General features: G+C 36.7%; 6 protein-coding genes and 1 pseudogene across 7 annotated transcripts; 3 read left to right on the top strand and 4 right to left on the bottom strand.

The window, feature by feature from the left end:
* The first annotated feature begins 79,798 nt into the window (after positions 1-79,798).
* Positions 79,799-110,544, top strand: LOC121320710 (beta-galactoside alpha-2,6-sialyltransferase 2-like). The gene is made up of 7 exons (XM_041259285.1): positions 79,799-80,098; positions 94,553-94,619; positions 95,357-96,321; positions 102,634-102,731; positions 103,013-103,114; positions 103,829-104,003; positions 109,309-110,544. The coding sequence occupies exons 3-7, from the start codon at positions 95,391-95,393 to the stop codon at positions 109,554-109,556; spliced, it is 1,554 nt and encodes a 517-aa protein (XP_041115219.1). The 5' UTR covers positions 79,799-80,098; positions 94,553-94,619; positions 95,357-95,390; the 3' UTR covers positions 109,557-110,544.
* On the bottom strand, positions 106,708-119,357 carry LOC121320711 (annotated as a pseudogene).
* An 11,731-nt stretch (positions 119,358-131,088) lies between these two features.
* LOC121320709 (UDP-glucuronic acid decarboxylase 1-like) lies at positions 131,089-164,279 on the top strand. Its single transcript, XM_041259284.1, has 15 exons — positions 131,089-131,723; positions 139,672-139,699; positions 140,684-140,732; positions 141,392-141,435; positions 144,269-144,329; positions 146,701-146,881; positions 150,177-150,281; positions 151,222-151,281; positions 152,318-152,439; positions 155,575-155,694; positions 156,131-156,174; positions 160,988-161,048; positions 162,284-162,341; positions 163,014-163,117; positions 163,432-164,279. Exons 1-15 carry the CDS (start codon positions 131,630-131,632, stop codon positions 163,561-163,563), a joined length of 1,263 nt encoding a protein of 420 aa, XP_041115218.1. The 5' UTR covers positions 131,089-131,629; the 3' UTR covers positions 163,564-164,279.
* A 1,393-nt stretch (positions 164,280-165,672) lies between these two features.
* On the bottom strand, positions 165,673-170,329 carry ecrg4a (ECRG4 augurin precursor a). The gene is made up of 5 exons (XM_041259282.1): positions 170,186-170,329; positions 168,842-168,943; positions 167,205-167,252; positions 166,761-166,915; positions 165,673-166,035 (listed from the first exon to the last, which is right to left on the bottom strand). The coding sequence occupies exons 2-5, from the start codon at positions 168,909-168,911 to the stop codon at positions 165,880-165,882; spliced, it is 429 nt and encodes a 142-aa protein (XP_041115216.1). The 5' UTR covers positions 168,912-168,943; positions 170,186-170,329; the 3' UTR covers positions 165,673-165,879.
* Positions 170,330-171,704: 1,375 nt separating this feature from the next.
* LOC121320708 (otospiralin-like) lies at positions 171,705-177,666 on the bottom strand. The gene is made up of 4 exons (XM_041259283.1): positions 177,491-177,666; positions 177,189-177,317; positions 174,322-174,348; positions 171,705-172,160 (listed from the first exon to the last, which is right to left on the bottom strand). Exons 1-4 carry the CDS (start codon positions 177,552-177,554, stop codon positions 171,976-171,978), a joined length of 405 nt encoding a protein of 134 aa, XP_041115217.1. The 5' UTR covers positions 177,555-177,666; the 3' UTR covers positions 171,705-171,975.
* Positions 177,667-184,802: 7,136 nt separating this feature from the next.
* LOC121320705 (cytoplasmic protein NCK2-like) lies at positions 184,803-250,835 on the bottom strand. 2 transcript variants are annotated; one of them, XM_041259279.1, is made up of 4 exons: positions 250,589-250,835; positions 203,658-203,899; positions 189,433-190,154; positions 184,803-186,404 (listed from the first exon to the last, which is right to left on the bottom strand). In XM_041259279.1, exons 2-4 carry the CDS (start codon positions 203,881-203,883, stop codon positions 186,210-186,212), a joined length of 1,143 nt encoding a protein of 380 aa, XP_041115213.1. In that variant the 5' UTR covers positions 203,884-203,899; positions 250,589-250,835; the 3' UTR covers positions 184,803-186,209. The 2 variants fall into 2 exon arrangements, with proteins under 2 accessions (XP_041115213.1, XP_041115214.1); XM_041259280.1 differs by having other exon boundaries at positions 250,612-250,835.
* Positions 250,836-268,529: 17,694 nt separating this feature from the next.
* Positions 268,530-271,482, top strand: LOC121321135 (DPH3 homolog). Its single transcript, XM_041260030.1, has 3 exons — positions 268,530-268,694; positions 270,304-270,378; positions 270,713-271,482. The coding sequence occupies exons 1-3, from the start codon at positions 268,587-268,589 to the stop codon at positions 270,779-270,781; spliced, it is 252 nt and encodes an 83-aa protein (XP_041115964.1). The 5' UTR covers positions 268,530-268,586; the 3' UTR covers positions 270,782-271,482.
* Positions 271,483-288,358: the final 16,876 nt, after the last annotated feature.

Below are 288,358 nucleotides of genomic sequence, written 5' to 3'. Positions count from 1 at the left end.
AGATGACAGGGAAGGCAGATAATCCTGTAGCCCAAGTGAATTTCCAGATAGTACTGTAACAAATGATCTTACAAAAAATGATGTGAAATTGAAAAAGGAAGAAGCACTACTTGTGTCAGTTGATGAGCTAACACAAATATCAGGGATGATTTGATTATTCGGTGTATGCAGGAAGGCAGTAGATTCACTACTGTACTGTATGTTTGCAAACTCTTTTCAACACGTTCGTCTTTGAACACTGAAAGACCATAAAAATGGGCAATGAGGATTGTTTTCTGTTGTTGCAATGCTGTTGAATTTATAAAGGTTCAAAGCATTTGTTTTATCAAAAGTAAAATCCATGTCCAGAATAAGTCGAATAAATAAACTATAAAAATAATAAAACATGATAATAAAAAAGAAACAATCTGATCATTGCAGGGTGCTTGTAGTTGGGGGTTAGAACTGAATTTTTGCCTAATTCAAACCACTAGAGGGGGTACTTAGACTGAAAATAAAATCTGAAACAATAGTTTCTTTCCATCATAATAAATAAGTACTGTAACTATAATTAATTGTTTGTTGCATTTTTATATCTAAGTTGAATTGAAAGGTTTTCTAACTCTTATCCAGATTCTGTCCACAATGATGTTTCACATCAGTTATTGCTTTGCTTTTTAAAAAGTGCTATATATCGCACCTTTGTAATAATACAAAAAAACATACTGACACCCAGCTATATTTCTCAAGTAATACCACACTAGCACAATCATGCAGTGTATATATGGTATTCATCATGTTAAATATATGTTACTAAGTAACATTATGTGTGTGGGTGCAACCAAGGGTTTAAAATGCATTATCATTTGTCCCTTTTCTTCTGTTGAAGATCTTCATTCTTTGTATGTCAAACCCATTACAGAGGTCAGGACTACAGCAAAGGTACCAGGATGTGACAGTTTATCTATAGTGTTGCATTTGAAACTTTTGCATATCAAAAAGTAATTGAAAAAAAGAGATTCTCAGCACAATAAAGAGGGCACCAGTAATAATGTTATTATATCTCATAAGGGGTAAAAAAGATTATTTTAAACAATCATGAGCATTCACCTAAGGGTACAGTTCCCTATTTTAAGCCAGGCAAAATAATCATGACAAAATAATCATGTGTGATGGAATGCCAATGGGAGGAGTTCAATGAATGTGATAGCATAAACTCAATGAAAATCAACTACAAAAAATCCCCCAAAAAACAGATGATGGGCTATTAGCCATTGTCTCACACTGTTGATAATGCTACGGAAGGAGCATGCTGTAAGAACTGTCATCACAGGCACTTGGCAGGACCTACTACTCAACAATGAAGAGGTTAAACAGTGATGATGTGGGTAAGATGGAACCAACAACTCTGCAAAACTGCAGGTTTAACATGATTGCATTATATTGTCTACTAAAGCCAAAACCTGCATTAGAGTGTAAACTGCAAAGCTTAAAGTAACATAACTTTGATGTTGCTACATAGCTTAATTTGTTGTTCAATGATCAGCTCCAGTCGGTTTTGATGTATTAGAAGTGAACACACATATTTTGTGTGGCTAGGCAGCAATCCATTCAGACCCCTTATGAATGATCCAGAATCATATTATAACTCTACATTCTAACTCTGCTTGTGTGTTTTCTATTAAAAGCAGTTCTATCTGAGTAACAAACAATGACTCAGATTATATTAAATCCCTTCCAATAAGGACAACAAACCACAGTGTAAGAGATACTGTTTTTTCATTAAGACGGTAATGCCACTCACAATAAGATTTGGCTGAGTGTCTTTGTAAACCAGACACAAACCGCAGGTGCACCCTTTTCAACACTGTACGAGAGCCGAAAGCTGTCACAAAAAGTCTCAGTCAAAGCTAATGTAATCTTACCTACAGCTAGCTGGGAGTTAATTCCAGACACGCAAGCAGGCTGTTTTTTACCTGAACAATTGTGTCTTTGAAAGCAGGGGAATGCAGATTTGACAACTGGATACCTTCAAGTGAGTATCGACATCATAACCACCAAAGAAACACCATACAGTAATAATAAAAATATCTTTATATAGCACCTTTCATAGTCAACTACCATCAGAAAGCTCTTTACAGAGGTAGGCTGTGAACTGTGCATTATATAGAGAGTCGCTTATAATAGAAGATTAATTTAATACATCATCTGTAGTATGGAGTACAATGAAGTTAAGTGACTTGCTCTGGGTCACACAGTAAGTCAGTCACAATGCGTGGTAGAGGTGGGATTTGAACCTGTGACCTCCTGATTATAAACCGTGGACTTCAACCACTGGAGCACACTGCCTTCTTGAGTACTGACAAAACAGCATTCTTGTTTTTTTGCAATGCCTTTATGAAGTAACAGTAAACACATTTTGCACAGTAACCTCACTTTTTGGACTATTGTGCAAAAATGTCAAATAGAACATCTGTGTGATCATTGCGAATTGTGTTTGCCCTGTAACACTGACGCAATTAACCCCAGGCATCACCATGTGATACATCAAGTGTACAGTGTCTCTTGTACTATAACAAATGTTTGGACAAGTTCTGGCTGTTTAAACAGTGAACAAAAAAAGGCAGTCCTGCACAAAACTATTTACTTAAAATATTTGCTTATTATAATTCACTCAAATGAGCACAATTCTCAGGATCTGCATATATATATATATATATATATATATATATATATATATATATATATATATATATATATATATATATATATATATAGTTTTTACTTTAAATTGTGCCATATTTTCCATGCATGGGACAGCTGGTTTCTTATACATGATTTACAATCCCAAAAATAATCTTTTCAGAGGTAAAATATAACACATCTTATAGCTAGTTCAATCTAAATACCAATTTGTCATCACACCAATCTCCTTCTGTCCCTTTGAATTTTAAGACAGAAGATATCCTTATAATAACAACGTTTTACTCAATCCCTTTGGTAGATGATTTACACTGAAGTCAATATTACAGTCCAGGAACATAGAAATTGACAATACTCTACAAGTAAAGGTAAATGAAATGTGCAACATTTTTAAAAGAAGATGTTAACAGCTTCAATGCAATCCCATTACTGATGTGATCAAAATCTATGACATGTTTTTTTTTTCTTCTTGTTTGTGTGTATTGAGGGAAATACTGTATACATTTAGTTTCATAAAAAAGAATCATGAACACAGAGGAGGAATATATTTGTAGCCAGTGGCTAGGTTACTCAAGAATAGCCACACTTTCTAAATACAGTACACACATTATAATATGTATGCTGTGTATGAAAATACAAGTGCTTAAAAAAGTCTGCTTTACAATGTAACCCCAAACCTCAAGTCAAACCTGGTATAGTTTCTGAAGAGTCTGTTAAACAAATTGGCTCTCAGGTTATTCCTATTTTATCCGTGGACATTAAGTCCTCTGTATCCAGGGATTTGCAAGGAATTAATCTATGATTTACTGGTGTAACACTTTTATCACATTCAGTTGTTTTTTATGTATTGTTATTACTAGCAGTATGTCTATTTTTCAGATAGATATATTCACCAATGATTTTGTTTGCTCAGCTGTGATTTCTGCTTTCTCTGGTTACTAAAACATTCCATTAACCTCCTGGGTGCAGCGATCCTTCAATTCCTCATCCATCATCACCATCCAGCTGCCAACCACATTACATACACATCTACCTCTGTGCTTAATAGAAAATGATATAGAATAACCCCCGCTGGCTAGGCCCTTGCAAGTGTTAACTTGGGTCTTTAAGATTTATGGGTTTGGTTTCAAAAAGTAAATTTGAATGAACTATTCCCTCATTGTGTTTCAGTTTGCTAGTTTATAGTACACACACTTGCAGGCATTCATCTGTACAAATACTACAGCAGCTGGAGGCTACATTTCTGCTAGTATTGTACAGGTGAAGTAGTTCTGCTTGTCACCATTTTACTGCAGTACAATGAACAACATGAGCATACTGGTAAAAGTAACAAGGTTCACCACTGTGTTTGAGGATACCACAGTTGAGTTTGTGAGTTAGGAATTTAGTGTTAAATGAAATGTACAAAATAATCAGTCATCTTACTTTGCATATTAAACCTTTATCGGTTTAAAAAAAATTAAAACTGAATCTTCTGAATAGGTCTTCAGGGGTGTTTTGTTCAGTTATCATTGGTTAAAAGCGAAAACTTCAAGGCCTAAATGTATTAAAACATACGAACACAGTAACACAGCAAGATGAAAAATGGTTTGAACCAATGTATTAATAATGATCACATCACAGTTTGTGGGCAACTGGTCAATTTGGAGTAGAGGAAATGTAACTAGAATAGAAGAGTATTTTCCATAGCGAGAAATGGGTGTACTAATTCTGAGGTTGATTGGGATGCTTAATGTTTGAAGCTTATTAACTAGTAATTGTTCTAATGTGATCATTTTCAATTGGAGGAATAATAAGTAATAGTAAATGTGTAGAAGATAGTTAATACACTTTCCTTTGTTTTCTACAGTTTGCTGAAATCATTCTTACTAAATAACATTTTATAGTACTTATATCAGCAGGGGAAGGTGTCACCTTGTGCGGAACTTTCAGAAAAACACGACTACTTAACTTTTTCACCTTTCTCGTCTACATCAGGGCTATATTATTTGATAACTGAAAACAACCTCCTACATCCTAAATTGACATCAATGAGATTCAATGAGATAGCCCTTCTTTAGAAAGGAACCCAGGGACAGCAGAATACAAAAAGAAGAATTCAATATAAAAAAAATACATCAGCACTATTTAAAACAACAGAACAGTTAGGAGCCTAGATTAAATACAAGTTTATCCTACCACAATAGCTATACTCTCTAATCTATTTCAGTCTAAGCCCCATAGAGTGTGGAATTGGGAGTTCTAACCTCTGTAACTAATCTTCCTGGTGAAACTGAAAGAAAATAGCTGCACATAAGTACCCCATATTCTTTTGTAAAATGTGAAAACAAAACTATATAACCCCTTTATATCTTTTTTTTTCTTTGTGATGTCAAAGGAGAACATGTATTATGCCAACTGGAACCTTCTTTACCCTGTACGGTAAAAAATAAAATAAGAAAGCTGCTGCACTTGTGCCTCCTGCTATGTTATTCATCCGCTCCCTAGCTCCTGAGCTGGTCTGCAATCTACAAAGACCCCGCTCTCAATAATGGACCTGCTCTCAGTGATGGACCTGCTCTTAGTGATGGACCTGCTCTCAATGATGGACCTGCTCTCAATGATGGACCTGCTCTCAGTAATGGACCCCGCTCTCAGTGATGGACCCTGCTCTCAATGATGAACCTGCTTTCAATGATGAACCTGCTCTCAGTAATGGACCTGCTCTCAATGATGGATCTGCTCTCAATGATGAACCTGCTCTCAATGATGAACCTACTCTCAGTGATGGACCTGCTCTCAATGATGAACCTGCTCTCAGTGATGGATCTGCTCTCAGTGATGGACCTGCTCTCAATGATGAACCTGCTCTCAGTGATGGACCTGCTCTCAATGATGAACCTGCTCTCAGTGATGGACCCCGCTCTCAATGATGAACCTGCTCTCAGTGATGGACCTGCTCTCAGTGATGAACCTGTTCTCAATGATGGGCCTGCTCTCAGTGATGGACCTGCTCTCATTGATTGATCCCGCTCTCAGTGATGGACCTGCTCTCAATGATGGACCTGCTCTCAGTGATGGACCTGCTAAAACATAGAATAATGTAGAAAATCAAATGATTTTAGAAAAAGTGTAGCTAAGCATAGGCAGACGTGAGACATGAAGCAATAAACTACAGTTAACCATGCAAGACAAAAGGCATCAAAACAGCACTGGAAACTCAGTTGACAACATCTTAAAGATGTAATACTGCATCTGCAAGATGTAATACTGCATTCTACAAAAGTGTAACTATTAGGGTAGCATGTCCCTTTGAATGCACAGGTCTTATGTTTGAATACATAGTTACAGTAGAGACATGTACAGTGCATACATAAATACCACCATGTAACAAATTTATTTATTTTTTTGTTCCTGGGTAGTAAGTGTTATTTCTTAATTGCGTATGCCTCAAAAGTATAGAAAATGGCTATTATTCCCCACAAACTTTGCTTTTCTGACCAGGACATTTCCAATGGGAAAACAGGCAAATGTGTATCTTTTCGTTCACATAAAGTCAGAAAAAAACAACATATGAATCCAAATTAACATGTATTTATACTAAAGTAATACAAAAATGACTGCAAAAGATTTAGAAGTGAGTAGTATTTCGAGATTTACGATTATACTGTATTTACAGTATAATCATAAATCTCGAAAAACTACTCACTTCTAAATCTTTTGTAGTCAAATATCACTGTCCTGGTCACAAAAGCAAAGTTTGTGGGGAATAATAGCCATGTTCTATACTTTTGTGTTACATAGTGTACTTATTACATTTCCTACATTATTACTTGTTTTAATCCATAACGGAAAATTTTTTTTTTTTTTTGTTTTTTTTATTGAAATTACCTGGACTTATAATGTTAAATAATGTTCAAGGGACAACAATGACAAGAAAATTTGATATTTGTGTTAAAAGGCTGTTAATAGGTGTATACCCATACTTTAACATTCAAAGAAGGCAGAATATAAATTGATTATACGTCCTATAAAAAAGACAATTTCCCTCACTAACAAAACTATGATGATAATCTTTAGGTGCCCCCTGCTATCACATTCCAGATATAACATTCAATATAGTGAAATTACCAACCATACTTGCTCTTCTCTTCCTTGACAGTTTAAAAATGAAAACTGTTATTGCAAGCCTATGATTGAAAGATCTCCTATGCTGAGCTCCTGGCAAGATAATGGCTCTATTATCTGTCTTCATCACCAGGCTATTCCAGTTCTCTGTAGGGGGTGATGCTTTCTTTCAAGACTTCTTACTTTAACCTCACTATGTATCTCACACTGATTTAGGTTTCAAAACAACATAGCTTTTCTAGTGTTATTGAACACTATTCTATTGTATGGATGTTTTTTTTTTTTAAACTAGGACATTCCTCTTATCAGAAAAAATACAAGAGAACATTCGCATAGAGAAATGCTGGAATTGGTTACCAAGAAAATACAATCCAGCCTTTATCAGAGATCACCTCTATAGAAGAGCCATCTGTCTGTACTAGCCACTAGCTAGTTTACTATTAGTAGGGCTTTAGATGGTCTTTACCATTTTAATGTTTGGATTGTGGTTACTCCTTTGAGGCATGGCTGATGTTAGTTATTACAGATGTAGCTGCTGGTCCTGTATCTAAAGGGGTAAGTGGAGCCACTAAGGTCATAATCTAATCTTGATTTGTAAAGAAAACCTTTACTGATGTAGAAATTATTTTTTTAAGTAAGAATGCGTCCTCTGACTCATCAGGCAAAGCAGGTCTTTGTTTCAGTTCTATGTAAAAAAAAAATAAAGAATGGAGTCCCTGATAATATGCAATATAGCCAATTCTCCAGCAGCTAGAAAAAAAACGAAAAAAAAACGAATGGCTGCAATGGCAAAATCAGGAAGCAGTGCCTGAGTAAAAATGTTTTTCTTCCTGAAAAAAGCTAATTATACCCCTTTGAGCCCAGGAGAACAAAAAACCCAAGAATAGAGACTTGCAGAGAATTAAGACTGATCTTTCCCTTTAACAGAAGCATCGGCCTGCTCATTCTATTTAAATAAAGGGGTGCTGACTCCATTTAAAAACCCAATTAGATGCTACTGCTTAAATTATGTGCTTACAGAAGTGGGGAGAGGCAAAAAGGCGAGATTTTCGTTTTTTATTCTCATCGCTAGGCAAATGTTTCAGTTCATACCTTTTCAGTAAACCTTAATTTGTGATGTCTTTTGAATTAGCTGCATGTTAGTTACAAGATTAAATTAAAATATCGTTTGTTTCCATCCACCCCTGAGGCAGCCTCAGAAAGCGTATCAATTGAAAATGATCACATTATGAAGAAATGGCAGTTAACAAGTTACAAACATTAAGCATCCAATTCAAACTTGGAAGTACTGCAGTACAGCCTCAATATTGTTTCTCTATGGAAAATACTGTTCTAGTCTAGTTACATGTCCTCTACTCCGAAGCTACTGGTAGCCCACCAACTGTGATGTGGAAATTATTAATATTGGTTCAAACCATTTTTCATCTTGCTGTGGTTGGAGTAAAAGACTCCAAGAGGCTGTCTTACACAGGTACTTCTCAGTCAACCAGGCTGTGAATGGGGGTGGTGAGAAATTGAAACATTTTGTTGCAGGATTTTTTTTTTCTCTACAAAGCAGACTGAAAATGCATGATTCCTATACCTTGTTTCATACCAAAATACTCGTCCCTTTTCACCAAGTTAGAAATTATGAGTCAAAGAATATTCTAAACTGGTAAATAAGCCAAACAATAGCTTAAAACTGTTTAAATATATCTGTATAATAATAATAATAATAATAATAATAATAATAATAATAATAATAATAATAATAATATCAGAGCTTTATGGGTAGGGGGTTGGTTTGATCAAGCCTACTGTATACTCCACTGGGATAAGCCACAGCTAGATTGCATTAGAGATCTGCACAGCACAGCATGTGTAGAAAACAAAAGACAAAATAATCAGACGTGTGCCACATTTGTTAGTAGCCTCTAGAATGAATGTCCTTTTCAAAATATGAAACAGATGCAAGATATCACTTACATTTTCATGACGTTTCATTTCTTACCTTTGTTACCCTGTCTGGGTGTTATCAGCCATGCTCTACTGCTGTCAGTGTTTAGGTATGTATTACCATGCTTACTGACTACACCAGCAACATTGTTCTTTTTCAGCCACTGGGTCTACCCTGGAAAGAATCCTAAAAGAGGTGCGCAACTGTAATTTCTATCATTCATAACTATCATTTTAGATACAGATTTCCCATTTGTTAACTACAGTATAGTTGCATATATTTACAATTACAGGTGCACGCCACTAGTTTCTAAAAGCGCATTAAGAATGATACATATCGAATTGCATATTAAACAATTCATAAAATAAAATATATACTTAATAAAATATACTTTCTCGTGCACTCTTTCTGGTGTTAGGCTTGTAAGCAAAGGTACTAACAAGTAATACTAGTAGCAGGTACTGTACACTTATTCTGCTGATATAAAATGTTCCTTTGACCCCGGCTGGTTACGTCAGTCTTTTAGCAGGGATAATGGTAAGATTACTGTGTAAAATCTCAATTCAGCTGTTAAACTCAATTCAGCTATTAAGACTTTTAGAAATGAACGACACCCACTGGAACACATGCTTGCTAAGTATTTATTAGCGCGTGTTTTATTTAAAAAAATTAGGTTGTAGTCCAACAAATGGCATGTTTTTTATTACTAAGTAAATTAGAGTTATTAAAACAAGGCACGGGGAGTTGAAATGGAGCTAATAAAAGAACAAAGCAACATTTGCTACTGGTTTACTATTGGAATATATTTTAGAGAGAAATTAATTAGCTGAAGGAAACTGTCAAACAAGCCAAAACCTCACTTAATCACCCTGCGGTTTTCTTTTGGCTCGTGTACAACTGTATTTGGATTTTCTTTTTAACTGACACCAGTGAAATATTACTTTTTCTATTTTTTTAATTATCTTGAAAGGTTGCATTGAGTTTTAGATTTTTTTTAGTACAAGAAGAAGGGAGAATTATTATAGACTGCACATGTCACTCGTAATTGCTATGCTGTTAGTGGTCATAATTAGCCTTGAAACAGCATATCAAATCAGAAAATGGATGGCTTAAAGAGTAAGTAGCTTCAAATATCATTGTAATAGATAGTGTCATTCTGAGTAGTTCTGGGTCCTGTTGCTACAATATTGAATTGCCATTTTTCTCAACCTTGTTTTGAGCTCGAGGTCCTGAGATCCAGCAGTTCCATTAAAATGATGTAACAATGTCACTTTTAACTTGAATAGATTTTACAAGTATTCCTTTCAAGATTTTTTTAATTTTTTTTATTTGTTAGCAGGTAATAAATTAAACCGAACAAAGCTATTAATAAACCTGGTAATTTCACAACAAAAAAAACGTTACAACTGAGTACCAATCCACGGACATTAACTTCCGCACTGAAAGAATTTCAAATGCCCTTTTTACTGCCATACTGCTGCAGTTAGGCTGTAAACTGTCAATTAAAAGATATTGTGAAAGGAGCAAATGATTCATCACGTAAACATGCCCTTTCCTGTGCATGCTGGGACATGATTTTTTGTCCAGTTTAATCCAAGGTTAAATCTTGCCCAGGACTACAATCTCACAATTCACTGCAGAGATGACACATTTCTAAGGAAACTAGAAAAGTGAAATAAAAACTATTCTAAATCATAAGGCTAAAAGAAAGAAAGCACAAATAATCATAAATAAATTGAGTGGTTTGGGTTGGACTGAACACAGCAGGTTCTGTGTTAAATCATGTTGCTGGATTGTTATTGATTGCTACTTAAAAATTGTGTAAACAAAGACAACCGAGGAAGCGTTTTGTTTTGTCTTGAGTATTTAACACATTTTTTTCCCTATTTATTTAAAACCTAACCTAAAACATCTTCAAGGGAATTACTTTCACTGTTTCCGCTCCATATTAACGTAGAGAGGGAGGGGCTGGCAGAATTGAAAGGTCAAATGATTTAATGGAATCAGGAAGGCTTTTCAGTGACTCTCCATGCAGACTCAAAGCAGCTCAAAACGATGGTAATGGCAGATTAACAAATACATGATAGCAACTTAAAATCGGGGCCACATAACCCAGACCAATCAGAATCATTGATCCAAAACACCATCAATTAATAACAGAAATGTCCAAAAAAGAAAAATTAAAAGGACATCTGAAGTTTCTTATTCTTTAAAACATTTGGTAAGATGACCTGCAGTGCAGGGTCTATATTTGAGATTTTCTATCTACCTACTGCTAGACTCAGTGATAATGTTCAATTTAGCTTTAAAGATATTTTTAGTACAGATAAGAGGTGTACTCCTATTTGATTCAAAGCCTTCTACCTTTGAGATAGCTGCGGTAATCATTTCATATAAAAGCTACCCTTCACAATTAAAGTTGTGTATCAGGAACATCACATTGTGTAGCCATTTAATGTTACATTATAAATTATCTCTAATTACTGTGCATTACCATAGTATTTACTTAGTAAATACATGTGTATTCACACATAATTACAATGTTATTATGCATAGCTACAATGTACTTAATGTGTATTTTTTCATGATATAACCCAAACCCTAACTCTATCCCTGTCGCTAACCCTATCTCTAAACCTAAACCTAACCCTAACCCCAACCCTATATCTAAACCTAAACCTAACCCTAACCCCAACCCTATATCTAAACCTAAACCTAACCCTAACCCCAACCGTAACTTTATACTTAATCCTAACCCCTTTTCTGATACACTTGTGCTCTTGCTTATATCGTGCAAAGATTTACACGTTAAGTACATTGTAATTATGCATAATAACTAGGGCTGCCACTCAATTAACATTTTTATTGTTAAAAAGCATTTATTGTTATTATTTTTTAAATATATATATAAATGTAACACATTTTCACAGAACAACTGTTCATTCGGGCCACTGTCAGTCACATACCTGAAAACACATGACAGCTGAGCTTCAATACAGATGTACTTCTCCTTTTTATAGCATCTAGCAAAACCTGAGACACCTGTGGCTATTGACAAGTGATTGCTTAACAAGTTGTCGTAGAAAGTATCAGAGAAAGTAATTCCACATAATTACCTCTATTTGAGGAATTGGTGTCTTCATCGTGCCTCTGAAAGTGTTTAAGAACCTCACAATTTTTTCTTACTTGCTCATTTGATGTATTGTATCCCTATGCTTTTGCATTTTGAGTGTAACAGTGGCTCGCAAGTGAGTTTGGGAACGTCCATGTTTTTGTGCTGACTTCGTTAGATATCCTTAGATTGCTGTTTCCAGTGCTGTTTCATATTTGTACTGAATAAAAGACAGTTTCAGCAGTATTATTTTTTAATTGATAGCTACCGATAAGCCACGGTAGTGACGAGTATATCCCTCCCTTGCTGTGTCAGTTTGGGTATTTGTCGTATATATCTTGTTGTCTGATGACATTTATTTTTTATTTGTACAAAAATAAATTGAAATATTACTTCGACGTTCTCAGTATAATTCTCAATAACGTTCTATAATAAGCAATAACACACAAAATTCAGCTTTTGTTACACTGCTTAGGGCCTTGCATAGTTATATCCCGCCTCTGCTCACTCGTGATTTGACAGCTGCAAAACCAAGGCAGATGTTTGACTATCCCATTGGTTATACTTAGTCAACACTGTTGGCCGAAAATGCAGATCTTCTATTGGCTAGTTTTATTTTATATACAAAAATATAATTCTGCACAACTAAATTGTAAAAAAAAGAAATGAATCTGCGATCAACTCTTTAGTTGATTAATCAATCCGATGAATCTATTAATTGGAGCAGCCCTAATAATAACATTGTAATTATGTGTAAGTACGCATGTATTTACTATGTACTATGTACTATGCACAGACAATTAAGGTAAAGTGTCACCTAATGTTGTTATTTCATGATAGCCTATTTGCGATGAATGTTGCCTATTTTACTTCCTGTTATCTGTAAAATTCAGGAACACCCAGTTTACCTTTTAACCTCCATTTCTACACCATACTCTAGTGTCGGCAGAATTGGAACAACACTGTCTCCTGTGGTGGAAAGCAAGTATTGCACATAAAGACAATATGCCAACTCTTGATATGCTTGTCCAAGGATCAGGCTCCACCTGTACACCTGGTTGTCTTGCTTCAATATCTTAGATCAACACAAAACACCCCTATTTGTTTTCAAAGGGGGATAGCAGTAGCTGAAAAGGTCATGTGAATTTCTTATCTATCAACATTGTTTTTGCTTTAAACAATAAACAGACATGTAACCCCATAGAGATGCAGACAGAACATTTCAAAACCTGTTTATCTCTAAGGAAGACCTGGCAGCAGCTGACATTTTAAAACGGGTTGTGCTGACAGTCTGTTGGAGAGCTTTGACTGTACAGTTGCTATGGGTTTAAATTACTGACACCTATCCACGGCTAGGAAAAAAAAGGACATTTAAGGGACTAAATATTATATTCAGAAATAACACTGAATTGTATTGTAAATATACCTTACTACTTGGGACTTTTGGCTATTGTAACAGTATGTTATTGTCAAAGGTATGGAGATTGTTTGGAGGTCTCAGTCCTAAAATGCTAGGTGATGCAAAACTTTTGGCCATAGCTGTATTCAATGATTTTCATACAGGGATCAATAAATCCCACTCTTGAGGGTTAAACACATTGTGAATACACAGGCATATTTCTAATTCACAAAAGGACCATATTGTTTATGCCAAGCATTCAATGCTTGAGCAAGATTACCAATCATCATAATCATTAATTTATCAAAATATTTAAGACAAAACCACATGCTATTTGCATTGCATTACTGTATTTATAAAGTTACATAAACTGTATTTACATTACTGTATTTATAAACTGCATTTAACCTATAGCTGATTTATTTTTCACTGTGCCAACGAAAAGTGCTTTGAACGTAGTCCAACTGTCTTAAACAAACAAAAAGGATCCTGTGGTTTAACAGTGCCCTTATGACATGCTGACTGCTATACATACAAATGAACTGAGAAAATAAAAACAGTTAACAGTTGTTTTGGAATGTAGGCTGGGTGAATTTGCTTAATACATCTTTATATTATTTCTGGTAGATGTTTTATGTTTCTGAATGCCTAATCTCATTAATCGTTTCTTGCATGACAGGGTTTGCATTTCTTTCTCTCTTCAGAAGCATCAGACAAACTTCAATGATCCCAGAAAAGTATAAATAATTATCAGAGGGATGCTTGGGTTGATTCAATTTATTATAAAGGAGATGGTGATTCCAACTTTAGGGCAATCTATAAGGCAATATACCCACTGAGGCTTTTGCATTATGTGGGACGGAAATCAAGAACAGATGCACATCCATCCACTCATTACATAAGATTGATTAATAGTTCCTGCCTTCTTAATTAGCCTATTCATATTTGACAGCACAGGCTTTCATGTTGCATTAAACTCCGGCATTAGAACCCTTTGTGTTATTCCATAGTATAGAAGAAACATATTGAATTTGTGGCAGAACCAATAGATTCCAAGAACAAATTTAACAATCCTGAGTGTGAGTTATGTAAAATTGCTTGCTCCTGTGTCTGTTCTCCCCACTCACTTGCAGATTTGATACAGTGAAATTCTCCTCAGCACAGGTCTTTTCTTGTATGGAGCAGCTCAGTATGAATGGTGCGTGGGTTGGGGAGAGATTACTGATTTCATGTGAGGCTGGTCTACCAGCAGCTCTGAAGCTAGTTTAGCTGTCTGCTCTTTCTATTGCCAGTAATGTAAGTAAGTAAAACGAATATGTACATTATTTAACAAAAACACCATCTAGATGGGACTGCATTTTACATTTTAACTAAACCAGCAGGAACAAAAAGTGTCAGCTGTATCCGATGAAGGAGGCAGTGTTGTGTGAGTGTTGGTTTTCAGCTGGGTGTGGTACTTCAAAAAACATCCTGGTTTAAAAGGTCTAGAATCATTTGATATCCATTTACAATACAGTTATGCAATTGATTTATTGATGTCTAGTCTCATAAAGCTGGGTCTGGGTAATCAGTTAGTTTCCAACTCTCTGGTCATCTTACATCTACAAGACTGCTTTTCAAGACCACAAATGAAAGGTATATTTCTTGCTAAAATTATCCCAGGTCTGCTTTAAATTACACAGGTTAACTAGTTGGCTCTTGGCACTTAAGGAGTAGCACATTTCTTGAATCTTCAGCACCCACAAATTGTAAAAAGCTTCTCAGAGGACCACTTCAAGCTGATGATGTAAAATTATTTCCATAGAAAGTGTGCCCCTTAAGCCAATTTGTAATCTCTTTTGATTTCTTGCTGATTGGATTTCCATTATTTTCTTTTGCAGTCAATTGAAATTAATGGGGCTGTTATACAACAACCAAAGAAAAGGATATTTATGGTTCCATGACGCAGCACAGAGGTTAGAAAATGCTTTTTTTTTTAAATCAGTTGTCTGTCCTTTAGAATGAGATTCTTGCAAATATTATGAGTGCCCAGCTGGTTGACTTTTTTTCAAAATCACTGTAAAGCATACACTTTAAATAACATGCAGAGAGAGAGAGAGAGAGAGAGAGAGAGAGAGAGAGAGAGAGAGAGAGAGATTACTGTTTTTAGCCATATTGTTTATGCTTTTCTTCCAGTATTAATTGTCCTCCTTAAAAGTATAGAAACACATACAAACACATACGTCAATTATTTTTTTTTTTTTTAAATCAGTGTCAAGCTGGTTGTAAAGTAATTTAATAGGAAATGTGAACAGGCCAGGCTACTCTGGTCTTGAATGCTTTCAATTTTAGGCTTTCATGTTCTGGGGTTTCTGCTGAACACAAAGACCTGCTACTTTGTGTGGGACAGGATCCTGATAGTTGTGTCTTTGTCTAAACATAGTATAACAGTGTCCTGAAGAAACCTGAGAATGTATGCTTCTGTTTATAAGTGTGCACCAGAGGCCTGGGTGACCATTGTTCAGCTATATTAGAAAAGTGTGATTCATACATTGCCCACATGTGCCTTGCCTGACTTCATGCTGTATGCTGGCTTCTTAATTGTCCCCACCTCCACACCTTTAACTGTTACCCTCTCATTGGCATGCTCTCTCAAATTAGATTAGATTATCCGTCACCTGACTCCTCTGAGTGCTGTAACCTTGTCCACAAGACTAACACACAACGGTGCCTTAAGGGGGTCTATTCTATTGATTTTGGTGCATCTAAATACCACTGCTCAGATTCCATATTGATTGACTTACAAAACCCTTTGGAGTCTTAGTCCTGTCTACCTGTTGTATTGCTGACTAGCTATACTCCCAGGAATCCACTTAGGGCATAACTTAAGAGTTATTCGCTACCGATGTAATGTCAAAATATGGTAGACTGTTAGATTTGGATAATCTAAACCTCTCCTTAACTCTAACAAGACAACCAGAACAGCCTAACCTTAACTTTACATTTACATTCCAGTAAACATTTGGTGCATGTGCCAAATTTTGATGAGAAAATTGTAACATTACATAGCTGTAGCGTCATATTAACCTTTATTAATGTAGCCGGGTGAAGGTGGCATAGCTCTTTTAAGAAATGGGGACCGCTGCGACATCCCCCCACTTGAATTGCTTTAATAAAACAAACTGTCCCCTTTGCAGGAATGATGTGACGGATTTGCACGGCAAGAGGCCACGATTGCTTTTCTTTTATTGTATTTTTTTTCTTTCTTTCCATTGCCTTTGCTTTGAATGTGCACAATATAGAGGCATGTATTCTCTTTGAATAATACATGTACCTTATGGATGTCTCACTGAAGACAGTGTACTGAACTCTTACAAGAGTACATTTATGGCTGGATAACTATAGCGTATTAACACCAAAACAACATTTTGTACTTGAACGCTGTCTGGTCTGAGGTTTATTTGCTTACGGTAAGATTGAACCCACCACATTTTTATAGCAAATACAATCTGATGGATGAGACCTGTTTTCAAGACTAAAAGAGAATGATCATGCTTAGAACTGCAATGCACCAAATTCTCAACGAGAAAATTACATTGATGCACAAACAGCTCCACAGTTGTAATGACAACCACAAATGTTCTAGTAGCTCTGCTTTTATCAGTAATGTCTATTGTTATTCCATAACAGTGGACATTGGTAATTAGTATTTTGGTAATTCTATGCTGTACCAGTTAATTGAACATTCAAATTAAAATCGTATGTAAAATGAATCTTATCTGGTTTTCAATGGCAGCTATGCATTATTTTAAGTACTCCTGTCACACTAGTATTGAACAAGCTTTGATAAAATTGACTTGCAGTTGCAATCCAACACTTGTAATTCCTGTGTTGTAAAAGTCATGGAAAATATTTATGTGCAAATGTTATTGCAGTCCATCATGAGTTAATGTGGTAAATATAATAGATTAGTGGAAGAAAAGAGTGAAATTAGGTTCATATTTTGTTTTTGAATTTTAATTATAAAGAAAGGCTAGTGTGTCCCTGTAGAAAACTGCCTTTGTACTGCTGTCAGTGGTCTTCTATGTGATACAATATAGCACACATACACAGAAACAATGGGAAAGTGTTTATTCAGCATTTAATCAATCGAAAAGTATTAGTAAATCAAATAACAGATTGATATTTTATTCTTGGGCAACATACCAAGAAATCAATATTGTTAAAGACTTGATTTCTTCTTGAAATTCAGCTCAGCTCTGCTCTCAGTTATTACAAATTGTATTTCCAACATGAATGCTCATAAAATTAAACACATTCATACCATTTTTAGTGTTTGTTAGAATGACCAGAAAATGGCCAGACTAAAAATTGCAATGCAGCATTTTTTGCTCAATAATTCCATTTTTTAATATAAAACTAAATTATATCCAGGCAGCCTAAATGTTTCAATTGAGAAATGAGTTTCAATTGAGCAGAAGGATAAAGCATTGCCCTCTTTGACTGCTGTGGTGTAGATTGTACTTCTGTAAAATCAACTTACAAGTCAGAGAAAGCCCGCCAGACCTCGGAAATATATAATGAAATTGCTTATTCGGCAGCAGAGAAATTCAAATTCAGCTTTCTTCAATAAAACTCTCATTAGTATTGCCATGATAGTGTACAGAAAAGAAGCTTGTCAGGACATTCAGATAGATTTAAGGAAAGATTAGAGCAGATTTACTGCTGCAATCTAGGCTATACAAGCTGTCTCCCTAAATTGCTTCAAGATTTTTCAACTTTAAATATGGTATAGGTATTTTGCCTGCTGCCTACAAACCAGTTCACACATATGCTACAGTATATGGAGGGCCTGTGTACATTCATTTAAAAGATACATGAAAGTCTAGTATTTACATAAACAACAAGGTCCATAACTTTACAATATGTAAATGTTAGAAGAAAGATATATAGTATAGTATGTATTATACAGCGCTCAAGGATGTAGACTTAACTATTATTTATAATGCAGCAACAACCCTAATCCAACCCAAACCATGTAAATATACTCTCAACTGTGCAGTGCTAAATGTGCGATTATAGCCATGCAGTTATACTACAGCCCCACATTAACCCTGTATCACAGCTGAATTAACACCATGTATGTGTAATTATTCAATTCACGGAACAGAAGCAAGGACTGCGAGGAATAAGCCCTGGGACCTAAAAGGAACTATGTGCTTGAGACTTTAGGTTCCTACTAGGCTCACGAGGAAACGCCTACACAGAGGTGAGACTGAACTGATCAGCCTCCAAGGCTGGGCAGCAAGCGTTACTTCAAGGGGAAAATGAAGAGAAGGATAGAGGATACATTTGAGAAGACTAGAAGTCTCCCTTACTAACAAGGAATGCCTATGCTTCATTAGTGCAGCCAGACCTCCGAGACAGAGCCACGCAGGGCAACAGGAATTCTAAGAGAGAGAAGGAAATGAACATGCAAAGAGGCCAGAGTGGAACACTGGCATAGGTGAAAGCAAGTTGTTAGTAAAGAATGCAGGGCTTCCCCTGGCTCAGGGAGACCCCTCTCAGAGGTGAGACTGAACCAATCTGCCTCCAAGGCTGGAACGATAGAGATTGTTTAGATTTGGCCTGGGGTCCTAGCTGGCTCTCTGAAAACCTTCCTCCCGGAGGTCGAGGCCAGCTCGACTGGTCCTAAGATTGAGAAGTAACATCACTGCCCCCATAAGAGGACCCACGGCTCCCTGCATCTGTGCCACTAATGCAAAACAATAAACAATAGTTAACCCTTTGCTGTCCAATGTCAGATCAGGTCCGACATTACAATTTTCCCTTTCCAGAAAAGACGTAAAGCACAGGTCATTTTTTCAATGCGCTGAATAAATGGACTGCAAAGGGTTAATAGTTAGTACAGAAACATAGGTTAATAATACTGGAGGATTATTATTATTATTATTATTATTATTATTATTATTATTATTATTAAGGACTAATCTCACCCACTCAGCAGAAATGAAAACCCCTCTGTTTGACTGGGAGGTAACCTCTGATGGTCCCACTGGAGAATGGCCCCCTCTCTGGGCATACTTGCAATATTCTGTTTGGCTGAATAGATATCCGCGAGTGACTGATATCTGATAAGGTACTAGTTAATGTTTACTTTAGCTGCTGAAGAGGAGATTGATTTGAGAATTCCCAGGGGGAGGTGCAGCTTTTCTTTGAGTAAATGACAAATGATAGAATGACTTCCTGGTTGAAGAGAGAAGGGGATATCTGATTTTGCTTGCAGAAAGTAGTGAAGGAGGATCAGCCAGTTGCATAAGCAGGTGTATGAAGTGAGACAGAAGGCAGACCAGCTGGTTGCGAAGGAGGAGTGAGTATGCAATAGGTGCAATTGCTTGGACGTGATGAGATTACAAATTGATAAATTTATTTTGAATATCAGATTGCTGAATTGGTAGGTTATCTTACGTGTGAACAAGAGTTATGCTTTAAAAACAAATACCACATCAAAATTAAAAATAAAAATAAATGTATTTAAAAAAAACTGACCATTAAAATGTGACATGACTAGAGAATTTTACTCTTCGGACAAGGGAGATCTCTAGTGGTCGAAAACCAGCAACTTCTCAACTTGCAACTGTGAGCTTGATCTGTGGCAGTCAGCTTGTAGCTTACGACTTCAGTTTGGAGTTTATAGCAGCTGCTGAAGGAGCAAAGGAATGTTGCTGAATGACTTGACTGGTCGAGCTACATCAGATTACATGGGAAGTATTAGAAGATAGAACGAGATGACATGAGCATGAAAAATGTAGCAGCTACAGTGCCTGGCGAGCACATCGAAAGCAAGGATAGGACAATCAATCCCATGGTTCAATCGTGCAATCCCATGATTCAATGCGCGTATCCCTACAGTTACCATTATTGGAGCCCATGCAGGAAGTGTGGGCAAGAAAGCATTGCCGCTCCATAATTCTTGTAGACAGAATGAACACAGTTGTGAACGTAAGGGCTGCAGCTGCAATTAAATATTTTAGTATGATTGTGCGTTGCTTCTAATTCTGGAGCCTTAATGCAAGTACACCCAAAAAAACACACAGCAAGCAGGATAGGACAAACAATCCTGTGACCAATTGTGCCATCTCATGACCCAAAGCACGCACCACCATGGGCGCCATCATTGGAGCCCACCCAGAGGTGGAGGCAAACAAGCATCAGACAAACAGCAAAAACTGACCTTTCCTGTAAAAAAAATAATAATAATCTTACAACCAATATCAAATTTTCTCACTACCACACAGAATTTCTCTGAGCAAACAACTTTTGAAGGAGCAGTTTCTGTTTATGCTCGGCAAGCTTCACGGTAAGTAGCTTTCTCTGTTTACGCTCGGCAAATAGCTTTTCTTGGCAAGCAGCTTTTGCAAATAGCTTTTCTTTCCACTAGACTGCAGGGGCGCAACGGGAGGCATTGCGTGACAATACGAAAAACTCAAAACAGACAGAAAATGAATGTTTGACACAGAACTTAAATAGGAAAGTTAATTGATAGATTGACTTGGTTAACTAGTGGGAAGTCCCTGCACCTGCTCCCTGAAAAAACACATTAAAATGTTACATTTCAAACAACACTCCTTGCTTTCATTACTAAAGTCCCATAGATGCTGTGGAACTTCCTCCTGTGACTGGAGTACACAACATCTGTCCTTTGTAAAAACTTTAATATCCAAAGTGCTGATCAACGAAATAATCGAGCAGCATCACCTTGTGACCTCGGAAATGATTACACTTGGCCAGAACACACACTCACTTTCATCTTGTGTTTACCAATGTTGTGTAAATACTCCTTAATGAACCAATATGTCACGTCTGCTGCATTTTGCAGATTTTCACGTACTCTTTTTATTCGGTCTTATTTATTTTCTGTTTACTCTGCACACACTCTTAACTCAAGGGAGACGTTAGGAGGACAGAGATGTTATAAACTCCTAGTGGTTTATGTTCGAGCACTGGACGAGCTGTAAGTAAGTCCATATAACCTTTATTTAATCGGAAAGAAAGACACTCAAGACTCATTCATTTTAAATTTTACGAATCAGAGCAATGCTCTTTTGGTTTATTAAAATGCTTTTAATATTTGGAAAAAGGTAGGTTGATCAGACCTCATGCAGTCTACAAGCACCCACTCCTATATTTCAGTTTCATTCAATATAACACTCTCTTAAAACCAAAACATAGTTTCAAAACCTTATAGCAATGCAACCAATACATGTAAGATATAATAATGTTAGTAATATGCTTACCTCCTATTATAAGGAAAAGTAACGAGAACAAAGGAATCAGTCTGGTGGAGATCTGCAAGTGATGGACCACTTCACCCTGTCAAGCAAAGGTCTTGAATGTGGTACCCTTTTGCGAAAAGTGTGAGTTTTTATAGGATTCGTCTCCATAGGAATACATGGAGAATCTTTATCAAGTCCAACTCTTATCTCTTTGGCACACAACAGCTAAAAATTTAGGGCCTTGTGCCAACAATTAATAAAAATATAACACCTGGTCTACATATCCAATCATGATCTCACCTGCTCATTTCTCGACCCCTCCTCTATCTAAAAAGCTAGGTGAAACAAAGAAAATAATATTATTTTGAATATATAAGTGTTGTTTGAAATATATAAAACACTATAGTGTTATGTTGAGTATATAAGTGTTGTTTAAAGTATATACAACACTAATGTTATTGTTGAATATATAAGTGTTGTTTGAGATATATACAACACTATTAGTTATGATTATATTGACTATATGTATTAATGTCTAATAATATATTCCCTCATGCCATTCTATTCTTCAAATTAGTTTTCCTTCTCTCTTTATAGGCGTGTGCTTAACAGATATTATAGGGAACTTCCATCTTATGTTTTTAATATATGAGTTTCTTTTCATGGATAATCTGTTTGTTTTTTATTTAAGTGTAAGATTGTAATGTCTCTAGCCTATGAGTTTCCTAACAGCACGAATTCAGCTGAACTGCGGACGACCTCCTATTTTTTTCAGCTGCAGAAAAACCAGCTAAAACCAGTTCGCTAGCTGTGCACTTAGCTTTCCAATTTCCAGCGATAATCAAGGTTTTTTCCAATTTTTCTATGGTGAGAAGACACTCTAACCTTGACGCTGTTAGATAAGAGAACTTCGCTCTTCATGCCAACTATCCCTTTACTTTCTGGCACGACTTCAAGACAGGCTCACAGCAAGTTCTAAAGTAAACTTTCTTAAAACCCATCTTCTATTCTTTTTCTTAAAATTACTTTTTAAGCTTCTTATTTTATATTTCAAACAACATCTCTTTATGTTGCATCATCTTTAACTCAGAGTCAAACTAGACAGTTTACTCCCTATGGAACACGATTACTAACTATTTTAAATGAGAACCTATCTTGACAAGAAACAATTTCATGTATATTATTATAACAGGCAGTGTTAAGCATATGGTCTTACTTGCACAAATAGTTATAGAAAAAAGCAAGCATATCAAACCTTATTTCAACATTTAACAACATTTTCTTAGACTAAAAAGGGTGCTGCAGAAACTTGCATTCAATTCTGGGAATCAAGCCCATCTTGATAAGAAACTGCCTAAAAACTGGCCACTTGTATCAAACTATACCAGCTTCTACTGCATGATTTTATATAAAGAAAATACATAAGTTTCACAATTAAGAATTAAAACAGCATTACGCGTTACTTTTGATTACACACCTACACGATTTTCCAAACTAAAGATTATACAAACAAGACAAAGGATTATAACACATATTATTGCATTAATACATTTCATTTTAAATTCTCCAATCAATTTCCGGGGTTTCAGCTCACTCCCAGCAAGACTCCACTTCGGTCTCTGGTTCGACTCGGGCAGGCTCAGCGAACACGATAATAGGATCTCGAATCCGTCGTCTCGCATCACAGGTGTGAGTCGCCATGGCCTTGACTTCGTACCTACAAGACACTTGTACACGCTTAGTAGGGACACCTTCCTCACATTCAAATTTTCCCAGATGCAATCCTCTTAATATCTTTTTGGATTTACATTTAAATGAGAGAAAGAAACACCTACAGAAACTTTGCATTCAAACAAGATTCTACAGTGTTTAGCCAAATGACTGCATGCCGGACAAAGTCTGAGCCCAGTCACTGATGACTTGCTTTGGCACATATTACATGCACAATTAACAAGAGGATTATGTTTTAATTTATGTGTCAGGGTTACTTCTGCACCATATACAATAGTTCTGGATCTGTACACATTGTTACTATACACTTCTTTCTGCTCACATGGAGACACTTTAGAAGGGATGCCATTCATCCAGAATACAGTAGGGGGGGGCCAAAACTTACTGTTTTTCATATCAGCAGGCACCTAACTTGTAGTTTGTTTATCATCATTAGTAGGCAAACTCAATACAACTGAATCTGAATCAGTTGATGAACCATGAGCCTTAGCTACTGAGATTCTCCATACAAAAGGATTCAATGTTTTACTGACCAGCCTAGCTGATTCAGCGTTATTTGCGACAAATATGACAACCGTAGGTATGGTTCTAATCAAGTGGTCTGTGGCAGGAGCTGGCAGGAAATGCACAGTGACGGGGCAACGGACTGCTTGTCTAATTGTGTAGTCATGAAATTACACAATGTGGAACTTCACAACACGCAGTGCACACATTCTTTAGATGTCTAAAAACAAGTTGATTGCTTATAGTATTACAAATTGGATGGGCTGTATTACAACAAGCATTTATAGTAATTATACAATAAAATGTGTAATTATGAGTAATCAAACATACTTGATACAACTGGACTCAATTCCTTTAGTCAGAAACGCAAACAAAGATCAAAGGGAAAAAAAACTGAACCTGACCTAACCCCGTACAATAAATAAAATAGTATGAGTGCTTGCAAATGAATGAATTAGCCTTAGGGAATTTATCCTATAGTAGAATTTCCACCCCACCTATTGAAAAGTAATTGTGCTGCCTTCTTCAACAACTGGAGTCTGTTTAGCAGGAAGGGATGAATGGCCATTTTAAGTGTATTAACTGAGTATGCTTGGCCTTCAATTAAAAATATGTGTTTAATGCAACAATTAAGAAAAATGTGAGCTGTTCACTTGAGTATTGAATCCATCCATTATCATTAACTGCTTAATCCTTTACAGGGTCGCAGTGAGCTGGAGCCTAACTTGGCAGACACAGGGTGCAAAGCAGGACTACACCCTGGACAGGATGCCAGTCCGTCACAGGGCACCACACACACAAAGGGCAATTTAGAATAACCAATCAACCTGACCAACATGTCTTTGGACTGTGGGAGGAAACAGGAGTACCTAGAGAAAACCCACGCAGACCCGAGGAGAAGACACAAACAGACCCCTAGGACAGAATCGAACCCAGACACTGTGAGGCAGCAGTCATTAACTGTTTATATTTTTAACAGGCATTAAATACTCAAAGTGAGCACTAACCACCACACCACCGTGCTGACTTTGAGTATTTAATGCCTGTTAAAAATATAAACAGTTAATGACATTTTTAATATAGCTTGCAGAAGACCAGGAATGTTTATTTTAACATGTGTTGCTAAGTAACTCTTGTGTACCCTCATGTAACAATTTGGATTCTAATACGCCTATTTTGTTTGACACTAATAATATCATGGAATCAACACAACCACCCTGAAATTATGAACCTGATTACACTGTATTTTTAAAGCATGCAGTAATGTTAATATGTGAGTATATAAATAAGCTCTGTGGAAAACCCCAGTTTGACTAATACAGTTACAGTAAGAGCTGTTTTTTTTTTTTTTGCTTGTTTTAGATATGTCACATGTCTACTGACATATGAAATGGCACAGTATCTTGAATATTGGCATTGTTTTTGGAGATATGTTCTTAAATTGCATTAACCATGGCAGGAGAATTGACTACAGCCATTTCTTTTTATTACTCTTTTTAGTTTGCCCAATTATTTTACCCTTGATTTTCTCCCCAATTCGGAATGTCCAATTATTTTTTTCACCTCCTTGCAGCGATTACCTGCACAGCTCAGGAGAACTGAAGGTTCAATGGGCATTCTCTGATCCCACAACCAGCCAGCATCCTCTTTTACATCCAGGAACTCGAGAGCGGATGTCTGCGAACTACTGGCCTCTGCAGGTCAAAGAGCAGCCCTGTAGGTGTCCACCTGAGCTCACTAGGCACCTGGCCAGCAGGCTCCACTGTAGCACGAAGAGTCCCTAACCCACAGCCAATGCGACACTCTCTTCGGAATCCTCAGTGAAGGGTGGCGACGTCACACAACCAGGACGCGAACTTGCGCGTATGACTCACCCTGTCCACCACGCAGCTGTGCTTTCACCAGGTGAGACACTTAGGGACAGGATTATTTATTTCTTAACATAATAACACACCTGTTATTCAAATCAGTCCCAACGATTTGTATGTACAGTAAACAGAGTAGATTAAAAATAAAAATAAAATAAAACCACATGGGTTACAAAAAAAGTCAGCTACCTTTATACGGAAGTCATGTAACTGTGAAATGAAAATGTTGTCTTAAGGAGCAGCATTCTTTAATGAAGTTGACTTTGATTAAGTCTTTCAGGATATAACATTTCTTTGTTAGACGGACACTTGGCAGATAGAGGAAATGGGAGTGCAAATGCTGAGTGCCAGATGAGACAGTTTAACTGTTTGTTGTTTTGCTTTCATACTTGTTCTTAACCCTTTGCAGTCCATTTATTCAGTGCTTGTCAGGTGCGTCAGGTCCAATTTATTTTCACACACGCTGTTTATTTTACATGCGCTGTTTAAAATATTTTTTTCTCAGAGAAAAACAGGTTCAAAGGCATTGAATCGCAAAAAAACACTCAGTACTGTATTTACAGTCAAGCCCCACCCCTTGTTCACTGTATTTTTCACATACCTCTTTATAGACGTGCATACTAATAAATCCTCTCCTGATCACTAGTTTTATCACCAAACCACTAATGCGATCCAAGTCATTATTTTATTACTATAACATCTCAAAAAACTCTGCAAATGTCTGTTATATTCTTTGAGACCTGGATGCAGAAGCAGCTGCCTCTTTTGTTATGACCGTGTTATCTCTGTAGTGCACAGGGCTAAGAGAAACGCACTGTTTTTCCCGGTTTCATTCGGCTCCTATCAGTCTCACTCAGCCATTGGAAGGTTTTCTTGACTTTTTCAGGAGAAAAAATGATAGAGACCTGTGCTTTACCTCTTTTTGATGATGTCGGACAGGGTTGGACACTGTGGAACTGTTGACTTACACTGTGATATATTTCTGTCATGTGCTGAAGCTTTGTGAGCTGGACTTTCTGCTCAATATTATTAAATCGGACATTGTTTTTTTTTTGTTTGTTTTTTTTAAAGTGGGAAGATACGGCAAGCTTTGTTTTTGTGACTGTAGCAGGGAGAGATCTGTGCTGACTCTGCTGGCATGTTCACAGTACTGCAGGAAGAGGGCGGCAGTCTTCCAACAACCGCCTGTGAGTTATGGCAGTGACACAGGCAGGTGGGAAGGTAGGTGTATGGACTTTCCCCCTCTCTGAATGGCTGAGAGGCGAGTCTTGGCAGATTGCTAGCCCTATAAAAAAATGCTCTGCTATTTCCTCAGGTCTGCCCACTTAGACGCGCCGAGAGTGCGGAAGCTCTGATCCAGGACCGGGAATCAGGCGAAACAAAGAGAGTTTCACAGCGAGACAGAGAGAGCGGGGAACCCTTGGGCAGACCCCGGCGTATTGTAAAAGAGCAGGCTAGATAGCCTACAGAGTAGGACGGTGATCCGGGTTGTGCGGGTAGCGGCGACCGGGATAACGCTGCCGAGTGCAGCACCTTTTATTTGTAGTTTTATTACTGTTTTATTTTCCCTTGTTCTTTTCGCCTTCTGTTTTCATTATTATTTCTTTGAGCACCTGCGAGTGCACTTGCTGTTCGCGTACCAGCTGTGGTATTTCCGTGGTGCTGTCTATCATCGTTGATAGGCAGCCCACGGTCAACAGTGCCCTCTGTCGGAAAAAGCAAGAACTGTTCTCAAATAAAACTGGGCACCTGGGTGGTGTTTTCAATTACACCTGTCTGTCTCCTAGTCAGTGAATTACCCACACCCCTTCCACAGTGACCTATAAGTGTCAGTATTTGTTTTGAACCAAGGCCAGAATATGAGATGAGCAGCGGTAATGATTAGTATACTGCTGACCCACTCGTTTTCTGAGCCTGGGTCTCATCTCTGACAGAATGACCATTTCCAAACTGGCATATACAAAAGCTGTTTCATAGAACTCATCTTGGTTGTGGTGACAGTGATACATGCTCCACCCAAATACTGGAAAATTTGTTTGTGTAAAGATCCCCCAGCAAACACATGAATCTTTATGTTGTTGTGGCATATACAGAGTATCTGTTGTTAATTTCACAAATGTAATGGTTGGGACCGTGTACCTTTACTTGAATGATTGTCTTTCAATTGACGCATTTTCTTTTATAAAAATCTGTCCAACTCTCTTTCATTAATGGATGTCAGCGGCTGCTGGGGTTGCCATCACTGTTCGATGGTCTGCATTTAATTGACTTACGTTCCACCTGTGACGAGATAGGCTTGTTACACTGCATTTTCCTTTGTTCCCAGAGCAATGCTTGTTTTATTTGGGTTTTAATGAAATGTGTTTGTTAGGATGAGCCGAGGGGTTGCGTTGCTGGGGTTGCCATCACTGTTCGATGACTTGCATTGTCCAGGTTTCAGGCGCTGCCCTCTTCCTCTCTCACAGGTGTGGGGATCGTAAGTATAAGCATACCGGTTTGTTTATGTTAATTTTGCAGTTATTACGTATGATTTGCATGATTTATTCACTTTGATTTGTCACGTTTTAGCTTTGTAGTGCAGTTTGTTTCTTTATTTGTATTTAATTTTGTTTCTTGTTTTATAGGATTGTACACATGCACTTTTTCTCTTTCCCTTAGGCACCTTGGGTGAGAGGTGGAGAGCTGGGCCTGATGTGCCTCTCACCCCCTCCCTTTATTTTTCTAAGGTTCTGAAGTGAGCTTTTAATAGCATCAAATCCTATTTAGTGGCGCTTGGAAGTATTGAATCTTTTGTGATTTTTAAAGATTGTAGTTTTTAATCCACCATTCTGCTCTTTTGAAAAAGAAACTGTTCATGGTAAATGCATCATTTTTTTCTTATTTATAAACAATAATTACTTTTGTACTTTGTGTATTTCATGTCTCACTAGTTTTCATTCAACTGAAAAGTGCTTGCATTTGGGGAAACTTGGTTAGTACTTACTGTGTTAAAAGATGAAATGGAGTTGCTACTGTTCTATATTCAATCGGGATGGCGTAGTCAGGCATGCTTTGGGAGTGGTTTTTGGTTAATTAGGTTTTTTGGGCAAAAAGTGTTAATTTGCCTAAACCTCAAATCCTGCTACACAAAGCATTATAAAGTTACTGAAATGCATGTGATGGGGGTTCACTAGGTTTAAATCTGATAATGTGACTCTTGATAGTAACATTTGGACAAATAATTTCCCTTGAAAAAGCTGATTGCCACCATAACAAGGGGTTTGAGCTCTACTAGACAGGAACACATGTTATATAAATTACAGTATTTGAAAAGTGCAATCCAAAAAGTGGCTAATAGCTTACCAATAACATTTTTGCCTTGGTGTGGTTCAGAAGGCAGAGCAAGTTGTACATTGACAAGCGTTGCATTAAGTATGTGTGAAGCATTTCTTTGTTATCCATATGGTAGGTTTCTATAAATAAATTACAGTCTATATATACAAGGAGGTATATAAAGTCTCAGTACTACAAACACAGGGAAAGACAATAATAGTGACACTGACATCATTGATAATTAACTTTCCTAATATAAAGCAAACAATCATACAGAAAATGATTTCCATATCCAAGACAATAACATGCTTCTGTTTAATATAGGTTCCATTGAAGCTTAAATGAGCAGCTATTTAACCTATCTGACACTGCTGGTCTTCTCCATAATATACAGTAAGACTCTGAAGTTTTTTTCATTTCCTGTGATCATTGTACTTACATGGTGATCCTGTCTTCTTTTACATATGGCAGTTGTACTTTACCCACACGTGGAGCATAAAGTATTATATTTATAGAATAAATTTGAATGTGTTGACGTAAACATAGCCCTGGACTATTACATGTAGAGTTATTAACTTAAAGCTACACTGTTAACAAAGTAACATTTGTTTCATAGTAAATAAATAATATTTCATTAAAATTGCCCAGATGCTCGCAACACGCTTTCAGGGCAAAATCAAATCGGAACTTTCACTTTGACCTGTGACCTAATATGGCTGCCAAATACCAAATGCTTTGAAATATTGTATAATCTTCATGTTTGGTATCCATACAACTGTATTCGATTGTGGAGAGCTTACAAGAAAAATGAACCCTTTTGTGTAAGTAAAGCCTCATATCTCGGACACCATTTGAGGTGCAGACTTCATATTTCCAGTGCTTTTATGTACCATTGCTCGTAAACAAGTACTGTATCATGTAGTATTATGCCACTGTTTTTGAATTTATTTACTTCTTTCATAATAAATGTTCTTCATTTTCTTGAAATAATTATTCCTTTTATATTAGCATTTCTACACAAAGTAAACCCATTGTGTCATTAAATTCCTTTTTAAAATTGAATTAATTTTTCTGGGTGGGTTGGTATTTCACACACATAGGTACACAGATACAAACGGCATACCTCATCTACATTTTGTCATGCCTGACTGATTTTTATTGTTAATTAACTTAATGGAACATTATTGAAAAACATGAACTTCACCTTTCCGTTAGTAATGTTTACATCAAAAATTGATTAAATAGTTCCATTTTCACGCCTGTATCCAATTCAGCAATCTTTCACTTTGTCCACATGAATTACAATTGAATTACAAAGCAAAGCAATTCACTTTGTATGTACATTTTAAACTAAGGGCGTTGCTTTAACACACTACACTTAGAGAGTAATTCATTCTCTCAAGGTTATTTGAAAGATAAAGAGCGCTCAGAGGAAGGACAATAAACCAAAGCTTATTTCAACCCTCTCTTCAAATTGTTTTATTTAATCTGAGCTGTCAGCTTCAATGTGGAAGCATTCATTGAGTTTCAAACAATAATGCACATGGATGTATGTATGCATACAATTGCTATGGAATTGATGTAACATGAGGGGGGTTATTTGGATATGACCCTGGGATTACTGAAGAGTTCTCTATATAATGTATTAGAGTAAAAAGTTGTACATACACTAGCAAGTGCATTAGTTGTGTGTTGTACAAAAGCTTAAATCAACAGAAATATGTTATGCAGCTTGAAAGAAAGTATTGTCATTGCAACAAGCAGCAAAATATACATATTCATATTTTTTAAAAGATAAAAATGAAGGCAGTGTTTGCTTTTTCTACAGCAGAATTGTAGGCATTGTGCAACGGGTTGTTGCTTTGCATCAGTAGATAAGAGGTTTTCCATAATGCTATAAATAATTTGCCCTTCATGCAGTCTTTTCCATAGTGGTTCTCAACAGAGCAGAAAGGGCTTCAATTTGGAAAGAAATGTGAAAAGTGAAGTGCGTATGTGTAATGTTAGTGCTCAGTGTGTCTCAATCACTTGTGAAAGGCATGGCACCACCACCTTACATCCACATACAATGGGAACACTTTATGGATGTTCAATTACTTCTGTAAAAATACAATAAAAATTTGCAACCTAAATAAAAAAAAATGAAATAACATTAAACTGAACTTTTTTAAAAATGTACTTTTAAAGGTAATACATTGTTTAGAGAAAATATTGTTCAGAGTCTTCTGTAATTATGTAAAATTCCTATATTGCAGACTATTTCTGCCATTGGCCAAACTAAATACTATTACATGTGTTGAAATGTGTGCAGCTACTGTATAATGCCACTGTAAATTATTTTTTTTATCTATGAGCTGACAAACTGTAAATTACCCCAAGCAAACAGTTTTTTTTTAATGTGTGTAATCTTACCTCAAGGGATTTCAGCTGTTAAAGGACCATATGACCCTATATGATTTACCTGAAAGATGTAGGAATGGCACTTTTTCAATGGTTAGCGCAAATTATTATTTAGCAGGTCAAGGCAACTGACTTCTACTAAATAAAAAATGAAATATTCCCTTTAAATGTACTCTGTGGACACACATATTCAGCTCAAGAGTTGCTATTCATCACAACAATCATTCAAAGGCTATTTAAACTGTCACAATAAAATGACTTATATAATGTGTAACTTCAAACAGCTTTAAAGAAATGGTCGCCCTTGAATGAAGCACATTCAGTGTATAATTCATTTTGTCTTTAGGTTGGATGGCAATAAATCGATTACAATACATTTTACAGCTGAATATTAAATTGCAATGACAATACATTTTATTAGGTGTCATGTGACTGTGGAAGACATTTCTGATAGTAAAGCATCAGTCACTAAATGACAGACGAGGCCTGTTTCTATTATGAAGGAGGTGTACACATTTACTAATATTAAGTTTTGGACCTTTAAATTCATTATTTGATCATTTGGAATTTTGGAAGCAGTTCTAGTATTATCTGGGATGACAGCAAGTGGCTGTTTGGTTGCTAGGTAACCTGCAGCCTGCATTTTTATTAAAGCTTTTTTTTTTTAGTTTTTTTCAAAATAAAGATTTGTTCTTTGTTAGCTAATAAAATTAGATGGAAATTATGTATTTTAATAAAATTAACAATAACATGTTTGATGTTTTATCTATTACTGAAGAAGTACATCTTTTTTTAATGTTTACAGTCTACATGTTATTGAGGTAAATCTAGGATGAATTTTTAGAATGGAATGACTCAACGAGTCTGTTTTGATGCTCTAATTTACTGAGTGAAGCAAAGTACAACAGAGAGACAGACTGTTCCATGTCAGAGCTGAGGTATGTCCGCAGGCTATTCGAAATGTTTTTTGGCTTATTTGAAATGGTGACCATAACAAACCAGGGAGGCTTGATCAGTATGGAGATTAAACAGACCTTGGTGTATGTACAATCTAATATCTAATGATATAAAACGTTGAAGAATTTTCCACAGTCAAAGAAAGAAATAAACCAATTTGATAAGTTTAATAACTAAATACATGGCATGAGGCACATTCGTGTTTCACAGTGTTTAATCGGCATATAAAAGCAGATCCTCCGGATGAAAGATCATATGAGGTTAATATGTGCATAACTCTAGGGAGGAACTTGTTTGCCGTTTCTGACGAGCTCTAAAAACCTTCTGAGAAATGCAATCATATTTTTGTGCACATGAATTACACTTGAAGTAATAGAAATATAGAAGACATTGTAGCTGGGCCGTATAATGTATTCAAATCGTAATGTGTGTCTTAAGACACAATTCAGTTTTTCCAGCTGGCTTGACTCATAAGAGACACATTAACTGGAATAGAGTTCTATGGCTTCTTTCTGGGAGATACCTATAGTTATCCCAGTGATCTCCACAGTCTTTGGAAGTAGCCAACAATCCAGTCACATGAGTATTCCACTTTCCCAGGATTCCAGCTACCAGTAAATCATGCAGACACTTGCACAACCTGATTTTGCTGTGTATCTATTGCTCCTGGTCCAGCATTGTAAAGTTGGTCCTGGATGAACATACCCTTAATCAATCATTATTCAGTTTACTGAGAACGATAAGATATGTCCACTTCAAAATGTACGCAGTGTACTCGGAACCTATATTGATTTTTACTATGCAGCGATAAGAAACACATTTAATTTACTTTTGTATTAAATTGTGTTTTCTAAACCACATTTCAAGGTATTTTTGTAGGTTCCCTTTTTTATTGTATTTTAGGGACGAAAGCAAGCCATACCAGAGGAGGCCCTAAATCAGCCAAGACAAAATCTAAATTTAGCATATTCAGTGCTTTGAGTGAAGAAGAAGCATCTGAGTTAGCCAGAGGCTAATTAATGTACAATTGAGTCTAGTGTATGATGTAAAACACAATGTAGTCATTGCTGTGACCTGTGGCTACTACAGCTATAGTCAAGTTCAAGTCTTGCGAAGTGTAGGGTGCATGCTGTCTAACTGGTGCATTTGAATCAGTGAGCACAATAACACTTACCACAAAATACCTTTAGTTTTGTAATCAGCTTTGCTGTTTTAGTGAGCAGTCCATGCCACAACATAAGACTTGAACCCTGTATAGCTCATAGTAGCTGTGGATTTGATGCTTTCCTTTTTGACAGACTTCAGCTGACAGATTAAGTTTAATATCCTTGTTTAATTTATGCTCCCAGCTTTTGTTTTGTGAGCTGTTTTCCCACTGTTTTGCTTTTGCCATTTTGTATTTGTTTTCATGATCACTGGTGTGTATGTCTTCCAGCAATAGGGCTATCATAGCTGGCACCCTAGTGGCACCCCCAACCACTACACCTGCCTATGTGTTAATTGTTTAATAAAACCTGGATGCTTGAGCGACGTTTCAATGTCAACCTCTGTGTCTCTCTCATCTCTCCGTGGATACCCACACTTAACAGAAAACCCCTGTCACAGATGGTTTACATTTTTTTATTATCATTTTGGAGTTTACATTATTTTACATTAAATAAATATGTTTTTTTACAATAAACAATTCAAATTAAAATTAAAATCTCCCCCCCCCACCCTTACACACACACACACACACACACACACACACACACACACACACACACACATTTGCATTCCTATATTTGTGGGGACTTCTCATTGACTCTCACTATATTTTTATTTGCTATTTCTAACTCCACTCAGACAAAACGCCACACAGGGTGAAAGTCGACAGACTAAATATTTTGGAACTTTTTAAAAGAAAGTTGAAGCATTTTTAGCTCTTAGAAGTACCATGTACCTCTGTGCTCTAATTTGCAATAATTTTATTATTTGTGTAATGTTCTCTAGTTTTACGATAATGCCTTTAGCTTTAATTTCATTACATTCTGGGCTATGCGGTGCTTCAGTTTCACCTGACTTGTATGCTGTTTTGAACGAGTCAAGTTTTTTTCTTTTTCTAGAAAATATTCATATGCAATATTCAGACAAGCACACAGTATGAAAAGGCATGTACATAGACGTGTAGCTGCAGAAGCATGGTACGTTTCCCTTCCAATCTTACTCTGTACATATACAACCTGCAAGTCTTTACACTGCACTGAAAACCTGTTTTCTTCTTGCACAGCTTGTGACAAGGAGGCAACGTGAGTTTTTATGTTAGGATAGTTGTGACAGTCATGCTCTGGCACCAGAAAAACAATCGCAATAGCATTGAGCAGGGCTTACTTTGTAAACCGTATCTGCAATAAATTCAGATGGCACTTGGTATTGATACAGGTTACTTTCTAGAAAAACACTGACTTTGTTTCCCCATCCCTTTGCAATCATCCTTGAGGTCGATTTCACAATCTCTGCTCTTTTCTCAGAAGAGGGATTGTTTATAGGATTAGCATCTTGCAAGTTCTTTATGACCGTGAAGTAATTCACAACTATATAATACATTTCTGTTGATATCCTATGTAATTATCGCAGCCTCTGTCTGTCCTGTTCTCTACAGATAGGTGTAGCATCAGAGTGGGTCATAATATCATTCTGTGTGTGAAAATAACAGAATTGAAATATACAGAGGGGGAATCTTAAACCATTATCTGTGTCTTCTTGGTTTCTGGTCACAAACTCCCCCACTGACAAAGATTGCTTTTAAAAACTAACTGCTGAACAAATGGCTCATCTTCACGATTGCAGAATGACTTTTTTGTGGCCGCAAGCCAGACAGTTCTGAGTGCTTTGACACCTTAGACAGGAACCAACCCATCTCATAAATCCAGCCAACAGGAGGAGGGATAATGGACCAATGAAGAACAAGGGGCCGCGTCGGAACGAGAATAACCAATGTAAAACACTCCTTGTGGACTCAGGCACCGCCCAAAATAACCAAACTATCCAATCATAGAGGCAAAGAGAACATTACAAAAGTATGAGCGCGACACTCAAACAGGGCTCCCGACCCAAAATCCAAGGTTCTGATACACAAGCCAGTCTTTGAACTGTGGCAATCTGGAGATTCAGCCTGTGACCAGCTGGAACAGAGATACCGTTTTTGGACACTCTAATACGAGACAACTATTCTAGTGTTTGCCTTGGTGTGGAAGTCTGCTGTGTAAGACGTCTAAAAATCCTAAAAATGAAAACATATACCAATAACTCCTTCACAATGTTAGTATTATAATTTTGTTGTTAAAAGGAGCTTGAACTTTGAAAATGTTTTATTTCTAACATTGTACATAATAGGTTGGGTTTATGAATTTAAACAACCAAAATCAAAGATGGTATAAATCAAGCAAGTCTTTGAATACAGAAAAAGATTTAACTGTACAAAAATACATTTTTAAAATAAAATTGAATTTTTTTCCTCACAGCCATCTTGGATTTTCTGAGTAGGCATTATTGTATGTAATTGTAAGTCATAATTGTGAGATAGTAAGTAAAAAATAACGAGACAGTAAGTAAAAATAATGAGATACTAAGTCACAATAATGAGATGAGATAGTATGTCGAACTTATAATGTTATGTTAAGATGTTTTTCCTTTTTTTTGTGGCGGAAATGGGCTTCCATTGGTATAGCTTCCACGTTGCCTTTTTAGCTATTACGTTTCAGGATTAGTTGATCTGAAGTACAGTAATAGTGAAAGATTTCCGTAATTTAAAGAAATCGAACACATGACCTTTTATGAGGTCAATGCAAATTTAATTCCATAATTACAACCAAATCAAATGTTTTTATTGTATTTTATTATATTACTTTATATGTAGCTAGCTACTATCAATTTAGTAATTCGTTGAAGGTCTGAATCAATCATCTTTAGCCTACTTATTAGTACATTATTTTCACAAATATTTACATTAACTCATAAAAACTTTTTAAAATTAAAATGAAATGGAAAGTGTGCATGTTACTTAGAAAAAAAAAGAGTTATTGGTGTATGTTTTCATTTAAAGGATACGGTTGTGGTTTTCCATCGTCTGATTTTTCAACATTGCAAAACACAAGCAACCGATATTAAAGTAATTAAAAAATGTGAAAACATATAGTACACAGTTTCTTTAACCTACTTTCAAATTAACTCATGACTGTGTACCTATATTAATATAGGCCTATCTGTGTATTTTTATTTTTTATTTTTTAAAAATTGTAATACTCACCGGTCTCTCTAGCAAGTAAAACTGTACTGTTAAATTTCTGTCCAGCTATTCCAGTATAACCGTAAAAAAGGGCATTGGATAATATGACTTGAAGCGGACTGACAATTGAGTCTAGGAGGGGTGAGGATTGAGTCTAGGAGGGGTGAGGAATGAGTCGAGGAGGGGTGAGGATTGACTCGAGGAGGGGTGAGGATTGAATCAAGGAGGGGTGAGGATTGACTCAAGGAGGGGTGAGGAATGAGTAGAGGTGGGGTGAGGTCTGATGTCTGATGATTGAGTCGAGGAGGGGTGAGGATTGACTCAAGGAGGGGTAACAATTGACTCGAGGAGGGGTGAGGTCTGAGGATGTCCTAAAATGGACACCGTACATCTTCCCTCAGAACATCTGTGCTGTGTGGGGACACACTGTGGTGAGGAGAAAAAACATAATTGTACATTTCAAATTTGGGAAAACATAAATAAAAATAATAACAAATGGTTACTCTAAATATATAAAAAGATTATCATCTTGCATTTATACTTCAGGTCCAAATTAACCAGAATCACAATTGAATTAGACACAATATATGTGCCAATTTACATAGTAACTAGAATGTGTTTAACAATGTTGGTCGCATGTAATGTTTCCTAACCAGCCCCAGATAATTCCATATGCATACATTAATTGCCCCTCCCATACTGAACTATTGTAGCCTTTCAATCTCTCCCTTTCAATTTGGACAGTCTGAACATCTACCTCTATTGAACCAGGTCGCTGAAGACTATTTTGGTGGATGGAATACAGATATTCCTCTGTACAGCAGGCTACAGTATATGAAGTCCTGAAAACACAATGCTCAAGCCGGCATTGATGAGTGTTGCACATTGTCAGCATATCCACGACATCCTAATTTAAAAAAAACATCCACACACTGAGTGAAGGGATTTGCAGACTTCAGATAAAGCGAGCACTTTTTTTGTGTTTGCTCTTAATCTCTTTCAGGAATGGAGATTAGGCACTGTCAGTTAGAACCAACCTCAAATCTTGCTTTATCTGCTTTGATTTTGTGCCATGACCTGCCGTTAACTGCATTATAAAGTAAGGACACAGTATCTGTGTGTGACCCTGCCCTCCCTCAACTGTGAGAATGTGTGGAGTTAGGATCTGCTTTATACAATAAGTAGCCAGGGCTGATGAATACACACATATCTTGGCAAGACTTTGGACAGATGGAATTAAATTCAGAGTAAAATAAAATCACCCAGTATGACTTCAGCTCAGTTTTCAGTGAGAGACAGATAACAGCAGATTGTGTCTTTAAGTTGATATGCATTTAAATTAGGAAAAGAAAATTTTAAGCCTTTTGAAACAAGCACATCAGATTGAATTTCTCCTGCACTGAATATATCATCTGGTACATTTCAAGGGTATAGGCAATTTTACACTGAATTGCATTTTATACAGTACAATAGTGTACCAGATTGATTTAATACCTCAATGCTGCTGTATATTTGCATTAGACTATCTATCTCTATTGAAAGTGATAACTACATGCAATGTCTATCCTTAGGCATTAAACAGTAGATACAAGTACATGGCAATTGGAGCATGATCATAGCTGTTAAAGATGCTGTCATTTAAAGGTTACCATGCTGCCTGTGCCCTTGAGGAGGGGGTTTGATTAACTTTCCATCCCGGGTGGGATTAGCCAAATAAACCCCCAGGAGCTGCTTTCTATACAGCACAGATGCTAGTGTCACCAGACCACTGCGGAACATGAACTCACATGGGTCAGACTTACTAGTGTGACCCCCATGAGATTTCAATTATAAATATGTCTCCTAAACATCCACACTTCAGTATGCATTCTTTTATTATTATTATTATTATTATTATTATTATTATTATTATTATTATTATTATTATTATTATTATTATTATTATTAATGCAGACAGTTGCCAGATATAGCTGATAGATTCAAATAGAACTGTAAAGCTAATATAAGAAAGTAATTCATTGAACATAAAGCATTTTTTAAGTTTTTGTCTTATAGTAAAACAAAACAAAACAAAAAACAAAACAAAACCAGTAACTGCCAGCATTCCAGGTAAGAGCATATTAAAGAGTATGGAACCAAAACTTATCCTTGTTATCCCTTAAAAGCCTAAAGCACAGTATCACCTTGTCCCATTTGAAGATTTGCATCTATTTAATAAGGAAAATTGCTCCACACAGGAGATGCCTGTTTTGCACTACACCATTTACATTATACTCGTTTATATCAATTACATAATAACTGTTTTTTAGAATTGAAAATAGAACAAACTGACTGTGCCCCAGGAAATCATTGCACTGGTAAGTTTCTGATAGAACTAGGGCACCAAACAGAATACAAACATGGAAACTAATTATTCTCTACGATAAAAAGAACTTGATATAATGTATTTTACAAATAAATTTTCAATGAAAGGATTAAATATATTCTCTTAAAAAAAAGAAAAAGAAAACCTAGCATACTTTCAGGTCAGGAAAAGAGGATTTGTAAAATGATAAAAAAAGTTGTTTTTTTTTTTAACGTGAAATCCTGGACCCCATACATCATAGGCTTGCCTTCACAAGCAACATTTATCCAGGCTTTGCTTCTGCAATACAAATTTGAATCTAGTGGGACGACCTACAGTATCAAAAAACAATAGTAAACTTGTTATGCTTTGTAATAAAAATGAATTATCAAAATTCATTGCAGATAAAAGGCATATTGTACATATAAGAAGACAAAGTTACTGGGTGGCTAACCAAGATTATCTGAAACAACCTTTACGATTCTGTTTTATTGTTCATTTAAATGACAAAAAGAATACCAACTTATATATTTGCTATTGTTGCTATTATAGTGTTTAATTAGTGACAAACACTGATTAGCTCTAATCTTGGACTACAATACCTATACGTTAGCTCGTCCAAGATTTATGGGTAGCAGAATGTACTAATGTATACATTGTATCATAGAATGATTCAATTCATTTGAAAGTTCTGGATTTAGGTTCCTAAACCCTAATAGGTCAGTATTTGTAAAAAATTGCAACGTAAACAGCTGGTCTAGCTTGAGGATTTCAAAGGATCAGCTGCACAGACATGATCTTCCTGCATATCTTCCAATAAACACATTTCCCATTTCAAACTCTCCTCAATGTGTTTTCCGTCCTATTGCCTTACTGAGCAGGATCTTTGGTTCAAATGTGTTGAACAAGGAAATGATTAGTGCTGAACAGGAAGAGGCCTGCCATATGAAGATTAAAGAAGGTCTTTGCTGTTATATTGTTAAAACACAGCAGTCCGGGTGCATCGTTTAAACTGTCAGCATGCATACAGCACAGGTTGTGGTGGTGTCTCAAATTTAATGTGGCAGGCAGTTATTTATAGACTTAGAAGAGAAGCTATTCACATTTTGCACAGATGATGGCAACAAGAAACCCCAGGGTTTAATGTTCCTCTTGCATTTTCATTACTTGTAATGTTAACCTTCAAGGAATGCATTTCTTCTGTCAGTGGCTAGTTTTTTTTATTTTTATTATTATTACTGTATAATGAACAGCAATGTCCACCGGGGCTTTTTTTTTTTTTTTTTTTTGAATAATAATAATAATAATAATAATAATAATAATAATAATAATAATAATAATAATAATAATGTACTGGTCTTTGCAGCAAGCAACAGTAATCAGGAGAGGGAAGTGAACTGTGTAATAGGAATGTGAAAGTACCCTGATTTGATTTTTGTTTTCATTTATAGAGCAACAAATATATTGGCTAATCATTTCCTACATTTGTGCTAAATGAATGTAGTGGACTAAATAATAGGGTTTGATACTGACTGAGATAAAACTAAGCATGGAATTTATTACTGGATTCAATTTCTGATCCTTATGTGCAAGAATGATAGCTTACTGCTATCCACATATTGTCTATATTTCACACACAGTTAATAGTTGCTATATGAATTAGCAAAAGGTTGTGTGATTGTAAGAATGGAACACTATAGATTAACAACATACATTTAACAATGTTTAAATAATATATTTTTATACTTTATAACATCACTACCTATATTAAATAATGTAACATATAAATACTGCCACATTATAATGTTCCTTACTTTTGAAATATTTGATCATGTATTGAATACCTTTCAAAAAATTAGGATTGTTATTTTTTTATAAATTGGCTCAAACTGCAATGTCATGTGAAGACTGCTGATCTCTATACTGTCAAAGCAATTATGTTTAATACCTATAATCAAATAGAAGAGTATGTGTACAATCCATGTGTTTCACTCCCAAAGTCCTCATGTTTAAAATGCAGTGCAGTTCATTTACTATAAACCATTGCTGTACTAATCTTCATTCTCTCTGTTTCTTTTTTGGCTTCACTCATAGAACAGATGGGAGCTTCAGAAGAAAAATAAGACACAATATTATTAATATTATTATTATTTTTCTTTTTTTTTAGAAATGATGTGAATTTGTATTGTATCTTCATCTTGAAATCTGACAGCTGCTCTTTCCACATTTCTGTTCCAATGCTCTTGACTACAATTTTATCATCTTGATTGAAAGGCAGATAATTCAGAGAACATTTCTAAGTCAGCTACCTTCTTGGAAAAGTGCCACTTACTGTTGCTCTGACCTTGCAAAATAACCTTGTATAACATACAATATAACTTTGGCTGTGTTCAAACACAGCTCCAGATACCTCACAGTGAAGGCTTAGATGACACCTACTGCTTTCTGCAGCTGGTACGTGGCTTGCATGGCATCAGTGATGGCTAGTAGGTTGGGCATTCTATTTTTTTTAAACAATGCCTGTTGAGGCAGTGAAAATGTCAACCTGTGGACATGCCTCAAAGCTGCATGCTCCAACGTTATTAAAAAAGATTAAACATGAAGCCCTTGGGAAGATCATTTCCAAAATAAACATGTACGCAAAAAAGGGAGTCTGAATGAACATAAGAACATAAGAATGTTTACAAACGAGAGGAGGCCATTCGGCCCATCTTGCTCGTTTGGTTGTTAGTAGCTTATTGATCCCAAAATCTCATCAAGCAGCTTCTTGAAGGATCCCAGGGTGTCAGAAGTTGTGTCAGCTTCAGTAATATCATTATGAGAGCAAGCAAAGGGTATTATTATTATTATTATTATTATATTATTATTATTATTATTTATTATTTATTAGTGCCCTTATCCAGGGCTACTTGCAGTTGTTACAAAATATCACAATACAAAGTATCACATTACAGAGGATAACATTACAGAATATCACATTACAGTTAAGAGCATTAATAAAGTATAATAAAACCAGTAGAATATAAGATCAAATAGAAATAAGAGCAAAGTAAAGAATTCAGAAAATAATTCTGTTTAAGAGCGAGTTCGACGAAGAGCAGTTAACTTATAGTAAAAATATTTGCTTATACTTTGCTTTCCATGCTCTTTAAGTCTGATATCTGCTATTAGCTGCTGTGTTGCTACTATATCACGTATTATGTTACCATCCTGTATTATGCACGTTCCACTGTATTTAATGCACTATTTCATGTATTATGCTACGATTATGTATTATGCACTTTCTACTGTATTTAATGTATTATGCTTTTTTTTTTTTTTTACTGTATATCATGTATTATGCATTTCTCTGTATTTAAGGTATTATGGATTTTCCTGTTGTTACTGCATCTTGTAAAGTGCTTTGTGATGGTGGTCCACTATGAAAGGCGCTATATAAAATAAAGATTGACTGATTGATTGATTAAAGTCCATTAAGAGCACATAGTAAGTACAATAAATGGATAAGAACAATTTCAAATAAGAGCAGTTACCAAAAACGTGACTATGGATATCTAAGAATAAAATCAATAGGCTCTATTCCAATTATATAAACAGAGGCATTTAGAAATACTATAGATCTGCCACTATTTAGACAATACAAATAGACCCCAATATATTATTTCTCCTTTATGAAATTAAATAAACATTTTTGAGAAGCTATGCAATAAATGAATATTATTGATACATTTTTTTACTGAATGAGGTGTAAAAACAAATTGCATCAGAAATTTCTAAATTATTTATTTCAGCTCTATTGACACGGTGAATTAGACCTTAAGCCAAACGATCGGTTTGTTTCTAATTACCAGATTGGGATGTACGCAGATAAATTACACTGAGAAATAATTTTCCATGTTTTAAAAGATGTGTACTTATTGCTGATTATGATTATTGCAAAAAATTAAGAAAACAGTATAATGGTGTAATTTATATGTGGGAACGGGTTTGTTTTGTGTGTTTTTTGTAGTTGTTATGTTTGATCAAATAATTGTTTACAGACGGGCGCTCGGTTGAGACTTGCTGGCTGCCTGTCTTGTACCTGTCCTCTGTGCGTTACCATTGTTGGCAACGTCACGTGACCTGTTTGTTTACTTTCTCATGCGCGTCTGTGCCGGCGTTTCAACTCCAATGCCTCTGTCTTGCAATGCGGTTACCCACACATGTGACACGAGTACCTTGTCACAATACCCTTTTAAATACTGATCAATGTGAAGGAATCTTGTAAAAGTACTATATGTTGATGTTCAATTCAAATTTGCCATTTTGTCATTATTCTGATACAGAAAAATGCCAAACCCTATTATAGCGAACACCCTATAACAAACATTTCTCCAGGTCCTAGGGGGGTTTGTTATAGTGAAGTTAACCTGTGTGTGTGTGTGTGTGTGTGTGTGTGTGTGTGTGTGTGTGTGTGTGTGTGTGTGTGTGTATATATATATATATATCCTATTTTAGGCATCCTGAGATAATGAAAATATTATCATTGACACTCATTGTAAAAGGTAAAATATAGCTGATGTTATCCCTTAGATCTGTATTGATTGACTAATGCAATTTGTGTCCTCAAGGAGTAGCGTCTCAGTAGTAGTAGTGGGGTTACAAGATCGAAGACAGATCTATACAGGTCGCACCTGTTAAATTCATTTATCCAGGGTTGTACAGTAGCTGTAGAAGAGTAGCTGTACAGGAAATTTAAAAAATGCAGTTACACAGTGGCGTGCTGAGAGTGCTTAATGATTACTAAAATTATATAGGGCTGGTTTCACAGATCAAGGTTAGTACTAATCTTAGACTACCTAATGTTAATTTAGGTAAAGTAGTCCAAGATGTGTGCTAATCAGGGACTGTGAAACCAGTCGATAATGTATAATGTGATAATGTGTTTATTATTACAGGTATTTTAGTTACCAGTATAACACATTTTGGGTATAACTCTTTTTTTCCCCAGTGCCAATACATGTTATGCGCGCCATTACTTTCTACTGCAGGCTGAAAATATTCCTAAACTGTTATTTAGCTCCTATGTAACCTGGTTACTGATTTGAAAAATTGTACAGATTTTAAATTGGGTTTCCTACTGTATATGGGATTTTGAAATTACTGTCTCATAACTTCAAATAACATTGTCATTTTAAACTGTAATATGACACTAAATGCACAAGTTGAAAATTAATGTTTTGGCAAACGCACTAATGTTTGATACTGAAGCATTAAGGGCTGGGGGGGGGGTGATGGAGGGGGGGGGGGGGGGGGGGGGGGGGTGGATAACGTCATTGCACCAACACACTATTTGCAGGTGTAACAAGAACACGCAAAGTACAACATTGTTAAACGTCATATAACCACACACTCTTAAGGTGTAACAAGGCACAACGCAAAGTAGAGTGCCTTTAACCCTTAAGTGTGCAGTTATATCATGTCAACCCACCCACTGGAGTGCCTCAATGCTATTATAAAATTATTAGATGTATTTACTTTTTAAATGAAAACAGCAAATTTATAATAATCTTTCCAATAACAATAAAAATCACTACGCACAAGAAAATAGTTCCAGTGAAAAGTGTTTTATTTTAATGAATGAACCTCAGTTTATTCATAAATATAATAAATATTGATTAATATGTGCATTAAGTAAATCATGTCTGTATATCAATATTATTTACATATTATTGGCTAATTTACCAATTAATTAATGGACATATTTAAACTTGGTAAATTACATAAATAAATCTGATTAAACTTCAATTAATTTAAAGCAAATTAACATATGGAGGCAGTGTGATCCAGTGGTTAGAAACCAGCGCTTATAACCAGAGGGTCACTAGTTCAAATCCCAGATTGCAATGATTGCACATGTACCACTTTCTGACATTACACAGGTCATATTTGGGTATGTGTACCACTTTCTAACAACGTACCACTTTCTAACACTACACCGGTCCCATTTAAATAGTATTACATGTCAATTTACTGTTGTGTCAACGCATGGGGACGTATAACACTATATTTTTCATAACCCCTTATTCTTTAAGTTTACATTGCAAAATAATTCTAGCCCGCTGGGAAATTTGGATTTTGCAACTGCAATTGTTTGCACTGCGCCTATCCTTACATTAGCCCCATAATTCACTAACAATAACAATCTCATCTAATTGAAAAGAAGAAATTATTATTTTTTAAATAAACCTATTAAACTATTATTACAGTCTGTTAGAGCTGACAGGGATCAAATGTCGAGTCTTTCATTCTGCCACATCTCACCTTTCGGATTTAGGAGTTTTCCCTTAGGCAAACCAACAGGCTCTGGCAACAAGCAACCATGCTCCTCAACCTAAAGTGTACGTGTCAGCATTTTTCATAGCCATGACAATCCAGACCACCCAAATGACCTGCAAATTGACATTAAAACTTGAAGACCTGTGACATTGTACAACCTGCAAAATAAAACACAGCCTGGGGTTCATTGCAATCCCTACATTGTTATACCATCCATCCATAAAGGTTTTGAGTATTCTTATGAAAATACAATGTTTTTAATCCCACAGTATGGAGACTTCCTGGGATCATTGCTCTTCAAGGAATGATTGTCTCACTACAGCAGCTGTTGGGCTAAGCAACTTCACAGACACCTGACAAACTTAAGAAGACTGATTTGTCAAATACATTTATTTTCAAGATACATTTAAACCTTTTAATACCGATGTTTAAAAAAAATGACCTAATAATTAAATAACGTATGCTTTCAAGTACATAAAACATTTAATCTTTCAATGGGTTTAAGAAGCAGAAGAGTCATACATATTTCACAGTCAGTACAGGAAGTGAATAAAAAATATGCTTTAAATTAAATCATGATGTGACATCCACAGCAGGTGGGCATTTCCAAAAGCTGAATCCAGTTAACTTTAAAAGCTAGTTAAAGTTTTGAAAAGCTTTGATTGCAAATAAGGATATCCACAGGTGACATTTGATTCCAGAGGTGAATAAATTTATTGCTGAAGTTTTTTTCAGTTGCCTGTATTAAATTTCATTAGTCCTGACTGGTACCCAGTCCTGGGTTCCATAATCCCTCAATACAAGTATTTTATTTAAATGATCAGGAACCAGGAGTTGTGTTAAACACAATAAATTAACAACTCCTTTACTGAGTAAAAAGGAGAAACAAACAACCTAACTTACTTAAACAGTTTTGTAAATTTGACAGCTGTTCTTTTTTTTTTAATGCATTTTCAGTTTGGAAAAGACTTTGAAAATTAACCCCTTTTTTATGTTTTGATATAATCAATCAAGAGCTGTGGTTTTACATTTAACTCATTGTCATTGTAGACAAGAGGTGGATATGTTCAAATTCCCTTTATATGTGTCACAGTGAACACAAAAGTTAACTTTGGGGCTGCTCCACATAATCTGAAGAGTATTACAAATCAATGCTATTACAGTATCTTTATATTAAATATATATTTTAGTGATCCATTAATCAACGGCCACTTACACATGGAAACACGTTTCTCATGAAAATGCAAATTAGCTCGTTCAAGTGCCTTACCTAAAGTCAATATAAAAGTCACATGGGAATATGTAAGTTGTCATGATCCAAAGAAGGCAGCAGTTAAGTTAATTTTTTCTTTGCAGTATGTTTCTTATCAGACTGATGTTGCAGCTAACCCCACTTTTTTCTTTGTCTTCCCTAAAACTTAAGGATGGATCATGGATCTAAATGAATTTGCCAAGTATCATACAGATTGTATTTACTAAGTTTCTGTTTAAAGCTATTACTAAAAATGTTTGACAAATGGCATTGGATACTGTACTGTACTTCAGAATAGTTTTCCAAACAACTGTCAAAATGACTTTATTGTAAAGTACTACTAAGTATTATGTTTAAATGTGTATAACTATACTCCAATGCAATTTCCCTTAGTTTTGTCTGAGCAAAATCCTCCACTTAAGTCCGTTGGAGCGATGAAGAGACTTGGGTGTTAATATCCATAATAAGGGAAAAGGATGGGATGAGGCAGCTTGATCACCCAACGCAACGGAACAGTGTTGTCTACAGAAAAAGTAGTTGATGCTCTTTCTAGATCCCACAAATGAGGGACAAATTAAAAAACTGAAGCAGTCCTACCTGCAGGAACATGCAAAATGATCCCATTCGGTAGAAGGAGGACAGTCCCAGTTTCAATTCTGGGAAGAAATTGAATGTTTGTTGGTGCAGCGGCCAGTGGCATCTGCGACTGCCTGCTTGATTGACACTTCCCAGCCCTCAACATATGCAGCGTCATGCTGCTGTCCTAATCAAGGTAACTGGTGAAATGTAATTTCTTCTTTGCCATTGCACTCCCTAGTTCTAGAGTTTCTTGCACATTTTGTGAACTTGTAAATGATATGTATTAGCTAGCCCATTCAAATTTAAATGAAACAGTCGCTTTAAACCTGTAAGTGATCTTGGGCTACTTTAAACTTATTTTTTTGTTTCTTGTGTATGTGTTTTATTTTCAATTTAAGAAGGCTCCACCACTAGTACCATTGTTGGTACCCTAGTGGCGGCCACCAACCACTGCAACTGACTGTAACCCGTTGTAAATAATAAAACCTGGGCGGCGTTTCAGTCGCAAACCCTCTGTGTCTCTTATTCTCCCTGGAGATATCCACACCTAACAGAACGGCCCTGTTACGACCCCCTATTCTGATGATCTAAACATTGTTTTGTTTTTTCATGAGTGCTGGCAGAAAAGTGAAAACGTCATCACAAGTGACATTGTAAAGCTGCCCAGTTTTACTTTTAACAGCACAACAGCAGTCATTACACTGTCATTGCGCAGTATACCAGGACCGCTGTGTTGCCACCATTATAAAAGGCAGAAAAGTTAACGGTGAAAAGAAAAAGTTTCAAATGATTCTCTCACAGAGGCGTTCCTCTAAAATCCTTTTTTGTCTATGCAAAAAACAAACAAAGTGCCTTACTGGTGACATCACTGACATAGCTACAAATGTGACAGAGAACATTCTAATGCACCCCTTTTTTTAACGAAAAATAAGACACCTTTAACATTATCTCTGTTAATAACATTGCCTCATATAGACCATGTTTAACTTTAAGCTACGAGAAATCACAACCCCCAACTGACAAGCAAAGGAGCATGCAATGTTTATACTTGTCTGGTTTACACAAGGGGGCTCTGTAAAGTTTGACATAATTGACTTGCCCCTTTTGGGTAGGGGTGTGTATAAGCTCTAACTAATTAACAACACAGAAGTCATTAAAGTCTGTATGGGTGTGATGAGCCATGATGTTAGCAAGCACCAGGCAATTAAATGCTGATGAAAGACTTCACCCAGCAGCATGTCAGTCCTTTGCTTCCTAATGAAGTGTTGAGCCTGGGAAGGGCTGGACAAGCTAAGTTTAAAAACTTGATTTACCACAGCTGTTATTTCTTTTTACCCTGTTCAGTCCGTAATGTTAACTTTCCAGGGGAGTAAAAGGTTTCTGAAAGAGGTCTTGTTTCTAGAATCTAAGCACAGCTTTTGAAAATGCATGTGGAAGTGTTTCAAATATTTGATATAAACAATGTATGTCATTATTAAGTTTGATATATGCAGCATATATGTTTTCCTTCCTCTGTGGTTTAGAGGCTGAAGATAATTTGCTGACAGATGATGTGGTTACATGCTGGAAAGTGCCATATTGAGACTGAGTGGCAATCAAGTCAGAATTACAAGACTTTCACACAAGCAGCTAGACGGCCCCCAAGCACTCATTTAAGGTTTATGTCTACTAGGCTGATTTAAACTTGGCTAGATATTGAAGCACAACGTTAGCCAGCATTCCATATGATTAGCACATCAGTACATTTTCAAAGGCTCTCATCAGCTTTGTTTCTGTACAAGACATGTCACAAGTCACCTGCATGAATTTTCAGCTTAATTATTATCCAATTGGAAAGCGCAGTGGTTACACTTGTTTTGGCAAAAAAATAGTTTAAAAAAAAAAATACCATTTAAAATGTTGTCTTAAAACACCTTTTCTTAATAAGTGAAAATATAATTTGGGAATTCATAAAATTATCAGTGATGAAAAAGGTTTTATTCTTTATTTTGCACAAATGCACTTTATCCTGTTCATCTCCTAATAAAAGTAATCATGTTTGGATTTGACTCCTTCTTTATTAGTGTGCATGTCTATTATGACATTACAGTTCATGCAGTATGCATCTCAAACACAAGTATGAAGCAAGATATATTCTAATTTGACATTTGAATTGGTTATAAAAGCTTACGCTCCCACTAGGAATGCCTGACCACTACACATTTTATGTTCTCCCATCATCTATTTCTGCTAGAAATTTTCAAATGAATGAGGCCTGATTAGATTTGTGTCAGGTGCTCATAGCTTGGGGTAAAACATCAAAAACTTGTAATGGAATGTGCCCAGTTAACTTTTAATGAGCTAATTTAAAAAAAGTATTATGCTATCATTCAAACCTGTTTCAGCTCAAACAGCAGGCTGAAAGGTTTAGAACCACATCTAATATACTGTAGCTTTGAACTTATTTCTTGACCCATCGATTGAAAGTCAAATGTGATGGAACCTTCTGGGAAGAGAAAAAATATACTGGATTATTGCCAAATTACATTTATTGACTTTGTGTCATAATTCCTAGAATATGTTTCGGCAATCTCTAACAAAGGTAGTCAGGCTTTTGAAAGGTTCTGAAACCGCTGTGGTTTAATCAGAACACTCAATTTCCAGACAACCAGGGTAGATCAGAATTGAACCCTTAAACAAATGGTTTTCTAAATCTGTTTTGAAAATGTTGGCCTAGTAGTTTGAGCCAGAGCCCTGGGGCCTGGAAGACCTGCATTTAAATACTACCATAAGCACCGTTAAAGACGTTATTAAACGATGCGTTGCATTGGGATATGTTAACACTGTTAGAATACTATTATCTTTCATTTCTTCCAACTTTCCTTATTAGGACAATGTATGTGTCTGAAACGAGTATTTGTAGTATTAATATTTTGGTTTGTAGTATTTAGGTATGTGGTTCATCTGTCATTAAGACATGGCTCATGTCCACATGACTATCAGAAAGCCTGACATGTAACATATATATATATATATAGGATGTTTACAGGCAGTGAAGGCATCAGAAATCCAAACACATAGGCACTTAGAATTACTGTTCGTTTGCACATCACAAACAACAATATACTAAACAATTAAAAACAAATCATTAATATCGTACTGTTATTGTGTATACACGTATTGCACAATAACACAAAGCAAATTAAATATCTATTTGCTGATGCGATTTTTATTTTAGCCAACAAGGTGTTCACTTGTGGCAGCAATGCACTAGCAAAAAAAACACATGGCAGTGACGTCAGCTGTCTAGCAACACGCCTCCTATGTTGGGAATGGGTTCTTTCAATGCAGCGGGATTGAGCATTTGAGAAAGGAGAGGAAGACTCATGAAATTAATTGCTGAAGTTGATGAGAAGCAGTTACCCACTGTAGTACAAATTAAAACGGTGTGCTGCTTTTTATACGAAAAATGAGACAAAGCAGCTTGCGTACAGGATTTATATTCGCACCTGACGCAACCTAATAAAACGAGGGAGTGGTTGTACAGTATTTGTTATTAGCCTATTGTTTTTCTGTGGGTCTCTCGCTATATCGCTGCCCTTGATATATAGCGGATTTATATTGGACCCCGACACCCGCGATATATCGAGTGGGTGGTGTATATTATAATGTTTACAATTTCAATGTTTTAACTGATGGCAAAATATACACACCTTCGTAGGCACAAGTAATTGGGAACAATATACGCTACACAAGTTTGTCATTTGTTATGTTTTATTTTTGTGCAAAGTATGCAATATAAAAATGCATTGCTTGAGAAAATCCTAATGTCACTGGGGTGCAGCACCTGAGATATAATAGGATAGGGCTTAACAGTTCAGCACCCACTGCCACTCGAGCATATGAAATGCTGGCATACAAAGAACATTAATGAGATGGATAAGGCATGATATCCAAACACACACACCCCTTGCAGCAAGCACTCTCACACTCCCGCATTCTTCATTAAAAAAAGCAGAATTATTCCCCTCGAGCCCTACCGACATCTTGTTTATTCCATCCACTGCCACATAATATCCACATGAATTCTTTTACTCAGTTTATTAACCTGTCCATCTCTTACGGTACATTTCTCTTCACATTCACACACTTAATTATTGTGTCTGACCTTGAAAAAAGCCTGTAAACCTTCTCAATATTCTACATACCCACCAATTTCCTTAGTTACACTGTCCCAAAGCCATTGAGTGCCTGTATGGTAATTGTGTTATTTCTTTTTTGGCTACATTGCTTTATCAGTGTGAAATGAAAGATTGGATGCTAGGGATAGTCTTTATTTCATTACTACTTTGAATGTATTACATTATTATTAAACCCTTAAAATATTATAACTGACACCACAAAAAAACAAAACAAACAAAAAAAAAACTACCCATCGGATCTCAAAGACCCTGTGGTCAAGGCTTAAGCCTTCATTTGATCGAAATGCTCAGTGACTAGTCTGAAGCAACCTAATGCACACACTGGATTTATAGTAAGAAAAAAAGAGAACAATGACACTGACCTTCAGCTCTCAGTTATAACCCATGTACTCGTGTTTGGCAAAGCAAGAGATTTGACCTTTAGTCAAACTGTGTTTTCTGTGACTTTTTTTTTAGCAGAAGCATTAATTTTCAATTTAACTGGAGTCCTATTTTATTTTCAACAGAAACATCTGCTAAATCGGCTGGTCACCTCCATGCTGTTAAGAGTATTCTGGCAATGTTGAACAGCATGTATATACATACATGACTTCTAACTTGGCTGAAATACCAGTTTCTCTGTTTATAACATGTGTAACACATGTTTATGTAACAAAATCTTATATGAAATATGCATGTGCCAATTACAGCTTTTTTAAAATCAGGCTATAGCTAAACAATTATATAACAAAGAACTAGATATTTGTCAACAATCAGTTATTTTCAAATTTTACTGACTAAAGAAGCCCTTTTGTTAAACATAGTAGTGTTACAGTTGTTCTGCAATTCAGCAAGACCTTCAATAAAGCAATAGATTTCTCTGATATAATAAAAAATTGCTCTTGAGTTTATTGATTCCTGATATGTTTTTGCGATAATTTATGTTTTTTTTTTCATATGTGCCTCGGACACCTGAGTGCTGCAGGTTTAAACGCGCTTATGTGCAATTTAATTACAAATAATAAAACAAAAAACAAAACACAGAAACTAAATAAACAGGCACAGTGGCCGAAACAGACAGACTAACAAACACGGAACAAACAAGTATCATGTTGGTACAAAACCAATACAGGTAACAATTGTTTTCTATTAGTTTTTTTTTTTTTTATCTCATGACTCATGACTCATGACTCATGACTCTGAACACGCTCAACCTCATATCACCCGTGATCACCCTAATACACCTGTGACTGGAGCCTTAATTGATCCTTTAATCACTTATTCAATTGGCTCCTGACACATCCCCACGTGTTTTTGCAGGAGGATTCTAATTTCCTCCCTGTCACCCATTATTCCACACACACACACACACACACACACACACACACACACACACACACACACACACACACACACCCCTGTGCTCACATACCAACTACCTTTTTTTAATCTGCACATGAAGTGATTGTGCAATTGCCATGCCTAAATACAAATACACATTTTAAATCACCAGTGTTACATAACTCACACACAACATATAAATGTAAAATACGCACAGGGATGGGGCACCTTGCTACAGTGCTACAATATAAATACAGTACATTTCTTTCCAGGACTCTACTCTTGTTTAATTGATAGTTAGCAGATATTGCAGACACTGATAGGAACAAAGTTAAGCACACTGTGCCAATAATTTAAGAGATCAAAAACTATCCAGTACTAATATTCAGCCATTGAATAATTGAATAATGAATAATGTCGAATTGCCCATTGAATGAATTTAGAAGATGTAATTGCAACCTGGTTCTTGCAAAAAAAAGTCTTCATTCACTTTTCTGTAGTCACAAAAACTGAACTCAGTTTTCTTATGCCAACAACCTGCTATCCTTGAACCTTTTCAAAGCACTGCACATTGGTTAGGTTCAGCAGTAATCTGCCAAAGAAATCTGTTCTTGTCAAAATGTAACATATAAAATCCATGTACGATATCTGGGCTGCATAACTGACAAAGTTCCTGAACCCCTTGATGTGTAGCTATTATCTTGTAAATCACTGAAGCCCCTCTAGTACAGTTTTGTACGATTTCTAAAACACTTTATTCAAAAGATTGGCAAAACATTCAAAACACTTAACACAAAAAACAGAACTGAGTTCCAAAATTCTAAACTCAAAACACATTTTCACATGTTTACATACAAAATGCTAAATTCTTAATCACCCGCTCAATTCTATTACCTCTCTTACAAACACATTTCATATCTCTGCTTGGAGGTGGAGTTTTTACAATTTTCAACCTTATCCGCACGCCCCCCTTCTGCAGGCCATGGATGCTGCATGCGATGACATTGCCCAAGAACAATGTCAGGCCTGGATTCGGCACGCAAGAAGGTTTTTTTCCCAAGTGGGAAACATTTTTTTTTATGTCAATGAAAACTTGTGGCCAAATGTGCATGAGAGGCGAGATGTACCTGAATGACCTGGTATGGGTTAGGTTTAAATAATTCATTTGTATTCATTTCTGTTTGCAGAGTGTGTCCTCCTCTTCAATGATGAAAATGTATTTTGACAAATGTATCATGAGTTTATTGTTCTTCAGTTCACTACAATAATACTGTTATTTTCTTTTGTTTCAATGACTAAACTAATGATATGATAGTATTTCATTAATAAATTCTGGTTTGGAGCCAACTATGTTGTTTTGCAAAATGGATTGCTTTTGCCACTAGAGTTAGTGGTTTTGATTCTTGTGTTAAGGGTTTTGAAAACTGCACCAATGGTTTCAAAAACTAGATTTTACCAACTGAAAAAAACTTTAGATGCGATGTCGATGAAAATCACAAACACAGGAGAGGCTTGATGATCTGATCAATGCATTTGCATTTGTATTATTTTGTATATTTACTAGAATGTATTTATATTCTTTTGTTCATTATAATTTAGCGCCCTTTAGCCATTTGTAATTTGAAAAATATTTATGTATCTTGAGTTTATTTGACTTATTTAGTGTTAGGTAACAATATTTGACAAAGATTAATTTATGTTATTTTGCTTTGATGATTAAACTCAAAATGTCTAATTATTTGGTGTTTTGGTGCAGTATGTGCTTTTGCTGCTGAAGTGAATAGCTTGGGTTTTTGTTTTGAGTTTTGAACACTTTCACAATCTTTCGAAAAATGTGTTTTATCAATCGAAAAAAAACCTGTAAATCACTATGTAGTATGTAGTATGTTGCAGGTTATCAATTCATCCACTGAAAAACACATACACTTAACATCAGTAAGGGGTCAGACTCATACCAGATGAGGGTGCTGCTTCGGTATTGCTGTAAACATCTCAATGGCACTGGTGGTGTTAGCGTACTCACGTCTCATTTTTTTAAAGCAATAAATATTTTAATTAGCTTTTTAAAAACATTTTCTTTCATTTTTCTAGGGTTTAATTACCTTAAGGTGAAGAAATTGACATTTATATTTACTTAATTGGCCTTAAGTTCATAGAAGATAATGGGTTAACAATTCAGATTATATTAAAGAAAAACTAAAAACAAGATATTTTATTACTGTCTTGTCATTGCATTTATTAGCATTTCCTAATTCAGCACATGATTTTTATTTATTACAATTATTTTGCTTAAAGAGAAAATATTGGTGATGTAGATCTGTTCAATTGTGTTGTAAATGTGTTCAGTTGTGTTCAGTTGTGTTGTAGATCTGTTCAGTTGTGTTGTAGATCTGTTCAGTTGCATTGTAGATGTGTTCAGTTGTGTTGTAAATGTGTTCACTTGTGTTGTAAATGTGTTCAGTTGCGTTGTAGATGTGTTCAGTTGTGTGTAGATGTGTTCAATTGTGTTCAGTTGTGTTGTAGATGTGTTCAGTTGTGTTGTAGATGTGTTCAATTGCATTGTAGATGTGTTCAGTTGTGTTGTAGATGTGTTCAGTTGTGTTGTAGATGTGCTCATTTGTGTTGTAGTGTTCAATTGCATTGTAGATGTATTCAGTTGTGTTCAGTTGTGTTGTAGATGTGTTCAGTCATGTTGTAGATGTGTTCAGTTGTGTTTAGTTGTGTTGTAGATGCGTTCAGTTGTGTTGTAGATGTGTTCAGTTGTGTTGCAGATGTGTTCAGTTGTTCAGCTGTAGATACTCTTGGAGCCATGAATAACAAAAATTTGGGGCTGTGAAAGAAAACACATATCACAATTAATAAGATGCCTTTGACAAAGGTAGAGTAGACGCCTTGACTTCAAAGCATTTACTTTCTTCCACACGGATGCCCATTCATGAAGGTTGACTTTCTGTCAAAGTAAGAATCTACAGGGATTTAAAGTTTACACAGGAAATAGGACATTCCCCAGGTTTTAATCACTTCATATCAATTGAGAGACTTGCAGATTTGGGAGCAGACTGAAAAAATAACATCATTGGACCTCATTCTATAGCTTTAAGGACATTTTTAAATAATGTTTTGTTATGGGTTGTTTTTTAAAGCTCATTTTGATTAATTAAATCAAGTTTGCAGTTCATGAAAACCATTTCAACTGTTTCTTTCTTTATTGTTGTTTTTTTTTAAAGCATATATGTTCATATTTATATACTGCTCTTACAGTTATATAGTTCTAACTTGTAATTTTGATAGAAAAAATATTTTGTTAATCAATCCTGGAAAAAACTAGTCCAAAAAAATCTGTATGTAAATGACGATATTTGAAATGTTGGCTTTGTATGTTTTAGTCTGTATGATATTTTACACAAAAGATTATAATTATTTGTAAACAGTTCACTGCTTTGAAAAGGGCATTTTAATTAAGCTGAATCATCATTAGGTTTTCTACTATGCTGTGTTTGTTTCTAGGAAGATCTCTGTCCTAGAGTCTGTTCAGTCAAAGTAAAGGCAATTATGATAATGAGAAACATGCACTCTGAACCGGAGGGAAATATTATTCCATGTTACACAGATCTTAACACTCACATAAGGGTTTTAAGGCAATAAGATGTCACAGAACAATAGCGTTTACACAGTAACTGATTAATTCAGATCTTTCATTCACACTGTTTCATTCACAGGCAATGGTATAAAAACCCTAGAGCCCATTACTACCAAGACTAAAAACAAAAGCTTTGGAAACTCTACTAGGATTGGGCATCTATTGTGTAATACTGACGCACACACCGAATAGTTTGTACAAAATAATAATCAATATGCAAACAGAACAAGGTGTATGTTTCTCTGTCTGGTGTCACCTTCACTTTAAAAAAAGGTCATTGATTTAATTCACCAGCAGAGACATTTTGGAGACAGGAAAATCGCTTCACTGTTTTCAATAAATATAGAAAGAGTCAATAAAATAGACTACCTTTAATGGTTGTACGGATTTGATACATCAAGTGTCATGTATTTAACTTGACAACCTTTCAGCAGATCATATCTGTAGAGAATAAATTACAGACATGAAATTATAGATGGCATTGAATCATTCAATATAAAAGAGACAATGAAAAACAAAGCGAGGATAAATTCATAGTTCCTCCATGTATCCAAAATTTGAATGTGTGTGTGTGTGTGTGTGTGCTTTTTTTTTTTAAATAACTAATTTAAAAAAATAATTAAAAAAGAAAATCAGTAAGACAACAACAATACATTTTTTGCGCTAGCCCAGAAATGAAATCCATTACACTGTAATTGTGTGTGTGTGCATTAAAAAAAGAAAAATAAATTTCTGCAAATACTGTGTATTTATTTACTCAGGGAACCCACAAATACAAAATAATAAAATGGCTTTGCATTATTGGTAGTGCTTTAAAACAGTGGCTCCCACACTGTGGGTCAGCGCCCTATTGAGTGGGCTATGGAGGCCAAGTCATCTTAGCAAAGATGTTGTGTGCAAAAAGATACACATGAAATGACTGATGCTGTTAAATAATGATGTGCTGATAAAGGTTAAACCAGACTAATTGACATATAAAGTTCTTTATTATTTTTGAATAAACACTTTCACTGAGCGTTAATGTTTTACAATGATATACAGTATAGTGGGCCACTGTGTCAAATTAACAACAAAATGTGGCCCTTGGATAAGTTTGGGAGCTCAATCTTTAAACAAATTCAACAGCTGGTGCATTCAATTCATAACAGCATGTATACAAGATGAACAGATGCCTATTTAAAGATTACATCCCTGAGAAATATTGTGTTTTTAATATTTTATTCCAGTTGAAATCCTACATTATTTCCAATGCTTTATTAAAATGTGTGGAAGCAAAAAAAGTGGGAAATAAAAAAAAATCATGGGTCTGGACACCAGCATTTACCTTTTAAAAGTAAGTTTTAGTGCAGACTGCATTTACAATGAATGTGTTACTGTTTACCCTGAAGGGAGCTAACTAAGTCCATGAAAAAAAAAATTATATTCCAGCCAAAGCTGAATCACAAAGTTGTAGCTACAAACCCTACATTGCATCCAAACCCATGTAGTCCCGAATGATTTGTGTATATTTGCCAGTTACAAGCTAAAATATAATATCGACCTTTGGATTATGAGGGCATAACGACGATTTAAAACCAGGATTCAGTGGTTTCCCATTTCAAATGCATGGTACATTACACCTTGCTAAAAATTGCCATCTTATTTATATTTAAGGGATAATGGCATTGTTGTAGCATATTACAAGGTAATAGTAATGGATCTTGTAATCCAAGAAAGCATTATTTGAAAAAAATAGGTCCATTATTACTGAAGTACATGCCACTGCAACACCATTATCATTGGTATAGTACAACTTTTTTAAATATTTTTTTTTCCTTTGTTTGTCTGAAATAATCATTGTAGTATTTGTGAAAAGAGTTTACCAATGTAACAAACCCTACAGCACAGTTTAGCCCAGTTTATTTTGTTTATTTAGTGTTCATAACATTGGAAACAGTACGGCGTTGTATTTCTGACGATGGCGATGATCTTTTCATTTGTAGAGATTCAAAAGGATCAGCTGCCATTGACTGCAATACTAAGTAGATGTAGCTAGCAAAACATACATGGTATTCTCTTCCTGCTCTCTCTTTTGTCACGCTCTCGCCATGTAACAGGAGTTTCTAGGGATTGATTGGTCTGTTGCCTGTTACAAGGCAAGCAATGAAATCCCAATAACTCTACCCAGAGTTCCCTGCAGCAATTCCTGTAACAGACCTTTGTGCCTGAGCTTGTAAATCAACCGTGTCACATTCATAGTGCCTGTGGCAGCCAATATATTGCTTTGTCTTTAAAGACAGATATCACTAATCTTTTTTGCATTAGACCTACAATGAAACTTGTTACCCCAATACACTTATAATACATGATGGTATATATCAGTGTATTATAAGCCTGTAAATAATATCTTCCTAAAAACAACCCTATGAGACGTTGCCAGGAGCAATTGCAATGCTACGAGTTATAACATTTTAATATTTTAACATTATATTTTTTGGGGGGTCATTTTATGCATTTTAGCATTCATTAATTGTGCACACAGTTATCCTATTTTGTTATTATTTGGTATTTATATGCTATAAGAATAAGCAGTGCCATAACTGAAATGTAATCCTATGGTAAATAGTTTTATGCCACTACAATTGTTTTATTAATGTCAGAAACAAAGTTCCCAATTCATCGTTTTTGTTCTTATGCCAGCATTTTAACATTGAAAAGCTATGTCCCTGCTCGTATAGCACAGATCATAGTGTAATTCTGCATTGTTTTGTGTAAAATGTTTTTAAAAGAAAGAATGAGGTTTCCTCCATTGTCAGGCCTTGACTTTGTGACCTTTAATGACACAACATTCTCCATTGGGGTTACCCTGATGATAAATGATAATGGGCCGCATTGGAACATATCTGAAAAACAGACATTTTGAAGATGAATTATGTTGCATGAAAGAACACATCAACGAGCCGCTGATTCTGTGAATATTTTAGAACTGCTGAAGGACAACGATATGAACCTAAGAGCTATTATTCAAAGCTGAAGACCTGGCTGGGAAGTAGACAGCGTGTGCTGCTGCTAAAGAGGGCATATTCACATGTGCTTTCCTTGAACTTCTTTAAATGCCTGCGTATTGATTAAAGGGAGATTCTTTAACGTTGCTACAGTGCTCAATAGTAGATTGCATGCACTGTGCACCAGTACTTTTGACCTACATATATTTTGTAAATAAATCTTACTCTACTCTCACTTCTTGTCTCAAGCCAAGGAAGATCAAAGTTTTAATAGCATAATCTAAAAACATTTATTTTCATAATTGTCCCATAAACCTAAAATACATTTGAAAATATTTTAATATTTCAGCTGTTTTAGATTTGACTTGCATGTAACTGTAGAAGTGTATTATATTGACGTTCTCTGCCAGTCATCTTGAAATATAAGCCTTATGTAATCACTTTCTCTGTTTCTTCATGATCTACCTCTAAGTATTTGGAATCAGCCCAAGATCATACAGAGCTGAAATAATTGTCCTCTGGCCATTGACACCCCCCATTAAAATCTACAGGGAGTTGTCGTTGTTTATAACAATTAAACTCTCAATAGTGCTCAGTTTATAAATACTAAATTAAGTTTTATTTACTATCTTTCACTCTTCTAAATCGTAATCATTATTTTCACAACAAATCAGATCAAACTGCTGCCCATAAATAAGCAATAATAATACAGACATGTACTTGAATCTACAGACTTTGCCTACAGGGGGATTATTAGGATTTACTGCCTGACCTACCCAGATCCATACAGAAGGCGCACCTTGGTCCATTATTAACTCATTGGACTGTAAGCAGACTTGAATCCAGTAAAGATATGATTAAAAAACAAACAAACAAACAAAAAAAACTTTACTCTGAATAATCTAAATCTTAACCATTTTGGAAGGGACACAAGCAAACAAATAAAACCCATCATTAGTTTGGAACTCAGATTAACCCTGTTTTGAACGTTACAAGTGGAAGGGAATCATTACTGGCCACTATCAAGGTTTCATCTGCTTCAACTGAGGATTGAGTATTCATAATTTATTTGGTAATTAAGAAATTGATTGCAAAATATATGGTAACTGAGTGTTAAATGTAAATGATAACATCGAATAATTATAAAAGAAAGCTTTACGTTACATATGCTGTCAGGATTTAAGATATTTCATCAAGAATAAAGGTCACTTAACCTGCTTTTTCATTTAAAAAGTACAATATATTAATTTTTGGTTCAGCGAGGTCCGTCGTTGACCTTTATTCAATAAGCAAAAAACTTCTTCTTCATGTAGAGCTGCCCATTACCAGTCAGACAACCCAGTTCATTCATTCATTCATTACTAACTTTCCTTTCTGCAATTAGTGATCCTTGTTAATATAGTTCCAAGTTTATTGAATTATTAGGGCGTGAAATTCTAGGGAGTCAACTTGGTTGAGCAGTGGGCCTCAGTTTTATCACTTGGTTGCTATAGTTACCAAGCTAGTTCTACTCCCTTTCTCGTCCTGTTGTTACAATTTGAAGGTGCTGTGCAATTATAAAAATATTTAATGCTTGAATTATTCTTATGGTCCTACAAGAGGATTCATTTTACTGCTGCACCCTGACACTATTGATAAACTCCTGTGCAATCAATCAGGAACTACACTGGTATATATAAGTACTTTCCACAAACAAACATTCTTTAGTTATCCAGGAAAGTTTAATACAACTGTATCTTATTCGTAAAACACACTCTTAGAATATGAGAAATTAAAAATAGCTGACCTCAATTTAAGTCAATTATGGACTGCAGTACTTGGCTGGCTCATTACTTAGGAGAACAGTACTGAATAACAATGTAACAAGATCTTAAACAGAAAGACCAAACGTTAAATCACAATTGAGTAGTGAAAAATCACTCTGAAAACTTTCTAGAGCCATAAACCATACTAATACCCCCAACCACTGGCAAAATGTTCAACATCAATTGCACTGACAATTAATTAGAAATGCATCTTTATATTGTATAAATGTATATTCAGGTAAATAATAGCATGCAAAATTGCTGCATATGTTGGGGTTTTTTTCAAATGAATGGGAAAATGATGATTTTGTGTAGTTTAGATAAAGCTTGAGATGTTCATAATGCCTCAGTAGCTTCTTCTTAAGATAATTTCCTTAGGCCTTCTACCTCTAGAGGTCTGGGTAACTATAAATCTGGCAAAGGTCCCACATGGTCTCAATTTATCCTTCAGTGGATAGCTGTCCGGTTCCTCTAGGGCAGAATTGAGGCATACTTAAGAGGCAATGTGGAAAAAATCACATTGCCGCTGCTTGTACTCCCTCTGCTACATAGATAAACTACTAGAGTCACCTTACACCTTTCATAAACTGCACAATCCACCAAGTAGCAGTAATGTGTACTGTTTATTTTGATAATCATATTTTTAAATATTTATTTACCTTAAATCTGATGTGGTGTGTTGCTATGTTGCCCGTCAACCCAAGATATTGTAGAGTTTCCCATTGAAGTAGCACACATATATATATATATATATATATATATATATATATTATATATATATAATATATATATATATATAATATCGCTATTTTAATTTTTGATGTAATATAACATGTGGATATCAAAATATACCCTATGCACTAACTTACAGGCTGAATGCAAGCTGTACCAGTATGTGAAAGCTACATTTCTTCATAGATTTTAAAAGCACAATAATCTCTGAACTTCATAAACTGTAGTGTCAGTTGTAAAGAGGGTTGTATGTTTTTATTTTTTGTTTGTTTGTTTTTTTTACCTGCAGACTGCAGTACAGTATGTCTGTATGATAATACAGAAGTTTCATCATGTGTGACTTGTCAAAGAAAGCTTGCATAATGTGGAACTTGGCTGATGTAGAAATGGGGGGATGGACTATTAGTTAATGTGAACAAAAGAGCCTTGTCCTTTGGGTTGTGGTTTACTTCATCTAACTCCAAACGGTCCTTAGTTTGCTCCTCTAACTGGCCTGTTGAGGTTTGAAATGTGAACTAACCAAAGGCAGTACTAGAGGTAGCTGGAATGTAATGTTCCATATGGTGACCCACTTGGCAAACACAGCTCCAAGGGCATATTGTATCGCAGGAGCTGGAAAATATACAGTACACTAATGTCACTAGAATGAAACGATTTGAAACAAATGCTGTTCATTAAAATACAAGATGTAACTCCAATAATTAAGGCAAATTTATAAATATAATATAAATATATATATATATATACTGTATACATAAAAATAATGAATACCACAGCGTAAGGGTTTTATGTGTACAAAAAGTTTTTATAAGGTTTGAGTAAAAGCTTGTTAGAATTTATAAAGCTTCAGTTTGGCACGGATTTGACTGCTTCTGTTTGAGCAATAATTGTGTAAGTATAAAATATCCGTCCATTTCAGGTCTGTGAGTGGTAAATAAATACACAGTTGTAGTCAAAACTTTACATACCCAAATAGAAATATATAATCTTCTTGTAACTTTTTTTTTTGTCATCCATAAAAGCAAAACTTTTGCCACAAAAGATTTTTCTTAAAATTCTTTGTTTTTTGAGAAATTTTTAGAAATTATGCATTTCCATTGTGGTATGAAAACAGTTGACTCCAACTTTATGTAGTTCTCTATGTATCATTGAGTTTTCTATCATGTCTTGACTTTTCATTGGTTTTTGTGACTTCATAGACCTACCCGCGATGTATTAAACTCACTTTTACTCCAGTAACTTAGTTTCATCCCTGCTGCGGTAGTTTAGTTACGACTGTTCATTTCAAAGTACTTTCGTATGCAAATGTACAAATCTCATTATAATATAGAAGTTTCGCTCTTACCCTTGATATATGATCATTTTTGCCTGATTTTACAGATTCAGTTTCTGCCTGTTATTTTATGCATGCCTCTCACTGGTGTAGATTCAGGGGGTGTCGCCTGCTGCCGTATCCAGTCTCTACTGTAACATCTCTGATAAAATCAGAAAATGACAAAACTGATGTTGCAGACAGAGAGCTCTGCTGAAACCATTCATGTCAAAAGACCCCAGTGCTCACCTAGGAGGCAGTGTGGTCCAGTGGTTAAAGTCAGGACCTTGTAACTACAAGGTCACTAGTTCAAATGAGACCCTGAGCAAGTCACTTAACCTCCTTGTGCTCCATCCTGTGGATGAGATGTTAAATCAATGTCCTATTGTAAGTGACTCTGCATGCATAGTTTACAACCTACCTCTGTAAAGTGCTTTCTGATGGTGGTCCACTATGAAAGGTGCTATATAAAAATAATGATTTTTTTTTTTTTTAAATAAATTTAGTCATCTCCAATTTTTTACCCAGGTCTTTTCCCCAATTTAGTGTTTCCAATTATTATATGTGTCCTCCAAAACGTGCTCCTGCCAGTCCATCATTTTTCGCAATGTGGATCAGCAAGGCCACCAGAATTATATAGTGCCAGAGGACAACAGAGATCTGGCAGCTCCACTGCAGAACCACAGACGCCCTAAAATATAGATATTATTATTATTATTAGTATTATCTGCACTCTGAGAGAGAGAGAGAGAGAGAGAGAGAGAGAGAGAGAGAGAGAGAGAGAGAGAGAGAGAGAGAGAGAGAGAGAGTTGCCATTCCCATCTTCGGTCTCCAGTCTGCCTTTGCCCCAAGCCGTATATAAATATGTCAGTGGTTTGATGGGCTTGCCTTCTGCACTTTTTTTCTCCTGCAGGTCTGGTCTTGTTTTTTTTAAAGTGCCAAGACTGCAATGTCTAGAACAGCGCCTCTTCATCTAATAAACAGCAGTGGGTGTATTTGACTTTAAAAGAAACAGAAGGGCTCTTCTATGTCATGTCACACGAACTAAACATGTGTGTTGCAACTCAGGCCATGTACATCAGGGTTCGAGTTCTAAAATCCAAATGTATACACTACAAACCAGTTTGTTTTAGGAGAAATTAGTTGAAGAAGCAGCAGAGAGATAAGGGCTCAGCTGCTAACTTAGTAAGTCATGTGATAGGTGACGTTCAGTGATCAACCTGGTGAAATTGAAGTTGATATTTATATGCAAAAAGCTTGCTGTCTGGAAAGCGGTTTAATTATACAGCAACACTAGAATCCACAACAAGCATCCACACATCAGAAACGATTTGCAAAGACAGAAAACAACTATTGTTTTCAGTTGTATGACGCCACAGCAACCACATCTCTTATTAGATATGAGTGCAAGTGAAATGCAAATTACTAGATTGTGTTAAGTGGTTAAAAGGAGGTCAGAGTTAGAGAGGTTGAGTTTGAGGTGATGCAAGTGCATCCAGGAGGTGATAGCAGACAGACAGCTAGAGATATGGGAGGGGATGGTTGGGTCAGAGGAGGGGGGAGAGGAAGACCTGAGCATCATCAGTATAGAAATGGTATGAGAAACCATAGGATGCAATGAGGGGGCCCAGGGAGCAGGTGTAGTGAGGAGAGGAGAGGACCCAAGACTGATCCTTGGGGGATTCCTGTTGAGAGAGGGTGAGGTGTGGAGGTTTAGTCACGCCAGGTTACCTTAGGTTTAGGGTTTCGGTGTTGGGAGAGGATTATTAATTGTTTTATTAGCAATAACATGATAACCGATCAGAGTGCAGTGTCCTGAAGGGAACATTTGGTGGCATCTTTGTAAGGAAAGCGCTAGGCCATGTGTTCCTTTGTTATGGTTAAGAGTGAACCACTGAAAGGAGAACTATAATTATACTATGAGTGTTTTTTTTTTTTTTTTGTTCTGTCTAATTATATACTTGTTTGTTTATTAGATGGCTAACACGTACTAGAAGATGTCACTTAAGGCCAGCACCAACCCGGACCGTACTTCACAACTGTACACAAATAAATTATATTTCACCACTTGCACGTTAGCACTCACTCTGGACTTGTGATCGTGTGCGTGTCTTTGTGTGTGTTATACTGTGTTTATTATTTTGGGACTGTAAACCCTTTGTTTGAACTATGCGGTTGTCAGACCAGGATTATAAAAATAAACGTGTTTGGATTATGAACTTTGTTGTCGGCGCAGTACAAATCACTTTGCCACAACTCCTCTGACCATTAAATTCACTGGTCAATCTATCCGTTCATCATCCACTGAATTGTGTAATTGTTATTCGGAGCACATTACACCTTTTAGGCTTCTCTGCAGCATTTTGCATTAGATCAATCAAAAAGGCAAGGTCACCATTCTTCACTTAACTCACAGACCAATGAACAAATGGAAATAAATTCACTATGTTCATTGCGAGTTGACTTTGCATGCTGAAATTTAGTGCTAGGGCTATTTAGAGTCAGTTGCATTTCTTAAATGACTTTCACCACATTCTAGGGATTAGTCCACTCTGTATATTTGTTATAAGGCATTTAAATAACAGATACGTATAACAACATGATTCAAAATCTGAACTATCATTTGAAATTGGTAGGAGATGACAAACAAAGCAACTACTGTACATTGACATTGATGCAAGGTATAATTTTTTTTTCTGTAATTGTAGAACTTGGGTCTTATTCACAAAGCATTTACCACAGTGCTAAGTTTGCTCCATATAAAAAAAAAGAGCAGCAAACTGCTAATGTTACAGAACTGGCAAGAAACTACTAAGATATGAGCTCTTAAACCAACTTTATTTACTTTAAAGCTTTTTATCATCAACCTTTTTTTATTTTCTGTTAAATAAAAATGATTGTACCATGGTGGTTTGTGGATATGGTTAAGTGTATGTGGCTTTTTTTGATGTTCTAGTGTCAAGTCAATGATGCACTTCAAAGAACTCATTAACATAAATTTGATATGATTTGGGTCCCATCAGGATACAACTGTAGGATCCTTAATGACATGTGATTTACAACATGAGAGCTGGTGGTGAATTAATCAAGTTTGTCAGCTACGTTTTTATTTAAATTGAGTCCTGAATCTGTTCGCACTTTCTTTTCTTTATGTATGCTTGCCACAGGTGGCCAGACTGGAGTGTGTGAGTGGTGACGTCAAGTTCAGGAAGCAATATAAACACAACTGATACGGGGCTAAAATGGCCACAGCCATATCTTTATTAAATAATAAAACAAAGATTTAAACAAAACACACAATAAACACAAGAGCACGCGGGCCAAAATAAAACAAACGCAAAACTATAAATCTATTGTATAACAACGAGTACCTTGTTTGGTGGCTGGTAGCATTCATTCCTAATCTCCTTAACTCTCCTCACAACTCTCCTGATCTGACCCCGGAGCGGGTCTTTTATACTGTGGTGGGGCTTTAATTACCCATTAAACAATTACCTTATTAAAGCTCCAGCCACATTCCTAAGGGCTTTATTGGGATTTAACCCCATCCCCACCAGCTACACTTTAAGAGACCGGTTTTTAACCTGTCTCAGACAATAAACAATGCTGTCGGACGGCTTTCATCTGTCTGCACACATATATACAAAAATATATTATTATTAATAATAATAATAATAATAATAATAATAATAATAATAAAAGGGGCAGGCACCTTCCAAAATACATACATATATATACACACACATACAGTATATTGTGTTATCATAAGGCTGTAATCTCTGTGAAATATTCGTGGCTCCATCATTCATGAAGTTATGGCTTATTCAAAAAAACAAATCTTTCATTTGGGAAATATACACTATTTAGAAATAAAAGTTTGTTAACAGGATCTACTGCAGGATTATTTGATCAAAAAGCATACAATGCCCACAACCCCACCCATTCCAGCACATGCGTTGCAGGTTTTCAGAAAAATGCTGATCATTTTGAACTGCCCCTACTCTAAAGTAAATTCTATGTCCATTTATAAACAAGGTTTCCCTAATGTCAGAATCCAGAATGTTCTAAATTAGTCACTAACCCCCCCACCCCTTCCCTCTTCTTATGCATTTCTAATTTTTAACAATTGTATTACTTTAAACTACGTAGTAGACTGCAATCGTTTATAAATTAAATCACAAATATGGCATTACTAGAAATTGTCTGCTTCAAAGACATCTATCTACAGGCAGCTAATGATTGATGTTAAACTTTATTAATTATATAGGGATTGGGGAACAATTCTAACTAGATCCACAAAGAAACTAATTTGCTGAACTTAAACTAGGAAATAAATGATCTAATTCATAAAGATGAAGTGCTGGTAGGAGTTTTTGTGGTGTGGATACAGAATTCTTGACAAGCTGTTCATTACTAGTGGTTACCTGTCTTGATCCTCATTCAATATTAATCAGTTTAATTTTAATAAATGACCTGGAGTCCAGTTAAGGGTGTTCTGTTCAGAAGGACAATTTACAATAAATGACTTCGTGACTGACACAGAACTGGCACCCAGAATGGAGCGTTCTTTTTCCAGAATTTGATGACATCACACCATCATTGGACTATACTTTTCTCAGTCATAGTATATACTGTGTCTCAATCAGTAAAGCCTTAGCTAATGACTTTTAAGATCATAGCATCGAAGCTGCTGTTGGAAAGTATTTTAATACAAAGGTACTTCTCTTTTTATAATTATAGTACTTATAACCTTTCTTTGAAAACTGAAATAATTTGGAGTTAAGAATTGTACATCTTTTACCAGACATTTTGTTTTAACTTGAAATTCATATAACAATGAAATGCAGCTACTGATACTGATGATCACATTACTGAGTGAGGAAGGGTAACGTCAAGAAACACACATTATCAAAACCTGGTTTAAAAAAACAAACCTCAATGGAATTAGTAGCGATAGCCTAAGGCACAACTTTTGCACAGCACATTAACAAATCTCTTTTGTGCTACAAGGGTGTCTTAATGGAAACACTGAACAAATAATTTACCCATCCTCAGAGAAAACAACAACAACAAAAAAAGCAGCGACAACATATAAAACCCTCCACTTACATTTGCTGTAAACCCGGAGGGCCATGACTAGACAATTAAAATTGGAACATTTCTGTAATATCATTCTAAAATCTTACAAAGTCATCGTAAAAACCCTTTTAATGCAAGGCATGCTTAATTCATATGTTTTTTATGATACATGACATCTGAAATATTTGCAGAGCTTCAAAGTTTGTTGTAAACTCATGTCATCATAAAAAGGATAGTGGAACAGCAGTGCTACAATCATAGTGGGCTACCTCTATTTTTGTTATAAATATTACAGAGCGATATGAGCACACCCATAAATATAGAAGTTTTCCATAGCCTGCCATGTGTGGGTGTTTATTGTGCTATTAAAAAGCTACCTACAAAAGGTAATTATATTCCCTCTCCCCATGGGACAGAAAATTGCCACATTATTGAATACCAATTGTGGGGGGCTGCTCCAATGCAAGAATCCACATTCAGTTCTACTGTACTGCTATTTTTTAATTAATTCAATCATTAAGCAGTGCAAACTTGAATCCTTCATCCCCTTCATGTAGATCAACATTCTTGATCAGGAACAATTGCTTGTGTAGGAGATCCAATTAGCGATAATCTAAATAAGAAGATTCAATCTGAATAACACTCATCTGACTCCTGTACTTTAGTTAGCATGGGCTGTGTCATTTCAGGAGGACCAGCTTAGCAGGATTCTGGGCTGTTTATTTGCAGAATTGACCTGTTCACCAAGCTTTAACAGAAGTTAAAAGAAGGGGGGGGGGGGGCTAAAGTTCCCCTCTTGGCTATTAGCTATCCAAACATTTACATTCTTCATGGCTTACACATCTCTCAGTGTCCCGAAGTTCTTTCTCCTTCACCTCCCCACACCTCCCATCCTTCTGCAGGAATATCTCCCACCCTTCCTCGGGGCTTGTTGGGTTTGAAAGATTCTAAGCCACATTGTTTTGTAATTTATTTTGTAGAATTTGAATTTCTTCTTCCAAACTTGTGTGGGGTTTTTTTTCAGTTTTGATGAAATCAATAATGTTTTGCATGCTTAAAGCTTTTTTAAGTTTGTTGATTAAGAAACCATCTAAGATAGCTTCTTAAATAACAACATTTTTAATTAATCTAAATAAACTTGAAAAACTGCATTGTAATATAATGGCCTATAGTTTGAGAAACTGTTACACCTAGCAACACTAAGTCCAGTCTACCCAGTTATCTGTAGTCTAAGAGCCTCTTTTCGAGTTAGTTGCACTCCAATTACAGAAAAGGTTTGTGAAACTATGATGGGTGATAATCATTTTTAGCTTGGGTGCCACTCTATATTTAATCACCAAATGCTATTTTTCAGAAGAAGTTGCACATTTTTGTAAATCCGCTGTTGCGGCTGTTTCTTCATCAACTCATAAAACATAAACAATTTATGATGCCATCTTTGTATTTTTACTGTTTATGAAACTCAAATTGGAAAAATTTAACAGTACCTCTCACTGTGACGAGAGACCCAGTATCGCTTCCATATTGGGGTCATGTGACTTTTTTGTTTCCTGATAATAAAGACAAAGCGCTTTGAGATATTGGCTTAATATTCGGTACATATCTTTATTCCAAGATCAAATTCAGTTATTGGTGATGCACAGCAAAAAGACAGGTACTTAAATCAGCTATGAGCTATTGTTGTGGTTTCTGAATCATGACTGATTCCATTTTTTTTTAAGCTTTAAAAACTAATTTTAAAAATAATTATTCACATGCCTTAATTTTTATTTTGTGAATTTGCAATTTTTTTAGAACTTTTTTTTTCCAGTTACATGCTAATTGAATTTTGTCCTTAATCTCAGTTTGTGTCCTGTATCCATAATCACCCCAAATACATGACATAAAGCGCCTGGCTTCATTGTTAAGAACACACCTCAGTTCTTGGTACATTAAGTGAACTACAGAGCTGCAACACAGTTGGGCATAATGTATACTCCAGAAACATCTGGTTAAATGCCATTTTCTTGGTCTATGCATGGAGGGCACATGGCCAGCTCATCCCACAGATCTGGGGACTGTGTGGGCCATGCTAGGTATTGCCATCTTGAAACACACCTTCACAGGGGAAAATAAAAGTATTACAGGATCCACCTGACATTGAACATATGCTCCAAATTGATCCTAGATCATGCCAACAAAAGCATACCAGCCACAAGGAAGGGCTTCCTGTGCTGGCTACCATACTCATATCCAAAGTCCCTTATGACACACATCAAAGTGAACTTCTATGCACTTTGCATCCATATAGAGATTTCCCAAGACAGCTCCGTTAGAGGTTTTAATTAGCATCAAAGACCATGTTTCCATGAACCACAGAACTCAGGTCCGTGTGTGAGTCAGAATTCAGGCTGGGAGGAAATTCCATTACTAAATGTCAATCAACAATGTTGTAGGGGGTGGGAACATATTGTAACGGGACATTTTAGCTGGGATTAAATTCAGCTGATTTGCTAGTTTGGGGGATTTTTACATTTTTTTAATTGCTGTTTCACAGTTTAGCATTTATATTTTTAATTCCAAAAACATTCAAATAAATGTTTACTTATGTAATCTGTACATTTTTCTTTCAAATAGCATATTTCTATAATCGTTTGCGTGATTTATTTACTTGGTACGCACGGTGCTCGGTGCACTCAGTGTGCATGGTGTCTAGTACCTTGCTGCGCATAGCACCCTCAGTGCTCAGTACACTTGCTGCATGCAGTGCTCGGTGCATGCAATACACTTGGTGCACAATACTCAGTGTGCACAGTGCTCAGTAACCCAGTGTGCATAAGGCCCTCTGTGCTCAGTACACTAGGTGCATGCAGTGCTCAGTGCACGTGATGTCTTGATGGACTCTGCCTGTAGAGAGCGCTCCACTCTGCTGTAGGCATCGCGCTGCCCCAGTTGTGTGACTGCACGTAGTCCAGGCTAGACACCCTTTTACAGTTGCTGGGACTGAGCCTTTGTGAAACTGCTTTCTCTCTCACGAGTTTTCTGGAGTTCCCCTGCAATTTCATTTTAGCCATTTACTGATAATTAAACCAGTATTCCCAAATATCACTACCAAACGTTACCAAAATCCTATATCTTATTTTAATTAAAGTTCCCAGCACAAAGGTCTCCACACGGGTCTCAGCCTGATTTACATTAAGCACTTACACCACATCTATCCAATGTGCAAAAACCAAACCAGAAACGTTCTTTTTGCTCTGTATGGTAAACTGACAAGATGGTTCGGTGAATACGAAACTCTGGTATTTCTCCTCTATGAACTGCCTGCACTGGGCGTAAGTCTTCTATATCTTTAATAAGTCTCAAAGGGAGTCACTGCTACAGGGCAGTGCTGAGCTAATTGGAAAACCTCCCCTATACTCAGAAACAATGACACAGATATGTGCACTAAAACTGCATATTTAAAAACTTATCAGCACCTTTAAATAGTATGATTGTACAGCAACCTTCACAAAAGTACACTGTAATTCTCAAGGCATGCATGCAGATTCTGCATGAAACTTGGACATCAAACATGTAGCATGTGCCATGTAAATACCCTTTATTGTGTTTGATGGTTGATGTACAGTATGATAAAATGGGTGGTATATTAAAAGGGTGATATAGCAGATCCCAAACACTGCAACCATATGTGACTAGAAGTTGCTTAAAATATTTATAAGCTTAAAACAGGTAGGAAGCACTTTTTTACACAGAGAGATAAATGCATGGAATAATCTAAGGCTTCCCCACCCTCATCCTGGGGACCTGTGGCAAAGTAATTGAAGTGAGCAGGTGTAGGGGTGATGCAGTGCTCAAGACAATGGCAGACAACAAAACACTGGCAATTACAATACGAGTCTCCTTCTGGTTTAGCATTAACCATAACAAAGGAACAGATCACCTCGCTACGTCCCCTTATATACTGTCAATCATGACCCCTTGGTCGCTCCTCATATCTGCTGCTGCCACATCGTTTCCCTTCCGGATCAATGATTTAGAGTACCGTAGCTCTGCCCCCTTTCTAGATGGCCGACTTCCGCCTAACCCTGGGAATTAATTGTCCTCTGTTCTCTTTACACAGCGCACTCACAGATCGGGAGAGAGATTTATCACTAAGAATCATTCTGTCTCTGTCACAGGACCCCATGTGTTTTCTGTTTTTCATTTCTACTGAGCTACTTAAATAAACCCTTAATTGAGCTAATAATTTACTTGTTTTCAGCTCTTAAACAGGTGCCTATTTCAAGTTAACTGTGCCATTTTATAAGTAACTTTTTAGAGCTGAGAATAATTAAAATGGTCTAATTAAGCAAATTAATAGTTCATTTAAGGGCCTAGTTAAATAATTGAGAGCTCAGTTGGAATGAAAACTAGAAAACACATGGGTCCCCAGGACCAGGGTTGGGAACCATGGGACTAACCTACCATGTGAAGTAGTAGGATCTAAAACACTGGGAGCATTTAAAAAAAAAAGACTAGATTCTATGCTTTTAAATGAGTTCCCCCTGTGACAGGGCAAAAGCCCTGCACAGATAGAAGCTGTATTTTGTCTGGCTTGAATAAATAAAGTTGATGTATTTAAGTTTGGCAGGTTTGGGGTTAAGATCTCATCCCTGCCAAATCCATAACCAGAATGTGGCGTTAGCTTAATTGATTAATTAAGGATCAACTAAACCAAGCCACATGCTTTAAAAGAAGAGCCAGCTCCTTTGTTCAAGGGAATATTAGTGTCGGGAGAAGACTGGGAGCAGAAAGTTGTGATCGCATTGCTTCGGTGTTGTTTTCATGTGTTTTTGATTTGTTTGGTTGTTTAGACCTTTTATTTATTCTTGTTAATTAATAATGTGCAAAAGTGCTGAATGCACTTTTCCCACTCTTTGATCCCATTTCTGCCATTCGCGACACTGCTACATCACACCCCCATTTCACGTTCCCTAACTTTTCTTGTTCTTAACTCTACAAATATAGGGGAAGCATTGAGAATGATACTAAATCTAATAAAGAGTAAGAAGATGCTGTCAATAACTGATTTGGGGAGATTTAAAAAAAAAGGAAAATAATGTACTAAGAGAAGCTGAAGAGTAATTTGTAAAGATATGGCGGCTATTTCTATATCAACTGCCAAATAACCTAGCAGGCATGTTCCCCTGGGATGGAATAGATCCTTTTTATTTCCAGGTGCATCAGAGCTTTGAGTGAGGCACTGTGTAAAATATGTATATGTCCGATATTCCTGTGTAGGGAGTAGGAAAATGAAACACCCAATGGATCTATACCTTGAAGAGTACGTTGAGTCATTCACTCTCTTTGGTGAATGTGTCCAGTATGTTTAATATGAAGAGACTGTCTGTTTTTTTTTTTTTCTAGTCTTTAATATGTCTTGCCTGTATATGCTACAGAAGTTCCTTATTCAAATTGTCAAGTTATCTACAGCCGGACTTGTTTTACAGCATATTTAGAATGCTAACCACAACACCCCTACTGAGATAAGATCTGATTGCAATACAAATCATTTAACTACAGAGTATTTGTTCCTGCTGAACATAAGGCAATTGGCTTTCTGTAAAACCTCTTCCAGCTTCAAAGAGATTGCATGTCATTTAGTCAGCAATAACTGTAGCCATCATGTCATCAAAGAAAAAACAACAATAAATGACAGTACTTGGGTGCTAAAGAACCCACTGGAGTGAGAACATACTGTATCAGTGAGACAGAAAATGAAAAGATTTTGATTGTGACATGTTAACATTTTACGTTTCTTTTTTACGTTCAAATAAAAAAAAGAACATCAATGTAGCAGAATCCTTGGCACTGTATGCGCTTTTTGTTTAGTTCCAAACATGAGAGTACCAGTGAACCAGTCCAGCTCCAGCTGTAACTAGGTTGTTTCCATGGAAACTGCTGAAATGATAGACGGGTTTGTGTATGTGCAGTGGCCCAATGTGATGTCTATGTGCTGCCTGGAATCTAAATGAGACTATTGTAATTAGCAAGTCTCATAGATGTACAGGACATTTGTTAGCCTTAAAAGTAATTATGCTAAATGAGAATGCCCCTTATTTATCAAAACAATGGTCACTTTTAACATAAGAGCATTTCACTGGTTAATTCAGTGAGTCTCGATGTATTTAAATGTATTCCACAGATCCCTGTTTTAATTTGAAACTGCTGTGCCTCTTCTTGATATTACTTTGGGAGGAAATAATGCACCTCCATCAATCACTGGTCTTGTACTTCCATCTTGATGTGCATGCTTTGATCACTCAGCATATTTTCATCTTGAGGGAAATTACACTTGAGTTACCAGATGTCTTCAGTGCTTACATGCAACAGCAAAACAATGGAAATACTTTGTATTACTATGAATGCTGTGGCACACTCCAGCAGTGGAAACGCTGGCAGCAGCAATGCTGACACCAGAAATGCTGACGACTCTGAATGTGCAGCCAGCAGTGGCAACGGTTGAAGTGGCAACGCAAGCAGCAGCAAGGCTTCTCCATGTGGCTCTGGAGACAGTGGGGTTTCTCCCTATGGCCGTGGCACTTGGCACTTCTGCAGTGGTGGCACTGGCAGCGACAATGCTGCCCTCAGGGGGGGACACACTGGCGGTGGTGGTGGAGCTGGGCACTCCAGATGTGGCTGTGGCGCTGGCAGCGGCAGTGCTGCCCTAAGCTGGGGACTCTCCAGCAGTGGCTCTGTGCACTCCGGCAGTGGTGGTGCTGGCAGCAGCAATGCTGACATCTGCGCGGGGCACTTCAGCAGTGACGGTGGTGCTGGACACACCTGACATGGCGGCACTGGCAGCAGGAATGCTGACCCCAGCATGAAGTACTCCAGCCTCTGTTCCACCTTCTCATCCTCCAGAAGGGGGCAATTGAACAGGAAGTGCCCACGCACACCGCAGATGGCGCACCAATTTGAGACCTCCAGAGCTTTGAGGTAGTCATCCCATCTGCCCTCCTCTTGTATAGCTGGCAAGGGGGCAGGAGCTTCCGGTGGCTCTTCCCTTTGTGGCTCTGGAGCTGGCACTGGCGTCTTAGCTCGCCTTCGGGAATGACCACCCCTCCCTTTTTCAGCACTCAAGCCAGCATTTTGAGAGCTTTCAGGCGGAGCCATTTCTCACACATCTCAGTAGGTGGCTTCCCCATGGGCACTCTACAAAGCTGTGCCCAAAATCCCCACACAACCTGCACATAAGACCCGCATATAATACCCTCACATTCTGTCTCCAACTGGCGATGCTGCTCGTCCGCGCTTTCCTTCCGCTTCATTTTTCTTTTCCTTATTTTATTTATTTCTTTATTTATTTTTTCTCTAAGGAGGGGTGTGATCCTGGGGTGCGTTCAATGGATAGAGTGCCCTGCCATGGTGCCATGAAGCTGAAGTTAGCTCTTATTGAACGGTTGGTTAGAAGAGCTCTTTTTAAAATGTGCTGCAAATGGCATAGGCAATGTTACTAGATGAAGTTATGGAAGATAATCAAGACATAGATTTTATTAATGCTTGTATTACTTTGGCCTCAACATCAGACACAGCCAAGGTACCTCCTGTAAGGATTGTAAATTATGTGGAGACCGTTGTTCCTAATTATTCAGATACCTCATTTAAATTGCATTTCCGAATGGCGCGATCAACATTCGAGGTTATGTATTTTTACCTATTGAAATAATGTAGCTGTCTTTATTAAAGTTGTTGTTAAAAGATGGCCACAGGTTCGGCAGAAGTAATAAACTAAAATGCAAACACCACAATTTTCCTTAGTTCATTTTCCCAGTTCGGGAATGGGTAAAAGCTGGACCAAGACAACCTTGTCGGAAGGGCACAAAAACTGCTCTGATCGTAAGACCTGGTCAAAAGCTTACATAACAACAAGAATCATCATTATAACAACAAGAATCATCATTATAACACCTTTAATTAATTAAAATGATAATTAAGATAAAACTTGCCAGTTGGGAACTGTCGGTTTAAGACGATCAGAGCAGTAACTTTCAAATGAAATCAGCTCACTGTCTAGTAATTTAAGCCAGTCTCTAATAATAAGTCTCTCCTCCAGTGTTGAATGTATTTATTTCACAGTCACAAACAGTCCACCTGAGTTAATTCAAAGTTTTAGTTTAAGGCTTTTTGAATATAGCAAACTGCCTCTTTGAACTCCAGATTTATTTGAGTTACCCCACTCCTTAAGCTGTGGCTTCTGGACTTTCAGCCGGCTGACACTGATCTATATTCATCAAGCATTTTACACAAATTGGCTATTTCTAAAAAATGTTCAAACTTGAATAAAATGCAAATGAAAGTTATCATGCAAATGAAAGTTATCATGCATATGTCACAGCACATACAGTTTGATTTAAAGATGCTGTGTATGGGTATGTCATTTCTAATTCATTTTACTGCTTATTTGACCAATTATTCTTTTTAGAAAAAATGTGGGAAATAGCTAATTTGTGTAAAGCCCTTGATGAATATAGACCACTGTATCTGGAACTTTCTTAGCTATATTTTGGGTGCTTTATAAACTTTAGCTGAGCTTAAATCCCTTCACATGGTCTTTGTGACTGTCTCTCCTGCACTGCTCTGCACTGCTTGGCTGCTGATTAGGAAGAGAGAGTGCACACACACTCACAGTCCCATTTATTTTAAAAGCATAGCAATGCAGCTACAGTCTTTAACAATCGTTTCAAGTTTGTATTATTTACTAAATAAAACATATTTGCTATACTGTATGATTATTAGAAAGAACTCTCAGTTACAGTTACATAACAACTGTAAAATAAATAGAAACAATTAAAATACATTGCTTGGTGTTTACACTAACATCTATTTCTCTCTGGTTATTTCAATACAATGCCATATATATATATATATATATATATATATATATATATATATATATATATATATATATATATATATATATATATATATATATATATATAATAAACACACATACATCAATAATTGATTTATTTTGTGTTTTATCAATGATTGTCCATTTTTATCACAGTACAGTATCTCAAATGTATTTTATATTTTCACAGACTCTGTGTGAACGTCTGGCATCACAATTTGTAACTGTGGGGATGGAAAAGAAAATATTGTGTTCACTTTGGCTGTTGGGCAACTAGGAGTCATTCAGAGGTGTTGCGGTTAGGTTTGGGATGGGAACAGGGACTCTACATTACGTGTTCCGCAGTGTTACCCAGGCTCTCTCAAATTATCAAGCAGAAGTAGTTAAGTGGCCTTCAGTTTCCCAGTTTCCAGAAATAGCGAAAGGATTTCAAGATAAAATTGGATTTGCTGGGGGAACAGGAGCTTTGGATGGAATACACATTCCTATTCCTGGACCACCATCACACAGGAACTCCTACATTAACAGTGAGGGATACCCCAGCATTCACCTGCAATCTGTGTGTGACAGCAAAATGATGTTCCTTGATGTTTACACAGGGTGGCCAGGATCTGTACATGATCCAATAGTACTAAAAAATAACCCACTCTGGAGTCACCTTTAGCAATTACATATGATGGACTACCACCTGTTAGGAGTCCAACAAACTCCAAACTTGGTAGTTATCGTCCCAGTAACAATGGGATACAAATATGTGAAAATGGTGATGTTTTATAAAACAAGATGGCCGCCACTTATGCGTTTAGATTTGAAATTTAAACCTATGTCAGTTGACAAACGATTTCCTTGACTAACTCCAAATTTCACAAGCACATTCCCTGATACTGTATCAAGACAACTGACTTTTAAAAAATTGTGTTGACCGGCAATGAAAATGGCCGTTTGACACATTTTTTAGAAACCTTTCGAAATCTTCTTCTTGGGAACTGGTGAAGCAATTGATCTGACACTTGGCAGATATCATCAGCATCCAAACTCGCATCAAGTTTGCAAAGCAGAAGTTTCTGCGAAAAAGTTTAACGTCAAAATGGCTGCCACAAATCTTATCGAAACGCGCCCTTAACAGCAAACTGCTGCTATTGAACACCATTTCACCAACAAACTCCAAACATGGTAGTTATTGTCCCAGTAACAATGGAACACAAATATGTCAAAATGGTTATGTTTTATAAAACAAGATGGCCACCCGGTGTATGTTTACGTCTGAAATTTAAAACGGCCTCAGTTGACAAACGGTTTACTTGACTAACTCGAATCCTTGACACTGTAACAATACAACTGACTTTTAAGAAACTTGCGTTAAACAAGATGGCTGCCTGATGCATTTTTGAAAAAAAAACTTTCAAAATCTTCTTCTGTGGAACAGTTGAAGTTGCTGATTTTACACTTGGCACATTGAGAACTAAACACGCTTAGACGGGTACTGATACTGGGGCTTGGGGCAGATTCTAGAATTTGTACTGGCATGAAATGCTGTCATTATCTAACAGTCTTCAGCCCTTACATAAGCATAACTGAAGTGCACAATATTAAGGTAAACCACATGTATTTAATTGCAATGAAGCTAGTATACAACTAAGTTTTTGCACACCTGCAACACATCTGTTCTGTATCTACAGAATAGAATGTCAACTAAAAATCACAAATGTTCAAAATGTCGTCTGTCCACTGAATTATACGCATACATGATTAGTCTAGGCAAAGTAGGTGCATTGGATATGGTCTCTGACGGCTTGCTTCTATATTCCAATGGAACTGAGCTGAAAGAACTTTGGAAGAACTACTTTCTGTCCGAAGCAGTCAGAGATCAGACCAGTTTGCATTGAGTCTCTGTCTGCTGGTCTCTCTTCAGTTGGAGGATGTTACCTTTGAACTATGCGTAACATTCAGCTGCAGATTGTTCTGTAATTCCTAACCGCTCCCTTACAATGTAGATATTCACTTTACTTTTTTACCAGACTCGTGAAGCTCAGGGATCTTTGTGTAAAATAAACTGCCATGATAAAAATGGAATTAGGAACGATCTGTGCTGTCAGTTGAACGGATACTAAAATGTGGATCTGCTTAAACAGCATAAGCACTTGCTGTTAAATTATTGTTGTGCCTAGGTTATGCATGGGTCAAAGTCAACAACAGATCATTCTGATTTAAAGCTTGCGTGCAAACTGCTGGAACTGGGACATTGTAAACAGTATAATTATACCTCTATAAATAGGGCTCAACTTGCATGTTACAGTTATAGTACTGGTATCTAACCTTACATGAAGGTATAATGTTTTAAGAGATTCATCAATTCCAGATAAATGAATGGATTAAGCATTATTATTATTATTATTATTATTATTATTATTTTTATTAGGTTGTCAGAATATATGTTGGACAATGATTTGTAGATCAATAGATTTATTCCAGATGGATCCACAGAATAACTTCAATTACTTGATTTACTTTGTATAGAAAGGGTGCAAGGACTTTTGATTCTGCTTTACACGGTGAATTCCATACATAATGATACAAAAATAGATTATGTTTAGCGTAGACTATCAAATATTGTAGCTAGTGACAGTACACCGTCGACACTAAGATCAGTAATGTCCAGTGTTCCTATTGAAAGTGTGGGTGTACCTAGGCTGTAGCGAATTAGCATTTCCGTTTCACAGAAATCCAAAGCAAATCGAGTTTCTCAATGGAAAAGGCTGATCATATAGAAAAACAGGACGTGGCTCTCAGCGCTAACAAAGAAACGCGCCAAGTAAATAGGAAAAGAAGCAGAGGGAGGAGGGAAAAAAATATAGGCAACATCCTCCTAGAAATTGTTCTGTCGGTTTAACGTTATGGTAGGATATCCTTGTTCGGTGTGTTGGTACTAACAACTCCCCGCCCACATTTTACAACACCGAGTGGGATGGAAGGAAAAAGAAAACGAACAATAACAGTGAGAACAACGCTGAGCTGCAGATGTGTTAGCAGTAGTGCGGTGCAGGGCGAGCTGAGACAAGTTCTCTCGGCTCTCATTTCGTAGATTTGAATTCAGAAAGGAAATGCTTAGGTGATTTTACAGTGCTTGGGTGATGGTTTATGTTGAAGGTAAGCCGTTATTTATTTAATAATAATAATAATAATAATAATAATAAAAGTCTTTAGGAACACGATCCTGGTAGCTTTTCACGAGAGAACAAAACAGCATGCCCCGTGGTATATGGTAATTTACAATGCTCATTGCGGAGGGTCATTTCGAAATGCAGCTATTTCTTTTACTTAAAATGAACAAATAATGTTAAATAAATTAATAAAATAAAAACACACACGTTATAGTACACAAGCATGAGAATGTGTGCGATGCTGCAGGGGTGGGGGGTCGTGGTGCTAGCGTGCGGTTTTACTGCAATACATTGCAGGATGACTACTTACATTGTGTAAAGTTCCCTGAGGTAACATCATTCAGTACAGTGTCACGCTAATCGTACAGAAGAAGAATAAGGGGTATTTACCAATATATCCGTTCTGCTTTTATCAATACACTGCAGTGATGTATAATGCTGCATATTACCACAACCCATGTTCCGTTATCACGAGGTACTACTGAAAACGGGCTTTGTTTTCTTGCAGGAAAGCATTTTTTATTTGAATTTCTTTTCTGCGATTATGTTGGAAGTGTACAGTATGTCAGCAAGCTAGAGTATGCCAAGTTAACAACAATGAAACGGACCCTGGCAGTGATGCCAGAGCTTCTCATAACAAAGTAGCGACACCGCGTGTTAATGAAACCGAATACTATTACATTTACACAAGAAAACAGTAATCAAATAAACACTTGAACACATTTGCATTTTTAACAAATATACAATTTTTTTCAATAATTCCATTTGTTGTATGACTTCATAATAGCATTATTGAAAGAAAGAAAAAAAGTTAAGATGGTGCCTTACTTTGCTTGCAGTTGATTGTCCACAGCGTGGACAACAAACTGATGATGGTGGAAATGTAGGGAGTGATTGAATTGATCAAGTTGAGAAACAGTGAACGGACAATGCATTTCGTGAAAAGTTGCAGTGTATTTCTATAAAGTTGGGGTGTATTTGTATGTTGGTTTTACATAGTTCAGTGTCTAGTTTATCCCCAGTAGAAATAATAATGTTGTTTGTTTAGGTAGGTCATCCACATGGAAAACAAAAGGTTTGTGGCTAAAAATGTGTTTTAGGTATCGACGGTATGACGTCAAGGGCGGATGCAATGTTTGGAATTGTCTGACGTAGTAGATGTTACAATGCAAACCCTAAAGTGAGTCGATTCTTGTGAAGAAACACGATGTAACCGGATATGTTTGCCTGATTTGGTTTCACCGTTAGATATTGCTCTATGTTTACTTTGGCAGTGGTACTGTGCACGTTTAAACCCGTTCATTTCTTCCCATAGCATCGTATTTTTCAGTACTGCACTTTTAAATTTAAAATAAAGTACTATGAACTGGAATATTAAGAACGCAGTGTAATTGTGGGTTTATTAATGCTTTGAAATCCAGCAGCATGTAACAGAATTGTGCAAGGTGCTCCGCAACCAGGGTATGTAAAACAGTTAATCATGACGTTCACAAATATTTTACTGCCAAGATAATGTATTGATTTTATTTATTTGTTTATTTATTTTGTGCCAGGCAAAATGAAAGCTCTGGAATGAAATAACTTGGTATCGGCTTAAATATCTCTTTGGGCTTGTACTGTCTTAATATTTAAGTGGTTTGGCCATTTGCAATAAATATTCATATTTCATATATCATAATGGCAAACAACTAAAAGCAGAGACATTCTTTAAGGTCCAGTAATGCTGCAAGGTAGGCTTTTCATATCAACAGGTCCCAAGCAGTTTTTCATTCTGATCTATAAGTGGCATGCAGGAAATGTTGTTTGGAAAATAGCTGATCTTTTAATGATTCTGTGTTGTTTTGTGAAACCAGTATTAAAAGATATTTGTCTTAGCTACAGCAGCAGACTACTAAGTCCTAGAAGTGTGTAAGATGCACTCAGTAAGCGACTACAGACTCAAATGAAGTTTACTCTCTATAAATGGCAGTAGTCCGATTGCTCAAGTTCCTGACAAGGGTGCGGATAGAATGCCCCTTTTATATTTTGCAACTGCATTTGAAGTGTTTTGCAGAAATGGGCGGCTGTAATGATGTTATCAGTGAGTTTCCATGTTGTTAATGGATGTTTTTACAGATGCAGTGAACCAAATTGTCCACAATTGTTTTATCCAACTAGGCAAATAGCTCATTTATGCCTAGCTTGTTTCTGAGGTGTGAACAAATGCGAATGGTTGGTATTATATTTTATAATGTGAAAGTAAACCTGCATTAATGACTTCTAAAAGTACTGTCAGTGTCATGGAAAATCGTGTCACTACAGTAGGGAACTAACTATGGCTGTGTATTTGCCATACAGTTGCATAGTTTTATTTAAACTGAAGTGTTTCACTGGGTTTTAATAGCTCAGCTCATGAACATTGGGGGGGAGAGATACCCATACCCATACCAAGTTTCATCAAAATTAAATAAGTGGTTCTTAAGATACAGCTATAATGCAAATGTGATGTAGCCTACATACAGTTTGTTACAATGGTGTATGTGTCTCCATATTGCCTTGTGAGAGTCTTAACCACACATGTAATTTGTAGATAGCTTTACTGCATCATCATTATGTAGTGCTGCATACCCAAGATACAGTACAGTAGAACACAGGATCAGCAAAAGGGGAGCGATGTAGTATCTGCTACTTACTGCAAAAGGAGAGCATTACCAGATGTGTGATATAGTGAAAACTATCATAGGCATATAAGACATATACAGTAAACGTAAACTGTACATCATTTTTCACGGTACTCGCACCAATCGGTCTTAGTGTATTGAAGGGGTTTCTCTTGGTAACTACACTATACAGTTTTTATTAAACAATGTATTTATAATAAAAACAATCCAGTAGTTCCTTTTAACATAATGTCAGCGAGGGAAGAGGAAGAGGGTTATTGGAAACTGGACAAACAAGAAAAGTCATAAATAAAAACAAATCAAAATCCCACACAATGTACTATGTCTGATTTACAAACATCAAATATAGACAAACAAACAACACAAATTTTGCACTCCTTGACTTATCATTGCAGCTGCAGCCTAATAAGGTGTTGCCGGTTTGAAACCCATTTCTCGCCTTGACAGATAGCTTGGTGCACAGACTGAATATGTACATTGGAACAATCTCATTTACTTATTTTCTTTTCTCTGTAATTACTAGAATTGGGACAGTAATTGCCATGTGTAAGCTGTTTACCGTCATCCCAAGCCATCTGTGTCCTCTAATACCTTGAGGGTTAGTGACCGAGTAGAAACAGATGTAAGTGTATTGCTGGGGACCAGCCTCCAGTTCAGAATAGTTTGACCGATGCAGTCAGCTTGCCTATGCTTTGTTTAAAAGATTGTGCATGCTACTGTTTTCTTTTATTTATGTTTTAGGTACTGTGCATTCAGGCAAGGATTGATTGAAACAGTAGTTTAATTTCAGGTTCCGGGTTAGGGTTATTGTCAAATATGACTTTTTACACTGTAAACATTTCGCCACCCTCCGTTTCCCTGTCTTTTATTTTAAACATATATTTTAACGTAAGAAAACCTTGGATGCTGGAACGTGTCCTTGCATTAATTCCTCTCGCATTATACAGGTAGTGGAAGTAATCAAACCCTCCACAAGCTAATCAGAGCTAGTATTACATTTTCCACATGACTTCGATACATATTAAAAGTGCACTTTAAAAGTAAAAGTCAATCATTTACTGAATATATTCCTCTTGTTTAGAATCACCGCTGTTTGCAGTTTTCATTTATTTTTTATTTAAGTATAAAAGCCAATTTAAGAAAGTTTTGATTTAAAATGCCCACAAGCCAAATTAATATTGAAGCGTACCGTAGGAAGGAGACACACACAATTTGCAGGTACTCCAATCCATGGCTTATTGGAATGATTATTCCTGGCCCCTGTAGCCTGGACCACACCAAAAACAGACAGTCTTGCACATTCACACGCAGCTTCTCTGACACAGCTGTCAGCTCTGTCCGGGTTGATGTTTGCTTTCTTGTCCCCGCCTAACTGGATGTCAGTCAATCCCAGCTGAGGCAAGCTTACCGCTTCCCTGCTTAAACACACAAACACACACTCACACACACAGGGTCCGTAGACCAGTCATGTAACAGTATAAATCCTGGGTCGTTACAATAGATACAGTATAATAGAAACTGCTATTCCACCTGTTTAAACCACTGTTATTTAAATTGTATATATTTTTTATTAAAAAATGCTGTAAGTGATGAAAAAATAACACAGAATCCAAGGACGTTTACACACACTTGTATAGTTTCATACTTGTTTTGTAACATTAACGGACAATTTTGTTTTTACTTTTAGAAAGAAATACAGTGGAAGCACAGGAGCTTTATAAGTGCTATATGTCACAGTTTCAACTTAAATGGATTTAAATACAGTAATGTAAAACAACAATAAAACACAACGTTTGTGAGCCAGATTGCATTTTGGGAGAAATGGGAGCCAAGACCTTACCGTGTTATAAGCGATTCCGCATTACAACGGGTCATGTTTTAATGGGGTAGCACCGTATTCAACGATTTAAGCATAATATTTATTAAAGCAGAAAACAAATAGTGATTGCCTTGTTTAAAATTGACAGTTTTCTGTATACATCAAATATTTCAATGCTGACCTGAAAAACGATCTTTGATGCAACTGGTGTCTTCAGCAAAGACATAGACAACCGTGCTGTTCTATGCACTGTGCTCAGTTATTTACTGGGAGCAAACTAAACTGACTGCCAGGTTCCTAAATGCAGTGTAACAGGTAGTGCATCAGTAAGGCAAATGTTTGCTGTATTGCTAGGGTGTTCTCGGCCAGTGCGCACCAGCGACACCTGTAGTCTGACCGGGCGCCTGCAGGCTTGCCTGTAAGCTGCCCAGGGCTGCGTTGTCATCCAACGCTGTAGCTCTGGGTGGCTGCGTGGTGAGTCTGCAGTGTGTAAAGAAGCAGGCAGCCGATGGCACGCGCTTCAGAGGACAGCGTTTGTTCGTCTTCGCCCCTCCTGTGTCAGCGCAGGGGTGGTAGCGGTGAACTGAGCTAAACAAAATAATTGGACACTACTAAATTGGGGAGGAAACAAAAAAAACAAAAACAAATTGGCGACTACTAAAATTTTTTTTTAAAAAAGGACATGAGACTTCACAAGCAAAAGGTCTCTTGAAAACCAAAAACTGCATTATTGTTTTTCTTTGCCTCTTTTTTGATTCAAAATAACAACTGCTGTGGCGGTACTGTATAAATTGTTTGCAGACTGCATGGTTGCAAAAGACCTGTGTTCTCTTGGATAGCTAAAGCAGTATAAATAATGTTGGAGCAGCAACAGAATGCGAATCTCCCGTGGATCAACCTGCTAAGTGTTGGAAGCAATTACTTATTTTTTGTCTTCAATGATCTTGTCATGAGGCTTAATGCTTGGCTTCCTATGCACTGCAGCTTTACTGTGTGTGAGTGGATACTCTGCTAGAGTAGTACAAGCTGGAGTACCACCTGGTTATGTGGTTTTCCATACAGAAATTTATAGTGCTTGCCAAGCCAAAAGAATCCTTTCACTTCTTTAAATGGGTGGTCTGGAGTGTTCTTTGATACCTCATTTCGGGAGTATCAATACGATACAATGCATAGTATCATGATTTTCAATACTATTGGACCTTATGCCTATTACATGTTAAATGGCTGCCAAAATCCTTTTTTTTTTTTTTTTTTTTTTTTAAAGTGCATAAGAGCTTAATACAGTTAATAATGCTACAGCACACACATAGCAGCCAGTTAGATGATAAAAATCTAAAAGTCACCAGTAAGGCAATCAAGAATAAATAAGTCATTTGTAGCTTCTGTACATGTACCTCAATTAATGTATACTGTTTAAATCTTTTAAAAAGTAAACCCAGTATAATGCTAAACTAGGCTAGCCTGATTGATTCATGTACACTGTAAAACATTTCTTTTTAAACACACAAAGTAATGTGTTGCATTAGGACACACAAACGTTGCATTCTTTAATTTTAAACACTGCGGTCATTTTACAATTTTATAGGGTTAGATATTTTAAAAATCACCACTTCCAGATCATTTAATAAAATTAGTTCAGCGGATGAAAAAAACGTATTTCTGATAAAGAACTCCTTTATCAGAAATACGTTTTTCTTTACTAAAAGCACTGCTAACGTACGCAATTCAGTAGTGAACAATTCAAAGATGAGCATTATATTTAATGCTACATTTCTAAAACAAACAGGGCACTGATGTAGATGCCTTCCTCTTGTGTGCTATTAGGGTGTATTCAAGCCAAATGTCTCCACCAAAACACCCCAGTGCACCTTAAATAACAAGAAGATACTTTTCACTAGCGAGAGGAGGCCATTCGGCCCATCATGCTCGTTTTTGGTTGTTAAAAATCTTGCAAAAAAAGTAAATTAGACAAAAGGCAACCACTCTGGCTACTGTAATAAACTAAATACTTTTAATTGCTTTCATGCTAAACCTATAGCCGTCTGCATTGGTACTTTTGAAGTGCGACTCGGAAGCTTACCCGGTCCTGTGCTTTCCTCTGCAGGTGAAGCGTCACATTGATCCTGTTAGGAAACTGATATACTGGCAATGAAGTCTGTATTCACTCTGGTCTTTCCACAGATCATGGATGCAATTCAAAACACAGGATTTTCACAGCGATCACATTACATGCACATAAAATATGGATTAACAGAAAATCCAAAGAATATAAAAACATTGCTAACATTTTTTGACTTGCGGTAGAGATTTAATTACACATGTTGGCAAATTAAACTGTAATGACAAAATAAACAAGCATCGCTGAACTCCCTTTCGATGAGCTTCTAGCACATTCCTGTTTTATGTGTTATCTTTGCTGTGACTTTTTTCTATGCACTGGGATTCACTTAAACTAAAATAATGGAAGAAACAACAGTAAAAGTAAACTTCAGCAAAGAGATTGGGGTGTAGATCAGAAAGGTGTTTCAATAAATTGGTGGCATTTCCATTTTTTGTTCACTTCTTTACTTCTTTCAGTCTCAACCGGATTGCTGTTGTCATCTGGCTGAAATCCAACATAGTTCCACACCAAGCTTCTCTTTCTGGCATTCACCATGACTGCTGCAGTAATTTAATTTTCCCAGAATGCGCACAATACCCCAATATTAAGTATCGTATGATTTTGGTATTGTGGTATACCATAGGTATCTATATACCCCGGAACACTAGTGGTCTGTAATCTGTTGATACATTAGTAGGTCCAGTACCAGTGTTCTCAAGCAGTCAGACACTGACAGTTTTACAACTAGTGGAGTCATTGATAGTCTAAGGGGCTTTTCAATTAGCCAGGCTCTACTGTATATATTGTTACTGTATTATTACTGTCTATTTACATTTCTATGCAATTGCAATACAAAACCATTGTCATTAGAAATCCTATGTATAAATACCTATAATGGCATACTTTGGACTGCCGTTTCGTCTGTGACTCTTTATTTTATCACCAGACCTTATGCCTTCATAGTTTTTAAAAACAAATTGTAAATACAGTCAAACTTACTTACTGTAGTATCACCAGACTGAATTGTCCCGACCAAGAGTAAAATAATGTCAACATGGACAGGCTATTCTTTATTGTCACTCTCAGATTGGTACAGTATCACTAATTTATCGCTGGTAGAGCCCTGCAGGCGGGACTGGGTTCCCGTGGGACCTGCGGACACAATAGTGGGAGTGAGAAGAATGTACTTTGTTGAGGGCGGGACTGGGTGGGCAAAAAAATTTAGATTACGGTAATTTGAAGGAACAGATTAAATCTGTCATCCGTTTACCAAGAGGAGGCTAATAAGGAAATTCCTAATTCTTTTGTTTGAGCTGCTGTATCAGCTTGCTGTCAGTGTTTTTGAAAAACAAGTGACCTAAAACCTGAGGACGTAGAAGTTTTATAAAAAAAAAAAAAAATACTACGTCGAAGAAGCATGGCAAGTCTGACATTTGGAATACATTTGTTTAAAAATGAGTAAATATTGCGCAATCAATTGATAGCTGTTTTATTGATTGATGCTCACTGGCTGTCTAAATTGTTTCTTTGTTTTGTGGAGTTTTGAGTAAACCATTTACACTTCATATGTAACATATGAATGATGTCTGTTACAGTAGCAAAGGGGGTTGAAGTATTTTGTTGCATGGTTTATAAGCAAGATTTTGTTTTATGATTTAGTGCTTGCTTGGTAAAATGTAAAAGTTCTGTCTGGATCCAGTTTGTTAAACTGTTGAAAAGAAATTAATAAATAACCAACCATTGTGTAGGGTTTTTTTTTTTTTTTAGTAGCATGGGGAAGATATTTGCATTTTTTTTTAACTCCGTCTGTGTTGCAGGATTTAAGTTTTTTGCTGGTGGGAGCAGGATAAAAATTCAAGAACAAATGTAGGAGTGAGAGTTGGTTTTGCGGGACAGGGCAGGAGCAGGATTAAAAAAATATTCCCGCACAGGGCTCTGTTAGATGGTTTACATATAAGTTGCTGTACAGTATTCAGATGTTCCAGCATATTAAGTACTGTATAGTATAGTGTACAGAACACTACGATGTGTACAGTATACACATAGCTTTTCTTTTGTGATCATTGCAATGTGTTGTACAAAAGCATCAAGTATTCTGTGATTTCTATTTAAAATATGAACTTGATGAACTTCTGATAGTCACTCCACTTATTTTCACAATTTTCGCTCAGTAACTTTGAAGGGATATTTAAAGGGTTTGACTGTAATGATACTAATGCTGCTATCTAAACGGTTAGTAGCATTGTTAGGTGTTGCTAAATTCTTGGTATGTATTCAAGCTATAATGTCCATGGTTATTAATTTGTGATAACGTACAGTAATAAATGAATTAATATGTGTTACTCTTGTGGCAGGCTGGCGAGTGGATAGAGGCCCAGAGACAGTCTGTAGTTCAAAAAAATTATTATTTTATTATAAATTCACAAAAAAAAAAAGGGCACAAGGGCCAAAACAAAGCAATTTAAACACAAAAAGAAAGACAAAAAGCAAAACTAACAAAAATAATAATGTCCAGGCTGGGCAATGCCTTCACTGGATTTATCAAAGTTCAAAAAAATCACACATCAAAAACTCACCAACCTGCTTCCTCAGCTCCCTCTTCCCAAATGAAAAGCAGAGGCCTCCTTTTATGTCAGGTGGCTGGGCGCTGATTGATCGTTAATTAAACTAATCATCTAATCAACCCCAGCCACCTGAACACAATGAACCAAGGCAGGTAGGGGAATTTAATCCTATCCCTGCCAATTTCTAAACTGTGCTCTGCCACACTCAACACAAAACATGCAGCCCTTCATATCAATTTATAACAATCTGTCGTTATCAAACTCAACTTATGTTTTCTAAGAGATTGTTTGTCTTACCTTTATTGTTGTCCTTTTTAATGAAATATTTATTTCACTGTCCATAGAAAAGCATGGTCTCTGCAATGAATTGTGGGAATGTAGTCAAGGACAAAGAAATACAGATCCCAGTTTCCACAGCAGTAGCCCCTGCATTATGTTTAAGGAAAGGTCACATTTACGTGATTAGTTAGTTTGCTCATTTTTTAACATACTTTCACTGTTTACATCATCGGTACGGCATTAAAAATGCCAGTGCCCAGGATGAGAAGAAAATACGCTGCCAATTGGAAGTTAACTGGGGAAGTTACTTGACATTGATTGGTATGCAGTTGTAAAGGTGAGGAAAGGACAGCTTTTCTTGGTTTGAAATCAGCAGATTAATTAATGAAGAGGTGTGTTTGGATTTATTTATTACAGGTCGTAATTAAAGTACAAATATGGGCACACCCCTAGTAATGAATAATGCAATTCAATTGCTGGATAATGCTATTCAATGACATATTAAGATGCTGTAGTGTGATGTGTGTATTCAAATCACCTTCTAACAGTAACACATTGAAGAAGTTAAAAGTTAGTGAGTATTGCTTATTGATGTGACATAGATGTCAAGTCGCGCTGATCATGGGGTGGAGTCTCCTAATATATAATGGCTATCATTCTGTGTGAAAGGAGCCATGAAGGGAACGAACAACTTGCTGTGCTGTCCGTATTGTTTTTGTTCATTACATGTGAGCTGTAAGACAAGGAGCTGCCCCACTACAGCCAGCATCACCACTTGGATCACAAGCACTCTGCACGGAGCATCAGACACACTGCACTTCACTGTCTTTTTAAAGACAGGCAACCCGGGTTGAGAGGGTCTTGCCGGTTGGGAATATTTTGAGTTTCGTTTTTATTTGTTTGGAGTGAGACCTTTTCTAATAAAACACACCCTGCGTACCATTGCTGGTAGCTGGGCTGGCTATATCAGAAGTACAGTGTTTGTGACATCTGTTCCACCCCATACCCATAACACCTTCACATAGTGCTACCTTGGTGTGGCCCTTTTTGTTCTTTTGTGCTTAACCTATGTTATCCCTTGAGTGCATCGGTTCCTCCAGCAATGTGCGATTGTGTTTATGCCGGCAGTCAGACGGTCACCGTCTGCGCAATTAAATGCAATCTTGCAATCTCGCATTTACCAGTTACTATACCTCCTCTGATAATCTCCTTTTAAAACTAATGTTAACTAATGTAAATCCCATGTTATCCAACACGTATACAAGTTGAAACTGAAGAAATTCCTAGCAGACAATTTTAAAGGGTATATAAGAACCTTTTTTTATTTTTTTGTGTTGCATGTTCTCATGTGTTGCTACATATTATTACCCTTAAACTTTTAACGTGATTTTAGAATTCAGTATAATAGTTTATTATTATTATTATTATTATTATTATTATTATTATTATTATTATTATTAACCTTACTTGTGCTGTCCCATTGATGTTTGCTTTAATGTTTCTTCGTACCGCAAATAGGCTGTACAATACAACACAGTTAAAACACATTTAAAATAAATTGAGCACTATAAATGTGTGTGTGATTTTTAAACGGACACCTTGTTACATGTCTGGTTTAGTGGGGTACTGCTGTATTAGAATCTGTAGAGGAACCTGTTCATCTGTATGTCGCACTTACTGTACAGGTAGATACTATGTCTATTTTGTACAATAGCCCTTTTAATATAATTTCTATCACTAAATACAGTTAGTTATTTGTTTACCATTTTGCATTTTTAGTTCAGTGTTCATTTCAGCAAAAGGTTTGCAAGTTAACAGCTCCAGCTTCGTCTCGGGTCCACAGCACATATCAGGTAGATTTTTTTTATAGGACCTCCCCTCCCTCCTTTCCCAAGCATTCTTCTTGCCTTTTAGCTTTGCTGTCATGTTCAGTCACCCGCTGTCTCTGTGACAAGATTAAGCATAGCTGGCCACCAGTCGGAGGTCTGCAGCATTGGCTGGCATTAGGCACAATATGTGGGCAGGCAGTGTGAAACTCGCCCACCCCCAGTGGGAGGCTGCCTAGTTACCCCAGTGTTCACCAGCCAGATGAATCTGTTCCTCCCATTTAAGGTTTATAATTACACAGTGCTGCCATTTTGGATTTGGTTCCCAGTGGTCTCATTAATTCTCCAGCTGATAGAATCTTTGAATGTGGGATCTGCTACAAAGTAAAATGTAACCAATTTTGAGGTGGTTACACAAGGGTGAAATATAGTGCCTCATCAAGCCCCAATGTTAAAGGATTTCATCATTTTGGATTTACAGCTGTAACCCATTATAACACAGCATGGTGTAAATGACTGCTAATTATTAGCTGTTTTGTTAATCTTTTGAATGGATCCATTCATCCATTTTTTTCTAAATTTAAAGCCATTAGCAGTAACATACAAGTGTGCTTTATGGTGCAGTCGGTGCTGTGGTTGGCATTTTAAGGCTAATTCAATTACAATATGTTGATTTTTAAATTCTTGATAATACGTGGATCCATCTGCATTCATTTGTGTTTACTTGGTAGACAATCAAACTGGGCTGTTTTTTTTTAATGGCACATCAGTCTTAAAATAAATAGTTCCACAGTTAAACATCAAATTTATTAAAGAGGAAAAATAGCATGGTCACATTTAAAAAAAAAAAAAAGAATTTTCATTCAGTTATTGTCCAGCAAATTTTCACAGAAATCATTAAATTTAAATTAATTTTTTTTTTTCATAAATTTAAAGATAACCTTGAAAAAAGTACAGCCTTACTAATAAAGTAGCATTCTTGATGGTTCCTCTACAATTACACACATACCTAATTGACACCAGATTGTTCAAATGAAGTTCTGAGTACAGGAATGGAACAGTGGGGGGAAAACCCTAGTTCTCAGTTCCTGCTGTTTTAGCTCCCGGTGTTTCTGTATTCAAAAGTAACCGGTATGCCAGCGTACACGAAGTATACTTGACTTCTTATGTGTTTTTATAGATAACTGCAGTGTAATTTTTCAAATAACTGGCTCAGCTCATACGACAAATTGGTTGGCTTGGGCACCACAATCCTGAAAACCAGAAAAATCAAACTGCTGTCTAGCGCAACGTTTCTCAAATGTGGCCACCAGCAGGATTTGATGCGGCCACACTAGCCCTCCAGCAGTTCCTCTCTTAATCGCCTTTTCTCATAATCGGCGCTGCTGTCCAGCTTTCATTCAGCACAGTTCATGCTGCCTGCATTCTAATTCCTCATTCTGCTTCTGTTTGCTGCTATTGGCGAGCATTGACGTCCGTATAATCCCTGCAGGTTGATTGGCCGAGTTTTCATTCTGGTCAGGTTTAATTTTGGCATGCGTCACAAATCTCCATACTTTGCTTTGTGTCAGTGCTCATTGGTTGATTTGAGAGAAGAGCGTGCAATGTGAAAACAGCGGTATGGAGTAATCCTATTACTGAATATCTGAACGAACATTGCTGCATGTGAATTTGAAAGCAAAAATCCACGTCTGCCTTAAATTACGGTTACTAGGTATTAGATGCACCTTGCACTTTATCACCTTGACAGAATTTGCATGATAGTTTCTAAAATTGTTGACATCGTCTGCATTTATACAGTAGTTAATTGAGTGGGGCAAAGGCCTTCACAAGTTGCTATTCTGGAGTATTAGTTCTCTTCCGCCAATCGTTATACTTTTGTTAGATTTAGCTGAGAATTGTGCAGCATGTAATTGGAACAGGAAAGTGAAAGCAGTTTTTGTATTCCTTTAATATGTTAGTAATGTACTTTTAGGTTAGGTATTGTGTTAATTTATGTGATTGATTATTGGTAACTAATTAAGTTTAACCTGTTAGAGCAATAAAAAAAAATAATAATCTAGTAAAACACCAGATTTTTGTCTCCAGTTTATTATTAGAAGGGCCTGGGAATTAAGATCCAGTACAAAGCTGAGAGGGGCTGCGGTATTTTTTAAATTAGAAACACTGGCTTTATTATAGAAATAAGTGAAGACATTTAGAAGTGCATATGTTTGTATTTTCATTATTTTTCATATGATATACTTAGTATTTTTAGGAAGATGAAAAATGAGGCCACCAAAAAAATGTGTTTGAGAGCCACTGGTCTAGCGCAATGAAAATCCGTTCAGTTTGGAACCCTGAAGAATTCTGAAAGATTACAATTCATTCCATTCTGGAACCCTGTTAAAGTTCCATCTACATAGAAAAGTTCCTTATTTGCAATATTATAATCACAGGCTTCAGAGATAAACTTTATTTTTCTTTGGATCACAAGATTTGGATGTGATATGTGGTTGTGTGCCTGGGAGGTCTGGAAACGGGGTGTAACCTTTTTTAAAAAAAAATTCTGTACAAGGCTGCATATTTGAGGCTTAAATCTGTCACCACTGTAGGTCAAAAGGTTTCAGATCCTGTCTATAGATACCAAGTAACGATACAATACAAGTAATGATACATGATTGCAGCTGGATGGAGTATTACATGTAAATGTGAAGTGTTCTGGTTTACATTAAAGGGTTACAGAACACTTTTATTAAAATTATAAATACATGTACTACTTATTGTAACCTAAATGTGCAGTCTGCTTTAGTATTGTAGTTTGTTTTAAAATAAACCTTGTTTTGATTGTGTCATGTATACAGTAAAATATCTCTCGCATTCAGAGCTGAAATTGGTTCCCTGGGAATTTCTTGTGGTTGGCCAATGATACAGTATCTGCACAGCTTTATTACGTCAAGGCATTAGCATTGAGGTTCTAACTTCTACATTTTTGCTGTAGCTGACTAAGTGAAAAGTATCATCAAAACGTAGCCCCTGTGCATCGATTTAGAAATCTTCACCAAAGCCAATATGACTGCAGAACCTCTTTGTGTATATGGTGTTGTACAATGAAAATGATTCATCCACACTAAAGCCTTTCTGAAAACCAACCTACTGTATATGCTAGAACAGTCAAGACAATAATGCATCTGTTTTCTTTTCCATTTTAGAGCCATCCAGTACTTCAAAGACAACATGCTGGTGTAGTGGAATCCCAGCCTTGGTAGCAGCACTTTGGTAAGTACTGTACACAGGACTTGCTTATGGAAAAGCTAGCAAAAAAGAAGTCGTGCAGTTCCTAACATTACAGGATTTCAAGATTCTGAAAAATAAGACATCCCCCGCTATTAAAAACCTGTCAAACAATTATTAAAAAGGGTTAGTCCAGTTTCTGCTCTTGCCAGTGAACCATTGGTTGTGAAAAGAGTAAACCGATTGAATCCTTGGAGATTGTTTATTGGTGAGTTACCAGAAAATAGGGTGTTTTTTTTAAAGTAAAATGACAACAACCCACTTTTCAGGTGCATGCAAATATCTTTTGTATTGGTATCAAACCCTTGCAACAGCTAAATGAACAGAATCCTGAGAGCGTAAACTTGAGCTCCTGATTGGGAATACCAGAACCTTATTTGAACACTGGTGCATATTATTCAAGTAGAATACATGAAGGCTCAGCTACAGTTACTGCATCAATAAATGGATATCAGTTGTAGAATGAAGGAATTTCTAAGGATGTTATGCAATTCTTAACCCCCCCACTTCCTTTAGAAACAAATATGGAAGAATTTAGACAGGACTTTTGATTTTATTTATTTATTTTTTTAACCACAGAGTTTAATGATTAAATAAATATATAACACTTAAGGCTGGTTTCACAGACCTTAATTTTAGGGCTGCAAATTCAGCAAATTCTGCTACATTTTATGTTCTTAATTTCTACGTAAAAAGATGTTCTGCCTGTTTTACTTTTTTAGACCCTTGTTGAACTTGCTGCTCTAAGGCCTGGGAATGGTCTCCATCATGAAATCCAGTATTAAACAATGGAAGCAGCTGGTTCTTATTGGAATGCTGGCATGGGTCCTCATCATCCTGGCCCTGTTTACCTACTTCATGGACCTCCATATGGATGAGCTGCATACTTCAGTCTCCCTAACATACTTTGAGACTAGAAGGCTGAACCCTATTCAGGGTAACAACCGGGTCATCATGGGATCTGTAAAAGACCCTCCGGTTTCTGATGCCAATAGCCGTAATGACATAATCTATAACCAAGACCTTGACAAGCAGGCAGCAGACACTTTAATTATAGACAGTTGGTCGAGTTTTGACAACACCGTAAAATCCGCGTGGCAAAGAGGAAGTCAAATGAAAAGGACTAGCAATGAAGATAATATGTTAGCTGCTGGTCAGCAACAACCTAAAAGCCTTATTAACAAACACATGGAGAAACCACTCCCTGGGGAAGAAGGCACTGATGAAAACCAAATTCGGTTGAAGTGGAGGAAGAATTCTAGACGAGGAAACTCCATGCGCAAGAAGGAGAAGGGGTTAGGGATGGGATATGATTTAGAGGAATACTATTTTATGAAATCGAAGTCTGTCATTTCAAAGCTGTGGAAAGGGAACGTGTCGTCCAAGATGCTGAACCCACGATTGCAGAAGGCCATGAAAGACTACATGAATGCCAACAAACACCATGTATACTTCAGAGGAAAGAGGAACGATAAAAAGCTAAGCAAGGAAAAACTGCTTTGTGAGATGAAGAACCAGCTGAAAGTGAGGACTCTGGATGGGACGGAGATGCCCTTTTCTACACTCGGATGGGAGAAGCACGTCCCGAAGGTTTCCATCGACAAACTCCATCCTTCAGGCTTCAGGAGCTGTGCCGTTGTCACATCTGCAGGTGCAATGCTGAACTCCTCTTTGGGGAAAGAGATTGGTAAGCATGAACATGCGTGATGAAAATGACTAGATAAACGCTCCTATGTACAGCTTTTTGGGTTGTTCGATATCTTCATTTAGCAAATGTTGAACTTGTGAATTATACAAAATGTATCACATGATTCTGTTGGATACATGCATGGTAATTCTCTCGGGAAGGGCTGACAAATAGTGGAAACCCCTTTTTATGCAATGCTTCTAGTGATTTTCAAGACTCCACGTGTTACCAGTGATTGATTGTACTGCATATTATGAAGCTCAACGAAATATCTTATCTTTCAATAAAAATAACATTTACTCTTTGAGAATCGCTACCCTGAGGACAGATGGGGGCAGTTTTTGTTCTGCATGATTAAATGTCAGATGTGTTATCACACCACACGCAGCTCTATGATAGTGGATGCAGCTCTCTCTAATGCCATCTCTCTAAAAAGTTATAGTATCGAAAAGGGAGCTGGTGGAACTGGCCTTCGGTGACGTCAGGGTTACTGTTCAGACGTAATGTTTCAGTGGTGCTGGTATGCATTGGCACCATAATAACAGCGCTGCAGATTGCCACCCTTGATAGGTAATCATCCAAAGGCAGCGTACGGATTTCAGTAGACAAGCTTAATGAGTAAGATGGAATAATGGTCATTTTCTTCTTTGAATGTCTGCTTATTTGAAACTATTGGGAGCCCTTCAGGCAGTCTTCAGTATCTTTAGTGCCCCAGGTTCATGAGTCTCACGTTGTAGATGCTTTTTTAAACAGTAATAGTGCAGAATTGTTAATGGACCAGCTATGTCCCTGAACAGCCCAGAAATGTATCACTATGTTGCATGTTGAATTACTTAACTACCTCTGTCTCTGTCTATTACCATTGGCAAAACCATTAAAATAAAATCCTTTGAGGTGTAATTAAAATAGCACAATGGCGCTGTATGAATCGCATTTCAGCACAGGAGCAGAGCAGTGTTGGCCTGTTTAATAGAAGCAGCAGAGCACGTGAACTACTGCTTTCAGTGAATTAGTTCTTATGTTTACATAACTGTCTTATAAGCTTCTTCTGTTCTTCATGAGCACTGACTTGACTGATGGCAGGAACTAAGAACAGAAAAAGGCTTAGTCTGCCACCTAGTGGAGACTGTCACACAGCCAAAAATAAATAAATGATGTGCATTGTACTTATTGAAGTTGAAAGTCTAATCTATAAATAATGCCCTTTCTAGTCCACGCCTACAGCTGTTTTGCTTTCTCTTTGATGGGATGAAATACTGTCAATCCTTTTTAAATCTGCTGCATTTAAAAAAAAAGAGATTTTTCAAGAAACTCCGGGCTGTTCTCACAGATCCTAATTGGCAGTAATATTGGACAATATTACCTTAACATTTAGCTGTCCAATACTAGTGCTAATCAGGCTTAAACTGTTATATACCTCGACGCCATACCTTTAATGAAAGGGTGAGCACAGTAAAACTCATCTTGAAAATTACAGTACAGTGTAGAATGAAATGCTATTTAAGTGGGGATTTTAAATGGGTCCTGCAAAATAAAAAAACAATACTGTAAAACAGGTCTTGCAGTAGAGATGAGATTGGCTAAGGAGACTTTTGGATCAGGTACACTTTACACAATATGTCCTACTTCACATTTTAATACCAATAATTGTCATACAATATGTTGCAGTGATTCCCATTATCCTTCTCTACTGTACAGCATACATGCTGGAAACGGTTCATCTGATTATCATCATTGCATTGCTATTTTTGGCAAATGCAGTTAAGGCCTTTTCACTATTCCAGGGTCAAAATTTTGTCTGTGCTGGCCACAACTAATACTTTAGCGGCACTATGATCATTGGTCTATAAAATTAATGAAACATTCTGTATTTTGGGTAGACAGTGTGCCCCCTGTGGGCTTCGGTGGAAGGTTTACATTGTGGAAACTATTGGAATTTCAGTACCTTTTCTGCGGCTCCTGCTCAATGTTCAAATTTCTTATTTTTTTTTCTTTTTTTTTATTGCTGTGTTGCTTATACTCACGTTTACTGTTAACAGCTTTCCAAAAAGAACCCAAAATGTGCTGTATCATAAAAACTCAAAGACCAATCCGTCCTTCATTGCCCAGCAGGTATCGTGAAATGTGATCAAAGGCACTGTGCGGCTGCTTTTACTCCTCCGAGTTCGTTTTTGCTATGGTATGCATGCTCCACCATATCTTGGGGATGGGGGGTGGCATACACAGAGATCAATCTGCACAGGGTCTGTACAGAATTTGACCAATTTAGCCAATGGTCTTTTAAGAGTGAGCTCCGTAAACATACCCGTTGGCTAAATTGGTCAGATTCTGCACAGAATCTGCGCAGAATGGTCGCCATGAACGCACCCAGGGTGTTACGAGGAGCGAGCTTTAAAGATGGTGTAAAACACAGCACTAGCATTGCTTTTGGATGAATTTCTGGAAGATAGTGCAGAAAATCCGCTGTTTAATGCCTCTATTGCACTTGCATCGAAAGCCAACACTATGGCTTTAGCGGCAGTGAATTCAGACACATGCAAGAGTCCTGTACGGATTGAACACTACGTTGAGAGCATTGTTCCTCTGTACTGTGATATCTCGCTCAAGGTACGTTTCCAGATGGAGAGATCAACATTTGAAGGAAGTTTTATATATGTTAACTGTATTGAAATACAGAAAATACGTAAGTATTGGTTACACTTGAAGCTTGTGAAGTGCTGTATATGATTGATATTATCAATGTAGGCTACAGAATTTAAGTCAAAATAAGTGTGTGTGTGTGTATATGTATATATATATATATACTCAGACTACCACCTGCTTGGAGACTCTGCACGTATCTTCTCAAAAAATTGCTCTGTCACGAGTTGTTATCATTCCCCTGGTCATCAGTGCTGCATGTATTTTTGTGATTTAGCACAGAAAAGTTATCTGATAGCTGTTATCTACAATTCCACATAACTTTTTTGCTACAAGATCTTTTCCATTTTGAGCATGGACATACATGTGCACTAGGTAGTTTTTCATGTATGCTGTGCTTATAATAAATCCCAATATATTTCTACAATTTTTTTTGGAAGTTCTGTGTTTTGGATAAATACAACTGCTGCATATTGCATGTTTTATTTACAGGTGGCTACAGTGCCACTTACGCATGCAATTAAGATGTTTCTATTATATTTTTATATGGCAAATAAAAAACAATAAAACTTTCCAAAGAAATTATTTCTCCAACGATTCTTTGAATACATCTGTGAATGACTATAGTAGTTTTTTTTTATCCTTCTGCATTTCCATGAGCTCCTGAACCTGCCTTTTCTGCTCCACTGCAATTGAAGTGCTTCTGTTTTGCTTCTTTTTTTCGTTCCAATAGGATTTGAGTCTTACAGTACATGTAGAATTGTGTTTATGATGTGCTGTTGGTTCAATAGTAATGCAACACTGTTCTCTTGTTACAGCGTCCCCTCTACTGCCACAAAAAAAGTGTTTCAAGTTTTTGCAGTAGCCTGTACTGCTGTGCTTTTTCAGCCAAAATACACTGTTAAGCTGAATAATCTCGCAGAAATACCAAAACTATCTATCTATCTATCTATCTATCTATCTATCTATCTATCTATCTAACTCTCTAACGTTACATATAGTTCACCTTTAACACAGCGCTATTCGTCCATTATTTTTCTTTTTAAATGCAGTTTAGAAAATATATCTTAATGCAAGGTCGGCTGAACCAACAATAACAAGCTGAAGGTTTCGAATGTTGAATGTGATGCTGCAGATTACTTCATTTAAAAAGTAAAAACAGTCGATTTAATTATGCTGTTAATTTTAATATTTTTTTTGACGAAAAAGAACGCGTACTGATATGTTGGTCAAAAAGTCCAGTGTGTGGGGAAATTACACCACAGTCATCGCTCTGGTATTGTGCCTCCGCCATTTTGAAATGTCCACTGAGCAAGCTCCTGGGAATGTTAGCTGACGTTACGAAGCGCTCTCGCCGTGCAGGTCGTTCAGTAGAAATCACCACGAAACGCTGTGGAGCGCTCTGCCTATCGAGCGCCCCCTGAGTCTAATTGGTTGGGCAATTGGACAATGAGTCAGTTCATTGACTGACCCTTCTGCTGAAAAGGGCTACAGTTTACCTAGTGACTGCAATTAGAGGAAAGGGGGGCAGCAGAGCTGCTATTAGTGGACTGCTACAAAGAGACCAGTGTATTGTTTTATAATGGGGTTTAAGAGGCCTGTGTAAGGGGGACCTTTGTTTGTATATTTGTTTATTTAATTTTTTTGGTGTAAATAAATGTGGGTGTATTACTTAAGTCTAGATAATACATAGGAAGCTTTATAGAACACACCTGACTGATGTCTTATCTTGTATGTTCATCTTTTAGGCAACTTTACAGCAGATTTAAAATAGATCTACTTTGACCACTGCTTTACAGGCAGTTGGATTTGTATGATGTTTATTTATTTTTTAAATGGATTTAAAGAACTTGCATTAAAAACTGTGATGACTAAAGAAGACTATAATTTCTGTTTAGGTTTTTTACCACTTGGTGTGTGGATGTAACAGCACTATACTAAATAACCACTTGGTGGTGCTGCTGATCTATGTTACACACAAACTGGCTTGAGCAGTGAACTACCCCCGTTATGATTTGTTTTAACCCTCTTCAGAGATAAATAGCCTTGAAATAAAAACCATAGCATGGTTACAGTCAGCTTCTTTTTTTTTTTTTTTTAAACGTAGAAAGAGGAGTAATAATTGAGAAACCAGTGAATTTCATTTTTCCCAAATACCAAGCCCTATTGGGTTATTATACTATTATAAACATTTTATCTTTCATTTCCAGCTCAGCTGTTTCTCTTTGCATTCCCATCTAGCCATTAAAAGCTTTTTGTGTGACAACTACAGATTTCACACCACCTGTTTGTGCAGTAAATCTGTATATCTTGAATTGAAATTTGAAAGTACAAGTGTCACAGGCACACACAAATGCAGCCTATAGTTGTATAAACCAATTGCGTTTTTTTTTTATTATTCTTAAAAATTTGTATTGAAAGAGGGCCCATACAATGTATATATGTATAGGATTTGCAGAGGTCCAGTGTTGAACGTAAGGAGGTCATACATTTTAAGTAAATAATAGTAGACATTTAAGCATATTTTGCCACCCTTAAGTGTTGTATCTGAGGGAATTTGGTGCGTGTGAAAATTTGGATGCAGTGACTCTAGCTGTAATTCAACATTTGCCCTGCAGGTACCAGGAGAGCCTACCCTCAAAGTGCACTGGGATCTTCATCCGAACAATGATGAGGTCGTTTTGTGACGTGATCCGATGTTCAGATTGCATTTACTGCTTGACAAAGTTGTTGGAACTCCACGTAACACACGGGGTCCATCCTGATTTGCTGCTGTAAATATTTAGATAATAAAAATTAAATGGCATTCACAGTGAAGTTGGCACTGTGGAAATAAAGGGAACCATTTTAAAACCTTAGCTGCTGCACACACAAGACAAAACATATACACTACTGCACATTGTAGCTGCAAATTCTGTGTACTCGAGCACTGTCAGAGGCATCTAAATTTCAGATTAGTTATAGTCTGTTACAAAAAATATATATATATATATATATATATATATATATATATATATATATATATATATATATATATATATATATATATATATATATATATATATATATAGTGCCTCCTAGTTTCAATCTAAACAGTCCCTTCTGAAACTGTACTGTATGTCAGACAAATATAGTGAACCAATTTATTAGTCCCCAGGAGTCCTTCCTTGGCCCAGATTAGTTCCTGCACTCTGGAAAAATGGATGACACGTGTTTCCAGCAGAAATCTAGTCTGTCCTGTATTTGCTCTATGAGAACTGTTGTATTGATTTGGTGCTTGATCATAACTTTCTTTTTTTTTTCCTGATCTGTTTGGGGCAGCCTGTCATCTTGACCTTGTGAGCACAGACACCTGCACACCAAAACAGATTTTGCTTTCTCAGTGTCATTTCCAAACATTTTGTTAATGTGTTTTACGTGAAGGCAGTGGCGTGTGAGAAATCCAAGCGAAGTGGAACAGTATATTTTGTGGTTATCACTTTTGTCTAGTGTCAAGTGGGGCTCCTAACCTTGAGACAAACCTGTTGAAGTATATTTTCTTTCTGGTGCCTTTGATTTATTCTAATAATAATAATAATAATAATTATTATTATTATTATTATTATTATTATTATTATTATTATTATTATGAATATATGTTTGACTGTCTGCTTCTAACTGGACTCTTCTCAGATTCCCATGAAGCAGTCTTGAGGTTCAATGCTGCCCCATTAGAGGGTTATCAGAAGGATGTGGGAAATAAGACTACTGTTCGCATTATTAATTCCCAGGTGAGACCTCTTTTATCTGTAATGTACAGTAATATCAGTGGGAGACTTGAGGTATAGGATTTGAGACATTGTGTTGATACAGACATAAAAAAAAAGGGGGTAAGACATTAAAATGCCATTTGCAGGGCTAGAAAAAAAAAAAAAACATACCAGGACTCAGTGAAAAACACAAAAGATATCTACCATACTAACTTCTTAGGACCACAAATTACAAAAAACAAACAAACATGCAAAAGTATTTCCAGTACTGTGTTTTGTTTTTATTTTATTTTTTTAAATAGATTCTTGCCAATCCAAACTACCGCTTCAATACCAGCACACTGTACAGAGATGTCACGCTGGTTGCCTGGGATCCAGCCCCTTACTCAGTAAATCTCCACAAGGTACGAAACTTATTTAATGTATAACTGTAACAAGAAATCCTCCTTGCTCCTGAATATATTGGCTACTGCTATGACATTTGATTATAAAACAATGGGCCAGGTGTAAGCAATGTTTAACTGTGTGTGTGTGTGTGTGTGTGTGTATATATATATATATATATATATATATATACTTATATATATATATATATATATATATATATATATATATATATATATATATATATAATATATATAAATGAGGCTGAGAAATAAAATACATTTGATACCCATTTATAATGCCTGGAGATAATATGGACATTAGAAAAAGACGACTGTACTACTGTAGCCCAGATTAGAGGCTCTGCTGCTGTGTAGGCTACATGCTATGACGAATTCTGATATAATAGCTTTAAGCTTTACTGACGTAGGAAAGAATGGTGATTTTTGTCTTGATAACCAGAGTGCATGATGAACATGAATGCTATTTTAGAACGTTGAGGTTTCTTAACTTGCATTCAGAGTTCCGAATGCAGTTCACAGAAGGGAAATCGTCTTTTTTTAAATTAGTTACTGGTATAAAATCTTGCTCTTTTTAAAAAAAAAATCCTTCATGTAAAATGTTGAAATGAATATACAGTACTTCAAGCGTTCCACATATGGACCAGTGAGCCAAAGCTGACAAAACCTCTTGCAGATTAATTCAGATTCCTAACTAAAGCTCCATTGTTACAGTGGTATAAGAATCCAGACTACAACCTTTTCACACCCTATGTGGAATATCGAAGAAAGCACCCGGTGCAGCCCTTCTATATACTCCACCCTAAATTCATCTGGCAGCTGTGGGATGTAATCCAGGGAAACACCCTGGAGACAATTCAGCCCAATCCACCTTCCTCTGGCTTTATAGGTGAGTAGAACCCATCTGGTTTCACTGTAGCGATACACACGTTTGAGGGGCTTTCAGAGTAGCTTTGTCTTAAACTGTCTGACGAACTATATAAAATAATACCGCTTTATTTATTGTAAAGCAGTGCATACAATGTCATGACCAAGATCCAGAGAACACAAAATATTAGTCCACTGGGCTGTTTAAAAGGATTATCCTAGTAAGCATTGCATGAGACTGAAGTAGGGGCTTTTCAAGCGCTAAAGCACTTGCCTGTCATCATAGCTTGAATCCTTAACATGAAGTTATAGAAGGTTTATATTTATATATATATATATATATATATATATATATATATATATATATATATATATATATATATATATATATATATATATATATATGTATGTATGTGTGTGTGTGTGTGTGTGTGTGTGTGTATATATTTGCTCTCACCACAAGAGGGCATAATCCAAAATGACGGCAGGTGCCCTATATCTCATACCAGTTACTGAATCTATATCTGGGGTGGCCAATCCTGGTCATGAACAGGCACAATCCTGCAGGTTTTCTGGGTCTCTTTAAACCATCAATGGCCAAAGACCTAGGAAACTGTATGCTAAGCTTATGTCATTTAATTACGTCTTTTAATGCAAGTGTATGTGATATTCAGTCTTCCTCCATGTGGACTGCAGTGCATCAGCCAAACTTGTCGTTGTGCTTTTATCATCTAGCCACCTATCCTCACCAAATGGTTTTGGAATATTACTATGCCAGATACAGTGTAGGCTAATGGCAATATGGCTAATAGCAAGATGATCATTAGTTACATGCTTTGTTAAACTACAATGTGTAAGTCTGCTATTTGAGTTGTACTCTTTAAGATACTGTGCAAGTTACACAGGTTATTGTGTTTAGTGAGTTACCATTTATTATTGATTGATATATGTGTACCGGGGCATCGCTGCTGGCAGTCTGGCTCTGGTTGTGTAGTACTATTTATACAGTGCATCATATAGTCTAGGTATTTGATTGTAATTGCTAATAATGTCAGAGTTCAATTTAAAATGAGACTTGAGAGTCCTCCAAAGTAACTTGTACTGTTTTAATGTTCTTGTTTTCTATTCCTTAAGTTATAGATTAAAAGCAAAGCCAAAAGTAAAAAAAACAATAATGAGCTTCATTTTAAATAGTTTATAATAACCTGTGATCATGTTTAGAAAAGTACCCAAGTATGCCCATGTTGCGATACCCATATTACTTCTTGTTCTGCAACAGATGACAAAGGCATTTGCCCAGTTGGGAAGGACCTGTTTGAGTAGTGCCTGTCTGTCTTTCTGTACAAACGTAAGTCATACATAAATGTGCCAGTTGGATTTATATACTGGGTGATGAGAGGTGCAAATGCAGGTTTATATACTGTACTGTATTCCATTATTTATTTGAGACAGGATCATCCTCCCGTTCTCTTGCTTTCAAGGTAGTTGGGAATGTCAGTGACTGATTAAAAATGCTAACATTCTTTTCCACCATGCAGAGCTTCACATATAAATAAAAGAACACTGTGTACATTCACTCAATTCATACACCTTAAGAGCTGTGCTCTGTCCACCTGACTTGTGACAAACTCGACTGCTGCTGATAGTGCATCTTTTAATTTAGGCTTCTTGATAATAGAATTGTCAGTTTTTGCACTTCAGTATTTAGTAGTCATTAGCATCATTATTGTGAGATGAATACTAAGTATAGTATAAACTTTTCATAGTGACAGACACGTCAGAAGCCCAGTGAGGTATTGTTAAATTCCAGTTGCTCAGGGCACTGCATGTTGGAATTTTTTTTATTTTGTTTTCTTTGAGGGAGTTATTTTATACCATGTAAAACTAGGTAAGCTAAGCTAAGAACACACAAAGAAAGTTTTCTCTGTGTTATTGCTTATTTGCTTACTAACATTTCCTAAGGCATTAGCCATTTACATTTTACATAGGTAACTTTTTAGTTATTTATTTTTTAAATACAAATGACTACCTGGGTACCTAGTCCTGGATTTACTTTAGAGCCAGTGAACCTTTACGGAAAACCATGTTGCAGCAGAAAGACGAAGGACTTCATATTTCATGATTAACACAAAAAAAAATCCAGCTTTATGATTTTTTTTTTTCTCCCTACATGTGTATCTATCTTAGAATAATATAGACTGAGATATTAATTGATTGTAGCTGGTGTTTGTTGATCAATAAAAACAAGCTACAACATTTAATTTTTTAATCATTTAATGTAGAGCCCAGGTTACAACTCAAAACTTCTTAGAAAATGGTGTCTTTCAGTTGTGTAACTCATGTGGGCATATTTTTTATAGATGTGCATAATATGGTTATAATTAGGCTTGCTACTGTTTTGATTTTGATTTTCTTGCCAAATCAACGATTTAATATCGATGTTTATTTTAGAAATAATTTACCAGGTTTTTTTCAATTCAAGCAGAGTGGGTGAAATTGACCTTTATGCCATTTGAAAAACGTCTCATTTAGCGAAGTCTCTTATCGTATTGAACATGCAACAAAACCATGGTTACCACCATTCTAATTTAAATAATGTTTGATCACAGCAGAGCTATACCTTGTAAAGAGATCCTACACAAATTTAAATGTCTCAAATAAACCATAGAAAATGCAGCATATAAAAGTGTATTACACACTTTTATAGCATAAATTTATGAGTAAACATAATATGCACAGAACAAAACATTAGATAGTTGAACAGAACTAACGTGCACTTATTATTCAGCACAGCTGGAGTCACTAGAAGGTAAAGCAGGCGGGTCCACTTCGTCTTGCCGCAGAGACGTCAGTCGGGATTGTGCACAATACTCAAAGTGTTTTCCTCTTGCGCCCCATTTTCAAATCAAACTAGTAACTGTCAACGTATACCTAGCAAAAGCCCACCTACACCTTAACCCACTAATTTCAAAAGTAGGCATTTTTGAATGACAGGCTCTTGAGCTGGCAAATGAAAGTGCACAGTCGTTACAGGTCTTGATGATTGAAATTGAAACGAATGAGAGCATTCTGGCGTTGCTTCAGTCAACAAGATCTGTAAGAACTGGGTGAAGTGACAGTGAAACTATACTAGCAGATCACTGAGGTGATTGACAGCGACCCCTAGCCAATCAGAGTGGAACAGAGACGGGACAGACAGTAAGTGTAAAAACCTAAACCAACTATAGATGATTTCTAAATTTGTTATTATTAGTACGAAAAAAATAAAAAAAATTTCATTCAAACTCTCATTTTTTGGGAATTTGATGTTTAACAAGCTTTACCTTTTTTTTTTTTTTTTTTTTTTTTTTTTTAAATATCGAAAAGTACCAAGCCTAGTTATAATTTAAGTTGAATGCTCAACAGTGTCAACATCTTAGAAATGTGTACCCCTATTGTGTGGGGATAACATGTCCTGTTCAATATATGTACTCAACAAGAACACTACTAAAACACTATACACACTTTCCCACATCGTAACATAGTTTGAGATAAAACAATTCCAACAAATCTGCACAAGTTGAACACACATGAAATAAGAGAAGCAGGAACAATGTTGCCGATAAACTATATGATAAGTACAGCCTTTGTTGAGACATACATCAGCAACTTTTATATTAAAATTGTATACTGACACGCAAATCTATTTCACAATTAGACTGAATTAAGAATATATATATATATAAAAATGTATTGTGTAGCTCTTTGTCCAAACTAGAGAAATGTCCCGACATTTTACACCAGTATTAACTGTAGTGGGCATACATTAGTTCAATTATATTTATGTTTATAAGATCATCTCCTTCGGATGACTGACTCAAGAGCATAATGAATTGTTCTGTATTCAGAATGTTGAAGCCCTTTGATGCTTGTGTTTTCATGAATTAAACATCAGCCGTATTGTTTAATTCATGAAAGTTTTTATTTTCTAACTCTATAATTATAATATACATTGGCAATTAAAGTTTTAGAAAATGGCAAAAAACAAACGGTAACACTTTTTTTAAACACTAAACACCAAAGTTAATTTTTTTTAGAGTTATATAACTACCCTGATCAGCGTCTTAATTACAAAAAAAAACAAACTTGTTTTAATGATGAAACCAATCATCCCCATCATTTTGAAAGGAAGTCGTTTTCACAATGTGTGGTGTGTTTGGATGGATATTGAAGTTATCTGGAGAGGTACATCCTTGGTCTTCAACTGCTGTTCAGAGCTGGACAGTAAAGGCTACTGCGTTGCTATGCTCCGAGTTGGATATTTGCTGTCTTTGACTGAACTGAAGATGGTCCTCTGGCAGCAGATGCATTTCCGCAGTGGAAAAGTACTAGAAAACACCTGTAGAACTGAAAAGGGGGGAAATAATATTAAGTTTACAATAGATAAATAGTTACACCCTATGTACTATGTACCATTAATGAATATGCAGGTTGGATTGAGTGGATATAAGGATTGGGCTTGGTTGCTGCCCCAGGCATATGGCTTGGTCTGGCTATGGTGCTTGTTATGTCGTCCTGTTCCCCCCTTTCTTTGTCATGCTATAACACAGGAGTTGATTGCATTTATTTTTGCAAGTAGGTAGAGGGTTGGGTGTTGCAGATTCAGATCGATTTGGGGACTGGAAGCCCCAGGTGAACTTCAGTAATCTGTGCAAATGTGCCTCCCAATAAGAAATCCACAATATCAGTCTCCCTGTTTAAACCCCAGGCTGTGCATGCCCTGTTATGGGGGTGGTTACCATCCTTCCTGCAATGGAGGCTCAATCTCCAGCTTCACCTGCAAGTGACACACTTAGTGACACACTCTCTCTGTCCTGCGGTATAAAGGCAGGGTTGTCATTTTATTATCAGCTGTGCAGATGCAATTGGTCTGTAGGTGGCACTGATTGTAGTGGAGCATAACGTGACCCAGTTTTCTATTCACCATGCAATGAAGTTCTGTTTTTAATTGCTGTGGCTATGTGGATAAAAAGTAACTTGCCTTTTTGTATAACCCCATAGTTTGTGTTTGTAGGTCAAGGAGTAATTCTCCAGCCATGGTTAATTTACACTTCAAGTTAGCTGACTAGAGAAGTCCCCCCTGAGGAATTAACTGGCTGATGGGGATCCTACTGTACTGAACAACAGATGGCTATTTGGACTAGTTTCTTCCTGCTGCTTCTAAAGCCAATAAAGGCATGGTCAACACTTCTGAGCCCCTGTGAGGTAGAGTTTTATGGGTAAAGAAACCCAAAACCTAGTGTCACCGTTGTGATGTGTTTTTTTTTTTGTGTGTGTGTGTTTGTCAGGAATCCTCATGATGATGTCACTCTGCGATGAAGTCCACGTCTATGAGTATATCCCCTCGCTGCGGCAGACAGACCTGTGTCACTACCATGAGCGATACTACGATGCTGCCTGCACCCTGGGAGCGTACCACCCGCTGCTCTACGAGAAACTGCTGGTTCAGAGAATCAACATGGGGACGGACATCGACGTGCAAAAGAAGGGAAAAGTTATCCTTCCTGGATTCAGTGCCATAAAGTGTGACGGATGACTTTAATCCTCATGATTAGGTTGGGCGATTTTAATATTAGTGCAATAACCAATTACTTGCTAGTTAAGATTAAACTAAATAAAACTTGAAACTCTTAATATTGACCACTTTAGTATTGACTTTCTATCAATATCCTGGATGGTAAGCATCCTGCTTTCTCTCTCTTTTTTTTTTTTTTTTACTGAAAGGAGAAGCTCCACACCTGTAGGAGAATGCTTATGGCATATTTGTTTTTGCAATTCCTGAGCCTAAAATAATTTGTACGTAGATTTATCATTGAAGGTTTATGAATTTAGCTGGCAGGACACTTGGGCGAGATTTCCAAAAGTAACTAGACTTTGATTAGCTGTCAAAATAATGTGTTTTGTTAGTCAACCATTTGTTAGAAATGGTTTAGATGGCTAAAATTCCAGAAGATTTAAACATATACATTTTATCACATTCGTGCTTTGAAGATACCATCTTGTCTGAACATGTCATACACAAAACGGTTGACTCCTTTGGAACTCTGACAACCTAGAGTAAATTCCCCTGAAAAAAAATTACTTCATTTATAAGGTATTTGACTAAAAAGGTATTTTAGACGAGCATCTAAACAATTCACTACACTTTTGATAGTGTAATATTTATTTAACTATGGCAGTCTTTGGCGTTATGAAGTATTCTGTTATCACAGTAGCATTTGGAAGTTGGAACTGTTCTATTATAAGAAGGTGAATTGAATTGTCCCCTCAGATATAAAGCTTGCATCTTAATAGGAAAAATGTATGTTTTTTTGTGGGTGTTTTTCTGCTGATGTTATAAGTGGTGTTGATTACTCTAGATTTTGGTCATCAAGTGCATGAATTGTTTGAATGGTAGTGTATGTGTTAATCACTCTGTACTGCAGTAATGCACATTTCAATGTAATACACTAGACTTCCAGCCTTTGCATTGTTCAGTACATGCAGTTCAACATGTCTAATAAAGTATGTTCTGTCAGCCTTAACTATCCAGGAGATAAAGAAGGTGAAAAGTAAGAATTTTCCAAAAGCCAACTCACTTACAACAGCCTTGTGTTTTTTAATGTCGACATTTTTTGTGATTTTTATCTTACAATCCTAATTTTGTACTGGACGAAATCTGTTTTGTACCAAGCATACTTTGTAGAAACTGACGGTTTGTATACAGTTTGCAATTTTCTCTTCACTTTTTTTTTTTTTTTTTTTTTTAATTATTTATTTTTTTAACATAAATAAAGTGTTATAAATATAAACCTACATTTTTGGAATTGTCACAACATGACATTAACAAGGTTAATGCTACAGTGTGTATGAGGTTTGGAGCAAAACATATTATTTTACCTTCATACTTGTACTGTGCATTTACTGCACTATTCCTGTTTTTATTGTTATTTCAACGATACTTCTGTGTGCTTTACCATGTTTGTCCATGCTATACCTTTCCTTGCTACACTTTTCCCATGCTGTATTTTTGCTTTGGTGTATCACGGTTAACTTTTAAGACTAATAGTGGCGTAAATGATTATTGATGTTTCATAAATGATTTAGATCAAGTTGACATAATTGCTTCCCTTCATGTGAAGGAGTAAATGCACCGTTTTTATTTTGGAGCAACTAAATATTACACAATAAAAAGAAACGCTTTTATTAACCCTATATTAATTCTCACATTTTCTTGCAAATGTACACCTTATTTAGGCTTTACAAGTATGCCTATCTAGAATTTCTGTTTGTTATGCAGGAATGAAAACAAGACTCCCATTGCATAGCAGTTTGATCCTTTACAAGGTAGCTTGGCTCCACCTATGCTTTTTTCTCGTTTGCCCACTTGGAACGACGCAGACAGCTATTCAACACAATAGTGCTGTCCAGGTTTAAACATGTACACGCTACAGTTTAGTTTACTACATCCGAAAGACTAGTCTTTCACTAAGTGTTTAAACTGAATACAAGAGATATCGGTCGTTACATTCTGTATTTCCAAAAATAACCTTACCGGGCTATGAAGTGAAATACTAAATGTAAGTTGTGTGTTGATGCAGCACCATTACATGAGAAAAGCGCATACAGAAACTTGAGAACACTATGTTAACAAGAGGGAATATTTTTGGATTCGAAGTGGACACTGTTACAGAACGCTGAACACTTACATTAGATAACGTATTCTCAATATTATTTGTATTGACCTGCAATGTATCTCGGAAGGAATTGCAAAACTGCTATGAACCTTTTACTTTTACTTTTTGCAATAGTATAATCAATAAGACTGTCCTGTGTTAATTTTACTAAAGATGTAAATTATTTGCTGTAAACCACCTGTTAATCATTTAAAGACTACCATGTACGCACCAACTGTCGCATCCTGCAACTTTTCAGGTAACGTAACTTCAGCAATAAAACAGATTAGATGTACAAAAAAAAAAAAAATTCCAAATTGAAATTTGCCTACTATTTTGCTCTAATGTTGATGACATTCTCCATATGTACATTCCACGTGGGTGCTTGTAAGCATACTGGCAAGTTTGATGATAAAAATACATGTAGAAAAGAAATGCATTGCAAAAACAAACTGCAGAGCAGTTGTCTGTGTCTGTAGTTTATAGAGTTTTTAAATATATATTAGTACTAAACTAAACAGGAGTTTACACATTTAAAGGTGGCACCTTTTAAGAACCAGTAACAGCAAAACCAATGCGACAGCAATCATAAGGAGATTAACTGTTCAACCACTGTCTCTGCTGGCTGAAATCGGTTTAAAACCTTATTGTGTTCACCAATTTGGATTGTATCCATGACGTTAAACTGCAGTAGAAAAAGGGACCAGTTTAAATGCTTTTTACTTTAAAACACATTAAATTAGCAAAACTAGTAACATAAAGGGAAATAAATGATTGTGAGATTATTTGAGTTTATTTCAATGAATAACACAACTGCTGTAAAACTAGTAAAAAAAAAAAAAAAAAAAAGGAAAAGCACTTTGAAATACAATGGAATTGCTCACCTGCTTATTCATGAGAATATAAATTACAGGATTCAAGGCAGTGCTGCTCTTTGCCAGGATAGAGGGCACAACACTTGCTGTTGAGGTTATGAGTCCTGGTTTACCAAATGTTGCCAGCATTGCCACCACTCCATACGGTGTCCAGCACAGCAAGTAGCAGACCACTGTTGTGATCACCATGAAGAGGATATGGTATTCTCTCCTCCGGGCTGCCGTCCTACGGAGCTTCCCAACCTATAAAACGAAGGTACAGATCAAAAGTGCATCAGTTTCCAACCTCAAACACATGGCTTTCCAGCATGAAAGAGTGCACCAGAAGAGAGTTTGCCATTGTGGTTTTTATTAGTCATCTAGGGATTAAATCTAGAGTGTGTGGCTGGATAAAGATGCCTCACCCAAATGAAACAGAAACAGGAACAGTGACAGTTTATATATATATATATATATATATATATATATATATATATATATATATATATATATATATATATATATAAGCTTTGGGGATTGCAGCTGACAAAATAATTCAGTATATCGTACTTAAGCGACTATTCTCAAATATGCATAGTTTTGAAAGAAACAGGTGTTACAGCACACTTACTTTCCATGTCTGACTCTCAGGAAACATATTACACTTGCACTTAGTTCATTTCACCTCAGCAGTGTCTTCTGGTACTTCCTAGGTCATTTCACTTCAGCAGTGTCTTCTGGGTGGGTCAAAATTATTACTGCTGATAGAAAAGAAAGCGCTGCAGGAGCGAAAAACTGAAATGAATAACCATCTGCTAAGCCAAGCTTTGGAAACAGAAAATAAAATCACAACATATGTTTCTTTCAAAACTGCGCATAGGAACAAAGTGGCACTATGTTTTAGAGCGAGAGGATCCGGGTTCACGCCCGCCCTCCACCTGTGTTTGGATTGCCTTGCCCTGTGTAATGCGCCTGAAATAGTTTCTCAGATATCAGATATTGAAATGAAATACCCTTTTGTAAAAACTCTTACTCAGAGATCTACACTACCTTTTTAAAGCCCTTAAACTAAATATCCCAAGGTCATTGAAAGTCTTTGTATTACATTTTTAAAAGCATTGAAAGCTGTCACTGCCTTAGATAAGGGACTATACAATACAATACAAAACAATACAAAAATTTCAACAGAGGCTTTATGGAAAATATCTCAAGGTTCTATTATGAACACCTTTTGTAAGAAATGTACATTACATACTGTAAATATTCCCATTAAAAGAAATTCACAAACAGATAATGCCTGCAATATATACTTGAAGTTATGTAATTAATACAGTTTTAAAAGAGCCTTCCTGTAAACTAAATAATATTTATACCATGTTTCATGACAGTTGGATAAGCAATTATGATCAATGCCTAAGATCTGGAATACCTGTTAATCTTGACTAATTAAGCCAGTAATTGGTTCAATTAAGTAACTGAGAGATTGGTTGAAATGAAAACCAGAAGCCTCAGTAAGTCTCCAGAACCAGGATTGGAGACCCTGGTCTAGACTCTCAAAGGTCTTTACCAAATCAGAAATCAACAGTTAACACATTTTGATTTACAGGCTTGTAAGCAACATTTAGTTTTTTAATTTCTGTTTTATAATTCTTCTTCCGAGAAAGAGTTGTAGTTTGCTCAGAATACTGATCATAATCTGCCTTATGCCAAAATGCCTTATATAGTATTAAAACAATCAAACAAAAAAGATGTAACTAGATTCTAACTTTAATATGTTTGTGCTATGGTTCTTATTTAAAGTTACTTTCAACAGATGGCATACACTGCACAGTATTATATATTTTACAGTTTTTGTACATGTCTTTGCAGTTTAAATGGTCTTGTATGGAAATTCAATTTCTACAATTGCATCGGCTTGTATTTCAATTGGATAGAGTGATTCAGACTACAGATCAGTTCAGACTAGTGAGAGGCGCTGAATTTAATGTAAATAAGTGTGGAGAATAAACATAAGCATAATCGTACAGGGGTGCTAACATTATAGACATACAGAACTTGCAATGACGGGTTCTTTAAGAGGTTACTTTATTGCTTTTATAATAGTTTAAGGTTTTGCATCTCTAACAGTATTTCTTTTGGCATTCCTTACATTTTTAACCTATTTAAGCATCCTCCTATTCTTCGTGTTTTGCTCTTCCTTCATTCATGTAAGCCATACAGATGTGTGTGTGTGTGTGTGTGTGTGTGTGTGTGTATATATATATATATATATATATATATATATATATATATATATATATATATATATATGGGGGGGGGGGGGGTGTGGCTGTGTTTGCACAGCCACAGGTGTAATTAGTTTATTAATTTTGATTACCTGTTTAATTGGTTTATATGTCACCTGCCTGGGGTTAGCAGGCATGTATTTAAGAGGACCAAAATCTTTGTTCAGGGCAGTCTCCAGTCTGTGTGAAGAGAGAGGCTGTCATTGTGTGTAAACCTTTTTTTTTTTTTGTCTGTGTTGTATAGTTTATGTTTGTTGACTGGTAAACAGCTGCCCAGTTTAGTTAGTTTAGGGAGTGCTCCATGTATGAGCTAGAGTTTGTGTTTTGTTTTGATTTTCTTTTATTTCTATAATTAATAGAAAGGCACAGAAGTGCTGAAAAACTCATTTTGTTTTCTCTATTAGTTCATGTTTTATTGACCTGTCTATCCATCTTGGAGACTACTTGTTAAACCTGGCCTTTTTCATTTACAATATTTACTTGCCCTGCATGTCTTGCATTATATCTGTTTCACTGAACTTCAACTGACAGACCTTCCATTTCCCCAGCCCAGTCTGTTTCTCCCAGCATGCCCCATACACTCAAGGCTACCCTTCTTGAAATTATACACATTTCTTTGTATAGCCTTTTACCTGGAATCGCAATTAATTTCAAATGTATTTTTTGCTCACTTGATCCCTACTACTTCTAAGTGACATAGCATGTCCTGTGTTTGGATTAACAAGATCTAAAATGTTTCTGTCCATTGTGACACACTATGTCAGGAAGCAAGCATTGCAGTGCTGCATTCCCTCAGGATTTTCATAGTTTATACTTGGAAAGTTGAAATGACCCATGATTACAGTACTCCATGCATTTCTAACTTTTTGTATAAGAACTTAATATAATTTCTCTATTGTTCTGGGGGTCTGTAAAATACACCAGTGGAAAGTCCTTTATTGCTTTTACCTACCAGCTCCAGCCAAATTGACTTGATTTGATTACTAGTCTGACACAATGTACTGTTTTCACTTCTACCCCACACCTAACATATACAGTCACACCTCCTACTCTCTGATCCATTCTGTTGTTTCTGAACCCAGTGTATTGCACCAAATGCACTTCTAATTCTTTAGACATGATCACCTTTGCTATGTGGTGCATTAGAACTTTTACAATGTATTACAGTTTTTCCAATGCTTTGGATTGATATAAACAGTGGATTAGCTGATTAAACTGTTATTTGCCAGATTCCATTTCTAGTCCTGTGATTTGTGTCTTCATCAGGTTTTCTATCCCTAGCACCACCTGTCTATTTGATCACAGAGCAAGCATTCTCCTTTGAACCTCTGCCATTCTGTTTTCCATTTCCTTCTCTAACATGTACTTACATTCTTCATCTCCCGTCAAGATACACATTTGTATTGATTTACTATTCAGTAGCGTGCTTGTGTTATATTTCTGTCCTTTATCGTCTTGGAATATACCGATTCATTTTAGTCAACAATAGAATACAAGATTTTAAGGCACATCATGTACTCATTAGTGAGAGATAAACTGAAATTAAAATAATTCTGCAGCTAATCAAAGTAATTATGCTGGATCATGAACAGTCCCCCACTGGTATCACTGTTTTAGCTTTCGAGAGCTGTTAGATGAATTCATTTCAGTGTCATTGTATTTTGCTACATTTCATGCTGTTGTGTCTGAAGGCGTGTTATTCCCTAATCTGCTCAAAACTGATTGGCTGGGTTTTTAATTGCATCAGAATCACACCTTTCGAGAAGCCACTCGCTGTGGGGCAGACGCGATTGACTTTAACCACTGCGTTTGCAACTGCGCTCACTTCATCACAATAGGGTCCAGGGAGTCTTAAAAAATACTGTGGCTTTAAAATTAGTAATTAAAATGATTCATTTGAATTAATAACAACTCACTTGTTTAACTGTATACAGAATCCGTCCATAGCAATAGCCCATAACCAAGACGGGAACAGCTAAGCAGAAAATGAAGAGACAGGTGATGTAGGACACTGATTCATGTGACTTGGAGGTCCAGCTCACTGAGCAGCTTGTCCCAGCCCCTTCAGGTCCATAGCTACTCCAGCCCAGGAGAGGAGGCACCGTCCAGACCAGGGAGTATAGCCATGAACCTCCCACAGCTATCAGAGGCCTCTGGAAGTCAGGGGCACGCTTGTTGCACACAGTTAAGGTGCTGTAACGATCATAGGACAAGACCGCCAGGGAAATCAAGGACACAATGCCTGAAAAAACAATGACAGTGTTACACTGGCTCTGTTGTTAAATACCGTTGGGTTCGGTGCCACAGCAAATTAATGCACAAGCCACTGGAACACAGAATTTTACCAATTTGCCCTACTCAGGTTCCAGGAGAAAGATTACAGCATCAGGACAAGACTAATGTATGCTATTTTCAAGGTTTAATCTTTTTAAATCAATAAACTTGAGAAAACCCCCTGAATCAAAGGATTTAATGCAAGAACAGAGCATCCCATTTCTGGGATTTTTCTTTTCTAAAAGCTTCTCAAGGTAAATCTTCCAGAATGGATCTCCATTAAATGTTGTGCATTTATGCAGTCCCTAAAAAATCTGATGCATATGAAGTCACGACAATGAGGTCAGGAAACTAGAAAGTGTTAGGGCAATTGAAAAGACTGGATGTTTGGCCTAATCTTTATTCAGATTCTGCAATGATTTATTGATAAATATGAAAGTCATTTGCAGTAAGAGTTGAAGTAAAACAATGCTGCATGTGGTACTCCATGCCCCCACCAGGTTCTTACATTGTTTATTAGGTTACTCAAGGGAAGTGCTCCGTCTTGACAAATCATGCATTTTCTACTGGAACATACTTTCTGCCTTTGGGCTGATAGATTCTTGCACAAATAAGGATGTGATTTTTGGATCTAGTTGGGGACAGATAATTGCATATCAGCTGATGCTTTTACAGACTGAAAATGGACACTGTATTTTGTAAAGTGATGGGTGTTTTAGCAGAAATACCCTCAACCCCACATTTATTTGCATATGTTATACATACACAGTTTTCTTTATTCACAAGTGCCAAAATAACAGTTGATTAAAATGTACACTTTGGGTCCAATACAATTAACTGTTAGCGAAGCATTTTGATAAAAACATAAATTCATGCAATTAGCAAGGCACATGTTGAGCTATTTTTATTTTGATTCAACTGACATGTCATCAGCAATGCAATTTCTTCAAATCCTTTTTCCTTGCTAAAAGTACATTGAATTGGGGCTTAGTTTAATTTATATAACAAAAGAACACTGCAAATAATGATAGATCATGTTGGGCTGAGTAGTTCAGTATTCGTGCCAAAGTCACTGCTGCAGTGACATGCAAACTGACATAAAAGAAAACAGGGTAGATCAGCAACAGACTTTACTCAGATGACAGCACTGACAAAACGAATTCAAAGGACGAGTCATATTGGGTCTAATGACATGGCCAAAATGGTGATTCGGAACAACAACCCCTCAATGAACATGTTTAAGCAACTTCTGAGACAACAAACAATGATAACATCAACGTTTAAGCATTGCGCGTAAACAACACCCAGCCTCATTCATGATTATGCACAACAAGTTCATATCATTTAGAGAGAGTCACATTTTTAGGATAATGCTGACACTGGCAGCAGTTATTCTAGTTATTTATTTAGTCATGATGTACGGTTATGTTAAATAATTGCCATGTTTAATAATTACTAGGACATTTACACTAAATGAGCTCTGGAAAGTAGGTAAATGCGATCTGGAATGTAAGCTACAAAAAACAAACCAATGAATAATGAAAAAAGTGTAAACCACGTAAAACTTAACGTGACACCTGATGTAGGCCTTCTGTTTTGTATGTACATTAAAAAAAAAAATCATAATTGCTAACACTAAATCAGAACCAAGATTCAGCACTGTAATAATAATAATAATAATAATAATAATAATAATAATAATAATAATAATAATAGTAATAATGTAGTACTTATGTTGAATTACTATTAACCTACAATAAAATAATGTTTTCTGGAAATAAACATGAATACTAAAAAAATAAGTACACATTATTAGAGTAAGACTTACCAAAGCAGGAGTTGATGAATCCATACCACATGCAGCAGTGTTTCCCTCCTAGCCAGCGGCCGTAGATACTGGAGGCGAAGCTCAAGGTGGTGCCAAAGACACAAACCAGCATATCACTCACACTGATGTTCAGCAGAAGCATGTTCACGGGAGTTCTCAGAGTCTTAAACTTGCAGAACAGGACTAAAACGACTAGATTGTTAAAGAAACCGAAAACCAGAATGCACCCCAAAAACACCAACACCACTGTATGAGCCGTTCTTGATAACCTCATTTCGGGCTCCTCATCTTGGTTCGTTGAAGAGAACGGGTCTTCATCGCTTAGATTGGCGCTGAAGTTCAGACTTGTCACTTCATAGAACATTGTTATTAAGTATCACAGCCCCCTGCTTCAGATCCTTTATGTATGGTGCTAACATAAAAAAACATAAATAAATAAATTATATATATTAGCTCAAAGAGCCAGCTGCCCAACGTTTCGATATGTTGTACATATCTTTCTCAAGGGAGCCTGTGTTTGAATCAAAACATAGGAGGTATTTATAGGTGTTTGACGGCATGACAACTACTTGTTATTGTTTATATTCAAATCCATGCTTTATTCTTAAATGATGTAATGGTGTTCTATATGTGACATCACTTTTACTTATATCGTTAAATCTATATTCATTCTAATTAACATTATTTTATATAAACTTATATTTATATTATCATGCAATGCTGGCTCTGAGGATCAGCCTTGATATGGTCTCCCCAGCCCATCAGCATGCACAACTTTTGAATTAATTTTGTTTATTTAATTATTTTTAACTTTTATATATTTATTGGAATTAATTAGTTCATTCTTTTCTGTTGAGTCCCACTGGCATAATTGTGTTCAGTCTATTTATCCATTTACCTTCTTTTATTCTTCTATATGTCACATTATCTAATTTTAGCTGTACTAATACTACAAACTTTACATCATTTATGTCATGTCCTTGACTGGTGAAGTGCTGTTCTATTGGTTCATTCATTTTTTTATTTCTAATTAATGAAAGGTGGTTCTGAATTATTTTACATAAAGTTGTTCCAGTCTCTCCAACATATTTTATTTCATCACATTTTTCACAGGCTATTCCATAAACAACATTGCTATTTTTACAGTAGGTATTAGTTTTTAGTGGATATGTGGTGTTCTTATGTTTAATTATATTTCTACTTTTGTCCATGTATTTACAAACTTTACATGTACTAGTGCAAGTATTTGTAGAACCTATTCTGTCAATTATTCTTTTATGTTTACTGTGAACTAGAATATCACCTAAATTAGCTTCTCTTTTGAATGCTACAACTGGGGCCTTAAGAAACACTTTTTTCAATTTTTCTGAATTATGTAGAATCCGCAAGTGTTTCCAAACTATCTTAGAAATATTGGGCAAAAGTTTAGAGTACGTCATTACTAATGGGACTCTCTTGACATTTTTGTCTCTATTTTTATAATCTAGTAGATCTTCTCTTTTTAGTTTATCACTTATCCACCCTGTGTCTATAATTCTTTCTTTGTATCCTCTTTTTTTAAGATTTATTTTTAATACATGTCTTTGTTTTACACAGTCACTTTCTTTAGAGCATATTCTTCGTATTCGTATTCCTAGCCCCTTTGGAATTGCCCTTTTAGTGTGTATTGGATGTGCAGAGGACATGTGTAAATACTTGTGCATGTCAATAGGTTTATAGAAGAGGTCAGTCTCAACTGAACCTTCAAGTTTTACTATGGTATCTAAAAATTATATTTCTTTTCTTGACCATCGAAGGTCCACCTTAATATTACTGTGTATTTCATTTGCCATTTTATGAAACTGGAAAACAGATTCTTCTCCATGTGTCCAAACCCCAAAAATATAATCTACAAACCGAATGTATTCTAAAGGTTCTCTTTCTGATTTTCTAAGTAATTGTTCTTCCCATTTCCCCAAAATGCATTCCTAATTTAGATCTTACTGCTGTACCATCGTTTTGTTTGTAAATTTTTATCAACAAATGTAAAATAACCGTTTTCTAAAACTACATTGATCAAGTTCAGCACCTCTGCTGTTGGTGTATATATATATATATCTTAAAAACATGTATGTTTTAAAAACAAACCCGACCTTCTGTATTACTCATCAACACGCTTTTTAGTTGTCACGGATATAGATGGTCTGGTCTGACAGAACTGTTCAGGTTTTAAATGTGCTCTCTGGAATTAATGCCACATATCATCAAACAGAAGTGTATTTTATAAGAAGAAAAACAATCTACTCTGTTGTTTGAAACTGTATTTGTAAATACAACGTTCCTCAAAAACATAGTCTCCGCCGTCACAGTTTGCTATTGATAAGACTAAAGATTTAGTGGTGTACACACACTATTGAACCCACATGATTAACACCTGCACTATGTAACGTGTAGACATATTAGTCTTCCAGGCATTTAAAATCCCAAACAAGTATATATTTTTGTAGAAGATCTGGTTCATTGTGTCTTTTGCCCATCAGCGATATAACTGAAAAACACTAAGCATGTATCTTCCTAATAACCTTTCTAAATTGAGAAATTGAGAATTGCGCTAACAAGTTCATTCTTTTTTGTTATTTCATGTTTATTTCAATGTTATTTCATTGGTTATCAAACCACTGCTTAATCTGAAAGATTATAGTCCTATTCCTGTTATGGTCTTTGCCCACCTTGAAACTCCAGAAACAGAAATATGTCTGCAAGTCGTTTTTGGAACAGCTGGGCTAACTGTATAAGTATACAGATTTACCTGTTACGAAGAAGACAGCTTCTTCAATAGGTTTCTCCGTAGTTTTGGTGTAAAAAGCTGAATTTGATATTCTCCAGTCCCCCCAGTGTCTAGGATAAAGGCACTGCTCGTTTGAACAAGGTACTCAAAGTGATGTAAACTCGTCCTGGTCTGTCCCTGGTCTGTCCCTTTACTGGGTATTGCACAGATAAAAGGTGATTGCAGAGTGGTAGACTGACGTAGATAATTTACCCGGGCATACATTCTCCATTCGTACACTGAGTGCGTAGTTAGTAGAATACACTGCTGGGAATCGGTGCGCAATAAGTATCGGGCTATCAAACTGTGACCTTTAGTCTGAAAGGTTCAATTACACTACCTTCATACAAGTGTCGGGACATAACGGTTGATAAAAGTGCTGAATTTAATTATTTGTTACTCTATTTTATATAGTAATAGTAATTCAGCACTTACACTGCGTGTATCTTAATATTATTTCAGACTATGATATGCTACTGTAGTGAACATACCCGTCAAATTTGAATAAATACATGCATTGATTGAAGAGTGGAGTTTATACAGTAGAGAGAGAGAGAGGAGATAATGTATCCAGGTGCAACTTGTAGGAGAAATGTATTGCTGTAACAATAGTTGTAGGGTGTTCAGCAAAAAGAAGCAAGCACAGTACAAAATGGCCAGCCCTATGAACATGGTCCATTACATGGTACCATGATACACACACATACACACATACAGGGACATGCAATTACTTACTCCTTGAACACCCTAGAGGCCCTTACCTTATGTGGTAGTGTGTCCATACAGTGTAATTGTCCCAGCGCTCTGCTGGGACCCTCCCAAATGCAGACATGACCCAACTGGTGGCAAGCCCGGGTGGTGACTCTCTCAACTCTTTGTCCCATAAGGGGACACTACAATATGTTAATACATTTTAACTATTCCTAGTTATTAGGGGGCATTTATCTATCACAAACACATATTCCTAATTCAAGTACTGTAGCAACTGTAAAATATGTAATATGAAAGTTGTACTATTTACATCAAACAAGCATCCTTTTGTTGAGTTCTATTCTACAAATGACTCATAATAACAGGTAGGGCTAATTGTAACTTTTTTCTCTCATCCACAAAAGCAAAACTTTTGCTACAAAAAGATTTTTCCTATAATTATTTGTTTTTGAGAAATTTCTATAAATTATAAATTTCCGTTGGGGTACAAAAACTTTTGATTGCAAAAATGTAGTACTAGAGGCGCAAAACAACTACATCCCAAAAGTAGACCAATCAAAATCTAAAACAAAATGGAACTGCAAACGCAAGTCAAAAAGGAAGTTAGAAAGGCCAAGAGAGACATAAAAATGAGCATTGCTAAGGAGGCTAAAACCAATTCCAAAATGTTTATAACAATAAAATTATAACAGCAAAAGAACATTCAAGATACAAATGGCAAAAACATAGATAAAGAGAAAAAAATTGCAACTATATTAAATGATTACTTTTCACAAGTTTTTACAAAGGATATTGACAACATGCCCCACGTGTCGACCTGTTCCTATCCAGTTTTAAAAACATTTAGCATAACAGTGGCAGAGGTGTTAAAAGGACTAGAAGCTTTTAAAATAAACCGACAGGCTGGAGAATTGCAAACATAATACCGATCCACAAAAAGGGAGACAAAACCGAACCAGGTAACTACAGACCAATCAGCCTGACTTCTATTATATGTAAACTTATGGAGACTATAATAAGATACAAAATGGAAAATTACCTATATCGTAACAGTATCTTGGGAGACACCCAACATGTTTTTAGGAAAGGGAGATCATGTCTAACTAACCTGCTTGATTTTTTTTAAGATACAACATCGACAATAGAGAGCTGCAAAGCATATTCAAATCAATTTTATTTTTATATAGCGCCTTTTGCAACAGGTCGCCACAAAATGCTTTACAAAGGCATAAACAATCCATATTATTGAACACAGTAAACCTTTTTTAAAAAGAACAGAATTAAAACAAAACAGAATATATAAACTGTATTATAAAAAATATGATTTTAATCTAGATTAAAAATAAATAAATAAAACTATTTGAACAATATAGGGGCAAGAGGATATCAGCTTATATGACATGGTTTATTTAGATTTCCATAAAGCTTTAGACAAAGTCCCATATAAAAGATTAATTCTCAAATTGAACGCAGTAGGGATTCAAGGAAATGCATGCATGTGGATTAGGGAGTGGTTAACATGTAGAAAACAGAAAGTATTGATTAGAGGAGAACCCTCAAAATAACCAGAGGTAACCAGTGGAGTATCACAGGGATCAGTATTAGGTCCTCTGCTATTCCTAATCTACATTTAGGTTTAGATTTTGGTATAGTAAGCAAACTGTTTAAATTTGCAGAAGACACAAAAATAGGAGGAATGGAAAACGCCACTGCAGCAGCAAAGGTCATTCAAAATGATCTAGACAGCATTCAGAACTGGTAGGACACATGGCAAATGACATTTAATAGGTGTAAGGTACTGCACACAGGCAATACAAATGTGCATTATAAATATCATATGGGAGAGACTGAAATTGAAGAAGGAATCTAGGAAAACGACCTAGGAGTTTATGTTGACTCAGAAATGTCTTCATCTGGACAATGTGGGCTATAAAAAAGATGCTTGGATATTTAATGAAAAGTGTTGAATTTAAATCAAGGGAAGTAATGTTAAAACTTTACAATGCTTTAGTAAGAATATCTGGAATATTGTGTTCAGTTCTAGTCACCTCACTACATAAGGAGATTGCTGCTCTAGAAAGAGTGCAAAGAAGAGCAACCAGAATTATTCCAGGTTTAAAAAGCATGTCCTGTAAATACAGTATAATCGTAAATCTCGAAAAACTACTCACTTCTAAATCTTTTGTAGTCACTTTTGTATTACTTTAGTATAAATACATGTTAATTTGGATTCATATGTTGTTTTTTACTGACTTTATGTGAACGAAAAGACACATATTTGCCCGTTTTCCCATTGGAAATACTGATATTTTGAAATATCACTGTCCTGGTCACAAAAGCAAAGTTTGTGGGGAATAATAGCCATTTTCTATGCTTTTGAGGCATAAGCAATTAGGAAATAGCACTTACTACCCAGGAAAAAAAAAAAAAAAAATTGTTACACGGTGTAATTATAATTTGCACTACATTAACTGCATTCATTGCTGGCACTAATATGTTTTTGACCAAAGAATCAGTTAAATTAAAGAATGTTGTCAGACTTTGGTGTGACCAATTTAGTTATTTGTACTAGCTGGTCACTTGTCTGGCTGAAGATAAAAATCCATCATCTGAACATAATACATAATTTTAGACTGAACATTACAATTTGAATATCAATTGTAATTTATTAATAAATAAATAAATAAATAAATAAATTCAAGGTGACTTGTTTAACTTTAAATGTAAAACTGTGCCACTATTGTAAAGTTGTTTTTCTCACATAGTTGCTAAAGATTGTACATATTGTTAATGATTCTTTTTGGTCGCACTGATCCAATGAAGCAGTAGGTCAAATTGGTTGAACAGTAAAGGGAACACAGTTTTTGATTGCAATATGCAATTGATTCAACTAATCATGGCTCATCCCGTTTACATTAGCCCCTTTTAAGCCAACTTAGGTTTTAATTTTTTAGTGCAAACGCAGCTGACCCGGGTCCAGGCCAGGTCCATCCATCCCTGGCCTGCTCCTGAGGGAGCTCTGCAATGGCTTTGGCCAATTTTGGTCTACTGTGAACACAGCGGTCTCTGAGACGGCTCACATTCTCCATGCACACTCGTGGGCCATGCCCTTACTGTCAGCATCAAACAGGCACAGACAACGCAACAGGAAGTTGAGATTGTTACTTGGGCAGCAGAACCAAAAAGTATATTTGATAGAATGCGGAGAGACAGAGTCAAAGGATTTCAAAATATAAAGACTTTTATATTTGTGCTATAATGTGAAAATATAATCGTTCACACATATCTACAAACGTAACCTTTGATCGTAAACATCATATTCAGTTTTGAGGGTACCTCTGTCTAGAATTAAACAAATTATTACAGTAAAGGCGATAGGAAAATAAATGTTTTCCATCACTGGGCAAATACAGTCTGTTGTTTAAAGGTAATGTGCTTTTAGACCTGAACATAGTGCTTGCTTAATTGTATGCATCACGGCACTAATAATTTTACAATTAGAAAAATGAAGCTGCAAGCTTGTGGAAGTTTAATCCATTTAAACTTCCAGCCAGTTGCTGCTCCTATCTGAAGCAGCAGAAAGGAACAGCAACTGGCTGTGGTTGAGATGGAAAGATTCCAGATGGAGATCTCAAGCACAATAGAAAGAAGGCAACGCTGATGCACAGGTAAGTAAGCTGGGCTGAGCTGAGTGGGGGATGGAGGGGGGTGATGCTGGGACGCCAGAATCACTGTTGAGCCCTCTTGAGGTGTCGTGGGCTAGTCAACGAAACACAGAGGATGGAAGGTGCCCACTTGAAGACCCCAGAGATGAACCCTACTTAGCTCAATCCAGATGGTTGTCATGCTGATGCACTGGGGAGACCGCACTGGGTTGATCCCCGGAGCCAGCATCGCAGTCGCTGTGTGTGCTGATGCGCTGGGGAGGACAAAATGAGCTGATCCCTGGAGCCAGCGTTACACTTCAGCAATCAACACCAGACAGAAGGATATCTACATCATCAGATGGAAAACAACGCAAATGGATGGAGATGCAGATGGATCGCATTAGTTTACTGCAAAGCTACGTCTTAGTTGGTGCTTATCTTGGCGAGAGCCGAGATCAAATCAACATGAAGTTCAACATCTACTCTCATGTAATAGAAATCATGTAGTCTTTATTTTTCAAAGTGTTTCATTGTAGGTGCATTACGTGGATTGTGATAAGGTGTCCACAATTAAGGTTGGTCTTGAAATAGTACCCAGACTCAGAACTACAGTTATTCATCACAAACAAAAAAACAAAAGGCTTAAACAAAAGCACTCTAAATAACAGCAATTCTTCTCATAATCCTTCTGTGTTCCACTGTTCCGTACAGGATTGGCAATCGCCTTCACTGAAACACGTCACCTCCAAACAAAAGGTACCCCTTGGTCACAGTCCGCACTTCTCACAAAATCATTAAAACATTCTGCTCTTTCAAACCCACTAAACTATGTGGCTGTGTAAAGGTGGCCATCTTTGCCTCACGCTGTCTACATCTGAGCCAAGATGGCTGCCAGTCACAAAATACATATCTCTAAATGTGCAGGGCCTCTGCGCTGCTCCTGCACTGCATAGTGGTTACAAAACTATGACCTAGCGCCTTCCTCGCTCTACAGGGGAAATAGTTAAAAAGGTACAGATATACCTTAATTGAGCACCACCCCTCATCCCCTCTGATGGCTCCCACTCTCAGCAGGAGAAACTATATAAAATGGTAAGTATTTATAAATAAACATTTATAAATGTATTTATATTAACCCAGAACCTACCGGTTTGGTATTTTAAAAAGCTGGCAGGTATGTAGAGAGGAAATATAAGTTTGTGCATTTTTTCATTGTTTTTAATATTTCTTTCAAAATCTTGATCACATTTTCTTGTGAATAAAGCTAATCTCATCATGTAATGAACCCCCACTCACACACACATTTCTGAATGCACAATTCCAGTGTTAAAACAATGTATTGTAGTCTTTGGCAGAAATATTCCCTGTTCAGTACAAAATATAGACTTGGGATAAAAAAAAAAAAAAGTCTTCTCTATAGAAGAACAAAATCACTTAGAGAGAAAGATATCAAGCACACACTAAAAGATCTCTCAAGTCCTTCTTTAAACACATAAGCATCTTTTGGAAGCAGAGCTGAAAAAAAGTATTTATTGAAAATAATCTGTAATCAAAATGCAGTATTACCACGAATGCATGTGAAAGAGTGAAGTATGAAGATGGAATTCTGGCATTTATGCAGGTAACCCTCCGTTTTCACTTTTTCAGTACGCCAGCAGTACGTTTGAATCGCCTGTTTTCAAATATGTGTGCATTGAAATAAATATCAATTCTCTCTGTAGTATTTTCTAATTTACATTGTCTTCTTCTGTTCCGTTCATTTGGGCATGCAGAGCCAGGGGCCTGGTTCGGCTCCGACTCGTCTCAACCCTAAAAATTGTGAAGATCTTTAAAGATTTCTCTTCAAACATTTGTCTTAAGATTTGACTAAGTTTCTTTTTTTAGTTCTTTCTCAAAAAATAACTGAGTACAAAAGTGTGAAATTGTTACTTCTATATACTTCCAATAATATAGTGTCTCTTAATTAGCTGGGAAATAAAAATCCCAGACTTCCTTGGGCCTGATGTCAAATTCATATAGTACTTTCCCAGCTGCTTGCCAGGCTATATCACAGATGTAAAAAAATGTCTCTGGGGTTATATTTTCATGTTTATTACAGGATAAATGCTAAAAAAACTATTGGGAAATGTCAACAGTTGTGATGACAGGAGGCTGATTTTCAGACTGTGGAGTGACCAGGCATATCTGCTTTGTGACATTATCAACTTGGGCTCCAAGAATGAATCCAGCTTGTTCCCTTCCTTTCAGTTTTTTTTTTTTTTTAATTGTGTTTTGCTTCCATAAATATATGTGGGTTATTTAAAAAAATAAATAAATAAATAAAAAAAAAAAAATAAATAAAATAAAATAAAATAATAATAATAATAATAATAATAATAATAATAATAATAGAACTGTTTATTAAACACTGTAAAGCCATAAATATTTGGCGAATCACACCCATTATAACCTATTTTGCTCCAAATGTTGATGACCTGTTGCAATATATGAAGTATGTATTGAAATTTGATATTCATGCCAAACATGTTTGGGTTTTTTTTTTCATATGTGAAAAACGCATAATAAAAGGCTCACAGATACTTATGGCTTTACAGGAACTTTAGTTTTTTTTCATCATAGTATTTACTCATAACTGGGTCTAGAAGTATGCAAAAAACAAAGACATTTTCTCAACATTTGCTTAGGCACAATTCAGCTGCAGCGCCCCAAGGGTTAAATGTCCCCTCCAAAGAGCCCTGTCAAAGAAAGGTTTTTTGTGAAAGCACTTCTGGACAAAAAATCTGTTTTAATGTCTGGGTGCACATCTCTCCAAACCTCATGCAAATTGACCATTATTTTAAGCAATTTTAAAAGGTGGCTGTTTGCAATAAATTTATTTCTGCAGCAACTATAGTAATTGGAGTAATTGTGAAAAAACATTGATGTAGAAAAACTCGAGTTGGTACCACAGAAACAGACAAAATAATGAGTTTGTTTGTCTTTTGCCTCCACTGGTAATTTACAGAAAATATTTGCTAATTTCATATAGTCGTCTTTTTTTAATCACAGTCTTTATATTCTGCACATCTGATCCCACAAACATGAATACACTCAATCAATTGGTTTCCTCATGCATTCACTTGTCTGTAGCCATATTTCCCATTTATCAGGTAAATAAAAAATGCAATATCATTGGCTGAACATAGACATGCAGGTAGAAAATGGGTCAACTGAATATAGAGTAGTGGTCTATTCCAGGGTTTCTGTTTTTCATTTTCAATTACTTAATTAAACCCCTAATTGAACTAAATGTGCTTAATTAGACCTTTTCAGTTGTTCCCAGTGCCTAAAAAGCTGCCAATTTCAAGATATTTATAACATTTTATAGTTAACTATAACTGTTTAAAAGCTGAAAGCAATTAAAAAGGTATAATTAAGCTAACGGATAGTTCAATTAAGGGTTCAATTAAGTAATTGAGAACTCAGCTAGAATGAAAACCGGAAGACCCAGTGGGTCCCCAAGGCCAGGACTGGGAAATCCTGGGGCCAGTTTTTCAAAACTTTTAATCTGGATAACAGTGATCCGGATTTTATTTTGTTCAAGATTTCTTTTATCGGGGTCATGTTTTTCATAAAATGTCCCTGCTGGATTACTTCTGTCCACACTACAAATAATTACTATTACGAGATTTGTTTTGTTTTTAAAGGAATCTTGATCACAAAATATAGGATTGCAACATGTGGATCACTTGATCCAGATTATGTTTTGAAAAACCGGCCAGGTCTATTCTATTCAAGCAACTCAACTGCCAGTTTAATATTTTTTGACAACTCAAGCTGTCAATTAGTGACACATGGCTCGATTGTTATTGTCAATTTGATAAAATGTGGTTGATTCCACCAAGCTCTTAATTGCTTCTGCGAGCCAAATGGTTAGTCAAAAGATCAATAAAGAATTTTATTATTATTATTATTAATGAACTCAATATAAAAGTATGCAATATGTATAACACAATATGGCTACTTAAACTAACTAGCAGCTCAAAAAATGTATATTCTAAATCACGATTGACCAAGAAATGTCATGCACGTACGATCCAACTGTAGAGCAGGATACAGTGAGCGTCTGCAGTAGCAGAAGAGTGGACTTTTGAAGAGTGCTTTGGGTCCACATGACTACGGTTACCACCTTTTAGTGAAAATTCATTGAAGCTGTAACATCTGTGAAGCAGTTCAAATAAGTGTACACACAATCGTAATTTAAAATGAAATAAAACATTGTAGCGTTTTAGCATAAAAGAGGAACATTCCCGCTTACTGGAACTCACAGGTGCAAGGCGGTGCAGTCCAGCACAGTTCAATGGACACATACACACACACACAATAGCATCATGGCTGTCAATCAAAACACAATAGGAACTAACTTAAGAGGCTAACTTGGCTGGCAGTGTCAATTATATCTGTTTTTACTCTGTTCTGAATCGCTGGCAACTTGCTGAGGACGCTGCTACAGTTTTGTACTTATAGATGTGATAAGATGTGAATCCAAAAAGTAAAACCGTGACGATTTTAGTGTTTCTGTCTGGGACAAAAAAATTATTCTGAAAACTGGGACAACCAGTTTTCTCGGGATATCTCGTGTTAAGCCTACACACGGGTCCGTTCGTACTTACGGAGAGGGTTAATTATATGCTATGGGGTCATTTCTCTATAACATGGTTCATTCTCGTGTCAATTATTACTATTATTATTATAAATCGTACCAGCAGTGTTCACCGCGCACCATTATCTTTAGTAATGGTTTCTAAAATCGATTGATTTAGGCTGGCCAGAGATTCCAGGGTTAAAGGTCATCTGCAAGGTATATATACATCAATTCATATTTTGAAACGTCGGAAATTGAGATTTAGCAAGCTATATCTCAACTTAAATAGTCTATGTAGTGTTATGCAAACTTGTTATTGATTTCATTGTGTCATTTTATTGACTATTGATAGAAATAGTGTAATCGCGGCAGGGTATGTAGTAGATTGCAGAAACACTCGCTCTTGTATGTGTGGGCCCGATGGGGGAAAGTGAAATGACATAGTTGGTGTAGAAAGAAGCTATTTTAAAATATATATTTATATAACTTGTATGAAGAGAGTTCAATAATACCATTATTGAACTCGTTAAATAATGTAATCAGGTGGGGTTGGGCGATGCTATACTCATAACCATCGCTAGTTTTAGGGTGGACTATTTGTGGTATAGTTGCTAATGTTATTTATTTCCTGACTGGATTACTCTGGTTAATGACTACTTTCGGGGTGTGTCGTCTTTTAGAAAGGTGACCAAGTAATAATCACTTCTGTTTGCAAAGGTATCTGTCTGCAGTCCATCCGCTGTTGTGCTGCGAACCTAGTGCGTGCACGCATCATTTCTTTGGGAAAACTAGATCACGTCCAGTGTCATGCAATTCAGGTTCTATCCCGTTGATAAAGAAGTTATGAAGATTGTAGTTCACTGAGTAAAAATGCATTAAAGGAAGCACGCATGCTTCCGGGTTTCGCGTTCTGGTTTTTTGGAGGATGATGAAGAAGCGATTGATCTGGCTAATCAGTGGAATAAGCAGAAGAATGATGAAGTTCTTCATTGCCCTCGCTTTGATCGCCTATATTGCCTGTAAGTATAAATCACACCTGCACGCGCACTTATAAACAAAACTGTGTTGCTCCTGGCAGCACTACTACGGAAGCACCGATGTTTAATCTGTACACAGAACTAGAGGAAGTATTATGAATTATTGTATCATTGATAATACCAGAGATACAGAACACATCCTGTTTTGTGGGACTGTTATGAAAATACATCAAGGGATTTTCCGTTTGTTGGTCTAAGATGATAGATATGTATATACATTTCAATCTGTGACAAAGTGTACAAATGGTTAAAATATGATAAATAAATAATGAATATATACATTGAAAAAAAAAGTATTAATTTTAATGTAATGCTATTTTATTTATAAGCCATTTGTCATTTTATCAGTCAAGGAGATTAATAACTTGCACAAAGTTCATATCCCAAAATTGTTTGGGACCTTGCAAGGAGGTACCAGACTCTATGATTGTAGTGATCCAACATTACACGACTAGTCCTGGCTATAGAATATACAGTGTCGTCACACAGTTCAAAACTATACATATGTCCTCTTGTTCAGTATACTTTGTTGTGTGTGTGTGTATATATAGATTCATATGAGCTTAACATGCAGCCTACAGCACTCAGTATTCCCAGGTGGTCTCCCATCCAAGTACTAACCAAGCCCAACATTGCTTTGCTTAAGCATTGCATGGTAAGTTCGATTTGAAGAGCTTTTTGCCGTCAGAGACGTTGCCCAGGGGTCACTACAAGGAAGTAGCTCTTCTTGACCCCCACTGTATTGTAGACTGAAGCGTAAAGAGTAAGAGAGTACTGAAATATACTGTTACACGTCCCTGGGTGTTGATACAACTGTTTATATAACGTAGCTGCATTTTTTCTTTTCATTGTTAACATCATGACAACATTTAACTTTTAAAGTCTGTTTCGAAGTGCTTTTCAAAATTGCCGCTGTGGTGCAGTGATAGTAAAGCTTATTGCCCACATTGTCAAACAGGTAACACAGCGTCTTACCGGTAAACTGTATTGTTGCGAAACCCAGGTAAGAGTAAGTTTTATACTGTTACAGTTGTGATATGACTCGGAACAGTGAAGTGTGGACAGGTGGATGGCTATGACAACAGAATGGATGAGTCTGAGGCACACTTATACCAAGGATATTCTGCATATCCAAGATTATCAACTCCTTTACTTCTGTCATACTTGTTTAAATAATCGATTGTGTTTTTATAATTACAGATAAGTTACAGTAGTAAAAACTGACAGCTAATACCAAAAACACTTTTATAATTGTACCCGTCGACTGCATCTCTGGTACTACATTCAGAAAAGTGCGTTTTTCATATAGATTACGGTATGCCATCATTACCAGGGGGTATTTTTTTCATCAAGCCACCATGGGCAATACTAAAATAGACCACATGTTTTTTATATTTTTAAACCTTGATAAAGTAAGCTCAGAAGCAGCTTAATCTGACACCGTTCCATTGACTGTCAAAAACTTCTCCCAAGCTCTCTATCCAACCCTTTGTGAACAGCGTGATGGGCGTCCCCATAGACAATCAGTGGAGTGTGTAATACAGAATATCTGTAAGTGTATCGATATAAACCAGTTTAAACATGAACAGCTATATCGCAACTGTATCAGTCTTGTGAGTTAGGACAGAAACTGTTGTCATATCTGTATATTCCAAAGCGAAACCAGTATGATACAAGTGTGAACAGGGCTTTAGAGCACAGATCTCAAACCCCAGTGCGCTAGAGCAGACATTTTGAAAATAGCTTTGAAACAGACTTAAGTTTTAAGTGTAAGAAGTAATAATAATAAATAATAATAATAATAATAATAATAATAATAATAATACATTTTATTTATATAGCGCTTTTCATTTAGAAATCACAAAGCACTTCATAAATCAGCATAAAAACAAACATTTCAGTAGGCAGACAGTTAGAACAACAAATCATTTACAGAAAGCCAATCGAAAGAAGTACGTTTTAAGATTAGATTTAAAAACATCAACTGAGTCGCAATTTTTCAAATCGCCTGGCAGGGTGTTCCATAGGAGTAAGGCTAAAAGCAGAAAGCCCAATCAGCCACAGTGGCAGATGAGTCCTAGGCACAGACAAAAGAACATTGTTACCAGATCTCAATTTTCATTTGTAGGTATGTGGTACTGAAGGAGATTCCTAAGATAGGCAGGGCCTTGAATGTAAGGATTTCGAAGTTAGTAATTAAAAACTTAAAGTCAATCCTATATTTGACTGGCAGCCAGTGGAGAGAAGCAAGGACAGAAGATATGCTCAATTACAGGTACATTATTTTAACAGTTGTAGCAGCTCATGGGGGTGTATAATGCTATATTTTGGTATTTTCCTGTCAGATTGAATTGCTGCAGTGGAAAATGCCATATTCAAACAGTATAAAGTATGAGGTGGATTTGATCATTTTGTATAGCACCTGACCTATCTATAAAGCTTATTGCATAATTGAAATGATTACATGTTATGAATAGCTTGCTATACAATACTGTAGGTGTGTTTAGTAATCCTGAAATTAAAATAATTAAAGTTCAATTCACTATGTCTCATTGCCCTTAAAATAAACCAGGTATTGTCTGTCTTACAACCTGCTATTTCCCTGTTTAGATTTCATGACATTTCTTTTAGTTTTTCATACAATTGCAATCTTATTTTTATTCAGCAGCAATTTATGTGGCTAAAATCCATAGAAGATTTGGACTCTACCTATACTGTGGAGGATTTCCCTTGAACAACCGCCATTGATTAAAGCCTAACATCATATTTGCAATTTCCAACAAATTGCAAAAAAATCAAAACCTAATAAAGAAGCAAAGTTTACACTGCAGCTTCCTTCCATTATCATTCTGTCAGGTTTTTGTGTGTTCCCCTATAACTCTTCTTGTCAGAATGGCACTGGGATACAGTAAGCACTGTACTGCTGAGCATTTTCATGCAGGTTTCATGCAGTGGTCAGTCGGTCATCTGTAAGTAAAAGGTTAGTAACAGCTGATTTATATCAGTCTCTTCAAAAATGAGTTGAACTTGGTTCTACCTTTCAGTGTACCCAATAGGTAAACACGGCAGAGCTTTAAAGGATATTTTGGATCATTGTATCTTTGTTGGATGAGTCCTTTACTAATCACTGGTGTCCGGATGACGGGGCATATGTCTGTAGAATGCTACCCTAATCCTCTTTGCATATGGTTGTCTTAAAGTGTTACAAAACACCATGCAAAGCTTGCAAGTGATGGATTAAGTTACTTTTGCTGTGTCCTATGTTGTCTGTGTATCAGCATTATATTTTTAAACGTATTGCCAACACTCTTTAGTTTTTAAATCGCACATAGTGGGTCATAAATCAGTACATCAGCATTTACTTCAACATTCGCCAGGAGAAAAATAAAATGTGATCCAAGGATCACAGTGTATTGGATTACGCTCCCTCCTGCAACCGTGCTGGTTTTCTGTTCCCACAATACACCATTAATTTCAGCCAGAGCACGAGCATTGTTGCACGAGGGAGCATGAACTACGTGTACTGAGATGCTTGGAAGAAAGAAAATAAAGCAATGTGTTTCCTGTAAACACTTCAAGGGCCCCACTGTAACACTTTAATATAGTGGAGACTCACAACACTTAGCATTCCCCAAGCTTGATCTCAGGAGCAGTTAACTGTGCCCACTGAAAATAGATATTTCTGCATTTATGGAGAATCAGACTGGGTGTTTAATTGTGAAACGTAACATTATGTAATAGTTTTAATAATGATGACTAAAATTTCACTTGTACCAGTGCACAAGTACAGAGACACAATGATGCACGCTGCTGTTTGGTTTGTACCTTTGTCAGTTACGTTGTCAATATTGGTGCATGTGAATAAATCCAATAAGTTGACATTAACGATGTAAATGTTTGTGATGTTTGTTATAATTCTGTAACTTGTCATAATATTGGCAAAATTGTTTTTTTGCATGTTTCTAATGTTCAAGAGAATTTTTTTTACATTTGTTTAATTAGGTATTCAAAACCATCCAACCTGATTGTCATGTTCAAATCGTTCCTAAGGCGGTGATACAGTTTTTAATCTGAATTGAATTCTGTTTTTCTTGCCTCTGGCAGCAGATTGGTGTGCCTCCATTTATTAACATCTTTCTGTTGAAAATGGAAAACAAAGAATTAACACAATACAAGATGCAAATATTTACAGTATTGTACACTGTTAATTTTGCAGAAAAAAGGTATCGGAGAAGGTATAAGAAACTGATAACTGCAGGATTGCATGAAATTGGCTCTGACGGCAGAAATCATCCAGACCCACAAGTCTGTGCATTGAACAACAGTGGCAGTTTAGCAGCTGAAGAAACTATAATCACCCAGTGCTGCAGAGATTGATATGCCCAAGATAGCATAGTGTGAGAACACAAAAGAACATACCAAGATAGCATAGTTTAGGTATATTGTGAGAACACAAAAGAACATACCAAGATAGCATAGTGTAGGTATAGTTTAAGAACACAAAAGAACACACCAAGATAGCATAGTGTAGGTATAGTTTGAGCATACAAAAGAACAAGTACAAAACATAAACACAATCAAGCCAGAACCAGTTTACTTTCTGCAATAACAACTTTTAAATCACTTTAGCACACGACACGTTTGTCTGAGTTTTGTGGAATCTGTGTACTGCAGCTGAAGATTATTTTACTAACCTAACCACAGTGTGGTCTTTTATCCTACACTGGTGTTTTAATTTTTCGCTAAAATGTAATATCCTGTAATCAAATTACAGTGCAACCTACTTGCAACTTCCTTGCTCTGAGACAAATTACATCTCCAAGCTGTGTTATGTGGTGCATGGTTATATTGCTGTTTATTGTGAAAGACATCTGGCTGAAAAAAGCTTTGTGCTGCTTTAGAGTGAATCAGAATTTCATGGGACAGAAAAAATGTAAACACGTCATTCTGAAATGCCTCGCTTAAACAGTGCCCAACTTGCTGGAAATGTTGTGTAGTGATTTTTATATAGATTGTGTGTGATATACACTGAGTGTACAAAACATTAGGAACACCTTCCTAATATTGAGTTGCTCCCCCTTTTGCCTTCAGAACAGCCTCAGTTCGTCGGGGCATAGACTCTACAAGGTGTCGAAAGCGTTCCACAGGGATGCTGGCCCATGTTGACTCCAATGCTTCCCACAGTTGTGTCAAGTTGGCTGGTAGTGGATCTCTACTCCGAATAGCTCGTTCCATCTCATCCCACTGATGCTCAATTGATTGAGATCTGGTGACTGGGCATAACTGCAGTAAGCTGAATTCACTGTCATGTTCGTGGAACCATTCCTGGACAATCCTAGCCTTGTGGCATGGGGCACTATCCTGCTAAAAAAAATCCATTAGCAGATGGATACACTGCTGCCATGAAGGGATGCACCTGATTGGCAATGATGTTCAGATATGCTGTGGCATTCAAACGTTGCTCCGCTTTTATCAAGGAGCCCAATGTGTGCAATGAAAACACACCCCACACCATCACACCCCCACCACCGGCCTGCAATGTTGACACGCGGCATGATGGATGCATGTGCTCATGTGGTTTTCTCCATACCATAGTCCTCCCATCAGTGTGAAACAGTAGGAACAATGATTCATCAGACCAGGCAATGTTTTTCCAATCCTCCAGTGTTTTTTTTCCTTAGCCCACTGCAACCGCAGTTTCTTGTGTTTTGCTGAAAGAAGTGGAACTCTGGTTGTCTGCTGCCATACCCCATTCGTGTCAAGTTACGACAAATTGTCCATTCTTTTATGGGTCTTTGGGCACCAGTGTTGTACTGGACTGTCAGTTGACTAACTGTAGCCCGTCTGTTGCTCTGCACAATTTGTGTCAGCCTCCTTTGGCCTCTTTCATCAATGAGTCATTTTTGACGACTGGCCTGTCGTTGGCTGGATGTCCTTTGGGCGGTGGACCATCCTTGATACACACAGGAAACTGCTGAGTGTGAAAAACCCAGCAGCGTTGCAGTTCTTGACACACTCAAACCAGCACGCCTGGCACCTACTACCATACCCCGTTCAAAGGCACTTAAATTTTTTGTCTTGCCCATTTACCCTCTGAATGGCACACATCCACTATCCATGTCTTAATTGTGTCAAGGCTTAAAAATCCTCCTTTAATCTGTCTCCCCTTGATCTACACTGATTGAAGTGGATTTAACAGGTTAAATCAATAAGGGATCATAGCTTTCACCTGGATTCACCTCGTCAGTCAATTTCATGGAAAGAGCAGGTGTTCCTAATGTTTTGTACACTCTGTGTGTGTGTGTATGTATATATTAGTTAAAAGGTGTACCCATTATTGTACTTGAAAGGCATCTGTGGTGTCGTGTCCTGATCAGAGTTGGTCTGTGCCCTTGAAACTGTACAACCAGATACAGAAACTGCAGTTCAGTGCTTCTTTGCACACTTTTATTTAACACAAAACAAAAGGTTTGAACAAAACACTTCAAACTAAACAAAAGTCTTCAAAACACACCAAGCTGTGCTATCCGGTACCCAAACAGAGAGCACAACCTGCGGCTCTCTCTCCTCACGCTCTCTTTCTCTTTCCACACTGTGCAAAGGTGACCCTAGGCTGTTCCTCTACACCTGAGCCAAGATGGCTGCCAGCCACAGAACACAAGCACACACGAAACTTCTGCTCTGCCACACCCCTCTCCCATCCTTAACATTACTCGAGTTATTATGGTCTTCAGCAAAACTTGTTTAGAATATTGGAACAGATTATCTCCAGATCAAATGGTTGTCTTGCAAAGAGGTAAACATTCCTGACCACATGACAGAGCAGTTGATATCACAAGTATGTTTCTGTGACATATGACAGTTTTACTGTACTAAAGCTTTTTTATATATAAATGCAGAAGAAAGCTTTCATCCTCTTATTTTTCAACAGCACATACTGTAATTACATAAAATAAGTTTGAATTGAATATTCAGTTGAGCTGCATTTTTTAAACACAGACTAAACTTGCCGAATATATCCAGCATTTTGTTTGTACCGTACTGTAGTTTGTTGCAAGGGTATGACAGCTTTGGTTTGAATAATACAATAAAACAAATAAAAAGGCAACTTAGACAGCATTTTTGAAAAGCCCCCTCTTTGTCTCAAAACGATCTAAAATTATAATAAATTCTTACGCTTTTTTTAAGTTTTACTGATATTGAATGGTTGTCTTCTACATTACATTTAGGAAGCCACGTTGGTATTTGATACTGTGCTTCTTGTTAACTATTTTACTGCAGACATAACCAACATAAGGGCCTGTCTGAAAAAAGTTGTTTCTGATAGCTCATCTTTGAAAAGCTTTACAGTATCCTCCAAGAGATGCCGATTCCTGTTGGAGAAAATGTGATATCGTAACCTCCTTTTATTAGTTAGTATTGTGTTGCTGGTGGGATATTAGATTCTGTTTACCTGAAATGTTGAAACTTTCAGATAAACACTTAGATAAAATGTTAACATATCATGAGAAGCCCTCAGTTCGAGAGTTAGTATTTATGATGCGCCACAATTCGTTACTCTGGATGCAACTGCATGTGTACAGCATTTGTGTATACCGTAATGACTTTGAATAAATATTTGATAAATAACTTCACACTGCACACATCCTACTGTATAAATAATACAGCTGACTGTTTGACATGCATATCTTTTGATAATCATTAAACGTTTAGGAACAATTCAAAACGTTTAACACTTGGAAAAATGTTTAAGCCAATAACATTTGTACTTATCAGGATTTCTTCCTATGGCACACGTGTGTCCATCAAGGAGTAAAAACTGTTTTGTAAATGATCATCATTATAAAAACTATTGGTCGTCTTTACTGCCACGTGGGTGTGGGGGGTGTTTTTTTTTTTTTTTTTTAATAGTCATCTTTTTGTTTTTCAGCTGTGTGGGGAACCTATACAAGTATGAGGTAATATTATGGTCTTATCTTTTAAAATTTGCCATTGTATATTTAAAAATGACTGTTTTTATTGTTTTAATTCATAATTGCTAGTAAAATATGAAAAAACTGGTACAATTTTTCTGTACTAGCAGTACATGATATTGTGATTTTAAATACTTGTATTCATTTCATGTGTTCTTTAGACGTTGCACATAAAAGAACCCATATAATTAAATATACTCTCTGGCCAATAAATTTAAAGAATGGCCTTACTAGGAAATAAGACCCATTGCATAGCAGTTTGATCCATTCCTGGTTTTACTGTGACACACCTTAATAATCAAGCTTGTAGTAAAACCTGGAATGGGTGAAACTGCTGCTATATGCAGCGGGTCTTCTTTCCATCCCTGCTATACAGGTCTCGCATGTGCAGTTTTGTGGAAAGATATGTATTTTCATTTACAAACATCTGGCACTAAAACAGGATAAAGGAAGTTCTCAGTTCCCATACCTTATTCTCAGAAACCTGTTAAACTTTCACTTCCTGGTTCATTTCACCCCACCCCCGTGTTCTGAGTCGAATCGTGTTACTGGCTAAAAGCGTGTCAGTCAGTAGGAGAAGCAGCTGGCTGGTTAAACACAGGAACGATACTGTTGAAGAGGTGGGGACAATTTCACCCTCTAGTTAAAATGACTAAGAAAGTGCAACACAAACTGAAAGCATGGTTTGCAAACCGAGATTTCTTTATCCTAGTGTAGCAAATAAACAAAACACGTTTATTTCATACGTGCACATTTGAAACGTTTATAATGAATGGAAGAGGACAACAGGTTTGATTTATGGAATTGTTTTATTAGCTACAGCCAGTTTTAATTAACTGTTTTGGTCAAAGGTCTATTATTATTATTATTATTATTTATTATTTTCTGTCAACATTGAAGAGTGTCAAGGAGGAAAAGGTTTTTAATTCTGTTAGTAACCACAACTCTCCTGTGTTCTTTGTGCTGTAGGACCATACAAGAAAATGGGGAACTGCAAATTGAGAGGAAGATTGAAGAGGTTGGTTCTTGTTTATTTCTAGCTTCAGAGTCTGGAGGGTAACATGTTTTTGCTTGTCGCATCTATCAGTACTAACGGTCTCCTCTGTAATGTTTGTTTTTTTCCCCTTTTATTAAATTTGTTCTAAAAATAAAAATAAAAATAAATAGCAGACAGTTGTATTTTGGAAATTGAGGCTTTCTTTCTTGGAATCTCTGTTCTGATGTCATTTCAAACCACTGCAAGAATAATTTGTGTGATTTAACTTAGTATTGCTGGTTGATCCCTGATTCTGCATGCCAAATAAAAAAAAAAAAAAAAGCGTACTGTTTTTAAGTACGAATGCTCGTATGAGAATACAAGGCCTTTTTTTGCACCTAAGTTTGACATTCTGTCCTTTTTTAAAAAAAAAAAAAAAAAAAAAAAAAAAACATATATGAGATGAATTGTCCGATCTGTAACAAGTCAGAATGAATACAAAAGTGCCTTTTCCACAGACTTTGGTTCACTCTGATCTTTCTATTTGCCTCTTAAAGCCTTGAATTTTTACATGCCACAATAGTTATATGCATACCAAAAGCAAAGGTTATTTTAAATAAATAAATAAACGACTCACAAAGATGTTCAACATAATTATGTTGAATGTAATTGTGATGTACATTTTTATTTATTTTTTGCAGGTAATTGCACCCCTACGGGAGAAAATCAGAGATTTGGAATTCAGGTATGTTATGTGAAATTAAATGACAGTAGTTTTGACACCCTGCATTTCACACCACAAGTGATTTCTTGTCCTTTTGATAGTGATTTCATTTTTAACTGAGAGAATGGGGTGTCATTTGAGGTGAGGAGACTTTTATATTGTAAAATGGCTTCTGTAAATCATTTTAACTTGATCATTTCTTAAATACGTTGCTTTAAAAAAAGAAATGGCAACTAAATAGCGTAATGAAAATTGGATAAGTGGTATTTAAGTACATGTTAGTATCATTGTAAAAATATATGATTGAGTTTAGTATGTTGAATAACTTTTGTGTTCTCAAGATACATGCAAAATATGAAGTGTGACATACAAATGAAACATTATGCAAAATACCAAGTTTCATCACAATTGGACAAGTGGTTTTCCAGATGCAAAAAAGTGTAACATAGACATATAGATATACAGATTACCCCCTCCACTATATCATCAAGGATCAGCAGCTTGAAGACCTATCCTACAGACTGAAAAGAGTAAACCTATTCCAAAGAGCCAAACAACTTGGAGTCATGAGCACAATGTGTCAGACAACAAGGAGGCTTTCGTGAGAAGAATGTGGTGGAGTTCTAGTTAGGTATCTTTCGATACCCAGCATTACCACGCGGAAGAGCTGCAGCACGTAGCTTACCAGAGAGCATAGGAACTGGAAACAGGAATGGAACAGTATATTATTGAAGAATGACAAACCAGCTCCTTAACAATTCTCTTAAAGAGGACAATCCAGGATGAAGAGCCTATAATGTACCCCTGCTCCCTGAATGTATACATTCATTGACAGTTGAGTTTTGTGTAATTTTGTCTTGCTAGGTAGCTATCATATGGGCTGCAATGTATTGGGAGAAATGACAATGCAGGTAATGCTGTTTGGGAAGGTTCTCTGAGTGGATTGTGCGAGACATTTGTACACAGAAGAGCGTATCACTGGGCTGGGTACACAAAGGCAGAATGACCGGACAGAGGGTCTAAATGTCCCTATCCAAAGCATTAATTCTAGGCTAAGCTTCTTTGCATTGTTTTTAAATGGGTTGTTCAGTGTGTTACTCTTTGTTTCTCAAGAGTCCTGGATTATCGGATATGTCATGTGACTCTATGCAGTCTAGGCAGGAAATTAAAATACTACAGACTGTAAACAAGAAAACGGATGTCTCTTAAAAGGCTAAAAGTGTGTCTGCAGCAGATCACCTAATCCAGCAGCAGTTTTACACAGTGATAGAGGTAAGCTCTTCTGTACGTCCTGCAACGTTACTGTAGATCACTACCGAGAATCAGCTGTTGACAGGCATTTAGATTCAAGTATTCACCGAAAGAGAAAGGAGGAAATCCAGAGCAGTACCGTGACTGCTTCACTTGCAAAATAAATTTAAAAAACGGAGTCTTCCCTGTTCTTAAAGTCCACTGAAAACCGTGAAACTCATTCAGTTTTGACCAGACAGAGGCGTTTATTTACTGGAAAAACTGGATAACCAAAAGTTGCAAGTGGTGAAGTGATTCCTTCCTTAGCCCAGCTGAGTCACGAACACTTGCCTGAAGATGCCGAGTACCACCAGCAGGAGACTATGGGAATTGGTAAAACAGTCTGGTTGCTTGTCAGTGGTCACTGAGAGTCGACTGATGCCCAAGATCAGTATGGGTTACGCATTGCATTTGTTTTTCAAGCCCTAAATGGTGAACATGCAGATACACTTTACCTACAGGCTGTTAATTACAACACTGTTTCACAACCTATTGTAAAGTGCTTGAATAACTTTGACGATTATTTTTATGTCAGTGCATTTATCTCCTATATTTTATGTTTTTTTTAAAAAATAAATAAATAAATAAAAATAACCTGTAGACATAATTTATAAAATAGTTCTGTGCACATTCCGCAAAATACGTGACACTGCTGTGAATTTTAACGAACAGGGCCTTACTCATGTGACAAGTTCATTTCCTGAAGCTGTAGTAACCAAAGCTATGCTTGCTTTTCATTAGCATGTTGATGTATTCCAGTGATCCGCATGGAAACTGTGTGGCTGTTAGTTATAGGTCTATTCATGTAGCAATTCAAGTGAAAAGAATTTCCTCCAGTCATTAACAGAATAATCTCTCTACTGCTTACACAGAGTTGAGTGGTTTATCCAACTGCAGCAGTTCTTTGTATAGTACATTTAGAGACGGGTGTAGGCCAGCCATGCGTTGAAGGTTTCTGTCATTTGATCTACCATTTTGACCATGTTTACCATTACAGTAATTGTTTTTTGCCACATCTGTCTCTCTCAGTGACCATTTTCCCTTTGTTTTGCCATTGCTTATACACTATGATGATGACCCAAGTCTTGGGTAGCCTACCGTAGTGTAGAGCTGTGTCTCTAGATCTCTTTATTTATTTATTTATTTATTGCCTTTTAACACATATTTGCATTTGCGTGTGCTTGAGGAAGAAAACAAAAAACAGATTGGATTCCCCCCCGCAAACAGATTGATAGGTGTACAGACACCATATGACATTCTGTTGTCCTATAAAGTTTCAATGGAAATATATTATATATATATATATATATATATATATATATATAATATATATATATATATATCAATATATATATATATATATATCTAATTAATTAGCTTCTTAGAAAGAAAGGACAGTGATAATTCAATCTGTCATGTAATTACTTGTTGCATTGAGGTTCATACTGTATACACTGTCTAAAGACATGCTTGATCTATTGTGATCAGACATGGAGAAGAGTTGCTTCACACAATTGGTTTATGTTCATTTTAATTATTTATTTATTTATTTATTTTTCCCAAGTTTCTCCAAGAAATACCCTCCGGTAAAGTTCCTATCTGAAAAGGACCGCAAACGGATTCTAGTAAGTGGTGTTGAACCCTGAAATGTATATAAAAAGCTTCATTGTTATTAAAATTAATGTGCTGTTTGAAGGATTATTCTACAGATGTGAAATGGAGTACGGCTCTTGGTTTATAATACGTTTTTGTATATAATGTGTAACAACCGTTTTCACAATAGCTCAGCACTGCAGACCTCTTTGGTGTTCTGGTTAAAATAGCTCCACTCAACTAACACTGAAACATAGTTTATAGTAAGGTTGCCTTTTTTGCAGAGTTACTTAGAATTGAATCAGTTAATGGTGTTGAATATTAGAATTAAAAAACTTTAAAATGCATCTTCAAATACAACACCTAGTTTTCTTTGAATAGTTAGAAGAAAAAGACATGTGAGAATCGAATTTATTTCTCTTTTGTTTGCTTGCTACTAATAATTTTAAAAAATGTGTCTTGGAAATGACAGTTTTTGAAATATATTCTGTTAATTAGGATCATAAGGTTCCTTTTCATTTTCATTTAGCTCTTATCGGCTCCAACAGTGTTTGTTGTGTTTTTTTTTGTTTGTTTGTTTGTTTTTTAAGAACACTGAGGGTTTTGAAATTTGCCCAGTTTTGATGACAGCGCAAAGCATTAATGTATTAAGGTTGCTTGATCCCTAATGTCTCTGGATTGTAGCGTCCTGCGTTCCTTCAGACGTCTTATGCTCTTATTTGTCCTTGCTATAATAAACGATGTAAAAACTGAGGAGGTTACACTATTTGAAAAGAGATTTTATTCTTTTAAATCTACGCTGTCCCTGTTTTTGCATTCTTTTTAGGATGCTTTGAAGAGAATGTGTGTGTGTTTTTTTTTTTTTTCTTTTTTTTTTTAATATGTAATTTTTCAAAGTTTGACTACACGATAAGTGTGTATGTGTATATATATATATATATATATATATTAGGGCACTGGCTCTTTGGCTAAAATAATATATATTATATATATATATATATATATATATAACAGATACGTGTGTGTGTGTGTGTATATATATATATAATATATATATCTATATATATATATATATATAAATATGTGTGTGTGTGTGTGTATATAATATTTATATTTAGAAATGTATAAAGATATACTGTATATTGAGACCCATATAGAAATACTGTATCCACTGATAAAACAAGCCAATAAACACCGGAAAAACTCTGGAAATTGTTAATCTATTCACGTTGACTTTACCCTTTTCCCATTAAAAATAAATAAAACCGACTACAAAAATAATAATAAATACATTTCCCAGTGCTGCTGGGCAATGTCCCGCCTTCCTGACTTGCATCTATCATTGATTTGTTTTGAATATTTTAAACCCGTCCCAACTACTGAGTGACAGCACATTCCTACATTTCTATTGGAGACTCCGCTTGCAAGATTTAAAACGAGATTACAATCAGGAATGGATTTAAAACTGTATTCTAGTTAAGATAAGGAGGATTTAACACAGAATTGTGACGAAATATACAAAAATGCCTACACACAAAAACCCCAGAACAATGTGGCCGTGACCATAGAGATTTCGTTGTTGAAGACAGCAAAGGAAAGAAGGTACAACTTAAGTGTGCAAGTACTGTCAAGTTACTATACATATTTTGACACAAAAAAAAAACGCTCAAGCATTTTGGAAAGTAACCGAAAACACTAATTTCATACAGTATATAAAAAACGAAAACCCCGAAAAAAACGATTAACATAAAACTCGACAATAGCTGAAAATAATCACCGAAAAATACAATTAATAAAAGCCGAAAAACAGAAGCCCTATACTGTATGCTTTCAAAACCCTATTTCTACAATGCAAATGTGGTCTTCAAACAGACACTGCTGATATAATAAGATTGGTGAGCTCTGTGTTAGGGCGCAGCTACACTGCTTTTTCTCTGTGAACAATTCACTTACCGGTCAATTAAATAAAAATAAAAAAACCCTGTAAAATCAAGTGGGTTTGCTTTATATCACTAGTTAAAATGTATTCAAACTAAAGGGCCAGCTTGGCTGTTTCCATTTTTAAATGTGCGTATATTGATGTCATAGCAGTGACACTGCAGAATTGTTTTATTCTAAATAATTGGCACACCCTAGTACATTGTCTCAAAGCACAAATGTAAGCGGCTTTGTATATAATGTGATGGTTTTCTCAACTTTTGTTTCGGATCTTCTGTACACAGTATATCTGAGTGTGGCAGAGATATTCAATTTATACATAACGGTGCAGAGCAGACTTTTTTTTTTTTTTTTTATAAAAGGCATGGTATTGGTATTTGTGACATCCCTGTTTTGCCCTCACTAGCCTAATAGTCACATCCCTATTCCCCAAGTAAATAAAATGGCACATCTATCTCCATGCAGCTAACTGGAGGAGCAGGGTTTGTGGGATCCCACTTGGCTGATAAACTCATGATGGACGGCCATGAAGTCACGGTGGTAGACAACTTCTTCACAGGCCGTAAAAGAAATGTAGAACACTGGATTGGACATGAGAACTTCGAACTGATCAACCATGATGTTGTTGAACCACTGTACATTGAAGGTGGGTCGGATGCATTTGTTAGTTTTTATGTGAGCAGCCTCCCTCCAGAAGACACATCCCAAAACATTCTCCTCTACCTCAGCAGGTGTTTACAGGTGCATGAGCCAGCAATCAGGTATTTTGAAGCTGTGGCTTGTCAAGTAAACTACCTTAAATGTCCTGTCTGATGAATGTAGCCTAATATTTAACCATTTTTTATACTTCTTAACATGTTGGTGTGTTACAGAACACCGTGCAAAGTTTACAAGAAAAGCATTGCGTTCATTTTGACGCGTTCTGTATTGTCCATGTCACAGCGTTTTATATTTTTTAATCTATTGCTGACACTTTAAATTTTTAATCACACCTCATGGGTCATACGTTTAATTGGGAATACATTTCTCAGCCTTTACTCGTATTTGGCAGGAGTAAAATAATGTTTTCCAAGGATTGCAGTGCATCCAGGTTATGCTCCCTCCAGCAATGCTGGTTTTCTGTGTTTTTTTTTTTTTTTTTTTTTTTTTTGCAGTGAATCCAAATTTTTATTTATTTATTTTATTTTGTTTTGGGGGTGTGCTTTTGGCCCCTTTTGTATATATGGCCATAATGTCTTTATTTTGTATCCAATTTTGTTTAAAAAATAGATAAATAAATAAAAATTCCCATGTTCCCTACATGTTGAAGTTTCATTGTGCACTGTCAGATCTGAGCTGGCCATGCTTACAAACAGTAAATGTGTTTTTCCTCTCTTTCTGTGGTTTTTGTTATCTGTATGGAACAGGGTGAGTTTCAGATTATTTCACTTTTTAATGAAAGCCTACTGTGTGCACATTACAGTTAAAGAGTTATAGCCACAAAACTAACAGTAAAAAAACAGGTGAAAATAGCTCTTTCTGTGCTTTTGACACTTTGAGCCATTGTATCACCTTGTACACAAACACACCTGCATCAGTTGTTTGTAGTCTGAGTTGTGATTTAAATGCATTCATTTTCACATGCTTGCGATACTAGTAAATTTCCTACAACTCAAAAAAATATGTGCAATATATTCATGATGCAAACAACGGTGCGTAATTTGCAAATTCTTTGACTAATGGCCTTTGGTTCTTCTTGTCTCCACTGTTGTTCTCTGGTTATGAAAGCTTTTACAATACACTGTACTTTAGTACAGCTATAGAAACAGTTTGGTTCAGTTTAGCTATCTACAGTACAGTGCAAATTAATTGCATTCTTATGAAACGTGTTTAGTTTCTTTCATTTCGCTTTACATAACTGGGCAGTTATTTAATTGGCATCTTTTTAGCTTGAACATATACAGTATTGCAGCTAAGCAATTAAGCCTTTGGAACATGTCATTGTTAAAAATGTCAGACCATTTTCGAGTGAAAAGCTAATTACAATATGAATGGTGTCCCATTCATATTGCAGTACAAAAGAAGCTTGCATATTGGCTGTGGGTAGATATAACTATCTGCTGTAAAATCTTATTTAGATAAAGACAGCTATTAAATTGTCAGAAACTGATTTTCTACCGTACACAGCACATAACTGAGCCAACCTTTACTGTGAAAAGAATAGTTCCTCTTTCATGGACATATACGTCAATATTTCTAACTATGTAATCATTTAGTACTTCCCAATTCAGTCTAATGGAGCCTAACACCTATTCACAAACATTTTACAACGCTTTTAAAGACTGGCTTGTTACAGACAGCAGCCTAAAGCCGCTTTTGTTAAATGCATTGAACTCTGCAGTTCATTTAGCTTTTTTTTCATAATTACATCCATTTCTAAATTCATTTGTATTCTCTTCTTAGCAGCATTAACATTATCTTTGGGCCCTGTATTATAGTGCTGAATTTCTTTTTCAATTTTATTTATACATATGTCATGGATATCAGAACAGAGAGCAAGGGTTATGTGAAATGTCATTTGGGTAACGGTACAGTAATTGGTAGTTATATGCGTGGCTTATAATATGACACTCGTTTTCATCACTTCAGTTTTTACTCTTGTACAAGATTTACTCTTAAGTACTTGAATGTGGTTTTTATTCAAAATCCCCACCCCTAGCTGCTACCTAACTGGATGCATATTGTGTTTTTATTTTGCATTTTACTTTTATTTTAATTAATGTTATATTGAAATTCAATAACCTGTGTTCAACAACATCATTGGACCTATGTCTGATAACTGGAATCAAGATTAGATCTTGAGGGGGTAAAATATGATGAAATTGTAGAATTGTTTGATGTTGAATCAAGGAAAGGTTTGGCAAAGAAAAAAAGGTTCAGTGTTCATTTTAATGCATCAGATACACTTATACAGGTAGAGCAGCTAGCAGATGCATTCAGTGATACACTTGTACCTTGTACTTCACAAAACACTTATTTTAATTATTTTAAACTCTGAAAACCTTTCGACACCGATAAGAATGCATCCGTCCCAGGTCTCTCTGCAGATTTCACTTCTGCTCAGCATAAGTGAACTGGCAGAGTAACTTTAATAAAGAGGCAAGTTCACTGGGGGTGGGGGGGGAATACTGTTTTTTAGATTTGTTTATTTATTTTTTAATCTTTCGCATCAGTACAAAGCCATGCTGAGTTGTAATTACTTGTTCACAGTGCAGTACTGCTGCTGCTGTTGTCTTAACCCTGCTGTACCCAACGTGGGGGAAAATCTGCTGTATACATATGGTCACGTGTGATCATAGTGGGTATTTGTGTGAATGTAATTAACATCACAAAATACAATAAAACAAATATTAACAGTGTCTTGCTGTTCGACTTAAACCAAGCAACAGCTTTGCAGATGTAATTAACACAGTGGGCCCAATTTTGTACTGTGGGGAAGAATGGCCACCACACACAAACTTAAAGGATAAAAATGATGAGCGAATGAAAATAAGGCATTTTTGCTCCGAGACAGAAACCCAGCTGAACACTAAACCCATTGGTGTAAATGTCTAACAAACTGTTCGCATGGAAATGTCACAATGGCTTTTTTTTTTTTTTTTGTGCTTCAAATTTAACTTTTTAGACACAGCAAAATATTCCGACTTAGTGCAGTACATCTTGTACACTTAAATCTGAGAACTGTAATACTGCCCAAGCAACTGGTTCTGACATTTAACAAATACACATCTTCATTTTCCAGGAATTTATTAAAAAAACATTTTTTTCAATATAAAATGATAGTTTTCTGCATTGTTTTGTTTGTTTGACTGTATATTATTTGATGACCAGATATTATATTTATCATTTTATATAGATAGATAGATAGATAGAATTATATATTTTTTGTTTGTTTTATACAGTGGATCAGATTTATCACCTGGCCTCTCCTGCATCTCCGCCAAATTATATGTACAATCCAATCAAGACTCTGAAGACCAATACCATTGGAACGTTAAACATGTTGGGTGAGTTTAAGCAGGGTGTCACAATTGTTTACAGTACAAGCCCTGTGTCATAATATTGTAAAGAAAATATGAATGTGTATTTATTTTGCTGTCTGCCGAAGCCTAGGTTATGCCATTTTTACGGGTCACATTATGGTTATTTTAAAATTTTACATATCTTGTCATGGCCATCTCTGTTTACAACAGAAGCAATTTAGATATTCTCGTCATCCTTGCTTTTTTTCCCATAGTAATTACTTATCAAGCTTACAAAATCATGTGACAGTGTATAGGGTTTAGACTTCATAAATGTACTATCTCGCACCTTTTTAATATAAAATTGAACATGACTGTGGGACACCGAAACATGAATTTCATTGGGTGAAGCAAACAGACACAATTGTTTGCTTCAATCTCGAGTATGATGACTCATGATTGTTTGTTAAATTTGCTTTAATTCTTTTAATTAATGCTTAACCTTTACAAACGTATGGTGTTTAGCAGCACCGCCTTTGCACTTATACTAAATCAACAGGGGAGCCCTTTTAGGGCACCTGCGTGTGTTGTGGACACTTTTGAACAGCTTAATTAATGTCTCTGTTTGGGGGCATCTGCTTCTGCAGTCACATGAATGATCTTTGTGATAAATGGTTTACATATCCACAGGATGAATACATATTAATCGTTTAACCTTGAACTCGGACCATAGTGGTATGGGTGTAATTGTAGCAAATGTGTTTTGTTTTTTTTGCTGTTCCAACAGATGTGTTTTTTTTTTTTATTTTTTTTTATTTCTCACTTGAACATGCAGATTAGCTCATGCTGAAGTCCATGTCTCTTTTATTGCTAGCTGGGTTCTTTTTGATTTTAGCAAATGTAAGGAATTTTACAAAATGTAGAAAATATCCATACAGCATTCGATGTTTGATTAAAATTGATTTATTTCCCGCCCCCCCCTCAGGTTTAGCGAAACGTGTTGGTGCTCGTCTTCTGCTGGCCTCCACTTCTGAGGTATATGGAGGTAAGAGAGAACCGATATGGAGTTAGTGTTCTGAACAAGCAATAGGGAAGCAATTGTTTGTTTTGTTTTTTAAATTGCATAACAGTTTTATGTATATATCTATATGTAAACAATAAAAAAAAAAAATACAAAATAAATCTGAAAGTGAATTGTATATTTGGGATGTACACAAAAGGTTTAAATGATTAAAACATTTGTTTTGAACAAAATCCCTCCTTCAGCTGTGTAGCGCATATATATGTACACTACACTACAAGACAAAGATGTCTATCAACTAATGTTGTTCAGCAATGATACTTTGTATTTATTTTAGGTTAGCCTTTATATTGATCCTTTTATTGTGTGGCACTTGGCATATACCTTGACCTTTGGAGTATATATAGGGCTTGAAGTTTTCAGTTTCAACGGATAACTGAAAAAAAAAAAAACCCCTGAAAAGAGAGATTTTATATAAATTTTTTGGCAGTATATTTTAAATAATGTCAATCATGCACTAGTCTTTCTAGATAAAGAAAACAGCTTTCAGAAGGCATGCAGTGTGCAAAGACATTACTACTGACCAATCACACGTAGTAGAATACATTTGTTAGTGACTTGTGGCTGGGGAGGGTTTGAAAAAAGACTCTACAGTGTGCTTAAATTTAATCTTTTACTTCTCACAATTCTTGGATTCAAAATACTTGTAGAGTTCTACATTGCCTGAATCCTAAATGTGGACATCCTCACTGCAACACAGTTAGTTAACCTTTGTATATGTTTATGAAACGTACATGCAATTTATTACAGAAAATGAAAATGGATGCGTTTTTGAGTGGTGTGTTTTATTTTTAATAACCGATTTGGCGAAATAATGATAAATGTTAAAAAAAAAAACAAAAAAAAAAAAAAAAAAAAACTGAACTTATCAGAAAAAATTAAACTATTAAAATTCAAGCCCTAAAATCTGTCCTCGTGGAACAGAGGCTTATTGAGAAATGATGTAATTCTACATGATTGTAAAGAGTGCTGAAGAAGCTAACCCAGTTTGTGATGTCAGACCCAGAGGTGCACCCTCAGAGTGAAGAATACTGGGGCCATGTGAATCCAATCGGTCCCAGAGCCTGCTATGATGAGGGGAAGCGAGTGGCAGAAACCATGTGCTATGCCTACATGAAACAGGTATGTACTGTTGCTGGTGTTTCTTTTCAATCCTGTTCTTTCACCAAAGAGAGCTAATGTTTTTACTTTCTTCATTTTTATTTCATGTATGGCACATTTTTTGAATAGTCACAAAATGTGTAATAATCACACTTTACAATTTCAACAGTAGTAGATATTCAGTAATAATAATCCAAAGTTACAAAAATTATTGCAAGCTATGCAGATGTTCAAGAAATGTGTGCTGTAGTTTAGTGCTGTGCTTTGGGGTAGTCTTTTGAGAAGTATTGACAAAGCCCTGATTATGGTCTCTTTATGCCTGGTATCTTTGAATAGATATTGAAGTTTGGTCTGCAGTGCAGTCCTTTTTGTATTGTACTAGCTGGCGACACGGTTTGAAATCAGCCCATCAACATGGGCTTCGTTCTGCTTATGTGTGTTTATGTATTCATATTAATACTGGAATGTTGTTCCCAACACTGCTGCTGGTTCAGACACACACCTACCTCTCATTCCTCTAAAACAGGCAACAAGTGCAAACTTAATACCTCTTCCTGTTCATTTTCATTTATATTCTGCATGAACAGTGGGGCTTTTCAAGTTTAAAAATCTGATATGACCTGGCATCTAAACTGAGTTGTAACATTGAGGGATTTAAGTGTCTGTGGCTGCACAAAAAAGAAAACTGCTAAAATAATCTACACACCTTAGTCGCTTTTTAAAATTGAAACCGCCGACTTATATATATTTTCCAATCTGTATGCTGGTATTATCAGCACATTGATGATGTGTCATTCTGAAAACAAGGACCCTGATGTTCTTTGTAAAGATTAACTGGCAGATCAGAACAAATCCACATGTAGGGTATCATTGATAGATGTCTGCTGATAACTTCTGTCTTGTTCATGATGGGGTGGGGGGGGGGGGATTTATTTAAATGTCAAAGGGTGGTCTGAATGCCATAAGGTGTAACTGACATTTTAGTTAATAGTGTTAGATGTAGTGTTATCATGAGATAAAGGCATCTAAGGAAGTAATGACAGAATTCGACTCCACTGCCTCAGCACACTGGAAAGATATAACACAATGTAGTACTTTGATACATTACAGCAGGCACACTCTCACTTTTTGCTGTCAGTAGGCTTTCCTCATATAGCATAAGGCAGAATGAATAATAATATAAGTTTTTTTTCTTATGACTACAATTTCCTTAACTAATGGTTATTGGTGTTCCATCCCACAGTGACTTTCATTGCATATCATATTTCAAATTCTGCATTGATGTGTATCCCTGGTTCGAGTGCCAGTGTTAACATGAGTGGAAGTGGCAGGTAGAATAATGTTTAACCATATTGCTCATCGTTTGCTTAAGTAAATCAAATAAATGAATTCTGTATGCATTAGAATACTTCCAGATAAGCCCTTATTATCAATCAACCTTTATTTATGCAGCGCACTTGACATCAATAAAGGCATCTCTGCACGCTTTACGTCAGATAAAATGGACAAATGAGAAAATGTAAACATAGATAAGAAAATGCATTCAATGAAATGTTTTGTTTCATTTAAGTATCAACAAAATTAGCAACCCAAAGAGGGCTTTACTGTCTGCTAAGGCCCCCTCGTACCATTAAACAAGCCGGTAAAGCCCTCTTATGAGAGTTCTTTTGCTATTAGAAAATGGATAAGTAAAAAAAAAAACACACACATATTTAATGTTTTTCTGTTGTTTTTTTTTGTCATTTTTATGCAGCACTCTTTTTTTGTTAATAATGAATACAAGCGTTTTTTCTCAATATTCCTTAAGTAATGCAGTTTGCTGAAAATTACATCTGTGGTCCGTTAGACTTCAGGCTTCAGTATCCCAGTGGTGGACGATGTTACCTCATGTCGTGGGTATTTGCAAAAGCCTAAATAAAACCTAAATACAATACTGATGTTTAAAATAATAAAGAAAAGAAAGTGTCCTTATTACACCTGTCTCTGTACAATTCACACACACACACACACACACAGCATCTGCAGAGCCAGAGCTTTGCAATGATGACACGGTTGTCAGTCGAGCTTCGAAAAGTTGTCAGGTTTTTAACAATGAAAATAAAAATTACAGGTACATTATTTAAACAGTTGTAGAGACATATGGGGACGTATAATGCTAGATTTTAAAATCTCAGATTAATTTTCTAATCTGCAGTAATATTGTCGCTTCGCTTCTTTTGTTAGGGTTGAACATTCTTGCTCTACTGAACAATATTGGCCAATGCCAAGTCCTTTCATCATATGTCATGGCAGTGAATAATTTGACTTGTGGTCTTATAAAGCTTTGGATAAAATCGTGTAAGGGTCACTGCCACCCCAAATTAGGACGGATCAGTTATGTTTATTTTGACCATTCTCATACAGGGTGTTGGCTTTGAGAACAGACTACATGCTTTAAACAAACTGGACTCTGATAACACCTGGCAACTGTCTGCACCTTGCGATTATCTCGGAATGTCAAACGATACCAAATTGTTTGATCTAGAGTGCTGGATCATTAAGGTCATGAAATCTCTTATTAAATTAAGCAAGCCAATTTCACCTGTTCTGAGCCATTAATCATGTGATCTGTAACCACTGCCTGAAAGCTTTCAGATGTAGCTTCTGTTAAATTTGCAGAATCTGTGTTTATATGAGAATGAATTTGAATACGAGAATGAATTTGAATACAACGGTTACTAACACCGCACTGCCCTACACACATTAAATGCAGCTGTAAGTTACTTTCACGATGGCAATTCAGGTTCGAAAAGATTGAATAAACTATTTGATTTTGAGGATGACAAATTCCTTTAGCCTGAACATTTACAATGGGGAAAATTCGGTTTCACAACTAGTTTGTTCCATAAGCCGAAGTGTTATTTCAGGAGGTGTTCTTGTACGCGGAGACTATGTATTATATAAGCAAAACCAGAGCAATGATTTTATTATTATTTTTCACCATCACTGTAAAGGTTGCTTCATGTTGTTTACCTAATGTTATTAAAGGTAAGACGATCCAAGATTAGTTGCTGCAGCCTAGTGGTGTGTGTACCCACATGTGGCTAGTCTGTTTCTTGTCCCGTCTATAGCTGGTCACATGTTGTAAAACCCTTTCCCTTTACTGTGTCTCTGCAGGAAGGAGTGGAGGTGCGGGTTGCACGGATATTTAATACTTTTGGGTCTCGCATGCACATGAATGACGGCAGAGTTGTCAGTAATTTCATTCTGCAGGCACTCCAGGGAGAACCTCTCACAGTAAGTATAGGGCAGTTGGGTTGCAGACAAAAGAAATTCGTACCTGAAGGACAGAACCACAGTTGCTGCATTTCACCAGAAGTAGCTACATGAAGCCCTTAACACCTGCGTGTTTTGCTGTGTTTTTCTCCTCTGTGAATAATGATATACAACAGAGGAAAGGCAGTAGCTGAAACTGCCTATAACCAGGCAATAAAAACATTTGAAAACAATAATTAAAATTCCTAATACATGAACTCAGATTTTGCTTTTAGCCATCCTTAAAATAGATATCCGAGCGATATGGAAAAAGACCTTGTGTCTCTTACATCAAAAAAATGTAGTTTTGACTTGCAGTACTGTATCTCAGCCTTCCTAACTTATTAATAAATATGTTGTTGTGTGTGTGTTTTTTTTATTATTTTAATTTATAATTATTAATATTATATTTTAATAGGTTTATGGATCAGGATCCCAAACAAGAGCATTCCAGTATGTGAGGTAAGATTTTGATTCTGAAATAAAGTACTTGTCCCTTGAACCACCATATTCATGCCGTTTGTGGGAGCAGTGTTTGTGGGAGCAGAACAGATTGGGAGAAAAGTATTAGTGTCATGAAAATTGAGAATTGTTCCCTTTTCTTATTGCTCAAAGGTTGTGGTTCCCTGTGATGTACAGGCTGATTAGAAAGTTTACTGCATCAATGATATGGTGCGTTGATGTGGTCACCCTGTATATTGCACTTCACCCATCCAGTTATAAACTGCAAATGAAAATCTCTAATCACAGAGGTCTGTTTTCAATATTTGTATGCTTGTTTTAATACTGCATTACCATCATTTGAGGTGAGGGTGTCCAGATCGGTTTATAGTGCCGATTTGTGACAGAGATTTATCTTTGGCAATTAAGCTTTGTATAAAAGATAAACTTAAAACATTTTTACATTGAGTACAAGAATGGGGTTGGATAATGGTGACCTGTGTGGCTTTTGTTGGAATTATTTACACTTCTCAGTGGTTTGGAGGTCAAGTTCATTGTAATTTAATTATAAATGGCTGTACCCCTTGTGTAGTGCTTATTGGCAGACCATTGTGCTATGCATTGTGGAGTTCAGGATAATGGTCCAGTGATCTCAGCTGCTGAATATCTACACATTTTACAGTTCACCAAGTCGTGTTCACAGTGACACACTGGACCAAATAATGCAGCTAATTTGTTTTTCAGTGGTAATGAGAAGCAGAAAATATATGGAAAATGGTCAGGGAACCGTTCCTTTACTATTGCACTACTATTTTAAGATCCTCAATCCAACAAAAAAGTACTATAGAAAGCACACTTCATGCAAGTGTTTGGGGTAATTCACTATTTAGTTTGACCCTGTGCAGAAATGTATAGTATTAGAAACTGTCAACAGAAACGATTGTCTAAGTGAAGACACTGTCCAGACAGACATTGCAAAGAAAAGCTATTGTCCAAAGATGACTGTCCATGGACTGAAAAATACATGTACTATACTTCAACTACTTGGGGAATACAGTAGACTGTATATGGATAGCTATTGATGTTTAACTTATTTTGATTCCATTCAGTAGATTTGAAATAAATATCAAGTATACACCAAGGACTGATTTTAAAACCAAGTAAACTATTAGTAGTTTCTAGAGTCAAGGTCTAGATCTGTTAACTTACACATGTTCCAAACTTTAAGCATCAATAATTTAAACAGACATGGTTCTCTGAAAAAAGTGCACATTTAAGGATGTAAATTTTGGGGACAATCCTCGTTTACTTAGGTAAAGTAAAACTTCTTTGCAGTTAAGATGCGGACAGGAGGCAGACCACATCTGAAACGCATATGAGACTACAGCGTGCGAGATTGGGGAGCCAGAGGCTAATTGAGTGTTAGAGATCAAAGGAACTGCTCTGGCCTGTTGGATTTGATAGTCAGAACCTTGCTGCTCTGTCCCATTTGTTATCATATTGTAAGAATGGGTGATTGTTTAATTGTAATGCTGGAGCTGCTTCACGGTGGCCACTGAACTTAGTATAAAACTGATCACACAAGGAAAGCAAACTTGAAACATTTTTACATTAGTAAGTGAATAGGGTTGCTTTTTGCTGTCCAGACCAAATGGACAATGATTATTTAGACTTTTAAATTTTTACAATTTAGTAAATATGAATAACTTTGCATAGCCAAATTTCAAACCCATTTAACAAAGCAGTCCTTATTTGAAATTTGGCGTTTTAAAGAACCAATATGTTTCAGCAGAGATGATGATGATGATGATAATCTTTATTTTTATGCTGTGAATTCTCATGTACATGAGACTGAAACACACAGCCGTCACCAGTGGAGATTCAGTCTTTCTCTAAAGCTGGAAGCCATTGCATCACTGCCATGACATAAACATGCACAAACCTAACCCTGAATACCCTAAAAACATGCATCACCTCTGTCAATTCCCTCTAGTTGAGCAGGAGAGAAAGGTGATTGTAGGGAGTCTGGTGGGAATTTAAGTGGAGTAAAATGTAAAACAGAAATCCAGGGGATCCGTCTTATGTATGTTCTAGTATTACAATACATCAGTTTAAAACCATCAAAATGACATTTGCTTATTTTATGGCATTTTTCATAGTGCAGTTTGTTTTGCAGAGGTTATCTCTGACGAGTTTTAATTTTAGTGAATGTCAACAAGTCTTAAATTAATAAGTGTTCTGAAGTTTTACACTGTAGCTACAAAAAAATAAGTGGTACATCAGCACTGCTCTCTGGTCGTCAGCAATCGCATGTCCCACCCTGCACGAGTTTATTCCAGGGGTCTGCTGTCTGCATCACTGATACTGAATCACAGTATATGGATTAGTTTATTGTAAATTGCTGCAACAAAGTAAAGTATAGATTTGACCTAACTGGGCTAGTTGTCATGCCGGGGAATCGCCTGATAGATGGATCTAGTGATGCTGTGTGTGATGCTGCTTCCTGTTTGGGATTCCAAATTATGTACAGTCTCCAGTGTTCTCCCTGAGCAAAATACATCTGGACAACCTTTTTTCATCTGATAATGTTGCAGCTAGGTTTGACTTTAATCTACAGCTTTGGCCACTAGTTTTACATCACATAGAATTTTAGGATTGAGACATAATAAAAAAATTAATTAATAAAAAATAAAACTTATGTGAATGTAATTTTAGATATTTTTATTTACCATCATGTAAGCAAAGGAACTACAAAATGATATCGCAAAAGTCTTCCAGAAGCCATAATAGTAGTACAGATTTTCATGTTAGATTTTGAAATGTCACATTTTTTCCAATTTTTGTCAGTTTTTTCATTAAGTATATGGAAAACAGCAAAGCAGTATTTAATATGTTAACATAACATTTATTCAGCAGGTTTCATTTGCCTTTTTATGAAGCAAAATGTGTTAATTCTATAGGGTGATGCAAAACTATTGGCCATAGCTATACATATACACAGCCCTGCTTACTATCGACAGTAAACCGTGATAAATTAAGACCTGACTGCCACTGTGAAGAGAGATGTGTGTTTAAATTATCTTTGTAAATGCCAGGACTGATTCTGCTTTGCAGTAATTAAGAGCTTGTGTCAATATTGATGAAAGCAGAAGTGAAAATCAGCGTTCTCTGAATCTAAAGCTGGCTTTGACTGGCTTCTGTCTAAATACTGTGCACTCAATAGCTGTGGTTGAGGGAGAGTTTTGTTTACAATGGAAGCAGAAAACCCTGGGTTCAGCTTAGCCAATGACACATTGAGCAAACTTGACAATACCATATGGAAGAATGTATTGGAAATCTCCAAAATGGACAGAAAGGTGAACAAATCTGAAACAGTTTAGTTTTTAAATCGGACAACAATGAGGTCAGCAGTTTTCCACACGGAGAGCTGTGGTCAGTAATGTACTGTACTGATTTTAAAAACACATCCTTGAAATGAATCCAGTAGAATAATTTTTTTTTTTTTTTTTTTTTCATACTGCAGTCTTGACTGACAAGATTTCTAAACCTTGTTAGTTGGCTTATAAAGCGTCACCAGTGCAGAAGACTGACATGGCTGGGTATAGGGCATTAAAAAAAAAAAAAAAATGCAGCTTTAAAAACATTAGCTTGCCTTTATCACAAGATTAATATATTTTAATGAGTAGGATTCCTGCCAAATCAAGCAGTGTAGTGTTGTTACAGTAGAGGCCCTGAGCTGTCCTTCTCTGTTGTGAGTAAGGTATAAAAGTGTTTGTCAATTACAGCTTTGTTATACTGTTTACAGGCAGCTATTGATTTTGTGATTGTTTGGCAGCTACAGTGTTTCAGGGGAGATAATAATACAGGTATATGATGTAGTCTTTATACAGACATCTGCAACCTGTATTGCACAGACAACTTCATTGGTTTATACCTATCTGTGTTTATTGGCCACAGTAGACTATAGACTATACATTCTCCTATTTCATTTTTGTGTGAAATGTTGGGTATTTTCAATGTTGTATTGGCTGCCGTTTAGTCCCTGTGGTTTATTGCAGAGCAACTGCAGGGGTTGTGTGATTGCTTTAGAATGCTTACTTGTGCTGTAGTCTGAAATAGACATGCAGAAACTGAAAGTAAAATGTGCTGCTGTAGATAACAAATGACCGCTTTCATTTTAACCAAAAGTGTTCGTTTGGGGAAAGAGTCCGGAGACTAAAATGTTTTTGCGCATTGAGTCCAGTTGTTCTTCAGCGCTGGTTTGTTTCAAACTTCCTTACTGCTTTCAAGATCAGCAGGTGTTGAAGAGATAGACTCCGATGGGTACAGCTGCATTCAGGTCTTTCATGTAGTTGGTTGTTATTGATAAGACACTTGAGCAAAGCAAACCTCAAACTGAATTTCCTGGAGTCTTCCTTGTCTTCAGGGAGTCCAGTGGTTTGAATATTATTTCACCAACATCTGTTGCCTTCATTTTTAATTTAGTATTATTTTTTGTTGCAGCTGTTTGTTGTCATTATAATGTCTAATAGGCCTAGAAGTTTAATACATTGAGCTGGAAATATGCCATCCTTCTTTAGTAACACTCCCCAGTAATCTCTCCTCCAAGCTGTCCCATCTGCTGTGTCTTCTTCATAGTACTCAAGGTTTGAGCAGCTGCTGAGGAGAGATCAAATCCCCAGTACATTTAGTTCATAGATGTGTATGCTAATGCATTACTTTACCCTGTCAGCTGTTAAACACTCTGCCACTTTAATTGCATTTTTGCTGTGTCCTGTAGAAATAATAAGAACTTTTATATATTGTACTGTAAATTATTTTATTTCTCTTTCAGTGACCTGGTGAATGGACTGGTGTCCTTGATGAACAGCAATGTTAGCAGCCCTGTGAACTTGGTATGTTCCTGTTTGTCTGTCATTGGTTTCAGTCCATGTGTGCATTGCAGAAAGTGCACATTCAAATCTATACTGCAAGAACACACATCACCCTGTGAAATACTCATTCAGCTTTTCAATACAAATTAATTACCGACAACGTCAGCAAAATGAAACTGTAACTACCTCTGTAGACATTGTTGGTTGAAAACTGAATTTCCATATTTGTTTTTTCTTTTTTGAAAAAGCTTAAACAATTTAGCAAGAACAAGTCTTGACTGAACTAGTTGGCTTCAGGTCCTGTTTCAATTACAAAAAACAGATTAAAGGCGTATGTTTGTTTATTCTATATGACCATTTCATCACACAGGTTCAGAATTTTAAGTAGACCCTTTCTAAAATAAGAAACACACGTCAAAAAAACAAAACCAAATGAAAGGGTTACTGTTCACTACCGATGATACATTTTTAACTTTAGTTTCACTCAGTTTTACTCAGGCTGGCAAAGAGCTGTGCAGTAGAACAGTAGGTATGGTATTAAGAAACTCTGTTTAACCTCAACATACAGTACTAGCGATTCATCATAGTCTTACTGTACATTCAGACAGATACCCTGAGTCTAATCTCTGCGAAAATAGAAAAAGGTTTTATCAGTGTCCCTACAAAACTGCTCTACCTATGTAGTTTTACTACAGCAGTATTTTCTAAACAGTACATTTGTAATGCAAAACAATCCTGCTGAAGGATTTCTGACTACAATGTAAGTATTGTATTTCTTATGATATATACATGTATTCATTTTATTAAGTTTTTTTTTTTTTCAAAATGTAATATCATTTGTTAAAACCTTTTCCAGAAATATACCAAAATTCCAAAAATTCCTGAGAACATTTCAGGTCTAAAATAGTCAAGGGAATAACTCTGTCTGAATATGATTTGCTCCACGACCTTGATTCCCAACATTTCTGAGAATTTCAGGTCAAGAAATGTTTAAGGTATTATTAAATCACTGATAGTGAATGGTATTTAGGAAACACAGGAAATAGGATATTGATTGTACAATGTCCTTAGCATCAACTAATAACCTTTAACATGCATGAGGAAACATTGCTATGAAGGGTAAGTAGTGTCGGCTCAGGTGGTTGTAGATTAGTGTTCTTGAGTTCTGTCTCTTATTAAATTGTAGACTTTGAGTTGCCTGCAACAGATTCAGAATAAAGTATTTTCTAAAACAATATCATTTTTTTTTTTCACAGGGGAACCCAGAAGAGCATACAATATTAGAATTTGCCAGATTAATCAAGGACCTTGTCGGTTAGTATAAAATAAAAATGTTTAAGGCTACACTACACACCCAGGACGAGGGGATAGAGGATTAGCGTTTCTTTGTGCTGACAGGGCAGCTTTTTTTCTTCTAGAACTTTATGTATTTATGTACACAAGACAGATGATTTGTTTGATGTGTTTTACCAGAAACTCTGCAATACTGCAAACGTGCTGGCACATACCCGTTTACAATGTCTTTAGCAGTTCCGTCAGAAAAGTATGCACCATGTGCTCCTCTACCAGAGTTGCAGGGTTTGTCAGATTGCAGCTATGGCCAAAAGTTTTGCATCATCGACAGTTTTAGGATTGAGACATAATTAAAAAAAAAAAAAAAAAAAAAAAAAAACTGTAAACATAATTTTGGTATTGTATTTAACATCATGTAATCAAACAAAAACTACAAAATGATCTCGCAAAAGACTACTGGAAGCCATAGCAGTACTTCATGTTGGATTTTGAAAAGTCACATTTTTCGTTACGTATATGGAAGACTACAAAGCGTTATGTAATTCAATATGTTAAAGTAACTTTATGAATCAAAATTGGTTAATTCCATAGGGCGATGCAACACTTTTGGCCAGAGCTGTGGCTTTGTGTGAGATATTAAACCCAATTTTAGAAAAGGCAAAGTTTGTAATTTTATTTCATCATCCTCATCAGGCAGCAGAAGTCAGATACAATTTCTTCCAGAGGCACAGGACGATCCACAAAGGAGAAAACCTGACATCACAAAGGCCAAAATGATGTTAGGATGGGAGCCTGTGGTAAGCTCTGTACAAATGCCTACGCAGCTGTTTTTTGACGTCTGTACTGATACAAATGGTCCTTTTCCTGTGTATATTGGAGAGGCGTGTTGCTCAGATCCAAATTAATTATTTTTGTTTTGCATTTTTGTTGCTAATTGATACTGTCCGTGCAAAATCCTCAACACATCCTGCTCTTGCTGTTTATAAAATGCGTCTTGTGTTCCCGGATGCTAGAAGTTTCATTGTCCTGAAGTAGCAAGGCCTTCCATACTGTAAGCATTGCCCTGTATTTCATGCTGGTACTGATTTAATGTATTGTGAATACTTTACAGGTACCATTGGAAGAAGGCATCAATAAAACTATTCACTACTTCAGAAAAGAACTTGAATACCAGGCAAACAACCAATATATCCCCAAGCCCAAACAAGCAAGAATAAAGAAAGGCAGACCAAGACACAACTAGTGAGCACATTTTTCAGAAGGGAACCTGTTTGCCTTATTGATTGACAATTACCAAGGAATGGTAAAAACTGAAACCTTTTTTTTTTTTTTTTTTTTTTTTTTGGTGAAGAGCAAACTGGAATTTTTCAAACCTCCTCAAATCAAGCTTGCTTTACAAAGATGAATGTGCCTAAAAAAAAAAAAAAAAAAAAAAAAAAAAAAAACTGCAAATCTTGCCTTGTACTTTTTACTTTGTCTTTTTATTTAAAATTAGAGTAGAAAAATTGAAGTTTTATATTCTGCAGTTCATTTGATGTGAGACTGTTTAAAATAAATAAGTTTCTTAAATTCCAGGTGAAGTGTGAAAAATAATTTATTTAAAATGTATAATGTGAAGTAAGTAAGTGACTTCCCTATGCATAAAGAGGCTTTAAATGAGCAAACAGTGTTGTCGTGTTTGGTGCACTGCCATTGTTTGTATAGTTACCATTGGCTCATCCATCATCTTTTGAATATATTTTAAATCGCATATTTTTATAGGTAAGTTTGAAATGTAAAATATACTGACTTTCCTTTGCAACCATGGATCGGTAAGATGGTTCTGAATTCTTATTGTGTTACACTGTGTGCGCACGGGGGGGGGGGGGGGGGGGGGGGGGGCTACAACAACAAACATTACTGTATTACTGGCTACCAGTGATTTGAATATGCTATTTTAATAAAATATTGTTAAAGGAATTGCTTTATTTCAACGTTTTGAAATGTCCATTCAGAAATACCAAAAGCCAGATGTAACGAGGGCTTTACACAAAAATGCATTTGCAGCTGATCTAGTGCCATCAACCCCATGGTTAATTGAATGCCACAGATGTATTTTGTTATTTATCGTGTAACATTAGCAATTTCTATTTCCTTTTAAAAATAAATAAATAAATAAATAAATAAAAATGCCAGTTGTGTTCGATGTAACATAAATCTTAATAAATCGAGCCTGACTCGAGCCTTCCCGACTCCTGTCATCCGAGTTTGCACAGATCCCATGATCAGTTGTGATCAGTTTTGGTTTGACGTCACAATTGAGTTTTTCCCGACTAGGTGTCGCACACTGGTAAGCTCCACAACTAAATCCTGGTGATTTACTATGTATACAAATTGAATTAATACTGCCCTGTACACATATTTGTATTAACTTAGCCCCATATAGCAACCCTCACATTATCCATGGCATTGTATGCTGATTAGATGCCAGAGACTCAACCAAAAGATTGAGCTATGGACCATTTACACCATGCAAGCGTTTCACGCAGTGTTTGACTTGTTTGGATCTTGGAGCTTGTGATTCGTGACCTATTGGAGATCGAAGCACTGGTTACTTCTGTTTTAGCGCAGTAAGAAAATATAGGCTGCCAGAAGATTGATAATAAAAAGGTAAATCGATAATTTAGCCTTGATTAGTAAACACCTAACAAACTATTAAAATGTGCACATATCTGATATTTTTGAATTTGGAACACTCGGCAATTCAAGAATAATGTATTTTTACCTGTAGAACTAAAGCTGTCAATATTGCGCCATCTTGTATGACAAGTTACATTGGTTGTCACACTTATCCGTCTCAGTCAGTCTTGGTTGGCAACTGCCACACACAGACAGACTGATCACATCTGAACGAAACTGGGTCTGAAAAAGATTCAACATGTTCAATCTTCAAATCTGAAGACATCCCGACTGCATAACCTTGGTTTTAAGGGCACGCAGTGCCACGATTCATCTAGACTCTGTACGGCCAATTGAGATGTGATGAGTCGGGACGGTTTGAGTTGGGCTGTGTGCGGTGGACTTAGTCATTAGAGTGCTGAACTTTGAAGAGCACGTTTATGTTATCTAATTGGGGATGGAGGTCAGTTGCATGTTATCTATCTTTTGATGCTGGATGAACACTTAAAAAACCTGATAACTGTAACAATTACTTGGTTACTGTATATTCAAAGATGTATAAAGAAACAGTGGAACTGATTAATTGTATTAGTTAATAAAAGTACATTATATTATATTATATAATATATATATATATAATATATATATATATATAATCATATATATATATATATATAATATATGTGCATGTGCAGTATGTACAAGTCATAGCAAGGTCACTATGGTATGCCTTTATTGTAAATTGTATAGTCTTACAAAGTATATAACTTGCAATATGTCAGTAAGTTTCTTGTAATTACGTAAACCCCCATGCTTTTACATTGCCCACAACAGTCCACAGAATTGCAGAAATAAAACAAATAAAAGGATGACTTTTCCCTGAAGTGGAAGTTACATGTTTTTAATAGTCATCATAGTTAACGCTTGCTCCATGCCTATAAGAATAGGGATCGCGAGGTCCAATTGGTGCATTCTCATCATAATGGTGCTGGTGCCCATAGTAGTCATGGGGGTTGCGTCCTCGATCCATCCAGTAGGATAAGTCAGTTTCAAACCTCTGCAGAAAGAACATTAAAAGAAATAACAGAACTTGCTTCCCTCCCAGTCATTCATTCACTGGTTGGCTCCACACATAAAATGATGTGCTTAACACTTGCCCCCTTTCCCCAATTTGGTGAGAATTCCTTTAAAATGGGAAGGAGATTGATTTCACAGAAATAAAATGTGTTACAAAATACCATTAATTTAATTCAACCCTGCTGCTGCCTTTACTTGATTTATGATTGTAATGGTGTTTCAAAACAATATTTTAGTGCCACGGTACAAAAGTCCTCGCCAGATTCAAGTGACCAGTGAGTGCGCTGCCTTGGTGGTTGCTTATGATTGGGACTCCATGCCAGTGGGTTTCATAAATATACAATTGCAGTTGGTTTTCATAAGTAACTTTGTTTTTTTTTTGTCTTTTTTTTTTGTATTCAAGTTATTAAAGCACATTTTCAAATGAAGGAAATACCAATATTATCAGAGTTGTTAAGTGTGTATTGATGTGGATATATTTGCTAGTTATTTTAGGTTTGAAAAAAAAAAAAAAAAAAAAACACTGTATAGTGTATCCAGAAAAAATAAAGACACATGTAAATATTTGTTATTTGCATTTTAAAGTGATTAGCTGTCTTTCTACTTAGTCTTTAGTCTGTCTTTACTTAATCAGGTGTCCACATAATGACATTGCAGAAGTGCCCCTGCAGTCCTTGAAATTATTTGGTTGATGCTGATACTCGCCAGTTCATCAAACCCCATGTACATGAACTGCTGAATCCATTGCTGAACATCTGGCTGAGTGCGATCCCACAGTTGCCTCTTTGGTCGTTTCAGAGCGTTAAGAAACTCTTTAGCTTTGTCTGGCTCCACTGTAACAGCAAGTTTGGCTTCAGCCACTGGAAGACATTTTGTGACAAAACTAGCAGGGTTTGCATTGATTACGAGTGTAGAGTAAGCTTTGAGAAGTGTACATTGAAGTGATGGGTCCTATTCACAAAGCTTTTACTAGCGGGTTATTTAAAGAGTCGTTTACTTTGGATTACACTTTTTTAGACTGTTGTTAAATAAGCCAAACACAGTATAGAGGAGTTTCATTAACAATGTACCATAAATATGCTATACCAATGCTTTATAAATCAGTGGTTCCTAGAGGTATGCAATGCACACAATTTGTACTTTCTTTACCTTCTCTTTTGTTAATCATTTTCCATAGCTTATTTCCATTTGAGCCACCTGCAGAAGAACAAGAGTAAGAATGTTACCAAAGATTACATTTTATAGAAGCCTGTTGAAGTCCAGAGAGTAGGAAACAAGCCTGATTTACTAAGTGTCCTGCATTCCATTATGGGGGGAAATCCAGAACTTAACTTAAGACCAAACAGTAAGTGTGCAAATTAACTTAATTTACATTTACATTTACATTGTGAAATCTGTCTAAAACTACAGAGCCTCAGAGAAACACCCTATTGCACCTACTGTGTCATTGATTTCAAATGTTGTACTGGGTATAGCAATGCATTTATTATTTTTAAAAGTGTTTCACCCACAACATTTAGCTTTTCAGCCAAACATTTGTAATACAAAGGTCCTGGAATACAGTTAAAGATACAGTATATCCCTACATCTTACAGCCATCTGATCTGATGCAGTCAACATTTGTACGTTTTGCGTGTGTTTTTTTTTTTTTTTTTTTTTTTAAAGGTGTCTTTTTTGTATCATTCTGTGTTCTCACTTCCTCAGTGAGTTTGACCTGAATCAGACTGTTTCTCCACAATGTGGAGCACCTTGAACTCCCTGTTGTACTGCCTTGCACCAGCAGGTGATCATCAGAGCGATATTCAGAGTACTGTGGACTAACACTGCCTGTGAAATATTCTGAAGCGCTGTGACATTTTCAAATACTACTTTCTTTCCAGTTCAGTGCTACCTGTACTCTAGTTAGTAGACGGTAAAGATTATAAAAATAGAAATCAAACAAATAAATTTTTCATCTGTACTGTACATATGTTTTTTTAAGTAAACATTTTTATTTTTTCTATAAATGGATTTCAGTAAATCTTGAATATCCTTTACTTAGAAGCCCTGCTCTGTTCTTATTTTTAATTTATTTAAATGCAACTAATGATTAAAAAAAAAAAAAAAAAAAAAAAAAGTTCTTGCCCCATATTGCTCATCTCGTTAGAAATTAGATCCTGATAAAGTAAGCTGAACCTTACAGTCAAAAAATACAATTTCAGAGACTACAAACATTTATTCTAAAGCCTAAGGACAGAAGGAATGATATCAATTTTTTTTTTCTTTGCTGCAGTGAAGTAGTGTATTTTCTTTCATTATATTGCAAAAACATTGCTTCCAAAATGCACAATTATTTAACTGTAGCAGTTTTCATTGTGAACTAATATTAGTTACTGGAATTATTATTGTGGTAATATTCTTTGGTTCACGTCTGTAACGGGACATTTTGATAATTCTGGAGAGTCGCTTGAAGTTTCTGCTGTCTGCTTAAAATCTCGTGGTAAACAGTCAGATTCTGTGCAAGCTAGCAATGCTGAGATGAGAATTGGCAGAGTTAGCAGAGGGGTTGTCAATCAGCTTTGTGACACATATTAAAGCCATCGACCTGAGAAAAACATGTTGATTCTTTCAAGCATTTTAATCCAAGTGTCTAACCCCTTGTTAATACTAATGTTCTTTACATTAAACCTAGATGGGCTGGTAGTTATTTTAAAATACTGTGTTGTTGCTGATCCTGTATTTTCTACAGATATACTGTACTTCAATGCAAGAGAATCGTAAGATAACTAAAGCATGCATATTATTACCTGGGAATGTGTAGATGACCAGAACCACAGATAGAATCACAAGCGGCAGCCTGAGGCGTGGAAAAGCCATGTTCCTGCTGCTACAGGACCCCTCTCTGTAGCCTTAAAACCAAAGGGGCAAAACAAGCTTTAAATAAGAGCAGGCAAACAGTGCTGCAGGAAACCAGGTGCTGCTGGAATGCTGTAAACCAGCAAGCGCCCACAGAAATGTTCTTTCATTCAGCAGAATATGGAGGCTTGTTTCTTTGCATTAATGAAGACGGGCGCATTGCTCATTTCATTTGCATTGGCATGAACTGTGTGGCACACAGGAAAGAGCTATTTGCTGGACGATAAAGTAAAACACAGACATCAAAATAAGTTAAAGATATGACTTTGTATGCACAGGAGATGATATATGGATCAAATGTTTGTTTTAAAAATACTATTGAAGATACACATTTTAAATGTATTTTAGAAACGTGAACAGTAAAAGGGAAACCAATATAAAATACAGAAAACTGCATGATATATAATATCTATCTATCTATCTCTCTCTCTCTCTCTCAAGTATCACATCAACATGTTTATTTTCTCTTTTGAAATCAAGCACTTATTTGTGGATATGAACATATTGTATTTCAGTATATTGTGGAATATATACTCAAAATGTAATACAACTGGAAACAATTGAAGTTGGGGTATTTTTCTTTCATATCTTGTTTGTTTCACATGTGCAGCTTTTTGTTTTTCACACCTCCAGTGTGTTTTCCTGCATCCTGCATCACTGCTGCACAACCTTTGCAGGAGTATGAGACTATCTAGTTTCGAATCAGTTTCTGATATTTTGTATTGGTTTCAGTAAGGTTCCAGGAATATTAAACATGTTCTGAAAGGTATTTTCAATCATCTTCTAAAAATTACCTACTGTGTAATTACAGAGCATCCTAATTGCAAAACACTTCTGTTAAAAAAAAAAAAAAAAAAAAAAAAAAATTTAAAATTTAAATTAAATACATACATTAAATAATTGTGCAGTCCCATATTATTTAGCAAAAGCATGTTTTGAGTTAGGTTGGGGCAAACAAAAGTTTCTCAAAAAGCCAATTTCTTACTGTTGCTATTAAGACTTCCTGGGGTTAATGTCTGGACAGGAGCACCCCAGTCTTCTGCACTTCAGTGTGACATTCCTCTAATAGAAGAGCCAGGGTCTGTTCTCTATCAGGATACAACCACAGCGTGCAAACTGTGAAAACCTGTCACTCTTTGCACAGGGAATGTATTTCTTCTGAATGCATATTTTAAAACTAGAAAATACTTATTTTCCCCTCTCATTCCTGAAATTAACAAATACACTGGCTTTACCTTAAGGTGCAGATTTCCTCTTTCAGTTGGTCTGACTGAAGAAGTGTTGATCTCTCTCCCAGCTCTCTTCAATGAAAAGAGATTTAGGAATGACCTAAGTGCATGTTGCCTGCATCCTACTGCTGAGCCAACGCAACTGAATATGAAATCATTGAAAAGGAACCTTTATGAAAATAAAAGGAATCCCAGTCTGTGCTATGGAAACTCACAGGAAGAGAGACGATGAGAAACTTTCAAGTGAACAGCTGCATTTGTGATCTTGCAAACTGTTTGGTTTAGTGCCCACTCTGAAGAAATAGAAATTCAACACTCTGCTTGATTTGAAGGTTTAATAATCAAGGTTTTTGAGTGCCCTTATCCAGGGCAACAGGAATTTACAGTAATCATGTGTATATACATATTACCATACATTATATTCATGACCACTACACTAATAGGCACTTCTAATTTAAAACAAATACCATGCAGATGTACAGTAGTAAGATCCCACTTAACAAAGGCTGTGCACCCACAGTCATAGTTGTTATTGTTCCAACATATGTTCTTATAATAATATGGAAAAATATGATTTTGTAACTAGGTATGCACATTGATGTGATCATTGAGACAAAAGGAAAATCTTGCCTATTTAATACAATAGTTACTGTTGGGTGTTTGAAATAGCAACAAAACTAGTTAGGCAGTAGCAATATTCTGATTGGTACTGGAGTTTATGATAGATTTCACTTTTACTACTAATGGCTTTAGCTGTTCGTTCATTATTTTGGTATTATTATTTTAAGTGGTATTGCCAGATAAGGCTTTATTTTTTATTGATCCACAATCATTCTCTTAAACGACCTGTTTCAACAACAGACCCCCATTATCTCGCTTGTGCATATAGCATATAAAGCAGATTTTCAGTTTGTGTAGGTTAGTTTCGGAGTCAATAACAGCTATTTTCTTCAGGACGTATTATCTGTGCTTACTATAATCTGTAATTACCATCTGTAATTACTATAATTATGTTTTCGAGCAACAAGAGACATTCATTTTGTAGGTTTACTTCCCAACTGCATTATAGTACCTTTCTTGTCATTTCACTCTAGATGATGGCAGCTCCTTACTCGTGACAATAGTTGAGGGTGTCTGGTGCGAATTTTGCCTCTTCAGCCCTTGTGATTGCCTCCAGGTCTTTAAGAGTAATTGGGTGGTTGAGGTACACAATAGACCTTAAGTGTTCCCACTCAGAAAGTGGTTTAGAAGAAGATCTTATCTACACGCTCCTTCACAGTGAATTTGTCAGTGCAAAATGAAAATAAACAAAAACACAATGATTTGCCCTGTGGTGTGCAACTTTTCCCTCAGTACTATTATGCAGCAGTACTGTATTTGTCAGATGCTCTGGGTATGCTTTAGCAACACGTCCCTTGCTGATTAGCACATACTGTTTTTTATTGTACCGTTGTTGTTTTTTTTCTTAAAAGACTTGCTGATTTGAAGATACGACAGATAATCAGACAAACTAAGCAACCTTCATTGTGTTGTAAAGTTTATTGCATATTGGCAAGCTCTGTGAGTGGTCTACACTAAACTTCCATGAACACACTTTTAACACAGCAATAGCGTACATTTCATTTCTTTTACTTTACTACATGCCCTGCAATTTGAATAAAAACAATAGGAGGTGAAACTTGTAGCAATCTTTCATCTTAAAGAGTGCATATACAGTAGGGAGCTGCAGGCTCAGATGTTGACTTGTCCAGCTGATGACGTTGTGTTTTCACATCTGTCTGTTGCTGTCTCTCTGTTCACTCCTCGGGCTCTGGGACCTCATAGCCCAGTCTGGAGGCAGAGGGGAAATGAGCCCAGAAGGTTCTGGCCAGTTCATCCATCTTCACATATCCGGCATGGGAGCGGAGCTGTTCCACCCAGGCAAAGAAATCCGAGGCAGAGCCACTCCAGTTCGGCATGCTGCGCTTCTCCCGGCTATCTCCTAGGACAGGGGAGGCAATTTTTACAGCAGTAGTTTTATGCATCATTTAATACAGCATCACTGTTTAAATCATATTCAACCTCTTTAGCCCTGGATTGTTTTCAGCTCTACTTTTCCAGTTTCTTTACTGCTTCCCCTAATAAGTTTACTACAGTAAAAGCATAATGTAATAAAGTATAGTCAAAGCATGGTAAAGCCAAGAGATATATGGTGAAGCGTATTAAAAAACATGGCAAATCATGGTAAACTACTGTAAATGCATAGTATTACCAAGAGAAAAACATGGGAAAATGGCAACAATACTTACTTAGCATGGTTTACTTTTACAAGGGGCCCCCCTCACCAATTCCTAAACTTTTAAACATTACACAAGACTGTCAAATGAATGGTAATTGCTACAGTTCTTCTAGTCAGAGGCTGATCCAAACCAGCATCTATGGGATCTTGAAAAGGAATTTCAGTGGGTGGGATACAAGAAGGAATTCGCTGATAAAAGCTGTGGTGTGCAGTACAATCTGAAACAAGTCAGCCAAGGAAATCTGAACACCAGAAAACTATACCATGCAGAATGGAACAAGCAGTACCAAAGCACACAAGATTTGAAACGCATGCAAGGAACCAGCACTGTTACACTAATGGGAAAACGACACGAGAGATAAATCACCACTTCAATCTGAATAGGCTCCACTGTATCTATCTACTAATTTTGCTCCACGCAAAATTACTAAAGTTTGAGCTAAAGTTTTAACCTTGAGGTAAAAGACCAACACGACATAAAGATGCACTAAATAAAGGAAGAAGAGTTTTTCATCACCTAATGAAACGTCTTAAGAGAATAAGACGTTTTTAAACCTGGAATGCAAAGATTTCACCACTTATATTGCATTGCCTGCACTCAAAACGTACAGCTCAAATGCAGCAGAAATCGATTGCACTTCCACTCTAAGGACAGTATATATTTCATTTGCTGTTACCAATATGAAAAAATATGTTTTTTTGCCACATTTCCTTAGCATAGGAGTGACAGCAACTTCAAACCTCAAGACCTACACCAGTCATTAAACAGCAAGCATCTATTTATGTTTTCTGGACTAAAAAAGAGAGATTGTTAAAGAAAAGAAAACCACCAAAGACTTTTAACCATATGGAAACAGTCACAGCATTTTGCCAGATCTACTGTATCTAATTTACCTTTCCCACCTTTAATTTCTAAAACAACAATAGTTCAGCAGATACAAGGCATTCTGTAAAAGATAACAGCATGCAGTCAGGTGCTACTCAGCTCTTTGGAAGAGTGAGCTTTGGCTATATTCCCCCTGGGGTTGGTCTGAAAAGCTACGAGTCACTCAGTTCACAAGATACCAGAAATGAAATCCATGTGAGCACCCACTGACCACCGTCCTGCACAGACAAAAGTAACATGCTTCAGCTAAGATCAGTTCTAAAAAAAAAATTAAATAAATAAATAACGTGTGTCAGCTTGCAGTGTGTCAGTTCACTTTGGATGTGGTGTTCAGATATTAGGGCTTGTTGTTTCAGTTATATGTGACAAAACCTTATGCCACTCTGTTCCAGGCCTCTGTTCAAGGCTCAGTGGTCCAGTGATTAAAGAAAGGGGCATATTACCAGGAGGATCCAGGTTCAATCCCAGCTCAGTCACTAACTCACTGTGTGACCCTGTACTCTGTCCTTTGGATGAGATGTAAAACCAAGGACCGAGCTGACTTAAAAAAATACATTTTTTTAGTATTTTTTTGTTGACAGTATGCCCTTCATAGAAAAATGATGTGTTGTTGCTCCTGTACAGATCTTTTCAGGAGCACTGAGTGTGAAAATGACCTTGTTCTAATTACCTAGGACAGCTTTAATCCTCAGCTCAAAGTTATCCCATTTTCCCACCATTCAGATAAAGTTTTCTTGCCAATTTTCAAGTACAAAGCTACAGAAAAATGCCTTTGACAAACATGAAAGGACATTTTGTTATTAATTAACTGAACAACAAAATTGTGTTACACAAATTTCATTTTTCAAACCAGCAGTATGCCAAATAAAATAAAAAATAATAATCTAACAATGCATGCCAGTTAATTAGATAATTAAACACATGCCATTTACCACACCTCCCAAATTATAAATGTATATACAGATATACAATTCTCACCTTTGTCATCTCCACCGGTGTCTGCTCCTAAAAATTAATAGAAAAAAAAAATGATAGGAATCAGAAATCACGCTGTCATTTAATTTCATCTCTACCCCTTATTACACTCTACCATTCAACAATTTGATGCATCCTACACACTGTGGATGTGTTAGTTTTGCCTTTTATTTTATCATAGAGTAGTACAGAAAAAGCGTTTGCAGTTTATCTAACAATTAGATGCTTAAGGAATGAAGATGTGTTGATGAGATCTCCAGGTATTTGTACTCCATGGGTTGCTATTACACGGTTCTCTGTCCTACAATGAATGCTTTTGATACTACAGGTTTCCTTAACTGTACTACAATGATTTTTTAATCACACTGATGTCCTGTGATAAGATGAAGCTTTTTACAAAGCTTCAGTAAATGTGAAATGCTGAGGTTGTCATATTGTTTTTTACTCTAGAATTAATATCATAGTGTGAGATTGGTTTAGTTGCATATAAGCTTTTTTATGATGGTATAGAATTGCAATGCTTTATGCACCTCTGCACTGTAAACAGTTTGTGTTTGATGGCCAAGCTGAAGGTGGTGTTGAGCAGCAAGCATTGATTTCCAATGCCACTGAACATGGGGCCCAACAGCCAAAGGATTGTAGTGTAAACCAGTGGGACAGGATTTACATCATCTTAGTTGAGAGGGTCTGCTACAGCTAGCACTGACTAAGGAATGACAAGAAAATGAATCTTGAAGTGAGATGAAGGCAAGAGATTTATACGACAGGTCAACTAGCAATATCCCTGAGTGTCACAATGCAGTGAAAGCAGCAGCCCAGCATTGAAGGAAGCGATGAAACTGCTTTCCTGTGTTAGCCCTGGTGGTTCTCTCAATAGTTTATTACACAGTGCTGCATCTATAACCAAATTTCTAACAAAGTATACAAAAGTATGATATTTCAAAGAGTGGCATAGGAATGGGTAATGTGCAATACTTGGAATAATGGGATTATTGTAAGTAGCAGCTGTATTACCTAACATGTACAGACACAGACTTTCTGCACAGCAGTGTACAAGCCTATGACAATGTCATCAAAAAATAAATGTATATCTCAGCAACAAGCTTTATGATGAACCATAGGTTTAAGTTCTGTTATAGATGCATGTTTACCCAAATGTTTTTTTTTTTAAATTATAAACAGTAAAGCATGTTGTTGATAAATGACCTGTCTCTTCTCATAAACAGCCTGTCTGAGTACACAGTTTATATGGACATTGTATTGCTGCAGCAGAGATATTAAGAATAATGCATGGGCATGGGTGTGACAGAAGTATTTAATGCCCATCCCATCCCGAGGGCGGCTATTACATTCTCATTTATTGCACATTATGCCATGCAGTCTGTTTCATAATCTCTGGCACACCATTATTTTCCTGCCAGAGGAAGTTCTGTGTTGCTTCTTGTGGAATCCCTTTGAGTTTGACTGGATTAGCCCATTGAAAAAAATGCTCACCAGTTATAATTCATGATCAGCAAAATATACTAAATTCTACATAGTATCAGAAACAGGCTCCACTGGCAGCAATTAGGTGTTTATTATGTATCACTAGTAGAGTTGCAGGCTGCTTTTATAAGTGTAAATAACAAAAGTAGAGTGGGCAGGAAATTAGAAGGCTATATATTTCACACAAACACCTACATGTACATTTGTGTGTAGCACCAGGTTACCAGAAAGAACTAAAAAAAACTAAAATAAATAAAAATAAATAAAAAAGGTAATTCAAAATCTATTTTGTGCTCAAAGGATGAAAATGAGCAGTAACACACATACCTGACAATTTCTTGGTACAAGCAATTACAAATAAAGATAACGTTTTAGCTAAATTAACAATTCCTGTTAAATGCACCTTTCAAATGAATATCCTCTAAAAACAATTCGCATACTAGGAATACTGATAAACTGATTTTTTTATTGTATTGGTTAAGATTAGGTTTGAACTGGGATGTTCCAGGTATATCTACCCTTAGCTTGTATAATTTAATAACATGTCATATACTTCATCTAAGTAATTCATGTAACAAAATACATGGTTTCATAGATAGCTACTGTAGCTAATGTTACTTCAGGTCAGTTATTCAACCATAAATGTGACAAAAGAACAGTTCTTCCTACTTAACTATCTCTTAAACATAAAAAGTGACATTTTCTATGTATGTGAACTGGAAGGTCTTCAGACAGTGAAGCACAGTACAATTTTCTGTCAACATGAATTAATGAAAGAACGAACGAGTGAGAGCACTGTAAAAATAAACAACTATCAAGGACTTGACAACATCCCTTCTTTCTCGATCTGTAATATTAACTTTTCTGTGTTGTGTATGTGTTCTCTTTTCTGTTCTCTTGGTTTTAATGTGACCCTATTTCTTTAATAAAACAAACAGTCAGCAATTTGGTAGATACTTCCAGCCTTTAAGAAACTGGATGTAAATCCTGCAATAAAAAAACAAAAAAAAACAAAAAAAAACATAAAATCTGGGATTCTCATTTGCTTACTGCTTGCTGTGGGCTCCATATGCTTGCTTTTAAAGTGACTGAGTAGCTGAAGAAAAAAAAAAAAAAAAAAAGAGTGCTAAATCTTCTTCAAAGACCTGTACAGGCATCCTGATTAATAGCTGCATTTCCCTTATCTATTTGAATGTAATTACAAGCTCATTTAAGAATATGCTGCTGTATGATTGTATGAACCATCCCTCAAGGACATCTGGGAGACAGAGGTAGAGCAGACAGTAATTGAGCAATTTTTATCCCATTCCTCTGATGTCTTTTCCCCAGCCATGATTGTATCTACTTCAGCCCTAATAAGCCTATAAGTAAAACAGTTCACATACCTATTAAAGATAAAAGGCCAAGGATGAAACAGGAGACCAGGAGAAAAGCACAAACACGATGCATAGCTTCCCAAAGCCTCTGGTATAATCCTGGCTGAAATGGATCTTCTGTTCCTTCACAGAGCCTGGCTGCATAGACCATATATATATATATATATATATATATATATATATATATATATATATATATATATATATATATATATATAAAAAATAAATAAAAGGTAAGTCAGTTTTAGTACAGAATTCCACTAAAGGTTTTATGAAAACATATTTGTTTAAAAACAACTGTCCTACTGTACCTGGTTCAGCGTCCTTCCTTGAATAGGGTATGGCACTCCAGTTAAAAGGCCTGAGTGTCAGCATTAAGACCGAGGGGGTTTGCTTTTCACAAGATCTCTCTGTATGTCATACCTTGCTGCTCTCTTTCTTATTGAGCCTCGAAATCTAGCACCGATGTGGCAAAAAAAAAAAGATCCAGACAGTCTTATACAGTCTAGACTAAAGCTATACTGCACAGAACCAGAGCTTGTATGGACCACAGACTGGCTTAGAAAGACTGTACCCTTTTGATGACAAGGCTAGACTTTAACTCACCTAGTATGATTGGATGGAACTTGATTAGACCTTGAATGTGAGAAATGTAATGGTTTCCCAGGTCTATGAAAGTAGTCTAGGTCTATTCCTTAAAATAAATCTAATATGGCTTTCATCAAAGCTCAAAAGCTTTTGTCTTCTTGACTTAGTGACTCCTTACATTATTTCCAGTGCAAGCGCTCTCTGGTAGAAAAAGCCATTCGCTGTCAAGGAGGAGCTAAATTTCTGCTCCAACGAGAACTAAATGTCATGCAGGCAAGACTGTACAAGGTCAATCCTTTTATCCATTGGTACAGTATCGATGCTAAAGAGCTTAAGGACCATCTATAACCTCAAAGACAATATGATGATGAAGACACTACCAAAGTTATTTCACTTAAAATACCTGTAAAGCACGTGATTCTTTCAGAACTGCACATATTAGAGACATTAATGGAAGAGCATGGCAGGTGTTACTGATGGAATTGTTTTAGAAACTCTAAAGGCTTAAACTTTACTGCTCAATGTCATGTTTTCCGAAGGTCAATGGTCTATAAGATGGTGATTTTGCCTACAATCTCTATCTTTTAACAATATTTAATGCTAAACATAGTGAACTCTGAAGCAAAAATAAATAAATAAATAAATCTGGTGCACACTAGGAAAAATAATCTTAAAATGAGTACAATTCCACAAGAGGGTCAACACAGGATTCGATGGGAAATATAAGAATGTGGGAATAGACAAGATAATTCCTGCAAACATACCCCTGGAGATGAAATTACTTCCATAGTAACACTTTCATTTTTGGCCATCAGTTGAAGCCATCGTATGGACCTTTGTGCGTCTCAGATTTTCCAGTTTCACAGGCATTAACAGGACCTTGCTCCTGGAGAGGGTAAAAGCTGCAGTAACCGATCTACTAGGGCTTTCTGCTGAAGATTTACAGACTCATCCCATGACGTGAGTATTGGAGCCTGAGAACTAAGGTCAATACTGAATATCCTTGATAAATCTAATAATTTGCTCTGGCTGATGGTTTGCTTGAGCACCCTGTTAATAAAACAGATTATCTGTCCCTTAAACTAGGCTTGTGTTAGCAATGATAACAATGAAATAATTAAAGCATACCAGCAAGCATTAAAAATGACCATAAAATTGTCCTAAATTGTGCTTGGAACTCATGCAGGTATTCAAACCCCAGTTTCCTATTTCAAGGTCAATCAGTACTTCAGACTGATTTTTCAAAAAATATGCTAGCTTCAGTCTTCAGAGAAGAACCTTAAAACAAACAAAAAAAAAACTGTTGATTAGTTATTTTCCTTTTTAAACATAAGAAAAAAATGCAAAAGATTATTTTTGAGTTTCATTTTGTAATGACATAAACATTGGGGATAATTAAGTGATAATACACACAAGCCTTTTTTAGGCAGGGCCTTTCTTTCCAGTATTGGATCCTCAGGCTAAATGGATGGAAATGGTCCTTTGCGCTCTTTGGATGGAAAATATCAGTCCAAAGACAGAAACGGACAGTGGATATTTTCTCTTGACCAACGTGTACATTAAACAGCAGTGAACAATGGCACATCCCATGTCCTGGTCCACTAATCTAAGGCTGTTTGGGGCAGTTCCTTCATCCAGAAACAGATTCAGCCTATTTACAGAGATGGAAATTTCACATAACCTTTATTTAATGTCTGGCATGGGACGGGCCCCTGTTCTTTTCATTCTCCTTTATAGAAATCACAATTGTCTCAGAAGACAGCCAATTGTTTTACAATAGAGGAAGACCGCAGACACAGACAATTATGACATGTGGATTGTGTTAATCAATACACAGCATACCCAAAATACTGAAAACAAGTAAGGAGCAAGCAGTATCTACAAGATCATTGCACATGGAGATTCAACAAGCATGGATTGTATCCTGTTTATTAGGAACCGTTTCAACACTGTCCACTCCACTTAGTGTTGGGAAGTAACACATTACTGTAATCTGAACACGTTTCAGTAATTTGTAACTGCAATAGTTCCTTTTTCAAGTAGGTAACAGATTACATTTTATGTGAAAAACTAAGAGAGTACTTTTAGACATTTAAAAAAAAAAAGTCGTAATTCATAGCATGGAAATCTGTAAGCACTTCAACAGTGCAGGTCAAGTCTTGCATGTCACACGAAAGCACTTTCATATCGTTTCGCTACAAAATGCCATCAGAGGTGGGAAAGAGTGGGTTCAATAGTTGAATCTTCAAAGAATATTTCAAGCTGTAGTCTGACCAAACTGAAAAACATTATCTCTATTCAAATTTAAACTGTGCCTGAGAAGTAAGTATTTGTAACTATAAATAGTTTTTTTTTTTTCAAAGTAATAAGTTACTGTAAACTAGTTCAAGGGAGCTGGAAGTAGGGGTGCTGGGAGTGCAGTAGCACCCCCTTGGCTTTGCATGGCTTCTATCATACACAACTTAGTTTTGTTCAATGGCTTTCAGCACCCCCATTTTAAAAATTGTTCCAGTGTCGCTGAACTAGTTACAATTTTATTTAAGTAACGGAAATGGATTACTTTTTAAAAAATACCTGCTAACACTGACGATTTATAATATATGATCGTCTCTTTATTTGTTGTTATTTATAGAAGGTTAAGCACTCCTTGAACAGTGGTGTAGTGTTACAGTAATAAAGGCAATAGTTGAGCAATTAAATGGAGGAAAAACAGCAGTCTCTTTGTGACTGCAAGCCAAAACATTGCTGTTTATTTCCATTCACGCTTCACCAATATTTTCCAGCTGTAACCTTGAGACAACCTTTGGCTGATGAGGAAGGGCAATCTGTTTTTCTGTGCAATGCTTGTATAAGCAAAACAAAGAATGGTTGACTTTGTCCAGTCTTTTTCTTTGGTGTGTGTTTGAATATGGGTTTTATTATCTAGTCACACATGATCTTATATACCTATATATAGATATTATAGTATATATATATATATAGATATATATATATATATATTATTTATCAGATTTCTAACCTAAAGAAAATATTATTAATTATAATTAAACCACTATAGACAATTATACTGTATATTCAGGGATATCACTTATTAATTTACTAGGCAAGGTCAGAGTGTAGCAAAATAAGCAAGACATGCCCAACCCTCAATACACATCATGCATTCATCAGTCCAAATGTTACTGATTGGTTTTTAGTCTATTATTATTATTATTATTATTATTATTATTATTATTATTATTATTATTATTAGCACCTAATAGAACTTTATATTGCTTTTGGGTATTACCAAAACTAAAACTTTCTCTGTAAAGCACTTCTCATTGGATGGTGCTCACACTTTCTCTGTAAGAAGCACTTCTCACTGGTTAGTGCTCATGCTTTCTCTGTAAAGCATCTCACTGGATTTAGTGCTTACACTTTCTCTGTAAGAAGCAGTTCTCATTGGTTAGTGCTCACACTTTCTCTGTAAGAAGCAGTTCTCATTGGTTAGCGCTCACACTTTCTCTATAAGAAGCAGTTCTCATTGGTTAGTGCTCACACTTTCTCTGTAAGAAGCAGTTCTCATTGGTTAGCGCTCACACTTTCTCTATAAGAAGCAGTTCTCATTGGTTAGTGCTCACACTTTCTCTGTAAGAAGCAGTTCTCATTGGTTAGTGCTCACAATTTCTCTGTAAGAAGCAGTTCTCATTGGTTAGTGCTCACACTTTCTCTGTAAGAAGCAGTTCTCATTGGTTAATGCTCACACTTTCTCTGTAAATGCATGATCCTGCAGCAGCTCCGATACATTTTTCAAATCACTTACTACTAATCTCTCTGTTCCTTCTATGGTTTTTTTAAAATTAACTCTTAAAAGTCTGCAATGTCGATTCCAGTGGATTTTTAAGTCATGGTATATAATGCTTCTCTAGTCTTTTGCAGCATCCTTCCTTGACCTTTTAACCTCTCTTTGCTCTGCTAAACAGGAATATCAATATTCACGAAAATAGACTGAAAACAGAGAGATCAACCTCTCTAATTCTTCACACAAGCCCTAGTTTGCAGTTTTAATGGCTATTTATAATAACCAGCATGTTAAGCTAAAATGTATTGGACAATATAAAGTGTTTTAAAGCCAAATGCAATCTTTTTTATACTGTTCTTAAACACAGGTGAATGCCCCAACCATCTATCCCCGTGTTATTACTGGCATCATGTTTGTAGTGCTGTGTTCTCAATAAATGTGATTATTTTTTTTGCTTCTTTCCGACTTTCACGACAATATGTGCATTTGAACCCAGTCGTCTTTTGCAGACAGTCCACTTTTTCGGACTGAAAATTGGACCTCAGTAGCAGTTGAACCGATAATGAGATGCACAGGAGCAAAGGGGCCAGTGGAGTAAGTGATTGCTCAAAGTAAACAAAAAAAAATTTAAAAAGGCCTTAAATAGTATTTTGGAGGTAGGAAAAGTGGAGCAGTGCAAAATTAGCTCATGAGTAAAACAATTGAAAATTGGTCTGTAACTGTAGTTCTGTAAATATTAAAAACACAGCAGAAAAAAGACCAAACAAGCTACCTTCCCATGGTCTAGACAACATTAACACACACTTAAATAAAAACATTTCAGAAATGGTTAATGAGCCCACAGACCTAACACCCACCTGTTTGATGACATTGGCGAGCGGACACTCAATTACTATGCTACCCAGTTCCCAGGAGAGATTTTAAGAGGGAAGACACGTCTTCACATTATAATACATATCACCATTGTGACATGAATACTGCAAAACATTTAAGTTTTACAATACCGTACTTACATTTATGTCAGCCCTGATTGAAATTCCAGCAATGACCATCAATCCTGATAAAAGCTGGGAGTTTGCCCTTTTTTATTTTTATAAATGATTAAGCTGGTTCAATAAAGACTTAATTCGATCACCAGTTGATTGTTGTGAACACTATCTGGGTTTTCCCCTGTAAACTGGACTTGAATGGGTTGACACCATTATCCACAACATCATAGCATTTAGTTTAACCATCAGCCTTTGCTACAACACATATTTAATAGCTGGTTATCTACTGGGATCTGTAATTTAAACATAGGCCTTGCACTGATATTTATTTTAAATGAGTAAATTAACTCCATTGGCTTTATATCCAAATGTACTATTTTAATAATCTGGAAAGCATCCATTAGAAAACATGTATGTAATATACAACACATATATCCACACTAGACCTATCTGCCCAATATGCTATTCTTAAAAACACAATGACTATGCATGCTCACGTTTACCTGATGCTTGATTTGTACAAAATGATTTAGGCCCACTGTCCCCCAGGAATACTTAAAACTACTTCCACTGAACAAAGTTGCCACACTCAGATGCATTCTTGATGAGGACGGTGCTCGCAAGTCTATAATGAACAACTGTATCAGCAGGAAGAATGAATAAAAAAACAAAATTAAAAGAAATCCCATGAAAAACAAATTCAAATAAAAATTGATTAAAAGATCAGTCCTATCGCAATTCATGAAAAACAAATTCAAATAAAATATTGATGCCTTCTCTGCTCTACTTTTTTTTTTATTTCTTTTTTTTTTTTTTACACAAACTGTGCCTAAAATGTGCAATATATTTAAATAAATTTTCCTTTGCTGTAAAGGTTAAATGTATGATACTGCACATAACAGTAAACCTTTCATGGTTAGATCAGTATTGAAGATTTTGAGATTGATCTGGACATTTTTGCTGCTGTTTTGAGCAGCTAGACAACTATGTGGGAGTAAACTTGCTGTACAAGTGTACACTACACTTTCATACAGTAAATTACTAAATGAAATACTGCCCTGTTGGACATACAGACACACTAATTCTATATTCCAGGATTTCAACTCCTTACAATAGGAGAACGACCGTAGTTTTGCCAAAATGTAGTATCATTTTTATATGGTGCTTTAAAATTTAAATTACAAACGCAGAACAGCATTATTAACTATTTCACAAACTCGCTTCAATGGTTCAGAAAAAACACATGCATGCCTCATTCCCCAACATACAGTTTTGACCAATATTACAGTGACATCTGCTGGAATAAAAAGAAATAGCAGATAACTTTTACTCTGTAAAACTGATATGCACACACATTGCATATACTCTACAGCAGGGGTCTCCAGCCCTGGTCCTGGAGAGCTACTGGGTCTGCTGGTTTTCATTTCAACCGAGCTCTCAGTTACTTAATTGCATCAATTATTGGTTTAATTAGTGAAGATTAACATGTGTTCCAGATCTTTAGCCATTGATGACATAGACACCTATAAAACCTGAGAATCTGGGGCTCTGCAGGACCAGGGTTGGAGACCCCTGCTCTACAGGTAGATTATGTACCCTACAAAGACTCACCTCACAGGCACATCTGGAAGAAGATGGGTTTTTGTATGGTTTCACATTCTGTCTACCAACACACACCATAGTACAAAAATAAAAATTAAAAAAAATCTAAATTTAGTACAACTTCTCCTGGAGTTGTGGATGAGCCTATGTAATACATATCACTATTACACAAAAGACTGCAGATCTAAACACCCCTCTTTATTAATATCATATACAATACAAATTTATGAGTAAATTCTGTTTTTTTACCTTCAATGTTCCATGCAAGAGTTGTTTAGAATGAGAGGCCTGATTAATCTGTTTACAAGTGCAGAATACTGATATTATGGGAAACTAGTGAGTGCAGTTTTTCTTTATTATGATACTATTGCATTCGCCTTGTCTTTCGATATATCGGAAAAGGTATGGATCATGGAACACAAGATCTGAAATGATGAGCAGAGGGATCAAGACCTTGAAACACTCTGCTTTACAGTGTTTGCTTACAATGTACCAGATAGCCATGACCATTACAAAGTTTCACATACACAACAATTTAAAGAAATTGTACTTTGGGATAGTAAATATACTATACCTTCAGGCAGGGTGACATACTGGTTTACTGTGGAAATCAATGACACTTAATAAAGGAGTCTTAAATGAAGCAGAGCAAGCTCAAACAACAAGAGAACAAATCTACTTTACTATATACATACTTATTTTCCAAAACATTTGTAAAAAGATGTTAAATCAAAAAACCTATTCAGAAAACAAATAATCATACTTTTGCTTTTACACTCTCAAAAGATCCCTTGTTAGATGTTTATTTGAAATGTACCATTTGTCAAATGCAAAAACACTTTTTTGAAACAGAACACGACTGAACCAAATATGAAGTCAATACCTCAAAGGATTCTTTCCCAAGCAGAAATCTTAAAAAGTCATGTGACCTCAATAGCAGCCATACAGGGTCAATGTCAAAGCCACAAACACATTTGACTTGTGGTGTTTAAAACATATTTGTATCATTCTCCAATCGTGAAACAATGGCTTTACACAGTTGCAACATTTAAATTAAATAAAACTCACAGTAAAATCACAGTAAATGACCAGACAAACATATTTAGTTTTAAAATGGATGAGAATTTATGGTCAATTGCCTTTCATTTGTTATCAAACATACATTCCCAATGCAAATTATAATCCCAAAATTATATAGATATATATTTTTGTATTAATCTTATTTATTAGTGTCCACAATCAGCTACAGATACATATTACTCTGAGAATTAAATACATAATCATTTTTTAAATAAGCAGTAGGGCAGAGACAAGCATTATGTGGGTGGCACATTTGGTTGTAATTAACAAAACATTCTACTTTAAATGATAACTTCTTTGAGAGATGCCTCTCAGATGCAAATTAAACACTTTTTCTTTGTATTAAATTTTTCTTACAATCTTCCTGCAGAAAAGCAGTTCTATAATATTGTTTTAATTAGCATCCTCTTCACTGTTCTAAGAGCACACAATTTAGATAGTGCTTCTAGATTCTAGGAGGATTTGTAACTGGCTACCTGCTCAGCAAAAGCCACAGAATTCAGTTACTCTGATCAGCCTACTGCAATTTCCTTTTCTTTCTGTAAGCTGCAGATTCAGTGCATTCAGACTGTGTCCAAGTACTTTCTGTTTTTAAAGGAAACATGAGTGATATGAATTGCACTAACACTGTTTCAACAGAATGGCAAGTAGCCCTGTCTTCTCAGTACTTTCTAAAAAAGCAAAACATTTGTAGATGTGCTTTCAGCCAAGGCATAAAGCGAGTGCTTAAAATGGTCACTTAGTGAAGTTATATTATTTTCAACCTTGGGAAAGGTTGAATGCGTTCCACAGAACTGAAAGACAAACAGGCATATGAACAAGTAAAGGGGAACAAGAACAGCCAACAGCAAAATCACCCTGAATTTGTAGCTTAAATTAAAAAAAAAAATTAAGTCTTTGAAACGGCTGTGCTCTGTAAAAGTGAATGTCCAAAACTAAGGCTTCTAGTTGTCACAGGCCGGACTTTGGCCAACTCCAGAGCCATGGTCACTGTAGCGGTTTAATAAGGTATAATTTATCTCCGTGTTCACTCGTGAAGATAGGAGCCTTTTTGTAGTGTTCCACCAGTTCATCCATGGAGCTAAACTTGCGCTGGCCGATGCAGTACACTCCTTCTGCTAGCTGCACCTTAAAATGCTTGTTCTTTCCTGAAGCTTTCAGCGATACCGAAAAGTCACTAGGCTGTGAGGAGAGGAAAATAATTGAATAGAAACAATTGATTTAGCAAGTTACTGATAGATACAAAGGTCACAGTTAGAAGCTGGTTCCTGACTCCTCCCATGGTCTATGCTGCCCAGTAGTCCTGCCTGTGGAAAGCTACTTAACCTCCAATTTCCCATTAGACAAAAAAAAAAAAAAAAACCTGGTTGTTCTCAGTTAACCTGAACAATCACTTCCTTTGAGAAGTAAAAGATAAAATATGTCATTCAATTAACTTTTTTCACAGACAATTTTTTATGAAGTAATTACTCCACATGTGTACAGTATACAGTGGCCCTCAAAAATATTCATCCCCCTTGGACTTTTCCACATTTTATTGTGTTACAACATGGAATCAAAATGGATTTAATTAGGAGTTTTTGCTACTAATCAACACAAAAAAAGTCCATAATGTCAAAGTGATAAATAAAATCTACAAATTGTTCTAAATTAATTACAAATACAAACCAGAAAATAAATGATTGCATAAGTATTCACCCCCTTGAGTCAATATTTGGTAGCGGCACCTTTGGCAGCAATTACAGCCACGAGTCTATTTGGATAAGTCTCTACCAATTTTGCACATCTGGACACTACAATTTTTGCCCATTCTTCTTTGCAAAATTGCTCAAGCTCCGTCAAGCTGGATGGGAACCTCTGGTGAACAGCAATTTTCAACTTTTTCAACTCTTTCCACATATTCTCAATTGGATTGAGGTCCGGGCTTTGACTAGGCCACTCCAGGACATTGACCTTTTTGTTTTTAAGCCACTCCAGTGTGGCTTTGGCTGTATGTTTGGGGTCATTGTCCTGCTGGAAGATGAATCTTCTCCCAAGTCCCAGGTCTCTTGCAGACATCAAAAAGTTTTCCTCCAGGATTTCTCTGTACTTTGCTGCATCCATTTTGCCCTCTATCTGCACGAGCTTTCCAGGCCCTGACGCAGAGAAGCATCCCCATAGCATGATGCTGCCACCACCATGCTTCACAGTAGGGATGGTGTTCTCAGGATGATGTGCGGTGTTAGGCTTGCGCCAAACATAGCGTTTAGCGTTGAGGCCAAAAAGCTCTATTTTGGTCACATCAGACCATAGAATCTTCTTCCACTTGGTCTCAGTGTCTCCCACATGCCTTCTGGCAAACTCTAGCCAAGATTTGATGTGAGTTTTTTTCAACTGCCACTCTCCCATAAAGGCCAGTTTTGTGAAGCACCCGGGCTATTGTTGCCGTATGCACAGTGTCTCCCAGCTCAGCTGTGGAAGACTAACTCTTTTAGAGTTGCCATAGGCCTCTTGGTAGCCTCCCTGACTAGTGCCCTTCTCGCCAGGATACTCAGTTTTTGAGGAAAGCGTTCTAGACAGATTCACAGTTGTACCATATTCTCTCCATTTCTGAATAATGGACTTTACTGTGCTCTGAGGGATATTCAATGCCTTGGAAATGTTCTTATATCCTTCCCTTAATTGGTGCTTTTGAAGAACCTTATTCCGGATTTGCTTTGAATGTTCCTTCGTCTTCATGATGTAGTTTTTGTTAGGAAATGTACTAACCAACTGTGGGACCTCCCAGAGACAGGTGTATTTAACCTGAAATCATGTGAAACACCTTAATTGCACACAGGTGGACTCCATTCAACTAATTATGTGACTTCTAAAGACAATTGGTTGCACCAGAGTTTATTTAGGTGTGTCACAGCAAAGGGGGTGAATACTTATGCAATCAATTATTTTCTGTTTTATATTTGTTATTAATTTAGAACAATGTGTAGCTTTTATTTTTCACTTTGACATTATGGACTTGTTTGTGTTGATCAGTGGCAAAAACTCCTAAATCCATTTTGATTCCATGTTGTAACACAATAAAATGTGGAAAAGTTCAGGGGGGGTGAATACTTTTGAGAGCCACTGTATTACTCCACTTAAATGTTGAAGTTTAGCCTACTGCAATGAATGAATCGAAATATGGATGCCACCTTGTGTTTGATTAAAATAACTATACAGTTTCATCCTAAATGTATTATATTATATCTGTAAGTGGGAATGCCACATATAACACCTGGGATTTGTTGACTCAGGGCCACACAATGCTATAGCTGTTCGTTAAAAAACAAAAAATAGGAGATCAAATCTGTTGTTCAATTAAGAAAAAAGCTTCAAGATCTATTCTGCTTTTAATGCTTCCCTATATTTGAGCATCAAAAGAAACTTAGCACTTATATTTGGATAAAATTCACTAGATGTGATCGAAAAATGACAAACTATTTTAGAGCAGGTGCAGTGACTTTTTTTAGTGTGCTGATTAACAACTGACATCACAAAGATGTTGTAAAATGATCTTTTGTTCTTGGGCTCCCAGTTCATGGTCTGTCATTGACAGAGTTTGTCTTTTTATACTGTCATGCCAGATTTGAATTTGCTGGCTATGAGCACCCAGGTGGGCGAGCCACAGTAGGCTGCCCTAGTCCAGCCTCCAACATGCCGATTGCACGAAGGCGCTGCTCTCTTGACAGACGTGGCATATTGGTATTTTTCTGTGATTTTCTATGTTGCTTTTATTCAAGCTTGCAGTTCAACAGCTGAAATCACTCCATTCCCAGTGTGCAATCAACTGTCTCTTTAACTAGGTGATTAAGTGCACATGCTTCAGTCGTAGTCACTCAAGTGTGTCATGGTCAAGGATGAATGATCGAGTGATTAAAAAGAAACCAAAAACATTTTGTCAATATCCATCATTTATATACCTTATTTTGTTTTCAAAAATAAATGTTTTAATAGTGACAACTTTCTTTTGATGCTCAGTGTATATATAATAATCTTATGTAATAATCTTATTTCTTGTTGCCTTAAAAGATTCTAAATAGTTTGGCTTCATGTAAAATGGAAAAAAATAAACAAAACTGTTTGGTGAGAATGACAAGTGTAGCCCCCCTCCCCTCCCTTTGCAGTGCTACATATCAAAGTTATTAACTGGGGCTGATCAGGCATGGCAGAGCCTGAAGCAGACAACACTTACCGATGACTCGCTATCCCGAACAAGAAAGTCCCCCTCTATCCCTCGCTCATTAAGGGCACATTCTGCTTGGTGCCGCTTCACGTTCCCGTAGTACCAATCTCGTCCTGCAAACTTGCCCGTGAGAGAGGGCCCAGTGCAGCTTATCTGAGGAGTGTGAGAGCTGCTCACGACAGGGCCATCGCTTACAATGACCACATAGTTTTTGGGTACCAGCCCTATCTGTCCTCTTGAGTTTTTACATTTCCACCACTCAGGGTCATTCTCAGGCTTCTCAATCACCTCCATGCTCTCCCCTTTTTCAAAATTGAGCTCCTCTTCAGTGACAGAGCTGAAAGGGTACAAAGTCTGGACCAAGTGGAGGACCTTGGCACTTTGGCCGTTGCTAACGGAGGCCCCCTGCCGCGAGGTGAGGAAGCTAGGGGAGTCAGCCGTGGACTCTTCCCCCTCCTCCACTACATAGTTGGAGGGGAACCAGCCCACTTGTCCACTGTAGCTGCCACGCCACCAGCCATCGCTGCACTTCTCCATTACTGCCACCCGCGTGCCCTTCACCAGGCTCAGCTCGTCCTCCCGCTCCGCCACATAGGCGAACTTCACGTAGGCGGGGATGTTGAGGTCGTAGATGCGGGCTGCGCTGCTGCCATTGGACGGGTACTCTGCATCTGTGCTGGGGGTGGGAGACGCGTCTCGCGCACTCGTCTTCCTCTTTGTTTTGCCCAGGCCTGAAAAAAAAAAAAAAAAGTCAGCTGTAGATGTTCTCGTGCTCTCAAGAACTGTTCTAGTGTGCTAAACATTATGAAGGAAACAAAACACAGCAGGGCTAAAATGAAAAGTATCAGTTTTGCTGCAGGCAGAAAATGAGGTAGCTGTATTAAACAGATGGGGAAACTGATTGCTGTTGAAAAATTATTAATGACAAGACAGTTTCCAGAATTTTGATGAACATACTGAGTTTCCCCAGGCGACTGCAGAATAAAATAAACCCCAAAAAACTTTTAAAACGTGACTTGATGCTGTAAGAATACCCAGAAGCAATATATTTAACCTCTTTCAAAAAAGCAAAAAGTTCACTTTGTAACTGTCTGCAAATTCACACTAAGTGATCTTTAAAGATCATCTTGTTCTTCACATAATTAAAAAAAAAAAAGTTGAATGTGAAATTCCTTCAAACGACATTTTAATTTCAGATTTTTAACATCTGTAATCGGAAATAATGGTCAGTTAACACACAGCAAGTAACAGCTGTGTATTCTCCTTCACTTCTGACGAGTCTTATGCTAAATGTTTTCATTGTTCTTTTCCAAAACACAGTCCTAATGGAGGGGGGGGAATACAAAAATCTGTTGGTAATAGAACTTCTGCCACAGAAACAACAGTGGAGTAGAAAGGGCACTTTAAGAGTTAAATTTATGACTAACAGATGTTCCCCTTTCATTTTATTTATTTATTTATTTTTATTTAAATCACCTAGCACTTGTGTGGTGAATATGTAAAATGTGGACATGAGAAGTTTTTCTTCTCCAAGTTGCTAAGTAGTAATTTATTCAAGGAATCTGGCGGGACAAACAGAACTTTAGAAACAAATGTATGCTCAATAACGTTATAGAGTATTTGTTTTTACCTTCTCCAATAAATCAGTTGAATAGTAAAAATATAAAAAATTGACAAAACCAGCCTTTCATAGATTTATAAACTAACTGCGTGGTGGGTTTGAGGTTCTATATATTTTATAGTCAAGGGGAAGTTTTGGGACTATCTGGTACTAAATCATTCAGACCTGGAATATGGAGGAACGTTTCTTAGTCAGTCAGCAGAGGGAGCTGTCCACACAGTGTATTACAGTCACTAATGAAAAACAGTGGGCAGACAGACACTGCTAGTTTGAAGATAGTTCATCACAGTCTGTCACAAACATTAAAATAAATAAATAAATAAATAAATAAAAAATAAATAAATAAAAAAAAAAAAAAAAAAACCGGGAGCCATATTTAGGAAAGGCAGTTTGTTGTACTTCCTGCAGCAAGTACAGTACGCAGCTTCATCTGAGCTGCTATAAAATTTCACTGAATTTACAGTCAGTCAGAAAGCATGGGCACCCTACGCTTATTATACCACAATTCATGGTAACAGATTAACAAGCATTTAGTAAACCATAACAAAACAACCAAAACAAAAAGTAAAATACACAATTTCTAGTAATTTAACAAATAATCTCATTCCAAAGTATTGGCCCCCCTCCTTTAGTATTTCGTGTGTCCTCCTTTTGCTTTTATTATGGCTTTCAGACGTTGTCTATAATTCTTAACCTGTACGTTACATCTTGTTGAAGAAACCTGGGTCCACTCTGTCTTGCGTATTTCCTTCAGCTCAGACAGACTTGATACAATACTTGGCTGCAGCTTTTTTCCCCGATCAGTCCAAAGCATTTCTATTGGATTGAGACCTGGAGACTGAAAGGCCATTTCCGAACTTCTGATCTTCGTTTTCTTCGAGAATTCCCGAATTGGCTTAGCCGTATGCTTTGGGTAGCCGTCATGTTGGAAGAATAATGGTCTGCTAATGAAGAATTTTGTTGAAGAATACGTCAGATTCCTGTTCATATTTCTTGGCACATTTTAGATGGTTTGTTTTATGAATTTTCTTTAAAAAAAATTAATGAGACAGCTGTGCACATTACTTTACTTCTGAAGAGTCTTCTTGTAGAATATTCCAATTAAGTGTTCACAAATTAGCTTCAGTGTCTCTTTCAGTGCCCTGTGATTCAACTTTTAATTTTTTAAATTTGGAGAACTACAGAGCTGCAGATACTATAGAGCAGTCCTCCTCCACATTGGTCCACTGGTGTTAGGAATCCCCACATCTTTTGTTCTGTGTCAGCCACACCTTCAGCAGGATGGCACAGCATGTATTATTTACATTTCTAACTGGAAAGGGGTTCTCTCTCTGTCTGGGGGGGGAGCACTGAGGACTGTAATGTGTCTGTTTGTGGACCAACATGGAAGAGAGAGTTGATGTACCACTTGAAGCTAAGAACATGTATTACTGTTTGAAGGGAAGCAAGCAACAAAAACAGAAAACTAACAGCCAATTAGCCAGCTCCATGAGAGACAGAGAGAGACTGAAGGAAAAGCCCAGACAGACCCCTGAAATCATTTCCACCATTCTGTGAATTAGGTGTGCAGAGGCTAATTCCTCTTTGTAAGCTCCAATACATTCTAAAAGTGCAATGAGCTCAATGATTCATTAAAGAATGGCTGATTAAACACAGCCTACTCACACTAATTAACTGAGATTTAGATAACTGCATTTCTGACACACTGGGGGATATGATTTTCAGCAGAAGAAAACCACCTACAGTAGCAGGACACCCCGTCCTTAAACATCTGTATAATACACTCAGTTGTGCGTCCACCTTTTGTGAAATTCAACGAGCAGCAGGCCAGCTATCCAGTATGAGTCACGGAGAGGGAAAGATGGCCTTTCAATCACCTTGACTGTCTATATTTAGGACCACATGTATCTGACAAAGTAACAGGCATGACAGAACTCTGTGTGGCTCAGATTAAGAAGAGGCAGGGCCTGTTTTGTTTTCATGATAATAATCCCAATTTACAAAAAGGGCACATATTTTAGTAAAAGGGTTAAGAAGCTACCTTTAGGAGAGCAGGGTACTGAAACATGTTCAAAATTAAAAGGAGGCCATTTAACAATCTAAAACAACAGCAACAAAAGAATAGGAGTACAGCTAGCGAAATGCAATAGTATCTCCATCTGTCAACCTGCCTGTTGATACTCACTTAACAGAAAGGAACACTCTTATAATGTAGGGCATATGTCTCCGATCCAGTGGCTCATGGGTTTAAAAAAAGAAAAGAAAATGTAGAGGTGCCACTTTATCAAATAAAATGTGAAAGCAAAGTCTGTGTTGAATGTGAAACGTTATCCCCACCTTATAAAAAGGTACAATAACCAAACATCTACTATGTGAAATAAATACATGTTCTCAGTCTTTGCATAATGTTGCTCCCTCTATTTTTAATTGGCCCCCAGTGTACAGCACTTGTCTCACTGTTTGTTGGTGCAGAATTCCAATCCTTAGCAAGAACGCACTTCTTTGAGGCTCAGCTATTGCACGTCATGATACAATCGCTGGAAAACCACTTCAAAAATATATATTGTTTTAAAAGGCTTTGAATGCAAGTTCTTGGAGGAAACTGCTAGCTGAGATCTTATCTCCCATTACAACAATTCAACAATCAATTTGAATGAGTAACATGTCTGACAAGCATGAATACAAAACACAGTTTAGTCAAGTGCTGGCTGTGGGGAGTAGAAAGAGGCATTGGAGATGTACAGATAAGACTTGAAAATACTAAATATAGTTTGGAAACTTTTGAAATTATTATTGACTGCTCAACTACATCAAAATGAGGCCAGACTAACGTCTCCTACACATATAATCCTTGAAGCTGTTGCAACAGCAAAGCCAAGAGCAATTCCTGAATGCCTGACCAGGATGCTCAAAAAAATATCATATACAGAATTTCATAAAACACTGTCTAATTCAGCCAACCAAGCCATAAGTAATGTTTATAAGAGAAAGGAATCTCACTATATATCCTACATGCAAAGCAGGCCATTCTGAGCAGAAAATATTAAATATAGTCATGCAGGATAAAGGCACTTTTTCTTTTGCAGTGACAGCTGAACAGAAAGAGAGAATCTCAAGAGGTGAAAAAAAACCACATACAAACAAAATATAAATTAAAAAAATGCCATATAAACACCTGAAAATGGTGGTGCTTTAGTCCTTGGCTGCCCCTTCCTCATTTTCAGTTTAATCAACATCTATTTTGCCATGGTTTAAAGGCTCCATGCAGAGCGAGAGTAAGTGAGGAGCAGGGATGCAGAGCTTGCATGACTATTCATGGAATACAAGGTCAGTGCAAAGTCAAGGAGAGGGGTGGGGGCTGCAGACTGGTACAGTAGCTTGCTGAGGAAAGAGAGCATGATGATTCATTGTGTTCTTCAGTGAAAGATACACCACTACAAAGGCTAAATATGCTTGGAAAAACAAGGTCTCTGAAAATGTTTACAAATAAGTCAATAATGGTAACATATGAATCCTGTATGCAAAATTAGAGCCATTAGGAATATTCACCACAACCTCCAGTAAAATAGTCAGGGCTCACGTTAAATTTGCTGAGATTTTTCTTTTGAGAATAAGGAACATGAATGAGTAACTTAAAGTCCAGCATTTTCAGTATAAACTTAGACAACGGTGTTCATAGAGATTTCTGAAGTCATTACATAATATCAAGTTATTTCTGCCTCAATTGGACAGTGATTTACTACCTACTTAAAGCACTCGTTCTAGCCAGTACTTGCCTTAAAAAAGACTAGAAAAAAACAACTAAAGGTACAATTTAGACAGCTTCAAAATCTAGATTTTCAGCAGTTCATTGTTAGATCAGCATTATTTACTGGTTTACTTTTTCTTTCAGAAAAAAGTAACATTCTGCAGCTCCGCAGAAGCTTGAAAAATGTTTTCTTTGATGCAGTAAACTGCCATTCATCCTGTCGGAAACAAGGCAGCCTTCGCATCATTATTTTCTTGAGTCTAGCTGGCTTTGCCACACATTCAATGTGAGCTGTTTGCAGAACTGCAAAGTTCACACTGCTGCATAAAAATAATCTGTTTACTGCTCATACAGCACAAGGCAGCAAGTGTGCTTATAAAAACAGGGGCAGTTTGCTTCCTCCCGTAAGCTGTAGGGCTGCCGAAAGAAAATATTGCTCAGCGTACTGTATGGTCTGAAAGGAGGTCACGGTACTCGGTCTATAAAGCTTAGCAATTTCTCTCTAAAGCACATACTGTGTTTCAATGCCAATATAAATATAGTTTATAAATTTGAACAAAAAAGGGCTGTACAGTACATACTGCACTAGGGTGGGAAGAAATCATCCTTGATTTCAATTTCAGGGGCTTTCACGGAACCCATGCCAGCAAACTCTTAGCCAACTCCACTGTGAGCGGTGCCCTCATACAGGGGGGTATTCAGCTTAGCCTCCAAACTAACCTGCCAGCAGAACTATCTCCTGCCATCCATCCACAGTCAGTCAATTAAAAAATTAAAGGCAGAAGAAGCTTACTGACACTCACACAAATACACAGTTGTTCAAAGAAGAGAATAAAGCAAGCTAGATCTGAGAGACTTCATCCGGCTATTCTGAAGATCAAAAGATCAAAGTGCTGCTTCAAGGCAAATCTCAGGTGTGAATACTTGGGTGACATTTAGAAAAAAAACAAAAACACACAAATTTACAAGATATGCACTGCCAGAAAAAAAAAAAAAACACAAGTCTCACAGACTGACATCTATCTAAATAGGCTCATGGTAAAATCTGAAAACTCAAAATCACACTGCAAAATAAAACAATTCATATTTCATTTCACACTTGTCCAATGACATCATGTCAAATTTGCCTTGCATTCTGATTGGAACATTCTGCATGCTTTTTTTAAGATAATGTCAATACAAGATCTGACAATGACCCAATACTGTAACCTTTTAGTATACACTACAAACCAGGGCAGCACCAAAGACTGAACATGTGGCAAATTGCTGCAGAATTAGTGTGTTGGTTTTGTATTGTGCATTGCTATTTAAAAAATAAAACAATTTAGTTCTCAATGGAGAAAGACAAACTTCTATAAAACATGCAACCTGGATAAAACCTAGTTCCCCCTGAATCTAGCTGGCAATGTGCCCCACTGAGCAATCCAGCCATTACTTCTTAACGTCTGCAAAGGGACTGGCTTCTGTATGTGTGGGAATTGATCTAGAGGATGTTTACTGAAGGCGGCTACCCTTACATTGTGAGCAAAAATAATCCTCTCTGCGGTTCGGAGAATATTAAAGAAGCTGTATAATAATATTACTTCCTAATCAGATAAGAAAAGCTGGTGCCTGCTACCACACAAATAAACAGCCATTTATTTTTAAAAAAATTAAGCATAAACCTGTGGAAGATACTGCTAGAATACATTATATTACTCTAAAGTGTCAATGAATGTATGCTGGAATCACTAAAATATTGCTAGAAAATAGATTACATTTTTTTTTTTACCTTAATTATACTGTATTTATAAATGAATATATTTGAATTTATTATCAAACAGAATTTGTACCTAATCATAATCTACTGCTCAACATTTGTACATAACTGAATACTGAAACAGTTAAGTAAAAAGAAATAGAAACTGAAAAAATTGCATGTGTACAGACTGGTATGTAAATTATCTTTAAAAAATGTGCTTAAAAAATCAAGAGTTTATTAAATTGCATTCACTGTAATGTCCAACTCAAATAACCTACTGTGGTGCATATTAAAACCACTGAGCAACATGTGACTCACAAATGACATACAACACATTTACAAAAGAACAATAAGCAGGCTTCTTATTGTTTTAAAGATAGTAACTGTTACTGAAGCAACAAGAATTCTATTACACACACATTAACCGGACTGCCCTGGTAAATGTTCTCCTGGCAGCTGAGATGAAACAAAATAAATCTGCACAAGTGTGGAAGGGTGGTGGGTAATTCACTGACACAGGAGACAGACAGGTGAATTTGGCAACACTGCACAGGTGGCCAGTTTTATTTCAGGGTGCTGGTTTTTCTTTAGTCCCGCAGATGGCGCTGTGGGTCCGTGGTCTGATTTACCAACGAAGGTAAACAGAACCGCGGGCATACCAAGCGATGGTACACAATACCGGCGTCCTTACAGGTGCTTCGAAACAATAATTCAAAACAGAAGGCACAAAGAAAAAGGGAAAATAAAACAGTAACAATAACTACAAAGTAAAGGTGCTGCACTTTGCAGCGATATCCCTGTCGCCGCTGCCCTTGCGACCCGGATCACCGTCCTACACTGCCGGCTCACTAGCCTGCTCTGATACACTCATCAGGGGTCTGCCCAAGGGTTCCCCGCCCTCAATATCTTGCTCTGAACCTCCGTTTCTTTCTCTCCCACTGGTTCTCGGTCGTTGACCAGCGCTTCCGCACTCTCAGCGCGTTTTAACAGGGCAGACCTGAGGAAACAACAGAGCGTTAATTTATAGGGCTAACAATCTCCCAAGACGCGCCTCTCAGTCATTCAGAGAGGGGGAAAGTCCACACACCCACTTTCCCACCTCCCCGTGTCACTGCCATGACTCACAGGCGGTTGTTGGACGACTGCCGCCCTCTTCCTGCAGCCCGTGAACACGTCAGCAGAGTCAGCACAGATCTCTCCCTGTTACAACAAGATATAATCAAAATATCACACAAACAAAAACAAGCCGATTTAAAACACACACACACATATTTTTTTTCAGAGTGTGTTTTTAAATTACTAAAGCTAGTTGCAAGAACTGCATCAACTGTCAATCAAGAGCTGTGGAGATGTTATTTATGATTTAAAAAAAAAAATCACTTTTCATCACAGTTTCATCACAACTGGATAAGTGGTTCTCAAGCTAGAACAAAAAATATGAGTGTGGCAGTGCTGCCTGTATATCACTGTTCCAGGTGTTTGGATTAACATAAATCTTCAACTGAACCTATATCTAATATATACGTCCCTAAACACGTGATTACACTGGGTAGAGAATTCCAAAGATCCTGAACATAGTAACTAAAAGTCCTAGGACAACAGCACTAACACAGGGACTGTCAGACTCAGACTGCGGCCAGGGACACAACAAAACAAAAATAAATAAATCATGGCATAGGATGACCTGATTATTTGAGAAGCTCGCTTGAATACACAGCATTGTGAGATGTAACCATTCTCCTGCCTATCTAATAGCTTTGCATGTCTCACTGAAGTCAGTTACCTAATGAAGGTTACTCGTTCAGATTCCAGATGATTTTATCATACAACGCTGGCTGTTATCTTAAACATTCGATCGGCTTGACAGCTTGTTTAAACTCGTGTTGTGCCAGAATTAACTTTCTTACAGTAGGTGATGTAGACCAGATTAATTCTTTCTGATCCCCCTTGGTTTAACACAAACTGAAGATGAGCATTTACAGTAAGTGTACCCTTTAATATTATACTAACATTGACAGTTGATGCTTATAAAGAAAACAATATTAACTAGAGGGTTGAAAACGAGACTGCGAGTGTCAATATTTGTTTTTAGCAAACCCAAGTTGGTGTATTATGTCAGAGGTCTACAGCAAGAGTAGTTATTTGCATGTGAAATGGTATTTGCCAAAAGGGTTGTAATGCAAGGGTTTAATAATCTGTAACACTAGGCTTCTTTTAGTATAACTACACAGCAGCTCTCCTATATTTACTACACAGTAACAGGACCAATGGGGCATAATGGCAGACATTTCACCGCTATATTAGTTCCACCTTTTTGATCCGAGGACTCTTGTACTGTAGTGGTCAGTGAAAACTGCTCAAGCTGCAAGAAGAGCATTTTGACTGGGGAGGGATAGACAACCGTTGTAATAAAACAGCATGCTATAAACATATGCAAGTTAAGTTCTGTGCTACTAATGTTTGCTCTTTTTATTATTTATGGCCATGTACCAAATACAGGGATTATTTGTGCTATTCCAGCAAATGACTGCTTGTTTGGAGGTGTGCTGCAGGTTCCTCTGAAGGTCATATACAGCATATTCTATAATGAACCATAACGATCCATACGTATATTTGGGATATGTGTAATGTCTAGATCTAGCCACGCCTCCCGAGGAGGTGGTTTGTGTTATGTACAGGAAAGCATGGAGTTGGAGTTTGAAACACTCACAAGTTACTGTCGGTGATTATGATTTTTGATATTTGAAACTTTACAGAGTAATAACATATGAAGTATTCTGTGTTGATTCTGCCATGTTATTGTATTACACAGTGAACCTATACTCAGTGGCTCACACACACATTTTATATATACGGTACTGTGCAAAAGTTTTAGGCAGGTGTGAAAAAATGCTGTAAAGTAAGAATGCTTTCAAAAATAGACATCAATTAACTAAATGCAAAGTGAGTTAACAGAAGAAAAAACTAAATCAAATCCATATTTGGTGTGACCACCCTTTGCCTTCAAAACAGCATCAATTCTTCTAGGTACACTTGCACAAAGTCAGGGATGTTGGAGGCATATAGTCAGATGTAAGATTAAACAATTATACCAAACAGGTGCTAATGATCATCAATTCAATACGTAGGTTGAAACACAATCATTAACTGAAACAGAAACAGCTGTGTAGGAGATATTAAACTGGGTGACGAACAGCCAAACTCAGCTAACAAGGTGAGGTTGCTGAAGACAGTTTACTGTCCAAAGTCATACACCATGGCAAGACTGAGCACAGCAACAAGACACAAGGTAGTTATCCATATGTGCTGTCCAAGCTCTTTTGAAGAAGCACAAAGAAACGGGCAACGTTGAGGACCGTAGACGCAGTGGTCGGCCAAGGAAACTTACTGCAGCAGATGAAAGACACATCATGCTTACTTCCCTTCGCAATCGGAAGATGTCCGTCTATGCCATCAGCTCAGAATTGGCAGAAAACAGTGGGACCCTGGTACACCCATCTACTGTCTGGAGAAGTCTGGTCAGAAGTGGCCTTCATCGAAAACTTGCGGCCAAAAAGCCACACCTCCGACGTGGAAACAAGGCCAAGCGACTCAACTATGCACAAAAACACAGGAACTGGGGTGCAGAAAAATGGCAGCAGGTGCTCTGGACTGATGAGTCAAAATTTGAAATATTTGGCTGTAGCAGAAGGCAGTTTGTTCAACGAAGTGCTGGAGAGCGGTACACAAATGAGTGTCTGCAGGCAACAGTGAAGCATGGTGGAGGTTCCTCGCAAGTTTGGGGCTGCATTTCTGCAAATGGAGTTGGGAATTTGGTCAGAATTAATGGTCTCCTCAATGCTGAGAAGTACAGGCAGATACTTATCCATCATGCAATACCATCAGGGAGGCATCTGATTGGCCCCAAATTTATTCTGCAGCAAGACAATGACCCCAAACATACAGCCAAAGTCATTAAGAACTATCTTCAGTGTAAAGAAGAACAAGGAGTCCTGGAAGTGATGGAATGGCCCCCACAGAGCCCTGATCTCAACATCATCGAGTCTATCTGGGATTACATGAAGAGAGAGAAGTAACTGAGGCTGCCTAAATCCACAGAAGAACTGTCGTTAGTTCTCCAAGATGTTTGGGCCAACCTACCTGCCGAGTTCCTTCAAAAACTGTGTGCAAGTGTACCTAGAAGAATTGATGTTGTTTTGAAGGCAAAGGTTGGTCACACCAAATATTGATTTTATTCAGATTTTTCTTCTGTTCACTCACTTTGCATTATGTTAATTGATAAATCTAAACTATTAACATGTCTATTTTTGAAAGCATTCTTACTTTACAGCATTTTTTCACACCTGCCTAAAACTTTTGCACAGTACTATATATATATATATATATATATATATATATATATATATATATATATATATATATATATATATATAAATAAAATTATCACTAGATAGGGTTTCCTAATGTTAGGCTAGGGGGAGACACTAAGGAAATTGTAGGCACTGCTGACTTAGGAAATGCTTCTGTAACCAAGTTAGGAGAAATCCTATCCGAGCCATGAAAGATAAGATAGGAAAGCATGGTAAGAAATTGTTCTTTAATATGGCCCTCGGTGTTTACTAGCACTTCGACTAGCCTGCTGGATGTGGATGGTTTCAGGATGACAGTGCTGTCGCACAACAGCTTGAGATTTAAAAAACTTCTGGTAGACAGTGTCAACCTCCCAGGGCTTTCCCATTCACCATATCTTATCCCCATTCTAGGAAGCCCAAGATAAAAGTGTATACAGGCTCCTGGGGTATTAGAGAATATACATGTGCAATTGCATAAAAACTGAAGGAGACAACACAGAGAATTCAGAATTGGAAAGTGGATGGAACAAACTTTAAATATTTCTGACCAACAAAATATCATATACAGCAATGAGAGGAACAAACATTAGTTCCTATTCACACAGCTTAAAAAAAAAATCTTAATATGGTAGGTATGGAAGAAATTCCAGGGCCCTCCTTACAAAGTGTTATCAAAGTCTGTGAATACAATACAGTTTGATGTTGATATAGACTATTAAAGTTAACAAAGCTGTATTTTACGAGTTTAAGCTTTATGAATTGCAAACTATATATATATTTTTCAGTTACACATTTTCTATATTCATGAAAATGTGTGGGTCTATCCTCTTTCCTATATTCACACATAATCGATCCTTGCAAATAAACTCTGATACCTTGCTCCATTCATTAAACTTAAACATTTGACTTTTTTTTCCCCCTGAATCTTTTGATCCCCTTATGGACATCAGAATTAAGATGAATAAGGGTCTACAAAATGTTTCCTTTACTGTGACCTAAATACTCCTTTCAGTGCAACAAATCTCTAAATTGGAACCCTGTTTTGTGGAACATGGATGTTTCATTACAAGGTCAAGCAGCCTTGCTGCAGAATTTAAGAATTAAAATTTAATTTTTATTTTTATATCACTTAAACCGATGAAGTACATTTTTTTTTTTTTTTTTAATGAAGATTACAGCTACAGCTCAGATCAACAATAAGGCTTGCACCTCCATTTTCTAATGTTTAATTGACCAAAAGCATAACACACAAACCTCAAACAAACTTGCCATGCAATATTTCTCTCCAGTTTTGTATTACACAAATAAGCATTAAGACACACATAATGCTCTTTCTTACATTTGTGTTTAAATTTCTATTCTAATTATGTATTTATGATTTTGGAGACCTAAAAACATTTACGGCTCTGAATTACAAATGTTATTTCTTAAGCCATACTCTGGTGCCATGGTCAGCTTTATACTACTGTCATAAATACTCAAGTGGCAGGACATTTAAACATGGGTGCCCATAATAAAACCAAACCTGCTCTTCACTTATTACAATTTGCTGCAGACACAGATTTTATTTCACAAATGATTTATGCACATTTCACTGCCAGCTTTTACAAGGGGTTTGCAATGAGGGCAATTTAAACAGTACCATCAGAAAGTGTAGCTTTTGTCTGACATTGGTAACTATTTCAAGAGTATGTTCAACACAATAATTTGCACAAAAGTAAACAGTGTATCACGTGTAAACTTCTGAAACATTCTCGTAGTTTTCTGATAGGTGGACTGAAGGCCAATTTACATGGCATGTTTCTGTGTTGACTTTTTTGCATTCAAATCTGAAATGGTAGATAGATCCCCCACTGCATTTCTAAATTGTATTTATATGCTTCTGAAAGGCACATTGTAGTATTGGAACTCTACTTGTGAGTTAGTTACTCCAGTGATTTACAGTACATATCTCCCAAAATTGAAAATCTATACTTTGGGGAGTTTGCAGTCAGCATCCAGGGAAACGGGAAGGATATTATTAGTCACACATTAGAAACACTGATTGGGACAACACGCATAAGAAACACACATTACACCCCTTCTGGAGCTTGTCATATACTGCTTGTTTTAATGCATCATCATAATTACTGTATAATATCATTTACATACCATGTCCAATGCCAGGTTTAGCAGACATGTCACATTGCATTTAAATATATTTCAACATAAAAACAAACCAAAACCAAGCCAGATATATGCTGTATGGGACACCTCTATATCCCTTTATTACATTAATACTCACCTTTAAGCAGATTAGTCAGGTTGCATGTATAGTGTAAATAAAAGTGTAATTCTTCCCAGTGTGTTGCACTGTACAGTGGTGGAAATAAATATCACTTCACCTTGTCCACTGAATATGACATATTTGTGTTTTAACAAAAGATTTACATGCAATTTCACCAACACTGTTGAATAGAGAGAAAGATAAAACAGGTGAGAAGATAAACCTTCAGGAGGCTCATATGGATCAGGCATTTTGAATTGGGCACAAATTATTTCATGTCCATATTGCCTATGCTTGCTGGATAAGATCCATGGTCATACCATGCTTTTCCCATGGTAGACTCCAAAGCCATGATTTAGGCAGGATTTGAATGCAGGTCTCTAAGTGGAAAAGCCATCTATGAAGCCAACCATGCCCCCTAAATAAATCAATGCCACCATAGTCTGGATCTGCTATACCCGAGTAAAGAGCATCACTATATGCTTTCATGACCACATCAGGCTTACCTAGTGTGTCTTTAAGGTTTTTTACAAGGGATCCTTTCTTCAAGCTGTTCTTGCGCTCCACGTAGTTTGATGGCACGTAGCCCGTCTTATTGGACGTGTTCCTTACCCTCCACCACGTTTTCGAGTCGTCGAGAAGCCACAGCCTCTCATTTTTCTTGATGTCAAGTTCTTGGTCCTGTTGCGCTGTGTAATCCCACTTGGCTATAACAATAACCTCTTCTGTCATCTTTCATGGAGTCCTTCTGTCAAGAAAGACAGAGCAGATAGTCCATGGTTAGAGCAATACACAAAAAAGCACTGCAAATAAATTAATATTATCCCAGTCTGTATCAGCAATTAAATAGGTACCTAAAGCAGAAATCCACTCTGTCAGAAATGAACTGCAAAAAAATCATGTCACAAGCTAATCAGAATGCTGCGTTTCCTGCCTATCAGCTTAATTACAATTTACTACCAGTAACCCAAACGGTGCATGGTTTAAAGTTTGCTGTTAAAACATTTAAAATAGTCAGGATTTGGATCATTTGTGTTTGTGCACATCTCACTACAGAACCAATCATGGACAGCAGCAATGGCCAGTAAGAGATGCAGTGATTCTGCTTAGTGATTGGCCTGATTAGAAACAGTTTTCAACCTAGATTCAAGCACCCCAGAGAACAGCCTTTAGTCAAACAGTTTCTCTCATTTGAAGTGCATTTACTGCAACTCTAATCAAATCTGGCTGAATATGTAATTATCAGTGGATTAGACAGTTCGCCCTCCATTTTATATATATATATATATATGCTTGATATTTATATATATATATATATATGCTTAAAATGATATTTTCTTAAGATTTAAAAAATGTACTGATATCAACATTTTATGATGCTACTTTAATTGTTCTGGTTTCAAAACAGGTTCAGCGTGGTTTAATGTGTTGTTACCTTTTTCTTCTCTTGTAAATAAAAGCCACAGTCCGTGCTGTCAACCCTTTTATACACATACGATGAACACACACACACACATACACACAAAAACAGTTTCAATGTAATAATGTGCTCAATGGATTTTCAATGTGTAGACAGCAGAAGGGCTAGTAATGCATTTTAAAAGCTACAAACAGCAGTCGGGAGGGAAAAAAATGCCTTTCAAAAGTGCTTACTCTCTCCACTGCAGTTTCCATGTCACCCGCAAATAGTGCTGTGACAGGACACTTTCAGCTCCTGAGCCAGTCAGCACGCTGCTTCTCAATCGTTCTGACATGGCTGGAGATGGACAGCTAATGAAGGGCCAAAGGCTATGATACCATATGAAATAAAGAGAGAGACCTAGATTATTGCATTGGTGCTGAAGTGTAGGTACCAGTAAGGGTTAGAGCAGCTGTCCAGCCTGGAACAGCAGAACCTGTGAAGTGTTTCTTTTTCACTCATCTTCCCACTTCCACTCCACAAAGCACTGTTGTCACTGTAGGTTTTTTATACAAGGAGCTTGCTGACACGCAAACTCCACTATCACCGACATCCTGGAAGGCTTTATTCACCTTTCTGGCTTTCTTCCAATGAAATACTAGATTACAGTAAGAGTACAGGTTGGATCAGGGATGGAAATAAGACTACTATTGCTTTACACTCCAGGTTTTCAATGAGCATAAAGCTAGTGTACTATTATCATGTTCAATTGTACAGGAAAGCAACATTTATCAGTGTCTGTTTACTACATTCTTTCAAAGTTTAGTTTCTCAGAGACATCGGATTCAGTGGTCAAAAGTTGAGACGCATAGTGAAGAACTTATCTGAAGCAGCAGAGAGAAGCAGCAACTGGCTGTGGTTGAGCCGAAAAGATTCTGTTTGGGGACCTCAAGCATTGTAGAAAGAAAGCAAAATCAATGTAAAGGAAGGTAAGTAAGCTAGGCTTAGCCGAGTGGGGGACACAGGGTGATGCTTGGATGTTAGAATCACTGTCGAGCCCTCTTAAGGGGTTGTGGGCTATTTGCCGAGACACCAAGGATGGAAGGTGCCCAACTGAAGACACCAGAGAAGTATCCTACTCAGCTCAGTCCAGACGGTTGTCATGCTGATGAGCTAGGGAGGCCACTCAGTGGTTGATCCCAGGAGCCAGCATTGCAGCCGTCGTGTGTGCTGATCCCTGGAGCCAGCATTGCCAGCCATCAAAACCAGGCAGAAGGAAATCTACATCATCAGATGGAAGGAAACCGGGTTGATCACATTAGTTTACAGTAAAAGAAGCTATGTCTTAGTTGGTGCTTATCTTGGCAAGAGCCAAGTCCAATATCAGCATGAAGTTTTAACACCTACTCTCATGTAATGGAAATCAATCATGTGCACTTTTTCAAGCCACCTTATACCAATAATAGTTATACCTTCATGTCACTCTGTGAGTCAAATACATTAGGAAGGCTCTTGCTACTGACTGTAGCAGTAGGAGGTTATAAACGACATCAAGCCCTGTTAGACTCAGGCAGCAAAACGGTTTGCACTGTTTTCCCAAATGGTGTTTTGTGACTGATAACATTTTACATGAACAGTGATAGTGAAGTATTGACTGTGAATTGCCAGAATGTCAGTCACTACAGCCTAAATGTCTTGCATGCATGTCAGTACAATACAACATTGTATACAGGCCAGTTAGAAGCATTATACAGTACAGCTGATAACCACAGAATACCTTCTATAAACTACCATCCATATTAGACCAAACCAAAACTTTCCACAAAGACATAAAACCTCTTAAACTATGCATATCAAATACATTTTATCATCTTTGGACAGGCACCTCAGAGGTCTAAAATAGAGAACACTTTTCTAATCTGTTTGGACAGTTGGCTGAGCTGGTCTCGAGTACGGTTCTCAAGTACAGTATTAAAGGCTGCGTAGTGTGGATGCTAACCGTATTTAGCACTTTTAAGATGGTTTAAAGGCAACTAATACGGTTTAAAGGTACAGTGAGGACAGGGCCTAAGTCGTGCTTACATTTGTAAAATCAGACCCTTTATCAAAAACAGTTATTTAAAGTGTTAGATTAATTTTACTTTACATCCTTAAAAGCAGAAATCAAATTAATTACATCACATTGGGCAGTGACATACAGCAAATTTAGTAAGATTCAAATACAGCAGCTACAGTACTAAGCTCATTATGGATTTAGATTAGAGCATTAGCTGTACTGACAAAAGCTGTTTACAGAGAAAATCAAGCAATCAAACAAAAAGCTAAAGAAAATAGAAAGCCTCCTACAGTAGAGTGCAATTGCACTGCCACTGCGATTTCCCAGGATTTGGGACTGCTCTCTAGCAAGCCCTGCTACATACTGTAACTACTGGAATTACTGGAACTGCATGAATGTGCCTCAGCTCCGTTTACAGCCGCTGATAAAGCCTCATCACACTAAACATACTCTGCGACAAATCTCTATGCATACTGTAATCCTATCTGGAGTGCTGCTTAGCTGTCTGAAAAAGAAGTACAATTTCAAGATACTAGCGGCAGTTTCAACCCCAAAGCCCAAAAGACTTGCTAATCAAAATCCTTAAATTAAAGCATAAGAACAGCTCTCAAGAAGGACCATCAAGCAGGGCTGAATTGGGATGCAGGAACAGACAAGTTGAATTTACCAGCCAGGTCTTTGGGCTACAGCTGAGCAGTTGTTAGATGAGAATAGAGCATAACATTTTAAAATTAAATGTAATGCTTAGTACAGTAAATTGCCTCCATTTTTTATAGTTATTGATATTTAAATATGGTCTCAGGTGAGCACTAAAGTGAGTTGCAGAGATCAAGAAACATATTTTACAGCATGCAAATACACACCTTCTAAGTAGAAACAGTATGTAGTCACAGACTTTAAATGCATACCCGTCTATTATTTAAACAGTCTATAGTTATAAAACATAAGAAAACTGCCTAAACATAGCACTGTCTTACTAACAATCTTAAAATAGAAGCAGATCAAGTAAGATCACAGGATTTAGAGAATGGTGTTAAAACTGTTCAAAACGCACTTCAGTATACATCATGTGATCGTACATATGAAATGGATAATTATGCACTAGCATAATGATGTCATGTCCATGATCCAAAGCTTTCCAGTACTTTACTTATTTTTCTAATCTTGCAGATTTCAATCTGACTGCTAAATATAAATTCTGACCAGAAACATAACAGCATATTAAATCTTTCCTATACTTGTATGCAACACATATATCTCAAACTTCTGATGTCAGCAACAGCAATAGGCAGTTTGAAAACCTATAATCAGTCAAGAGTTAAACGAGGCAGTCTTCCCAGCGACAGCGAGTGGAAGCGACAGTGAGTGGGAGAAGTACAGCGTGGAAAAGTACAGAGCAGTTTCGAAGCAGAAAGGAGAAATTGCATCTTGAATTGCTTTAATCAGAAAACAGAGGACATTGGGGAAACACAGCCGCGTGTGTTTTTCTGATAACAAACAAGCTGAAACTCGGAGCAGCTGATTCAAATTCAGCGCCGTTTTGAGACACGGGCGAGGGGAGGAGCCGACAGCACAGCAGAACAACGCAGTTAAACGAGGCAGTCTTCCCAGCGACAGCGAGTGGAAGCGACAGTGAGTGGGAGAAGTACAGCGTGGAAAAGTACAGAGCAGTTTCGAAGCAGAAAGGAGAAATTGCATCTTGAATTGCTTTAATCAGAAAACAGAGGACATTGGGGAAACACAGCCGCGTGTGTTTTTCTGATAACAAACAAGCTGAAACTCGGAGCAGCTGATTCAAATTCAGCGCCGTTTTGAGACACGGGCGAGGGGAGGAGCCGACAGCACAGCAGAACAACGCAGTTAAACGAGGCAGTCTTCCCAGCGACAGCGAGTGGAAGCGACAGCGAGTGGGAGAAGTACAGCGTGGAAAAGTACAGAGCAGTTTCGAAGCAGTTTGAAAGCAGGTTGACGGCTGCAGAAGAAACTAAACTTCAAAAAAAAAAAACCTCAACATGGTCTTCAAGCCAGTAATCTGTGACACCTGCTTGATGTGGGAAATCCGAGAAAACCCAGCGGAGCTAAACCAAGTGTGCGTAAAGTGCCGCGCGATCCAGGATTTGCATAAACTAGTAAGCATGCTAGAAATGGAGCTGGAAGAAGTGAGACAGCAACAAGATCTTGAGGAACTGGCACACCCACAATTCATGGAAGTCTGCATCACCCCTAACAGACTGAAAGCCACCAGGGAGATAGAAGGTCAGAACAGCTGGGTTCAGGTAGGCAGAAGCAGGGAAAAAAAGAAACTTCGTCAAACACAACCACCAGAAATCAAAACAACCAACAGATTTGAGTCACTTCAGAATTGTGATGAGCAGAACCAACAACAAGAGAATGAAAGGAACAACATCCAGGACCCTATTGACAGTGGTGACAAGACAGTAAAAAGAAGGGAGGTCATGATTGTTGGGGACTCCATATTGAGAAACACAGCAAGTTCAATTCGCAGTTTGGACCCCCTTACTACAACAGTGTGCTGCCTTCCGGGAGCCTCGGTCAAGCACATCACTGAAAACGTGGACAGGCTCCTAGAACGAACAGGAGACGACCCGGTAGTAGTCGTCCACATCGGTACAAACAACATTGGAAGAGACAGACCAAAATCCCTGCAAAACAAATTCAGAGAGCTAGGAAGGAAATTAAAAGAGAAAACCAAAACTGTGGTATTTTCTGGTATACTACCCGCACCTTGCAAAGGACCATATGGACAGCTGGAAATAATAAATCAAAACCAATGGTTGAAGACGTGGTGCACACGGGAAGGCTTCACCTATCTTGATCATTGGACCACATTCTACAATGAGGACTATCTGTATAGACGGGATGGACTGCATTTAAATAACAAGGGAACTAGTCTACTTGGAGAAAAGATCCTCGAGCAGGTTCGGAAGCATTTAAACTAGAAAGGAAGGGGGGAGAAATCAACAAAAAAACAGAAGGGAGACCGCATCAAAACAAGAACAACAACTCAGGTAAGACAACCATTAAATGTATTTATCTAAATGCTAGAAGTATCAGAAACAAAATTCTAGAACTTGAAGCTACTGCACTAACAGGTAACTATGATGTGATAGGTGTTACAGAAACGTGGTTATCTGAGAGTGATGGGGACGAATATAATATTTGTGGGTATACACTGTATAGGAAAGACAGGCAGGACAGAAGAGGAGGAGGGGTAGCGCTATACATAAGAAACAGTCTTGAAGCCCAGGTGTTAAACCTGGACAAAGAAAATAAAACAGAATCAATATGGGTCAGAATAACAGACAAAAATTCAAAAGGCATAATAATAGGAGCATGCTATAGACCGCCAGATTCAGACGGTGAGCACAATAATCTGTTATACAATGACATTAGAAATGTGTGTAGCAAAGGAGAAGCCATACTAATGGGGGATTTCAACTTCCCCCAAATAAAATGGGAAAACCCGGTGGGTAGCGCGAAGGATGAAATAGAAATGGTGGAAATGACAAATGACTGCTTCCTAACACAATTTGTGAAGGCACCCACTAGAGGGGAGGCATGCCTTGATTTAGTCTTTTCAAATAACGAAGATAGAATAACTAAAACAGAGGTCAGAGAACCACTGGCAAACTCAGACCACAACATGGTCTCATTTGAAGTGTTTTTTAAATCCTCAAAAGTAAAGACTAAAGCTAAGGTTTACAATTTTAGAAAAGCAAACTATGAAGGCATGAAACAGAGACTAACAGAAGTAGATTGGAGTAAAATAGAGAAAACACCCACAGAAGAAGGATGGTTGTTCTTCAAAAATGTAGTACTAGAGGCGCAAAACAATTACATCCCTAAAGTAGACAAATCTAAATGTAAAACTAAATTGCCAAAATGGTTTAATAGATCAATTAAAAAAAATATTCAGCAAAAAAAGGCACTTTACAGAGCATTAAAAAAGGACCAAAAAGAAAGTACACAGAAAGAGTACACAGAACTGCAAATGCAAGTCAAAAAGGAAGTTAGAAAGGCCAAGAGAGAAATAGAAATGAACATTGCTAAGGGAGCTAAAACCAATTCCAAAATGTTTTTCCAATATTACAACAGCAAGAGAACATTCAAAGAGGAGATTAAATGTTTAAGAGATACAAATGGCAAAATCGTAGAGGAAGAAAAAAAAAATAGCAAATATGTTAAATGATTACTTTTCACAAGTTTTTACAAAGGAAGATACTGACAACATGCCCCACATGTCATCCAGTTCCTATCCAGTTTTAAATAACTTTAGCATAACTGAGGCAGAAGTGTTAAAGGGACTAGGAGCTCTTAAAATAAACAAATCCCCTGGGCCGGATGAGATCCTCCCAGTAGTACTCAAAGAAATGAAAGAAGTAATTTACAAACCGCTAACCAAGATCATGCAGCAGTCTCTTGACACAGGGGTTGTACCGACAGACTGGAAAATTGCAAACGTAATACCGATCCACAAAAAGGGAAACAAAACTGAACCAGGTAACTACAGACCAGTAAGCCTGACTTCTATTATATGCAAACTTATGGAAACTATAATAAGATCCAAAATGGAAAATTACCTATATGGTAACAGGGTACTGGGAGACAGTCAACATGGTTTTAGGAAAGGGAGATCGTGTCTAACTAACTTGCTTGATTTTTTTGAGGATGCAACATCGATAATGGATAATTGCAAAGCATATGACATGGTTTATTTAGATTTCCAGAAAGCTTTTGACAAAGTCCCGCACAAAAGATTAATTCTCAAACTGAACGCAGTTGGGATTCAAGGAAACACATGTACATGGATTAGGGAGTGGTTAACATGTAGAAAACAGAAAGTACTGATTAGAGGAAAAACCTCAGAATGGAGTGTGGTAACCAGCGGTGTACCACAGGGATCAGTATTAGGTCCTCTGCTATTCCTAATCTACATTAATGATTTAGATTCTGGTATAGTAAGCAAACTTGTTAAATTTGCAGACGACACAAAAGTAGGAGGAGTGGCAAACACTGTTGCAGCAGCAAAGGTCATTCAAAATGATCTAGACAAGATTCAGAACTGGGCAGATACATGGCAAATGACATTTAATAGAGAAAAGTGTAAGGTACTGCACGCAGGAAATAAAAATGTACATTATAAATATCATATGGGAGATATTGAAATTGGAGAAGGAATCTATGAAAAAGACCTAGGAGTTTTTGTTGACTCAGAAATGTCTTCATCTAGGCAATGTGGGGAAGCTATAAAAAAGGCTAACAAGATACTCGGATACATTGTGAAAAGTGTTGAATTTAAATCAAGGGAAGTAATGTTAAAACTGTACAATGCACTTGTAAGACCTCATCTTGAATATTGTGTGCAGTTCTGGTCACCTCGCTATAAAAAAGATATTGCTGCTCTAGAAAGAGTGCAAAGAAGAGCGACCAGAATTATTCCGGGCTTAAAAGGCATGTCATATGCAGACAGGCTAAAAGAATTGAATCTGTTCAGTCTTGAACAAAGACGACTACGTGGCGACCTAATTCAAGCATTCAAAATTCTAAAAGGTATTGACAGTGTCGACGCAAGGGACTTTTTCAGCCTGAAAAAAGAAACAAGGACCAGGGGTCACAAATGGAGTTTAGAAAAAGGGGCATTCAGAACAGAAAATAGGAGACACTTTTTTACACAGAGAATTGTGAGGGTCTGGAATCAACTCCCCAGTAATGTTGTTGAAGCTGACACCCTGGGATCCTTCAAGAAGCTGCTTGATGAGATTTTGGGATCAATAAGCTACTAACAACCAAACGAGCAAGATGGGCCGAATGGCCTCCTCTCGTTTGTAAACTTTCTTATGTTCTTATGTTCTTACATGCAAATCATTCCAATGCTTCTTCAAAAGCAGCTGCAGATGCCCTTGTTTTTTCCTCTTGTAACATCTGTTTTCTCAAGGTAGGACATTTTGAGGGTTTTGTTTGGTTTCCAGGTGAAAAGTGTGGATAACACAGTATAATGAACTATTTCAACACTTAAGCCAGGCTTGCACTGCACGATTTTTGCACTCGAGAGACGCAGCGCCACTCACACTTCTGATTGAGCTACGATTTCTCACTGTAGATCAGGGATTGCAAGCTACACACACTACATCATTACTATTAATCACATCACTACACATTAATACTAAATTCTAATGAATAATTTGAAGACTTTTAAACTAATAAATATTTTGTATTACGAGCGAGTGTTGCACTTTTGAACAGACTAGAATACAACCTTAATAGTAGGCGACTACAAGTTTGTTATAGGTTTAAATATGCAACAACGTAATCTACATTCTCTCTATTTCTCACACACACAGACGCGCACCCCTCCTCCTCGTATTTTGAATAAATTAGCAATACAAGCATACAGCAGGGATTTGAAAGGGATATTGAATACGAGTGACTGTAGAAATTGATTGCCAGGAGAGCACACACTATCACACACAGTATCTGCTTCGGCGTTAACAAGTTATAACAATTATTTACTTACCAGGCACCTTCAATGAGCGATCATGATAGGAAATGCCACTTATGTCAAAGAGGGGCACAACTTTCTCTTTGTCGCAATTGTTGCTAGCTTGCACTATTGGCTGCTGGCAGCATTCGTCAAGAAATCGGCCCGTAGCCCCTCACACACTTCATGAATTGCTTTGTCGGGGACTAAAGTTTTCTGACATGTTAGAAATTTGTCGGAACGTCGTAAGAGCGTCGGGAGATCGCAGAAGATATTAACGGGGCTTCGTAGACCCTCTCACACGTATCGACCATTTTGTCCCCGACAACCTCAATTTGTCCCAGATTTTAAGAAATTATCAGCAAAAATCGTGCAGTGTCAGCCCGGCATTAAGCAACATGTAAGACATGCTATTTCCATACCTGTATAGAGATCTGTAGTTGGAAGGAGTTATAAATCTATTTACATTTTCTCAGCTGTATACTTTCATGAGGGAAGAAAAAAAAACAGTTTCTGTCAGGCTTACACAATGGTGTTAGTGGAAGCTTATTTAAAAAAAAAAAAAAAAAAATCTATTTTTTTTTTTTTTTTTTTGAGTAAAGAGCATTTTACAAACAGATTAATGGATTGTACTGTTTCTTGGAAACATTTTGAGTTTCAGAGCTACCTGCTCTCCTATCCTTCCTATGATTTGAAATTGACCTATTTACAACAATGTTCAACTAATATAAATTATGTTCAAAACTGGAGCTCGCATTTTACATGGAATTTTATTTTAAACTGAATTATTAAAGCTATGCTGGCAAGCAGTTAAGCTTCACTCAAGAGAAGCTTGACAATTCTTAATTATTTCCCATTCCGATTATTCAGTTTCACAGATCTTGAGGATCAAACACAGCACGCTGCTGGCCTTTGTACCCTGAAGGTGAGTGAGCATTTGCATAAAACCTGAAAAATACAAACTGTCACGTTCTTTCAAGGAAAGAGGCTTGGTCAGTGAATTAAATTGGAAGCTTGAATTTAACTGAACTTCATTTAAATATGGAATGGAGACCTTGAATAAACTGAGCTGCCTACTTTTCAGTTCTGAAATACGTAAGCTGACAGAATTCAATTTGAAAACAACCTTATTTGTGGAACCGGTTCCTACAATTTGGATGTTCAGTTTTAACAGATTATATTTCATTCTGCTTTAATTATTTTTCAGGATATTACAGATATTTTTTTAAATTGAATGTTTCTCTAAATTAGCACATTTTGCTGACTTTGACAGTATTCTAGAGTTAAGGACATGGCAAGCATCCCAGACAGCTAATCAAGGGAAATGCTGCGGACATGGACGGTTGCTTAACTGCTGGGATAAGATGCTTTGATGAAAGCAATGAAAGCAGTTTATAAAAAAAAAAAAAAAAAACAACAAACAAACTGTGGGCTATATGGGAAAGAATTTGCAGAAACACAGCTATACAGGCTGGAATTTTACCAGTCACAATTACAACTTAACCCCCCAGCAACGAGTACAGATAATGTAATAATGTAAAACGAAAGCACAAAACCAGAACTACAAGATTTACATTAGGGCAAAACTTCCCAATAAACACTAACAATATTACATTACAAATGTGATTTTCAACAGGATGTAAATGTCATGTCATGGGGGAAAAGCTACACAGCTGTTGCAAAGGATAGTAGCACCCTTGTATTTAGAGAGTAAAAACACCAGACACTGAAGCAAAAGCACACACAGTACGGTAGTTATTTATTTTTTTCGCTATTGTACAAAGTAAACGGACTGAGGTGAAACACACACAGTAAACCAGTATGATCTCTGAGCTTCTAGTATTACAACAGATCTGTGAATAACAACAAGGTTGTACTCATAAAACAGAAAATCTGAAAGGTAGTAACTGCAGCAGGTATAAGGTTTCTAAGTAATTCCAAACGAAAGAAGACCAACAAAACTAATGGCCCTTTGCTGCCAATGGCTCATATCCAATGTCACAAGTGTTGTCTCTGGAGGGATTTGATGATCCTGGGTTCACAAAGATACAGCTGACCAGTGTTTGTAAGAAAAACCTTCTGCCAAACAAAGCAAACACCCCAAATAATTTAGAGGTCATCCCAATTAGCAGTTGTACTGCTTAAAAGGATGCAGTCCTGTTGGTATTAAAATCCAATTTTAGCTTGTTTTATTTACCTTTGTAACATTTTCACTGCAAAATAACTGATCCTGTACATGCAACCACAGATCCTCTGAACCTTGGTGGGATTCCAGAATCACACACTGCATTTAATATTAAAACAAGGTGGTGTGTTTTTTACAGTGGATATTACAATTTGCTTGTATATTGTTAATGTACAAGCTAACACTTACAGAAAGCCAATTGATGGTCTTGCTTTATGCTAGCTTTTAGTACTTTCAGAAACAAAGTGGAGTATCATTAAAGGGCACCTAAGGACCTTTTTACTTTATTGTGTTACATGTTTCCATGTGTTGCTACAACTGTTTACATAAGGTGTATTGTTTTAATTATTATTATTTTTTTTTTTACATTTTCACCACATTTTTAAACTTTTAAATTGCATTCCCTGACTCAAGATGGTGTCCTATGTACCAGCATGGACCTCTCAGAACTACATTTCCTATCATCCTCCTGCTCGCATTAGTAACAGATTTTTTTTCCAGTGAGCAGGAGGATGATGATGATGGGAAATGTAGTTCTGAAAGGTCCATGCTGGTACATGGGACGCCATCTTGAGACACAGAATTAAAATTTTAAAAAGAGGTCAAAATGTAAAAAAAAAATTAAAAATTAAACAATACACACAGCTTACATAAACAGTTGTAAAATGGCTTTGTCAATTCCCTTTCAATTAACATACTGGAGTCAAACATTTTACAGATGAGAAAGCTGCTTGTAAATTAAATTGTTCAGAGTTAATGTGAAGCAAATTACTCTGGATAATATATCTTCCGTTTACAGAGGACCCCTGGAGGAAACCACATTGCTGTGTTAAGACACGGGGAGGACTCACAGAAACAATATAAAAGTGCATTCATTAAGTGAGGGGCTAAAAAGAAAGTAGGAAACACTAGAACAGTAAATCCATCGTGCCGATACAACACGGCCCACATCCCTCCAGAAAATGAGGATTTACATAATACTAATAAATATCAGATGCTATAATGTCCATCATCCTCTACAGGTCAGCAACTTCCAGATTCACACAGCACAGCTCTTCTGTCAGTCCATGGAGAAAACTGTCACAAACCAACACTTGCAGCAAGATGATTTCTAATGAACAGATAAGAGAGACAACATTTCCAACCCTGCCCACTCCCTCAATGCATGAATCCGTTTTCCTCCCCCTCTGGGTCTTAAAATTATCTTACTGACCACATTACACAAGCTCAGAGTAGGGTCAGATACTACTGTATCTAGGCCACATGAATAACATTTTCAGTACAGTAAATCTCCATCATCGACACTGCCGTTGAGAAGTTGTAATATTACCAACAGCCATAACATCGTGCACTCAAAAGCCATACAGTACTGTAATGAAGTGTCAATACAATTTCTCCATTTTCAGATCCAGATCAATTCTCTCTCAAAGCCCCACCCTCCCCCCACTGATTTAAAAACGGATAACCCTACAGAGAAACCTAGAGGTTGTTAAAGTCACTGATTTCCTCTATAGCACTACCAAAAAAAGTAAAAACAGGCATACTAAGCTATTAGAAGGCCTTGTTCAATAGAAGTGAGTCACCAATGATCCAGGCTGTTCACTTTTACCCTTCTGGAAAATGCTGAAAGAAAGTCATGTAATTTGGAGTATAAACAAATGCTGGGATACTGTGTCTTTGCCATTACATTCTGTGTAATTAGACTGGAAAATCTTTGTTCAATAAGGTTGAACATTTAAATAGTCTAGAGAGTTGTGTAGAGAAGAATTTGTGGTTTTGATTTAATTGCCAAATGTTCATCCTCAACTATACTGCAAAAATGAACTTGAAGCAACACTAATTCCTGATCCAGCAGAACAAGCAGCAGCAGGTGGCAATTGAAAACATAACAAATTATATTATACAACGAAGTTGTAGGGGAGGCTCATTCATTTTTACACACATTGATATAGTGCTGGGGCGAACCCAGGATTTTCATGTTTGGATATTCGCTCAATTTAAATATTCGTTCGGACATTTGTTCATTTTTCAAAAATTAATAAAAGCCATTACATTGCTCTGAATGCAGGCAGAGAGAGCATAGCAGCAGGGGCAGAGGGCGTGACAATGGCCCGTGTGTGTGCCTTTATTTTACAGCAAGATCTTACAATATGTAACACGTTAAAATAGAAAAACATCCCAGGAGTAAAGAAGTTGTTGTGTAGGCCTTACTTCACCCCAGTGAATTAACTACAAAACAAAGGATGCCAAATACTAGTTCAAGTTAAACGTTGTTCTGTTTATTCCCGAAAAAAATAGTACACAAAGTTGACAGCTCATTCTATTTATTTTTTCCATTCCTTGCCATTGTTGTCTCTTCACAGTAAATAATGGCCAGCTGTGTTTTTTGTATATATATATATATATATATATATATTATATATATATATATATATATATATATATATATATATATATATATATAATCTCATATATCACACAGAGCTCTTTTTCATTTGCTATTTTTTGAAACTGTCGTGCAAATTCTGGAGAGACGTTGAAGAAGTATTTTTGTCATTTGAAGCCAACACAAACATTTCATTTTTGTAACCGAATACATGTCAAAAAATATCTGTTGGAATATTCGGTTATTTATTCCAGCGCTACATTGGTACAAAGGTAGTAAATTCCGCCATTAACTTTAAGAAGAGATCATTTAGAAACCTGGTATAAACCCAGGTCTATCTGGAGGTGATGGTTTTTCATTAAGAACATGCCATTCTAGTCTACTTACTGCAGCTAAAAAGCTTAAAGAAATAAAGCAATATAATAACAACAACAACATGAATTTTTATATAGCGCCTTTCATAGTGGACCACCATCACAAAGCGCTTTACAAGATACGAGACTAGGGTGTGTGAACTATGCATCAGCTGCAGAGTCGCTTACAGCAACGTCTCACCCAACGACACTGGCTTCATACCCACAACACCTTTTTAGTCCAAAGTTCCATGATCTTATTCATGACAAAGTGGTTGCATTCTATTGCACGTTACTAAGAAAAATTGAGTTTAACCCCACAACTTTTTGCGAGCAGCAGATTTCTCAGAGGCCCTGTAAGAATGACTCCAAGGACTGAAGAGTTTATTATGGTGGCTGTCATAATAGTATTGTTTGTACTAATTAAATACAGTAACTTGGCACCGCTCCAACTTTATGTCGTATCTGCCTGAAAGTAACACCCCTGCTAAAAGTGTTAAAAGTGAAAAATTTGTAAAGCCCAGATTAGCTGTGTAAGCAGTTCAAAACTGCGACCCCAAACTGCAGTGCTGAAAATCTGCTTACAGTTCTTTTCATTGCCACACAAAAGGATCAGAAAAGCTTCCATATCTGTCATTGCCAAAAAATAAATAAATAAATAAACACGCTTCACCTTTTCACATAGCTGAATAATTGTTGATTTACATTACAAGGGCTCTGTGACTAAATAAGATGCTCATAAGCGTCAGGCTCACTAATGATGTTTTTCAATCCTCCGTCCAAGAACTGAACTGAACTCTTAGAGTAGCACTAAAACTCATATGGATGAAACACTAAAGGGTTATTTTAGACAAATGCATGTGTTTGCTGTGGTGGCTCAGTTTTCAATACCAGGAAGCAATTACAATCTCCACACTACGGGTCAGACTGGGATTGGTTCCAGCAGTGCGGAGTGTAGGAGCTGGTGGATGTGCTCTCTTCTTTTGATGGGGTTAGTAGTTGTCCTTCAGGAGGCGAAAGAAATGTAAAATAGAGTAACTGAAAATCCTTTACCACAACTGCAATGCAAAAGCATACCACAGCTATTTCCCCTGTCTTTTTCTCTGTGGGATAAAGTGACAGGATAAAACACACTACAGCAGTGGTTCTCAAACTTTTTTGTTCGCGGACCACCCAAATTTTTTTTGTTGATCTCGGAGGACAATTCCATAACAATACTGGTGACCGAAAAATAAACACATAAAAATATGAATAACTATAATCACTATAATACTATAATAACCGTAGACTTGCCTTTCTTTGTTTCAATGCGATGGGCGGGCCTGTTTCTGTGATTAAAATTATTTAAAAAATTGGAGTTTAAAGAACGGTTCTAGTTTACTTTTCATTAACACAAATTTACCAAGAGGGATAAAAAACGGACTGTTTTATTTTTAAATTGATAATTACAGCAGAAATTGATTTATGTGAATTAATAATCTGTGAAGTTACATCCATGACGTACCAGCAAAGTCGGAGCTACGAATGTCCAGCTATAATCTTTATTTATAAAATGTAACGCTGCAACGAAGGGTACATTTTGACCTTCAAAGGTTAGGAACACATTACCGAAGGAAGGTTCGAACCTTCGATGGTACTCATTTGCATAATTTATTGGAGACGTCACCACAGCTACTTGTTTATATTTGATTGAAAATCCTATTATTTTACAGGTAGTCCATATAAATGGAATAACACATTCATGTGTAGTTTAAAAATATGTTCTATAGAACAGTAATCATGTTCTTATAATTTAAATAAAAATATAAATACACATTTTTTATTTACACGGAATTGAGCCTGCTTGCAATCTATACATTATAGAATGCATTGCAGCAGCATTAACTGCTGCAGACAAAGCTTTATTTAACAGTCACCATTTCAGTTACATTTTACTACTACTAAAAATATTATTACTACTAATAATATGAATGTACGCTTTTCAAGTGACCCCCTCCATGATACGAGTCACTTGCACAGTCTGCATTCAAATTTTTATAATATTAACTACAATAAATGGAAACGTTGAAAACCTCCAGTTTAGTTTAATGTTTACAACAAATATACTGCTTCGCTTCGTGCATCCAACCCAACTACATGTTAATGCAACACAACGCAACGCACACCCTGTCGTGTGTTACTGTACAAGCTGCACGTGAGCACAATAAACAAAAACTCCCTAATAATGAATACATTTTAGACACTCCAAAACTACATATGATAGATTTTTTTTTTTTTTTTTTTTTTTTTTTTTACTTGGGAGATATTCTCCATGTATGCATTGTCTTCCTGCACCTGTAGCTGAGTTTTTAATGTCTCAAATTTTAGGCTTGCAATGGGATCTATAAACTATGCTGCCGCTATCTTTTCGTAATTATGTAACCTTTCCACAGACCACTGAAAGGAGTCAGCGGACTACCAGTGGTCCGCGGACCACAGATTGAGAACCACTCTTTCGAATGAAGGTGTGAGATTAAAGTCGATCTCATGTTCCACCACATTTTACTGCTGCCTCTGATTAAGGATTGCTGCCGATTCATCTTCCCTGACAGCAGCATGAGCAGCAATCGTGAAAGAACAGGGCACTGGCTGTTTTGGGGCTGTCCTGGGGTGTTTCCTTGTTATGATGTGTTGTTATTTTAATAGTTGGTTAATTGTGTTTTATAAAATGTTTAAATCTTTATAATTCTTCATTTTCTTTTATATGTCTGATAGGTCCTTTCATCTGCCAATCTCTCAGTATCCTTATTTTTCTATTTTATTCTTACAAGAAACGTTTAAAAAATAATATATTTTGCTTAATTTCTGTAAGGTCGCTTTGGATAAAAGCATCCGCTAAATAATTAAACAATTTTTAAGAGGAAAAGCTGAGGAAATCACTTGATTTCAACACTTGTTTATTCGTTACATTTCATTTATAATTACATTGTCCTACAGTTCTTTTTTTTTTGGGGGGGTGGGGGGTTACATTATTTGAACATATATTGGGAGACGGGAATTTATTCAACACCAACTTGTCGAAATATATACTATACTCATTTCTTCTGGGGCCGCTCAGGCAAAATAATCTATGACTCAGTCTACTACAAAGGCCCTTAAAATATTTCTTATACCAAACTCAGAAAACCAGTAATCAAAAAAGCCATTTAAAATCAGGTTGCTGATGAACAAAATGGAAACTTCAAGGAAAGTACAGTTTTCCACTTGCTCCGTGCAAAATGCTACACAAGGTAGAGATCACAGTATGTTTCTGTAAAACACGTAAAACATAAAGTCCCAAAGATGTAATTCTGCCCCATTGGAAATGAATGACACCAACCACTCTTGTATGAATGTACAAATGGCAGGTTGTTCTGCTACATTATGTAAAACAGTAATGTAATCCAGTAAATTCTTTCCATCTTTGTAATGATTTCTGACACCATCCGGAAGTAGCCGACAATGCAGATTTCTGACAGCCAACACTCCAATCTACCGGCAGCTGTTGCAGGATTTTCAAGAATAAAAAGTCAGGAGGCATCCATAAATGTACATGCTGCACTTAACTGTACTGTCTTGTATCGCTGGGACAAATATCCAAATATTCAAACTAACATCGCTTGACATGTACTTGAAGGCAAAAAATATGTCCCTGTCCATCAGAAATTACTTCATTGATAGAAATATAAAGTAATATAAAATGTGTTTGGTCTTGCATAGATTTATGACCTTGCCAGAATTTGTGTGACATTTTCTAAAATGGTAAGTGGAAAAACAGCTCTGTCTGATGTGTGGGATTTTTATACATTTTTTTTTCATTTTTAAACAGGAGCCCAAATAGATTTTAAGTCTCAGGTGTCACTTCTGATTTAGAATCTGTGTCTGTTTCTCTGTGATACAGAGGCAGGTGCTGTACAGTATGTCACTTTCCGACACTGGCTCAACTTGCAAGAGAAATGTTACATATATTGATCAATGCTTTATACAGTTTTGTTTTATGTTGTGATAATTTTTTTCTGTTTTGAGGAATGTAATAAACGAGAACCAAAACGTTTGTTTTTTTCATTGCGCAGTGCAATGTCCCCTTTTCCACATAAGTGTTTATTTAGGTTAAACTTAGTTTCCACTTGCTTGTCAGCTAAGAAAAAGCAAACTGTAAGTAATGCTATTAATATGAGTATGTGTCTTTGGCCACTTTGTTTATTGCAAAGACACTACTTTTTTCCTGAAATACACACAAAAAATGTTCAACACAAAACTACTGTATGACATCCTTTGCTTTGTAGTTAATTCAGTGGAGTTAAATTAAATTAAATTAATACATTATACTGTATGTAATGACTTTGATAACAGTTTGCAAATGAACGAACATTCAAATGCTTGTCTGGATTTTGAGAATATCCGAAGATGAAAATACCATGTTTGTCCTAGCACTAATTTGTTGTATGTTTTTCACACACGAGAAACACTTATCCAATTGTGAAGAAACCTGGTAAGTATAAGAATCTAGAGGTGTCTGTGTGTACATAGGTCATAGTTAACCTACATTTTTAAAACTGCACACTGTGGATTTATCACATGGTGATCCACTGGCACTCCCAAATAAGACCGATTATTTAAAACTAATCTGCAGTTATTATAATCGCCTACCAAAATGCCTTCTAATACAGTATTAGAAAAGCTCCTGCCATTTAAATAATACAGAGCAGAACACCAAAAGATTAAGATCTCAGGTAAAATCTAAATATTAAGTAGTGTCACAAAGAAGAGTTATAGTCTTCTTTGTTAGAGAGCTATAATCCAGTATTAAACAGTACCTTAAGTTTCACATCCTGTCGAGTGCGGTTTCAGATTTTTGTGACAGCTTTGCTTAGCATCAACCTCTCAGCGTTTCCTTTCTGGCTGAGTGCACCTCTAAAGTCTTCTCAGCTAAACTGTTGCAGATACAGATGTGCAGAACCTCCATGCACCACTCAACTCAGGTTGAAAACCCTGCTACCCCTGGTATTGCGCTTCCATGTTCATTTAGCCAACCCGCCTTGGCTGCCAATCCAAGCTGCCCCTTGATTTTTTTTGGACCCTTTCCCAAACCGGGCCAAATCGGGATGGGCAGAAGGAAGTATGTCACAAAACTGACCATGACCAGCAATTCAACTCTTAGCCTTCTTTGTTCTACCAACATTTTTTGCATTTAAGCACTGCACCTCTTATATAAAAAGTAAATAAAAGCTACAGGTATTTTAAAAATCCTCAAAAAGAAAAATACATCCAGTATATTGTAAATTTAACTGGCTGGTGTACTAAGGAGTGAGGAGGCAGTATCACCCATTTAATAAATCGTACCAAAGATTATCCGTTCATTACCTTAGCAGCACTGTATCACAGCAGCTTTAAGACATACTTGTGAAGCAGAGATCTATCTTTCCCTGACGACAGGCCCAAGTCTGGTGCTACAATATCAGACTATCATTATGAAATTCACAACCACTTAATCTTTGTTTATAGTTGCATAAACTGAAGCCTCATCCTCTCCTTTAACAGACTGCTTCCCAACACACCTGGTACCTGAAATGCAAGAGATGTTCATTTCTGAAAGCACGTTGCTCTTCACCTCCCCTGTTGTAACAGCCAATTCAAACCCAATCTTGTGTGCCCTCCAAATGCCTCAATATGACACCAAAACATGGGGGATTCAATTTACCTGGGCGGATTCTCAAAACAGAGAAATACACAACTGACTGTTTTCAATAAACAAACAATGGACTGAAATGTTCATTTGTTTACATTTAACAATCACAAAAAACAACTGACTATGGTGCAAAGACTTGTCAGCTCTATAGGATGGAATCGCTCTAAAGCAGCTTTATTGCTGTATTAACATGAATGTTAAAAAGACCAATTGCTTGTTTGTTTTCCAGTCAGCCCACAACTCTCAGATGTGATGACCAGTACAGTAATAGCACTAATTGGTTACCAATCAGCTATATTTCAAACATTCAGTGCATCAGGCCAGTTACAAGATTTTTTTTTTCTTCCAGCCATTGGCTCACAATGGGTTTGTCCTTGAAGCCTCGGTACGGATGCTGTTTCCTGGTGTGCTGTATTCCAAGAGTTACTTTTGTTGCCAGATAATTCAGTTTTCAGGCTGAACCTGTGGCTTCAGCACTATTGTCACCATTTTGTCAAAATGTGGACCCTAATGCACTGTAATATGAGTCTGTCACACTTACCGTATGTAGTGATAGTTGCCTTATATTTTCACAAATCTTCAGCATACTTTAGACTCCTAGCCTCCAATAAAGCTCAGATTTGGTTTGGGAATAATAAACTGTTCATTTTATGCATTGGTGTTAAAATGTTAATTAATTTTCCATTGTAAATCATATGTGTATGTCTGTTTTTGACTTTTCCTAAATATATGAATTAAATATCCTGATGGCGTTTGATAGCCAGGATCGCAAACATGATAAAGTTATAAACAGTTCTACCTAGAACCGCCACGCGGGTCAATGTGACCCATGCATTACAATACATTTTTAATATAACGCAAGATATTCTATTATTTTTGTAAATGCAGCAAACAAGATGCATCCTCCTCCTAGCAGACATGTTTTTTTATTTTTTATTTCAAGCCTTGTTTGTAGACTGACTGCGAGATTTCTATGATTGTGGATTTGTCAAGATGTAAACTCAGTGAAAGCCTAGTTGCTTATTTTTCAATGTATATGGGAATATATCAGAAGGAAATACTTAATCTTGAAAGTAGTCATTTTGATTGGAATACAGTATCTGTACAGACGCATACAGCAAACTGAAATGACAGGCAGCATAACAACTTATGTGCTGAATATGAAACATATTTTATATATATTTTTACATTCCTTTTAAAAAAAAAAAACACTTCGGTTTTACAAGTTTGTATATACCAGTTTACATGTGTTTACACAATAGTGTTCAATGGAACTGCGTCTATGTTTACAACACAGCTCCTGGATGCAGGCACAGTCAGCCTGCAGACGCATACACTCCTCCATAGAGTACAATACAGCCCTCATACCGGAAGTAGTGTTATATTTTATTTTTATGCAGTATTATAAACAATGATTTCTGTTTTATAGTTGTGTGTGTACATATACCTGTTTACACCTGTACACGGGTATATGTACAAACCTGTTTCTTTTGAAATTGTATTTATTTTTTTAACTGTTTGTAGTCATGCTGTGTATGCGCTCATTTTAAAAATAAAGCCTTTATGTTTAATTTTCCATTTAAATAGTGTTTCTGCGATGCAAATGTTAGATATGATGTTCATGAATAAAACTTTTCCATTGAATCTGATAGTATGTCTTTCATTTTCATAACAAAGCAGTTTAAAAATGTATGGGTCAAAGTGACCCACGTGGAGGTTCCAGGTAGTTTGAAAATCCAGCGGTTCTAGCGTTAAATGTAGATTACTGAAAAAAAATTAAAAAACAAAGCTGAAGGTCCCCACTCTTCTGCACGCAACTGTTAACATTTCAAAGCTGGAAAATGATATGCAGCATTGTAAAAAGGTTTATATTTCAAATTTCATATTTTGTAGATTTGATGTGGTATTTTAAAAGATATATTGCCTTTCAACTGAACATGGATAATGGTGGTGGTGGGTGACACAAATGAACAGATGTACTTACACACTGACTCAAATTAAGGTAATCAAAATGGCAATTTTTGCTTATTGTAGGACTCATTTTCACTGCGTGGGGTGAGAGTTACACAGATCTCTTTCACACTCTCCTATGTCTTAGCATGAAAAGGCACTCATGACTTACAACAGGAAATTGGGAAATGCATAAATGAGCGTATGCTCACCTGGGCTATGCTACAAAATAACCATTGCTCCAAGTGCCAAGAAGGCTGGAAGCCACACAGATGCTTGTCCATTAAATTCACAATAAATATTTCTACTTTACAATCCCAGTGGGACCAAATAAACTATTTCAGAATCAATAAACTGATTAAAGCAACAAGATAAAACCTTTACAAACTCAAAGTACAGTAACTTATGAATTTAAACTTGATAAATGCAAATCCTATGAACCAAGAAATATACACCAAATTATATTTCAGCATCCAATTATTTTACCCGTTTTTCTCCACAAATTAAGAATGTCAAATTAGTTTTGTTAATTTTTTCGGAAATGTGTAATCTTTGCCGTTCCTGTCAAATCCCACACCATCGGGCAAGCTAAAACCCCTAGACCTCTTATGAATAGAGGTAGGCAACAAATAATCATATTGTAGCTAAAAACATTTTAATAGGATTTGGTAGCCAAATAAACTACAGCAATTGCATATAATGAGATAATAATAATAAAAAAAGTCTAAATTCCTCCTCCATTCTTAGCATGTCCATGAAGGGTCATAATTATTACATTAATATAATTACATACAGTAAATAAACAGAATGCAAATAACAAAAAACAAAAAAACAATGTTTTAATACAAAAGCCCCCACTGCTCAGAATACATCACCATTGACAGTGCATGTTGAGAGAAAGTCATGGCAGAACAAACAAGGATAATGAACAGTGGCTTTTAATGATAGATGGTACTCTATGTATCCTTGTTGGATAAGTGGTGTCAGCCTCTCTGATACATACTGTAGCTACATTACTGTAAAAACTGTCTAGACTGCTGCAAAAATATCCTATCTACTGTACCTCGACTACATATCCCAGTCTCACCCTTTGAATAAATAAGTCAGATTACTGTAACATGCCCATGGCCTGTCTGTTTTATGTATTCATTTGCTTTGTAATATTAGCATCCTATTTCACGGTTTTACATTTTGAAAAGCCATCATAAAAAACATTTAAAAAGTAAGGAAAAAAAAAAGAAAAAGGATTTGGACTAAAGTTACTTGAAATAGAGGAAGGTTATACTGGAGCTTTTCTTGCACAAGCACTCTCACAGCAGTCAGAATGTCCTCTGCTCAAGCAGTACAACCCTCCAGTATCAAAGTATTATCAAGATAACAGTGTGTACAGTGCAATGACAAGCAACAGGATTGCTTCCTGTCACTTCAGGATTAGTTCTAGCCTACAGTAGATTCAAAACCTGACTAACCTTTAAAAAAAAAAAAAAAAAAGCATACAGTAGTTTTGTCAAATACATGTCAAATGTCTAATACATTTTTCTATAATAAGCCAGCCGCTGCCAATATGAAATTATAATTGAACCTCTCAACTGCAGCTAATCTGCAATACACTGAATTCTGATCGGGTCAGAATTCAGAATCAATAATTACAGGCCCTGATACCACACAGGTTAGGTGTTGTGCTGGTGGACCAACAGAGTACACAAACTACAGATACACCATTTGCACCTAAGAATGTTGTTGATGTATTCTATTATGTTTTGCGGTAGGTTCCATCATTTGCAAAGTAACTGAGCAATGACAAAAAATGTATTTAAAAAAAATAAATATTCAATTCCCCCAACCCCCATGACAATGGCAGTGACACATTCCTTAAAGTAAGTCAATGTGTTGCATCTACATTTATGGCTGTCAATGCCTGTATTTTCAACAGAGGCAGAGAAGAAACACTGTACAGTAGCAGTGCGTTCCAATCCCCATGGCAACTGTGGAATGATCGACTGTCTTTTTTGTAAGGGGGCCAATCTTACCCAAAGCAACTATAGACTTTTGTTCAGGCTGGGACACTGGATTATATCAACAGTCCATTGTTCTGCAGAAGTTGACTTCTGGTTTAAATTATACTGTGCAGTCATATTAACACAATATCGAATAACCACCTGTCAAAATGCATGACAGGCACTTGCAGCCCCCCCACTTATTAACCCTAATAATATATTACACTTTATACTGCTAACATAGCTACACCAAACTGTACATCTTCCACTTTATCCATCCCTACTAGGGTAATTATAAATTGGATGCAATACCCAAGGCACAAACACATCCATATTCATATTCATTCAGTCTAAAGCCAATAAATATCTGGGTCTGACAGGGACCATACAGAACTGTTCCTGAACCTGAAACCAGGCCAGGGAACCACTTAATCTTTTCTTTCTTTCAACTCAAAGACTAGAATTTACTGGTAATGGTTATTTTATTTTTTGACTAAGCTAAACACACTGAATTATACCACCCTGATAATGAGTTCTACGAGGATATATTTCGTTGCAGGCTAAAGAACGAGTCCTCTGAGAATAGTGTGAAAGAATTCATTCAATGTGGAAAAGAACAGTAATGTATCCTGTGCACCTTCCTTTTCTTCTGAACTCAGAGCTTCTGAATGCTGGCACCCTGCGACAAGGAGAAGATGGCCCTTCACATACCAGCATCAGAGAAAAGGACAGATTGTTTTTCAACCTGTATTGTTTAAGTAATGCCACATACAGCAAGGGCAATATGAAACTTATTTGCTCGGGCACTTGAGTTTATTGTTTGCAATAGCATGTAACCCGAGTGCCGATCTCCCAGTGGAGAAGACATATACTGAATGTGCCTGTCGTGCGCCTTGTCATGTTCCTGTGAAAACAACCGAGCCGGGATCCCTCCTCTTACATTTGACAGAAACAGTTCTCAGGCACAGCCAGACTCGAGAAGATAGCACTCTCTTAACCACTTTGCAGCCTCCATCGGCTATGTTCCATTCTCCTAGTAGTCTTTAGGTAGCTGCCATCGGCCACGTTCGGTTTTGCACTATGCATCCCATCATAGCTGTGTAACTACTGCAATCCGTGGCTCCCGAGAGGCACATCCGGTAAAGGCTTAGGTCGGCCAGGGTGTAAGCTGCCAGGAGCTGCATGGTCCTCCGATGCTGTAGCTCTGAGGTGGCTGAGTGAAAAGAAGCAGACGGCTGGCGGCACACGTTTCGGAGGACGCGTGTGTCCGTCTTCGTCTCCCCCGAGTCAGCATGGGGTGGTATCGGTGAGCCGGGTTGAAATTTAAAATGTTATTTGAAAATAATTAGAGATTGAAAATTTAAATAATAATAATAATAATAATAATAATAATAATAATAATAATAATACACTAAACTGCAGCAAATGTTGTATACAGCCAGTCAAGCCCTTTGCTAACCTGCCAGACTTGCCTCTGTTTCCTTACACAGCTTGATTAATAGGCTTTGACTACAGTGGCATTGATTGGCGTTGCAGCTGTCACTCTCTCATACACTCCCTGCTTTTTTTGGCACAAAAACTTTTGTATTTTCTATTTCAAAAGGACAATGAAAACATCTAGTACAAGCAAGTAATTAGTTTTCTGATATTCTAAACTTTAGAAATAAGTTTATTTAGATGTATGCATGTAGAAACTGTAACATCCCATGTGTAGTAATCTTATTTTATTCTACAGTACGTATTCGTTCTTTCCATTTATTTTTTATGATCTGTGAAAATAACAGATTTGTTTTATGCTGTGTTTCTTTTCATTATGTTAGTGCGACAGTCACAATATTTACTATACAGACATATACCTGTCAAACACAGATAATGTCCTTTAAGTAGAAGACGCTATGAATGATTAATATTTTTCTTTGTACTTCTACATCTGTATTGTGGACTGACATATTGTAATAATCAAATCTAGAAAGCAGGGAATGACTGTTTATTTATTTATGCATATTTTTATTGTATTTCTTTATACATTTAGATCTGTATCATAAGTAAGCAATAACCCACAAAAGGCATATCTTACGGACGGTTTCAACCACACAAGTGGTTTATTGTACCTATAAATGGCTCTATGTTTATTTTATAAAAACAAAACACAATAATATTTTAAACTTTAATTAAGTTTTAAGTAAAGTATCCTTCCGCCAGTGCAAAATAGTTCCTACACTTTATTTTCAGAAGTAACTACCAAGTACATTTTTTTTTTATTATTCCAGTTTCTTTTTTTAAGTGCAGTTTGAAAAACTAAACATAGCCTGCTTATTTATATGTTTTATACACTTTCGTAAGTAAAGTTGACATTTTAAATCCCTGTTTCCCCTAGTACAATAATCGTGCTCTGCACCTTTATTTTTTTATTCCTCCGAATGCGCTGTATCTCTTCTCAACTCTAGTTTAACTTCTCAAGAACCTCCTAGCGTCACATCAGTCAAGCTGAACAAAACTGCTCACTGCATTACAATTACGACTTGAAGTTTTCGGTTTTAACCGATAACTGAAAACACACCCTGATAGGTGTTTTGGTAATATTTAATATTATGTCAATCATTCACTACTGTTTCTACATAAAGAAAACGGCTTTCAGAAGGACATACTACTGACCAATCAGCAATTGTAGACATTCATAATACGCTAGGAAAGTCAATGCATTGTTTGCTTAGCAACAGGCTTCACGACCACGAAACTGGTTGTAAACAAACCAGCAAGATGGTGTCATGTTAAAGTTTTATTCAGCAATGAACCGAAAAAGTTATTGTAAATATGAAACAGTTATGCTCCTACTGCATATCAAAGTGTTTTTTTTTTTTTTTTTTATGTTTTGTTTTTTTTATGTACGACTGCTGAATTATTATTATTATTACTATTATGATGACTAACATTATTATTACAGCTACATAAATATCAAACCTTAATCAGAGTACCATGAAGAATGCTTAATAGGAAAAAATGTATATAACTACTTGTATGCTAAGATTAATTACTACAGTACGCTATAGTCACACGATAGGGTGGGCAGATAATAAAACATGAATGTAGTGTGATCAACACGGGGGCGATAATGGGTATTAAATTACTTTAAGTTACTTCTACACGATTCTATGATTCAAAATGCATGCAGAGTTCCACATTGCTGGAATCCTAATTTGGACATCCTCAATTCAACACTTTAATGTTTGTATATCTATTAGTGAAACATACAGTGTATTACAAAAACTGAAAATTGATGTGTTTGAGTGGTGTTTATTTTTAAATAACCGATTTTGCCAAATAATAATAAAAAACGACAAACCCCCACCCCCCAAAACTGAACAAAAAATAAAAACAGAAAACTTCAAGCCCTAATTATAATACACAACGAGGTCTGCAGTCACTGTAATGTATTTAACTTTGAATACCATATTCTTAAAAATAGAAAATAGAATAGAATTTGATACTTAAGCCTGGGGCTTTACAGGAACTATCGCCATGGCCACAGAGATCAGGATTTTGAGATAACAAAGGAAAAAAAAACAAAAAAAAAACACAACAACATGGCAATTGATTATTATTATTACATTTTTTTACCATTCTATTTAATTTCTGTTAGTGATTGACTATAAAAATAAATATAAAAATGCGGAATATCTAAGTCCTTAACAGCCAGGGTCATGTGATCTTGTTCAATCACAACGTTACATTCTTCCAAGTCATTTTATAATATAGTCTATGTACATGAGTTTACAGAAACATTACCAGGTAGGGGGTGGTAAGGTTTTTTATATAGCTCATACTGTTGATATCTTCATTGCAGTTGTTTATTATTTTACCACGTGGTGAAGTTGGTTATGTTGAGTATAATAACTCAAGGCTCATCGACGTCACATTCCCGAAATAAACGCACAAACAAATACTTTAAAACACTCAAGCCTGCTGTAGCAGTTGTGAGGCAGTTCAAAGACACTGCATTAAACAAAAGGGGAAAAATAATTCTATTGGATAACTGATACTGTACTAAGCTGGTCACTCCACCACATACATCCTTTTATGTTTCATCACCAACAAATAGTCAAACTATCACATTGTTTAATTTACTGAATTTATTTTGGTTTTTGATATAACTAATGCTTTTAAAACAGAATCTATGCTACAACTTCAGATCTCTCTCTCAGTCTACCAATAGGCAATTAAACATCAGGGCTTTGGAGGAATTGTTGCTTTTCATTACCAAAGAATGCCTGAAAGATAATCCAGCAGGTCTGTTTGGGGGAGCACTGTAGTGTATGCGCCAACATGTGTGACCTTTTCAGTGCTGTCCATTGGGAATCTCTCGCCTGCAGAACAGAGATTAGCAAAAAAACAATAACTGATCAGCCATCCTCTCCAACAAAGCTGAGGCGTCATGAGTGACCACCCTTTAGAGTTGTGCAGACTGCAAATCAATGAAGATCATTCAACTCAGTTGGAAAATGGGATCTCACTTAATATTGTTTGCAAGTAGGTTTACGGTTCATCAGCATTTCCAGCTTTAGGCTAAACTATAGCTATCAAAATGAGGCCATGCAGTACCGCTGGAAACATCCACTCTCTTTGTAAACAGGAGAGCTAAGGAAGAGACTGATAGGACCAAGAAAATCATATTTTGTACCCAAGCAGATGTTTAAACTCAGTTAGTTCACCCAGTAGTAACAGGACAACTTCCCAATCCAAAGTCAACTCTTCCACTTGTAATGGAATTTTATTGACAGAATCATAGAATACAAAGCTGTATTATAGCTGTATGTATTTACAGTATAATCGTAAATCTCGAAAAACTACTCACTTCTAAATCTTTTGTAGTCATTTTTGTATTACTTTAGTATAAATACATGTTAATTTGGATTTATATGTTGTTTTTTTCTGACTTTATGTGAACGAAAAGACACACATTTGCCATTGGAAATAGTGATATTTTGAAATATTACTGTCCTGGTCACAAAAGCAAAGTTTGTGGGGAATAATAGCCATTTTCTATACTTCTGAGGCAAAAGCAATTAGGAAATAACACTTACTACCCAGGAACAAAAAAAAATAATAATAATTGTTACACAGTGAATTTGCTAGTGACAGGGTGACCCCGCAGATCAGAAGAACATTGCAGTCAATGTAATTCTTTGCATAGAACTGCACAATAACTCCTTGGTTGCACTGCACCGGACTGATGGATGCATCCACTTACAGTACAGTACACAGAACAGAGGAGAAACACCATGACATAAGCTCACAATATAGAATGTCATGATTGTTCCAGGCACATCTTGAAACAGCATGCTTAAACAGATCTCGTATAGTGTACAGACCTCTGCAGCAATGAGATATTCAATAATGTGCTGGAGGAGAAAATAAATAAATAAATACATAAATAATAAATAGAGACCCTCTCCTTTGTTTCAAATTTCAATAAAAATAACTGGATTCTTTTGACAAGCAGCTCCGTCTGTAGTTTCGAACAACACTGTCCTATACAAGACATTAGCACATAAACACAATTAATAAAACAACTAGAAATAATTGACAAAGTCCAAAGACAAAAATACTACACCTAACATTTATTTGTATATACAGTAATGCATGGGTGCCTTATTCTTTATATAATACAAACATACTACACCACATCTTGAGCACCAAAAGATAATAATTTTCATTTTCACACCCATATACTGTACTGTAAGCACATTACTCACAAGCACAAGATACAGTACTTATGCACGGTCCAGATAATGCTGCTTAGCTGCACTGCTAACCTGCTTTCACATCTTCCAAGCACACTCTACTCTGTCAAGAATGTCTTCCTTAACAAAGAACTTCAACACAGTTAGGAAGAGCAAAAGTGATGGTCTCTGGGTTTTTTTTTTCCGTTCTTTACTGTAAGCTAAGGATTAAGATACATGGGCTACATTATTTAACAAAAGAGCTCACTTTTTTTTTAAAAAGGGGGAAAATTAAAAAGGCACAGTTTAAATCCCTGAAGCTATTTAAAAATCCCAGAAGATAATGTTGAAAGCTATCTGCCAAGTAAAAAAAAACCCTCTTTATGGGAGGAAAATTAGTGTATTCATAGGAACAGAACATTTAATATATTTTTTGCATCTATTTGCTCCTTCAAGAGGAAGGAGTAAGACAAACACAAGGACTAAAAGGTGACACACACACACAGACAACAACCAAGTCGTTTTCTGGAGACAAGATTCTAAAAGCAGCATTCCTTTATAGATGTATTCCTAGAAATTGTGTTTAAGATTATTCATGCTAGAAGCAGTATGCAGACAAAATAACAGATCCCAATTAACAATAGGCAGCTCTGCACATTGACTCCACATAGCGTGGTTTATTTTTTTTTCAGTATGCTGCTCACACTTGCCAGACCACTTAAGCGAAGCAATTTTCCAGAATAATGTGTTAACCTGTAAAAGTACAGTAGACATCCTGATTACTGTGACTATAAGATGCCAACAATGTGAACTAAGAAGGCACCACACCGTGAAATAACCATCCTTATGTTCGTTGTCTATAACTACTGTAGTTACTGATACAATAACTGCGTGGAAAAAAAAAAAAAACATGATAAGTTTAGGGCTGGTTTCATAGAATCTGATTACAACTAGTCTTGGTCTGTCATATTAGCTGTACAGTTTTGTTTTCGTTTTGTAAATAAAGCAAAAAATAATAGACTGCCAGCTTCGGCAGAGAGGGTGTGTTAACCACTGGAAATTGGTTTATTGCTTTTCCACGAATTAGTACAGTTTAAGCTTTGTCAATTACTGTATTACAATATTAGCTGCTTAAAAAAAATCTAACTAATCTAAAACTTGAAACAATGCATAAACCATGATGATGACACTGTAATGAGTTTCAAGAGCTCTGCTCTGGCTAGCATTTGAGAGACCTGCCGCCTGCACACCGCTGAGTCAGGAGCAGGCACAGCCAGGCAACCAATGCCAGTGGACGAACCTGCAACTGCAGCAGTCCCATCTGTTCAAGTTAGGCACAGATTTGTGAGGAGCCCTAAGATAGTACAATTAAATAAACAAGCTGCCAACATACAGTGGCTTTAGAAAGTCTACACCCCCTTTTCAAAATGTTCACCTTTTGTTGCCTTATAGCCTGGCATTAAAATGCATTAAAATAGTTTTTTTTTTCTTTTATCTACACAGCCTACCCCACAACTTCCAAGTGAAAAAAATATTCTAGAAATTTGCAGAAAATTAAATAAAAATAAAAACTGAAATAGCTTGGTTGAATAAGTGTCCACCCCCTTGTAATAGCAAACCTAAATTAGCTCAGATGTAACCAATCGTCTTCAAAATCACACACCAAGTGGCCTACACCTGTGTTAAATTGTAGTGATTCACATGATTTCAGGATAAATTCAGCAGTTCCTGTATGTTCCCTCTGCTGGGTAGTGCATTTCAAAGCAAAGACTCAACTATGAGCACCAAGGCGCTTTCAAAAGAACTCTTGGACAAAGTTGTTGTAAGGCACAGGTTAGGGGATGGGTATAAAAAAATATCAAAGGTCTTGAATATCCCTTAGAGCACGGTCAAGACGATTGTTAAGAAGTGGAAGATGTATGGCACCACCAAGACCCTGTCTAGATCAGGCCGTCTCTCCAAACTGGATGACCGAGCAAGGAGACTGATCAGAGAGGCTACCAAGAGGCCAATGGCAACTTTGCAAGAGCTACAGGCTTCGACAACAGCATGACAACAATCCAAAGCACACAGCCAAAGCTACACTGGAATGGCTAAGGAACAAAAAGGTAAATGTCCTTGAGTGGCCCAGTCCCCCTTAACAGTGTGGAGTATGGTGTGTTGATAAGTGGAAGAAAAATCCTAATTTAAATGCATGAAACTGAGGCACTGACACAAAAAAATGTGAAAAAAGTTCAAGGGGGTGTAGACTTTCTATAGGCACTGTACATATCCTCATCACTGCTACAGTGTACAAAATGAGTGTGGTCTGCATCACAGAAAAGTAGGTCACCATCATCAAAATCAACAGCGTGAACATAGAACAGAGCATCAAGATGCATTCATGCATGTATACAGTTGTTAGGTCAAAAGGGATGTCAGATATATGTACTGTATGTTTGTAAACAAGTAAGGGAACCTCCATTAACCAGGGATACAAAAGGGGGCCATTTTCTGATTCAGTCATCACATCCTGGAGACTTTTTAAAACTGTTGTTAAACACATCTGAGGCCTCAATACAGCTCTCTAAAATGTCCTCTCTAAGTAAAGGTGGTACAACCAAGGTGTAACCATTAACCTGTCCCTTTGCCCCAAGTGGATAGAAGAAACATCACATTTGTTCTACATGGTATTAAAGATGCAGGGTGTTGCAGGGAGAAAAGTTAATAGTTACGCTCTGCTGCATCAGATGTACTTACCAGAGAGAAGACGTGAGGTCTAAAGAGGCCCGTGGCAAAGTGGTTTGCAGTGCCCAGGTGTAGTGGTGATGCGGTGCTCAGGAATAATAGACACAAGACAGTTCACGGCAAAACAGCTCTATATTTGGCTGGGTTGCATGCCAGCAACACTTAAATAACAAGCACAAGGCTCTACACAGCAGCGAGTATCACTCCATGCAAAACAATGGGTTCAGTTCCCAACAGTGAGTGCTCTTGGTGGTGAAATACAGGTAATGTGCACAGGAGGGTTTGGAAACTGGCCCCTTAGCAACAGCTCCTGGATAGTTTAACCATGTAACAATAAAAAATACAACAATTACTAGACAGTTTAAAACAAACAAAACACTCCCGGTTAGTACACAGGGTTTTTCCTCATAGCTCTTTGCTTAACCATAACACAAGGAACACATTGCTTTGCCACATCACCCCATATACCTTCAGTCACCCCCACTTCGGTAGCGTGTTCAATCACGTCTCCCCTAATCCGTGACCGACACATTGCTTGCCGCATTAAGGCGATGACTTCTGGTGTTGTGGCTCCAGCCCCTTCTTGGATGACCGGCTTCTGACTGACCCTGGAATTAACTGCCAAACCATCCAGTCCGGGGCACACTGTTCCTGTTACACAGCACCCTCACAGGTCAGGAGGGAGATTGTTGACTAAAATTAATTTTCTCTGTCACAAGGCCTTAGCGTGCTTTTAACTTACGAGTAACAAGAACACACTACAGTAGTTATTTAACTACGATATTTCATACCCATGTTGCTCTTTAAAATTCAACATAACATTAAGCATCTGCTTCACCATTTCATTTGGACAACTAGATAGTTTTCAACAAGAAACACATGAGAGTTCAGATGTGCCCAGCACTACAATAACACAACCTTAAAATGCAAACTGTACTTTCTGATCTGAATTAAAAGTACTGTTATACAGTCCAGTAGTATGAAAACATGCATGACACAGTGCCATCCTACCCTGACAAAACTCTTGCGCCTCAGCCCACAGTTTCTGATCTGATGCACTGTCAGCCATTTCGGGAGTTAAAATTTGAACCTAGCAATTTTGTGCCAGTGACTTGTGCTTTAAAAGGCATAAACTCGAAATGCAAATTTAGAGCAAAAAGAACACACCATATGGTTAGATCTCAAGCAACCTGAATATTTAATGCATACCGTACCAACTGCAAAATAACATAAACCAAATCAGAGTTCAGTATTACAAGAACTCTTATGAAAAGTAATTTCTTTACTCTGATACAATGAAACAGAATGTTTTTATAATTAACTTGAATAGTATCATCCTTTTGTGTTCTGTAAATGAACCTGCTAAACAAGTGCATTTTCAAGCAGCAGAAACTACTGTATAATACAAGATGGTGGGTGTTTATTAGAAAAGCAGTTTATGATGCTTGAAAATACACTTGTTTAGCACTATCTGGAATACTATTTTGGTTTCCTTCTACCACTTTAGAAACACAGCCAGTGTTAAATTGCTGTCTCTCCAAATCTGATGCAAAGAAATTAGAATTTTCTGTCAGATTGATTGTAATGGGACCTTTGTGTGTAATTATTACTTGGTAAAATTACATTAATTCTTTAAACCAAATTTAAATGGTCTCAAAATCAATTCCTGTCTTGGCTTTGATCCACCAGTTGCCAGTGCACAAGTACATCCATTTTTATAAAGCAATACCTGACATTTCATCCAATTACCTTAAAATCGACTTAGAGACCTGTGCACTAGAAGCTAACCGCTAACAGGACAAGAATCTGCACTCAGGGTGACAGAGCTTTCTTTAGCTATGAGGTCATCTAAGCTACAGATGACATTCAAGACTCGAAGTCTAGAAATGCAATTCTTTGACTTTACTATACGACAGTTATGCTGTTTTAATCCCACCAGCATCATGAGTTCTCCCTGATTAGTCTATCTGCAGTACTGTTGTTGTTCAACCTTTTACCAGTTTCTTAATTCCTAATCATTTTCTTATTTTTTATTTTATAATTGTCACAGTATTTTTAATTGCACTTGTGTCTTTGTTCAGCACCCTGGCATGAATGGCATTACAAAGTACACACTGTTGTTGTTGTTGCTGTACAATACCAAAGGCATACCAAGATGAAAAGCTTTGAAAAAATCCCCCATGCCAACAAATGCCATCATTGTTGGAGGGGAACAAGCATAAGTAAAGAAAACTTTTGACAATCTACAATGGTTTCAAATGTAAATGGCCTTTAACTGAAAGTTTACATTAAAATGTCAAATGTGATAATATTTTGCAATGTCTGCTAGTTACCGACTACAAAGGCACATAAGCCATCCCTGACAATGGTAATCTCTCATTTGATCCATGCAGTGCTTGAAAACCAAATCTACAAATCGGTCTCAGAGTTCCTGAATCAAACCAGTCAAAAATCAGTGTTCAGAGCAGTCATAATTATATATTAGGGCTGCACCGAAGAACAGATTAATCAGACCAATCAATCAACTAAATAGTTGCTCGCAGACTCTTTTTTTTTTTTTTTTTTTACAATTTAAAAAAAATCGGGCAGTTTTTTTTTTTTGGCTGGGCATTTTGAACTCCATTTCCCAACATCCCCTGCTGAGAAAGAATGTGCGCGAGAAGGCTTCCCGCGTCAGTTTGTATCTGGTCTGTTGTTGCTACACAGACAAGCGTACACTTCTTACATTTTCTACAACGTCCAGAACCATCCTCAATGTCTGCTGCCAGCTTGGAAAAATATGTCTGCATTTACTACTGTGTTGGTGAAAAGGGTCTTTTTCTGTTAAAGTTGGATGTACAAACTTCATTTCAACAGAGTTGACTGTGCAGTGCAGCATTTATTTTTCACGATTCCTTCATTTGGCCTGGCCTGGTTTCAGGCGAGTAAATGTCTTTTACTAGTGTCAAAAGCTGCGACTATAATGTTTTGTTTTATTGATGTTAGTACTGTTAATATTACATTACTGTTCAAATTGTTTATGTATACCGATTCTTACTAGTTTATACTGTGGAAAATGGGTAGGAGAGTTGTTTTAACTGATGTTTACCTGTTTCACGGTCCTGAAAAGTTTATTTATTTAATCTGGAAAATAAATCTGGAAGCCTTAAATATAATGTAAATAAAGAAATAAAGGTATGTTTGCATAAAAAAAAAAAAACATTTGTCAGTTCTTGTGCATTATATTTTGCTATTAAACTCTTTCATGGATTGACGTTCTGTGAAAATGTGTTACATTTACAGAAATAAAAATGCTTTTAAAATGACCAAATTCCCATTGGGAATATGTTCTTTTAGATTCTATTGATTTTTTTTTTTTTTTAATGTGCAGGGATGATTCTACTGATTAATCAACTAATGCCCAAAAATTAAATGATCAAAAATTTTAATCCAGTGACAGCCCTATTGTGTGTGTATGTATGTATGTACGTATATATATATATATATATATATATATATATATATATATATATATATATATATATATATATATATATATATATATATACATACACACACATATTACACACACACACATACACATACACACACACACACACACACACACACACACAGTACAAAAAACATTAGCAATACCTTTAGTTTAGCTTTGAATAAATGCATAAATAAATCATAACAGCAAATTCAAAGCAGACATACTGGTTTATGGCAGAAATTGTAGGTTCAGCAAGGACAGATGACCAGAGGTAGAGAGACACTGGTCTAACCTTTCACCCCTGGTGTTTTAGGATAGCTCATTACCAAAATAAATCTGGGGGCTCCACTCTCTTCTCTAAGGACACTCAGCAGTTTTGTGGCTAAACTACGGACAATACCTTGCAGTTCAGAACAATAAGCCAGTTAGCGAGAAGAAAGCCGATAGGCGACTGTGGGACCTTAATGAAAATACGCAGATCTGTGAATCATCACACAGCATTGACCGCAGCAAGTTTTATCACATTTGGACAAGACGTACTCTAACTATTTGTAAAAATGTATTAAAAGCACAGACAAGACGGTTGGATGGATAAACTGACTAACAACCTCTTTATATAAGAAGTTGTGAAATAATTGTTCCATTACAAACTATAATCTAACTGTTTATGACAGAATGCTTTTTATTGCCCTGTCAATAAGTAATGTACTATAATTGCTTTCCACTTTATTTGCAGTAATGGGCCACTAATGAATGTGTGTGTCTTTGTGATACAGAACCATTGCATTTTTTCAAAGGAAGCTGTCAGAAGTCTTGAAGTACTGTACAACTACCTGGAGGGTTACATTAGGAATTAGACATTAAATGAAGGCTGCCTTGAATGTATGAGGTGGATAAAATCCACGAAGGAGGCAGTTGTCTCCAAGCATACTCAAGTGTCCGCTAGTTATTTATATGACCCGTTCCTAGAATGTCTCCTCACTTGGTATTCAGTCATTTAGCAGCAGGCTGTGTTGGGCTGGAGCTTTTGTGACATTGTGTCTGAACATTTGAGCCAGAGCTGTTCAATAGCTCATACAATATCAATAGAAGAGTAGATTTCATTTGACTTATACTGAACTCTGCCAGTATGAAGAAATCTACCTGACTAACAGACAGTAGTCACAGTCAGCACAAATTACACTTTTACTTTCTTTAAATAAAAGCACAAGTTTACAAAGTTGTATTAGTTATACGTACACCAGCGTGTGAATCAGAAGCAATCTGTTATGAATATGTAGGGATTGGAAATTTTTGAAGTAAATGGGTTAAACTAAAGCATTTTGAAGCTTGTTAACAGGCAAAGCTTTTCAGAGCCCAAGACACACACCACTCTGTCAATCTGATAAATACCATCCTCATCCAGAGCCCCTTTTGTGAATTCTCTCGAAGCAGAATTACACACTTGCTCACTTAGGAATACAGCGCAGCTGTAATCTTCCAAGAACACAAGGCAAGGCATTTACAAACCAATGTAAAGTTTAGTAGCGTACTTACAAAACATTATTTAATCCAACAAAGCTTTTCATGCCAGTTCCAAAGGGTTCCAAACCCTAGTACTTACAGCCAATAAAATGCTGGCATGAAAAGGTTTGTTTATGGCATGTTTCATTTAGAATTACAAAAAAAAACAAAAAAAAATTACTTAACAACTCCCTTAGTAACAAGCCATTTAAAAAAAATTACAAACGACTGTGTATACAGGTCACGTTTCCTTTATTCATCACTCTGACATTTTTATATAAATGCTTTACAGCATTTTTCTAACAATCCTTTCTCAATCTTAAGGGGCTGTTGGTCTATACAATTTTACCAAAGGGAAGATACATGGGTCACTTATTCCTATAGAAAAATATTCATCTCATGTTTGTCCATCCACTGCGCAGACAAAAGCCTAGAGGATATATTTTGCAAGCGGTGAGCAGAGGATACAGATAATAATTGGGCATACAAAACTGGTCGAGAAAAAGTGGGGTAAAAAAAAAAAAAGGTTTTGCTTTGCTTTGGACATAAAATGTTAACAGTATGAACAACCATAGTTCAGATAGAAATGACTTTTGTTAAAATATAGTATTTTTTTTATAAGTAGTACAATGTTAAAGGGACATCTGATGCAGACGCACAAATATTATTTTCAAGTCCTTTGTATTTCTTTTTTTATAATGTTCTCATTTGAATGCAAGTTGTACCTTTTTGCGTAACCATTATGCACAACAGTGTTGTTAGTGATTGGATCATTGGTTTAAAAAATATATATTTGTTCTTTATTTTTAAAAATAAAATGTCAGTGCATTGATTATCGTTGATAAATGCCTACACGATAATCAAATAAGAAATTAGGTTGCCAATTGCACCACTAAAACCCACACAGGAGTGCGTTTTAATTACTTTTTATTCATGCAGAAAAAAAGACGGTTACAGTTTCTCCAAAATCTACTGGTATTAAGAGCTGTGAACACATTTTGTCATAGGATAAATCAACCTGAAACAGCCTTCTGCATTTAGGTTGCACTGTATGCATTCTGAAGTACATTTATTCTTATAAAGTTGTACATATTAAGAACGCACATTGGAAAATTCGTGAGCAATGGGGGAAGCAGTGGTTTTGAGTCCGCTTACATGTCTGTAACAGTTTGAAGTCTGTTACTGATCAGCATAATGACAACATAATATGCTTTTATAATATCACAACAGGCTGGTGGATAGTGGATTAAATGAGAATGATGGTCTTCTGCAAAACAGTTCCAAGCAGGTACAGTACAGTCATCTCACAGTACGGCTGTCTTTAGCATTTGTCTAACCTTCTGCAACAGTTTACTGCTCCCATTCAGTTTAAAAGGCTTTACTGAAAAACAAAAGGAGTACAGTGCAGGATTATTTGAATTGCATCACATTTTAGTGCAGAAAAATGTTCCAGCAGAGCACAACAACTCATCTCAACAAATTCACGCTCTGTACTGTTCCAAAGGTTAGAATTCACAAAACTGGGTTTTACCTGCTTACTTTATCTGCTGGTTTCTCTGATAAGAATGCAGTCCTGCGATTGTGTAAAATAACACCCTTGACTAATAAATCCAACCCATGGGGTTAAAAATAGAGCTCCTGCTGTTTTCTGTTTTTCATTTCCAGGAAGTAACAGCATTTGTCCTGATGCAGCTCTTTTAAAGCCAGAAGGCATTATTCATTTATTTATTCATCCAAATGCCTTTAAAAGCCTAAATTAATTGGCACATTTCCTTGGATTTCTTCTGCTTGTATCGAAATACCTGGAGGCCAGCCCTGAGCTGTAACATGAAGAACTGCATGATAAGCAGCAGAAAAAAAAAACAGTACAGCTAATTACACCAGCTAGATAATTACTTTTGAACATTGCAAGCAATTAGCCATAATATCTAGCAGCTCATAAACCCTAAAGGTCTCAGAAACAAATACTGTGCTGCACCAATTCTACTAGCCACCTGGGATTTCACAGATTTAAAAAAAATCCTTGTTTATTCTTTGTGGAACCCTAATGATCTTCCAAGGTTTAGAACACAAAGTTAATACGTAACAAGTATTATCAAGCAATAACTTTATTACAGTGATATGCCGTGTACAAAAGAGTTTAGTTACAGCACAATGACCTTGTAAGTGTCTTTCTGTGAAGATTTACATTTTAATGAAATCCCTTTTTCTGCACAATGTTAAATTTCAGTATGTTTCTCTTGCTTTGAACGGTCTCTGAATGTAAAACACTGAAGAACAGCCCTCTCCACCGTGTTGGTCTCTGGGAATTAAGTCCCTTTGAAAAGATTCCTGCTTTTTGAAATTGAATCCCCTGTGGTATGGTTAGAATCAGGACTATAAAGTGTGTCCTACAGTTAAACTTGTGTCACAACAAAGTGATTTAAAATAATATATTTTAAAACAATCCACTCTAAAATGTTAATATTAAAACAACTGGGGAAACTTTTGCTACAATTATTACCAAATTAAAACATTGAATTTTCAAATGTACATATGAATATAACAAGGGACCAATGCATTACTTTTAGCGTACCTTGTGTCGTGAATACATAAAGCTTTCACTTTCACAGTTTAGCTAAATGCATGACATTGGCTAGGTTTACAATGACTTCTGGCACCCAGAAGGGAACACTCTTTTTTCAGAATTGTACCGTCACTGTCATTGTGCTATACTGTGCTTTTCTCTATTTCAGAAATACACGCCCCAAGTGGAGAATGCCTAGTGAGGCAAATTAAAATTACAACATACTTTTCTGAATAACGTAAAAGCAGGTTAATCTGTTTACACTGTACAGTTTTTATGAATATAACATCGAGACATACACACCTCCAAGCTTGTTTATAAGCCACTAAAATATCACCAGCTATCCAAACTCTCCATGTAGCGCAAGCAACAGAGCCTTTGCTTTGGGTCTTTCAGATCACAGTATTGAATCCTACTTTTGAAAAGTATTTTAATACAAAAAAATGTAGTTCTCTTATTATAGTAATTGTAGTTATAACCTCTCTTTGAAAACAGAATTGATTTAGAGTTAAGAATTGTCTGTCTTTTACCAAACATTTTGTTTCTACTTGAAACTCATTTTACAGTGAAGCTCTTGATACTGATGATCGCATTGCTGAGTGGGGGCAGTCTCCATTTTGCACAATCAATACAGCCTTTGCTTCGATTGTTTCTCTAATTAATAAAAGCGCTAAACTCATAGCATGATACCTCTATTGTCATTATAAATACAGCCATTATATTCTGCCCATAAGAATGTAAATGTTACCATGTAAAAAAGCAACAAAATACTGCAACTACAGCTACTGAGCTACGAAGTTCACTCGGCAAGTCTCTGCATTTAAAAATACATAAAGTATGCTGAAATTTAAAGTAACAACCATTCTTTTTTTTTCCTTTTTATAAGTAAATGTAGTGCCTGCTGATTACTCAGGATTATTCATAATCCTGTCAAAGGGGCATGTGGTTGAAGCTACTTTTCATTCTGCTGCTGTCTTGCAGTATCATGTTCCCCACCCTGTCTGTGCAGCTCTTATTCCTCTTGTTTTTCTCCAGCAATTTTCCTACGTCGTTCTCTCTTTCTAATAAACAGGTGCATGCTACTGTATTTAGGGGTGATGTGTTATTTAAAGCAAAAACAGCATTGACATATTAGAATGTCATTTGATAGAGATTTATTATTATTATTATTATTATTATTATTATTATTATTATTATTATTATTATTATTGTTATTAACTGAACTCTAGTTACTTTGTTTTTTTGTCGCTTACAACTTTCTTCCAATCTCACCAGGTTCCCACAGGTTAAATAATTAATGTACAGGCTTACATCTGATTAGCAAGTTACAGTGATAGAGGGAATGTGACCTTCATTCCTGTGATCCCTACCGATTCACAAACAAGATCTCCAGGCTCCTAGTCCTCAGCTCGAACCGCAATGGTACAGTAAAGAGGATCACATCTGTTAGAAAGTCTTTTAAAAACGAGTACTGTGAGGACATTAAAAAGGACAAGAATTGATTTGTAGAAACTGTAAATTGATGTTTCTAAACAAGACGTACCTGTACCACTGACTGTTACCGATTCACTTAGGTTCTGTGATCAATGTTCTCTTTCAAAGCTGATTAACAGCGCAGTGGTATACTAGTAGTGGCTACAGTATACTGTTCAGTACTGCAAAAAAAGTACTTTGTACAACAAAGCAGACTGGTTTATGCTGTGCTTGCTGTAAAACTGCTTGCATGTGTTTCTCGTATAAACTGGACAGACAGATATATTGAACAAAACTTACATATTTGACCATATGAATAGTACTTTAATAATAGAACAGTGTGAGAATTCGTCATTACAAACATTTATGTGACATATTAATAGTATAACTGAAGAAGAGATCAGCGTTTCTACTTTTGAGCTTCTAACTACTGTGCTCTCTGGGTATGTATTTCCAAAAGCTCCTTGTTTGGTTTCAAAATGTCTTTTCATATTGTATCCCTCAACTACTGACACACATTCATTGCACAATAAATGTGTTCGGTACAGTTGGTAAAATAAATAACTATTTATTGGTTCACTCACTGTTGCATCTACAAGTGTCACCATTTTCTGTTCTTACTACAATAGCTAGTGTAGAGACAGCCATGCTATAGCAACATGAGTAATAAATAAATAAATAAATAAAAATCACTCAGAGTATGTAGTATTATTAAGGAGTTAATGATCAATTAGAAATAATAAGTTATAAAACTAAATGTTTCACCTCAACCACTGTGTTGTTTCCTTGTGTTGAGCGGGTGTCGGAGTAATGGATTTGTGATAATAACTAAATAAAAGAATACATAAATTCAATTAAGTTTTTTTATTATTATTATTATCGGGGGGGTTGACGATTTTTTTTTCAGGTACTTTTCATTTTTCTGTACATACAACTCCAAAATGATTCCACAGAACAGAACTCACAAAACAGCTAGTTGATTTTTTAAACAATTCGACTCACACAGCACACAGGCAGCGCTGCAACAGAGACAGACGGTCCATCAATGTAACGCCCACAAAACCACCTGTTTCTCGTTATCCAATGATCCAAATCCATACAAAAACATTTTATACAAGCGTCATCGCTGGGCTTCTGGGTAGTGTAGTTTTCAAAGCAATCCATTATTTTTTATAGGAGAATAACAGGTGTAAGAATAACAGAAAAAAAGGTGTAGTTGCAAAGCATAATTCAATTTCCAAAATGCCAATTCCATTCAGCGATCGTGGAAAATCAGTAGACCTATAACAGTTTGAGCAACCCTCCTTAGTCCTGTCCACTTGACCTGGAATGTCCCCTGTGCTTACTTTTGAAAGCTCTGATGGTATTAAAGTTAGACTGTATAGGACAGTCATGTTTGTCCACACCTACTAGAGCCCCCATGCTTTGGTTGCCACACAGCACCTGTCCCTTTCAACATGAAATCCACTTATTTAACTGAGACTGTGTAAGCATAGGGAGATGAATGCATCCAAACTTACAAGGAGGACTGGGCTGCATTGTAGTGTTTAATTTATTTATTTATTTATTTTTTTAACTTAATTATTTATTTATTTTTTTAAATAGGCTTCATGTGTTTTCTAAAAACATTATAAAGTGTACCAGCACAGTGCTGGGATGTATCTGGCACATCATTTTATAGCTTCATAGCTGGGTTCAGAGCCTCAACCTGCTGGTTAGACGTACTGCAGAAAAACATGAAAACTAATAATATCATAGCATCATAGTGAAGATCAACAACAAGCAGCTACTGTGCACTTCCCCAGCCTCTCACTACTTTCTGATCAGAACAGCACAATGTACAGCTATGGCCAAACATAATTTTATATAAACATAATTTTTATATTTTATTTAAAATCACATAATCAAAGAAACTACAAAATGATATAGAAGTCTACCAGAAGCCATAATAGTTATACAGTATTTCATGTTAGACTTCAAAATTTCACATTTTTCAGTGTGTCAGTTTTTCGTAAGTATATGGAAAACTACAAAGCTGTGTGTAATTCAATATGTTCATGTAACTTTATTCAGCAGGTTATTTGACATTATGAAGCAAATTTAGTTCAATCTATAAGATGATGCAACACCTTTGGCATAGCTGTAAGTGCAGCACAAGTAACATGTACAGTGTGTTTGTTACCCCCTGGGTTGTTCTTGGTAACAGGGTGAATACTTATAATAATGTTTAAATGAAAATATATGTTAAATACAGTGTGTTGGCAAAATATCACCTCATTTTAACTTCATTATTGGATATTTCAATACAGTATTACTCAATATTATAGTAGCAAGGTTCTTAAATAATAATAAAAAATCTTATTGGATCACTTCCAAAATATAACAAAGTATCACTTTGGTATAGATAAAATATTGTTTCCAAGAAGACACGGGATTGAAGGTCAAAGTCAAGGTTACGCAATAAAATGTTCACATTGGTGGTTCCAAGGTGATAAATTAAAATCAATTTAAATTTAATCCGATTTCTGCCTCTGATCCTGGACTGCTGAGTGTCCTTGACTACATATTGAATGGTCACAGATGGCTTTATAATTTTGAACCTTACTGTAGGTAAAACTGGAAGTGTGACAAATGGGCAGTCAAGTTCCTTCAGTACACCTGAAAGCAAGAACTTACATCTCACTGGCAGATAATAGCACTTTTAATACTGATTCAGTTTGGAAGATTTGAATGTAAAGGGCAGAAAACACATAGCCTGTCAGACATTTATTTTTATTTTTATCAAAGGTAATTAATTAATAAGAAATCCACTCAGCTATTTTGACCTACAGGTTGCTGACAAGCAGACATTTTGCAATGGATACCGAGACTAAGAGCACAAACAGAAGTACCCAGTAGTGTACATTACATGGTTAAAGGCTGTGTACAAAAAGTCCTTGACTCAAGGAAGTTATTCTGACAGTATGCTTTCTCCTGACTCCATGGAACACACAGACTTTAGAATTTGGAAATGAACTTCAGCATACCAACGACTGTAAACTACTGCCAATTCTGTTATTAGTCTCAGTGAATTCAGCTTATCATTCTAACTTGCTTTCAGTTCCAGTTATAAAATCTTAAATCTATAAAAGCTGTGTATTTACATTACAGGACCTTGCTTTTCCTATTAGGCCTGCACAGCACAGAAGTGATTTTTCCAGCACTAGCTATTGTTTTACAGAAACTCAGCAAGGGAGCACCAATCAGGAGTTTACTTTATGTTCTTAAATGACATCAAAATGTGCATTTCTTCAAATCACTTTCAACAGTGAACACAAGGTACGGTACAAGTCTGTGGTGGAAACATACCTGCCAGGTTTTAGTCCAAAACGACATGTCTAAAATCATATTTTTGCCAAAGTTTCCTGGTAGTAGAGGTTTATTCAGCCTGTATCCGCACATTCATGCACATTTAAGAAACTGCCCACTATGACTCAAAGACAAATGGCTCTCATCTCTCATAAAAGTATATCACAAGTCTGACATAGATTCATCTTTTAATTTAAACACGTTTGTAAATCAGATGCATTTAAGCTCAAGCTAAATCACTACAAACTCATTGGTACACTTCAAAACAAAAATACATTAATAAGTGAAGCTGAAAAAGATGTAAATGAATTGGCAAGCGTTGGAACATGATTTTGTAGTATTAGTGCTCCTGTCTGTGAAACCGAGCACAGTAAAGAAAGTAATTTTAAAAGTCATTCCCAGGAGGTAAAACAAAATGTTTAATTAACAGTAACAACCTACCGTAATACAAAATTAATGATTTCTGAAGACAATGGGATTTTTGACTTTACAGTACATCATGTTTCTATTAAATCTACTTTATCTTCACTGTTACTGAATCATAAATCAGAACATTATGATTCTGATGGCTTGTCTTCAAGCAAAAGACAAAGCACTACTATTAAGACAACTATACTGGTCTGTTGTAACCAGTGTATTTACTGTATGAATGTTTCAAATAAGTACTGTATGGAACGAGCACACAGGGTGGTTTGTCTAATTATTTTGTCTTGAGGCAACCAGGTAACAGTATTATATAACAGGAAGGGTATTAAGGAACCAGCAAAGCAATCCACCACTTAAATGTAATTTCTTTCCTGTATTTCAGCCATGCCCGTTATTGCATCTCTGTATGGGAATTAATAAATATCCAATCAGTAATAATATTTTTTTTGTATTGCACATTTACTCAAATATGAATATATATTCAAATGTTTTTTTGTTTTGTTATCTTGTATTTGCATCCACTTGCCTGTAAACCCAGATTAAAATTCTGATATTAACTGGATACCTGTTAATGTTATACTGGGCCACTAGATGCAAACAGCAACAAGATCTAAATATGTGTCTCCAACCTGTTTTACTAAAGAATGTAACTATTTTAAGTATTTAAAATGTTTCTCAGTAAACAAAGGACTGTTGTACAGTGTAAGACATGGACATCCATTTAAAGCGAAACAGAATTTATTTGCAAGTCATGGGGGTGAATGTTACATGCTAATATCTTCACCATTAAAGTCAAGACATTTCCAGTGTACTACAGTACTAGGGTACCACCAAGATAATGATTTTCATAATATTTGGCAAAGTAAAATAGTAGATGCATGTGTTTATAATTGTCTGTGTCGGTTTAACAACGCTCAGTTTCAGTTTCCTCTTGTTCAAAAATAATTATCGAATGAACACTAGAAAAAAAGTGAGACTGGTGCGTTCTGTATACTTACAGGATTATACACTACGCAAAATGGGAAAGTGTTTATTTTAATAGTCCCAAATACTAAATAAAAATTATATATTATATATATAATATATATATATATATATATATATATATATATATATATATATATATATCATATACACACACACACACACACACACACACACACTTATATAGAACATTAGAACATGTATACGTACACATACAGTGTACATGATTTAAGAGCAACAAATCATCAACACTGTCTTTAGAAAAGGACGTAATAAACATACACTTTAGTTACAGCCGTGAGACAGTTTTCTACAAAAAAAAAAGTATGTGTCGGACAAAAAGACCATATGAATGGGCAGACTTTACTTACACCAACATCACACTTCCCAAACGCCATCACCTCACATCGAATCACACATCTATTATTGTGGCTGCACCACACACAACAAAGACCGACATGCAAAACCAGCGCTCAACACTGGAACCAAAACGGGATGGTCAATTTTAATAACAATATTTTACAGTTTTGCTACTGTAGGCCCCGAATCCGAGGAAAATATTTGGTTATTAAACACAGCAAGAGCCCCATCAGCTGTGGACGGGATTTGTGAATGAACCAAAAACACAACAAAGCACGAGCACCACAAGCTCGTGCAACCACACCAACTTTATTCTCACTTACCCTTTTTTTCTTTCTCTTCTCACCTTGTTTTAACTCCGCGGGGTTCGCTGGTCAGATCAGGCGCGGGGAGGGGGGGGGACGGGGACGATGGATAAAATGGCTATCTCTTTGTTTTTTTTTTTAATGTGTTGATAACAAACATATATTTAAAAAAAAAAAAAAAAAGAATGGAAACTCGTTTTTCAAAACCTCTTCTTTCCAGGCCCTGCAACTCCTCTCTCTCTCTCGTTCACTCGCTACCTTCTCAGCTCAGCCCACTGGCTTGCTCAATGACGTCATTGCTGCCAACGGGCTGAGAGAGTGCTGGAGTAGCAAAGGGACTACTGGGGAGTATCTCGGGGGGAGAGAGAGTCCACTGTTCCCAGTGGCGGCTGCTGCCCAAACTGTTCTTCAGTCATCTCTCCAGTAGTGTGTCTAAAACATAATACTGGTTGAGGAGATGGCTAAGAAAACAAGGTATTTTTAAAAAATGCCTTTACTATAAAGTACTCTGGAGGATGTGTGGTCCAGTGATTAAAGAAATGGCCTTATAACCAGGAGGTCCCTGGTTCAAATCCCAGCTCACCCACTGACTCACTGTGTGACCCTGAGCAAGTCACTTAACCTCCTTGTGCTCTGTCTTTTGTTGTTGTAAGTGATTCTGCATAGTTCACACACCCTAGTCTTGTATCTTGTAAAGTGCTTTGTGATGGTGGTCCACTATAAAAGGTGCTATATGAAAAAAAAAAAAAAAGGTTTGTTATCTATATGCCTAAATCTATATAGTTTCTGAAAACCCATTCCAGGATTATAAATACCTGTTGGATGCCCAATAAGAGGCCAATTGCTATTATTCCCAACTCCAGCTCACTGTGAGTTGCTGTACTTCTCAGCCAAGGTCTTTTTTCAGAAGAGTGAGACTTTACATTTACAAATGTTTCTTTAATCAACATAACCATCTTTTAAATCAGCTTGGTAAACTATACTGGTAGCACTGATTATCATGGCAAAGATTTAAAGATTCTCTTGAAACAATAGGTCCAGCACTACCAGCTCAGACCAGGATAAATCAATATTTGTCATTGCCAGAATTCCAACCTCTGAGGTTATGGTCTGTTTTCAAACCACTCCAAATCAAACCAGAATTATTTCTGTCTTGAACTTGATGCAATAGATGTGGAAAGGTTTGTTGAGTGATGACATTTTATTGTTGTTTGGTTATTACAAATATGTTAAATTGGTTAAGGGTTTACTATTGAGGCTTTATAGAACTTGACAATACTGCTGCTTAGTGGCGATGAAGAGTAGCAATGTTGACAATTCTGAGATTATCCTCGGTGGAAAGCTAATTGCACTACAGCATAATCACATGGAAAAGGCATATACGCATATTTGGGCTCTAAATAACATGGATGCTAGCCATAGTAATAAAGAGGCTCACACTTATAAAATAGTGTTCTGCAAAGGTGTCAGGCAGCTATGGCTGAAAATGAAGGAAAGTAAGTTGAGCTCCTCCACAGTTCAACGGCAGCAGCTTCTCTGTGTTTTGGTTCAACACTAGGGAGTAGCTGGCAGAATGCAAACAAATAGAGAAGACAGCAACCTGCTCTAGGCTGTTGTATCATTTCTGCTGCAGTAAAGCCATATGGATTAGGTTCAAAACGGTCTCCTCAAACAGCGGTTTCTTTAACCATTTAGCTGCAGGGCTGTCAGTATTGCAGTCACACATTAGATAAGCATGTCACTGATTTCGACTGGCAGTCTCTCAATGGCTGTAACCACTTAAGCTATGTCATTCATTTTCACCATTCAAATGTTGTGAAAATAACAAACACTAAAATCCTCAACCCAAATCCAAAAAAGGGTACGAAGGATTGTTGGAAACAAAGAAACCTACCCTTGGGAAACAGTTATTGCTTCAATAATCAAATGAAATCCATATTGATTTTGATTCAAACAGTAAAGAGAACCACATGAGCAAAATGGCGATACACTGATACAGACTAGTTCCCTTCATTTTCCAGTATGGGCACTGGGTTTTAGTTCACACACTGTGTCCTGAGTGATTGTAGTTTCGGGGTGGTCCCAGCTGTTTCCAGATGACACCCAGTTTCATCCAGCATGCTCCATACTCTGGTCTATTCCGCCCCTGCCATGGATCAGACCACTTAACTTGACTGGTGATGTGTAGGAGGATGGAATGAACGCCTGCCAATGGATATAGAGGTTTGTTTTGAATGGTGTATCATGGGATTGAACGGGAGAGGGAGCTTTGAAACACAATACCCATTAATGTGTTGCATATTTTTAATATGTAGACTATGGTTGAAGTTCTTAATCTTAAAAAACTAAACTTTATTCAGTTTAAAGATACAGTTTGTGTTTGAAACACAGGGCTCTATACTCGTTCTCCACAAATAAGTACAGTAGTAAGCATTTTGATGGCTGGACATTTATGTATTTACTGTCTGTCCTAAAATGAAATATTGTAAAATATACATAAACATGAAGATTATATACATTATGTGTATAAATGTATTCATTTAATTCAGATGGAGGTATTTTTTTTAACACGTCAGGTCTCATTTTGTGTTAAAAATCCTTGAAAGTTTTCTTGTTTTCTATACTGTAGCTCCTTTTGTTTCCATTATCTTTATGGACACACTTAATTTTGGCAATATCTACTGTTTTAAGTCACTCATTTTCCTTAGGCTGAGCTCTGTGTTAATGAATGAAATACAGGGCTAACTGCTGATGTTTATTGTCATGACGACGAGTAGGCGAGAGCTGGAGTGTGATTGGTTAGTGAGGCAAATTTATGCCCCACGTGCACAGAAAAATAGGACAAGATCTATGTTTGACGCCATTGTTTTAACGCGACGCACTCAGTGTGAAAGAACCTTTAGAGTTTACCAGTTAAAATGTGCAGTTTTCTCCTGCTTTTCTCATGGCTATACACTATACATTTAGATTAGCACGGTTTGCGGTGTTCTTCAATATGCTTTACCACACCTCTCTGGGCTTCACAATGCTTACATATACTTTATCATTATTTCCATTGTTCTTTATTACACTACGCTGACACTATTGTCAGAAATGTTTCTTTTTATTGTTTGTTTATTTTGTCTTTTGGTTTTGAAGACATGAAGTCAGTCACTGATCCTTTGCATACAGTAACATTGCCTATGCTGCATTGTCAGGGAATAGATACATGTACACTATTCTGTAGACTTAAATACATTGCAATACAGACATGTATTTGTCCTATTTTATATATTGGTATAATTATAATACAAGTTTATTGTGTGATGTTTATTTACATGTTGACCATCCTTGGTTTGAAGTTCAATGATTCTCTGTTAGCAACTGAATATAACATTTGTAGTAAATTGAAGACTACAGATGTTACACTTTTAAAAGCGTTAGGCCTTTACTGACATACTTGGAATCCAGAACTCTGCATCATCAAGGAGAAACCAACCACAAGTGCTGTACTAGAGCAGACAGGTCTACATGTCCTTTCCAAAGAGTGCAAATTAGCAAATGGAGAATGTATGTTTATATAAACAGACAGGAAGGTGAGGTAGGGGGAAAGCTCTTAAGAATCCCACAGAGGGTCAGGCGGACTGCTGGTATGGAGAGAATCCCTAGCATGGACGATGAGAGCCAGGATCAGGTTTTGAATGAAGGGATATGATTATTCGATTCTGGGCGCAGAAGGTTGAAGACACTGAGCAGGCTGTAGAATAGGAGCTCTTGAACAAGGCGAGGACTGCAGACATGTAATGCTGAGCAAATTGAAGGAGGTTACTGAGAGTAGGATTCAGTCAAGTAGCATCTGGAGAAGCTGGGGATTCTGGATGGGGGTTGTGGAAGCAGATGGGAACATCTGACGGAACTTGAATACGAGAACTAGAACTGAGGGCTGAGGTGGCAGCTGGAGGCTGAACGAACATATAAATCGGCTGCTGGGGAAGCTCGGTGCCTTTGCACTCCATATTTTAGAAACGAGGGCAGAGAGATGAGATGCCGCCATTCTATGTGTTAGTTAAAACAGGATCAAATCAGTGGATTGCTACTATCATGTCTGCTTGAAATGGAAAAGGTGAACTTACATTCAGAGATTTGGGTTTCACAACTCCAGTTAGTCTCCTAATAGTGGAACTCCTGAACTCATAATCAAGACAGATTTCCAGTCTCGTACCACGTCTCTCACCGTGTATTAATGTTGTAACATTTGAGAGGATGCGCAAATATATGACTAGATTGCTGAGGAAGTCAAGTGCCCTGTATTTTGATTAGATGGGGATTAGCGTTAGCCTTGTGGGAATGCTGGCACGATCTGCGTATTGGAAGAAAGCTGGAGCATTGGAAGCTCTGAAGAAGTGCAATTGCAGATTTAAACCGTAACTAAAGCAACTTTTGCATGCTGCAGTAGTGAGCAGATCTGAAGAGGGAAGGAGATTAGTTATTGTTTAAAGCTGCAATTGCACTTCTTCAGAGCTTCCAATGCACCAGCTTTCTTCCAATATACAGACTGAGGAAGTAAATAATGGCGTTCTGTCAGTAGTGTGCAGAGGCCTGCTGTAGAAAGCAGAGATCTGCTGAAGCAATGAATTTAGGTAGAGCCAGAGATGGGGCTGCTTGTTTGCTCCAAGGCTTTTGCAAAACCTACTGATTTGGTTGGGAGCAGTTTATGAGAGCATTGACTATTGGGGGTAGGAGGACATTAACTGAAACATTGATAATCATTGGACATGGTTCCGTGTCTGACTGGTGGCTCGAGTTGATGAAATGATGAAATGATGACTTTGAAAGTTGAATAAAGTGCCTTGATGGCTGGTCGATTTGGAGGAGCAGCGCCAGATGAGGAAACATGAATCTGGGAACAGGACTAAGTCTCAGGAATGGATGCCTTACGAAGGGAAGCTGGAAGTTACTGATGGTAGACTCTGAGGATCTTAAAAAGCAGCTGAGCGCGTTGCTTCATGATCAGGTCCTTGAAGAGGAGAAGAGTTGAAATTGAAGAATGGCAGTTGATATATGTCGGCAAAAGGGTGAGGCAGGAGAATCCTTCGGAGTGACAACCAACTGCAGGAATGGGTAGAAAAGTTGGTGTGCGAGCTTCGCAGCAATAGCAAACCAACTTAAAGACTGTATATAGAACGTGTGGTATTATACTGCCATCTAGAGGTTATGATTGGAATTAAACCATTGGCTTGAGTGAAGCAGGGTAGAATATATTTGGTTATTGTGATTAAAATCCTTGTCTATGTAGAACAATTGCGTATTCTTTTAGATTTGAATAAATATATTCGATACATGTTTTTTAGGACAGTTAGTCATGTATAAGAAAAAGTTAACGCAGTATTTAGATGTCACGATTCGGCAAATTGAATGAGCCCTCACAGGTTGTGAAAGAGCAGCAACAGGAAGCCAGAAGATTGCAGTACTGAGGCACGGAGCTCGCAGTGCCTGATGAACTTGCCTGGTCACCATGGTTTGAAAGGCGCCGGTGGAAAGATTGCAGTACAGCGGTGTAGTTGGAGCATGTTGTGACCAGTCGAAATCACGAACCGTCACAGGCTGAAATGGAGTATGAAATGGGCTGGATATGTCTTTTAAAATGTTGAACGTAGCAGATGGAAATCCAGTGCAGGATTCTTCTGAAGGAACGGTAAATTGTGCTTGCTCTGGGAGCGGGGGAGAGGCTCTTGATTGCAAGCGAGGAGTAAAGAAAAATTCAGTTGACAGAGTTTTGTGGTGGATTTAAATAAAGGAGCTATGGCAAGGCAAACACAGTCGGTAGGAATTTCGATGTCTTGTCGAAGGAGCTTTGAAAGTTTTAGCGGAGTGCCAGTCATTCTCATAAAGACGCGGACAAGTTGAGTAATGAAACTGCGGTTTGGACGGTGCTGTTGCTGGGTTGGATGGAGCAGGAAAGACTAACATTGGCGCGCCAGCAGCCAAATAAAGAAACTGAATGAGAAGAATCACCGGAGCGGGTAGGAAAATAATTGATAATATCTTGGGAGCGCTGCGCAGAGAATTGACCTGATGTGAAAGGCAACGAAGTGTAGATTAGCTATAAAGGACGAAATGACGGCGTCTGAGCGTTGGCTACAAAAACGAAACGCTAGACAGCGAAGGTGCAAGTGATCAGGGCAAAAAGAAAATAGCTATTAATTGAGAGGAACTTAGAAGCCCCCAGTTCCACGTCCCCCCCGAACTACGAAACCTAGTATTTAAATCATGATTTAAAATCATCCGTATTATCAATATAAGTTTAAACAACCTTTGATAACAGGAAATCCTTTTATTATCCATTCCCATCCTGGATTTGTTTGCTCAAGTGCTCTAACCGTGATTCCCATTAGGCTGGCATGCATTCATCATCGGAGAACTTTTAGACTTAGAGCCCAGTTCCTCTCCTGGGATATTGTGACTTCTTTAATCTTCCGTTTTCATAGTGAAAGAGTAAACTAACAGGGCATAAAACCACCACAGCTGGCTCCAGCAACACAACAAAACAGATACAACCTATTACTGTATGCATAAAGGCATGCCAACCAAGGTTTTAAAATCAATTTTTCAACATCTCATTAGCACTGTACGAATGTATCCACATTTTCATTTTTTAAGAAATTCTAGGTTTTCTTTGTCAGATATGACAATCATATAGAAACCAGGTCTTAGTTAGCCCTCTTTTACAGTGGCGTTGGATGGATTCTAAGAGTAATTTGAGAGGATTTTATTTGCGTTTTATCTAAATGAGATTTCCTTCCGTAAAATTGTAGGGGAAATTAAATAGACGAGACGGTGAGGGATTGGGCCAACACAAACTAAACATACATACAGATATGCTTAACAAATAGGGAGATTGGTCAGCATTGCTGGAATGCAAATACACTTTTATACACAAACCGTTTAGTATTATTCTAGAGCTTTTATAATTATTCTTTACGGTTGTGAGCTCACACATTTAGCTAAGGTATGAAATTGGTGGTGTTGACTATGTTTCCAGATAGCTATCCCGGTTGCAATTATTAGAAGATACAAAGCAGGTCAATAAAACTGATAAGTAGACCATTAAGATACCGACAGTGTCGGCTTAACAATGAGCACTGACGTCATTGATTTTTTTCAGCTCTGCATCAAAGTGCTCTTCAATTTTAGACGGTTTGTTAATTGCATTACAGGTAGTGGCAGAATCTGCAGCTCTTGTGTAATGTTGGACTGCAGTAGCAACACTGAGCTGAATAGACAATACAAGACACAACTATTTACAGAAGCACTTACTTGATGAAATGTATCAACTTTATCTTAACTGCATGTTTTTGTTTGTTTGTTAGATAGCCCCTGTCCACCGCTCCTTAACTCCATGTTACACCTACGGTATATTCCCTTATTACCATTACTACATATTATAAGAATAATGTATTGAGGTCTGCAAAAACACATTTATAAATAATAGGAGGGTGATATTTACATCAGCCACGGTTTACATCATCAAAACAGACCACAAAATGTCTCCAAGAATTTATATTTAATAATACATTTCTAACTTCATATAATATAACACACTTTTAATTTATTTATCAAAAATATGCCTTTACTGTACTATTAAAAAAAAAACATTAGAAGAGAGAGAGAGAGAGAGAGAGAGAGAGAGAGAGAGAGAGAGAGAGAGAGAGAGAGAGAGAGAATTCCAAAAATATGAAACAGCGCTGGTCAAATGTGTGGCCCCAGGGACCAAAGTGGGTAAATCAGAAATATCTATGCCTACTTTATGTGCTGTTGTACTATCAGGACAATCCCATGCGTTCTGCTTCACTTACTGCTGAGTCCCAGCCCTTTGTTTATTATTGTTTCGTATTGGGATTTATATGTTAATGCGACGGCAAATGCCGTCCGATATTATTATTTGTATTATTATGTATTGTTTGGCCGGACAAGCGAGACTCCGTCCGCCAGGTTATTGTTTTTATTTTTAAATACCTTGTGAGGACACGCGACTGTACTGATTATTTAACTAGCTGACAGTCACACATCTTTATTTAATCTCGTGCAGACCATGGCCGAGGGGTAATAAGGTAATTAATTGATAAAATAAAATAATAAAAAAAAGAAACAATTGCTACGTATGGTGGTTTCGCAGCCAGCATACTATTTGTTTGTTTGGCCCTTGTGTCTTTTTGTTTTGTGTTTGTTTAAATCTTGTGTGTATTACACTATGTAACACAATTTTTTTCCTGGGTAGTAAGTGTTATTTTCTAATTGCTTATGCCTCAAAAGTATAGAAAATGGCTATTATTCCCCACAAACTTTGCTTTTGTGACCAGGACAGTGATACACAGTGGTATCCTGTCAGAAGAGCCTGGATAATTTCGCCTTAGTATCGACACCATCAAAGCTGTTTACACTTTGCGTTTCTGTGTGTAACTGGCAGAATGGTACCTTTTCGCAGGCTGGGGGGGCGTGCCTTCATATGAGTGACACTGATCCACGTGCCGCTCTGTCTTGAAACCACCTAACCTTATTGGTTCGTAGATATGAAACTCCAGACGTCGTTAAATCAGTGATAGTGGAAGTGCGATTTTCCTTGTGATCGGCCAAGAGCCACTGTCTGTTAAACTTAGTCAGTTATACTATTTGTATTTTAACCTGCGGATCGCGGGGTAAGTTTCGGGCACCTTAAATCTGTTGAAATGTAGGAAAGAGAGTACGTCTGTCGAGAGCATCCCTGTTGTTGGTTTTCTTCTTTCATGGATCTTGTCTACTTCTAGTTTCATTACTGTACATCTCCACAGTGACGAGGGCATACTTTTTCTGAATTCGTTCCAGTGGTTTTACTTTGCTAAATCCCGTGTGTGCTACTACTGAAAATGTGTGCCTTTCAATGTCAATATTTCCCTGTGAAACAGACGTGGTGCTGTGGACAGGTCAAACGCTTACGCATACATCGGCCTGTGAATCTTTTTAACAAAGTTATGCTAAAGCAAGTTTAGATCCAGTGGATGATAGGGGATCCCCTGTCTTAGTACAAATGTAATAATGTACGGACTGACAGACCCCAGAATCAGACATTGTCAATGTGTGACATGCGCTTCACTCCCAGTGGAGAGGACGGGTGCAGTTTCAAAATATCACTATTTCCAATGGGAAAACGGGCAAATGTGTGTCTTTTCGTTCACATAAAGTCAGAAAAAAACAACATATGAATCCAAATTAACATGTATTTATACTAAAGTAATACAAAAATGACTACAAAAGATTTAGAAGTGAGTAGTTTTTCGAGATTTACGATTATATTGTAAATACTGATATTTTGAAATATCACTGTCCTGGTAAATACAGTATAATCGTAAATCTCGAAAAACTACTCACTTCTAAATTGTTACACAGTGTAAATTAATAATTTAGACCTGCGGAATCGCGGTAAGTAGTGACAAACCTCAAACACAAAGCCAGACTTGCAGTGGTGACGTTCGGTGGGAAAGTGTACTCATGTGACTTCTAGGTCGAGACTGAATCTTACAAAACACTGACTTTTTTCGATAGCCATCAACTTAAAAAAAAATTTTTTTTTTTTTTTTTTAGCTTTTTTAGAAAATGTTTTTTATTTATATATACAAGTGGTGTCTGTAAAATTTTTCGTACGCAAATTACGATTTATAACAAAGTAATGAGTAGTTTCACGGTGGGATCCTCCATAATTTTAGTACCAAAGTTACATTGTAATATAAAATTATAAAACACACAAGTTGTCCCCTCTTCGACAGAACAATTCGTACTTTATATTTATCGGCAGACAAAGCATTTTACTGTTTTTTTTTTGTTTTTTTTTCGGGCTAGACATGGGCTATTTTTATTCTTGGTATAAGTGTTAACATAATTTAACGTATAAGCCGTCTGTGGAACATTTGTGTTGACTCGGTATCAGGGTTAACAGAATTACCGGTATAAGACGGGGGTGGCACTACCATGACAATAATGTCTCGTCCATGTTATGAAAAACTTGATGTATCCTTTGTCCAAAGAACATGACAAAGGTAACTCTAGAAGAGCCGTAGTCAAAAAAAAAGTGCACAAGGTACAAGTAGCTCTACGGTAAAGTGGTGAGGGGTCCGAGGACCAACTAGACGTTTCGTGAAACATTTTCTCCAGTCTGAGAGGAGCACATTTAAAATGAGTCATCGTCTGGGGAAATACAAAATAATGTAAGAACGTTTAACAGTTTATATACTGTACTAATTGTTTTGGAATCTAATATTAAGTGATAATGGCATGAAGTCTGAAAGTGCACATTTCCATGACCCACAACTCTTTCCGTTACGTTACTAGATATAGTAGTGTAAAAGTACGTCGGTACTCGTCTTTGGTATCACAAGATTAAGTGATAATATGTTTATGACATTCGAGGGTTCTAAACAATGGCAAATATGACTAATTAACCAGACATGTAGATTATAATTCACATTACCCACTGGGTTTGACTGCAAATAGACATTAGGTCTCCGCTTTCTCGGTCTGCGATGTTTACGGGACTGTGTGGGAGTTGTTTCACAAACCAGCTGCCCGGCTTCCCCAGATCGGAGTCTCACCAAGAAAATTGGTCCGACCACCCGCACGGGTCTCCTCTCCATAGTGATATTTTTTCCAGAGGAGGACTGTGTGGTGAAGGCCGAAGATCTGTTCTTGGTCTGCTGAGGTACACTTGTACAACTTCTTCTCTCGGCATAATGACACACCACTCGCCGGTTCTCGGTGACAGACATTTACTCAGTCACAATTTGATAAACACAGCCTGTTGTTGCCTTGTCAATAATCAAGTCCTAAAAATTAGAACAACTTTCACATCCTTTCTCTCCATGCAGACGCTCTGTAAGGACAACAACGCAAAAGAAAAACCAAAACAGAGAAAAACAAGTAAAGACATGTGGCGTCGTCACTGTATTGATAACGACCATAGCAGTACACCAAATAAAAAGAAATAGGGAACACGGATGATGATTTTTACACACCGCACAGTTACCAGTTATGACGGATATTGGCACTGTATGTCTGCTTACTACATACCTGTCCGTCTGGAGAGGTATATAGGTACCTTAGATTATAATGGTTTTGAATACGATTTGTTTCGAATCTAGTTCAAAGTACTATCCCCCTCTACGGACAGAGAGGTCCTCTCATACGTCCTTACATACCTGTCTGTCTGGGGTCTTAGTCTATAAGAGTTACACACTGTACGCGAAGTGAGGGTCACCTCTACTCCCCACGTCCACAACGACTCCCCTTACAATTACCAATGTGATACCACATTGTCTACATGAATCTCCTGTTTGTACTGAAAGTATGGTTATGGTTCCAAATTCGAATTTGATTTGGATATAAAATAATTATTGTCAGTAAGTAACTTTAGGGACTGAGAATTTCAGATCGGATGTGGAACAAATTAAAGATTTTAAGATAGTTCTTAACAAGGTATTATTATTGACCCTGTCTGAACGTAATGAGTTAATGAACGTCGATAATGTTTTTATTTATCAAGTCCCAATTTCAACATCGACATATTTTCGGTACACGATTTCTTGTTTTATGAAAAGACCACTTCGGACAGTGAGACGACGGTTCCTCTATGGTGTACAGTCGAGAGAAGACACGACTTGACAGACCAGTGTCATCATCCCCTTTTCTGTTATTGCCGCGTTACCGCTCGGACACTGGTGGATTCAATTCATAGAATCGGTGACACGTTATCTCAGTCCGACGAGACGTGTACACCAAAATCTCTCGATTTTGATTTAGAGAGGCTGTCTTTAGTCACACACATTTCCGTCCCTTAGTGTAGTTGTAACGGGAATGTGATCGTGTGACTTTTACACACAAAGACAAACACTTACGGTAGTTTATTTTTGTAAACACAACTGAACTGACCTCGCTGTACAAACTTTGTTTATTTTAAGGTTGTCTAGGGTAGCTGTCCTACCACCAATAAAACCAGTTCCTGTTTTACTTAACTTGTAGTGTTATTTTTATTAAACCATTTATCTGTATACACCTATTTGGTAAGCGAATATGTATATCGTTAACATGAAGTAAAAAATGTCATATGAATTTATGTATTTGTTGATCCTGCAGTCCATTGTCAGTTAAAATAAGTTTGAATATATACACAAATGGAAAACAATGTCAGTTAAAAATGGTCAATTACACAAAAATAAATTCCAAAAATAGAAAAACCTGGTTGTTTTCTGATTGTTAGTTTAAAGATGACTTTAAGGGATAAATACAGTCTTCAAAATATTGTATTCCCATACAATTAGTTTCCCCTGAAAGCATTTTGTTTTATTTTACAGTATTTCTATAATTCAATTTGACCCCACATATGCTGGCTATTAGAAATGAACAGGGGCTTAATCTACACCGCTAATAGGTAGCTGTACTGCTTAAATGGGAAGCTAGAGAGTAATTAGCTGGGGGTGTAACCCAGTCAAGCTTAATAAGCTTCAATGACTCAGTGCAAAATGAAACTTACAAACTGTAATATTCGATACCACTGACTATCAAAGGTAACTTTCAAATGTATTCACTCACTCATGCATGATCCACCTCAAGGCTCGTTTATTTGACTCATATATTACAAGGTTTGGGGAATTAATAAGAGCTAAATCCCATGAAATTGGTCCTAGTACTATAATGCAGCTGGCTAATACAAATCGTAATTATGATTTTCAGTCTTTAAACATCAAATATACATAAATTATGCCAAAAGTACCTTGCCAGCCAATGCTAATAATTTGTAACACCTTCTTCAAAATAGAAATGGGTTTCTTGGTAGACTATGTACACATATTTGTTTATTACAATTCAGTAGTTATTTGAAAATTAGACAGGTAGTCAAGTTTAAAACATTATGTTGTTAATTGTTTTGTTTTTTTTAAAGCATGTAAGCCACAGGTTTCATATTAGTTAACTTTGAAGTTAACTACCTCTGGAAGGAAAGGTGAAATACTAAGTTTTTATTGGATAATCAAGGTTATGTTGTGTTTAGAAACTGTTAAACTCTGCCTTTACTTTGCTATAGTAAGCATTTCATTGTTTACAGAATTACAAATATAGTATATCAGAATTTTGGATATCGCCAACCAAGATGGACAACTTGGCACAGCCAATTCAGTAAACTGTTTCTCTGACTGTAGGGGCAATATGGTAATAAAGTGTGACCATCTTATTATATGTGATTATATTATATCCTGTGGTGTCGGGGTGTCGGGGTGTCAGAGTGGGGGGTGTCAAAAAGTGGAAGACATAATGAAGCATATAGATCGTCTGAGGGCAACTGCCCCCACCCCATAGCAAATGACACCCCTGTCTGACTGTATGACTCGCCATGCACACTACACTACTGTTCCTTTTTCCAGAGAGCCAGTGAGTTTTTAAATATGTACCTGTGGAAGGGTGGTGGGTAATTCACTGACACAGGAGACAGGCAGGTGAATTTGGCAACACCGCACAGGTGCCCAGTTTTATTTCAGGGTGCTGGTTTTTTTCTTTAATCCCGCAGATGGCGCTGTGGGTCCGTGGGCTGGTTTACCAACGATGATAAACAGAACCACGGGCATACCAAGCGATGGTACACAATACCGGCGCCCTTACAGGTGCTTCGAAACAATAATTCAAAACAGAAGGCACAAAGAAACAGGGAAAATAAAACAGTAACAAAAACTGCAAAGAAAAGGTGCTGCACTTTGCAGCGATATCCCGGTCGCCGCTGCCCGTGCGACCCGGATCACCGTCCTACACTGCCGGCTCACTAGCCTGCTCTGATATACTAATCAGGGGTCTGCCCAGGGGTTCCCCGCCCTCCACGTCTCGCTCTGCACCTCCGTTTCTTTCTGTCACACTGGTTCTCGGTCATTGACCAGCGCTTCCGCACTCTCGGCGCGTTTAATAGGGCAGATCTGAGGAAACAACAGAGCGTTAATTTATAGGGCTAACAATCTCCCAAGACGCGCCTCTCAGCCATTCAGAGAGGGGGAAAGCCCACACACCCACTTTCCCACCTCCCTGTGCCACTGCCATGACTCACAGGCGGTTGTTGGACGACTGCCGCCCTCTTCCTGCAGCGCTGTGAACGCGCCAGCAGAGTCAGCACAGATCTGTCCCTGCTACAGTATCATTAAAAAATAAATAAAATTATTGTAAGTGACCTGAAAGAATATGTAAAACCATATAGAAGTCTAAATGTCACTTGATGACTGAATTAGTTAGATATTCTGACAATATGTCATCTAAAGTAATTTCAATAAATTAATGAAATACTATACTACAAACAAATAAGTGAATAGTAGCCTGAAATAAACACTAGGGTTTTTTTTTAAATAATTCACTGGATATATTTCTAAAGTGATTTTATTAGAACAATATGTTCAGTGGCTAAATGAACCTTGAACGTGTTGAAAATAATTTGTGTATGTACCGTTTACAATTACTGTGTAATTATAATTCCTGTGTAATTAATCCTATATATATATATATATATATATATATATATATATATATATATATATATATATATATATATATATATATATATATATATATAGTTTGCTTCTGTTTTACTTTAATTGAGAATATGCAGATTGTAAACTTGATCTCTTCACACTCGCTCCCATCACCAGATTGAGGCCTATTAACCACACTTTGATATGGTACCAGGAAGAAGGAAGTGTAGATGTGTTTTGCTACTGTTTGGTGCTTGCAAAATCTACATATCCCCAATTACAGTAAAAAATAAAGCAAAGAACAAAAAAAAAAATGTCTACTGCACAATTATAATGGGACCCATGATCATGTTGCTAATGCTAACAGTTAGAGTAAAAACAGCTTAATTGCAATGCCTTGGTTATCATTTAGAAGATAAGGTAGGACGAGAAAGGTTTCCACCTGTTTGTCATAGATTTACATTTGAACCTGGGTTAACATGTATTTTTTAAACAAAACTAGAAACGTTTTGGAAATACTTTGTAAAATATAATACAGGAACTGAGGTACTTTATTTGATGTATAGTCATATATCGGAAAGCAAGAGGAAATGAGCTTTTCTATAGTCTATAGGAAGAGACAGTAATAATAAATGTAAGGAAACGATGTGGTATAACCCTTCATGGGCCAGGCAGTATTGTCTCATTCCCAAATGTCAAATGGCTATGAATGGATAAGTGCAAGTACTGCAGCAGAATTAAATATTAACAGCCTTCTCAGAGTATTTCCTGTGCTGTCCAGGGATATTAAAACGCAAAGATAATTTCATAGTAAGAGATACTGCAACTGAATGGCATTATAAATTAAACACAGGTTAAATAAACCTCTACTGCAAAACCAATTCACAGACAGGCAGTGGATGCAAAACTGATGCCCACAGAGCAAAGAATCTCATTTGTTACATGCTATTTTTACTGCATTTCCATTCCTTATGCAGCTCTTGATTTTCTTGAAGTCAATTGCTTCATCATTATAGTTCAAGTCCAAACACAATTCCTGAGTGTTTGAGCGGCTCACTGGGAAAATGGTAGGGTTGTGAAGTGTGCAGTGTGTTTGCCATGGAGCCAGAGAAGTCCAGGGTTGAGATCTCGCTGTGCCACGTTGTTGATCTTGATTAGGGCATCACATTAGAGGGCATCACATTAGTCCATGCTTGACCTTGGATGATGCAGATGCAATATTACAATACTCATTTTGTTGCTATCTAATGGGTTTATGATTAGGTTGCAGCTTATTCAGAATTTGTGCTCAAATTTTAACAAAAGCAGGGCTGGTTTTAAAGTTTTTTTTAATTTCTTTGTGATATTAGAACATCATTTTTTTTTTTTTTAAATCTTAGAAATAAAACTAAACATACATCATGCTGCTTCTGAGAGTCTGACTCATGCTTTTGCTATGACCCGGATTGATTATTGCAATGCTCTTTTCGTTGGTCTGACAAATGGGCTTATGAGTAGGTTGCAACTGATTCAAAACTCTGCAGCTCGTATTTAAGTGTTCAAAACCAGGGCTGGGGAGATACCGATTAGATACAGGCTTGATTTTAAAGTTTCATTAATGACTTACTGGACCAGGAGTGCCCAAAATGCCACTCCTGGCCTTTGTTCCAACCATTCTAAATTGTTTAATTGAACCAATTAAAACTCCATCAAGACCTTAAAGTAGTTAATTGGATCATTTTACCTATTAAATCTGGAGTGGAATAGCCCTCCAGGACCATGACTGGACACCCCTGTACAAGACCTTGCATGTTTTTACTCCTGCCTATATTTCAGAGCTGATCTTTACACATGCCTCATGTCCTGTGGTCTCAACGATCTTAATTTATTGGTGGAGCACAGAGCACAGACACTTTCTACCTTGGGAGTCTGGGTTTTTTCAACTAACTCTGGAACTCAATTATGCAACAACGTACGGAATATAATTCTGTCAAACTGTTCAAAATTAACTTGAAGACTTAATTTTAGGCCTTTGCAACTGTTTAGGCCTGTGTTTTATACGCTTTTTTGTAAAGGCAAAATGACAGAGTCCACAGCTGCAATGCTGACCTTAGTCTTCTAGGGGCTGCTAGCTTACTGACGTCTGGATATCCTGAGTGATTGGGATTGCAGGACATCCACTCAACTTCACGTTCTAGAACACTGATGAAAGAACTGAATGAATGCACAAAGCATTTAGGGGAAGTGTTAGCTGTGAAGTGGTTCCCAGTACTAAAGGATTTGAAATACTTGTCCTTGTGTTGGTTCCAAATATTATGTAATAAATCAAAATATGTTTGAAAAACCTGGAATGTGAAACCTACATAAGGAATGAGCACTAAAGGTAACATTTTTGGAATTAATTTAGCTTTAGTTTTGACCTTTAAACAAGTCAACTGCATCTATTATCATGTTATTTATTAACTGTCATCCCATTCGGAGTTATTCTACGTAGCTCTAATATAAATTAATGTCCTATTACAGTAGCTAAGCCTGCCTGCCAACCTGTGCAATAGCAGTCTGGGTTGAGACAGTGGCACAGTGGCATTTTCTAGATTTGCAATGCAGTCATTACATGGACTGAAGATAGCTTGTGATGTGTGGCAAGAATATAACTTAAGTGAAGGTCTGCTTGCATCTGGAAACATATTGTGTCCTGATTAGTCTCTTGCTGTGCTGGCTGAGAAGACTATTGAAATCCAATATAATGTGGGCAGGGGTTAGTTTGGCTTGCCATAAGCTGTTTCTGTATAGCTATTGCTTTCAGCTAAATTTGATGATGATAAAATGGGGAAAACAGAATAAAATCAGTACTGGAATGGCAGAACCAAGTTTTTAAAAAGTAGGGCAACAAAACATTAAAAAAGCTATGTATTATTATCTATTAAACAAGTATGAAGCAACACTAAACAAGTAACGGTTAAATAAACAAGAGGTACACAGGCAAATGTCAGTTTCTCATCAAATTACTCGCTCCACTGACCACTGTCATGTTTTCCTCGTGTGGGCTCCCCCTGCTATCACTATTGGAAAACTGAAACGCAACATTGTATGCAGAAGATTTAAAATGCATTCTTCTGTAGCTGTTCTTTCTACTTCCCCCAAAATGAAAGGTTTGGCACCATACAAAATGACTTTTTTTGTTATATTTTGCATCAGACTGGTGTTCCAAAATTTTCTAAAGTTCTCAAATTATTTTTTGTAGCCTTTAAAAATGGGGATGTCAAGATGTGTTTAATTGTGTAGCGTTATTTTATTGATTTCTTTATTTATTTTGTCAACATGTACTGTAACTATGCTACAGTTTGAATAATACAAGCTTCAATGTGTAAAGAGACCAAAACTCGGCCAACAGAACATTGGGGGGAAAACTACTGTTACCAGAATGCACAGCGCTCCATGTTGGTTTAGTGCGTACTGGGATACACGTGGTTTGTGTGAGACTCGCCGCTTGAGTTCGTCATCATCCATCTTGTAGTTGTGCTAAACTCAAAATGTCAGTGTTTCATGACGAGGTGGAGATTGAAGACTTTGAATACGATGAAGAAACCGAGACATATTACTACCCCTGTCCATGTGGTGATAGATTTGTTATTTCTAAAGTACGTAAGAGATTGGTATATGTTGTTTCAGTTCATCATAGGTCTGGCAGCTAGTGCAGGATGACTAACCCAGGCTGTAGACCTGTAGACAGATAAATGTAGCCAGAGTTTAAATATTTGTTGGCTAAAATGTTGTTGTTTTTTTGTTGTTTTTCTCCCCCACGTGTAGTATTTTGCTTCGTGACATTATGCGTGTTGTCTCACTTTGACAACACTTAGTTTGGGTCTGTCTCAGGTGAAGTAGGAACCTATAACAGTTGTGTTTTTAATAATAAAAAAAAGTTTAACAAAGTAGTGTTCCTATGCCAGGCGCTTCTGACGTCAGCATTCTTCGCGACCTGTACGGCTGTATTATTAAGCAATGTGAAGCTAGCAACAATAACACGTTTGCTGTTTTTTTTTTTTTGTTGTTGTTTTTGTTTTTTTTTACTTGGATGTGTAAATAACTTCGTGTAACTCAAAACTGTTCAGTTATGTATAATGCGTTGTAAGTAGGTTGGCTGGTTTACGGTACACTTAACTCACACTCTCAAAAGTAAAACATTCTGCAAAATATTTTGTCGTTAAGCTTTAATAGGCCATTTTCAGAAATAAATTGACGGTATTCAGAAATGATTCATTTATTTATAAAATAGGTGAAAATATTACTTTGTATTATTTTCAGTTCAGGCGGTGAACATCGGATGAATGGCCTCTAGAGGGCGCGAAACGAACAGTGTTGAAATGTAATAGTAACAGTTTAATAGTGACATCGTGTTAGGGTTGTGTTTAGCGGTAGGGGTTAGTTTGATTTAGGGGTTAAGTTTAGGAGTTAGGTGTGTCGCATATGACGTGGCACGGACTGAAATTGCGCATGGACAAATGAAATGTTGATAGTAATTGTAAATAAGGTAAGGTGACGTTTAGATCAATTATGTTGAAGTCGGAAGAAAAGTAAGGTTTTAAAAATATGATTTGACTTATTTTCCAAAGATGTCCGTTTAAGGATAGTTGTTGTTTTTTTGTTTGGGTGCTTAAACAAAAAAAAAATAAAAAGAGAATCTGCGGGAGCGTAACGACAGCTGTAGTTGTATGTATGATGCAGCTGTATTTTGTTTTATATTTTTGTAAATAATATAAAGTTAAAGGATGAGACATTTGGTGGAATGTTGTGTTTTCGAGTTAAGTGTACAGCACCCGTTGGCTGATTCTTAGTTTTGTAACTATATTACCATTTGAAAGGTACAGTGGTGCAACTTACATTTTGGAGTAGCAGCCGGCAAAGCTTTAGAAATAAACCAGCGTCTTTAGTTTGTAAACCTAAAGAAAGGAGCTGTGTGTAAATAGGGATTCAGTTGCACATTGGACCTTGTTTTTTACACCAAATTAAATCTCCACCCAGCATTCTTCAGCATTGTGCCTGGTGGCCTTAATGATGATTGTCCAATGTATATAATGGTTCTTCTGAGATTTAATCTGATCTTTTTCCAATAATTCTGTTCTCCGTAAACCTGTTTATATTATAACAATATATGTAACATTCAGTTATACTTTGCCTAGTTGTGAATTCTGTACTATAAAAAATATAATAATAATATTAATAATAATAATATTAATAATATTATTGCAGGAAGACCTAGAAAATGGTGAAGAGGTTGCCACATGCCCTAGCTGTTCCTTGATAGTACGAGTTATCTATGATAAGGTAAGTGTGCGTTTGTTTTCTTTCTTTTTTCTTTGGTTTAAGTTTTTGATCCCATTTAAACCTTCTTTATATTTGGTTTAATAGTTTTTAATCCAATTTAACCAATTTAAAACTGTTAGACAGTAATTTAATTACTGTAAATGTAATTAGCCATGATTTAAGCTTTCTTTGCCCACATGGTGAGGAATAAGGTTTAGTTTGATTGGTTGTATAGGCCATTGATGTACAAAGGATACAGTGAGCCTCTACACAGACTTGACTACAGTCTTGAAAAATGCTGTGCGAATATTTTTATAATAAAAAACATTCTGTCTGTTGATCTTTTTTCTTTTAGGAAGAGTTTATGTCTGGAGAAATAATAGAATCACCTAATGCAAACAAAGTAAAACTGGTACAGAGCTGATTACAGCACAGTCCTCTGCTGTCTTCGCTGATGAAGGGAGACTGGTTGGAACTGGGAGGACTATCACTGCAGGCCAATGGAATTGCTTGTCTGTGACTATGGCTGTATTATGGTGTTAAATGAGAAATGACTCGAGAGTCTAGACAGAAGTTTTGGCCATATCTGCCCGTCCACTAAAGAATGAACATAACATCGAGCAAATGCCTCATGGGTTCATCTAGTGCACTGGATCTTTTTAAGTTTACCTGTGCAAGTTTACGTGTGCAATCCAGTTAAAAAAAAATTAGTTATATTTGTCTCAGCAAATGCTACCAATTACAAGCACACGCAATTGCTGCCATGTGTTCTGAATAACCCTGTATGTCAGTTTCACAATGTGCAATACTGTTGATCTGACAGACCTTGCAGAGGGATGGTAATAGGGGTTCAGTTGGTGGGTGCATCTGTATCCCAAGATGTGGCACAAATTACTGGTACTGATGTTTCAGAAGTGAATTGGGCGTTTTTGAGAACAGACTTCCAGCTCTGGAATTATCGAAGAAAGTCACTGAGACATGGTCATGTACCCCCACGGAACGATTTAAACATCACACAGACTTATCGGCACATATCTTCAAAGTGCTTCTTATATATTATAGTAAGTTTAGAAAATTATATATATTACAGAAAGAATACCGTTCTGTATACTCACAGTACAAAATTGTTTTCTGTGTGGCTGCTGCTTTATTTCTGCACTCCCACGTTTCATGCTTTGTGATATTTAATACATACGGACAGAAAGGTACATGAACACGCAGCCCCATATGTGTTACACGAGTGGAGGAAATTACATTTTTTAAAACCAAAAACCGCCAAAATGACTGTTGCGGGGCTTCTAGTGTTAATTAGCTCCTATTTTAAGAACATAAGAAAGTTTACAAGTAAGAGGAGGCCATTCGGCCCGTCTTGCTCGTTTGGTTGTTAGTAGCTTATTGATCCCAGATTCTCGTCAACAGCTTCTTGAAGGATCCCAGGGTGTTCGCTTCAGCAACATTACTGGGGAGTTGTTTTTTTTTTTTTTTTTTTTTTGAAAGCAGAATAAAGCATGTTAACAGGGGTGGAAATAAAGCCCCTTTCACCCCTGGCATTCTCTACCCAGGTTGAACTTTACCCGGGTCGCGTCACTGTGTCACGTGGGTCGGTTAAGCATTTTCACACTGCTTTTTGAAGAAGCAGGGTCAACCCGGGTGACAGAAGCAAGTACCCAGTGCCCCGGCAGCAGGTGTTTGTTATGGACTCTTCCATCCAAGCTTGCCTGGATTGAATCGTCAGCCCACATGTTGATTAGAGCAAATGTTTCTTAATCACCCCACGCCTTCCTGGCAGCAATCTGGCTCATGGTGTGTCTCAATCAGCAAACCGTGAATGAACAGAAATGGCTCTCAAGGTCCTTGAAGAAGTGAAACCTTCACACAGGCGTGGCTGTTTGTTACTTCCACCAATTGCAAGCGCCCGCCATGCATTTTGTCAACTCGACCCGGGTTTAAGTGTGTCCACCCACATCCTGAGGTGGGTCGCTGCTGACCCAGGTTGAGCCAGGATTGACCTGCTATGCAATAAGTGTCTTATTTCCATCCCTGTGTTAATGTTACAAAATGAAAAAGAAAACACCTTGAGGGTGCTAAAGAGAACTTGAAATATATAACTTAGTTGTTTGGTTCTAGTTCTATCAAAAGTTAATTAAAGACACGAGTAAATTATTTAAAAATGTGGCCCATCATGTATTAGCATGTAGATTTTTGTTGTAAAAAGTTTTACCCTGTAATGAATGCTGTCTTCCCTGCCCATGGGGTCCTTGTACATAGTTTCTGTTGTTTGTCCATCCCCTGTAGGCTACTTACTGTTCAGGGCCCACCTGAAAGCAGCAATATCATGATGCTAATCATGTCATAAGACAAACATGAGAAGGAATTGTAAAATACTTTCTATATTAACTAGAAAAAGTGAATTACTGCACTGTATAAAAAGGTTATTAACTACTAAGAACGGAATGTGGAGTTTTTGTTTGATATACACCAGACTAGATTGCTAAAAAAAAAAAAAACAACAACCCTGTGACTCCACTGAAGTAAAAAACCCTTCATGTTTTCAGTTAATAAATTCCTGTTAATCTCTAAATTGAGTGATTTTAGTGTGTAACGTGTTAGGCGCCACACAGATTTAATTTATTTTAAGCAGAAAGAATGTTTTAACCATAAAAAGAGACTAAGCACCATGTTAAATCTTTAATTCTATTGTTGTTACAATATATATCAACAGAAGTAGTTAGTTGTTGGTATATCTGCAATTTGCACATTGTCTATGTCAAACAATCCCTGGGTTACTGATACTCATTTTGATGGTATAGTAAGAATACGAAAGGGAATAGGCCTGTAACAAGGGGACTGTGCAGACAAGTGACATACAAAAATGTAATGTTTTGCCATTAATGGTCAGACTTCTCCAACTATTTACCATACACACCTATAGGTGTTTTGGCTGTAATCTGATAAACTGGAAATTTGCTACTAATTGTGTGCGATCATGAGGACCCTCTGTATTGGTGCTTATTATTTTGCATCAATTTTTTTTTAATCCCAACTTTGAAGAACTTCAGTCTTCACTTGTTTAGCATTATGAAATGTGATAAATATTAAAGTGCTGGGATAAAGATTGACTAGGCAAAAATATTCAAACATTTGCACAGATACTGCTTGAAATGTATTCAGTGCCAAAAAGAACCATGTTTCTATTTATATAACTTGTACAGAACAATGTTTCTCAAATCGTTAATAGGAAATTTGATGGAATACCAGCTTTTTATTTATTGTAATACAGTACAGACTATACTTTTTCCAGCAAATTCAAAATTAAAGAATAACGTGATGTTGTTTAAAGTTGCCATGAAATCTCTGTATGGATCAGAATGTGCATGGCTGTAAATGGTGGAATCTTTAAACACTTTCAACAGTACGAAATGTGGTGTGCACTTTGTGAATCACACTGTACATGTATTCTAACAAACGTATATAGCTTTTTAGGAAATATGCTTACTGTAGCTACAGATTTATAATTTTATTTAAAAAATATATATTTCACTCCACAATCACATTTAAAAATAGATATTCTATTTATTATGTTTTCTGCTCTCTGTGTGCTGCTGATCAAGTTTGAACCGCATGTTTTATTGTGTTGGTTGTATTTGTAATTTCTAAATTTTGGTAACGGTCTTAATGGATTCATTTCCTGGTTAAATTGCTGTCTATGGGGCGTCGGTACATGGCTTCTACCAGACTGGGACTCTTACGCTATCTATGGGGCATTGGTACATGGCTTCTACCAGACTGGGACTCTTACGCTATCTATGGGGCATTGGTAGTTTTTAAGTATTCTAGACAGACCCTGGCCCAGGGGGAGCCATGTTTATTTACCTATTTCTTTACCCCTAGTTCCAGCCCCTGTCTGAGAATGGAGAATTGATAAAATTGCTCCGCACTGTTTTGATATGAATTATGGCTGTTAAAAAAAAAAAAAAAAAAAAAAAAAAACAATATACAGTATATATTTTATACAGCCTGTGGTTTCAGGCCGAGCCGCCACTTTAAATGAAACACGGCACTATCAGCCCCTAAACCCACACCAACATCATTAACAACATACCCTGTGACTGGAGCCTAATTAATCATCACTTACTCAATTTACAGCTCCAGCCACATTTCCACGTGTTTCTGAATTGTCATTGCAACCACACGTTATGTCAAAATAGAGTGTTAGAATATAATATTTACATATTTATTAAAGTTTTGTGTCCATGTAAGCAAAAAGGAAAACACATATTTAAAACTTTAATAAAAAAGCATACGTCTTCACACACGCCTCTTTAAAGCTTGTCTGAGACGCTGGACTCCCGACTGACGAGGAAGACGAGGAAGATGTCTAAAAACACAGATCCTTTTTTCAAAGATTTTATTTCTATTCAATTCAGATTTAGTTATTTAATTTATGCTAAGTAGGCATAAATAAAATAACCATTATTTGCATGTGTTATATGTGCACTAACATTAAAAGTGATTTAGATTTTGTTAAAAAAATTAAGAAATAAAACAAAATACATTTGTGTATTAATCATTATTACCACAAGCTTATTTAGTTTGTTAAATTAGGTTATATCAAAAATAAGGCCTCTTAAAAAAAAAATGAAGAACTAGCCTAAAAAACTGGATTCGTAATCATGATTATTTGTTATCTGGATAAATGTAAAACAGCAGTGACGTTTTCTGATAAACCGAATCAAAATGATCCAGATAAAAGTAATCTCGATTACAAAATCTGGATCACTTTGATCCAAATTAAAAGTTTTGAAAAACCAGCCCTAGGTTACTCAGACATTCAGTTTATATTCAGTATATATTTCCTGATAATGAAAACTGCAACAAGAATTTGGGGTCTCGATAAAATACATGGATAAACTTCTTGTTATTTTCATAACCCCTGGATTAAGGGACTGATTGGCAGTCCAACTGAAATATTTTAAGCAGTAATTTGGCACCTCCCTGTATAGTAACAGCAACATCAGTAGCTTTTGAGCGTTGCCTTGTTTGTGTAACATGATAAAGTTTACAAACGAGAGGAGGCCATTCGGCCCATCTTGCTTGTTTGGTTGTTAGTAGCTCATTGATCCCAGAATCTCATCAAGCAGCTTCTTGAAGAATCCCAGGGTGTACAGCTTCAACAGAATTATAGGGTAGTTGGTTCCAGACTCTCACAATTCTCTGTGTAAAAAAGCTCCTCCTATTTTCTGTTCTAAATGCTCTTTTATCTAATCTCCATTTCTGATCCTTGGTCCTCAGGTCGAAAAAGTCCCTTGGGTCAACATTTTCAATACCTTTTAGACTGCTGAATGCTTGAATCAGATTGCCGCTTTGTACAAAACTGAATAGATTCAATTCTTTAAGCCTGTCTGCATGTGACATGCCTTTTAAACCCAGAATAATTCTGGTCGCTCTGCTTTGCACTCTTTCTAGAGCAGCAATATCCTTTTTGTAGCAAGGTGACCAGAACTGAACACAATATTCTAGATGAGGTCTTACTAATGCATTGTAAAGTACAAACACCTCAATTAGGAGCCATTTTCCTATTAAGAGAGTGGCTCACTGATTTGTGTCAGGAAACATTGCACACCAGTAACATGAGTAAAATGACGACTATATCACAGTATGAGGTATAGTCTGTGAGCTTGTTTTGTTCTGGATAAACTACATTCAGCTGAAGAGTAGGGATGAAACAATTGAACAACTGAGGAATAAATGGTTACTAGAATTTTTTTTTTTTTTTTTATAATTTAAAGGACAACTGATCATACCTGTGTTGGGATAATCTAGTGGTAATTGAATTTCCTGTTTCTCCAATGTATTCCATAATATATTTAGAACAGCAAATTCTATACTCAGTGGCAGTGAAATGGATTACTCAGGATGTATTTGGCTCTCAGTTGTATTAGTGCTGTGGATCTGAGAGTAAGTAACGGGGCTTCGAAGAATATAGCATTATACATCCCCAAGTGTTGCTACAACTGTTTAAATAAAGTACCTGTCATTTTTCTTTGTCCTGACAACTTTTTATAAATCTAGCTTTAAAATCTGTTTCAAAGCTGTTTTCAAATTGGCCACTCTAGTGTGCTATGGTTTGAGATCTGTCCTCCAAATCCCTGCAGAAAGAGCTATTAAAAACAAACAAAACAAACATAACAGATTTTCTGTTTCATACCACATCATGGATCGTTATTGCTGTGTTTACCTGTTTCACAACGTGGGCAATAATCCATACACTGTCAGTGCACTAGAGCAGCCATTTTGAAAAGAGCTTTTTTTGAAACAGACTTTACAGTTATAAATGTAAAAAGCTGTCAAGACGTTACAATGAAAATAAGAATGACAGGTACGTTATTTAAACACAGTGGGACGTGTAACGCTATATATATATATTTTTTTTAAGCAAACAGGTGGAGACATTCTGTACCATTTCAGGTTTAAAATCTCTCTTCCTTTTTCTCCTGCTAGGCTGTGTGTTGAAAAGTTCTTCCTTTTTTTGCATTAAGTGTCGAAATGTTGTCATGATAGCAGATCTGTTTGACTTAGATCGAGTCAGCCATTGGACGGATGCTTCTGACTTCAAAACTGCATACATTGAGGAACAGCCTCAAAAGTAATGACCAAGTGGGTTGAATTATGGTAAACATATTTTCCTCCATGATTTCTACCTTGGAATTAGAGGTGGTAATACTAGAAGAAGAAAATCACTTATCTGGTGCATCTGGCTGCCGTGGTGATTGTACATTGTGTGGAAAGAGTTAAGATAACTGTATGTTTTCAAGCTTTTCTCCATTATGATATTAAATGTAGTTTAATAGTTAAAGGAACTAATGAAACAGGTGTGATTATAGCATAATGTTTTCACTGACCTAAATTACCACGCTGTACCGCAACAGCCCATTAGAAAATGGGGACCAATGTGCCAAACCAGTTTTACTACTTTGATGATGAATTAGTTAACCCAAAAGTCTTCCACAGCTCCACACTATTGCATTACTGCTGTATTACTTGTGTGAGTTGGGCCTGGTTGTCTGATAAATATAAACATAAGAAATCTGTGGAATTTCCCTCCAACCTACTCTGCCAGGGTGGCTTAATCATTAATCTTCTCTACAGGCATTACTCAACTGCAGTATAAATGTGACAGACAGCTCTGCGCACCAAAGTTATAAAGCCTCTGAACTATCTGGCCAACAGCAGGCAGGGTTTTGGGATTAGTGGACAGACGATTGACACTGAGGGTCATTTTACTGCTGTTATGTAATCATATTGTAATTATTTTGTTATGTATGCATTATACTGGTCCAATAATAACATTAATATGAATAAATACATTTGCAGTATATTGCACCTTTCATAACTATTGATCCCAAGGCACCTCACAATGAAATAGCGGTGCAATCTGCAGCCAGTTTCCTAATAAATATCAGACAGGTTATTTTTAGACTTTTCACAAAGGCCTGTAATACAACTGAAAACATGCGTGCGCTAGGAATAAATAATATACGTGTAGAGCAATTGTTGAACTGAGGCTCACCAACTGAAAACCATTCAACATGGTAAAGAAAAAAATAATAAATGCAGGTGCTTTATGACCCGCATTAGATAAGGTGGGTCCTTTTATAAAGGCAGTTCTGTAGTTGCATTTACGTTATATTGCATACTTGAAGAACACAACATATAAACAAAATATAAAATGGCCATACCACAGTACACTAAACACAAAAAATGTTTTATTCCCATCTGTTTTTGCCAAACTCCTCAAGCAAGTTTCTATAAGCTTCCAGATGCTTCTTTTATTTAAATAAAAGTGATTTGTGGAAATTGTGATTTCAGTTCCTTCCCAAAATGTAAAATTTACCTGCTTTGTATCTTCCCTCCCACCCTAACCCTATCCTAATTTTCAGGATTTGATGCTGCGTGAGAGAAACCACAAACTGGAAAATCCCCCCCTCCCCCAGTCCTCAGAAATAGACCTACCTTGTTGACAATTTAATTGATTAACAATATAATAGGAGTTGTACAACCTGTAATAAGTCTGATTTGAGTTGGTAGGTCTTTAGTTGATTCGTGAAAAGATTTAGATAGCTGATTATTTCAGTCATGCATTTTAATACAGTAGTGCTAAAAAACCAGGACTGGATGCAGGACACGTGGAATCACCCCCCCTACTCAGAATAGGTCACATATATTCTCTTATAGAGTCAGGTGGCCCATCTTAGCCAGAAATGCTCACACAGAAACACACACACACGCTATAAATGTTTGTGATTATAAATGCCTGCTTCAGTGGAAAACATTTCAAAAGATGTCAAGCCGCATAAATAGGTTTAATAGTTTGATTAAATTAATATAGAAATTAGACACATAGCCCATTTAGAAAAGCCAATTGAATTAAATAAGCAAGATGGCAGTTAAGAATAATTAACAAAGGAGTTGATAGAGATTATTGATGATGACCAAATCTTAACTCCATCCTACCCCATGTCTTTACATATATACCTTTTCAGCCCCAAAACTGCTGCAGTTATAACATGTTCAGTGCCTATGAGGGTCCATACATCATTTTGTTCAATTCTTTAGGATTAAATTATAACCCTTATGTAATGAGGGAGGCCAATATCTGCCAGGAATGGAGTAGCTTCAGCTGCAAGCACTGAACTGGTAGAATATGAAAAGTTTAATTGTCATTTCAGCATGTGTGTGCCAGGGTAGCATCACGCCCAAGCTGTTCCTGGCAGGAATAAGAGACAGAAAAAGCTGCAGTGAAAGCGCATATGCACACTTTTAATATACAACCAAAAACATGAAGAAATAAACTGGCACGAGGGCCAAAATAACAGGTTTAACAAAATAATACAATATAGGCTGCGCACTGGGCTTCAAAGAAATTGGGCTTTCTCCTCTCCTTTCTTTTTTACAGGTGGCCATTCTCCAATTAGCACACAATTACCTAATTAGAGAATAACCACACCTGTGATTGTTGGCAGGGGCAAAATTAACCCAACCCCTGCCACCCTTAGCTCTATTCACACCGACTGGACTTCCACCGTGCCACACACCTCATAAAGCTCCACATGGAGCGACGTCTAGGCCACCAGGAGGAGCAGAGCAGGAGACCAGGCGACCGACTGTGCCTGGTGATGCATCAACCCGGGAGTTAGGCCCAGCAATCAGAGGTCCGGACACCAATGCCGGCCGTGTGGGAGTCTGGCTCAAGGGCTCAGACCCATAGGCACCGGGTCTGGACATAGGGTTGGTGGTTGGGGTTGTGGACTAGATGGTCCCCTCATTTCCTCCTTTGGCCAAGGTGTTCCTGGGTTTTCTGTAAGGGGTGCCCTTTTAACCCCTCTTGTGACCCCTGGTCTTTTGTAAGGGGGTGCCCATTTAACCCAGTGGTAAGCCTTGGGCTTCAATGAGGGGGTGCCTGTTTAACCCCCTTTCTACCTTCTAAGCCTGATGGCTTTTCCCCGCTCTGGGCTTTTCAATACTTCAGATCCCCATTTACAAAACATATACAAATTTGTTATTTAAGGTCTGGACAATTATTATCAATGAATAACAGTTTATTACAATATAGTGTTTTAATAACAAGTTGCTAATGTACAACTTATTATCAAATTCTAAAAACTATTACACATACAAATAAACAATAACTTTAGAAGTGTGTAGTATCCATATTTTGATTACCATGCATATTGTATACCTGGAGAATAACAGTACACTTTTATTCCTGCTATACAATATGCAGGTTAAAACACAGGTCGTATTGACAAAGCCTTTATCTCAGTGCTTAGTTCACATTACAAATATTTCAATCAATAACTTTCTTTTAAGAGTTGCAACATGCACCTTAAAGCAGATCTTAGTTGTTTTGTAATAGTTCTGTAACATTTTCCTTACACAAGAAAAAGAATCAAACTGTAATCTGCAACAGAATGGCAGAAACCTAATCATGCATGAAAGCCTTTCAGCTAATTTCACGCCTTACAGGTTATTTACTACTAAAGAAAGAGGCATTAGATACATTAGATTTATTCTAAGCATCCAAAAAAAACCCCCAAAAAACTAATTTGCCGTTGAAGAAACAAGCAGCTTGTATGACCTTTAGCTGCATCAGGATGTGTTTCTGCAGTGGCAGTAAATGATCTATATTTTAACACAACACCTCTCTTCAGCTTGACAGACAACAGTGGCTCCTTACTGCCTAGCAACCTTATCAAATGCCTAAGCACAAGGGTGATTCCTAACATCTACAGATATGGTGATGAAGTGGAAATTTGTCAGAAGGGTACTTACGGTAACGAATGCACTCAAATCAATAGCATCGTCAAATGTTTCTACTCATTGCATTCAACAGGGACAAGAATCAATTCAAGACTTTTTTGAATGCGTGGGACGGAGAAGTTCTGTGCTCTCGTGGTTAGAAGACAAATACATCTAAAAAACCATCAAAAAGTATTTACAAATGTAATAAAGCACATGGGTCATGTTTTTTTTTTTTTTTAACCTGTTTTAAATCCATTTTGATGTTTATCATGGGAAAAGTGTACTAAGCCAAGTGAATATAGTTTCAGATCATTCAAGATAAATGAGACTTCAAATTTGTGCTTTTAATATGTACCATTCAGCAACAGTTAGTATGAGCTGTGTTTAAGCCAATATCTCTCTATTCTCCACCTTAGTTGTAGAATCATTTCTGCGCTGACATAAATATATTAGTCCACTATTTACTATTATCATCTTGATTTAGGGGTGTGCAGAGATACAGCTATTCAGGTTTAGAGTTTGTGTTTATGGCTGATGAATTACTTGAATTGTCTCACCTAGATTTGGTTTAGCTGTTTAGACATTAGACATTTATCAAATACAAATAAATATTTTTTTTTTTTTTTGGATAATCTGTGATGTATCCACTTAAAATATGCATGGGATGGACTAAAAAAAAGTATTTAAATAATACTTTTGATTTATTTTACAAATGTTTTGATAGCGTAAGTAGCAAATACATCAGTGTGTTGACATTTTAGTCTTCGCAGTTACAATCTGCATGAACTACTCAAATAGAAGTGTTATTTAGAATGATTTTGAAATATTGAAAGAAATGAAAAAATATCAAACATCTTTCCTAATGTCTTCAATGGTCTTCAATCCCAAGTGGTCCCATTAAGAGTAATTTGAGTGTGCTGATGTTGCATGACATTCACTTCGCATTGGTGTGAAAGCTGCTAGTTACAATAGGTCACATAGGCCAGGAATAAAGTCAAATGTGGAAATGATTTAGGTTAGAAAAGGTAAAATGTAAAGAAAGAGAACAGAAACAAAAGAGAAAGCAGCACAGAGAAAGAAGAGAATTGTAAGCTTGGTAATTCCTTAAGATAATAAATAATTTCCTATAGAATGGTTATCATAAAATTATATATTCCAAATGTTGTTAGTTGTGTTTATTTACGAGACACCTTTATCCAAGGTGACTTACAGAGACTAGGGTGGGTGAGCTGCAGAGTCACTTACAACGATGTTTCGCCCAAAAGACAGAGCACAAGGAGGTGAAGTGACTTGCTCAACATCACACAGTGAGCCAGTGTGATTTGAACCGGGGACCTCCTGGTTGGAGACCCTTTTCTTTAACCATCAGACCACACAGCCACAGAACTGAACAGATGTTGAACAGTTAGAAAGTCACCAGTTGAGATTAACTTGGGAATATAAAGTATAGCAGACCATGGGACAATGTTTTGCAAAAAGATTTAACGTGTCACGTAATCAACTGGGTCAGTTTGTTGTTGCCATCTTTATGAATTTGAGATATAATATCTGCATTCAGGAAAAAATCATTATAAGCCACGAGGTTAAATGAGATTTCAATAAAACCCTACAAGCAGGAGTTGTACGGTCTTCTGCTGACTTGCATTATAAGCTCTATTAAACCATAATAAGCTTTTGTTAACTGTGGGTTAACAGGGTTGTCAGCCACGGGTCTTTTGCACTTAAGAGGGTCCCGTTGACTGTGCTTGGGAATTCCTGAGTAAAAAAAAAAACAAAAAACTTTTAAGAGATTTTTTGTACCCCTTTCTCTAACCTGTTATACCGAGTTCTTTCCTACTCCTGCAGACAATTCAGTATTTCAGTTGATGCATTTTTTCAATCAACTTTCCTACCCATTTGAAATGCCCACTTCGAATGTCAGCTCACTGCTGATAATTCCCAAATGATCGGCAGCACTGGAGATCAATGTACAACCATCATTTCCACTGCTGAATCAATCACCTCACCCACCGAACTTAAGCAAAGGATGTTACTGGAACCTGGAAGCAATGGCCCAGCCTGTTTAATTCCTGCCTGGACTCTTAGGACATCATGACCAGTTGATGAGACCTGTGGTCTTTTGCCATAACCAGGATTTAACCCATTGAGCTCCTGGTCACATGGCTCACCCTTCACTCCAGTGAAGTCGAGCCTTGCCTTTACTGATTAAACCACTAGATAGGGACCCAGTATTTCCTTGAGATACTGTATGTTGTTTTCTTATATTTTAGTATTTTTTTATTGTCCATTGTTCATCAGAAAACTGATCCAACATTATCCAGGAATATATTTCCCTAGCACAGAAAATTTCCCATTCCCTGGGTAATCAGCACTTTCCCTATGCGAGAGAACCGTTTTCCATTACTTGAAAAACCTTAACTTTTTCCTTTATCTGGATAACATTCATTTTTGGTAAAGGTAGAGATACCTTTAAGAAATGTACCACAGTGTTACCACCTTGTTCCTTTTGGGTGAAAGCTTGGCAATTGCCTTTTTTTTTTTTTTTAACCATTCCTCCATTGTGATTAGGCTTTCTCATTTATTTTTCAGATGCTCCAATGTACTGTAATATAATAAGAGTACAGATTTGACTGTGGTTCTTCATCATCAAACATCAGGATTTGTCACTTTCAGTTTATGAGTTATTTCTGACCAGCTGAGCTGACAACAAGCCATGATAGACTCAGCAATAGGAAGGCATCAGGTATGATTGACACCTGTTTCATTTTCCTTAGCTCAGATATCTAGGACTCTGCTGCATTTAGTCAGCTGCTGGTCAGAACCTAGAAACAAACTGAAAAATTAACACCTTCACGATCAAAGCCCCTGAAACCTGTTACATAATTAACAGGTTTCATTATGTTTCAACAATGAACATAGGTTGGCTCAAAACTAAACATATGTTAGTCTAGGTGAGGGATTTATTATAGTATTTTCTGGGACCCTACAAAATAAACGCTGAAAAAGGAGCAGGCCTACATATTATTTACTATAATTTTTTCACGTGCCTCCACAATTAGGTACTATATTTAATTATGCTTTTACTATGGTTTACTGTAAGTAAAACCCACATAAGCAGTGCCATTTGGAAGATCTACATTTTCATCTTGTGGATAAGTCTAAGACAGTTTTAAAAAAATACACTTTTTAATTTTTACAATAATCTGATAAATGGTGTTTAAAAAGACCTTCAATCTATCTGCTGCAGCTGCTGAATTGCTTGCTGATTTCAGTCACAAACAGAAGATATTATTGCTTCATATCTAGTAACTTGATCTGTTGCAGCCTTGTCTTATTTGTTGATGGCAGTCTTCTGTAACCCAAATCCCCTAGTGTATGGATTCCACTGACTTTTAGGTATGATTTCTGAGCCTCAGTCTAATTATTTCACATAAAAACGATGTCCACATCGAGTGACAGGCTTCCTGCGCTCACTTATTAAATCAATCTGCCGCGGATTACTTGCAAGCATCAAGCTTTATTTTAAAATCCTCACTTGCACATCACATATTGAAAAGTGATATGTATTTAACTGGGAGAAAAATGCAAGACAAAAAAAAAAAGAGGTTAGAAGTCAGTCATTTGCAGTTCGGGGTAGATGCAATCAAAAATACAGTGCTGCTGTATGTTCTTTCACTCTGTTTTTCAATCCAAACATAATTGAAATATAAAAAAATAATAAAATATGTAATATTAAAGATAACTGGAATGCCATGTGTATGTTTTTAAGTGTGATTGCCTATGTTGTATTAGATACACAACAGCTTCAAAATATCAATATCACAAAATACAACATAAGCAGCACTATCTCATAATAGTAGGGAAATGTCAGCCCAAATCCAGTGATTAGTGCAGACTGACTTCACCAAAATATATTTAGCCTCCATCTCCCCGTCTCCACCCCCTCCAGATCCCCAGACACAGTGGATTCACCAGAGACAGGTCAAAGAGCAGCATCTGAACATGATATGCTGTATGCTTGATCAAATACCATAAATAGTAAATAGACATCTGCTGTGGTGTTCAGGGCTCCGGAAAGTGTTCCCTAGGATCTTGGTCGTGGGCCTTTCTGTTCACAACTACCCGTATAGCAAATGCTGACTGAAGTACATGAGCAAGTGTTAGCGTTTGGCAGTCTGCATTAACACGCAGCCCAAAATGACGCCAAAGAGAAATAGCATCCATTTGGAGTGGCAGAGTCTTGGGGGGGTGGGGATGATTAATTAATTTCCCTAATGAACAACTTCTCTGGTTGCCAGGAGCCAAACTGTGGTGCATGTCTGTTTTTGTAATAGCTCATCCACCAATCAGTTTTGATCTTTTTAAAAATATTTATTACTACAGTGTTGACCCTGCTTCTTGTCTTATTTTCTGAAAATGTGATTCTGTAACACAGTGGTCCTTATACAACATGTCCCTCATCCCCTGTTCTCTCCAGGTATTTTTTTTTTATATAGTTCTGGTATTGACACTGTATCAGATTGTAATGAATTGGCTTCTCATCCCATTAAATTGAATGGAGAGGCAAACGGCAGTATGCAAATCGTAAACGATTCAAAGACACCGTACCATTCAACTAACTGAGGAAGCAAGCTCCGTAGTCGAGAGGTAAGGACGTGTGTTATGATGATGTCAGTATTATTAACTCATCAAGTGCTAGCAGATTTCTTACAAGATGATACCACAGAGTATCTATACAATATCTAGATTTCAGAAGAAATTTTTTGCCTAGTGCCTGTATAATGTTCAACATTTACATAACACAGTTATTATTGTATGCAGATACTTGTATTGATATCTGTTTAGGATGAAAATATTGATAGTTTAAATTGATCTTCCTGCCACTAGTGATGATAATATCATCATGTGGTGGTACCTAAATTATGTAGTTACTAATTTCTAGGGAAGACGAACCACTGCTAATATTTTATTGTGAGGAGAAGCAGGCCTTCGAAAATATTTACATCAACTGTTGTTCTTGTAAAGTTATTCTTTCTCTGTTCCTTTCAGGCTAAACACTTGAAATCAAGCAAAAAAAGAATACACTGCCCTACATAAATCCATAGCAGCTGGGTGGTCAGCAAGTGGAGCCTGTAAGGTACAGTAGTGCACGCTGAATAGAACTTCAGGGGGTCCCAAAACATTTTGTTTCGAGTCAGGTCAGGCTTTTCAGAGATGGAATGGTAATATGGTAGAACATGACATTAAGAGGTTAAGACAGAGTGTATGGCTTAAGACATGTCCTGTAAAACATCTCCTCATCACCAGGCAATTAAGATGTGAGTCAGAAACTTGAAAGTCTGGAAAATACAATAAAAATGGGTGGAATGCCCTTTCCTGATCCTGTTTATTTTCATTTAAAATATTTTTTATGACATTGGTTTAAAAGCAGGGTGCACAGTTGTAGTTTGACAGTACCTGTTGCGTGTTCGGTTTGGCTGGCAGTTTTTTCACAACTTTATCACAGGTAACTACACAGTGAGTTGCATTTAAGATGCAGAGCCCCGTAAAGTTTAAACATGTTCTTTAGAGTTTCTCAGCACATGGGAAAATATGATGTTTATAAAATGTTTCCATAAAATTTGAAAATCCACCATGTTAATTTGGGTTTTTGTTATTACTGTGTATTGTTCATCTGCCTGTTGCCTGTTGCAAGTAGTTACAGAAGCTGTCCTGATCTCAAAGGATTCAATGGGGAATGCAAGTCTGGGTCACTGCAGCATGGCTTGATTAAGACTTACAAGTAGCAGAGACTGAATATATATATATATATATATATATATATATATATATATATATATATATATATATATATATATATATATATATTATATACACAGTGGCTTGCGAAAGTATTGACCCCCCTTGGCATTTTTCCTATTTTGTTGCCTTACAACCTGGAATTAAAATTGATTTTTTGGGGGTTTGTATCATTTGATTTACACAACATGCCTACCACTTTGAAGATGCAAAATATTTTTTATTGTGAAACAAACAAGAAATAAGACAAAAAAACTGAAAACTTGAGCGTGCATAAGTATTCACCCCCCCAAAGTCAATACTTTGTAGAGCCACCTTTTGCAGCAATTACAGCTGCAAGTCTCTTGGGGTATGTATCTATAAGCTTGGCACATCTAGCCACTGGGATTTTTGCCCATTCTTCAAGGCAAAACTGCTCCAGCTCCTTCAAGTTGGATGGGTTCCGCTGGTGTACAGCAATCTTTAAGTCATACCACAGATTCTCAATTGAATTGAGGTCTGGGCTTTGACTAGGCCATTCCAAGACATTTAAATGTTTCCCCTTAAACCACTCGAGTGTTGCTTTAGCAGTATGCTTAGGGTCATTGTCCTGCTGGAAGGTGAACCTCCGTCCCAGTCTCAAATCTCTGGAAGACTGAAACAGGTTTCCCTCAAGAATTTCCCTGTATTCAGCGCCATCCATCATTCATTCAATTCTGACCAGTTTCCCAGTCCCTGCCGATGAAAAACATCCCCACAGCATGATGCTGCCACCACCATGCTTCACTGTAGGGATGGTGTTCTCGGGGTGATGAGAGGTGTTGGGTTTGCGCCAGACATAGCGTTTTCCTTGATGGCCAAAAAGCTCAATTTTAGTCTCATCTGACCAGAGTACCTTCTTCCATATGTTTGGGGAGTCTCCCACATGCCTTTTGGCGAACACCAAACGTGTTTGCTTATTTTTTTCTTTAAGCAATGGCTTTTTTCTGGCCACTCTTCCGTAAAGCCCAGCTCTGTGGAGTGTACGGCTTAAAGTGGTCCTATGGACAGATACTCCAATCTCCGCTGTGGAGCTTTGCAGCTCCTTCAGGGTTATCTTTGGTCTCTTTGTTGCCTCTCTGATTAATGCCCTCCTTGCCTGGTCCGTGAGTTTTGGTGGGCGGCCCTCTCTTGCCAGGTTTGTTGTGGTGCCATATTCTTTCCATTTTTTAATAATGGCTTTAATGGTGCTCCGTGGGATGTTCAAAGTTTTGGATATTTTTTTATAACCCAACCCTGATCTGTACTTCTCCACAACTTTGTCCCTGACCTGTTTGGAGAGCTCCTTGGTCTTCATGGTGCCGCTTGCTTGGTGGTGCCCCTTGCTTAGTGGTGTTGCAGACTCTGGGGCCTTTCAGAACAGGTGTATATATACTGAGATCATGTGACAGATCATGTGACACTTAGATTGCACACAGGTGGACTTTATTTAACTAATTATGTGACTTCTGAAGGTAATTGGTTGCACCAGATCTTATTTAGAGGCTTAATAGCAAAGGGGGTGAATACATATGCACACACCACTTTTCCGTTATTTATTTTTTAGAATTTTTTTAAACAAGTTATTTTTTTCATTTCACTTCACCAATTTGGACTATTTTGTGTATGTCCATTACATGAAATCCAAATAAAAATCCATTTTAATTCCAGGTTGTAAGGCAACAAAATAGGAAAAATTCCAAAGGGGGGTCAATACTTTCGCAAGCCCTGTGTGTATATATATATATATATATATATATATATATATATATATATATACCAATATATATATATATATATATATGATATATATATATCGGTGAGAACTAACAATCGTAATTAAGGAATCATGTTGGACACAAATTGAAGCCTTTCATTGCTGCCACCCTTAAGAACACCTCAC

Source organism: Polyodon spathula, chromosome 9, assembly GCF_017654505.1.
Source record: "Polyodon spathula isolate WHYD16114869_AA chromosome 9, ASM1765450v1, whole genome shotgun sequence".
NCBI classification, from domain to species: domain Eukaryota; kingdom Metazoa; phylum Chordata; class Actinopteri; order Acipenseriformes; family Polyodontidae; genus Polyodon; species Polyodon spathula.
Note: the sequence above shows the minus strand (reverse complement) of the source record. Positions and strands in the feature narration are given on the sequence as shown.

Coding starts and splice junctions, on each gene's coding strand:
- LOC121320710 (XM_041259285.1), top strand. CDS start 95,391: ATGGTCTCCATCATGAAATCCAGTATTAAACAATGGAAGCAGCTGGTT. Junction 96,322..102,633: donor CTCTTTGGGGAAAGAGATTG/GTAAGCATGAAC, acceptor GACTCTTCTCAG/ATTCCCATGAAGCAGTCTTG. Junction 103,115..103,828: donor ACTCAGTAAATCTCCACAAG/GTACGAAACTTA, acceptor CCATTGTTACAG/TGGTATAAGAATCCAGACTA.
- LOC121320709 (XM_041259284.1), top strand. CDS start 131,630: ATGATGAAGAAGCGATTGATCTGGCTAATCAGTGGAATAAGCAGAAGA. Junction 144,330..146,700: donor AGGACCGCAAACGGATTCTA/GTAAGTGGTGTT, acceptor ATCTCCATGCAG/CTAACTGGAGGAGCAGGGTT. Junction 155,695..156,130: donor TCCAGGGAGAACCTCTCACA/GTAAGTATAGGG, acceptor ATATTTTAATAG/GTTTATGGATCAGGATCCCA.
- ecrg4a (XM_041259282.1), bottom strand. CDS start 168,911: ATGGCTTTTCCACGCCTCAGGCTGCCGCTTGTGATTCTATCTGTGGTT. Junction 166,916..167,204: donor AATGATTAACAAAAGAGAAG/GTAAAGAAAGTA, acceptor AATGTCTTCCAG/TGGCTGAAGCCAAACTTGCT. Junction 166,036..166,760: donor ACATGGGGTTTGATGAACTG/GCGAGTATCAGC, acceptor TTCTTTCTGCAG/AGGTTTGAAACTGACTTATC.
- LOC121320708 (XM_041259283.1), bottom strand. CDS start 177,554: ATGCTGACACTCAGGCCTTTTAACTGGAGTGCCATACCCTATTCAAGG. Junction 174,349..177,188: donor TGGCCTTTTATCTTTAATAG/GTATGTGAACTG, acceptor ATTAATTTTTAG/GAGCAGACACCGGTGGAGAT. Junction 172,161..174,321: donor CACCGGTGGAGATGACAAAG/GTGAGAATTGTA, acceptor CCCCTGTCCTAG/GAGATAGCCGGGAGAAGCGC.
- LOC121320705 (XM_041259279.1), bottom strand. CDS start 203,883: ATGACAGAAGAGGTTATTGTTATAGCCAAGTGGGATTACACAGCGCAA. Junction 190,155..203,657: donor AAACCTTAAAGACACACTAG/GTAAGCCTGATG, acceptor TTTTTTTTTCAG/GCCTGGGCAAAACAAAGAGG. Junction 186,405..189,432: donor TTCGGGATAGCGAGTCATCG/GTAAGTGTTGTC, acceptor CTCTCCTCACAG/CCTAGTGACTTTTCGGTATC.
- LOC121321135 (XM_041260030.1), top strand. CDS start 268,587: ATGTCAGTGTTTCATGACGAGGTGGAGATTGAAGACTTTGAATACGAT. Junction 268,695..270,303: donor ATAGATTTGTTATTTCTAAA/GTACGTAAGAGA, acceptor ATATTATTGCAG/GAAGACCTAGAAAATGGTGA. Junction 270,379..270,712: donor TACGAGTTATCTATGATAAG/GTAAGTGTGCGT, acceptor TTTTTCTTTTAG/GAAGAGTTTATGTCTGGAGA.